Source organism: Lathamus discolor, chromosome 6 (assembly GCF_037157495.1).
Source record: "Lathamus discolor isolate bLatDis1 chromosome 6, bLatDis1.hap1, whole genome shotgun sequence".
NCBI classification, from domain to species: domain Eukaryota; kingdom Metazoa; phylum Chordata; class Aves; order Psittaciformes; family Psittacidae; genus Lathamus; species Lathamus discolor.
The window spans coordinates 83,558,671-83,809,213 of NC_088889.1; the positions used below are offsets into that span (position 1 = coordinate 83,558,671).

The 250,543-nt window shown below is 40.5% G+C and overlaps 10 protein-coding genes across 28 annotated transcripts; 6 read left to right on the plus strand and 4 right to left on the minus strand.

Moving 5' to 3' along the window:
• Positions 1-40,950: 40,950 nt before the first annotated feature.
• Positions 40,951-58,652, plus strand: LOC136016686 (acyl-coenzyme A synthetase ACSM3, mitochondrial-like). Of its 3 annotated transcripts, XM_065684280.1 has the most exons (14): positions 40,962-41,142; positions 47,536-47,801; positions 48,035-48,245; positions 49,566-49,773; positions 50,616-50,759; positions 51,674-51,830; positions 52,690-52,769; positions 53,909-54,032; positions 54,785-54,865; positions 55,015-55,116; positions 56,500-56,627; positions 56,735-56,834; positions 57,463-57,582; positions 58,205-58,652. In XM_065684280.1, the coding sequence occupies exons 2-14, from the start codon at positions 47,601-47,603 to the stop codon at positions 58,289-58,291; spliced, it is 1,743 nt and encodes a 580-aa protein (XP_065540352.1). In that variant the 5' UTR covers positions 40,962-41,142; positions 47,536-47,600; the 3' UTR covers positions 58,292-58,652. The 3 variants fall into 3 exon arrangements, with proteins under 3 accessions (XP_065540354.1, XP_065540353.1, XP_065540352.1); XM_065684281.1 differs by lacking the exons at positions 52,690-52,769; positions 53,909-54,032 and having other exon boundaries at positions 40,961-41,142; XM_065684282.1 differs by lacking the exons at positions 52,690-52,769; positions 54,785-54,865; positions 55,015-55,116; ... (2 more) ...; positions 57,463-57,582; positions 58,205-58,652 and adding an exon at positions 52,389-52,494 and having other exon boundaries at positions 40,951-41,142; positions 53,909-54,004.
• Positions 58,653-58,738: 86 nt separating this feature from the next.
• Positions 58,739-73,286, plus strand: LOC136016685 (acyl-coenzyme A synthetase ACSM3, mitochondrial-like). Of its 4 annotated transcripts, XM_065684278.1 has the most exons (15): positions 59,071-59,140; positions 60,305-60,386; positions 61,440-61,707; positions 62,544-62,754; positions 63,166-63,373; positions 63,757-63,900; positions 64,652-64,808; positions 65,401-65,480; positions 66,132-66,255; positions 66,764-66,844; positions 66,956-67,057; positions 67,368-67,495; positions 68,164-68,263; positions 68,959-69,078; positions 69,903-73,286. In XM_065684278.1, exons 3-15 carry the CDS (start codon positions 61,510-61,512, stop codon positions 69,987-69,989), a joined length of 1,740 nt encoding a protein of 579 aa, XP_065540350.1. In that variant the 5' UTR covers positions 59,071-59,140; positions 60,305-60,386; positions 61,440-61,509; the 3' UTR covers positions 69,990-73,286. The 4 variants fall into 4 exon arrangements, with proteins under 4 accessions (XP_065540348.1, XP_065540349.1, XP_065540351.1 ...); XM_065684276.1 differs by lacking the exon at positions 60,305-60,386 and having other exon boundaries at positions 58,739-59,140; XM_065684277.1 differs by lacking the exons at positions 60,305-60,386; positions 69,903-73,286 and adding an exon at positions 68,631-68,722 and having other exon boundaries at positions 58,739-59,140; positions 68,959-69,047.
• A 5,642-nt stretch (positions 73,287-78,928) lies between these two features.
• LOC136016690 (acyl-coenzyme A synthetase ACSM4, mitochondrial-like) lies at positions 78,929-93,690 on the plus strand. 4 transcript variants are annotated; one of them, XM_065684292.1, is made up of 16 exons: positions 78,929-79,421; positions 82,805-83,034; positions 83,229-83,352; positions 84,140-84,315; positions 84,770-84,980; positions 85,501-85,708; positions 87,517-87,660; positions 88,110-88,266; positions 89,706-89,785; positions 90,273-90,396; positions 90,749-90,829; positions 91,048-91,149; positions 91,506-91,633; positions 91,723-91,822; positions 92,343-92,462; positions 92,819-93,690. In XM_065684292.1, exons 3-16 carry the CDS (start codon positions 83,337-83,339, stop codon positions 92,903-92,905), a joined length of 1,734 nt encoding a protein of 577 aa, XP_065540364.1. In that variant the 5' UTR covers positions 78,929-79,421; positions 82,805-83,034; positions 83,229-83,336; the 3' UTR covers positions 92,906-93,690. The 4 variants fall into 4 exon arrangements, with proteins under 4 accessions (XP_065540364.1, XP_065540368.1, XP_065540367.1 ...); XM_065684296.1 differs by having other exon boundaries at positions 83,233-83,352; XM_065684295.1 differs by lacking the exon at positions 78,929-79,421 and adding an exon at positions 79,823-80,636.
• Positions 93,414-97,692, minus strand: THUMPD1 (THUMP domain containing 1). The gene is made up of 4 exons (XM_065684298.1): positions 97,231-97,692; positions 96,710-96,890; positions 96,098-96,346; positions 93,414-95,518 (listed from the first exon to the last, which is right to left on the minus strand). The coding sequence occupies exons 1-4, from the start codon at positions 97,675-97,677 to the stop codon at positions 95,190-95,192; spliced, it is 1,206 nt and encodes a 401-aa protein (XP_065540370.1). The 5' UTR covers positions 97,678-97,692; the 3' UTR covers positions 93,414-95,189.
• Positions 97,693-102,580: 4,888 nt separating this feature from the next.
• On the minus strand, positions 102,581-110,039 carry ERI2 (ERI1 exoribonuclease family member 2). 2 transcript variants are annotated; one of them, XM_065684290.1, is made up of 8 exons: positions 109,956-110,039; positions 109,692-109,828; positions 109,395-109,522; positions 109,135-109,291; positions 108,543-108,643; positions 107,298-107,379; positions 106,568-106,656; positions 102,581-105,932 (listed from the first exon to the last, which is right to left on the minus strand). In XM_065684290.1, exons 1-8 carry the CDS (start codon positions 109,976-109,978, stop codon positions 104,589-104,591), a joined length of 2,061 nt encoding a protein of 686 aa, XP_065540362.1. In that variant the 5' UTR covers positions 109,979-110,039; the 3' UTR covers positions 102,581-104,588. The 2 variants fall into 2 exon arrangements, with proteins under 2 accessions (XP_065540362.1, XP_065540363.1); XM_065684291.1 differs by lacking the exon at positions 109,692-109,828 and having other exon boundaries at positions 109,956-110,004.
• REXO5 (RNA exonuclease 5) lies at positions 106,519-125,330 on the plus strand. Of its 5 annotated transcripts, XM_065684286.1 has the most exons (21): positions 106,519-106,664; positions 109,506-109,755; positions 110,365-110,478; positions 112,310-112,431; positions 113,274-113,400; positions 114,246-114,330; positions 115,636-115,785; positions 115,947-116,035; positions 116,768-116,883; positions 117,705-117,843; positions 118,404-118,498; positions 119,278-119,380; positions 119,982-120,118; positions 120,442-120,550; positions 120,892-120,999; positions 121,123-121,260; positions 121,775-121,867; positions 122,363-122,582; positions 123,070-123,260; positions 123,763-123,872; positions 125,113-125,330. In XM_065684286.1, exons 3-21 carry the CDS (start codon positions 110,368-110,370, stop codon positions 125,180-125,182), a joined length of 2,313 nt encoding a protein of 770 aa, XP_065540358.1. In that variant the 5' UTR covers positions 106,519-106,664; positions 109,506-109,755; positions 110,365-110,367; the 3' UTR covers positions 125,183-125,330. The 5 variants fall into 5 exon arrangements, with proteins under 5 accessions (XP_065540358.1, XP_065540357.1, XP_065540359.1 ...); XM_065684285.1 differs by lacking the exons at positions 106,519-106,664; positions 109,506-109,755 and adding an exon at positions 110,114-110,165; XM_065684287.1 differs by lacking the exons at positions 106,519-106,664; positions 109,506-109,755 and having other exon boundaries at positions 110,174-110,478; positions 125,116-125,330.
• A 1,470-nt stretch (positions 125,331-126,800) lies between these two features.
• DCUN1D3 (defective in cullin neddylation 1 domain containing 3) lies at positions 126,801-152,972 on the minus strand. Of its 2 annotated transcripts, XM_065684301.1 has the most exons (5): positions 152,687-152,972; positions 148,024-148,126; positions 141,912-141,987; positions 136,707-137,239; positions 126,801-134,756 (listed from the first exon to the last, which is right to left on the minus strand). In XM_065684301.1, the coding sequence occupies exons 4-5, from the start codon at positions 137,135-137,137 to the stop codon at positions 134,285-134,287; spliced, it is 903 nt and encodes a 300-aa protein (XP_065540373.1). In that variant the 5' UTR covers positions 137,138-137,239; positions 141,912-141,987; positions 148,024-148,126; positions 152,687-152,972; the 3' UTR covers positions 126,801-134,284. The 2 variants fall into 2 exon arrangements, with proteins under 2 accessions (XP_065540373.1, XP_065540372.1); XM_065684300.1 differs by lacking the exon at positions 148,024-148,126.
• LYRM1 (LYR motif containing 1) lies at positions 152,767-164,954 on the plus strand. 2 transcript variants are annotated; one of them, XM_065684310.1, is made up of 5 exons: positions 152,852-152,926; positions 154,579-154,700; positions 159,958-160,116; positions 161,144-161,236; positions 162,855-164,954. In XM_065684310.1, exons 2-5 carry the CDS (start codon positions 154,692-154,694, stop codon positions 162,969-162,971), a joined length of 378 nt encoding a protein of 125 aa, XP_065540382.1. In that variant the 5' UTR covers positions 152,852-152,926; positions 154,579-154,691; the 3' UTR covers positions 162,972-164,954. The 2 variants fall into 2 exon arrangements, with proteins under 2 accessions (XP_065540383.1, XP_065540382.1); XM_065684311.1 differs by lacking the exon at positions 154,579-154,700 and having other exon boundaries at positions 152,767-152,926.
• Positions 164,955-170,616: 5,662 nt separating this feature from the next.
• DNAH3 (dynein axonemal heavy chain 3) lies at positions 170,617-237,269 on the minus strand. Its single transcript, XM_065684313.1, has 62 exons — positions 237,019-237,269; positions 233,499-233,605; positions 231,850-231,951; positions 229,493-229,718; positions 227,918-227,987; positions 226,687-226,876; positions 226,011-226,200; positions 223,528-223,723; positions 222,559-222,684; positions 221,657-221,852; positions 220,194-220,373; positions 219,668-219,804; positions 219,407-219,512; positions 218,674-218,852; positions 217,775-217,959; positions 216,349-216,472; positions 215,626-215,779; positions 213,801-213,945; positions 213,317-213,528; positions 212,901-212,992; positions 212,341-212,455; positions 211,641-211,757; positions 210,217-210,396; positions 208,313-208,449; positions 207,458-207,659; positions 206,450-206,542; positions 206,039-206,149; positions 204,555-204,669; positions 203,963-204,161; positions 202,462-202,570; positions 202,006-202,119; positions 200,704-200,880; positions 199,666-199,757; positions 199,023-199,242; positions 198,056-198,190; positions 197,003-197,114; positions 196,147-196,388; positions 195,557-195,657; positions 195,373-195,478; positions 193,954-194,083; positions 193,221-193,457; positions 192,727-192,830; positions 191,740-192,034; positions 191,152-191,331; positions 190,032-190,155; positions 189,783-189,939; positions 188,110-188,253; positions 186,796-187,462; positions 186,510-186,675; positions 185,940-186,156; positions 184,626-184,808; positions 183,562-183,760; positions 180,172-182,313; positions 179,044-179,269; positions 178,468-178,712; positions 176,973-177,089; positions 175,759-175,913; positions 174,897-175,064; positions 173,361-173,503; positions 172,596-172,800; positions 171,206-171,343; positions 170,617-171,021 (listed from the first exon to the last, which is right to left on the minus strand). The coding sequence occupies exons 2-62, from the start codon at positions 233,529-233,531 to the stop codon at positions 170,668-170,670; spliced, it is 12,216 nt and encodes a 4,071-aa protein (XP_065540385.1). The 5' UTR covers positions 233,532-233,605; positions 237,019-237,269; the 3' UTR covers positions 170,617-170,667.
• LDAF1 (lipid droplet assembly factor 1) lies at positions 236,441-242,121 on the plus strand. Of its 4 annotated transcripts, none has more exons than XM_065684306.1 (5): positions 236,441-236,856; positions 238,182-238,320; positions 239,252-239,420; positions 239,802-239,940; positions 241,208-242,121. In XM_065684306.1, exons 1-5 carry the CDS (start codon positions 236,804-236,806, stop codon positions 241,299-241,301), a joined length of 594 nt encoding a protein of 197 aa, XP_065540378.1. In that variant the 5' UTR covers positions 236,441-236,803; the 3' UTR covers positions 241,302-242,121. The 4 variants fall into 4 exon arrangements, with proteins under 4 accessions (XP_065540378.1, XP_065540379.1, XP_065540381.1 ...); XM_065684307.1 differs by lacking the exon at positions 236,441-236,856 and adding an exon at positions 236,916-237,106; XM_065684309.1 differs by lacking the exon at positions 236,441-236,856 and adding an exon at positions 237,404-237,497.
• Positions 242,122-250,543: the final 8,422 nt, after the last annotated feature.

The window sequence follows — 250,543 nt, forward strand, 5'->3', positions numbered from 1 at the left end:
CAATTCCCGGTCCTTCTTGAACAGAGGGGCCCAGAACTGGACGCAATATTCCAGATGCGGCCTCACCAAGGCTGAGTAGAGGGGAAGGAGAACCTCTCTTGACCTACTAACCACTCCCTTTCTAATGCACCCTAAGATGCCATTTGCCTTCTTGGCCACAAGAGCACATTGCTGGCTCATGGTCATCCTCCTATCCACCAGGACCCCCAGGTCCCTTTCCCCTTCACTACTTTCCAGCAGGTCACCCCCCAACCTGTACTGGTACATGGGGTTTTTCTTCCCCAGATGCAAGACTCTACACTTGCCCTTGTTAAATTTCATCAAGTTTCTCCCCGCCCAACTCTCCAGCCTGTCCAGGTCTCGCTGAATGGCAGCACAGTCCTCTGGTGTGTCAGCCACTCCTCCCAGTTTTGTGTCATCAGCGAACTTGCTGAGGGTGCACTCAGTTCCCTCATCCAGGTCATTGATGAAAATATTAAACAGCACCGGTCCCAGCACCGACCCCTGAGGAGCTCCACTAGTCACAGACCTCCAGCTAGATTCTGCGCCATTGACCACAACTCTCTGCCTTCTTCCTTTCAACCAGTTCTCGATCCACCTCACTACTTGATCGTCAAGCCCACACTTCTTTAGCTTATCTATGAGGATGCTGTGGGAGACAGTATCAAATGCCTTACTGAAATCAAGAAAAACTACATCTACCGCTCTACCATCATCCCTCCACCTAGTCACTTCCTCATAGAAGGCTATAAGGTTGGTCATACATGACTTCCCCCTCATAAAACCATGTTGGCTGTTCTTAATGACCCCCTCATCCTTGATATGCCTAGTGATGGAGTCAAGAATAAGTTGTTCCATCATCTTTCCAGGGATGGAGGTAAGGCTGACCGGTCTATAATTACCCGGGTCCTCCTCCTTGCCCTTCTTATAGATTGGTGTGACCTTTGCCATCCGCCAATCCTCAGGCACCTCGCCCATTTCCCACGACTTACCAAAGATGATGGAAAGTGGCCTAGCAATGACCTCCGCCAGCTCCCTCAGCACCCGTGGGTGCATTCCATCCGGACCCATCGATTTACAGATGTCCAGATTGCATAGCTGATCCCTAACCCAATCCTCATCTACCAAAGCAAACTCCTCCTTTGTCCTGACTCCTTCTGGGGCTATAGAAATCCGGGGCCCTCGGGGAGAGTCTGCAGGAGTAAAGACAGAGGCAAAGAAGGCATTCAGCACCTCTGCCTTCTTTATATCCTCTGTCTCCAGGGCACCCACTTCGTTCAGCAGTGGGCCTATATTGCCTCTTGTGTTAGTTTTATTTGCTATGTATTTGAAGAAGCCCTTTCTATTGTCTTTAACCCGACTAGCAAGATTGAGTTCCAAGGAGGCCTTAGCTGTCCTAATTGCCTCCCTACATCCTCTAACAACTGTCCTATATTCCTCCCAAGCGGCCAGCCCCTCCTTACATAATCCATAGATTCTCCTTTTCCACTTGAGTTTGCCCAGCAGCTCCTTGTTTAACCAGTCCTCACACCAGACCATCTGGCTGCAGTCACCAACTTATTTTGATCCAGACCACTGTTAGGAGGCTGTGTCATAGAGTCATAGAGTCATGTCGTGGTTTAAGCTCAGCCATAAATCACACAGTCGCTCTCTCACTTCCCCCCTTTTCTTCCCCCTGCTCCTGGAGGGATGGGAAGGAGAATCAAAAGAATGCAACTCCCACAGGTTGAGATAAGAACAGTTTAGTAACTAAGGTATAACACAAATCACTACTGCTACCACCAATTATAACAATGATAAAGGAAATAACAAAGGAAGAGAATACAACACCTCACCACCCACAGACGAATAACTTGTCCACCCCTCCCGACCAAGCACCGACTGATACCTCGTCCAACCCCGCAGTGCACTAGCCCTTCTGGGTAACTCCCCATTACATCCTGGGCATGACGTGCTGTGGTATGGAATACCTCTTTGGCTAGTTTGGGTCGTCCTGTCCCTGCTTCTTCCTGGCTTTCCCTCCTCCCTGGCAGAGCATGAGACTCACAAAGTCCTTGGCCAGACCAAACATTTGAGCAGTAACTAAAAACATCGGTGCTATCAGCACCATTCCCAGGCCGAAAGTCAAAAAACAGCGCTGCACCAGCTACCAAGAAGGAGAAAAAACTACTGCTACTGCTGAACCCAGGACAGGCTGGTAACAGAAAATCCCTTTTGGGATCGAAGTTTGAATAAGGAAAAGTGAAATCTTGATGTAGAAAAGTCTGATGGTGTATTAACCTGCCAGTTTAGGAGGTACCCACCCCACTGTGAATATAAACGTGCTCTTAATGAGAGTGCGGAATCTGTCATGGACCATTTTTGAAGTGAAAACAGACTCTTCAGCAAGCACTGTAATCTGTTAAATTGCAGGATTACCATTTGAGGTGATACAGGGAGGTGAGAAGAGTCCTTAGCTTGTCTAAGAAAGTAATCATTTTGGGTATGATGAGAGTTATTTCTGATAAGGTTACTTGTAACAGTTCCAACCACATAATTTCAGTCTCCCTGGGAGTTAATACACAGCGAGAAAACAGCTCTCTGGGTTTAAATGGGAGATACAAAGCTGGTGATCACATCCATACAGCCTAGAGCTACTCCACTTGTACCCTCTCATTTTCCCAGAGGCACATCTATGCTCACATAGAAGTTTCTCAATATCATCTGAGACAAATGTGTTGTTCCAGATTTCCCCCTATCTGAGTGGATGATTTTGTATCCTCTCAGGAAACATCATACTCTTTTCCTGGATATTTGACAGTGGCCATTCCCCTGGCTGTTATTACATGTTTACCAGCAAGTAGAATATATCGAGGGCCAGATACGGGAAATGAGATGTGTGAAGTGCCTGAGAACGTAATGTGTGCCTCTGATAACAGAACTTCTCTGAGTACGTCATGTTAATAGGATACTTGTATCTATAGAGTTCGCTCCAAAGACCTGCAGAGATTCCATCACAGGCTTTGCACAGTTGAGAGTAGCTGTTATGGTTTAAACCCAGCCAGCAGCTAAGCCCCACTCAGCCACATGCTCACTATCCCCCAATGGGTCAGGTGAGAAATCAGGAAAGTGAGAACAGTGGTGGGTTGAGATACAGACAGTTTAATAGGTAAAGCACAAACCGTGCACACAAGCAAAACTAAACAAGAAATCCATTCACCGCTTCCCCTAGTCGGGCAGTTGTTCAGCATTTCCAGGAAAGCAGAGCTCCATCATGCGTAGCAGTCACTTGGAAAGACAAAACACCATCACTCCAAACATATGTTCCCCCTTCCTTCTTCCCTGAGCCCTATTATACTGAGCGTGACATCACAGAGTATGGAGTATGAATGGCTTGGAGGGAGCATTCTTTGGCTACAAGTTTGGAGGGATTTTTTTTTTCCTGCACTAGGTGAGTTGTGGCAGGCCATGTGAGGGATGGAATAGCATAGCTGTATCTGTGGATGTCTGTTTGATGCACCCAGCAGCCTGCATGCCTCACTGAGCACTACTGATGGTGGGTTGATATCATGAGCCTCCTGCTTCTAGGTTGTCTTATCTTTTCAAAGTGATGTGGACTGTATTCTGTGTGCTACTGAGGTCTGGTTGCAGAGGGAGTCAGAAACAAACTGGAAAGTGCAAATCATTGCAGCTGCACCACGACGTTCTACACAACTGGCTGTGACCTCAGTGAAAGTCTTCATGGCTCCCCAGGTGTGAGATTGTGTCAAGCTCCCAAAGAAGCAGGGGGAGAGATTATCCCATATATCACTGTCAGCGATATCATGCCACTCAGAAGGTGAAGAAGTTGCATCTTCTTGCTGTTACTATCAGCCTTTATTTTGACATTAGAATTAACATGATTTCCTCCAAAACGTATTTGTACTGACCAGCAGAGACATCTACCATCAGCAGACCAACATATTCAAATATATTTTCTTGCTTTTTGTTTCTTTTCTCCAAATGGCACTTTGGTCTAATAGCACTCCCACAGTCTCTTTCAGAAATTATAACTGCTGTAGACTGTATGCCGCAGGAGGTGAGCTCTGAAAATTGGCAGTTTTGCCTCTCTCTAAATCTTCTGCCAACTTGCAGAGTTCATGTGGTTCACCCTTTAGGCTAACAGCTTCTTTATATTTAAGCACGCACATACACAGTTTTTCATCTTAACTCAGAAAAGCATTGCAGCCTTTTTGCTATTTCATTATACATTTAAATGAAAATTGGTGCTCCCTTTTAATAGTGTAGCCACATCAGCTGGTCAGTTACTATGTTTGATCTTCTGGTAACTTTAGAGAAGAAAGGGGGGTTTGGGTTTGGCTTTCTCTGTGCTTATGCTGGGCACTTAGGAACAACACGTAATGTAAATGATAGCTGATGCGAGTAACAGATGTAATCACTGTTAGGTCTGGTAACTTTAGAGAAGAAAGGGGGGTTTGGGTTTGGCTTTCTCTGTGCTTATGCTGGGCACTTAGGAACAACACGTAATGTAAATGATAGCTGATGCGAGTAACAGATGTAATCACTGTTAGGTCTGTTAAAGATAGTGGGTATATTGTAATCCAGCTATGCTGTGCCATAATTGTGTGTCTGCACATTCCCCATGCTATACTGTTCATCTGAAAAATCTATGCCAACCAAGGGGCAAAGTTAATACTGTTATAGGACCATCAATAGATGCACTTAATTAGTCACAGATCTGTTCTGTTCTTTGCTTTTAAGGTGATTCTTCCATGGCTATTGTCATCTATTACTCTTGTAATTACTCTTGTAATAACTCATGTATTACTTTTACTTCTTGGAGTCAGTTCTGGCAAGGAAATACTGGCTGTACAGTGCCTACATGACATACATTGGCAAGCATAGCTGGTGCTTGGGAATGTGCTATTAAACATTTTGATTCAGAAAAGAACAGGAATGAGATTTTTGTAACTTATTCTGAAACGTAACAGATTTATGGATCCAGTGCAAAATTTGGTAGCAGGAATTCAGGCTGAAGACACTGACCTGAACACCAATTTGAATTTCTTTGTTACTTGCTCAGCTATTCTTTCTCATTTACCCGTTGCCATAATGTAACAGCTCCCTGGGGCCAAGTGCTGTTTTAGTTCTTATACCGCCTCCCAAAGTCACAAGGGCTGCTCAGAGCTTAGAGGAGAACCAAAATGTGATGATAAAATTCTCTTGGTCTCCCAAACCTGGAAAGATCTCTGTCCCCCTGTTACCATAGTAACACCTCCCATCCACATTCTTTCATCACTGCTCACTATTACCTTGCTGTATGGCCGTCTTGAAGTAATCGTTGTCTTTTTCTATCTCTGTGCTGAAGCAAGGAGAAAAATTACATAGAAACTGAAGGAACAGCCATAAGCACACAAGGGTAGGTTCATTCTGGGTATAAAACCACCAAAGTGATTAGCCCTGACGACAGGATATTCAAGAGAATGAAGAACAAATTGTGGATTGGAAAGGGCAGCTCTGGTTCTCACCAGTAATTCCCTGCCTAACTTTTATATTGATGGTTACACAGATCATTCCCTGGCATAACTGCTTTCATTTATGCCTCTGAAATTTGGGATTGTTTAGGAAGGTTATTGCTTGGGATTTCTCTCGGGTCATGGTGGGCCACCTGGCCAAGCTAAAGGGTGTCTGGTGAAGGGTTTGTCTCAGAAAGCAGACTGGCTTGAGACTGTAGAAAATATTGTGAAGGGGGTTAAGATGAAATGCCTGCACTGCCAGTTCCCAGAGGCTCTATTCCTCAAAGTGATGTCCAGTAAATTCATTGAAATAGGCTTGGCCCAAGCTTCAGTTATGTAGCTGGTGGTCTTTGTAGAGGCTGTAGTTCTTTCTACTAGAAAATGCTTGATGGCAACCAGTCTGGCAAGCTCTCCTTGTAGATAATATTTATATCACCCGAATGAACGTATGTGTGCTAGTTCCCTGAGTGCAGTGAGTTTTGCAGGTTTGTCAGTAGGTCTGTACCTCTGCTTTTGATCTAGCTGGCTAAAGGTGAAAAGTTTATTGTGATCTCTGAACCTACGTGGCTGTGCAACACGAACAAGGAAGTGCGGGCAATGTGTTATTTTGATGCAGAGGTAATCACATGTAATTACACAGTTCTGTACAGTTATCTATCTTTAATTAGAAGCATTGAGAATTATCTGTTCGAAAGTGGATAATTACAGTACTTCTAACTAAAATTCACTTGTTGGTGTCTCCTCGAATGTGAATGAGGGCTGTTCTCCTGCTCCTGAAGTGTACATTTTACCTGTCACAGCGTGAAACGAGGTGAGTGACATCATGGGATGTCCTAATCTCTCATCTGTACTTGGTCTTTTTCCTGGCAACATGGTAACTGATGTACTTGGAACAATAACCCAGCACAGCCTGGTGTGACATATCCACAGTGCGTACTGCACAGTCTTACTGGAAACTTCATAATCAGAAGAATTCCAGGAAACTGGTTTTATATCATATTGATGGTTTTCACTTTAGGTTTAACTGGAATGTTCTCCACTGCCTGGCGCTTTTCTGAGATTCAATAAAACTGCTTCTCCAAAGTAGAGGCTTTGTAAATCAAACCCAAATGATTTCATAGTGGAATCTAAAGGCTTTTATTGGAAATGGGCTGGGGAGATTTGCACTGATAGTTGATCTTCTGTGTGTGAGGTGTCTTAAGGATGATGTGGCTGTGTATTTAGGACTGGATACAGGAGTAGTCAGCAGTAAAGCTTCTCCCCTCTTATAAAATCAGTTCTTTCCTCTTCTGTTCTTTATGCTTATATGCTTCTCTTTTCATGAAGTCTTGGCCTGTCCTACTTAGTATTTTTAGGTTTTCTTCTTTTGGGGGTCTCTCATTTAGGCAGTGGCTTGCTCTCCCACTAGTCCCATGGTATGTCTTCATTTCACAGATCATCTTCACCTTCCACTCTACCCTTCCCTTTGTATATTTTGTGACACTAGAAGAACACGGGAGGGAAAGATCGGTACAACATGGACGTAAATGAGAGATTGTGTCATTTTCTGCTTGAGTATGGTGTAGTATATGTTGAAAACTAGTATCTGCTGGAGGAGTAACATGCACAGAACACAAGTCTTTCATTGTCCTCTAAAAGATTTCTGCTGAGATCCCATAAGATTGAAAGGATAGCAGAAAATTTAATCAAATTCATTTCTTCTCTCTATAAGCAAATGGACTGATGGCATTAAGCTTTGAGAAATGCTGGATTCTCATCAACAATATGTTCATTGTGTCTCGCTCCAAAGCCTTATCCTACTCCTAATGTTATATGGAGCCTGCTAAATATAGGTAATTTTTCTGAAACTCAGACATGAAGAGAAGGTAATTAGTGGTGTTTGTGTACAGAAGAAGCTGATCTGTGCAGGGAAAACACAAAATCTGCTTCCCTCATTTCCATGACAGAGTGAGTTTAAAACTGTAGCATGTCCTTTTTCCCTCTTGCCTCCTCAGAGAGAGGGAAAAGAAGAAAACCAGGTTCTTTGGTCAAAAATGCACTCAGAGAAACTGGGAGAGTTCATCCAACACAGCAACTTGAGCAACTTTAATTAAGGATGTTTAGTAGCTGGTCATGATCATGAGCAAATGAAAATTAGAATTGGGATGATGTCAGTCCAGTTAACTTTAATTAGATTCTCAACATGCATCAGTCAGCATAGCTCCATTAGTTGAAGAGCATGTGTCTGATACTGTTGCTGTTGTCATCAGAGCTCTTCTACACAAGAACATTAAAATCAACAAATCAATAAGATGGAAACGAGCTATCAGCAGGAACCCTGCTGCTCCTGAAAGCTTAAAAAAATCCAGAGAAGTTTCTTACACACAGAGAAAATCACAACTCTTGCACAACCAACCTCAGCTTTTTGCATCTACCTATTTATCCAGGTTTACCTGCTAAGCTAACCTTGCCCCAGCACCTCCTGATGCTCAGTGGTGCTAGCAGAGTATTTGGACTCTAGTAAAACAAGAAGAGGTTGGCATGGAGTGGCATATACTGATCTGGAGCTGTAAGTATCCTGCTCTTCTGTAGTATGCATAGTATTTTTCCCGTAAGCATTAGCTTGAGATTATTATGCAGTAGTGCATCCATATTTGTATAACAGAGGTAGCCCTGAAATGAGAAAATAAATGTATAGACAGCTCACAAGTCAGTGGATAAAGGTACATAAAACTACCAAGTACATACAAAAAATGTCTTGCAGCGTGAGGGGAATCCATGCCAGGTCTATTGACTTGTGGTAGGAAATAGCCCTGTTGACTTTCATCAGGTGTAGGCATTGCAGGTATGTGCTGAGGGTTTGCGTTGTGGTCAGAGACAGAAATGTAATGCAGCCATGAGAAACCAGGCAGTTTGAAGTGATCATCACTATGCTATGGGCTATGCCATGCTTTACTATCCTCCAACCTCAGTTTTCACTCCTGACTTTGAGCCAATGAGGAACTGTGGAGGAATTCTTCATGAAAAGGGGATTGAGATCCACTGAGAAAATACCTGTCTCTAAACCAAACTCTCTTTAATGTTTTGAATTTCCCCAGTAATGTGTGCTACATACAAAAAGTTGCTCATAAATAACAAAGCTCATATTGCCAGCCTGCAGAGTGCCTGATGCATACCCTGCCAGTGCAAAGCATTACTCATTTGAGCTTGATAGAATGGTACTGCCTCTGCTGAGAGGGTCACTGAAGTGGTACTTCATTGAAAATACAGATATCAGAAGGAATAGATAGCATTTTGAATGCATGGCATTTGCCTTATACTTCCAGTCACTATTCATCATAGTTTGTATTTTACTATGTTATGTCACTTTTCATTTGGCTTGTATTTTTAGGGGATTTTGAAGTTACTGCTTAAAAACCTGTCTCCATTCCTTTGAGATATAAAATGCAGATCTCACAAAAACATCTCCGTGCTTTAAAATTCTCTTGGGATTGGTTTAGGAGGGGCATTCCCCATTATTGTACAGCTGTGGTGCAGCAACTGTGGTGGCCAAAAAGTGATGTGTAAGAGAAGCTGTTGTAGTGCAAGCTAAGGAAAACGTAAATGGTGAACGTAGAGCAAGCTTCAGAGTGTTTACATGATCTTGTAAAGGTTTCATTTTTAATCAGTTAAAGTGAGTGTTTACTCAAATACTTGTTGAGTTATGCTGATGGTGGAATGGCTGTGTCAGCCTCCATAACAAATGTGTAAATGCATTTGAGTGTGACGTTAAAACGACAGTGGTGGCGATGGGAAGTCCCCAACATAATATTGAATGCAGATGGTGTTTCAGTGTTGTCAGTCAATCAGGTAATCGATTGGGAACAAATTCTTACGTTTTTGTCTTAGCTTTGAAAAGTGCAGAGGGATCAAAATCAACTGCTGCTTTGCTGCCGGGACTTGATTTTCCTGCATGTACAAAGAATTCATTTTTTACAGCAGAGATCTTTGGTCACCTGTAATGTGCTCTTCACTGGCCTCAATACATCACTGTCTGATGTCATCACTGTGGAGAGCTTTTTGACAAACAATGGACATGTGAGCGATCCAGGACTCTTGCCATTGTCCAGAGTTTGTAGTAAGGATTAACAGCCTAATTCACGGGTTACTTCTGGGCAAAGTTGCGGCCATGTATGCAGAAGTTCTGCAGGAGAAAAACAACTCCCAGACGCTGAAGAAGGAACCAATCAGCTACTGTTGCATTATGCGTAGAAACCAATCATTGTAAAGCTTAAGCATGTGATCAAGCTTGGAAACTATAAAAGGCAATGCTTTTAAGCGAATAAACGTCAGCTTCTGATTACATTAATCAGCGTGCTGTCTGTTGATCCGCAGTCACTGATCCCCCTTCTGTAAGCACTAGTGCATAGTCCTTCAGAGACAGCAGTTTTTGCCCAGAAGGAGAGGATAAAGTCTTGGGTCTTCTGTATGAAGAGAACCAAAGAAACTAGAGCCAGGATGATGAAGAAGTATTGGAGGAAATGATGATAATGAAGGTACGGTAAAGAAGAACTGGGCAGATCCTGGAAGTCATCAAAAATAGGAGTACCTTGGAGGAGTAAGCCAGTGGGATGTTAAAAAGAGCAAAACCCAAGACCATGCACAATAGCTGGTCTAGTAGGATCAGGAGGAAGCTATTTTGGGATATTACCCTTGCTGTGAATTTGTTTTGTCAATTCTGTGGCTCAGTGTAGATGGTAGAACTCTATCTTTTCTGTAAACATCAGCAGCCCACTTGTTCTATTTCCAGGAGACATTATTTAAATTGCAGTCCGGTCCCATGATAGACACAGCAGTGCTGCGTTTGCAGCTTCTGAGCACATTAACATGGTAGCTCTGTTGCAGTGATGTGTTCCAACGTGAAGAGTTCAACTGGCTTGTCACATGTAGCATGTTTTGATGTGTTCTGTTTCTGTCAGTTGTTTCAAATTTGTAGAATTGGGAAAAATATTTTGATACTCTTGAAAGAGACTTAAAGACCTTGCTGTGATTTTATGCTTTGACATACAATGGTAACTTTGGCATAGGAGGTTTCAGAAACTTTGTACCTCTGTTTTTTCACTGATGTTTTGTTTTGCAAAAAAATGTCTGATCTGTCAGGCCAGTTTCAGAAGGCCAAAATTACTCCTGTTCTGGGTAGCTTGATGTCAGCATTTCTTAGCTGGAAGACATATTAACCCTGGTTAACTGGATTTATGAAATGCATTGGCACTCAGCCGAACTCTGCAACTAGTCCTGGAGCTTGGTGAGAGTGTTACATACAGGTATGGAGGATCAAGTAGATCTTCATTCAGCTGTTCTTCTTTGATGTGGATGGGTCAATGATCCTTCGGGTCCCTATAGCTGTTGCCTGTGAAGTCTGTGTCAGATACGATGTTCTTTGGACCTGTTGGTACTCTGTATTGTGTCCCCCGGTCACTAAGTCCTTCAAGGAGCCAACACGGAGAGTATGATCTTCCGATTTACCAGCAGGTGGCATTAACGGAGCAGATAGAGACGGGTTCTGGACATTGCTAATGAAGAAAATCAGTGGTACCGGCTTCCTGGGAAGCTTGGCTTATTCCTGGTACCTTGTTACCCGCCAGCTCATTCCCTTAGACTGCACTTGGGCAGCTTTCCTGACACTTTCAAGTCTTGTGCAGAATGATGGCTTTAAGTTTCTGTTGTTTAACACTCAGTGATTTTTCCTAAGTCATATGGCCTAATTTTTCATCTCTGACTGTACCATTGAAATACATTGTTATACAAGGCTTAGATAAATTATTAGGAACAAGCTTATGGAGGAATGAACATATTTGGAAAATTATTTTACGTGCTCCCAATATAAATGAGAATTTGTTCACTTCAAAACTGCAGAGGCTCTCTGTTGGAAGAGAAGATTTCAGATTGCAAAATTACATTAATTTCAAAATTAATGCATTCATTTATCCAAATGGATCTTCTTTACCTATATCACAAATTCACCTTCACCAATGACTGTTCAATAGAAAGCCATCTTTCTTGTCCTGTATAAAGTCTTCCAGTTGTTGACAGAGCACATCCTTCACATTTCCACATCCGTGAGCTGAGGAAATTGCCCAAAGCATTCTTGTGCCAACCAGCATCTTAGTTTTAAGGGTTTTAAGGGGGAAAATACACAGATGAATTGACAGCAAAGGTTGTCAAGCGCACCCTAAAAAGTGTCTAGTTTCTTCTTTCAATTAATCTTAATAAAGGATTATGTCGGAAATTATCAATGTCTAGAACAAAACCGGTTCAAACTAGAGGCATGTATTTAACGCCAGTGGGAAGGTTGTTACTTCCTACTCATGGCTCTTACAAAGGTAGTAATTGCCACCTGTAAATCAAATATTCCTGGAGGCACCTGATGCTGTGCAGCCAGTGTAAAACAGTGATACAGACTTTTGCAATATGGTCTGAGTCTTCCAAGCACATGTGATTTCTGGGCAAATGCCTTTATCCACTGAAGTTACTAGACTTTGGCAAAATAGCTATTTATGAAAAGGATCAGGAAGTGGTGGAAGAGAGTGAGTATTTTCCTATAGCAGCGCTTTGGAGGAAAAGTGAGGCATCAGAGACCCAGCAGTGTCAAACTAAGTGAAAGGAAATAATAGTTAACCAATATTTATGAACCCTTCCATCCATTACCGGTCTTAAGGAACTGCATTTCTGACAACCATAGATGACATAACCTGGGATGTAGTGGCTGGAGGGAATGTTTTCCCAGCGTATTGCTTCAGTTCAGGAGCAGTGTTTGAGTCTGTTAGCATGTAGTGTGCATGCTAAGAAATAACCAGCAACTGCTCAAAAATAGCAAGGCCAGAGAAAAGAAATTTAGGCAGAATTCCCAAATTATTTCAGTCTATTAAATGCATGCTTTGAAAAGCTCAGGCTTCAGCAGTGATGTTTACACATGTACGGTCCTTAGCCTCTGCTGACTAATTATGATTCTACCTATGTTGTTCTTGGCAAGCAGGCAGCATTTGTTCAAGGGGGCTCCTGCCAGCTGTGCTGTTGAAAGTGCTGTTCAATAAGATTCCGATTAAATGTTTTATTAATATTTATTATTCACTGGTTGCAGTTGTTGGTAACATGTATTTGCCCAGGAGAGCTTAAATGAAATGCAGGAAGGTGTTAACTGCTGGGGAGGCGGAGAAAAACAATTCTGTGGTTGGTTGTGTTCACTGCGTGGTGTATAACTGCTAATACAGACACAGCATGTGGATGGTTCAGTCAGTCCCACCTATGACCTGGTGCAGTGTAACTGGCAGGCTCTGGTGGAAAGGCAGCCATTGCATGTTTGTTCAGTAGCAAGAGGCATGGGCAGCTGGGCTGGCGTGGCTTTAGCTCTGTCAATGTTTTACATTAAACAACTACTTCCTGGTGATTCACAGAAACTGGAAAATGAGGACTCATTGAGCACTGTGTGTTCCTCTTGGTCCAGTACTGCACCACGACAAACTGCTGCCTCCTCCGACAGTAATGAAGGAGCTCCTTTTAGTCATGGTAGTTCCCACATGTAGTGTATCAAATGTGAAGCACAAGCAGTGGAATTTACCTGGAAGCTCTCTGAACTGGACACAAACTTGAGCTAATAATTGACAGTTCCTGTGGGACTCTTGATGCACAAAGGCAGTAGCGTGGTCACAAGCCCAGGTGGGTTTGATGCATTTCCCAAATCAAGGTTTCAGACGAGCACAGCCTCCTTCCCCCATCACAGCTGATTATACCAAGCACAGTTTTCAGACGTCTGAGCTGAGTAATTTCCGTCAGCCAAACTCCACTTTACACAATAGCGTATTTTTTTTAATGTGTGAATTGTTACTTTTTGTTAATATTTCTACATAAAATCATTGTGGCCTTGCAGCAAACTCTCCTCTCTTTGCTCTCAGGAGTGAGCGTGAGAGAAAGGCGAGACAGTTAAAGGCTTCCTAACATGAAGTTTGTCAGTCCAGGTCTTTGAATTAAATGCCTGAAATTTACACCTCACTCTGGCCAACCCGTCGGTCTTCAAACATATAACACACAGTCTTGTTATATATATGTATGTAAGGCATATATATATGTGTATATATATGTATATATATATGTATATGTAAGGCATATACATGTCTCTACCACAGAGATGGTGTATATATATATGTAAGACATATATATGTCTCTACCACAGTCAAACTTCTGACCTTCAAGCCAGACCTTCAGATTTGTACCAATTATGCCACTTCCACACATCAGGGTTTTTTGAACAGTCAGCATCTTTGTTGTGCATTTGTATTAATCTCTTTTAATGTACTGTGGTTCTGTTTCTGTTATGCTGATGCCAGCTAAGAGTAATTCCTGGGGAGTTAAGCTAGGATGAAACTGTTGTAAAGAGGAAAAGAATTATTGTATTTCTCTTTAGGACTGATTTTTCCTTTGCATTTGAGCATTTATGGTTGGCTGTCAATTCTGAACAACATTTTTCTTCCCTGAGATGTAAGAAAAGAATGAGATGACTTGCCAGCTGCAAGATGCTCAGAGGTGTATTTTAAGGCAGAATAGGCTGACATTTAGTGAAAAAGGAGTCAGCATTTCTTGGGGATGGTTCAGGTTTACCCCCTTTTTTTGTAATAGACCTTGCTGTGCTTCACACTTTTGTTTGTGAGCTCGTTTATAAATAAAATTCTTAGCTGTGAGTGGTGCTTCCTGTGCTCTGTGTTGATAACCAGACCATCTTGACACTGCACATGAAACCAGCTCCATGCTCGGTACACATTGATCTCTCTTTACTTAGTCCTGTTGATCTTAATTAATAGGGCTTATATGTGTGCATGAGGAGATTTTTCATATGATTGGTGTATTCAAAATATTGGTATTCATTTACAGGAACAAATATGACTACTAAGCATTGACTTCATTTTTTTTAATGGATTTAAGTAATTTTTAGAATGTCTGAGCACAGTTATAATGGTGTACTCTTTAAAATTGAACAGATTTGCTTCATGTTTAGACTGAAATAAAAGCAGTGTTTGACTTAGCACAGCTTGAAGAAGTGGTTCCATTTCAGATACTTAGGGTTCAATTCTGCTTGTGATAGTTGAGGAGCCACTATAGTGTTACGAGTTTTATTTGTTGACAGAAGCCGGCATGATAGAGGAAGTGAGTTGGCACTGGATTATCTGAATCTGCTTAAAACCCCTTTACATTTTTGTTCCAGGAAAATACTCTGGAACTTCAGGTCAGAGGGAAAATGAGACAACATGCAAGGTCACTTGCCTGGCACAGGGGGCATGTCCTGCCTTGGTCAAGTGTTGGAGGAACCTCACCCAGCCAGGAAGGAGGCAGGCTTTCAACCACAGGAGGAGTTGCCTTTCAGGCAGGCTTTTGCCAGATGCTTTTTAAAGTAGATTTACAACTCTTGTCATGCACCAAGGCATAGCATGTGTGTCTGCACTTGGCCTCTTGTCTTGACACAGCATCTGAGAGTGGCTGGAATAGAAATGAGAACATCATTTGCTGAGATGGCACATGTTTTCATTAAAATGTAATCTTACACCTTATAATAGGGTAGATAGCAGCTTCAGGATTCAGCCTTGTGTACAGTGAGTAGGCACAGTGAAAATTAATTTTTTTTTCATTATCTTGAATGGTAAACCCATCTGCCAGATACAGAGTGGTGCTGAACAGTGCTCGCTCTGATTTTCTGTGAGGAAACTAATTAAAAGATTATAGCTTCTGTGTTTAATAGTTGTTCAAAATATATTGGTGGCAATGCTTGCCATTCTAATTTCATCATGTTGCAGGCAGCAAAGGGAGAGCATGCTGACACTTCCCTCTCTTTGGGATTTTACTTCATCTCATTCGCTTTCTAATCTGATCTCCCAAGATATCAAATGAGAGCTTCTGTTTGTTAATGAATGCCCAATGTTAAATGAAAGTGAAATAAAACCTGATATCCAGCAGTGTGTAAGGCCCTTCTGGCAATGTCCCAGAGAACTCATGTTTGTGTCCAAAGGAGAACTTTCTCAGTTGTGTGCAAGAGTAACAGCTTTGGCACACTTCAGTGGTTGAGTTGACAAGACATTGTTTCTCTCAGGTACTTGTAAATAAAGTCCTCTTAACAAGGATGCTGAGAAACACTTCCTGTTTCCTGGATCCCACACTGTCCAGCTGATTTGCAGGGTACTGCAGTTCTGTCAAAAACTTGTTCTGCCCAAACCCCATGAGAATTCAACTTTACTTGGCATCTTCAAAGAATATTTTTTCTTTTAAGTAATAGTATCTCAGCTGGGTGCGCAATTAGAAGTGAAGGAGCAAGCTGCAGCTCTTGCATCTGCCATTCTGACTTGAGCTACAGTTTCCCTATGTAGGTTTAAGGTCCTTTTGCCCTCGTAGATAATGTTGCTGGGAGCTGCAGCTGGCACAAAGCTGCATGCGTGGAACGCGTTTGATCTGTTGTCTTCACCAATTTCAGATAGTTTAAGTAAACTTCTCATAAACTAGGTCCAAGACCTTCAAAACCCAGGTGGACCATATTGTTATTGATCTACCACTGAACACTTCCACAGGAATCCTCTTCCATTAACAGGATTTAGTTGAATTCCCAGTGAATGTTAACCCCAACAGAGATTAAACTGTTTGCAAAGTATCACCATACTGTTGTACTTTGTTTTGTCTTGTTAACTCCTTATCAGCGAAGTCTAGCTCATGAGGTATGTGTGTTGCGTGTTGGGTTCTATTTATTTGGATAAACTGAAGTAGAGAAGTTAATATTTCATCTTAAATCTCTAAGAGCAGGTGCACATTGCAGCCTTCATAGCATACAAGGTATCTCACAGGTACTGCACTTTTAGCAAATAATTGTAAGAGATCCAGTACTTTAAAATTGTCCATTTCTTGTTGACTTGTGTGAGAGGTGAGAGCTGGGAGATTGCCACTGTTCTTTCAGTGCTGTATTCTTCACTGCTGTGATTAATCCTCAATCCATTCAAATGGGTGTCCCTTAATTTTGTAAGATTTCACCTTTTTTTCCTTTGCATAGATAGGAAAGTAACTTATTAGCATTAACAAGTTGGGAACAAAGACTTGGAAACCTGCTTTTGAAATGAAATGCTAATGAATGAATTTCCTTCTCTAATTGTGCAGGAAAGGGTTTCAGATTTTCAGAATTATTTCTGCTTTATCTCGCTCTTGCAGGAAGAAAGAAATTAGAGTTGTCCAGCAGTTCCACCAGCTGCACTTGCATAACTTTATATGTGGGATGGTTAAGGGACCTAACATAACTGAACTGTGAATTATACCTGTGACTTTATTTATTAGATATGATCTTTTTCTTACTGGAATTAAATTATATCTTTAGTTTTGCATTTTTTACTGCTTGATAATACAAAAAAATCACAAACTGCCCTTTGGTGCCCCTTTGGGCGTAGTCTTTAGCTTCAATTATTACTTTGGAAGATTACTTTAGAGATGCTCTTTGTAATGTGAGTCACATCCTTCTGTGAGCTTTTAATCTCCTTTGAAAACAACAGGGCTGTCTTGGGGTACATTGGAAAGGAAATGGTTGCAAACCTGTAGCAAATTTTGTTCAGAAATAATAGTTTTATGTCTTGATCTGTTTGCCATGGCACTTGCACCTTCCAAACTGAGAGCAGTTTTATCAATAATAAAGGCATCATTTGAGCAAAATTGACAATAGATTAAGAACTGATGACAACTGATCCCAGTAAAACTAGGAGTTAAATTGGGTTCAGAAGAGAGGTCACACATAACGAGCCATTGGTTCTGAATGTTTTATATTTTGATTCAGCTCTGTGTTCACTTGAGGTGATTCATTCTTCCAGTGAGTTCCTTCTAGGAAGGATTCCCCACAATCCTCGGAATTTTGCTCTTTGTGCTGCTAAACTTCTTTCTCCATTATTAGAGTTTCTTTTCGGCTGAGTTCTCTTTGATTCCTCCCAAAGGATCCTTTTATAAAAGGAAATGCAAGAGCTAAGCTGCTTACTGCAAAAAGAATTGCTCTAATAATTGTTTACTTCCCTGCCACCCTCCCCCCCCCCAAAAAAAATGGATTATGTGAAATGCAGATTTTCATCTATCCAGCCAAGAAACTTGAAGACTTGTTAATGAGGTCAGAAGTAGTGCAGCTGTTGCTAAAATATGTTAAAGTTAATGCGTTAAACTGGCCTTTTAACTTATTCTTTCATATGAAATAAAGCATGAAGAAGGGATGACAGAATGTATACAGCTCGTACATTGTATCTAAAAGGCTGTGTAGGACTTGAAACACCTTACTAAAGAACATACAACAAGGGCAGACACCAAATGTAGGCTGAGTATTGGAAAACGGAATTGTGCAATGACTGGGCAGAGCTCAATGTCTCATCCTTCACTGCAGACTTAAGTGTCCCAGTATTAGTGTTGTCATCTCTCTCTATTTGTAACCACCTATTTGAGCAGTGAATTTGGGAGCAAATCAAAGCCTCTGGTGGAAATAAGTCTGCAAACTCAAAACTGTTTCCCTGCTGGTTGAAAAGAGCATTTGCTATCCTGTGGATCTACTTCACTTCCGTGCAGAATGGCCATGATTCTTATGCTGGATGGACAGTGTCTCCATCTTATGTGTCAAGTTTTTTCTGTTGCTTGGAGGTGTCTGTGTGGAGGTTGATCATACTGTTCACATACGTATGTCTTTTTGCAGTGAAGTGTCTGGGATTGGGGAACATCCTAGGCTGATCTGGGACAGCTAATGCTTATCCGTTCTGATTTACAGGGGAGGAGAAGGGGTTGAGGAATTGGACAATAATCATAAACCGGATTGCCAGGAGAGGGGACAGTATCTGCTCTCAGTTGTGCCCTTGCTTTATGAAGAAGAGAAGCCGCACTGAATATAGCAGGATGAGGCAAGCAATGGATGTTTGAACCACTCCAGCCACTCCAAAATCCTGATGAAGTTTTGCTTACACCTGTTACAGTGAAGGTTCCTTTCTGCCATGTATCGGAGTGTTAACATAGTGATTCAGTGATGTCATGAGAGTGTGAGAAGCAGTTTTTGTGTGATGAAAAGAAGGATGTGAGTGGGTGTGTGCCTGCCAGGCAGTGATACATGACTGCAGTTAGCATGGTCATGCCAAGCTAGTCAGCTTGGAACCAGCTAAGAGCTGATAAGAACCACCCAAGCATTGACCAGAGCAGTGGCTGAAGCCCATACATGTGGCTGTGCTATAGGCAGTTCAGCCATGCCTGTACAAGGTGTGAACATGCCTTGGATTAGACAGCAGATCAGTCTGTCTGGATCAAATGCCTTCTCTCCTGCTTCTGCTTTTGTCTTGCTTTGTTCTTCTAAGAATTCAGAAAATGCCTCTAAGGTGTGCTCCCCAGCATAGGCCACCTCCTGAAAGAGTTTTAAGATTAAGTATTAACTCTGTACACAAAATGCTGGAAATAATGCCATAAGCAGATGCAGGATTTCAGTTCTTTAGACTGACTGAACTCCAGACTTTTGTGCTTAGTTTAGAAAGCGAGAGTGGAGGCACAGTGGGTTCCAACATCGTCTGAAACTCAAGTGTGAAGAAGAAATAGATGTATGTCCCTCAGAAGGAAAGGAATTGTATCAAAACCATAACCATTGTTGTATAATACCAATGCCAGACACCAGTGTCTTTTTGTGTTTAACAGTAAGCACTTGCAAGATATTTTGAAGAACAGTCTTTCAAGTGTCCACCCATGATATTCAGTGCTGGCTAAAGATTTTAATGGAAATAGAGTTTCTGAAAAAGCTTGGAAATACACAGTCCATAAGTCCCAGCTGTTGCACAGCTTGAAAGAGCAAGATGATGATGAGCAGTGATATTAGTTTTCTTACACTTCATGTTAAGTTCAGGTCTTACTGAGGATTTTCTTCTGAGGAATTTTAATGGAAGAAGCACTTTCAGCTTAGAGTTTTAAATCGTCTGGGTAGGTCTAAGCACCATACTGTATTTTAAAGATCCACCACTCCACCCCCCCAAATAACTTTGCTCTCTAGAAGTATGAAAAGATCTTGCACAAGCCTTCTAACAAAAAACTGTAGAAGCTCGTGTGCATGACACTGGGAATTGTCTGCTGTTACCTGAGTTTATCTAGAAATAGGCAGATACCTATTCTCACTTGGGTTAAGCTCACTCCCACTGAGACTATTAGTGCTGTGCTACTTTACACTACTTAATCTTAACACTTGATGAGAGTTCAAAGGACTGTTAACAAAACACCTCCATTCTCTGTTGAATTCACTAGAAGTGTGCACAGGTTTGATGTTTCCATTCAGTTAGGTGTTCTCTTTTAATAAGAAGTGTGTCAGCTGGAACAGCAGTTTCTCAGAGCCCAATGTCCTGTAAAGCCAGAGAAGCAGCTGAGCCCTGCACTGGTTACTGAGGGTGTGTGTCAACACTTCTCCATAGAGTGATTGTGCGTAAGAGTATGTAAATGTTATTTTTCTCACTTAATCCGTAGAAACAAATAGAATAATCTTAAATCTGTCTGCATGTTTTCCTCTTACATTTGGAGTGGATGATGCAGTGGATGAGTCGTTCATCATCTTCACAGATGGAGCTCAGATGATGCCTGGTCACTCCCTCCTCCATGTAATTCATCAGATTCCCTCTCTTGTTCCTTCAGCCCCGGCTATAACTGTTCCTCAGCATAGAAACACTCAGTGCTTTGGAAAACTGGACACATGCTTAAACACCCAGATATAGATCTAGATGTCTTAGTTCATGCAGCTCCACTGAACTCCAGTTAACCTGGACCGGCTCCTGATTTAAAAATGTTGTGCATCTGGTTTTGCATCCACTTAAATTGAGAGGGTGACTTGTCATTAACTTCAGGAAAAGTTGAGCCTATTCTTAAACAGACTTCAACAGAGTGACAGTCCACAGACAGTTCATAGCCTGGAGACCTAGCAGATACTTCTGTTCAAAGGATGATATCGACTACGATCTCATCAGGTGAGAGGGCTTGGAAGACACTGCATAATAATGTGTTCTGCACATGGCTTTGCCTCTAAGGAGGTGTAAGGGTGTCGCTGGTGGCCAGAGAACTTAATCCAGTTCTATAAAATATCTTTGGGTCATGTTTGCTGCATTTCCCTTTGTTTACCAGGATCAGGTTCAGACTTCTTTATGTGCATTTTGATGTGCTTTCTAGAGTATCCTTAACCCAGGACAATACTGTGATACTACATTTGTATCCTGTGTTCTGACTTTGGTTACCTTCCAGAAAAGGACAAGTATATGTGGAAGAATTCCCAGTATTACTGCTGGTTGAGTGGGATATGACTGCTGCATTGACTGTGTGTTAACAGCTTGAGTGTGTCTCAGATCATTTATGGTTGCCTGTAGTGAGTAAAGATGGATGTGGCCAGCTGTTCATATAGTGCCAAAAGAAGGAAGGCCAGAGTCAGACATCTCTGCACTGGCAGTCATGCCCAATTTAAAATCCTGAAGTTGAGGGAGCTAGTATAAAAACTGTGGTCCACAAGGAAGAGCGTGAGATTTCAAATACTCTTTGGTTTTGTGGTATTGTACATATGCAACAATCCCTTAATAGTTAATGAAAATTGTTACTGATATTTCTTGACAAACTGACATTTATTGTGTGCATTTAGTGGGTTCCTACTTTCCTGCATAAAGACTAAACACGGTGTGAGTATGCAGGACTGCAGTTCAACTTATTAGGAGCTGTGCATGCACATCTGAGAGGAAAATCTCTCCCTCAAAGATTAAATGAGGACATGGGCAAATGTCTTAGAATTTAATTTAAGTTTAGGACTAAGAAGAAAAACGAAAAGCTTAGTAATGTCTTAATTATAACAGTGTCTTAACATTGAATTAGTTTTTGTTTTTTTTTTTTTTTTTTTGCTTCAGAGATATTTTCTTTTTAATTAAGTTATGTAGATGGAGGAATGTAACTTTAATATTTTTCTTCGCTTCTGTCCTGGGTTGAGCAGCAGCAGTCATTCTTCTCCTTCTTAGGAGCTAGTGCAGTGCTGTGTTTTGATCTTTTGGCCTTGGAACAGTGGTGATAACGCCGATGTTTTCAGTTGCTGCTCGAATGTTTGGTCTGGCCAAGGACTTTCTGAGCCTCATGCTCTGCCAGGGAGGAGGGGAGGCCGGGAGGAAGCAGAGACAGGACACCTGACCCAAACTAGCCAAAGAGGTATTCCATACCACACCACGTCATGCCCAGGATGTAACTTGGAGTTACCCGGAAGGGTTGGGACTGGAGGGTTGGAGGAGGTATCGGTCGGTGCTTGGGTGGGGGGAGTGGGGTGAGTTATTGGTCGGCTGGTGTTGAGGTGTTGTATTCTTTCCTCTTGTTATTTCCTTTATTATTATTGGTGGTAGCAGTAGTGATTTGTGTTATACCTTAGTTACTAAACTGTTCTTATCTCAACCCGTGGGAGTTGCATTCCTTTCGATTCTCCTCTCCGTCCCTCCAGGAGCAGGGGGAGGGCAAGAAGGGGGGGAAGTGAGTGGACGAGGTTTGTGGTTGGGTTTAAACCACGACAGCTTCTTTCTGCAGCATTTTCTGATTATTGTGTAACATAGCTGATTATAGCTGATAGCTATAGCTGATAGGTAGCATATTGCACAGATCATTGGTCTTAACAACAAATATTTATTCCAAATTGAGGCTGTGATGCTGGAATGAAGTAAAATTACTGGCATAAGTGTATAGAAGAAAGTTTGGGATTTGGATTTTGTGAAAATACAGAGGATATCAAGAGTAGCACCAGCATTTTAGAGGGTATAGTCATACCTGCTCTGGAAACAACCATGGCAGGGTAGTTCTGTAACAGTACATATCTACTCATGGTTTGAAGTAGAAAGACACTTCAGTGATGAGGAGGTATCTGTAAATTCACTCTGAGTTGAGACTGTTGCTAGAACCCAACAGGCAGATTGGAGATTGTTCAACAGCAGAATGTAAGGTTGTAATGACTTGCAAGTCCCAGTTGGTAAATGATGCATGGGCTTTTGCCACAGCGTCCTACATAGGAAAAGACAACAGGAAGACTTCTCCTCTAATTCACGTACTTGACAGCAATGAATCCAATGTTAAGTAGATAAGGACCAAAGATTGATCGTTTAAAGGACTCCTCACCATGACAGGCACATGCAGACACACACACATCCCTCCTCAGTGTCTCTGCATTCTTCCCTGACAGCTTCTCACTTGGTAGTCTGGTCCAGCAGGAAAGAGTCTGAAGAATGGATAGCGAGCTAATCCAACGGACAGGATGTTGTTTGCTGTGACATCTGTCTTTGCAATGATTATGTCTGTGCGACTTTCATAGCACTCTCCTAATTCATCCCAGATTGGCAGGAATTTTCTGCAGTCATAGGACCAAGGGGCATCTGCAAAATTAAAAATAAAAGTAGAAGGACAGAGTCTGGCAGAGAGCATGTGCAGGTGCAATCGCTGGGGCACATTTAGCCGTTAAAATTAACTGGGGGTTGGATTTCAGTTGTGGTCAATCTCTACTTGAAATCATTCCCCTTCATGAATTTCATGAGTTTTCATGTAGTGATTACTACCTGTTCACTAATGCATTTCTGACAGCAGTGCTGCTTTAGCTCTGTTTAGGTTTTTTATGACTATGTCGTGGTTTAAACCCAACCACAAACCTCGTTCACTCACTCCCCCCCTTCTTGCCCTCCCCCTGCTTCTGGAGGGACGGAGAGGAGAATCGAAAAGAATGCAACTCCCACGGGTTGAGATAAGAACAGTTTAGTAACTAAGGTATAACACAAATCACTACTGCTACCACCAATAATAATAGTGCTAAAGGAAATAACAAGAGGAAAGAATACAGCACCTCAACACCAGTTGACCCATAACTCGCCCCACTCCCCCCAGCCGAGCACCGACTGATACCTTCTCCAACCCTGCAGTCCCCAACCCTTCCGGGTCACTCCAAGTTACATCCTGGGCATGACGTGCTATGGTATGGAATACCTCTTTGGTCAGTTTGGGTCAGGTGTCCTGTCTCTGCTTCCTCCCAGCCTCCCCTCCTCCCTGGCAGAGCATGAGGCTCAGAAAGTCCTTGGCCAGACCAAACATTCGAGCAGCAACTGAAAACATCGGCATTATCACCACTGTTCCAAGGCCAAAAGATCAAAACACAGCACTGTACTAGCTCCTAAGAAGGAAAAAACTGACTGCTGCTGCTCAAACCAGGACAGACTATAACAAACACAACCCTTGCCATATGTCTTTGCTGGAGGGATGTGCCAGATGACCAATGCAACCCGAGTGAGTCTTGCATCATTCCTATGGTGAAATGCCTGCAAGAAGCACTAAATGCTTTCTGCATACTAAAATTAACCATGTTAATAAACTATGGTATATTTACATTAAAAGGAGGAGTTTGAGCTATGGCAGTGTTTTGACTCTGATCACTGCATGCATGCTGGTTAACAAAAAGGCAGACTGCTGAGAACACAGTATCCCCTTAAATAGCATACAACATGGTCACAGTCCTTAAGTCATGAGAACAGTGCTCATACTCAGTTTGGATGGAATTAAACTTCCCTGAATACACTACATCCCATTTATCCCATTTATCAGCCTTTCATTTCCAGCAGACTTGGTTCAATTCCTTCCTAGATCAGTCTATTCATGATACTGCAATGTAAAGATGACTTCCATGAATTAAATGGCTGCAGCCAACAAGGAGGATTGCAGGAACATACTACCTTTAAGAACTTTAGAATTCCAGGTAGTACAGCTACTTGTCATTGTCGATGTTGTATGTTTGCTCTACTGAAGTAATTAAGGCACAAACTAATCCCTTGTGTCTGGTACAGGGATAGGGCATCGGTTTCTTGCTGGGAAGAGTCAAGCAGGAAAGCCACTTCCCTTGCAGGAAGAGGAGCAAAAAGGAGTTACAATTTGCTAAACCACAACTCCTCTCTGGGATTTAATCCTAGAGCATGATAACCTGACAATCGCATTTAGCTCTCCCTCTGTCCTTGGAAGACAGACTCATGCTGTACAGCACCCTGTGATGTTCTGTTGTACAACATGATGTTCTAGTGTCATTTTATCTTTCAACACTGACATTTGATATGGCCTTGACAAATATTTATTTAAGGGAGCCAGTGTTATTCAGTACAGCCCTAAGTCAGCAAAGGTATCACAGTGTTTCCATAGATATGACACATTTTTGCTTCAATGCTTTCATCAGACAATGAAAATTCATTAAGCTCAGCTCCTGTAAAGTGTGAAGATGAGTTTGGTACATAAACATGAGCTTCTGTTTTTCACTTCAGATTGATCATATCACTTATATGTGATATATCACTTATATGTGATATATCACTTATATATCTCATATGTGACATATCACAATAACACTTAAAAGACATAACAAACACAGTCCTGGTCTTATCGAAGACAATCCTGTTAAAATTCTTCCCAGCAAGCACTTTGGCAGGCATCTTGTCCCAGTCCTCTGGAATTTACTTCACTGGAGAGGTCTAGCTAAGAGGAAACAGAAACACTTCTGTGAAAGAGCAAAGAGCATTGAGGAAGTGTACTCTAGCTCAAATTACTGTGAAACCAGTGGGACATTTGTCTACCTAATGTGCGCTATTGCTATGTGGATTTTTTTATATATTTGGAGCCAGCCTTCGTGTGCTAGTACCTTCTCTCCCTTCAGCAGGGAGCTGAGGTCTTGCACCCGTGTGTAATTGGGAGTCAGAATTGCTCATCCCTCTCTCTTGAATACAGACTCCATAGTACACAGTCTGAAAATGACCTTTTGAAATGTTTGCATTCGTTGTGCTGAATTCTTTTTGCCCAGTGTTCAGAAGCTAGACTACTGAAAAGCTTACCCATTGTTGGCTTTCAAAAGTGATGCAAAACACACAACACTGTGCATTGCTGCTTAAATCTCTGCCTTTTCCACCAGTGACAGTCGTCACAGAACTGCTACAATTTACAGTGTGTTAGCTGGCAATTTGTTTTCTTTTACACACCAGCACAGTAGTGGAAAGGCTCACATTCCAAATGGAAGCTATTCCCTGATGGGAGTTTGTCACTCAAGTAAATCTTGGTGAAGAAGAGAGAACATCCCCACCTCTTCTGTACTTCTCCCCCCACCCCCCACCCCCCCCCCAACATTGAAATCAGGATCTACTACTCTAATCTTGTAAATTCTGTCTGCTGTCAGATGGACTATTTCATCTTTTCTCCTCATGATGGAAACGAAAGTGCATCACCCTGAAGAGCACTGAATAAACAAAACATTTTAATGTATTTGTCTTGTGAGTGTGGAGAATGATGCTTCATTTATGATAACAAATACTGAGTTTACCATTGGGAATGATTCTCCTGGTGCAAATTCATTCTGAGTTGACTTACAACAAATACCAAATCTTACTCCACTCTGAAACTCATTTTTTTATTTAATCCTCAGAATCTGTTGCAGTCATTGTTTGCATCTCTTCCAACTATGGGAATTAAATAGCTCCATTATTGTACTGGCAAGATCAAGACATAGGGAGTTTGAGTTTTTAAACCACTAAAGTACATCAGCTGAAATGAACATTGTTCGACAAATGATTTATCCAGTTTTTACATGGGAGGACTAGGGAAATTTGTAGTTCACATCAGCTGTTAAATACAGAAGAAAGCTGTCAGCAGCTGTAGATGAATGCTTTGAAAGGAGAGTAAATTACTAAACTGATGATCAGAACAGCACATTGTTATCATTTAAAAAAGGATGTTTTGCAAATTTGTCAGTGTATTGGCTGGGGTAGTAAAGGGATATCTTAGTAATAGTGGACATACCTTTGCTTTTCCATTTAGGTAGCTCTGGCAGACTTCCTTCAGGTTCTCCACAGTCATCTCATTTGCAAGCATTTTGTACATTGCCTCACTTGTCAAATTTAGGATTCTCAAGGCAGGAATGTCAACCTCCCTGATGCGAAAGTACTCAGAAACTCTTCCTTTCCCTGGTTCATTAGTATCCACCAAGACAAACATTATCTGATAAGAAAGAGTCGTGCATCTGATTGAGTCTTCCAGCTTTGTTTTAGCCATTTTAGAGAAGTGGCCTGTGGAGCTTGACAGTGGGTTAGGATCTGACATTAAATGCAAGAAATTGTGTGGAACAAGGAATTGTAGGTTGTTTGGTCTCAGTCCAACAACCAGCAGTTCTGTGGACTTCATCATACCTTGATCCTAGTTAATAACAAGCGCTAAAGCAGACAAAAGGAACAAAGCTTTTCTCTTTGTCATTTGCAGTGGTTTGCTATCACATATTTTAGTAATGCTTCCAAATTATCCCTCAAAACTTTTGTTGTTCCGCCTAATAAATCTTAACAGGACAAAAGAGCTGAAACGTCTGTAATCCAATGTCTTTACCAATGTAATGGTGGCAGAAATTGCCACAACATTGCTAAAACTATCTTTGCTCGGAAGTTGCTCCTACAAAGTCGTATATGCAATATCAAAAACAATTTTATTGGGAGCAGCTGGAATTAAGTGTTGGTTTATGTGAGTATTGCATTTGAAAGAATCGTTTTCAAGTGGAGGCTCTTTTTCAGCTTGTCCCCCTAACATCTAAAGAATAGTTGCTGATACTGTTTTAAAATGATTTGGTAGACTTAGAAGATAAACTGACAACAGTGTACTTTTACCAGTAACGTTGGTGTTTTTCCATTGATCATTTGGCATTCATATTTGCAAAGCAGGAATTCAGCATTACAAACCTTCCCTGTATTCCGCAGCAGCAGACTTGTAGTTTTCACAAATTGCACTGAACGTCTCCAAGTTCGTTGAGGCGAACAGCAGGATGTGATTTTCAACAGGGACTTCAAAAATCTTCACAGATGTCTGGGAAACAAAAGACTCAACATCTGTTCCACTCTTTGTAAACAGAACAGTGAATCGGGGGCTCAGCGTATCAGTGTCATTTAGTCGTGCTGTTGCAAATTTTACTTTTTAAGACTCAGTTCCCAATTATTTCCATAACTGTTGGGTTTTTTCGTTGTTTTAAAGAAGATAAAGTGAGAAAAATCAGCAGCTGCAGAGTGTTTTCTCTGTTCCAGGGAAAGCCTCATTGTTATTCATAGATTTTTACAGTCAGAAGGGACTGTTGTGATCTGCCAGTCTGACCTCCTATGTAACACACACTGAAGAGTTAACAATAAAGATGTGCTGGAAGTAAAAAGCATTGTTACCCAGGAAGGCCCAGCTGCAGCAGCTGCGGGAGCTGGACCTGGTTGGGGTACTTCCTTAATTTCTGAGTGGCATCAGCAGCTTACATCTCCTTCCCTGCATAGAGTTGCCGTTTCTCTCATGCCACCCCACCATGATCAAAGGCAGTGAGATGTCCCCTTAGTAAGCAGGTATTTCCATGATTTCCATGTCTTTCCCTTCATATCTGCACTAACAAAAATTATTGCTGGCTTCTTTCTTCCTCGCCTTGGCCAAGAGGACCTGTTTGCTGCATGGGAGTGGAAGAATTGAAAACCTTCCAACCTCCAACCCGACGTAGTTACTGCAGAAGCAGCTCAGGCCTTCGTGTTGGCTCCACAGGAGGGAGGTGTTTGTGTACTCAGGCAAGCTCACTGTCTGGCCAGCCATTCCTCTTCTAAGAAACGCCTTGCCAAAGGGAAGCATACTTTGGCATGGATTAGACAAGAGCTGCCTCTTGGGTTCTGCTGGTGTTTCTAGATGTGTTTAGGGCTAGCCTAGTCAAACAAGCAAACAAAATTCTCAAATACTAAGGAGGAGAATAGCTCCCTAAGTATTTTTTGGCATGGGTTCATGTCTTTCTTGTCTTTCTCCTGTGGCTTTTGTTAATACGATGAAATACACATACCTCAAAATTATATTCAGTGACCAAACCCAGGGTAGAGGTTTTTATTAGCCTCATTAGATCCAGTTTGTTCTGTCTGCCATCTTCCAGCGCTTCATTATGAACAGGTTTTCCCTTGGTCAGATAGTGAAGTTTGTGAGGTTGTTGCCCTTATTGACTACATCAGCAAAGAGACTGTCTTTGCTCCAAGATACTGTTCTCAGCTTTGCTGGTTTATGATCCTCAGTAACTGAAATTCCATAACTTGTAAAATGAATGTCACAGCTAGATTACAGAACAAGATTATAGCTAAAATTCAAGGTACAGCTGACAATTTTAATTTGCTTGGTAATCTTAACATACTGAAAGATCTGTTCTATATATATGCTGTGACATACACTCACTCGGGACATCCTTGGTCTGACTAGTTCGTAGCGTAAACGGTGGTGCTACTTCTGTGTAGTTTTATTCTTGTTGTTGACTCTTCTTTTGTGGACTGAAAGAAAAGAAGATTCCTGGCCAAAATCAACACAAAGGAAAAGAGGTGAATGTCTGCAAAACTCACTGAACCTGGCAGCATGTGTTGATCAGAACGTGGGTTGGAAAATAAAGGTTTTTTATCAAGATACCTAAGTATAAATTAGGAGCCTGAATATAGGCAACCGTTTTGAAGACATCAGTTGTCCAAAGGTTGCTGTTTGCTTCTACATGTCACTCTTGTCTGTACATGTGATATTTTTTTGTGATAAGCTTTTTGAATTTCAACTAGGAAATTATTTAACCTGAAAAATTCCCAAACTGCCTTTCCGTAACCTAAAGCTGCTATGGCAGCTACTGTACCTTGCCTCCTAGGTGTTTGTACTCCTACCTTCTTAAACAGAGCAAGGGTGTTCTTTTGGGTGCTGTAATTAGCACAGATGTCCTCACTGGCTGTCATCCCCAAAGACATCTCTGGCACATCTCTAGCCATCTCTCAGAAAACTTCCACACTGACACTGTGAAGTTCCTAGTCCCAGAAAGAATATGTATTAAGACTGTGTCCTGCATCCTGCTAGGATGTGTAGAAGTGAGAGCTATTAGTGAGGCAGGCTGCTAAAGGCTTGTTAGGTAGAGAGGAGAGTATAATTGTGATGTGGGTATAACTTGCTGTGATTACCTCCAAGGGGAGATCTTTACAACAGGGCAGATCCTAGGAATGCTATGACACTACTAGTGCCTTCAACTTTCCAGCAAGTGCTGGCTGGCCTGGGTGAATATAGATGGTGTATGGTTCCCTGTGTCCTTCTTGCAGTAACCTCATCTGCCCAGCACTCCCCTGGCATTTCCACGCTCTGCAAAGACTTCTGCAGACGGGGAAGATCATGCCAACAACAGCTCCCCTGCTACAGATCATCTGTACAACCGGCAGGATGTGATGGATTAGAGAGGAGGGCTCTCTGCTTGCGAGAGGACCTGACTGATGTGTTTGGTGCTTTGACTGAGTGCTCTTCAAGGCAGGGACCTTGACTCCTACATCTGTCAAATAGTCACTGTGCTGTCCACCCTCAGACTAATAGTAAATAAGCATGATGAAAGGCAACAGCGCTTCCAGATTTGATTTAATCAGACAATTATTTCATGCTAGATGAATAGTAATTTATATGCTGAGTCCTCCCAGCACATCCTGGCACTCACATTTGTGAACAATCTGTGACTAATAGAAGGCCAAATACAGCTCTTTATTTACTTGGATGCTATTTTGTTGGCTTCCACCCATTAAATTTCTGACATGACCTAACTCATGCTCATCTATTGTCATTTCAGCCTCAGAGTGAAATCATGGAGTCAAGTCAAACACATCTGCAGGCAATATCTGCTATCAGCATGGTTCTGTGAGCTCACCGGTATCACTGCAATAGCAAGGGCTTCTCAACCTGCCCCAGCACTGGGAAACTGCCTTCCTTCATAAATGGCTTCAGGCAGGTTGCTGCAAAGCAAAATTCTGGGCACTCTGAGCATTTTCACAGTTTGTCCTATTATGCTGTGCGTGTTCACTAGCTCTGTTACTATGGGGCATTTTGGTAATGAATCCTGTTTTCCACATCCCTAAGACTTGGACTATCCACTGTAGCCAGCACACTTGGGACCTTACCAGCTGAGGTGTAAGTCCAGACACTGTGCTTTTAACTAGGCAGAGAGATACCACAATAAAAGTCTCTTTAGTTATAGAAAATCCTTGATTGAATGTTTCAGGTATGAAAGATTTCAAGGACAAATTGAAAAGCAGGAAAAAAATATTCCTATTTTACTCCCTTCTGACTTCATGCCTTGACAGTTAAAATTTATTTTGCACTACTTAACTGTTGTTCTGTATCATTCAGCCCCAAATCTTAACAACTTTATTCTGCTATGGAAATTAGTAGGAATTAGCTTGAGAAAGGACTATATGAGTTGGATCATACACAGTAAAATATTTTATGACTTCCTGTCGATGCAGATTTCTTAGCTGGCAGGAACTATAATGCACAGTTAGCCTGATATTTATGGAGCTGTCTCTGCCCCCCGAGTTTTACTGAAGTTGTTTAAATCATCAAATGGAAAGAGGAAGAAAAGGTACTCCAGTATGTTAGACAATATTTACTGCTTTTTTTTAATGGACTGAAGCAGGAAGGGAACAGTCCTTCACTAGAACAGCCTGCAACTGTTCACGCCTATGATTTTACCCTGGGTTTGAATAGAAATGCAGTGATCAGATAACCCTAGATTTTTAGTTCAGTTACGACTCTGGCCAAGGATTACAACTTTATGCATTTGGAGGCTCCAGCAGCAGCATAATCCACATCAACAATGGGTTGAGGCTTTCCAAAGAAAAGGATTAAGTAAGGATAGGTAGATCAGTAGTTCTGCCCTCTTCCCACCAGCCACCAAATTTGGGATGGTTTGGCAGAAGCTCTTTCTCTGAGGATACAGGAAAGTCTACTGTGACCAGGGCTGTGCAAACACCGCTATCACATCATGTTCTCAGAAGCTGGTCTCAGAGTGGTAGGTCTCTGTGCCTGGGAAAAGTGCTGTGGTGCAAGATGTTCTTATCTCTGCCTGTGCTGCTTATTTAGAAGTGTGAAAAAGATAAAAACAAGTAGAAAATGCAGAGAAACTGAGGGCCTGGAGGTTTCAGGGAAGTTCTAGGTCTTTTGGATATGTGGGATTTGGTGACAATAGCAAGCAGTATATCCCAAAGTTGAAAAAAAAACCAGCCTTTTGATTTTTCCAGTGAATTGCCTTAAAAAAGCCAGTCAATGCCAAATCATCAGCGTTTATGATGGCTTCAACCTCATCAGTAGAGTTGATTAAAACCGTGCTAGGTCCTGTTCTTCTTTTCACCCATGTAATAAAGGCTGAGGCTTGCCTGACTCCTGTGGAAAGTAAAGATTGTTAAAATGACTCTCAAAATGAATGACAAAAATTTCTGTGCAATCAGAATAGAGGTAGTGGGGTGAAGAAGGATAGTGAATACAAATGGACTTGGGCTTCTTAGGACTGGGGTCAAAACTGATTCAAGGTGGGCCTGGGGCATCCCAATTCAAGCTCAGGTTCTAGTCATTGTTTAAACTATTGCTGGCTGTAGAATATTAATGGTAAATCAGTGCTGTGTTTTCTGAGACTTCTGTAAATGGCTGTATGTCCAATTAGCTGCTTAATCACATGTGGAGAATAGAGATGAGGAAATTTAGGCAAGTAGAGAACCAGTTCAGCAAGATTTCCTGTGTCCCAAAATCACAGTCAGCTATAAAGAGCTATTGACCTGAGGTTTAATCCAAAATGACTTCAAACCAATGGCAGATTTTATTGAACTGTCTCTTCAATTAAATTAGGTGTCAGAATTGTTCCTTCGGTACTGCAGAAGGGATCTGATAGGCTTAGAGACGTTAAAATTCCTCTGGGGTGCTGCAGCTTCACTGTTCAGTTTAGACACAAGAAACAAAGTTGAGGTGTCAGAGTTCTCCTGTAATTCTGGATTGTTCCAAATTACTGCTACCAGAGATGACAGTCTGTTTATCTGGCAAGTTCTCTTCAAATTTGCAGGAGTTTTAGGAATCTTGAGTCTCTTTTAAAGTTTGTAGCTGTCATGTTTTCAGAGGAATTGGAGCCATAAGTTTAGTCTCGGGACATTAAAATCTCAGCTGTAAAGTAGCTCTTTCATTTCTGTGAGTATGATATCCTTGTTGGATCAGAGCTGAGTCCAGCAAAGAGTTAATGGAAGTTATATGTAAGAAAAAGAAAAAGTCTGTATGCTGTGAGAAGTGCTAGAGTTAAGATGTACAGTACAAGTGAGTTATCAAAGATGCGAGTCCTGGTACTGTGCATTTTAGCATTATGACAAGATCAAAATTGAGTCAGACCATTTTACTGCCATCAAGTCATTTTGCAGCAGGCTGCACTGCAACTAGCTTAAACCACTGTTTTTTTAAGATGAAGCTGGCAGGCATCTGCTCGGGGGTGAGTAGGCTCCAGAGCAAAGCACACAGCAGTATCTAGTGGCCACATAGTGCTTGACTTCTGCTGTCTCACATGCAGATTTGAGGTCTTGCAGCTTATGTCAGTGCTACAACCCGTCAGCATATTTTTCATATGGTTAATCTTTCTACTGAGTTGCTTTAAACAGCCTGTATACCTTGTTTGTACTGTCCAAATGGAGTTGGAAATGATGATTTTACAAAGCCTAGGGTTTGGATTTTACACTCTGTCCATTGCAGGACAACCATTTAAAAACTCCCTCTGCCGTAAAATATTCGAGTTAATTTCTTGATTTAACTGCGGTCTGCAGGTTTTTTCTGTGATGTAAAGTATATACCAAGCTCTGTATGAGAAGTTACTGGGCAGGCACTGCATGTTTTCGGTTGCCAGGTAGCAGTAGTTTTAAAGTCATATGCCATAGGTCGGATTTTACTAGTTGTTCTACATAAGCATTTACCAGTCAACAAAGTGTAGTTTAAGTCATTACTGGTGGTGAGTCTGAAAGGTTGGTGCTATCTTGTACAAATCACAGAGCAGAAGACAGTTTCCTAATATCTTGATAGTGTGTCTTCAGTAGCAGATCTCTGCTGAAGGGTGACCGATACTCTGTGTTCACTGGTTCTCACTAGCGAACCTGTCATGTTGGTTTACTTTACAAGAGGTTTCTTGTCAGTGCTATAGATACAATCAAAGACTGAAGGTAGGTGCTTTTGTTCTCATATAGCAGCACCTCTAATAAAAGTTTAGTGTGGCAAATCATGCTTTTGTGGCATTTGTGCAGAAGCTGCTGTTCGCACAAGTGGTGGGAACTTGGTAAGAAATTCAATAGCAATGAAGAGCAAGTTACTAAAAATACTGAAGATCAGCTTTCAGCAGCAGCAGCCACAGGGGGCCCAGCAGTTAAAGAAATCAGAGCACTTGGTTGTGTACAGGCTCAGGAGGCAAACTCAAAGTTCCTTTTTTTGTTGGCTATATTAAACTTGTGATTAAACTGTATCTGCTCAGAGCACACTGACAGATGCTTGGCCAAGTCCTGCCATTTTTGTCAACTCTGAAAAAATGCATTAATTTAGGGAAAAATAAAAAAAAAATCTTTCTTGTATATACTTTCAGTGAAAGAAGAAGTCTCCATAAGGCCTGGATATCCTAGGATTGCTCAGTCCTATTGTCTTTGCTTAATAACTTTTTATAAAAGGCTTCAAATAATTCCATGGGTTTTCTGAGCCACATATGAGCTCCCTCTGATGGCTAAATTGCAAAATGATTTTCCTTGGCTTAGGAAGTATATGTAGGGAATATATTAATATAGGAAGTATACCTAGGAACTTAGGAAGTATATTAAAGAACCTTCTGATGATTCGTTGTCAGATGCACAAGAGTATTGCTCCAGCCTACTGCCATAGGTGCACTACCTGTGAACTAGAAGAGCAAATGGAGCAAGTCTGGGACCACATTCTTGTTTGGCATAACTCATTTATTTATGTTTATGGTGTAAATGGGAGTAAGTCATCTTCTTGCGGATATTCTCTGTACTTGGTGGAATTACACCAGCAATTAATTTGGCTAAGCGAACTAAACATTGCAAAGCATGTTCAGCTATACACCTGGAAGATTAATTAAAATCAAAGTTATTGCATTGGTACAGATGTAGTCGTGTATTTTAAATCATGGGCAAAACCAGTTCTCTACCTTGCATATTCTCTGAGTATCTGTATTTTTCTTCTCAGCAGCATAATAGATAGGTACATCCTGCTGTTACATATCATTATCTTATCTGTGCATGAGACTGGTTACCTTTGCAGTCTATGGGATCTTCCCTGCTGCCATCCACAAAAAAATTAACAGTAGGAAACTCTTGAATATTAAATTCTTTTCTCAAATCAGGTTGGTATGTGACATCAATTTTACCAAATTGGATTCTTGGAGCTGCTGTTTTAAGCTGTTGTGCAGCTTCTGCAAATTCTTCAGAAAAATTCTGAGATGATTGGGATAAAGAAACATCTGGAAAGGGTCAACCAAAAGCAAATGGGTTACACAAGCATGAAGCTTCTTAGTGGAGATTTTTCTGTCACGTTGTAGCTTGAATAAGCTACAACAGCTTATTAAATAAGAGGTTGAGTAAGGTTTTTTATGACTCAAATGAAGGAAAAGTTATATTTAGTTTTTACTTCTTTGTATTGGTGGTGATTGTTGGCCGCTCTGCATATCCTTGGACCAGTCACAGTGACCAGCAAGTAAGATTTCAGTACTGTTCTGTTGGGAAGAAGTGATGTGGAATTAAAAAGTAGTTTGACTGACTATACTGGGTATGAATCAAAGGGAGGTCAAGAGCAGAGTTAGTTATTACTCACATTAGGACTCTTTGATTAGATACCATTTTTGTAAGCACTTCACTAAGGCAAACCTTTGTGATGCAGAAACTACTTTTCCAGATAAGAGATGGCAGTGGGGGAAGGCAAGCAACAGGTCTTTTAGAGGCTGGAGAAGTATTTCTGCATGTTGTGCTATGTGCCAGCCCTTCTGTAGCTCAGATGATAGAATACAGTTGTGTGTTTAGAGAAAGGAGAAGGGTCATACTAGTCTTAGCCCTGGAGCTGTAAGTTATATTAATGTGAAAAAAGGATAAGAGAAAGAAACTGATCACAAATCAGCTGCTCTGTATTCAAAGGCAAGTAAGAGGTGGAGGTCTGGAGCTTTACAGTTTTGCAGCTTGGGGTGGCAAGAAAATAAATTCGACTTTCTTTTGATTAAAATTGAGATAGCCTATCTTGTTGAATTTGTTTTGTTATAAAGAGCAAAACTTTTTTCTTTAGATTGTGCACAGAAGAGTATGTATCATCAGTATACTTTTCAAATAGGAACAGGTGAAAAGCATCCAATTAATGTTAGTTTCACACATTTAGTATACACACATTTAGATACATACTTAAATACACTTACATACTTACATACACTTAGATACATACTTAGACATGCACACACTAAATCTAACAGAGTAACTCTCTTTTGTTCTTTCACAAAATTACAAATGCACTTCTGTACAGCCTACCTGGTGAAGATATTGCTCAGCATAATTGTAACCAAAAAGTGAAGGAACATTTCTGTAGGAGTTCTGATAGACGAAAGATAAAACCACTAATCTAACTCAGTACTGAGTTACATTTCTTGCATTATTCATCATTATCCTTGCTCTGAATCCCAGGCATCAGTCATCTTTTTCCACCTAACTGCTACAGCAAGGACTGGGAAGAGTAGCATTAAATAATGCTATTTTCTCAAAACATTAACGTGATAGGCCCTATAAATTCTGTCACGTATAAAGCCATCTTGACTTAGGCTCGCAGAAACCCCAGCACTGGAACAGCTGCTCCAGCTGCTTATGTGCCAAAGGGGGTTCCTGTTGGTAGAACAAAACTTAGTGTCTGTTCAGGAGGCACTCAGATACCATAGTGATGAATCAAAGGTGCTTCTCTAAAAAAGTACATGATCCTTAAAGCATCAGTCCAAAGCAAATTGTGGTTTTAGGATCCATTTTTCTCTGAAATATTCCAGTTACAGATACTTTGAGAATGATCTGTTACCACTGAATGACCTTGAATAAGCAGAGTTGCAGGTAACTAACTAGTAATGTAACTAGCATGCTTAGGTAATTAGAGTTGGTAAAGTTAGTGGCTCCTGGCTGGAGCTGGGGAAAGTGCATGACTCCACCCCATGAAAAGTACTCATTGAAGTCACCAGACCAGTAGAAATCAAGTATCATTGACCTGACAATTCTGAGACTGAAGTTCAGTGGGTGAACAGCCTTATTCATCAGACAGATAAAAACTCCTTGACTACCTAAAAAGCGTGTGGAAACATCCATCACACACCTTTCCTGAATGATTAGGCTCCTCTTCAGCTTTCCATCAATTCCTTTTCATTCCATTCATTCTCTGTTTGCCTCCCAGGTGCTTTATTTTTCAAGTCACTTAAATGTCTCAGGAAATCATCACTCCTTTTATTCGAAGCCTTTTCTTGAGTTTTGTTTCACTTCCTCTGGTTTAGATTTTTAATGACACTGATCGCTTCAGGCATTGGGGTGAGGAAGCAGCTGCTGAGGCTAACACAGCATCACAGAGCGCGACTTAAGGAGAGCTAAGCAGCAGCAGAATACAAGGGCTGACACAGATGAGAGGTAACAGAGGTGGTGGCAAGGTCATGAGGGGGATGTGTGTGGGTGGTGGGACATGGGTTTGCTGAGATTTTAAATTTTTCCTAGATAGTGTTTTTGACCTGCCTTTTGAAAGTATCACTGAATTCCCTCCCACCCTGAGTCACTGCTGTTTTGTGAGGTATCCTTTTCAAAACACATGTAAACCTCTAATGGAGCGTTTTAACAGATTTCCACCATTTGGTCATGGGTACAGAAGGTCCTGAAAATAAATTGTCTGAGAACAGCTCAGGCTCTTTGGCTCAAATATGGGAAGAATTAAAAGGAACCACAGAACTAGGAGAGTTAAAAGCACCTGTGAGGTGTCTTCTTGAATTTCTACTCTTTCTTTTCTCTTTGATAACAATTAAGCTGCAACCAGTCACCTTTTAAAATCACTTGCAGGGGGGAGACTGTAGCACCATTTCTGCAGCCACTTTGCTCTGACAGTATTGGCATGTTGTCTTTGTGAGGAGAAGGTCCCGCACTGAAGAATGTCACATTTTCAGCACCTTCCCTGACAACTGAAGTTTCCCTTATTTTAGAAAGTGTTCTAAGAATGCTTCTCTCTAAAGGTCATTCTGAACAGATCTTACACACACCCTCATTGTACAAAGGAAGCATGTTGGGTGTGGGAAGATTGACACATTTTCCATTTCATGAACTATAGTAAAGGATATTTTGTTGGTTTTGTTTTCCATGGACAACCAGTGAACCAAGTTAACATGAAATCCTATGTACATTGAAAGTCGAGCCTGACAAACTGAAAAGGAATGCAGACTTTGAATCAGATTGTCAAAACTGCTGATTTTTACAGCTGAAGCTGCTAGCAGTCTTGTTCTAGGCACTGTAAAACGTTTTGTGAGAGAGCCGTCCTACTTCTCTGAAGAATTTACAGTGTGACTGCATAAGGATCAAGAACAAGGTGGGTATCATTACATCTTATCACCTCTATTTTAGAGAAGCAGCTTATATTTTGCCTGAAGCCACACCAAATGGATATGGCAAAAGTGGGAAGAGAACCAAGAATCCTGTACTTGGAGAGACTCTTTCTCTTGAGCACTTCAATAACCTGAGTAAGTTGATTCTTCTTTTTCACTGCACTTTACTGAACTAACATATATTGAAATGTGGATAGAGAAAATTTTTGCTGATAAAAGCATTTTTGAAGCAAGCATACATGAAAGTATGCGAAGTTCCTCCTTTAGCTAGTTGCTGGTGGCCTCAATTTTTTTCCTGCAGTCTATTTTGATGGTCTAGTGATTGCTGCAGTCTTTGTGAATATGCCTGTTGTCATGCTTAATACTTATTTCCTAGCTATTAGTTTCTGCTATGGTCTGAAAGTAATTTTAGCAGTCCCACTTTTCATCTTGTGTGTAGGCTGCTTTTACAGTTTTACTACAGATCTATAATTTTCTCTGTAGCAGACTCTTGAGATGAAGAATGGATTTATGTTTAACATACCAGAGTTGGAGGGATGTTAATCTTGTTGCAGTTGCAAACTTTCTTGTGTGACCTTGAATTCTCCCATTCTCTCCTCTGCTGACCTCTGTACTTTTAAACTTACATTTGTAGTTCACTTGAGATCATCTGCTATGCAAACATCAAGCATTATTCTACAGTTTGGATCCTTATTCAAAGCATTCAATAAAATAAGCATGTGTTAAGACACACCTACAGAAGGGACCCATGTTAATCAGTAAGTCTGTGCTGTAGGTAAGTAGAACATCATCTAGTGACTCTTGTACCTGTCTGAACATACATTTCTACTGTCCTGCTCTTTTTTGCACACATACTTTGCGAACAATTTAGGTGACTCTTTTAAGAAGATTTATTTCTACAAGACTGACACAGATTCCTGAGAAAACCTACAGGCATGAGTCACCCACGTTCCACTGTTTTTCACACTGCAATAGGTTCTTATAGTAAGCTTAGTTATAAGAAATAGCTGTTCTTGGTGGTTTTGAACTGTTTGCATTCATCTCCTGTGTTAAGGAGACCATCGTACGCTGAAATCAGCTCTTAGCACAGGAGTGATTATGCTTTGGATGTTGGCTTTGTAAGTGAGCTGATCATCTGATCTATACAACTGATTTAAGACCAGTCATGTCCCCCACCCTGTTTTCTAGAAGTCCCCCATATCTATACATAAGGAGCAATTTATTGGTGGTTTAGGTTTTTTTCAATAACATCACCTTCAGCTTTTGTGCCTTGAACAGGAGATGTTTGGCTTTCAGAGTAACCCATATCTTACTGATTAAATGTCATTATCTCAGCACAAATTGTTAGTCACGGACTGCAGGAATCCTATGGCTGACCCGGTGCCTCACTGGGTGTATAAATGTTTTGCTAGAAAAGGTAAACATTACTTTTTCATAAATGAGAGTGCATGTAGCACACAGAGCAGCAGCACGAGTTCTGCACTGCTTGTGTTTGTCCCTAGGTTATCTCTAGGTTTATCTAGGAGCTGAAAATTTCACTGGAAAAGACAGGAGCGGGAATTCTCAGAGATCTGAGGAGTCAAACATTTGCTGAGGTCTAGGCATTTTCCTCAATTATTCTGTTCAGGCAGGAGAAAGTGGCTTTAGCATGTGCTCTGCACCCATTTTGTTTCCCAAAATATGCTATTAACCAGGTTAAAGGCTTGTAGATCTAGAGCTGTAAGGGGCTTGGAGAGGTTGTTCGTCTGGCCTAATTCAAGAAATGATACCTAAACCAATCTTGACAGCTATTTGACTAATCTGGCTTTAAATATTGCCATGAGTGGATGTACCAGAGCCACCCTAGGCATCATTAGCCTTCCCAGTAAATGGTCATCTTTATCTCTGCCTATGATATCTGTAGTGTTTAAATCCATTACATTGCCAGTGAAAATGAATAACAGTGTAATACCTGTTTCTATGCAGAAACAGTGAATTTGGTTACATTTAACATGTCTCCTCTCAGTCACAATGTGGTCTGTTGCTGATGTGGGCTGATGCACTGTATTTTATCCCTGGGCTGGAGCATATTGTGGGCTATTTCTGCCTCTCTGGCCTGGGAAAACCTTAAGCATGAATGGTATTCACTGTACTGTTTGGGAGATCTGAGGACTGTTCTTCCATGGAGAAATATGAGACAATTGCGGAGTCCTGTGAAAACCATTCTGACAACAGAAAACTGGAAGGGTTTACAAAAGGCTTTTGAAGAGGAACAAAACAGAAGACGTGCCTCACTGTGTTCTGATAGTTGCTGCCCCTGGGAAAATCAGAGTAATGCATGACTTCAGCTGGTTACAGTTTGCAGTGGTGTGCAGCAATGCTTTTAGTGTTTGTGGGTTTAAGTGTACAAAGCTTATTTTCCCTGTGATGAAGACATTTGTGAACTGCTTGGGATTTGGGGGTTTGTTGGGTTTTTTGAAAGCATCAGTATTCTGCAGTGAAAGCTAACATTGGAACTTGTATTTAATGTATAGTATAAAGCATAAAAGTCTCCCATGCAGGCAACACTGATGTAGTATCTACCTTCTGCTGGTGGCAAGTGCTCTATGCTCCCTGTGCTGATAGGCATTTCTGTGATATTTAGATCAGTTTAACATGAATAGGGAGACGCCATAAACTGCAGCAGAGGACGGTTTCCAATTGAGCATTTAGACTAGGTCCTCCTAGAACATGCAGGACATACAACTCAGCTGGGCAGGCAGGAAGACTTGTATCTGTATAGGAGGGTAGGCAGATTGCTGTGTGCTGCTCGCACTGGTTTCAGACATTGTTCCCTGTTCCTTCCCAAAAAACAAAGTGAAGCTGGAATCTCTTTTTCCTCTCCCTCTTTATGCTGCCCCTTCAGCTACTCTTTTGTTAAATGCAGTTGTTCAACGAAAGTTGACAGAAGAGTGCAGATTTCTGGGCCACTACTTTGTTTCCATGCTGGGTACCTGCCCAGTGTACTTTGCTCAGACTCTGAGGGTAGCCTCATGCTGTTTGGCAGAAAGGCAGAGTACATTTCTGTTGTAAACCTTGCCTGAAAAAAGGCAGATCTAGGACACTGTGAAGATGAAACTGAAGGACATTAGAAGGACTTGTAAGTAACTGGGCAGAAGACATCAAAGCAAGCATCTCCTGATAAATATTGTGGGATTGGTAAGTACATACTGGTAAGCAACAGGGAAAGCGTTAGGATTTTCACATAAAAGATAGGCCTAGGGCAGATCCTAGAGTGCTGAATCATTTTCCCGTGTTGGAACACTGCTGTATCAGTCCCGCTTTCTGGGAAACATGGGATTCCTTCCCATTCTCTGACTGTGTCTTTGTGATTGAGAATGGGTCAAGAAGAGAACAGTCTCAGGTACTCCCTTCATTCTGGATTTCTGAAGCGAACTCCTGACAGGCCCACAGACTTCCTGTGTCTCTGGGGAATATTGCTTTGTCTCTCATTGTGTAAATCCCCTTAATAGCTCCATATTCACACAGACTGTTTATTTATGTAGCCTGTTTTAAGGAGTAGGACATAAAATATTAGGGCTTTATGGCTCTGTGCAGGTGCGTGTATGTGTCCTGTCTTTAGTCTCTTTCTATTGTGGCAGTGCAAATGATTACAGAAAATGAACCATCTGGCTCAGCATTGTGGACTCAGGTTCCCTACGTCCTGGGCAATGCCTTGCTGCAGGATAGTTTTTCACTGCCCCAGAGGCTGTTTAGTGGCATGTCTCCAAAGAGAGCTATTGAGATTGAGGTCAGTGATTTCCAGATAATGTGTGTGAGCTCTGGAGCTCATCACTTTCATGAGTGATTCTGTAATTCTCCACAGAGTCTGTAGATGCCTTTATGGTTTACGGGGGAAAGGCAATCCATGAGTTTTCAGTAAGCTCTTGACCTTGAATCCAAACCAGAAGGCAGTGAGAATCACTAGAGCAAAGTATGGTTGGGGATCAGTGTTTCATAGCTGACTTTTTTTAGAAGACAAATGGAATGGAAGAGTGTTTCTCCTTCCCTTCTGACGAAAACCAGTTGTGAGGATAGTGGGATATGAGAGAAGTCCAAGATTCTGCTCTGAAGTAGGGGGAAGAAATCCTGATTTAGATCTCCTGCATCCTTTGAGTGCCCAAGTCCCTGGGCTGATGTATTCTGAACAATACTTTCTTCATCTCTTCATGAGAATTTTCATATCTTTCCATTCAGTGTTAGGTTGAAATCATGGAGTGTGTTGCAGTATGTCTTTGTTGATCAGCTCTGCCAGTACTAAGGAGCTTTGGCTGCAAACTCTTCTCTGATCTGGATGTTTAGGTTGTATGCTTTGAATCAGCTCTTACAAAGCTGAGAATGGAGCTTGACTGAGGGTTTTCTGCGAAATTATTTTTTCACCAAAATAATGCATCTTCCGAGGGATCAGAACAGTTCACAGGGGCAGACTGGCTTTGGCAAATAGCTTTAGACCTGCACAACTGAAAAATACAATCTTGCTAACTTTCAACACTTTCAAAAGTGTTCAGAAGTCTTAACCGTTAAGTTTTATAGAAATTTCTAATGTGATTGTTCTGAAAGTTTTCAAAATATTTAAGGTTTTATAATATTTTTTCAGGATTAATGAAATGTTTGGTATGTTCCAAGCATATATTTAGTTGAGTTAATCTGTTACTATATATTTAGGTTTTGTTGTTGTAAAAATACAAGTGTTTTCAGTTCAGATTGACCTACACTGCTACTACTATTTATTATCATCATCATCCAGGCTTGATAGTGAGGCAAAAGAACAATTTATGTGCACTTCTGCAAAGTTGGGATATTGCCGCCTTAATTTCAAATATCCCTTCTAAATATGAAATAGATTGGGGTTTTTAGCTTGTACCTACTCTGATGCCTGTCTCCAAAGGTGTGCCGCTTTGCAAGGTGTTGCTATAATTTAAGGCTTTGTGGATGCATGCAGTGAGCTCAATGAGTATGGCACAGTGAAGCAACGCCAAGGGGAAGCAATGGAGACAAAGCTTTTGCTCTCTTATGCACATGAAGAGTTTCACCTACCAGCAGACTGCTGGGAAATACAGCTCCATGTTCGTGAAGACATAATTATGCAGTGCCTGAGCTTTTACATGGGTAACATCATGAGAATGTACCTTTTGGCTTTTGCTTTTGTGATACGCTTTCTGTAAGGTTCAGATCTTCTAACAAAGTTAGTTACTTGAAAGCACCCACTACTTTCCTCCCCATGAGGAATGAACATGAACTTAGTAGAAAAACAAAAAAACTGGCCTCCACCTTATCAAGTGCTAATTTCAGGTAAAGAGTCCAACATAACACAATTAGAGACACCAGAATATTGGAAAAGACACTCCCTGAAGCCCAGACTCTCACAGAGGAGATGTGCCAACCAGCAAAAACCTTACACAAAGCACTAATGAAAATGTAAGAGGGAGAAAAGCCTTCTCTGATTTTCTTCATATCCATCACTGCTGTGAAACACATACTTGCAAAATCAGGCAGTGGAAGCAGAGAGTGCCAACTCAGTATTGTATGCGTGGACCCATCTTACTCGCAGTATCCATCTTACATAGCAGACTGGTATTTACCCACCCCAAAAGGGAATAAATTACTGTAGTTATGGTCAGAAATAGAGACATGGAGAAAAATAAAAGAAACAAGGACTGCTGGGGGACAAAGCAATGGTAAAGCAAGTATACCAAAGTGCCACAGCATCAGTCATGCTCTGCACAGCCATCAGTGTAAGAGACAGCAGAAATTGATACTCGCAGAACCGCACCAGCAGGTACTTAGTTACCTTCATTGCTCAGTCAAAGTTGGTCTTTTTCAGCAAGAGGGCATTGTTCTCCCTTTTTATTTTGAGGAGTTTGGCTTTCTTTGGCTTTGTTTCATTTGGGCTTATGCTGTCTGCTGCCGGGAAGCCTGTGAGAGGCAATAATGGCAGAAGGAAAAACTGATGTGTCTTCATCTGTCCAATTACTGAGAAAGAAAGCAAAGGAGTGCTAAGCAGTAGGGTTTGCTGCTTAAATGGCTACTGTTCTATCAGCCAAACTAAGAGGCTGGTAAGGTTGATAATGGAGTCCAGCACCAGTGGAGCCAACTGCACCTTTCCACGGAAAGATTAATATAGTTAATGACTTCAGCAATGTTTGGAAAAGAAGTATGTGTGGGGAAGTTGGATTTACTGTTCCTTGCCTGCAGAAGCACCAGTCCATTTGTAGTGCACATCTCTAATTAGACAGCCTGCTTGTGCCACCATTACCTAGTGCAGAGCTGCAGACAAAACAGTAAATGGGGTATCTGGGGCAGTATTAGAGGGCTGCTCCTCCACTGAATATTTGGATGTCTGTTGCACTTACAGAGCTATCTGATTATGGATCTTTTTCAGATCATGCTGTAGTCCGGGAAAAATTCCCATTGCTTTGCATGTGTAATTTTAATATCTATGTTTCTTCAGTGCCTTGTCTGTGAGGCTCCCATCTCTGCTAAGGATGGGAAGTGGCAAGTTGTAGCTCAAGTAAGGTATTACTTTGTGGGTTAAACCAGAGATTTTGCCACTGGTTTTCAGTGATAGCATGATTTCATGCAGCTAATACCTGTAGAGTAAGCTGAAAGCGCTAAATGTTCTTTTCATTCTTAGATAGGTATTTCATTCTTAGGATAGTCATTAGCTGTGTCTGTGAACTATGAGGCCTCCCTGGCTGGTCTTTTCAGAACATTTTAAGAAGTATCTTACAAAAAATATTGAGGCACCATTTACTAAGAAATAGTTATTTGTGTAAATCCGTGCCAGGCTGTAATTGTAGCAGAAACCCTTTCTTTAACCCTTAAACTGTGCTGAAATTTGTGGACTGTACACCCAAAGCAGTAGCCTCTCAGGAGCGGACCAGGTATTCTGGTGGTGGTTTTGTTGGCACAGACAAGGACAGGTGGGTCTGGATTAGTAGAACCAAACTGATAGCTGAAGAAATTGCCTCCAATAATGGCTCTTGCTTTCTCTTCTGGAGCGGTTAAGTGTTGCTTTGTTCCTTCATGCCCTTAGGCTAAAAGATGGAGTATTCCTAATGGTGTTTGATGTGGTAGCCCCCATTTATTGGGGGTGAAGGATGTTGGGTGGCATATAGCTTCAATTTAGGTTGTTTTCATGTCTGGTGTGGGTGTGGTTGGGTCTCAAGTGAACTCTTTCCTCTCAATCTCAAAGGCTGTAATGTACCTTGAGATGTGTCCTATGAGCACTTGCACAGGGTGCATAATGAAATCAGAGGGAGCTGTATATTCAGGCTGCTTACAAGATAAGATCACACATAAATATAGATGCAGTAATCAGGTACTAAACAAAAAAAAAGGGCGGAAAGATAAGAGTCTCCTGTATGTGGTCTTTTTCTCTTCCTAACAGGCTCCTTTCCAAACATGCCTTCCAAGTAACATTCTAGGATTGTTAAAAAGCATCTTCTGGAAGTACAGGGAAAACCTAACAAGGCCTGTCTTACCTGAACAGGATGTGTTGTAAGCTCAGAAAACAGCCTGAGGCTCCAAGAACGTCGGTAGGATGACAAAACCATTTGCTTAGAAAGCTGGGACTTCTATGTCCTGGAAGGAAACTGCAGTTTCCGTCAGATTTGCAATGAGGAAAGGAGTGGGATTTAGCAGAGCTGAACAGAAAACTGAAACTGATGGAGCACAGTGTTTTGGTTTGGGCATACAGCAGATTAGGTCACATTTCTGCACATTTCTTTATCAGCGCTGACTAGCTCTGGCTCCTTCATTGCGTGCTTTACATGTTTTGAGAGGTATATGGAAAATCTGCCTTTTGCAGAAGTCACTGGCTGGTCAGCAGGAAACGCTGAATGCAGAATAAGTACAATTCTTGGGCCTTCTGGTCAGTTACTGGCCACACCCTGGAAATCATTGTATGATCAAGAGCCATTGACAAATGCCTCACATGTGAGCACCTTCTATTTGCATTTCTGTTTTGCCTCACAGTTATTTTAGAGTGGTGACACTGTTATTTATTGGCATTAAACACTTTAACCTGTTACGAGATCTACACTTGCAATACATAATGAAAGTAACTGTGCAGTATCCATGTTAGAAAGGTATGTGCTATTAAATAAGGAGAAGGTAATGCCACAGAGGGGTTTAAAAGCATCAAGAAATTGGTTACACTCAAAACAAGTTTATCAGAAGATTCTTCATCTGTGAGTAAAGATCCAGTTTTATTGACTTACAAAGCTGGGCTTTAAATAACTACAGTATCATCAATTTTGTCTCTTCCACATTGTCCTGGGTTTAGCAGTAGCAGTAATTCTTCTCCTTCTTAGTGGCTGGTGCAACACTGTGTTTTTGATTTTTGGCCTGGGAACGGTGTTGATAAGGCTGATGTTTTCAGTTGCTGCTCAAATGTTTGGTCTGGCCAAGGACTTTGTGAGCCTCATGCTCTGCCAGGGAGGAAGGGAAGCCGGGAGTAAGCAGAGACAGGACACTTGACCCAAGCTAGCCAAAGAGGTATTCCATACCACAGCACGTCATGCCCAGGATGTAACGGAGAGTGATCCGGAAGGGCTGGGACTGCAGGGTTGCAGGAGGTATCGGTCGGTGATCGGCTCGGGGGAATGGGGCGAGTTACTGGTCGGCTGGTGTTGAGGTGTTGTATTCTCTTCCCTTGTTATTCCCTTTATCATTATTATTAATGGTGGTAGCAGTAGTGGTTTGTGATATACCTTAGTTACTAAACTGTTCTTATCTCAACCCGTGGGAGTTGCATTCTTTTCGGTTCTCCTCTCCATCCCTCCAGGGGTAGAGGAAGGGAAAGAAGGTGGGGGGAGTGAGTGGATTAGCTTTGTGGTTGGGTTTAAACTACGACACACATGTACCTGTATAGTGTGTAGGAAAGACTAGGGGGAACTGGAAATGCTGGCATTTTCTTTGCAAGTTTGTTTTACAATGTATTGTTTTCCAAGTTGCACACTTCAGCTGAAGCCCACAGCGAATGGAAGCCTTTGACATTTCACGTTTCATTGACTAGTGTTTATTTTGTATTTAGTCCATGCCCAAAATGAAAATAGAACTCACAAGGAAATAAATTAGATTCATCAGTTTTATTGGTATCTAAGATCCGTGTGAATCGCCATCTAGTGTATATTTAAGACACTGCATAATTATAGAGACTTAAATCAAGGTCATAAATTGTCCTCAAAACACTTTCTATAGCTAGTGGCATTTTATTTATGTATGCAGGCAAAATAAAATCTGAAATCTACAGGAATCAAGAGATAGATATTCAGAAAAGGACTGGTAAGTGAAAGTTTAGAGATATGGGATTCATTCCTCAGCTGGCAAAGTAGATGGCAAAGATTATAATGACAAAAACAGCATAAGATCTCTTTGCCAGAAACAGAGAAACACTTATTTTATAAATCATATAAAATAATGGGGGAAAATGAGGACAGACACAACCAACCTGTTTATTGAAGCTGGCTTGCATTAATTTGTCCAGCACCGCAAAGTAGGCAGCATCCAATATATGGCTGATTTTAAATGTGTTTTCTTTCATTTCAGATGACTGATTCCTGCAGGTGTGCATCTGATTTTTTAACCCACTGTCTGATAAAACATCACTTATCATGAGGACATTTATTAAATCTTGGATTCCTCAGTGTTTGCGGATTCTTGGGTCACCTCGCAGGTTATTCCATGGATGCAACAGGCTTTTTACATCTCAGATTATTTCTTATTATGACTCTATAAACCAGTGTAAAAAGGAACTGCCGGAATATTTCAACTTTGCAAGTGATGTCTTAGATGAGTGGTCACGACTGGAAAAGGTAGTATTTTTCTTTTACTTCACAGACATTGGAACAAATCTCAGATGATACAAATCAATTTTCCTGATTGATACTGGGTAGTATAAGCTGCAGAGTAGAATGCACTGCTCTATTTTCTGTGTCAGAAATATGGGTATCACTTTAAGACACTAGTTGCCAGGATGAATTGGTTATCTGGAGGTATTTTGGACAGAAATGAAACATTTTAAGGTTTCTCTTCTGTTGCATTCTAGGTTGAAAGACAAACAGCAAATCCAGCTTTTTGGTGGGTAAATGATGAGGGAGAAGAGGTAAAGTGGAGCTTTGAAGAGCTGGGATTTCTTTCTAGGAAAGCAGCTAATATACTTTCTGAGGCATGTGGTTTGCAGAGAGGAGACAGAGTTATAGTAGTGCTGCCTCGTGTTCCTGAATGGTGGCTACTGTATGTAGCCTGTATGCGAACAGGTAAGTGAATTTACTGATCTCCTGGGTGCAGAAAAAATAAACAGGAGATATGAAAAGTACACTAAATTAAATTGAAAAAAAAAATGTAAGCAGGAATATGCTGCTGTGCCCTGTACAGTTCAGCTTTTGCATAGAGGGAGAATTGGCAGCACCCACACAGGAATGAAAGCAACACTGCACTAGGTGCTGAACAGACATGGTCCAGTTAAACGCCTTCTTAGTTGAAGCCATTGAAGGCTGAATGGTTATTATCTAAGGCCAGGTTTGACCAGATATGTTGTCAGTCTGAACAGTTTTAATGCAGTAAGTTATATGACCAGACTGGTTAAGAATTCAGTACAATATATTTTTGCTCTGCTATTACAGTTTTGCAAATTCTTTGGCAGAATTTAACCCATTGCATTTTTTAGAGCACTAAGCATCCATAATAGAACAATTTAGCATCAACGGGGACATGATCAAGTATTTTTGTCCCGCTTATAAGCTCTATGATTTTGGCGGGTTGTAAATGGGGTTAAGGCTCAGAAAATCCAATTCTAAATCATCCAAGATTTGTTTGGACTATGATGTGGGAGTAGCATTCAGTATCTCAGTGTCTCTGTTCCCCAGTTGTAAAATTTGGTAGACATCGCTGAAGGTGCATGAAGACTGTAATCAGTTTAGGTCAATTCTATTGAAATCCTTGGGAAAAGGAAGATATAGAAATGCACTAAAGTGCACAGAAGTGCACTAAATTGACATTCAACCACTCTCAAAGTGATTTCAGTCACATTGTAGTCAGTATCCAAACTTAGGTTTGTTCACACTACAAAATGAATCCAAGCTTGAGGGATTTGTTGACTGAGCAGTGTATGTAAGCTGCCTGACTCAATCTGTTTATCCGTTATCAAGACATATTAATTCCTTATTGAAATGAATAATGGCTTTATTCCACATGTAAATATAATCCATATGATGGTCGTCTTCACATACTTAATAAAGGGGGTGATAACACTTCCTTCCTGAGTTATAAATCATGAAGGAAATGATGAAAACCACTCTAAATCTACATATTACTCATGATCTAGATACCTTTAATATGGATGACACAAAACTTAACATCAGTGTTGCAGGGTTTGAAGGTCTTTTAGAGCCAGATAATCCCAGGTCATTTTTAGGCCACAAATTCACCCAAGGTCTGCCTTCAAACATGAATTATACTTGACTCCTTTTTCTCAGAGAATAGGAAATAGCTCAGCTTTTCTATGTCTGGGGTCATGTCCTGTGAATGTAATAAAGAGAAATGGTCAATTTTCTAAATTGCTTGTTGCTTTTTTCCAGGAATTGTCTTTATTTCAGGAACATCTCAATTAACAGCCAAAGACATCTTATACCGACTCCAGACTTCGAAGGCCAAGTGTATCATTACCAATGACACACTGGCACCTGCAGTGGAATCGGTCATACCTGACTGCCAGTTTCTGAAAAGCAAACTAATTGTAGCCAAAGGGAGCAGAGATGGGTGGCTGAACCTCAAAGAACTCTTTGCGTGAGTATCCAGCTGTTTCACCTTCACCCCTGTGAGGTGAGAAGCTGTATCAGGTGACATTGTTGAATTTTTTAATTAATTTCCAGAATGCAAATGAAATACATTTTTTGCACCCCTCTGCCAACTTGCTGTAATCACTGCATTACGTACAAAACCCCCCAACATACTTCTTGGGAGCTACATTCAGATCTTTCTGCTTCTTTTTATTCAGCAGCCTGCCAGTTTGTAAAAGCTCTTTGCTTCTACTGTGATCACAGGACAAGCACGCAGAGTACTAATCTTGCAATTTTTTCACACTTGTCGTCTAGAGCCCAGCCTAATGCCTCTTGAATTCAATGGGAAGATGCCCATTGCCAGCTCTTAGAGCTCAGCTAACCTGGGATCAGTTATTTCTTCCCTTTGCTATGTTGGTAGCCCAGACAATCTGAATTGCTCGTCAATCTCTTGAACATAAATGGTATAGTACATGTCTAGGACCTGGCATGATAGACTGAATTTGGCCCCATTGACTTCATATTGTGAGACAATATGTGTTGAGATAGGGGTTGGTTTTGTTCTGTCACAAGCACCCTGAGTGCCCTTGCAAAATAGTTGTAAACAAAGTCACTGGAATATGCTGTAGGTGCTCACATCTTGAAAGTTACAGCATACAGAGCACACTTGTGACTAGCAAAATGTGCTCTCTAACTCTTACCTGTGGTGTCTATTTATTTAGTGGCAACTATTTATTTAGTGAGATCGTACAGTCTGGGGCTGTTTTCCTATTTCGCAAACCCTCAGATGTACTACTTCCTTCATGAAAAACTACATGCAGTAACTGTCATATACTGTTTCTCCTGAAGGATGGCATCTGCTGACCATAAATGTGTGAAGACAAGGAGTCAAGACCCAATGATAATTGGTTTTACTAGTGGAAGCACAGGCTTTCCAAAAATGGTGGTGCAGTCTCACAGCAGTTACGGAATTGGATTTGCAACCAGTGGCAGGTAAACTTTGCAGTTGATCCCGGTGTCCTGGTTAAGTGACACGATCGCAGTTAAATTTAAAATGTGACTGTAAAAACTCCAGTAAGTGTAGGCATTTCATAAGTGTAAGTTCTTGCTTCCTCTTCACCTTTCCCCTCTCACAGTGAATCCTTATTATGATTCGGAGAAATGTGATTTTCTGTCCCCCTTGTTTCAATTATAAAAAGCTTCTTGAAGATTCAGTTGACAACATCAAACACAGTGTTCTGGCACTCAGAGGACTGACTGCAGAGTAGCAATAAGGGTAGCGTCCTTGTAGCAAAGCCAGATAAAGTGCTTTAGTATTGTGTAAACCTTCCTTGAGAATGAAGGCAAACTTGGGCCTTGTAACTTTTAAGCGTTATACCTTAAAAGTTACAGTTTATTCTGAATCTGTGTTTTGGTACTGATTTGCTTTCATTTAACATCTTTTGTTTATGCTTTGAAGAAGTGAGAAATTTAATTAAAATCAAAGGATACATTTCCCAAAGAACACTGAGGTGGAAGTTGATGGTATATAATCCATAGAAGTAATGTGATTAGTTTTGTAGAGAATAAAATGTGATTTAGCTGATGTCACTAATCCACAAGGTGGGGAAGGCCTACTCCAAATGATCTGTTTGGTTTTTCATCTAGATCCAGATTGCGCAACTCAAGCCAAGTGTGTTTTGCACTGTTCAGGAGGAAAACAAATGCTGTAAATGTTAAACAGGAGGGAGTGATGGGAAATAAGAGAGTGTTTAAGATACTTCAGCTCTTAGAAACTTTCTGAAGAGCCCCACTTGCTGACATCACATCTTCTAATGGGAACCTCTTGCCCTTTAATTATGCTGTGACCTGTGCCTGAGCCTTTCACACTCCATGAAGCATTTTTTTTCTCTCTGTTTTATCATCAGGTACTGGATGAACTTGACTCCTTCAGATATAATGTGGAATACTTCTGATACTGGCTGGGTAAAATCGGCTTGGAGCAGTGTTTTTGCACCGTGGATCTGTGGATCCTGTGTCTTTGTACACAATATGCCACAGTTTAAACCAGAAGTCATTGCACAAGTAAGTGTAACATTTATAACTGAGTTTTATTGCCATTTTGCATAATAGGAGCAAAGCCCATACAGAGCATGGGTTCCCACTGTTCTGGAGCAGAAGAGATAATAATTCCCACATCCCAAGCAATCATCCCTCCTTTTGGTGTCCAGAAACCTAAAGGAACAAGTGTTTTCCATCCTGGTTAGGCCATGTGACATGGCTACAGTGTAGAGGGGATGTGGTGAAAGGTGCACGATAAAAAGAACTCAGGATCACTGCCGTCTTGTCCCGTATTTAACCAAAGTTCACTTCAAGTACGGACTTCAGCTGCTTTGGGTTCAGGATGAGCATAGGCCAGTGATCAGAGTATGGCATAGATGTGAATCAGGGCCCTTCTTATCCTGAATTTTCAGTGAGTTAGCAAAATGCCTGTTTCTCTGCTCTGCCATTTCACAAAACCAGTCAGCTGGCCTATTTGCCCCAACATTGGTCTCTTGTGTGGAGAGGAGACCCAGACCTCTCAAGAATAAAATTGGAAAAGCTTTGATCTGGTTCACTGTTGTCACTTAATCTTGAGCCTAGGACACTGTTGCCTGGGAAGCAGAAAGCAGTCTTAACTGGAACTACTACTCTCAGTGGATGTTCATTTGCATGAGAATGATACTTCTGACAGCAGTGGGACTGACAGGTACAGCCACTCCACAGTCAGGATTCATAGTCACCAATGCATAGGTGTTCTCTGCGTTGAATGTATGCTGCATTTTTATAGTTTTCATTTTGCAGACATTTGAGCACATAACTTGCGTTAATCACCTTCACGTTTGCAGGGTCAGACCCAGCATTACATTCTCTTTTCAGCAAAATAACTTTCTATGTTTCCTAGACTCTCTCAAGATACCCCATCACTACCTTTTGTACTGTTCCCACTGCCTACAGCATGCTGGTCCAACATGATCTGAGCAGGTACATCTGAGCATCCATCCATTCCAGGGGTAGCAGAGAGAGGCTGGGATACAATGCTGTGACAGCTCTGGCCATTTAGTTCCTTATGTTGCTTAATTTTATTTTATTTTTTTTCAATTAAAAGAAATATAATTGAAATTGCTCTAGAAAATTCTCAGTGTCTTATTTGATCTCGGATGTTGACACATAACTCAGCTTTCCACAAATATCTGATGTGCTTGCTCAGACTTCTCCGTTCTTGTTAGCTCTTCCAGGAAAATACTTTTCCTCCCTCTTCTTCCAGAAAAAAAAAAAAAAAAAAAAAGCTGCTTCTGTAGGCTTAAATCATAGGTTTAAACTAACAATAGTTTGTGTGGCTTTTAACTAACATAGTACAGCAAACTGTTCTAACTTGCTAACACATAGAGAGAAAGGAATGTTCAGCTGATGGGGGAAGAAACATCATGGGACTGATTACAACTAAGGAGACCAAAGGATGCTAGCCTTCAAGATAGCAGCATGGTGCCCAATATGGGGCGAGACTGGAACAGAACAGAAGCAAGGACATACCAACTGCTCAGTACTAGGACCTTGTCAGCAAGTGCAAGCACTGAAGTCATTCAGTAAACACAGTGACGAAGACTATCAGTGACCACCGGAGACCCCCACTCAGCAAGAAAGCGCATGCATAATTAGAATGCAAATATTGTAATTAGTTCATGGAAATATCATGAATATGTAAAGCATTTCCTGGAAAATCTGTAAATATGCATGAGCATGCTAAGTATGTAACTGTTGCCAATAAGTAACAGGCATGCTCACCTTTGCAAAACTATCCACATGTGCGCGCAGCGCTGCAATAAAGAATGCCTGCTTGCTGAAGCTCCAAATTGAGTCTTAGAGAGTTTCTCTAACCAACTTTTATGGTAACACTTCCAGTGACACAGATATAAACCCCATTGTCCTCAGCTGTAACATGAGCAATCTAGGAGCTCAATCCAGATATGTGTAGCGGGATGATTATTGTAATTTCCAAAGTAGCTTTTGAAGTTTTAAGCATACTAGCTCTGAAAGTTGAGGGAGGCTGTTCAGTTAAGACCATTCACTGCTGTTTTCAGGAGTTTAAAGAAATAAATACTTAATTTGCTATTTCTCTCAAGGTATAAGTTCATGAGTCTGAAACACTGTGTAACTGGAGGGGAACCACTCAATCCTGAAGTGATGGCAAAGTGGAAAATCCAGACAGGGGTGGATATCCATGAAGGTTATGGCCAGACAGAAACCGTATGTTTGCATTAATTCTTGCAGTATGCCTTTTCAAAGGTAACAATACCAGAGGCACATTGTACCTGATAAATCAATGGAAAATGTGAGAATCATTTAAATGAATTATAGGCAATATATAATTATGCTTATATAGTTCCAAAATCAACTAACGTCATGTTTTAATGTTTATAGGAAGTACTGTGACTGTGGAGTTCAGCCCCTGCAAAAGCCGTGCCAGAGATTATCTCAGATCAAATAACTTGTAGTAGATCCCTTCCATCATCTTTACTTAAAAGGCAGAACTAAAAAGAAATAAAATAAATAATTGCTCTGGGTATCAATTTGGCCTGTCTGAGGTTTTAATGAAAAATATTAAATCAGTTCACATCCAGACTTCTCTGCAAGTGAACATTAACGAAGCTATTAAGAGTCAGATTTCAAGCATTCTCTCTCTCCTCTTACCCTCGGTATGGTCCCAAATTAATTGTCCCATTAGTGAAATAAAATCTGTAATAATTTCACATCTGCCGTCTTGCAAAATCAAGTGTTTTCAGAAGAACCCAGTGGCTCAGACTGAACACAGCCAACCTCATTCCACAAGGCTGAACTAGAATGCCTCTCAACCCTCTCTGATGTGCTTGAGAACCACAGTGTGTTAATCCTGATTCAGACCTTGTCATGACAAAGTCATGAAGAGGTGTCATGCCTAATGGAAACAATAATAAAGTCTACAAGATGTTGCACAAATTAAAAATAAAATCTATTTGCAGGTGACAATTTGTGCCAATATGAAAGGAATGAAAGTTAAACCTGGCTCTGTGGGAAAACCTGTTCCCCCTTATGATGTGCAGGTATGTTGATACGTCTCATCTGAGCTCAGCTGCAGCTCTGTGTACAAGAGTAAGGGAACGCTGTCTGTGTCCCTTCTCTGCCCTGCACTGTGCTGTAGCAGATATTTCATTAAGCTAATCAAAGCAGTAATGATGTGTCCTTTCTGCAGATCGTAGATGACCATGGGACTATTCTGCCTGCAGGAGAAGAAGGCAACATTGCTGTCCGTGTTAAACCAACACGACCATTCTGCATGTTCTCTGAGTACTTGGTAAGTCTGAGTTGGTCTGTCTGTGCCTTCCAAGAAGCTCAAGAGAGATCCAGGGCAAAGTTCTGACTTATTCCAGACGCAGAATTTCATCTAGGATCTTCACGAAGTCTCCCTAGGCTGCTTGAGGACTTTGAGCCTGATCAGTACATTGTTCTGATAATCCTGGAACAGACTGACTGGCAGAGTATAACTTCAAGATGCAACATAAACCAGGGGCTACCTTGTTCCAGACCTGTAACTGACAGTTGGCACAAACTTCACATTCAATGCATCACTCCCTTCCATTCTACTCCCATCCTTGGCTAAGGATTAATGAAGGAAGCCCATAAAGGCTACTGTAATACATCAAAAGTTCAGAAAGACTTTCCAAAGAGCACAGGCATCTTATGACCTCATACCACTGTCAGAGGTATCAATAGATTTCTGTCTTACATCTTTAAAAGTTACCAGCATGAACATGTATCTGGTATCAGAGAAACCCTTTGTACAGCGATGATCCCGTGGGTTTGTGGTAGTAGCATATGTAATCTAACATCAGTATTCAAATGGGAATGCTCTACCCATTGAAAGCAGTACAGGTTTAACAAAATTCAGAAGAATGGCCATCTTGGTTCAGATCAAAGGTCCATCTAAGGTAGTATTCAGTCTGCGATGGTGCTGAGTTGTAGTACATAGTTAAGAAAACACTAGAATCAGGCAGAAACAAAGATACTCTTCTCTGCATTTGAACTATCGTGTTGTGTATGCTTTGGGAACGTGTCTATGTGTTTAAGCCTCCTCTGAAACCCCGTAATATTTTGATATTTTAGCATCCTCAAACAACAACTGGCACAGAGTAATTACTATGTGATAAAAAGCTTCTTTTGGTTCAGTACTATTATTTCAACTTTTCATTTTGTCTTTTGTCATCAAGTTGTTTTTCCTGCGTAATCTGCACCTGATAGACCGGCTTAGATAGTGAAGTTTTTCCTGTAGGTCACCTCATTTGTGTTTTGATCTTGAAGGCTGGGGGTAAACGGTTTCCACTGACAGGAGGTTATTGTGGCAACCCCCTGCAGTGATAAATCATTTCCCTGAAGACAGTGGGTTATTTAGTTTAGTAATTTGCTGTGATGGATGAGCATTTTGATTTAACACAGCCTTTTTCCCTAGAACATGAAACCATATCTACACAAATGGTGTTTTATACCTCTCACAAGTTTCCACCACAAAATTGCTGTTTTTCTTAATTGAAGACATAAAATAATACTTACGTTGAGAACAACTTAGAAATTGTTTTGATCATTTTTAGCATCACTGTGAATAAATGCATTACATTTCATTACACACATTGCCTTTCACTAACAATCAGATACATTTTTTTACATGTTTGATTGTTGTCAGGATAATCCAGAGAAAACTGCTGCCTGTCTGCGTGGAGATTTTTATGTCACTGGGGACAGAGGGAGTATGTGTGAAGAAGGATATGTCTGGTTTGTTGGAAGAGCTGATGATATAATTAATTCTTCTGGGTAAGTCACTTGCTATTAGCAGTGCTCATTTGTTTGTTAGAAGTCAATCTGAAACACCAGTTGAGTGGCTGCCTTGCTGCAGCTGTCATATCTGCATTTTCTCCCAGGTATCGCATTGGCCCATTTGAAGTTGAAAGTGCATTAATGCAGCACCCTGCAGTCTCAGAGGTAGCTGTTGTCAGCAGTCCTGATCCAGCTCGGGGGGAGGTAAATATCAAAAAGGAAGATACAGAAAGAAATGCACTTTATTCTGAGCATCAAGTTCTTTGTATGTACTAGGCTGCTTTGGAATTAAGATCTTGCCAATTTATAAGATTAAAATCAGTCAAAAAAACTTTAAACCCATACCTTGACAAATCTTAGAATTTCACAATTATTTCCTTGTTTGCAGGGTTTTATTTGGGGAAAGAAAAGTTTGCCTCTTAAGACTTATTTTGGCATCTTTTTGTCTAAGAACTAGGATTCAGATTATTTCTCTTTTTGTCATTAAGCACCTGGTGGCAATTATAATACAGAGTATCTAATTTTTCTTTATGTTTCGAAGTTGACAATAAAGAAGCTTTGAGCTCCGGGGTGAGATTTTCAGCTGGTTATTTTTTTGTTGTTGTTGTTCTACAACTTTCTGAAAGTTTAGTAGTGTATAAGGTGGAAAAAATAGCTGCACAATATTTCCTTCATAATATTGCATTCTGTAATAAACAGCCAATGAAGAGAGAAATTAGAGAAAAAGCTCAAATTTTTGCATTCTGAATTTTGATACTCAGTTCTGGCAAGAAATATATCCCTTTATTCCCATGTCTGGAAGGTAATGGAGTCCTTAACTTTTGTGGTACAGGTAGTCAAAGCCTTCATTGTTTTAGCTCCTGCTTATGTGTCACACGATCCAGAAAAATTAACTCATGAGCTTCAGCAATATGTCAAGAAGGTGACTGCACCTTACAAGTATCCGAGGAAGGTAAGTACACCACAGAAAGACAGGTCTTCTAATGGCATCTAGCATTGAACAGTCTTTGTCCTGCTTTGGCTTCTTTTCAGCTGCATTCTGACAAACACCCCAACCACAGTTAAATAAAATTAAAATAAATTACAGGGTCTGTTGTAGCTGTGGCCTTGGGTTCCCTATATGTGCTGGAAAGAACCCATAGGGAGGAAATGGTAGTGTAAATTGCTTTTATCAGAGTCCTTTCATAAAATACTGAGGTTTTTATAGCAACTCAAGGGCAAGGTGTTCAGCTCTTACAAATTCCTCCCTGGAGCTCTGTTCAGACTCTCACCCAAAGCAAAGGGGAAATTCCTGCTGGCATCAGATGGGTTGGAATCCATCCCTTATAACCAGAAAAAAACATCAGTAACTCCCTGTCCTGACAGCCGAAGCACCCACCTCTTCAGGACTGTGTCCCTGCAAATACTGCCTGTGCAATCAGCTGAGATGTGTGGTAAGGAGTTTCACCATCCCAGCCCCAAGCTGTGCAGCTTCCCATCTTTTTACTCCAGCCATAATTAAAGTGTCCCTTCCTTGCACGTGGGAGTTTAATCAGAATGTTATTTCGTTAAAAGTGAGCTTTTTTGCCTTTCAGGTGGAATTTGTTCAGGATCTGCCGAAGACGGCTACTGGGAAAATCAAGAGAAAGGTTCTAAGGAACAAAGAGTGGGGAAGAGTCTAACGTGATCTGGAAACTGAGGAGAGAAGATTCCCATCATCTGTACCAGCCATAGCACATCACACTTGGCATGTGGTCATGACCCAGAGCACTAAGAGAACTTAGGAAAAAACAAGCCATAGAAAAAAAAGGGGGGAAGTAACACTCACATGGCTTGAGGATGCCATCGGCCTACAGATTTCCAGGAGGCAGAAGGTGCAAGTAATTAAGAATGAGGATTAGGAGAGAAAAGGGTGATTACAAAGGTTTTAATTATTTTACTGGAATTAGTATGAACAGCTTCCTTAAAAAAAAGTGTAATGACAACATTTTAATAATGTTTACAAATAAATGAGAAATTAATAAAAATTATCTTTCTCCTGTAGTGGGTATCAGCAGTGAAGTGATATTCTCTCTTCAAAACCTATCCCTGTAGCATTCCCATTTTCTTTCTGTCTGGAAGGAAAAAGACATACTCTTTAACACCTTCCTCTTCATGAATTTCTGATCTACTTAAGTGGTTAAAGTGGGGGGAAAAAAGAAGATACAAAGTACTTTAGGTAAAGGTGCAATTTACGCACAATTGACAACAGTGTAAATGATTGCATGAAAAAGGTTGCTCCTCAGGAAAAATCGTGCCGCCTGGTCTGTTTTGTGCTATGTCCTGTTCTCATTACTGCAAAAGAAGCAAGTGAAAGAGTATAAAGGGTTTCACTCCAAATCCTTTTTTGGCAGAATGTCATGTTTGTCACTTTTAGATAAAAGCTAATCTTTACAGTGCCTTGTTTGGGAAACATGTCCTGAAAGCAGAATGGACTGAATGAAGAGGATCTACCCAGCCAGCTCTCCATCTATGCTGTCAGCAACAAACAGGTCAGGAAAACATTGTTTGAATTCCTAGTGTTGCTGACGATTGAGAAGCAGCAGATGGTATTAAATTAGGAAAAAAAATGTGATTCTTGCAGCAGTTCAGAGGTCTTTGCCACTACCGGGTCTTTTCCTCAATTTTTCAACTTCATTTTCACCTGTAAGCTTGCGGGTGAAAAAGTGCTAAAAACTGAAGGCTGTCACAGCAAAACTGTGATGACATTTTTGTAGACCGCTAGGGAATCCTGGATTTAAAATGTTTCATCATTCTACCGGTCCTGAATACCGTTTCCAATCTTGAATACTGTTCCTGAATGTTCTTCCTCTCCTATTTTCTTCACAGGCTATTGTGTAAGTTTTGTCATTGCAGTGCTCTTAAATCTGCAGATTAAAGCTAAACCATAGAACCAGAGCAGACGAAGAAATGAGAAATATCTGTGTTATTAGAAAGAACAATCTGAGTTATTAGGTTCTTCTGTTAAGGGAATTAAAGTGGATCCATTGGTTTTTAGCATTAACAGTGGAGGTCATGACCTCGAAGAAAGATTATATTTAACAAAAATCTTACCTATTTTTACTGGCAGTTGTTTCCTCATGTAAGAAAAAAAACCCAAATAAAAATGAATGTATATCCCAAAATATGAAATAAACCCCCTGAATTAATGTCCATTTTCTATGGATGTAATTAGGGAATACTTAAAATACCTTTTTTCACCAGTAAAATCCTTTTAGATTAATTTTTTCTACCAGGTGCTATTAATAGAGTTTTGATTTAAAAACTCAATGTAAAATATAAATACTATCTAAATAAGTTTCTTCTCTATAATCATCATTCTGAAGTGGGTGACACTTAGGGACACAACACTTAGTTTTATATCCATGTCCTGTGATTGTTTCTCAGGAGCAAATTATACCTTACAGGTTTATTTACAGCTGGTCTGTGTTTCTCTACCCCAACCTCAATGTAGCATGAAAAAACACTGTGAATTACTGTTGATTTAACAACATATCTGTGCTGGGGGGAAAATTATGCTGTCAGGTATCAGTGAAAAGATCAAGTCATCCAAGTTCTAGGTATTTGAGTTCATTCACCTGGTAGGCAGATTAAATATTATTGTAAAAGCTTCTGCTAAAGAATAAGGAGCTGTTAAATAATTTACTTTTTCTCAGGGGATAAAATTTGACCAGAACTGAGATCCAGGCATCAGAGATGTAATGAGAATTGGTTACAGTTGAAGGCACAGGGCAAAAGGTAAAGAAATACTAAAAAACCTTTAAATCTTGGGACAAAGGGCAAAACTTTGCAGCTTTGTTCAGGCCACAGAACTTCCCACATGGAAAGGAACTTAGCTGAGAGTTTATCTATAATTTGGTTCCTAGTTTGTGAATAGCTTCATCCTTTGTAAGAACAGAAAATTAACCTGTATTTCAACAGTGACTCACCTTAACCTTAGTACTTGTGCTTGTGGTTAAAAAAGGAATAGATAGACCTAGGTTTTAGGATCATCAACTGGCTCCTGCTCTGACTGCAGGCTTTCCCAGATGTTTGATAATCTTCATGTGCAGGTACAAGAAACCTCCTGATAGCTTTGAAATGTTTGGAGTTGAGCACAGTGCTGAAGCAATCTTCTAGACTGCTGAAAATGATAGTAGTAATAAAAAAAGAAAGAAAAAAGTGCAATGGAAAGGAAGAAAATAATTTTACTTGAGAGCTTTTAGAGTCATTATGGGGAGTATATATGGAAGAGGGCATTTACAGCAAGCAAATGTACAAGTGTCTAAATAAAATTTGGGGACCTATGTAAGGGATTACTGAAGCAAAGGGTCTCTGAGAGATATGTGGTGATGAACGGATATATCAGTCAGCAACTGTTCAAGCTAAAGCAGTGAGAATCTTGATGGAAATAGTCTGGAAACATCCTTCAGCTCCTTGTGAAGGAAAAGGAATAGAGAATCAGCTACTGAATACTTTGGAGTAAGAACCAGTAGCCTTCTTGCAATGCAAACAATAACCTCTGATGTTGTGTTTGACTAAGGAGAGTTGTGGGCAATTAGCAGCCCCAAAGATCCATAAGGGTCTGCTGAGTTACAGGGAAGATGCCAGATTGGTACACTACATCAAATCCTTAAAAAGCTGATGGTAAAAAAATTAAAGAAAGCAGGATGGAGAAGTTCACATCTAATTGAACTGATAAAAACATCAGTTTGGCTGTGACTAGCCTAAGTGACTTCAAATAATAACTTCAGTTCAAACTTAATTGTCTTTGGATAATCTTAAGGTTCTTTTTTTCTTTTGTTGTTGCAGGCAGGATTCACTGCAACGATTCTGCGGATTTTTATATAGTCTATGGCATTTACGTACATCCTCTTCTGCCATGAAGTTGTTCAAATCACAGACTCTAAAATCTCTGTGGACTTTGAAGCCTCCTAATAGGACTTTCCATGGACACCCCAGGCTGCTCGCATCTGATGTGTATTCACAATACGAGCCTGTCAGGCAGGGCAAACAGGAAATACCAAAATACTTCAACTTTGCAAGTGATGTACTGGACAAATGGTCTGAGATTGAAAAGGTAGACGATCTTTTGGTGTGCAGATGAGATACTTTAATTTGAAATTTTACTTGAAATAAGTTGGGTGTTTCTTTTATCAAAAAAATCAGTTGTCAAAACCCATTTGCATTAGGAAATGACACAAAATCTCATTCTTTCTTGCTTTATTTTAAAAGTGTCCTTGACCCTTGGTGCTTCCTATATAAGTAGAAAAAGCAGTGGTAAGTCCCTTTTGACTTTGATTTAACTTCGGAACGGCTGTGTTTATTCCTTCTGCATACTATAACATGAGATATTCGTATCATAAAAATACAGGTAACATAACAATAACATGGCACTCTGGGGAAAACCCTCACACAAATATTTTAATTGCCTTGTCCCAAAGTGGATTTCACATTTGTCCAGATGCCCTATAGTTAAAGAGCACTCAACTCTCCTGTTCCTGACACTGTGTCATCCTGTTGTTTTATTTTGTCCTCTCTCTGTGCTGCTTCTGTTTAACAGTGTTCCACAACTCCATCAAGAGTATCACGAGTAGTATGTGAAGTATTTCCTATTATCTGTTATTTTGTAGGAGCATTAATGCTGAGCATAAAGTTTAAACTGAAATAGGGTCTAGACTAGGCCTTGAGGCTGGAAACAGTTTATCTGGTAAACATTTCCAGTTCAGAAAAGGAGAATTTATTGGCAATACCTGAGCTTGATCCATTAAGGACAAAGGAGAAAATAATAGTTTATATACCAGTTGTGAAATACTCAAAACTTGCAGATACTCAATATTTGCAGATATTTGTGCATTATACTTTCATGTTTTTTTCAGAAGAAATGTTTTGGGTTTGGATCCCTATGTTTTATAGGCTGGAAAGAGACCATCAAACCCTGCCTTTTGGTGGATAAATGGCGAAGGTGAAGAAGTGAAGTGGAGCTTTGAGGAGCTGGGGTTCCTGTCTCGGAAAGTGGCAAATGTACTGACTAAAGTATGTGGACTGCAGAAGGGGGACAGAATTGTTGTGATCCTGCCACGAGTTCCAGAATGGTGGCTGATAATTGTGGCTTGTATGCGAGCAGGTCAGTCAGCATATCTGAGACTGGTAAAATTGGCTAATGCAAATTGGTTGAGAGGATCAAGAATATAATATAGCTTGTAAAGAAAAAGTAATGTAATAATCTAGGGAGTGTCCTAGCTATGCAGGCAGTCCTGGACGATTTGCACTAGGTGCTGTGGGAAAAGTGGCCTGTACAGCAGGCATGGAGGTGAAAGGAGTCAGGGAAGAGCCATGGAAGTCACCAGGCAGGTCTATGTTTCATTCCTTACAGGAGAGCACAAGCAGCTCCATTATTCCACTATAACCGTTTGGCTTGGGAATGCCAGGGCACATTAATCTCAGAGGTCAGTTTAGGAATAGTTAATAGTTTAGGTTCTCAGAAAAGGATCAGATGTAAAAATGCTATCCCTAACTAACTTTACTGCTCTTCCAGGAATTGTCTTAATTCCAGGAATATCCCAATTGTCAGCCAAAGACATACTATATCGACTCCAGGTGTCAAAAGCCACGTGCATCATTACCGATGACACACTGACTCCTGCTGTGGACTCAGTGGCATCTGAGTGTCAGTTTCTGAAAACCAAGCTAATTGTGTCCAAAGGCAGGAGGGAGGGATGGCTCAACTTCACGGACCTCTACAAGTGAGTATGAGTTAGAGACACTGCAGTCATGATGCAGAAGGCTGACCTGTTCTTCACAAGTACTCATTTACAAGTATTCATTGTAACACCAAATGCCAGCATTAAGGTGTTAATTGTGACAGCTTGATTGCTAATAACACATGAAAATTGTTTACCAACAGTGGTCTTATTCTGGGCAGTTTCTGTCCTGTTCTTAAGGGGAAGTCTGTCTTTGAGGAAGTGTAACTCCAAATTATTTTAGTCTGATTTGGTGAAAAGCTTCTGTGAAGCTTATTTGGGGTAGGAGTTCTGCAACATGCAATAATTTAATTACATTCTGAAGCCTATGTAAAGTAACCATTGAATTATTTGCATTATTGATTATTGCATTCTCTATTTTAAAGAAACCAATCTGCTGACCATTCCTGTGTCAAAACAAGGATTCAAGACTCGATGATTATCTTCTTTACCAGTGGAACCACAGGTTCTCCAAAGATGACTGAACATTCCCAGGGTAGTCTTGGTTTCAGACCCCTTTTAAGTGAAAGGTATGAAAGGTCTGAGCCTGATTGAACTTGGGGTAATTGAAGCTGCATAGTAGAACTGATGAAAAATAACTGAATAAGAAATACCAATGTATGGCTCTAGCCCTTCTCTCTCTGAAATCGAACTAGAAGCTCCAGCAGATTTCTAGGGCAGTAGGATCACCCCCAGTGTTCCCATTTTTCAATGAATATATGTTATCCTTACTTTAGAGTGGTTCAAAGGACAGCCATCAGCTAGAAATAATGTAGTGCAAAGAACCAATATATACTGTGCTGTTGGGGCTGCAGAATGCTTGGTGATGTGTAGATGAGCAGAGGCAGAGTATTATTGGTTGCACAGATCATCCTGTCCCTTAGCCTTAGAACTGAAATACCTGGTGTCCAATAGAGCATCCATCAATGCTGCTGCTTCAGCCCTATCTTCCTACCTAGTGGAAAGTCACTTTATTGAAAGAAATTCAGACTACTCTCTTCCCCTTACTCTATCTTATGAATGACATCATATATGTATGATATACATGTGTGCGTATATTTATGCAAACATATAGTTAGGTGCCCTTTTATTCTAGGGCTAGCTCATAAAATAAGCTTATTCAGAGCGTGCAGTGCACATGTATCTTGTGAGAAATCTTGTGCTTGTTGGTTTTTTGGTTTGGTTTTTTTAGGTTTTGGGTTTTTTAGTTTTGTGGTTTAGGTGAGGGTGTTAAGCAAGAATTTTTCATTATCTTTTTCATCTTTTTTTTTGCTCTATCAGGTATTGGTTGGATTTGACTCCCTCAGATGTGATATGGAGCACAGCAGACACAGGATGGATAGTAGCTTCACTGGCATCTGTTTTTGATCCCTGGGTTTTTGGATCATGCATCTTTGTACATAAGCTACCACGGATTGAATCAGCAGCCATCTTAAATGTAAGGAAAAACTCATGGAGATGTGGTAATTTACCGAAAGGGCACAACAAAAAAATATTCTTAGCAGCGTCTATAGATCTCATGAGGGTTGTGTTTGAGATGCTGTATCTGTTGTATAAAACCCCTACTTGCATCTTTGATGTACACAGAAGGGGCCAAACCTGCCCTTCATTCATACATTTTGCTTATAGCTGGTGAGCACATGAATGAAAATCATCCAAAAGCAGCACTAATTGCTGGTATTAATGCAGACTGAAACTTAAGGGTTCCTCTGCCCATGCTGACCAAGATGAAAGTGAAAACCTTACCTATAATGTTGACAAAGAGGAGCCTATTCTGGCCATGCTCCAAGCTACGTGGTCTGGGTGTCATGTCGACACATTAGCACAGGATTTTGTCCTACCAAATATCCTGTGAATCTCTGCATATTACACTAACTGCAGGAGGGTTTCTTACCCAACAGAGAGCGTATGGTGCTTTTCCATAGAAAGGGGAGCCTACATTTTCCTTCTAGATTACCTATTCACTATACATCCAAAAGGCAGTTTTTTGTCTCAGCTTCACATGTCTGTCTTGTTGTTTAACTCACTAGACTCTCTGCAGATTCCCTATTGACACACTGGTTAGTGCTCCAACACTGTTCCGCATGCTGGTACAAAATGATGTTTCCAGGTATGTCAAGGAATTATTTACTCATATTGAATTTATCGAAACCAAACTTTTGTGATTTCCCAGATCTAGCTGTTTGACCAAAAACAGGGTAGCAGTTTAGTTTACAATACCCTTCATGAAAAGACTGACATAGAAAATGTCATAATTTTCAATTACCAAATTAATTTTCCATGCCTTGGGAAGGACTGTCATCCTAGAAAGTGAGTGTCAGCATATCTGTGAGGGAGTGACTTGTTGTGGCAGTTGTACATCATCCCCTGCTCCACTTCCCACTGCCTGCCACTGTTCCTGCCTCCCCTCTTGCATTTTCTCACTTGGGCTGCTGCAGAGGGTCAGCAGTCAGGGCCCTGGCTCAGCAAATTGCTCTGTGATTCATTATAGGCATGTCCTTAAATCCCAGCTGACTTCAGCAAAAAATTTACTTTGTTTTTCATGTGTGTTTAATTCTGACTGCTACTACTCAGAGTGTTGAGCACAGACTGATAGCCTTGCTGTATCAGGAGCTGAAGGATCAGGAATCCTCTTATTTCCCGACTTCATGGGACTAACTCTGCCAGTAAACAGCTCTCCAATATTGTTTGTAGTTGCATGCTCCTTGTCTTGCCACTAGATTGAAATACTGCTTCTTTTCGTTTTTAACTCCTTGCGAAGCTACAAATTCATGAACCTGAAGCACTGTGTGAGTGGAGGAGAGCCACTCAACCCAGAAGTTCTGGAGCAGTGGAAAAGCAAGACTGGGCTGGACATCTATGAAATATATGGGCAGACTGAAACGGTACATCTGTAGGGTCAATGTTCTGTTAAATCTTTATAATTCGTTTTTGTTGCATGATGTTTTATGGTTTGTTTTGAAAGAACACAGCCTATTTCTTCCTTTCTGTGAGTGTCTCAGACCCTGGCCATGATAACCTCTGAAAGAAACAATTTCATGGCTCTCCTCACAGAACCTGCCAGAAACATGGATTGCTGGGAGGAAATGTGCTGATTTCCGTAAATGTCCTTAAGCAAATTCCAAGAGACAGGGACAGGCAAGAGGGCAGGGTCTGACTCTTAAGGAAGGGGACTGCTTAGCAGAGGGCATTAATTCTTTGCAGATAATGGAAAAGTATCCTTTCAGGGAGTTTCTTGATTTGCTTATCTGTACCACATAGCTCTGACATACAGGATCCTATGAATCTTAATTCCTTACTTTGGAATTACTCTAGAAAGTACATTTAATGAATTGAATATAAATTTAGCAGGTTTTTTATTGTAAAACATTGATTTAATTTTGATTTTTTCAGGGAATAATCTGCTCTGGTTTTAAAGGAATGAAGGTTAAACCTGGATCAATGGGGAAGGCAGCTCCCCTTTACAATGTTCAGGTTTGTTGGCTGCTCTTAAATTCTTTCATCAAGTCTTTTGTTTGGTTGGGTTTGGGTTTGGTTTGGGTTTGATTTTCCCATTGGACTAAAACGTGTTGTTTTTCATTCTAGATTGTGGACAAAAATGCTAATGTTCTGCCTCCAGGACAACAGGGGGAAATTGCTGTCAGAAGCAAACCTATAAAACCACTTGGTTTTTTCTCTGGATATGTGGTAAGGACTTTATTTTATTCTCACCACCACTGATCTCTCCAGTTGAGCATAGTGGCTCAAAAGGCTGAATGTTTTTCACCACTTTCTTATTTATCACCAGAGTAATTTGTTTGTTTGGATTGGTGCATGTTAGAAAATGGAAGAGTTTCCTGAAGACTGAGTTAAAATTTTATAGCGATACCAGTACAATTCTTGAACATTCTTGACCGAAAAATTAAGTTTCAGTGCATTTAATATTATGTGTGTTACAGCACAATGTATGGGTAGTGCATGTTCAAAATCTAAACTACTGTTTGTAAACCACTTTGAGGATAACCCTAAGAAAACCGCAGAAACTGAACGTGGGGATTTTTATGTCACTGGAGACAGAGGGATTGTGGACGAAGATGGATATTTTCAGTTCATTGGAAGAGATGATGACATCATCATTTCTTCAGGGTCAGTTTGCACACTTCATTTCGAAATCTGCCATTGTATAATCTTACATGTTGTGTTCCTGATGAGCTTCTGACATGATAATTCTGTGATGAATGTATTGACCTTTTGATTTAGGAATACTTGCTTTTATTATTAGCTTTTCACAGACTTGCAGTACCATCTTGGTGATGTCAGTGGCATCTCTGTGTCAATTTCACCTGCAACATCTTGTCTGTTTCAACAAAAGGTGAAGACTGCCATTGACAGAGGAGGGATTTTAATCTGGTTTGGGTTTTTAACTAAAATTGAAGGACATTGCTATCAAAAGAATATTTGAAATGTTTTATTTTTAACGTGGTGGAATGAAACAATTTTATGTTGTATGATGTGATACCCTAACATGATATCGGCTGGTACTACAGACTCCAATTATCAGGATGAGATGGAGCTCCAGTGTAGGAGCTGCAAGGAAAGGGGAGAGGTGGGAGAGCCTAAGGAGTCCTCTACCACATGACCACCATAAAATGCTCCTGCCTTCTTACACAGCCAACCTTCCCATTCTGCCTGAGGTTTCTGTAGTTGGTTGTTGGTTTGGTTTGGGTTTCTTCTGCAATATGAACATTAAAAACCCATTTGGTACTGGTTTTCCAGATCATAAAGACAAATCCTGCTTTTTTTTCCTTACCTAGATATCGCATTGGGCCTTTTGAAGTAGAGAATGCCCTGATAGAACACCCAGCAGTAGCAGAAACAGCTGTTGTCAGCAGCCCAGATCCCCTCAGAGGAGAGGTAATGATGCTGAGCAGTGGTGGGGGAAGCAGTATGTTTGTTTAAATATATAATTTTATAAAGCAGTTCCTACTTTACTGAATAATGTACAGCTCTAAGGTAGTCATGTCATCACAGATAATCCTGCTTGGGATGACAGGCAAAATCCCTTCTTATTTACATGCCTTTGCTCTTAGTTTATTTTCATCCTGAGATCTTGCTGTTAAGCACTTGTCTGTACACTGAAATTGTCTTTCTTGGCTGTCTTGGTGTAACCAAAGTTGTTCTGTACTAGCATTAGCTAGTTACATATATGTAACTAGCATACTGTAACTGGCATTAGAAAGCACAGTGCTGTGCTGGGATGATATGGTCCTTCTGTCCCTAGTGTGAACTTCAGAGAGAAATAAAATGTCCCTCAGCTTCAGGGAGAACTCTGCAGAGACACCTCTTATTACTCCTCCTTCTTGATGCATACTGGTAAGATAGAGCAAATGTTCTTGCTTTGTAATGAGGGAAGAAAAACTCTGCTTTCAACTTTCCCTTCAGTGAGACACGCGCAGAAGCTGGGCATAGCCATTTCTTACATCATGCTGGTTTCTCTGCTCCTCCCTTTTGCATGTCATGAGACTGAGCAGTACTGTTCACTGGTAACTTGTGTATCAGCTTTTAAATATGCATGGTGTTAGATCACTTCTGTTGACATTTTCTTACAGGTTGTGAAAGCATTTGTGGTCCTGTCCCCAGCTTTTTCATCCAGTGATTTAGAGAGCTTAACCTGGGACTTGCAGGAGCATGTCAAGAAAACTACTGCACCGTATAAATACCCCAGAAAGGTAAATGCTTCTGAGGTGGTCAACCAGGTCACCCTTCCATAAATCTCACAGAATTACTAGTTGGATTTTCATGATTGACCTGAAAGAGACAGTGGTAAAGATTCAGCTAAAGCCCTGGCTCCAGGAAATCTTTCCTAAATAACATTTGCTTATTTTGGTTTTCATGCATTTGAGTTCAGTGTTTGCCTAAACCTCTCAAAAATTTCTAAGCTTCATATAATATCCTAGTTAGCTCTGCGTATTTTAAGTCAGACTCGCAATCCTAATTCTCCATATTTAATCTTCAACTGAGTACTCTATAGTAACTTTAGGGTAGTATCTGACTGAGTCTGAATAAGCTTTTATCTACTGCTTCTTACAGTTAATATATAAGATAAAAGCCTAGGAGAATACACTTCGTGTTTCTCGGTAATCCCAGCCCTACAGGAGAAGAGCTACTAGCAGTGCCCTAGTTCACTTGTGCAGAACTCATAGGAGCTAAGGACCATTAAAGACTTTGTGCCAATAACGTCTCTTTCTTCTTCTTTTTTATCATTTTTCTCTGACTTCTGGTACCATTTAGGTATTCATCCTTTTGTTACAGTACTGATGCTACAGTACTCAGTTTGGTTAGCTGGGAAGCAGCTACACAGGTCTTTGGCAGCCAAAGAAACTGTTTGACAAATGGCACAATATGCTGCTTTGATTTGGCTTGGACTTGATCCTTTAGGCAAACTGTTCTTACTGATAGGAGTCCTCTTAGTTTTCCACATATGCTAAGAGCTAGTTGTGGAAAATCAACTCTATGGAGCTTGCTACGTTGTTGTCTGTCTTTTTTTATTTAGGTGGAATTTGTCCAAGAGCTGCCAAAAACAGTCACTGGGAAGATCAAGAGGAATGAATTAAGAAAGAAAGAATGGGGACAGATGTAGCATTGTTTGGAAATTAACAGAACTTCTTTCATTCCATTAATGAATTCCACATTTCTCTGATGTAATTGCCTTCCTCTTTTTTGTTAAATGCCTGAGTATCTAAAGCTATAGAGAACACCAAGATGTGATGTTTGCACCTGCTTCCAAAGTGTCAGTACCACCATTTCAGTTCCTGAAGCACTGCTGGAAAAGGGAACAAATGATACAACTCCATTCTAGTCCCAGATGTCCACAGGTTCACCAGAATTTGGCTGGTGACCCACCTCTTTTAGATAGTATTCAGGATGAGTGAAGAGATATTGCTGATTATCAGTTGTCTAGCTCGAAGCTGCAGAAAAGGCAGGAATGGATTTGAGTGGTTCAAATGCTCTGTACTTAAATGCAGTGTGTTTAATCTGAATGCAGCCCTCCTATCATTTACTGAAGATGGAAAGACTCCTCTTTATTGATACCACCATATGACCTTCATAAATCTTTCTTGATTAATACATGTGTTGATGATAAGCAGTGCTAGCTTCTCCTGTGCTTTATCCACAAATAATGTCCATGCAGAAGTAGCTTCATTGTTCTCTGTTCTAATGTTTGCATATAATGGACAAAACTCCTGTACCACTTCTGCCCCTCTCCACTCCCATTCCATTCCATTCCATTCCATTCCATGCCTCTCCATTCAATTCCATTCCATTCTGTGCCAGCACCTGGCAATGCAGCAGTCACAATGCCCCAGGACAGGATAAAAGAGAGCAGCCTCCTCTGTCCCTTGGCAGAGGTGGCACGGGGCAGCCCTAGGACATCCCAGAGGAAGCCTTTGAGCTTCTGGAGTTAGCTACAGTGGGCTCAGGCAGGAAGGGCAGCTGCTGGTGGAGGCTGCTGGAGGTTCTCAGCTGCAAGGCCAGCTCCTGGCTGGAACAGCTTCTTAGCTCATGGGAGGGATAGCAATCCTTTTCAAGTGGATAGCCATGGCCAGAGCATAGGAATGTGTCCTTGAGGAGCACTGTAGAGCTCACCATCCTCATCTGCCACAGAGCCAGGGGCAGCAGCCATAAGCAATAGGATGCAGAGGTGTTTCCAGGGATCTCAGTGCTCCTCTCAGAAGCCCGTGAGGTGGCTGCAGGTTGAGGGAGAATCGGGGTTGGGTATCTCCTGGGAAGCGTGACCAGCCTGTGGACCAGGAGCAGGTCTTGCTCACATGCTCAGGGATAGCTGATTGACAGCACTGGGATCAGGAAAGAATTTTCCCCTGGGGCAAATTGGCACTGGTCCCTGGGGGTTTTTTGCCTTCCTCTGAGCATTGAGCAGGACCACTTGTCAGGGCTCCTCTGGTCCATTCTGCTGGGTTACTCCCTGCTGCTCATGCTCCATGAAGGTGGCCTCTCATGTCCTGCAGCTGGGAGGGGAAGGCTTTTTTTCCCTACAGAGGACCTGCAAGTGTCCCCAGAGGTTTTTTGTCTTCCTCTGCAGCCAAGCACAGCCCCTTCATGGGGCTCCTTTGGGCTATTGGGCCCAAAGGCTGCTGCTCGTGCTCCACACAGTGGCCCTCATGCCCTGCATCCAGGGGGAGGAAGCTTTCTGGCCTCCCAGGGTATTCCCTCGGAGCTGCTGCTTGTCCTCTGGAGCACTGAGCCCATCCCCTTGTCAGGCTTCCCCTTTGGCCTTGGTTCTTGCCCGCTGCTCTCGCGCCTCCAAGGCACTCCGTGTCCTGGCTCTCTTTGGCTTCACTGCCCAGCGCAAGCTCGGAGCGGGAGCGAGCTCTGCTCTTCCCTTAGCTCCATCTCCCCGGGAGTTCTTGCTTCTGCACAGCAGCCTGTGCTTGGGAGGGCTCCAACCTTGCTGCCCCATCAGCAGCTGCCACGCTGCAGCTCTCCCTGCTTGCAACGCCAGCGCCAGGCAGGCACAAGAGCACTTTTCATGCACCCCTGGCCAGGAAGCACAGCGAACGAACAAGTGTTGGAAGTCAGTTTTGTGCTTATCATCAATAAGTGTCATGCTTTGGGGAAAACCCCATGCTACCACACACCTTCTTCTTGCACATTTGTGTGTGGTTGGTGGCGATGCTCATAAATAATATCAAACTTTCAGGCTGGATGTAAGGAAGAAGTGTCAGGGTGCTGTCAGGGTGCAGAGGCACTGGGATAGGTTGCCTGAAGAAGCAGTGTGTGCTCCTTCCCATGGTGATGTACACCACCACCGCGTTGTACAGACCCTTGGGTGACATCTCCTGGTGAGGTATAAGACCAGGCTGCACCGAGCCTTGGGCGACATGTTTCTCATGTGAGGCGTGCTTGAAAATGGCAGGGCAGATGAAACTAGGTGCTCTTGAAGTCCTCTCCAACCCTAACTAGTCTATGATTCTAGGGTGCAATGATTCTAAAAGAATATAAAACATAAGAAACCAAACCCATGAAATAATAATAAATAATGGAATAATAAAATAAAATCTTGTTTCCACATGAAAGCTTTGTGATTTGTGTCCTTGAAAGTGCTTTTGTAGCTGAAAACCCCTGACACTGAAGAGGAATCAGTGTCACTGTTATCCAGCTCAGGTTGAGCATAGGGAATGGAATGGAACGGAACCGAATGAAATGGACTACACTAGACTAGACTAGAACAGAATTGGTATAGGTTAGGTTATGTTATGCCTGCAACCCTGATTGACAAATGATGCCATTGTTGGACAGGTGACCCGATTTGTAAAACAAACCATGGTTCTTTGCCATAGTAGACACTTGTTACATGACCAGTCTATTTCTGCAGTCAGTTAGGGGTGAAACCCGTGAAAAACATTCCTTGGTCTAGTTTGGATGATCACATCATTTTTTAACATTTAACTCTGAGCTTCATGAAGAAGCATGTATGAAGTGTACACACCCTTACTTCTTACAGTGGCATGTGCAGTAGTGGTACAGACTTCAAGGTAGTATCAGTTCTTAGCTATTCATCCTGGGATTTTGTGGGGTATTTTTTGGTTTTTTTGAATTTAATTTTCTGGCACAAATTTTCATTATTTAACAAAAGCATCTCCAGCCTTAAGAGTCCTCTTATGTCCATTAAGTAAGAAGAAATTGCGGGGTAACAATAGCATCTTTAGGCAAAAAAGAAGGGCTTTTACAGTTGTGTCTCACTGCCTGGAGTTCTGTGTCTGGTGCAGCTGTAAAGTGGGATTTGGAGCATTTTAATCTTGAGAAATGAAAATATTGTATTTCTTGAGAGTAAACACTTCTGTCACTAGAGTAATTTCTGTCCTAGCAACTGCTTGAAATAAAAGTAATTGTCAATAAATACATTTACGACACTCTTTTTGACAGTAGCTTCATTTTTTGGAATTCTTAATATTACAGAGAAGTTTTAAAACACTCTTTCACTCCTGAGTTTTCTAGGAGCATTAGATTATATAATTATAAAACTGATCATTAGTTTCTTCAACGCACTTGTTTGGACATGTCACTTGTTGCTGCCTCAAGGTCTTTTCTGTACCCCGTTCAGTTTCCTTTAACAGCCCTGTACTCCTGGGCCTTCCAAGGACTCTACATCTTCTAGATCTTTCTGCTTGGTTTTAAACAGAGAAGTGTTTAAAAACAACAAAAAGTAGACGAAACAACAAAAAGGCTGCAGAAAGTGGAATGATGAACAAGTGTACAAACTGGAATTCAGAGCACCTGGAAACTCCCCTTGTACCTGCAGTTAGCTGTTTGCGCAGTTAAACTCCAGTGATGTCTGAGAATTAGGAAGTTTCGTGGGTTTTTTCCCTTTACCAAATTTAAGGACCTAAAATCAAGCAACTGAATTCAGAGTTGGGATTCAGAACCTTAAAAGAAAAGGTCTGAATCAAACTACCACACTGAAGACTGGAGTTTTACCACTGATTTCAGTGGGGTCCTGACTCCCTAAATTCTAGTGTGTCTCATTGGAATAATGTGCTCCAGGCTTCAATGCTAGAACTGTCATCTATGGTAATCCCTTCCTTATTTGACCATAGAAACTGGGTTTCTGTTGTGCTATAGTACCCAGGTTTTTGCGTAAACAGTCCAGGGTCAAAGTCAAGCAGACTGACAGGTTGTTCATGCCATGTTCTGTGGCTCTAGGCTGTGAGGTGCTCTGCTCCATGCTACAGCAACCTCTTATTAGCAATATTCAGTACACTGTTCTGTCTCGTGTTTAAGGTAGATGGTTTGTTTACTTCTTCTCCTACGCCCAGAATAAGAGAATTGCCAATATATTTCCTCTGATCCATGCAGAATGATTTCAGAGACACAGGCTTGCAGCTACAAGCAATTGAAAGCTAAGTAAATCTTTGTAGCATGTCTTTCTTCTGGAGCCACAAAGTTTGAAACTTGACTGGATTGTATCATTCGGGCTGAAAAATATAATTTTCAATAGACTAGCCTTTCCCTTTGAGACCTCCTCTCCTTCCCTCTTACAGCCCAGCTTCACAGTACATGCTTAATGTTGCATGTATGTATATATACCCTGTGTGTGTGTATATATGTTGGGTGCATGTATTTTGGCACGTAAAATTGTTCTGCTTGCGTTAGTAAAAAAGTTAATATCTAGGTTTATGCCTAGAGATCCTTTATACATTTCCAGAATGTGTTTGGAACCTGGTTTTGCAGATTTGCTGGATGGTGATTTTATGACTTTGCGTGCCCTTTACATGACTGTCTTTTAGCCAGTCCATTGAGCAGGAGCGTTTTATAAGTGATCTACAACTTCATCTCCTTTCCAGCAATACAAAAAGTTGGAATAAAGGTGCAGCCATGAGGTGAGTTGATTTTAGTTATTCATAAGGCAATTATTATTCTAATACTTGATCTGTCCCCCTGTAAGAATAAAAAAGAACACAATTTATAAATGAAATGGATGTAATCACATCTGTGTGAGAAGGGTTCATTATTGAAAAGATCAATTACAGAAGGGGTAATTAGCCAAGTTTGGCCATTACATTCAAGTGTTAGATTTAAGATGCAGATCAGAACTCACCATCAGTGTCTGATCTTCATCAGCTGTGGCAGAGCAAGAGTCCAGCAACTGCTTGTTTCTTAAGGGATTCCTTTGCAGTCCTAAAATCCAAAATAAAGTGATCTTCAAGCACAATCTCACACGCTTCTAGTGAGCACAGAAAATAAAATCTGCCATGAGAGAAAAAAATTTGTTTAATGGGATTCTACCAGAAGAAAAGTGAACTAAATAAGCTTGTGGTCAAATCTGGCTCTAGCAGCTCTGTCTGCCAAGAAGCCTATACTCTGAATGGCTCCATACTCTGAATCAGGTTCCCTTAGAGAGAAGGAAGCTGCAAGCACCAGACATCTCCTTTTTTAAGCCCTCTGTGAGTGCCACACATTTCAGATAAATGAGCTTAATCAGAGAAGGTAACACACTTCAACTCTTTAATTCAGGTATTTATTTCACTTGCTTCCAGTGGGTGATACAGCATACGGGTATGTTTCCAAAACAATGCTCATCTTAGCCTTTTATGATGCTTTCATAAAAGATCAGTATTTGCTTCCCTGTGATAACTTCCTAGGCAAGTGCAGTCAAGTGCAGAGGTGAGGGTATTTGTTGGTCAGGGGGCCAGGCATTCATAGCTAGATTGTTTAAACCTCATTGCCTGTTATTATGGTCAGACTGGCTAGTTCTGGATAGATGTTCTGTTTTCTTAGTAAATAACAGAAATTTGAAGGAAGCAGAGAGGACTTTGTGTCCTTCCTTTAATCATTTTAAATACTTTCACGGGTTTTCTTCCCTTCAGTGTTTATGATCTGCAGCAAAATGACATTACAGGTAAACCTCTTTTACTCGGTGACATGAAGCTACACTCCTGAGAGATCCACTAAAGAATCAGGCCTGTTAATGAATGGAAAGAGGATTATGTAAATTGACAACATCTACATCTGCTTAGCCCCAGTTGTAAATTCTTTTCTGCTATTAAATGCTTCGTTTATAATTTTCTCATCATTACTAAGCTTTGGGTGAATTTGTATTCCTCTGATACACTATGGGGTCTGATACAGGCTGGATAAAATTTGACCCTTCTACCTCATTTTCTCCATAGATTCAGGAGTCATGCTTCTTTTCACGTGGCTAGCTATAGATGACACAGCAACTATTTTAAATGTAAGAATAAAAAGTGTGTGATCAAAAGCAAAAGCTGTTGTATCAGCGCGTTGTTAATGCCAGGTGAGAGACAGTGCTCTTGGTAGAGTGGAAACTCAAAAACACATTCAGTTTTTTGTACCACGCACAGACATGAGGATTGATCTAGGGCAAGTCACATCTCTCTGTAACACCATGGATTCTTTTTCATCAAAAATGAGTAATGAAATCTCCTTCTGCACTGTGAACTATCCTGAGGCATGCTCTGCTTCCACCAAATAATGGTGTCACTGTCTCTCTGAATTTTGCTTAGTGTTTGCTTGTTGGAGCTACCTAAAACATCTATGTGTGTTGAGAAATAGCTGTGTCCGTGAGGGAAATATTGGCTTGTATTGACATTGTAAAGATGTAGACTGGCATTTTCAAATACATTTTTGTATGTATTTAAAATACATACAGAAGAGGAATCTAACTTCCTTTTGATTTCAGAAAAATTAGGGACACCTACACCAGTGGCTTCTCTGTATTCCAGTGAGATCCTATAGCTTGAAGCAATGTACCCTAGCTATTCATAGGAAGATCATTCAGTAAATATGGCTTATCTAAGTCACCCCTCTTCTTTAACACTTAGGACATGACGTGCCTGCCTAACCACCAGTGAAGGATTCCTGTCTGCTGGGAATGCCACAGTGCTGTTTTAAAACCCATTTCTGTAACTCAACAAATGATAAAAACCAGTCAGTTGTCCAGCATCTGGCTTGGAAACTTGTGTTTCTATGGGTTTGAAAGAGATTTGATTGTAGAAAACTGTGTTATTCGTCTTAGTCTTTCTATTGAACATTATTCATCAAGTCAGTGATTGCTGAGTTTTGCCTTACTCTAGCTCTCCCCTTTAGGCAGTAAAAGCTTTTATTGTTCTGTCTCCTGAATTTACGTCTCAAGATCCTGAAAAATTACTTCTTCAGCATGTGAAAAAAGGTTACTGCACCTTACAAATACCCAAGAAAGGCAAGTACCACAGAGTTCTGAATATACAAGTAGCTCCTGGCAATACACTCTAAAATTAGAACTCCTCTAATCAAACCTAATAATCAGATAAGAAATACAGTCAGGTTATGTTTTGGAATAGTAGAATTTTGCTTTTTTTTTTGTCCTGGAATTTCTTTTAATCAGGTTTTGAAATGTAACATTGAGGATCTGACAGCAACACACATCCTTTACATGAGTAAACACTGCTTAGCTGAACATCATAGGCCTATCCTGATAGGATCTGATGTTGTCTTCTTACATTGAAACTACAGAGGAACCTATATTAGATTTCACTGTGATTATATGCAGGGAAATGAAATGTTCCTTTCCCTAATCAAATTCTGTCTATGAGTATAAATTTATCCTAATTATTTTAAACAAAAGAATCAGATCCTACAAATTCAATACAATTATGAGATATTAAATGCATTTCTATACATCTTGAATGACTAACTGAACAGAGACAGATAATTCTTGGATGTTATAATAACAGAGGGTTGAAAGCCTCAGCTGGCAACAATCAATTGGCCTGTCAAGTTCCTCAGCAGTTATCACAGTTTGCGCTGGTTGCAGATTATCAGGCTCAAGGGGTATGGCAGGTTTGAGGCCATGATTTTCACATGATTTTTCACATGAGCATGATTTTCACATCTCATTACTGGTGGCAGTGGGCTGTGCAGAGACAAATAGTACTACAGCTATTGCAGGTGAAGCAGGACTCAGACTCCACTAGCAGAGCATCTAGAATGGTTGAAAAGAGCCCCAGGGCCTCCAGAGTTAACATGAATAAACAGTTCATCAGGAGAAGAAGGGTAAGCCCCACCTGGCTAAGCAGTGATGCACCAGGTCCCACCAAAAGTCTTCAGAAAAGACTTCACTGTCAGCCTTTGGATTCCCTCAGTTTCTGCACAGGGCCCCACAGCCGTGGGGGAGGGTTTTACATTTCCCGTCCCATTTCCTGAGTAACAGCTTTGCTCTGGGAGATTAATTTTTCTCTCCTTGATTCAGTTGGAACAGAGGGAAAACGCATTGGATATTTTAAATGTAATCCCATTTTTTGAGCAGAATAACTAGAAATAGGATTAGACTGTTAAGTGCAATCATAAAAACATGTTGAAAAATGTAATCCAGTCACTATTTCAGAATCTGACTCTTTTTAAGCACATTCAGATTTCAAATGTCAGTACTTTTTGGCAAAGTAATCCATTTTTAAGTGAAGTAACCAGATTGTTCACATAATCCATTTATTCTACGTCAGTAATAATTTTTTTAACATATTTTAGTTATGACCTTGGAAATTAATTGTTTTTAAAGCAATCTTAAAACTGTAATCCTGGGAGATTCTTGGGTTTTGGTGCTCGTCTGTGTTGGGTTTTAAACAGATGTGGCTAGATTTTCCTCTGAGCCCTGTTCTAGCGGGTTAAATTGCTCATTACAGCAGGGAAGGTCTCAGTCAGGAGATTTCCTCTCTGGTGCAGTCACAGACTTCTCAGTCTATACACTGGATCTATCGGACTCACCAACATGTTAATGCAGTTTTGTAATCATAGATCCAACTAGACTGAAAAAGACCTTTAGGATCATCAAGTCCAATCATTACCCCAGCACTGCCAAGTCCACCACTAAATCATGTCAAAACCTGAACCTGACCAGGAAAAAAAGAAAGAAACAGGTGAATCAAAACATTTCTGTTGGGGGTGTGTGCAGAAGTGTCCAGTGAGCTCTGCCTCACTGGCCAGGGTTTCCAGCAAGCAAATAAAGCCTCTTAGCAGCCCCGTTTCCCAAGCTGTGCTCAAATTCAGTGGGGTGCGATTGTCCCGCACAACGGGTTTGAAGAATTGCTGAGTGACCCAAGTGATGAACTCTGCTTCTTTAAAAAGTCACTCTTTTTACTGGGCACTGGGTGTGCTGCCTGCCTGCTTCATCCTCAGAAGAGCCTGTAGCTTTTAAAATCACAGGCTTGCCGCAGAACAGGAACACAGCTTGGAATGAAGCTGGAAGTTCTGTCAAACTGCTGAGTTTTGTTATTTCTTTACAGACAAGTTGGAGTTTGTTCAACAACTGCCAATGATGGTCTCTGGGAAAATCCAAAGGAAGAATCTAAGAAAGGAAGACTGGGAAAGAGCTGAGTTTTGCTGCTGAGCTGCTGGCCAGAACGTGCTGAACATGACTGCTTTTCTGCTTTCTGGCATCCTGTTCCCTAACAGTCTTAAGAGGTGCTGGAGAACCTTCTGAGTAAGAGTAGAAGATACCAATTTTTGGTCTTCTGCTTTTGGGTATTTCTAAAGCAATATTTTCCCTATAATTTATAAGGTATGTGGGAGAAGCTGGTTTGAAAATAATGATAAACGAGGGGAAATCAGACTTGCCTTCAGCTTTTGCTTTTACGTTTGTATGTGCGTTGTTTCACTGAAAGCCCCAAAGTCAAATCCTATTTTGTGAGAATGGTTTTTAATAACTGTTGATCAGACTTTAGGCTTTAGACAGTGCTGGGTCACAGATAGTTTCAGGTTTAAATATAATCAAGGATTTCCTGGACTAAGTTGTCAGTTCAGGCTGTGAGAAATTTCCATAACAGTCAAGCAGAGTTACGTGGCTGTGGCTGCAGCAGAGGTTTAGATCATCCCTGTTAGGTCACATCTCACATTTCTTGTGACCCCTCTGTAGCACTTGCACCTCACACAGTGCTGCTACAGCGCAGGCTGTGTACTCTTTATTCTTGCTTCAGAAGATGTAAGTAGTAGTTGAACTCTATGACCAACGCTGTATTTACTAGAAGCACAAAAACACCAGTGCACAAAGTGCACAAAAACACCAAGCCCAGGGTTGTTTATCTCAGAATTTCCTTGTACTGCTGTAAAGCCACTATGCAGTACCCATGAACCCATCTGCTGTTGTACCAAGAGCCTGGGAAAATAGCAAACGTGCTGGGTAGTAAAGCTGTTGATGACCTTTGAGGACAGCTAATTGAGTTATCAACTGGCTAACAAACACAAGTCCCAGGAGAGGCTGTGCCAGGAGGGTTCTGCAGGTGGATCTCACCTCTTTCATACTCTTAAGCTCTGAAATGGATATTGCTTTGCTTTCCACTTAGAAAGCACGTAATTGCCTGAGGTCAAAACCAAAGAGAAAGCAAATGCACAAAATGCTATGTCTGTGTAGATTACATCAATCTAAATGTATCTGAGCTTGCACAACTCAGGGGATACATGAAAAATTATTTCTTTAGGAGCAGAATTAGACCTCAGATGAAAAATAAACCCTACTCTCTGGAGTATTTGCATGCTGTGAGCGTTTAATGTTTTAGGGAAATTATGAAAGTGACTGAAAGGAAGTGGGTTTGGATGTTTTATTAACCAGTCCTTTGGAGATTCATTCCACAGAAAATCTTTAGACTGTCCAAAATGTTGTACTTGAAGTAACAGACACGCAGAGAGGAATTGTATCATCTGCTTTGAATGGTTCTCTACTACATTTGCGTCCACAGCTGCTCTAAATTCTGCTTCCTGGGAGCAGGTAGTTAATTTGGTGAGCAAATGAGAAACTTCTCTGGATTTCATTGCAACTATCATGAAAATCGTGGGTCAACAGGGTTTTTTTCCGTGTGTGCTTTTGGAAGACTGCTACAGTACATTCACTGTCTGGGGGCTGTCACCCTTTTTGTTTGTTCTAGGATTTTGTGGACAAATTGGGCTGACCCATCCATGTGTGTATGGTCCATCAGTATTGCACCAAATAATGGTTTATGACATTTACAAACAGTAGCAGCTGTGTTATGCGTCTCCAAATGTATTTACATGGTGAAGGCAGCACGAGGGATGTCACTGGAGTTGTTGCTGTAAACCCCTGAGTGCTCATAGAAATTTACCCTGATTTACCCTGGGAAAAAGGCCAAATCTGTCTGCCCTGAAAATTTGTGGGCAAACTCAATCATTGATTTCAGTCTCTCCACACTGGGTTGAAGACGGGCTTGATGCCCTCTCATGTGTGTACATTAGAAACACAGTGTGTTTGGAATGGCTCTTCATGTGTGTATTGCACAGCTCAAAAGCCATAACAACCACAATAAAATGAGGAATGGGAGGAGTCATTTCAACATGGGGAGAGCAGATGGAAAATTCTGTGCTCTGTTACAGAGGCCTGAAGTTCCTCAAACCCTGACCCAAATATGCTTGCTCTGAATCTCACTGTGGGTGCTCCTGAAGTGTACATTCAAAGAACTGAGCACTGCACTGTGGCTTTTCTCCAGGTTTCACCGGGAATTTCATGTGGTTGCCATTGCTCTGTCCATTTTACTTTCTCTGAATACACGAGCTACCAGGCAGCATAAGACATAGTTATCTTTGCTCTCAGTCTTGACTGAAAAATGGTAAGAGAAGAAGCAGACCCAGTTAAATAGCAGTCAGATCAGAAAAATGGGGTAATTCTCTTTTCAGATCACCTTAACATCAGTAAACACTGTCGCTTGAGGCAGTCTGCTGCATGCCCTTTTTTAAGTTGAGACAGGTAGACTGCAATTACTTTAGCTTTGGGTATCTGTATTTTCAGAATATTATATGTGATTTACCAAGCTGGGGAGGGTCATATCCTAACACTACAGCAGTAGGCTGGGGGAGCTAGCTCCAAGTCTACAAGACACAGGAGACAGGGAGAAAGAGGTTGTACGTGACTTGTGCAAAGACACTGATGCCAAATTGGATAGTTTACTTCTGAGTTAATTCCAGAGTTTACATTCAGTTTGCAAAAGTGGCTTGAAAGCTTTCCAATATCTGTAACACACAGCAATTCAATGGTTTTCTTGGAAGACTGGCCATGCATTGATGCCTGCAGAGATTCTGCATGCGGTCTCCAACAGCCTGATTCTGCCTCTTCATAGTCCCTTATTTCCATGGCTGCTCTTTGTGCTTGTTGTTTCTAGCAGCATCTCTGTTTCCTGATTCTGATCCTTAATTATACCCTGTACTGCCTCTATATAGAATCATAGAATAATTTAGTTTGGAAAAGACCTTTAAGATCATCAAGCCCAACAATAAGCCCAACTCTGCCAAAGTCCACCACTAAACCATGTCCCTAAGTGCTATATCTACACATCTTTTAAATACCTATATTTATATACAGTCTGTATATATCATATAGTCTATGTGTATGCTTATGTATACCTTTTATTTATCTACGTCTTAGTTTGAAAATATTTTTCCCTTGCAGAGCTTATTGCCCGCAGTAGCAATACTAACAGACATTACTGTGACTGCAGTAGAATTCACCTAATCCAAGTTTACCAAGCTCAGCATAACTGAATACCTGGAGATCCTGTATCATGTCTTTCAGAGCATGGATTTTGTGTCTCAGCCCTTTGTCACCCTTCTCATAGCAATGACTGTAGTTTGAGATTTCGTTGTCCTCAGAGCTGATGTCAGAACTGCATGTATTTTGTGCACAGAAGTATCTGATGGCAGATATTATAGGTGGTATTTATTGGCAACAGGCTTCTGAAAATCTTCGTATGTTTATCATACCAATTCTCATGCTATGTTTAACTCCAGAATCTGAGAATAAAGCCCCATTGTTGCTATTTCCAAAGTCATTGGTGCCATAAAATAGTTATACAGTAATGTATGGTAGATTATCCATTCTCCAAAGGCAGTGAACCAGAAACACAGTCATTCATACTCAGCACTCTTTCTGTCTTCTCTCAGCTTTTTCAGTGATTGTGCCTTTCTCTAGAAGGAGATTGGAGAAATGAATTCTGTGCTCTCAGGGGAAATAATCCCCACCACAAAACGTGATGTGTGATCCTAATGAAGGGCCACAGCTGCTCAAAGAACTAGAGAGAAGCCAGAAGGCAGTACTCACCAATTAAGTACTAGGCAAGATACATGAGGAGGAGTTGAAAGAAGTCTCACCTGATCACAAATAACACCTCCAGGTAAGCACAACCTATTTAAACACCCTGACAAATCAGTTTTAATTTAGTAGTTGTTCAGATATCTTCTCAAATGAAAGATGCCATCTACTAATGTGAAAAAAATGTAACTCTACAGTGCTGTGTTTTATTCCTCTTTCTTCGCATGATTCTCACTTTTATGAAAGAGGGTGGACTACTTTTCTGTTTGGTCCCAGGCAGACTGAAGAAGTAGCTTCTTTCTGCAAGAACATCTTCTAGGTCTGAGTCTGCAATCACTGGCTCAGATCTAATGGAAAAATAAACCAGCAGCCGTTCCCACAAAGATGTCACTGATTAACCGTGAGTTCTGGAATCTGGCTTTCTTAATGACCTTTTAGGGATAGAGATAAGAAATAATCTGTTATAAGCAAACTATGTGAAAAAAAGAAAAATCCTCTTTTATTAGTCTCTGAAGCTGATGTATCCTGAGCACCATGTTCCCATACATATGGCTGTAACTCACTCTTTTGCAAAGCATTTTCAAGGTAACGCAAAACTACAAACAGTATTCTGTAAAACCAAATGCAACTCTGTATATTTAAGGACAAATGCAGATGTGGCAAAAGCATTAGTCTGGTAAACAAATCAATAATAGAATGTGGAAAGCCACCTCAGAGTTATTCATAAGACTTTGCTATCCAACTAACAAAAGGCAAATGCCAGGGGCGGGAGGGAACACAGTTTTTAATGTGGACAGTAAGGAAGGCAGAGTAAATGGTGCAATGTAGAATACTCAGCTTAGCCCCTACTTTGGTTAGAAAGAGTAGGAATTATCAGCTCCAGAGGGAATTCTCTGAGAAACCTGTGGGCAGATGAAAAAGCAGAAGACTTAAAAGTGGTACCAGCTTACCCATGAGGAGAGGTGCGATAAAATGTCATAAAGAGGTGGACTTGATGCTCTGTATACATCTGTTCCATTTGGAGCCAACAGCCCATCTGGGAATGTGCACACCATAATACTATTATTGATTTTTTAGCCTCTTGTAGGAGGGAAATAATCATTAAAAAAACAGTTCTGATGGTTATTGTATCCAAAAGCCCCCATGCATCTGCTTTTGTGCCACGAAGATTTTACTTGTATTTCAAGTGTTGCAGTCCTCATGGAGCATCCGCACACTCCGCAGATTATTCCACCAGTATCACAAGACTTTTGCGCCTTTGAATTTCTCATATTATGAAGCTATCAGTCGTTGTGAACAGGAAGTACCCGAGTACTTTAATTTTGCAAGTGATGTGCTGGACAAGTGGTCTCAAATCGAAAAGGTAACGTTTCTGACCCTGTAGATTCAGTATTTTTAGTAAAGCTGTGCCCCTATCCCCAAAATCAAGCATAAAACCATCACTGGCTTCAGTGGGACCAGAGTTTCCTCCCCTGTTTCTATTTTAGCATAACATTGACATTGCAGATAAAGGAGAGGCAATTTGCTTGGCATCAGAAGGGACATGGTGCTTTGTCTCTGTGACTCTGATTCAGCAGTGTGTGCAGTGCAGGGTTGTAAAAGCCTCTAAGTAATTTATGAACATTGCAAATTAGGTAGATATACTCACCAACTTACAGTTGCCTTGAAAAAGGTCTCTTTTAAACCACATGCGTAATATCCCTGCCCTAGAATATGTCACACTATCAGATTCCACTTCCTGGACCATCCAAAAAACTCTGCATGGAACTACAGGTGTATCAGAAGTAATCAACATGCTCTTTATGCTTGTTGTATAGGAACGAAAAGGACCATCAAATCCAGCTCTATGGTGGATAAATGGAAAAGGAGATGAAATTAAATGGAGCTTTGAGGAGCTGGGCTTCCTGTCCCAAAAAGTGGCCAATGTGCTCTCTGGGCCATGCAGTCTGGAAAGAGGAGACCGAGTTTTAGTGATTCTCCCCCGAATCCCAGCGTGGTGGCTGCTGAGCGTGGCTTGTATGCGAACAGGTGAATTGTATCATTGCTAATGGTCTGTATATTGGTTGTTACCTTCTATACCAAAAGTTGATTAACAGTTCATTTAACAATTACATTTCTTACTTGACTGTGTAGCAAACATTTGACAATCAAAGAGGCTGACAGTGTAGTCTTTTATGACTGATGGAATTACCTTCATCATTTTTCTTTACTTTCTGTGGCTTGTGTTGATTGTGTTAAATCGATTTGGTTGTGTTAAATCAATTTAACTTCAACAGAGTTAAGTTAAAGCTGCTAGTGTTTACTGCCCCAAAGTTATACTTTCTACTTACATTGTGCCTAGAGCAAAGGATCTCATAAAAGCAAAAGCTATCTTGTACTGCAGATCAGCACATCTGTATTCAAGTTCATGTGTGTGGCACTTGTTTTAGCTTCTTCTCATTTCTGGACTGAATGGTGCTGATATTCAGCAATTCAGGAAAAGCTATGAAGTTATCAGGACTGAAAGTGACAAATACCTAATAAATTCCCAATCTTATTGCACTTTCAGGTGTTATCATCATCCCAGGGACCACACAACTGACAGCACAAGACATCTGCTATAGACTGCTGGCTTCCAAGGCTAAGTGCATTATTACAACTGATGTGCTTGCTCCTGTGGTGGACTCAGTTGCATCCAAATCCCAGTTTCTGAAAACGAAGGTAATTGTATCTGAAAGCAGAAGGGCTGAGTGGCTGAACTTCAACGATTTGCTCAAGTAAGTGCCTTCTACTGTAACTCCATCATCGTTACCTCTAGTGGAACACTTCTCATGTTGTTTAAATACACTTGTGCACTTGTGTCTAGACATGAGCTAGATACCTTTGAGGGGGTGTGGGAGAAGGCAATTAAGTCTCTTTGTAGACAGTCTTACAATGACTAGATTTTTTATATATGACTATGAAATAATACAGAATAGTGGACAGGAAAGCCTCTCTCATTGACAACTGTGGCCTGTTTACCCTGTAAAGCTCAAAGAAAAATATTCTATACCAATTATTCCAATCCATATTCCTAAAACTCTATTATAATAAGGTTAGTAGGAATAGCTTTTCAGTATGAAAGGCTAAAAAAGGGCACTGCAAAATTAACCTAATGTGTTTAGGAAACAACCTGCCTCATGGCTGAAAAGTAGCTACTAAAACGGCACCCAACAGAAAGCTCTTCACTGCAGTGCATGGGACTGTAGAAAGGGTGGAAAGGCAGAGTGGAGAAGAAAAGCAAGTACCCTGCTAAAATCAATGTAGCTAAAACCATTATTTCAAGGTGGGATCCACACTCTTCAGTCACTTTAAGAGCTTCGTAAGATGTACCGTGTGTTCTCACAACTACAGGTGTCTGAACTAGTATTGCATGTGCAGCTCAGTGTACAGCCCGACTGTATTTGTGTCTGCTCTTTTGAACAATGGCACATTTCAGTGTCACTAAACTGAAAGATGGGGATAGCAGTAACACTGCATTCTCAAATCTCCTAGAGCTACTAAAACATTGTCAAGTTGATTTGATGAATCCTCTCTCATGCTGGGCTAATATTCCATGTCTCAGTTTCATGGCAGAGAGTAAAATTGATTTTGATAAAACCTAAATATTGTCTGGAACTGCATCAGTCCTGCAGAGGCTGTGCTTGGCAGTCAGGCAGGTAGGCTGTCTGGTTTCCCAGGATGGCTGCCTTGTGAAGTGCTGGCTGTCTGGCTCCAGGGTTGCTCAGCTGTCAGGCTCATAGTCTTCCTAAAGTGCTGGGCTGCTGTCCTGCCTGGCTCGCCGGCTCACCAGATCACTGGCAGCCTGCCTATCTACTGGGATACTTTCCCAGTCTGCCCAGCTCCCCATGTCCTCAGCTGCCTTAGCCAACTGCTAAACCAGCCGGGAGGCTGTGAGGCTCTGGAGTGAGGGCTCCTGGACAGCAGGTCTGCCTGGCAGCCAGCACAGGGAGATGGCTGGCCTGGGCAGACAGACTTCCTATGCCCAACCTTGCAGGCATAGACAATGTTTGCATACCAAGTAAAAGCTTTTTGAACATCAGTCCTGGTAGAGGAAGGGTTTTGCTTTCTCATCCTAGACAGTGATGAGAAATATTTCCCTGTCACATGCCGAACGACTAAGAGTTTGAGCCTCTTCATACTTCCCAGACATGGCAGGGATAATTAACTAGTGGGACCACGTACCCAAAGAAATGGTGGGTCCTCCCTCAACTTATCACATTAAGGCTGGAAGATATGCTTTCTGGAGGGCACTTGGGTCAAACACAAGGTGCTGGGCCCTTTTGGTGGCTGTTAGGGGAGGCAAGTAAAGGTCAGCCAGTTGGCATTTTTACTGTGGAAAAGGTGGACATGGAGAATAGTTAAAGACCAACATCAACAATGCTTTAATACAGAACTAGCAGTACAAGAGTGAGGGAATCTCAGTAGTTTCTTGTCCCTCACATCTCACTATACAAAGTCCTGCATATATTGGGTACAGAGGATCGAAGCTGAGTGTGCTGAATAATGCCAGCCACTGTTTCAATAACCTCTTTTTGATTCTAAGGGCTGCCTCTGCTATCCATAACTGTGTGAAGACAAAAAGCCGGGATCCAATGGCAATCTATTTTACCAGTGGTACTACAGGCTCTCCCAAAATGGTTGAACATTCCTATGGAAGTTTTGGTCTGGGTTTTTTTCTCTTAGGAAGGTAAAGTATTCAGCTAATTATGTCTTTACAGCTCTGGAATGTGAAACAAACAGAGAGATTTTGTGTGTGATAGAATTATGATAGATGATGAGGTGCCAGCAATACTGTACATGCCATTTCTTTCAGTCTCCTCAGCTGAATTGTACCCAGGAAGCAAGGATCTATTTCAATATGGTCTGTGGCTCCATTTTAGAAAGTACTTGTCTGTTAGGCTAAATAATGAATTAGGATATTGTTTGATTTTCTTTTATCAGTACAAAGGCTGGGTAAAAGGCATTTATTTGAGCTCCTGAGTTTTGGGTCAAATTTACCATGCCTTTCTAAGGAAAAATAAAACAACAACCAAAAAACCACCAAACAAACAACAAGAACCCACAAAAACCCCTGCCCACCTCACATTCCTAATTTCCACTTGCAGACTTTCTTATAGACACCTTTGTCTTCAACAGCCACTGGATGAATTTGACTCCCTCAGACATCTTGTGGAACATGTCAGACACTGCTTGGGTAAAGGCAGCTGCTGGGAGTGTTTTCGGGCCATGGTTCCAGGGCTCATGTGTTTTCATACATGCCATGCCACAGTTTGATGCAAGAGAAACCTTGAATGTAAGAACACCATGTTCATAATGAACAGTTACTCATATTTCATGCTGTTTTCCAAGCAGGCCACAAAACTAAGCTTCTCAGGTTTATGGGATTAGCCGTGTTAAGATGGCATAACCACAAGGTGATTGTTCTTTGATAGGAATATAATACAGGAAGGATTTTGCAGCATGACTTTTTGGAGCACAGGATATTACCAGCTGCTTCCGATCAGCAGGAGTTACTGGTGTTACTTAAGCCTCTTCCCTACTGTATTTCACTACTGAAATGATAAATGAGCTGGCTTTTTAATTTTAATTACACTGTTGTGACCATTAAGGAAGTCAAGTCAGTACTGGGAAGCACTGAAGCTGTGAGATTGACTTGAAATTGTTCCTGAAAGAAATTATTTTCAAGCTTCTCAAAGCACTCTGAGTTTTAATCTAGCACAACAGGAACACTGCTGTTCCCAAATGGCTCAAAGCACCTATGTGGAAAAGTGTATATTCCTAACATGGGGGTTATTTGGGGATTTGAATACTGTTTCATTTCCATTTTAAAATTGTAGTTGCTGGTTTGGTTTTTTTTTTTGTTTGTTTGTTTTTTTTTTTTTTGTATAAATTTCTTGGCTGCTTTACCCATGGCGTGGCTGGAGTGAAAGCTGCTGAAGGAGAGGTCTTTCCCCTCCGTGAGCAGATCTGCATTGCAGGCAGAAAGGAGTTTAAAGAAAAAAGAAGTAAGGCTTAGCTCTACCCAAGTGGCTTTGAATCATCTGCTGGTGGTGTGGGTGCGAATTAAAGATGTGCCAGAAAACAGAGGCTTGACTGAGATCTTTATTTTGCTGCTCCTGTCCTGGCCCATGTAAAGGAGGATATATAAATTTACTAGTCCAAAACAACTTTTTAATACAGCATTACTCACAACTCAGCCAGAGCTCGTGGAGACTTGGCTCTGCATGTCAGGCCTTTTGTTAGGGCAGCTGAGGGAATTAGAACATGTCTAAAGACTAGTGACAGTCCTTTTCAGAAAGCATGAGGCTAGATAAAAGGCAAAATGTTCAAAAGAAACCTGCAATTTTAGTTACCTCTATTTTGAAGTGTCTGACTTCATCCTAGGGTGAGATGTGGGTTTTACAGTATAAAGTTCCCTGCAAAACTTAGGTTGCTCCTCCAAGGCCAGGGTTTCGTACCAAGGGGTGGTCTTTGTGCTTCAAGTAAGCAAGCATCAGGACAAATCGGGTACACCAGTAACTTACCACAGTCAGTGTATCACCTCTTCAGCTGATGTTTGAGCCCTGTAACATCTTCCCTGAATGCTGAAAGTGACACCAATTACTTTGCTTTCCATGTAAGTGAGGTTACAATCAGGTCTTGTATTTTGTGCTGTAGTATGCAATAGAAAGTAATAGTTTGCAGCAGGGTTTTTCTCAAAACAATATTATTTAATCTTTTTCTTTTTGTTAGACCTTGTGCAGGTACCCAGTGACCACTCTGTGCAGCGCACCAACTGCCTACCGCATGCTGGTACAGCACGACCTCACCAGGTACTGCGCGTCTGTTAACAAGTGGCCATGCTGTGTCTGCAAGCTATTGTCTGGGTCTTAACAGTGATTTCTACAGGACCTCATAGACATTTAAACTCTTAGAGTGGTGGAGATTTGTTGGAGGCAGAGCCTTTTCTTTAGCACTGCAGAGAGAGGTGATGAAATCCACCCCTCAGGCACCTCCAATGCAGAGCAAGTTTTGCCCTGAGACATTAGGGATAGTGAATAGAGAGGCTGGTATTCAGCCCTTGAAGGCACAGTTGTGGCTGCAATGCCATCAGTCCTGCGCATCTTTACACCTCACTGCTTAGGCAGTCCCTTTCCAGCCCCACTCCAATTAGAGCTCTAGATTTTCTTTCAACCCTAACCCTTACTCTGAGAGAGTCCGGTGTGTCCTGAAGTCACGGGGTTGGACATAACAGCTGCCAGGGAGAGCATTTGTCCCTTTCTGTCCTCTGATACTCAGTAATGTCCTCTGCTTACGAAGGTATGCGTTCAAGACACTGAAGCACTGTTTGACTGCAGGGGAACCACTCAACCCAGACGTGATGGCACAGTGGAAAAGCCAAACAGGACTGAATATCTATGAAGGCTATGGCCAAACCGAAATTGTACGTTTTTTGTAAAGCTCAGCTGTCACCTGGGGCCTTAGATTCTATCTCATTCCTCTTAGTAAATATGGAACTGGGCCATACATATTTGATTAAAAAGAAAGATGGCATTAGAATATGTGTCAATTGCCTACAGGAGAGTTTATGGTTTTTAGAATTACGGCTTGGTTATGATACTGCTTCTAAGACTACTTAAGCTGTAAAATATCTTGAACTATTTGTCCAAGACTCTCAGTGAAATTCAGTGTTTTGGCTCACACAAATGGAAAATTTACATCTTACACTAGAACAGGAAGAGCCTCAGGAATAACAGTGAAAAATACCTGGGCTGGTTGTTTGTCTTTTCCAACAGGGAATGGTATGTGCCAATACAAAAGGAATGAAAATTAAGCCAGGTTCCTTGGGAAAGGCAGCTCCCCACTATGATATTCGGGTAGGTGGTCCCATTTTCTGCTTACTGTTGATTTCATAGGAAGTAGAACATAAGACGGTACAACATAAGACAGTACAACATACTATACAAATTTCAGTACCATACAGTAGTATTCATGGCAGGCTTTTTTGGTTGAGCTGTTGGCTGTTGGTTAGTTTTAGAACATTGCTTTCTTAAAATGGGAAGTTATAATCACCCATTTGCCTTTTCTATTGCAGATTATAGATGAAAATGGCAGTGTTCTGCCTCCTGGGAAAGAAGGAGACATTGCTATCAAAGTAAATGCCAAGTGGCCATTTACTTTTTTCACTCGATACGTGGTAAGCCTACAGGGAATTTCCAGAGAGCCAGTTGAGGCCTGCAGCATAGTGTGTATTTATACCAAGAGGAGCAGGTGCAGCACCAAAGAACTTTGGCTCATCTTGACCTCACAATGTCCTGACTTACAACACTTCAGTTCTCTACACCAGTCTTCTGCAGACCTGTCATATGACCTTAAGTTCCCCATCCGGCCCTGTGATAAGTTTTCCCCTTTGGAAGAAGCAAGCACAAGCTATTGCATACTTGAGACAGAAAACAAGCATTGAAAAATATTTGGGTAGTGTCCAAAGAGGCAGAACTCATCTCTAAGGTTAAGGCTTCTCAATATTCAGAATAATTGTTATTTGTTTAACAGGACGATCCAGTAAAAACTGCTTCCACAATCCGTGGGAACTTCTACATCACTGGAGATAGAGGCAGCATGGATGAGGATGGATATATATGGTTTATGGGAAGATCTGATGATGTCATCATCTCCTCTGGGTTTGTAGATTTCAGTTAAAATGCCAAGAAATGTCTAAAAAATAAGCATATGCCTTTTACTTACCAAGCATTTAATTTCTTTCTTCCAGGTATCGTATTGGACCATTTGAAATAGAGAGTGCCCTGATAGAGCACCCAGCTGTCGCTGAGTCAGCTGTGGTCAGCAGCCCAGATCCCATCAGAGGGGAGGTAATTAGTGATCACTCTCCTGTTCATAAACTGCCTTGTGTGACAGAACTCACACTCAAGCTTCCACTGGACTCGTAAGATTTTTAATACAGCTACACAAAAAAAAATATAATACTTGGTTTCCTAAAGAACATGACACTGAGTATAAAGGTGCCTCTGGTAAGAACTAATGTACATTTTGACCCACTGCCTGGGGAATTTCATTCTTTAGCAACATATGTTTACAGAAAAGGCTGTAGCATCTAAGAACTTTAAAGCAGCCCTTCAGAGAACTCTAAATTTCAAGCAGAGTTTAAAACTTTTATCATGTATCACTTAGGACCTTTACTAATGTAAGGTAGAATCAGTCTTCTGTCCTAATTTTATATTTGCTTACACAAAAGCAAGATTTGATGTACTGCAGAGGTGTGATAGAATAAGCCTGTAGTGCAGGCAATACTCACTCTCCATTAACTGCCTCATTTCTTAGGTTGCTCTAGTTTAACTAATGCTGCATTTTTTATCCATTTTCCCTTTGTAGGTGGTAAAAGCTTTTGTGGTCTTATCTCCTTCCTTTAAGTCACAAGATCCAAAAAAACTGGCCCGTGAATTGCAAGATTATGTCAGGAAAGTCACTGCTCCATACAAGTACCCCAGGAAGGCAAGTAAACATGAGTGTATTAAAATAAATAAATAAATACAATCCCAAACACCTATTTGAACCATGGGGAGGGTACAAACAGAAAGAACAGACTCAGTTCACATGCAGTAACAGAAAAAGCCCAAATATTTGCTGTGCAAGACAAATAACAAGCATTATTATATAAAGAACCTCTTGGAAAAGAACAGATCCAACACAATCTAAAATGAAATTAGGAGTTACTTCCACAGTCCCCTAATTCTTATTTAAATTAAGTAGGATGAAGACTTTAAGTAGGATGGAGCTGTTCTGAAAAAAAAAAAAAGAAAAATGTAAATGACATATACTCATTTTAGTTTCTTCCTCTTTTGAATCAGATTGAATTTGTCCAGCAGCTGCCAAAGACAATCACTGGGAAAATCAGGCGGAATGAACTGAGGAACAAGGAATGGCGAAAGACTTAATTTTGATAAGCAATCTAAAAAGGCCTATCCCTATCAATTTCATTCATAATGGAGCTCTTCTAACAACTCTAAGCACCAACACAGGATTATATTTCACCCACTGAGCAGTGACTGTGTAAGAATGCACAAGGTTTAAAAACTCCCAACTGTATGGTTTTTAAAAGCTTGTGTTCTTGCTTAACAAAAATCAAGCCTACCTTGGCAAGGCAGATGCAAACACAACTTTCAGCCACCTAGCACTTTTCAGAATTACAGTACAAGTAGAAGTGATTCCAAGATGAAGGAGTTGTGTGTTCATTCTTTTGTGACCAGATAATTTAATTCACAAGAGGCTTACTAACAAGGAGATCGTGATAGTATATAATGAAGTTCCCAGAAATGGCCACAGATCTTACACGCATCCAAATTAAGCACCTGCTTATATGAATCTAAATAAATTTAGGAATTAATGTGTTAACAGTGAATGTTCAGTAAGTGCAAGTTATAAAAAAAGTAAAAGAAGGACGGCATCTTTTAAGACTGCAGCATAGGCAACATGTAAATGTCACACAGACATAGGCTTGACAAACAGCAGCTATTCAGCAGTTTCTTCTGAAGAACTGTAGGTCCTGTAGACACATATGAGTGAGAAGGGTAAAAAAAAAAACCCAAACCGAAACCCAACAATCAAAAAGCTACAAACTATCCATGAGTCTATCCTTGTCCTTAGTACGTAAGGTAAGCAGGCTGTCTTGAATCATGATCATGAACATGAGCCACCAATAAACATTCACAGTTGACCTTCATACTTGGTCTCAAATGGTTCTTTCCTCTGTGTTATCCAGACATTGCTGGTTTTAATTCACACACAAGCAGTTTTAAAATTTAAAGAAAACACTGATGGAGGTAAGAAAACAGAGTTTTAATAAATGGGTGGTAAGGGAAAGAGGACTGGGGAAAAGAGTTGTCTTAATTTTCCAGCTTCTGAAAGAATTTTGAGAAGAGGAAAACACAAATTCAACACTGTTGAGAGACTTTGACAAATCCTTTTCATTAAACCAAGACAAGCAACAAGTGGTGTTCTTCAAGATGAGTCTTTTCCCACTGGCAACCCACAAGCTTTTATGCCAGAAATGAAATACTAAAGCTAGACAGTTGTACAGGAAGCATATTCAGAACCCTACTGGAAAGCAAGTTATAGATGCACTGGCTTTGGCTGTTTTTTAAGTCACTGGGATATCAAAAGAGCTGCTGTAACAAACAGGCAACAGACTCACTCACTAACATTACTTTCAATCTGAAACAAAATTAATACCATAAAGCTAAAACTGTACCAAAAATTAAGCTTAATTCCCTTTATCCAGTATAGTCTAATGGAAGTTTCTTTCGTAAGAAGTTCCCAAGCAGTATTTAAATTTAGAGACCTAAATAAAAAATAAAACAAAGACTTCATAAACACCCCCAAGGATTATGTCTTTGGAAAGAGCAGCAAAAGGCTGTTGCAAGAAATTACTCAAAAGAAGTCTGTTCAGCAACTACAACATTTCTTACTAACCAGTAACTGCTGTATACACAGCTAATGTAAACACACATGTAGTTTTTGCTAAAACCACTGCAATGCCTGCACTATATTTCTACTGTCCTAGAACAGTCAAATCTATTACTCTAAATAGTCTCATAATATTCAAGTATTTTGATGATAGCAGTTCTTCCCATTTGCTTTCAAGACTTAGCATATCCTTGTAGATCAATGTGTATGTATATATATATGTATATAACCCTCCATCATACAAGAAGCTATCAGGTTTAGCTCATCCTGTTGTTCACACAGAAAAACTGTATCTGAGTTCTGCAGTCACACAAGTTGTCAGATCACATCCTTAAAACCCCTCTGCAGTCAACTGTCTTTTTCAGATCTCTCATTTTCATCAATACTTCCTGACAGAGCTGACTCTGCACTGCCTTTTCACTTCTGTAGGCTTCAGATATAACAAAGGAGAGTCAATGTATGTCAGGATAGCCACATTTACATACGCCATGCACACACTCCTGCTTTTTGTATTAGGTAAAGGCATTGCAGAACAAAACTGTAAAAGAATGACAGCAAGCTTCACCAGAAAGGTGAGTACTCTTGCATCTGTTGTAATGTCAGCTCCACCTGCAACAAGCATTGAATTCTTACACATGTGGATTTTAAAAACAAGATTTCAAAACAAAACCACTCTCCCCTTTAAAAACACCCTTTCAGAACTCTAGGGCAACTCTTAGTTTGGATTGTGTTTATCTTTCCCTTCTGTCACACTTTTTACACTGTCAGCGTATCATTCCCCTTGGGCTCAGCTTCTGTTTCACCTTGATTCTTGTTCTCTAGTTTTACCTCTTCTGAGTTCTTCTCCTCCCCCTCAGCTTCTGGTTTTACTACCTCAGAGTTCTGTTCTTCTGTCAAACTTGATGGATTTTGTTGTTTGTCTTCTTTGTTGCTCTTCACCACCTCCTGTAGATTGTATTTTCTGAACAGAACATAGTCTCTCACCACACTCAAGCAACAGACGTTTTTTATTATTTCCACCACAATTGTATATTGTGGGTTATTAAGGTCGACTTTGTTTTCTGGATTGAGGCTGCCCACAATTCCTGTAAAACAAGACGTAGTTTGAAAGATGCTAGGAAAACTGTTTCAGTAAACATGCCCTAATGAAAAGAGAAAAGTTAAGAGAGAGAAAGCAACACGCCCCTTAGTTGTAAGCAACTACTTGTTTTTGTAATTGCTTAAAATAGCCGAACAGAGCAGGACTCAGAATATACCAGCGTAACTGAAAAACTGTCCCACTGCAATTACCAAGAAACAAAATACTAGAGTAAGGTGGAGCTATTTTATGAGTCATATATTCAATGGAAATAGTAACACATTATTTCAACATAGCATCCAGAGGGAAAGCCTGACAGGATTAATTTCAGAGCACATGTAACTAACACTCCAAACACTGGACTTGTTTCTGCTTGTTGTCTCTTGAGACATGAACACCAGCAAGGAATATCGATGTCAAGGTTTTTTTTAAGTCTTAGAGAAGCTTTTGTAATTCAGCATAAAGATTTTAAGCAACAAGTGTGTGTGCCCATTAAGACTGCTTGTAATAATCTGACTTATGTTATGCATGCAGTTGTGGACTGCTTATGTACTTGTTCTCAGTTTTGTGAGAAATCCATACATACCTGCTAATTCCTTAATTACTTCTTCCCTACTCATATGACTGTTATTACGAGCCTTGTAAACAATCTGAAAAGTACCCTTATTAGGGGCTTTAAACCAAGGCTCAAAAAATGTTTCCGTATATTTTTTCATATCCTCCATAAAAGCCTTGCAAGTTCCAGAAATGGGCAGCATCCTCAGGATGACTCTCGTTTTCTTCTTTTTAGTGGCATGCATATCCTTTAATATATGGTGCACCAGGTTCTCAGGTTCTACAAGAAAAACAGCTAGGTGTGAGAAACAAATTGAAGGCATTTTCTCTCTTCCTGACCCCTCTAAGTAACACACTGGGGAAATACTCAGCTGCACTGCTGTCAGTCTCAAACACTTTTCTGTAAAGAGTTTTTTTACTATACCAAAACTGGATAATCAGGGATTATTTTGTCAATGCAGCTTCCTCTACCTTTAGCAACTCTGCTAATGACAAAAGTCAGGGGCTACGCGAAAAGGAGGGGGAAACCCTGTATGTGTTTGGTATACACGAGTTTCTTGGAAGTCATGCTCTGTGGCTTTTTACTAACACTGTTCAGTGTAGTTTACCCCACAGAATTACATAGCATCAGTTGATGTCCTACCAATGCCCTGGGTTCTGATGAAGACCACGTTATTAGCACCACTCTCTACCGACTGGAACCGCCGCAGCTTCTGCTCTGTCGAGGCACGGATCTGGCCGACCTCCTTCTTCAGGGCTGCCTCAACGTCATCCTCATCCTCCTCCCGCTCACTCCCAGACAGCCGCTCCTCGTGATCTGAAAACTTCACACACGGCACGTCTCGTTTGGTGAGTACCGACCAACTGCACACAAAACCCGCCAGCACGGCACTGAGGCCTGGAGGTGATGGGCAAGGACTCTTCATCCACCCAACCCGAGGGGCTGCACTGGGCGCTGATGCCAGAAACCGGCACTTTCGTGTGCGGTGAACACAAACGTGGGGTTTTACGCACAGAGGAGGCTCCAGGCGCTGCCCTCCCCGCCCCGCAGGGGCATCGCTGCCAGGCCGCGGGCAGCAGCGGAGCGGCCGGCGCCGCGCTCCCCGGCCTCAGGGCCGTCTCCCGCCCAGCCCCGACCGCCCGGCCGGTGCCGCCCGCACGCACCTGCTCGGGCCCGTAGAGCAGGTCCCCGTACTCGCCGAGGAGGCTGTAGGCCTCCCCCACGCACTTGCGCTCGTTCATGTTGCAGGTGATGAGGATGCCGCGCATGCCGGCCTCCAGCTGCCTCCCGCCGCCGCGGGGCCGCTTGGCCCGCCCCGCCGCGAAGTGCCCCTTGGGCCGCCGCTTCCTCGCCGCCGGCTCCGCTGCGGCCATTGACCGCCCCTCGCTGCTGCCGCCGCGCACTGCGATGCCGTCAGCGCCGCGCCGCCAGCCCGCCGGCAACAGCGCCGCCCCGCGGCCCGTGCCGCTGTGGGCCGCGCAGCGCAGCGCCCTTGGAAAAAGAAGAAACAAACCCGTCCGTCTGAACCTACAGTTCACCGCAGCGGTCACACGTGCTCTGGGCTCGGTGCACTCGGCTGTGGCCGGGCTCTGTCGCTCGTAGCCCTGCATGCCTTCTCTTCTGCCGAGCTTCTGTTCCAGGGTTAAAGTCTGGGTTTGTGTTAATGATTCCAGAGCAGATGGTCAGTGGGACGGCGGCAGGGGAGGATGAATGGTCACTGAAGTGCACTGGGAGCAAGGAGACCTCAATCCCGCTCAGCACTGGAGCGTGGAACACTGACCTGTACACCCCAACGGGGGAGAGACGGGTCAGCTGCTTCCCTGCCTTCATATCTAACTCCTGGGGGGTCATGGTGTAGAGGGACCAGCTGAAACAGAAACTCGTTATACAGGTAAATTTAGGCGTGATATACTGGAGAATATGTGTCGGGAGAAAAGGCATGGCCCACAGCATGGATCCTAAAGGAAGGTGTCTCTGTGTTTCGCTGTCCGTAAGAGCCTTCTCTGCCTGCAGTAACTCTTGAGTTTCTTGGACAACTAATAGGGGAGAATTAAGCCCCTCCTCATTTTGTGAAAACAGGTAGAGGCGTCAGCTAAGGAGGCCTCTCTAGGGGCAGGACTATCACTGACCTGCAGAGAGTCCAGGTGGGCTAAAGTGCTGTTAAGTTAAAAAAGTTAAAAACCCAGTAAGTTAGTTCCCTGTGAGGGTGGTGAGGCCCTGGCACAGGTTGCCCAGGGAAGCTGTGGCTGCCCCATCACTGGCAGTGTTCAAGGCCAGGCTGGATGGTGCCTGAAGCAACCTGCTCTAGTGGAAGGTGTCCCTGCCCGTGGCAGGGGGTTGGAACTGGATGTGCTCAAGGTCCATTCCAACACAAACCATTCTGTGATTTTACGGAAGTAGGAAAAAAGGAAACTTCATGAGTTGATGCAAGTTACAACCGCAACAGCAGGTGGCGTTTATGTCTTATCTGAAGCTTTGTTCCCGCAAACCCTTTGAGGTGCATATCCTTCTACGGCAATTGTTAGCCATCAGTGAGATTACTGACCATGCATAAATTAAAAGTCACTCAATCTCTGCAGGGCTGGGGTTGTGTGAAAGACTCAAAGTTGTGGTGAAGTATAGTGATAGTCTCTGGAGTTGGGCATGTCAGGACATGTCTGAAAAGGGAAGAAGTTCTACAGGCAGCTATGAGAAGTGCAGAGGAAATGCAATTAACCATACAGAACGTAACTAGGATACTTCAGTGTTGAAAAGTGCTGGGGGACTTGGAAATACCCGTTGGTACTCTGTGTCCTGGGTTCAGCAGTAGCAGTTGGTTTTGTCCTTGGTAGCTGGTGCAGTGCTGTGCTTTGACTTTTGGCCTGGGAACAGCGCTGATAACACCGATGTTTTCAGTTACTGCTCAAAATGTTTATTCTGACCAAGGACTTTCTGAGCCTCATGCTCTGCCAGGTAGGAGGGGAAGCCGGGAGGAAGCAGAGACAGGACACCTGACCCAAACTGACCAAAGAGGTATTCCATACCACAGCACTTGATGCCCAGGATGTAACTGGGAGTTACGGGGTAGGGCACGGGCTTTCTTCAGGGGGGTCGAACTCGTTCGGCGGTGGTATTGTATTCTCTTCTCGTTATTTTCTGTTATCATTATTATCACTGGTGGTAGCAGCAGTGATTTGTGTTATACCTTAGTTACTGGGCTGTTCTTATCTCAACCTGTAGGAGTTACATTCTCTCAATTCTCCTCCCCATCCCTCCGGGGGGGCGGGGTGTGGTGAAGGAAAGAAAGAGGGATTAAAAAAGGGGGAGAGTGAATGAACGAGCTGTGTGGATTGGTTTAAACCACAACACTCTGCAAATCAGTTATATGCCCTACCAAAAGAATAGGTTACAGGTTAGGTCGCTGTGAAGGTTATGGGTTTCTTCCTGAAGTGGAAACCTTTTTGCCTACTTATTACTGGCACATTTCCTGACTTTTATCACAAGCCATTGCTGTCATTTTCTCTTAATGTTCATGCCTTCTCTGGAGTGATGTGATCTGGGTAGGGAATCCCTTTAAGGCTGTTCCTCTGCCATTCCTCTGGGAGACTTCCATTGCATGCATTTCAAAAAGCTGTTTAAAATATCACTACTGCAGACTGACTGTGGGAGCAGGTTTGTTGTCTGGGGAGCTGTTTTCAATCAGTTTCTTTCTGCTGCGCTGAATGTTGCAGGGAAGTGGTTAATACCTCCTTGGAGTGTGTTGTTTACAGACATGGGCAGAACCCCAGGAGGGAGTTCTGGCAAAATTACAGGGCTTATGTGCCAGGAGAGACTGCAGCATCACCCTCACCGATCAGCACCCAGAGGACTGTTCTGCTCCCAAAACATAAATGGATGTTAGCAAGCTCTCTGCTGATGTTAGAATCATGATTTGAGGATGGAGATACAGTGGGAGCTATTTAGGACTCTGGTAGCCAAACTCTTATGATGGTGCCCCAATTTAAGCTACATCTGTCACTAGCACTCCAGTGAGTGAAATCCTCTCAGGAGAGGCTGAAGATAGAGGCACACATCAATGCCACACTTCTGCCCACAGTGATGCTGGGCTGTGGCCTTAATGGCTGAGAGGATGGCACATATTCACTCCTGCCTCTCTCATGGGAGCAGAGCAGAGGAGGCAGCAGTGCTGGAGCACCACATGTGCTCTGTGAACATGAGGTAGAGCCATTACAAAACCTCACAACTTACCAGGTGTTAAAGCTGGTCCTGGCACCAGCTGCAGCATCCCAGGAATCGATACTCAACTGTTGTCATGGCTGAACTGCTGTGGTTACATGCAGAGAGCTCCAAGCTACCTGCTGAGCTATGTAGACACAAAAGCAGTCACAGGGCTGTTGCTCCTGGGTTGCCCCAGCCAGAGTGCAACAGATGTAATCTGGCTGTAGCAAGGTTTTATGGCTGTGTTCCTCCATGGGCTGGTGGGTGGGAAGAGAGAAGGAAAAGGAAACGGGAAAGATTTGGGACTCACATGTTTTACCTCCATTCCAAGCTCCACAGAAACCTATCAATCTACCTTTCTTACTACATAGGTCTTGTCTCTATAGATGTAGGACTGGTTTTGTAGTCTCAGGCTGTTCATGATGAGAAGCTAAAACACAGATATGTCCAGCCTGGCAGCAAGGACAGAGCAGAGGCATCACTTATGTGACGCAGTTGTTCCTTTTACAGGAAAAACAGGTTTTGGCAGGCTGTAGATAGAACAGGAAACAACCTCTGGAGATGTTCTCCCTTCTGAAGTGTACTGTTAAAATCTGCTTCCCTGAAAATGAACCTTGGTGTTGTTTTACCTTCAAATACATAATAAGGTAACATATTCTTGCTGCCTCAGTGAATTTTTTGCTCAGGAGGTGACTTTATTGCTACTGCTAAATGCATTAGCCCCCTTCAAAGCACACTGTATGCATACATTTCAGATCACTTCGCATATCGGGTAGGTGAGGCACTGACTAAAGGTCACACTGTGTGGGCCTATGCTTTTGCAATGTTGATTTAATTTGCAGAAGTACCAGAGAGGCCCAATTCCAGATGAAGGAAATTCTTCATCGACTGCAGAAATCCAAGGCAAAGTGTGTCATCACTGATGATTCTGTGGCACCAGCTGTAGGCTCTGTTGGGGCTGAATGCCAGTCTCTGAAATTCAAATTGCTTGTGTCAGAGGGCCACGGAGAAGGATGGCTGAACTCCTGAAGTGAGTAAATACCACTGTGAAAGCACCACGGTAATAATGAAAGAAAAGCACAGTGGTTTGTTTTGAATAAGAAAAGCTGACGCACACCAATATATTTTTGCCCTGTTAAGACTGCACAGTGAAAAAATATCAGATATTTATGACACTTGCAATTGCTGCAGTTATTTTGGTTAAATATTTTCAAAATAGTGTAAGTTGATCGCACTTTCAAATCACTTTGTTAATCATTTTGCTTATTTTAAGAAGTGTTCCTGTGTGCCCACAAAGTGTCAAGATCCAATGGCTGTCTGTTTTACCAGTGGAATTACAGCGTCTCCAAAAATGGCTGAACATTCCCACAGCAGCTGTGGTATTGGCCTCACAGTAAGTGGAAGGTATAGATATCCTGGGTTGCATCAAAAGGAGCGTGACCAGCAGGTCGAAGGAGGTGATCCTGCCCCTCTACTCTGCTCTTATGAGACCTCACTTGGAGTATTGTGTGCAGTTCTGGTGTCCTCAACATAAAAAGGACACAGAACTGTTGGAACAAGTCCAGAGGAGGCCACGAGGATGATCAGGGGACTGGAGCACCTCGCGTATGAAGACAGGCTGAGAAAGTTGAGGTTGTTCAGCCTGGAGAAGAGAAGGCTGTGTGGAGACCTCATAGCAGCCTTCCAGTATCTGAAGGGGGCCTAAAAGGATGCTGGAGAGGCACTCTTCGTCAGGGACTGTAGTGATAGGACAAGGGGTAACGGGTTAAAACTTAAACAGGGAAAGTTTAGATTGGATATAAGGAGGAAGTTCTTCACTGTAAGGGTGGTGAGGTACTGGAATGGGTTGCCCAAGGAAGCTGTGAATGCTCCATCCCTGACAGTGTTCAAGGCCAGGCTGGACAGAGCCTTGGGTGCCATGGTTTAGTGTGAGGTGTCCCTGCCCATGGCAGGGGGGCTGGAACTGGATGATCTTAAGGTCCTTTCCAACCCTAACTATTCTATGATTCTGTGACATTTTAAATCAGGTTTATTTCTGTAAAGGAAATTTCAGCAAAAGGAAGAGAAACAAAATTTTTTACAAGAAGCTTTTGCTTCAGTAGTTCAAAACCAGCATTTTACATCCCCAAAGTGCGGGGGTTTATTTTTATAAAATAAAGGCAGTTCAGAGAATGTAGCAATCATATAGTCACTGATTTCTTTTTAACATTAACTTCTGGTAAATTCTTCACTGTGTATAGTTAATAGATTGCCCATGAACTGAACATTAGCACAAGTTTATGAAGTCTGTACCATAAAAGGGAAAAAAAAGTCTGTTAGGCTTCTGAATTCGCATGTGTCTGGATTAGACACAGCTTCTGCAGAAACAAAATACTGATAGTTCAAAGTCTTTAAATTTATAAGGTAATGTTTATAAAATAGATATGGCAGAGCTCTTCACTCTGACAAGCAGAGAATAACAAATGAGAAAATACCAAATTAGAAGTAAATAAACCACCACAAAAAATCCTCACCACTAAAAATTAGTTCAACAAAACCCCAGCAATCTCATACATATATTCATACAACACCATGTTCTGAGGTGGTGTTAGGCTTGGCTGTGAGTATAAGTTTTCCCATAGAAAAATGCAACATCCTCACTGACATCCTCACTATGCTGCTGACATCCTCACTATGCTGTTACTTACTCCTGCTCAGAAATTCACACTTTTCTAATTGCCATTTACCCAAGACAGCCGCTGATGGATTTGCTTCACTGGCACATCCCTTGTTGATACTTTAATATTTGCCTTATTCCTGCCAAATAGACTGTGGAACATTTCCTTCTGTACCAGGTACTGGCTGGACTTGACTTTCTCAGATACATTTTAGAATACATGAGACACTGGCTGAGCAAAGTCAACTTGGAGCAGCATTTTTCACCGTGGATTCGAGGGACATACATATTTGTACGTAAGATACCACACTTTGACCCAAGCATTGCCTTTGAGGTAAGCGAGGAGAACCCAGCAACAAGCAGCTCTATTCTCTGTGGCTGCTCTTGCCTAGGTTTTCATTTCCCCTAGCACTGCACAGGGGCAGCATGCAGCACAGTTATAACTTCAACCACATAGCAACCAACCAGTAAGTTAAGTAGTGAGTGCTGCAAATATGTACCCTCAAACAAGAACATATTTGCCATCCAAAGAGTTTCATCATATACTCTGCTCTGGATTAGACCACACAAAACCTGCAAACATCCACTATTAGGACTGAAAGTGAAGCACACGAGAAATTGTTCTGGGATTTGTGGAGCACTTTGGTGCTGTTATTAGAGTGACAATAGCAGATGAATGAGAATTTCAGTTGCCTGCACCACGTAATTCAAAGTTAAGGAGTGAAGAGGCAGCAAGGTTGAATTTCTTTTAAAAAGGCACCAACATTATATTCCCTTGCATCCTCCACACACAGCTCTTCATAATTTGAATGAGACTACCATATTTCATTTTGCATGGAATGACTTTATCATCATATCCATGTTAATTAATTGCTTGTTAATGTTAGGCTGTGTTGAAGAACAGTCAGTTGTAACACCGACAGAGCATCTAAAAAAAGAGCCTTATGGTTTCACTTGTTTTTCTACTGCAATTATGAAGAAATTCTGCAAGAGAATTAGTTTTAGGTTTGAATAAATTCTTACCTGATTCCTACCATTTGGCTGTCCAAGATGGTATACTAATAGTACAGAAATAGTACAGAAGGAGGTGGATTGAGTATACAAATGAAATGGGAAACTCATATAGTCTGAGTCAAGGTGGTGGGTAAATAAAGTATTTAATGAAATGCCACCAGCATTTTATCTTTATTGTTACTTAAAGGATAAAAAAACCCATTAAGAGTTCAAGAGAACATTACTGCTTCAAGAATCGCTTTTGAGAAGTGCAACAACTTCTAAATACATTTTTTATAGTTAATTATAACCATTACAAGTGTATTTAGAAAAAAAGTATAAATAAAAACATTATCATTACTAGTCCAGGCCTTAAAGAATATTTTAAAGTATTTAAAATACTTGATAAAACAGAAATTTAAGATTTGTAGCAACAGCTGCTTATACATTAATTTTAGCACTTAATAGTTTTGTCTGTTCTTTCACACATCACTAAAGAGATACTTTGATATATTGATATTTTTTATGCTTGATTGATTTCCATTTCTGTGTTAACTAAGCAGTGTCATTTCTGCCCCATTCTTAGAATACGTATCTGACATCATTTGACTGTCCTGATTATATTGAGGATGATCAGCTTAGAGTTTTAGATTTGGCCAAAAAATTTATCACTTTCTAAGTTCGCATGGAGGGCCTAAGACACAAACACTTTTTGTTGGAAGAATTTTCTGAATTATTAGCAACACTTCTGAGAGAGGTCAAAGCATCTGCATTCAGAGCAGGACCGTTAGATTTCTCTTTTAGAAGTACATATTCCCACTTGAAGTATCCACAACCTTTCTTACTACCTTCGTGCTTGCCAACAGGACAACAGAAAAATGCTTTGCCGTGATTTGGACCAGAGTTTGACACATACAGTTTTTTAGCTCTTCTGCCACAATTACATAGAGGGGGAGTTGGTTTTCCATTTTTCACTGCTCTTACAGACTGATTCAAATTGACTGTGGAGTTCAGAATGGCAGGAGACACTTCAGGCAAATTTGAACTTCTTAAAGGTAAGGAATGATCAAACGAGGCAGTTTTCTCTTGATATATAGCAAAAGACATTTTTTTCGCTGGTGGGAACATTTTTGGACTAGTTGGCTTTCTTTTAGGAACCTCTGAAGGAGTACAATAACTTCCAGTTACTGCTGATCGTGATGAAATAGTATTTACCCTTGCAGACGGTAACTTAAAAGCTGAGAAATCTGAAGTCTGCCTTTGTACTGCTCCTACATTATTGACAGAAGTATCAGGACTTTTGTAAATTACAGATTTCAGAGGTCCCACAGGTACTTCAGTTTTCTCCAGACTTTGATTAGCTGAACTCATTACAGCTGATGGTTTCAAAATTGTTCTTTCTTCAGACATTGGTAAAATATCTGTACTGGAGTCATCATCAAATTGAACACAGTTTGAATTCTGTTCATACTGAGACTCTGGTATTAAAGCAACATCTTCCCAGTCAGTCAGCAGAGATAAGCAATCAGAACTAGTACTGGTATCCTCATTGGAGATATTGACTGAGGAGATGGTAGTGGAGACAAGCACTAATCCTGATCCGTGTTCTGGAAGGCTGTATCTGGCTGTACTCAGAGGTTGCCCATTGTTCGATCCTTGCTGAATGCCTGTTGATACAGTGCTGGGATTTTGCTGTGCCTGCTCAAGAGGAACAGGAAATCTGTCAGTACATGCTGTTGAAGAGCTTTGGGACTCAGCAGGTAATTCAGCCCTTGAGTTGCTGGTAGGTACAAATAGGACAGCTGCAGAGGAATCGATGCAAGTGGTCTGTTGTTCCTCAGTTTGTACAGTAGAATTTATCTTAATTCCAGCAATACTGTTACAGTTTTTCTCAGCCAGAGAGTTTGTTTCACAAATTCCATCTCTAGATGCTTCAGGTCTGCTGTTACTTCCCAGTGGAGTCTTGTCAGTGGAGTTTATAGTCAGTGTTCTGGAAATAAAGTTATTTTTCAGATGTGCCTGGGGAGTCCGTAAACAAAAGGAGATTTTGGAAAGTAAACATCCAGCAGTTTCAGGAATTAGTGCACAAAATGAATAAGCATATTATCCTAGGGATGTTCTGTTCTGTTCAGTTCATAGTCAAGGAGCACCTCCCGTATGAAGATAGGCTGAGGAAATTGGGGCTGTTCAGCCTGGAGAAGAGAAGGCTTCATGGGGACCTCATAGCAGCCTTCCAGGATCTGAAGGGGGCCTAAAAGGATGCTGGGGATGGACTATTTGTTAGGGACTGTAGTGACAGGACAAGGGGTAACAGGTTAAAACTTAAACAGGGGAAGTTTAGATTGGATATAAGGAGAAAATTCTTTCCTGTTAGGGTGGTGACGCACTGGAATGGGTTGCCTAGGGAGGTTGTGAATGCTCCATTCCTGGCAGTGTTCAAGGCCAGGTTAGATGAAGCCTTGGGTGCCATGGTTTAGTGTGAGGTGTCCCTGCCCATGGCAGGGGGGTTGGAACTAGATGATCTTAAGGTCCTTTCCGACCCTAACTGTTCTATGATTCTATGATATTGGCTTTATTTTTTGAACAGTTCACCTTTCATCTGTATTCCAGGGCTACAAAGCAAGTAGAATGGAAAATATGAAGTAGTTCCTAACCTTATCCAAAGATTTGGTAACCTTCAGCACACATCCATCACAGATCAGCCTCCAAGCTAGACGGGCAGTGTTCCGGGAATCATCCAACCCTTCAAAAGTATGGTTATATTAATACCTTATTTTTAGACTACTACTGGGGATATGCTCGTGTTAGAGGAAAAGTGTAGTCTAGGTAAGCCTTACATAAATGACAGGGATTCACAGAACTCTTGACACACAGTTACCTAGTTCAAAAAAGGGAAGCAGAAGTAAAATATTCTAAAGAATTCCCTGTGTGCAATGACTGAAGGACCAGTCCATTGAGCTGAATATACATCCACAAGTTTTAAAATGCTTACTGTATTATTAATCATGTAAAACCAATCATATTGTACTGGTATTCTCTAACATGCTGTCCAGACCTCTCAGGTAACACCAAGTTTCCTTATCCTCCCCCCGACTCAGAAATTGATCTTGTTGAACATGCACTCAATAGCACAAGGGGAAAGTACAGAAATAAAGCAGGAGGTTAGCAATAACAGACTCATATCTTTGAAGCAACAAGCTGTTCTTGTTCTGATGTTTTTGTTGGACAGAACGTTGTATATCCTGGTAACAATAGTTACTATTTAGATTAATGACTAGCTATTACTAGCTGCTTTAGTTTCACTGAATAAAGCTAAATAGTAGCTACTAAGGTTTATAATATATATATATATATTAAAATGAGGATCATCATTATCATACTTACCAGAATGTTCCCGTCCTGTAAAAGCTATCCCCAAATCCTGCAAAGCACCATTTAGCCCTTTAGGCTTTCTGTTATAGAAGACCTAAGGAAAGAAACACAGGTGCTTAACAAAAAGCACTTCAAAACCTCTTTATAGTGAAGTGAAAACCATTTCAGAAATAGCATCTTATAAATAATAAATCTCACAAGGCAATTGTGCAAGTCGGGTATCTTCATTTTACAGTTGGCATAAATAAGCCTAAAACCCTAAGTGACTTAACCTGTAACAAATTAGAATGGAAAGAACCATGAATCCCTTCTCTCAGTCTTAAACTAATCCATTCTGTTAGCTCTGGAGTCATTCATTTGCACTTTATGGCTTACACTGAAGGCCTTAAACAGAGCAGCATTGAAGAATACAACTATAAATAATATCTTGAGATGTTTAAACTGTTCCATATTGCAAAGGCACAGACATCAATATATTTGGCATAGGTATAAATTCTTTTTAAATGAGAAAAAGCAAATATTGTTACTCACTCCCAGCAGCTCATTTGATCACAAAAAAAGGGGGAATATTCACACCATTTATCTTTAATAGAGACCTAATTCTACTGTCTAGATTAAGAGCCTAAACTCCACTGTCTAGATTAAGAGCCTAAACTCCAAGTGTCAGGACAGGTGAACTCCTAGATCACCCTCCTAAAGTATACTTGACCTTCAGTGCTGTCAGCTGCCAGGCTGGAACTCCGTTGCAGCATAGACTATGTAATCAAATATATATGTATAGACTATGTATACAAATATCATTTTTTCAATATTATTCATGCTGTTCAGAATATACTTCCTGGTCCAAGTGCAGTTCACATGCTAGGCCTTTAAGTACTAAACAGACGCTGATGCTGATTTTCTACACAGCAATGAAAGGCACGCAAAACAAGGTAAATTAGGAAGCAAGCAGAGCAAAAGATGTCAGAAAAGCAAGAGGAGCTTGAAAAATTCTCCTAGGGAAATTCGTGTATCTATCAAGAGAATTAATTTACCCAACAATAACACCAGGTTGCTTTCCTAGCATTAAGATTTCTATTAAAATTCACACAGTTCTAGGGCATGCAGTTTGTTACTGAGCATTAACAGCATGGAAAGAAAACAAATGGGTTCCTCTAGACACTGGATCATACAATATTGGCTTGCAACCTCAGATACAGTTAGCCTATGAGGTGATAATATGAGTATAAATGTTTCACAGTCTGTGGATCTTCTCACCCTGTATGTTGCTTTGAGATCAATCCAGGAATTTAAAATGTCAGGTTTTCGCAGCTGCTTCCTTTTACACTCATAATGCAAACACACACCCAGGTCCCAGTCTGCAAGGAAAGCACCCACAAATAATCTGTCACTAAAGAACTGGCCTGAAACATGTGTAAAGGGACATAACATCAACATAACAGTAGCATCCTATAGTGCTGGACGGGAAGCACAGGTTAATGCGGTGTTTGTAGATAAAAAGCACTAGGGTTGCTGCAATGGGACATCAGGGTTAGTGAATGCCTGTTGTTAGTAAAGAATCACTTTATGTGGGTAAAGATCTCAAACACCTCAAAATCATTTAGACACATTGCTCTGTGTGTAAAGCAGAAAAATGTAACAAGGTCAGACCCTGAAGGCGAAGATGTAGGGAACACATCAGGATTGAGTGGGTTTCATATTTTCAGCCTTACCCCAGCATTGGTCATCTTTAACACCTAATAACAGGGGTTTGGCTCCCTGGAAGCCAAGACAATCTCACTAGCACCACCAAATGTTAATTTTTAGTGTGTATTATTCCCCAGAAAAAGCAAATCAGAACTTTATTTACCTGTCCAAGTAACAAACGTACACGCTTTTGCTTCCGAAGTAGAATTGCTCAGGATATCTGTACCGAATACAATTTTCTTCTCCATTTGTACCTTTTGAATCCATTTCAAAAACTGTGATAAACAAATGCTTAGGGGGACCCCTTCATCAACCTGATTCTTTATGAAATGGAACAAGAAGTATGCGTTAGTATGTACTAGAAGTCATTTGAGGTGTATTTCTTTTTAGCTCTTTAAATAGTACAATAGATAGTAATTATACCTGTGTTATGCCAGTCAGTTCTGTGCAAAATTCAGAGAGAATAGGATGCTCCTGCGGCTGGACGTACGTGTGGAATTCAGATTCAGTCTCTCCTGTTGCCGTGTTTAACAGGACTGCTGGGAATTCGACTGTGACACACCAGAAGGAGGAAAACAAGGAAGCAAAGAAGCGAACCAACCAGCCCCAAAGCCGGGGAGGCTCGAGCCGCTCACAGCCATCACTCCGCTTGCTGTGGCCGGGGCTGACCCGTCAGCCGCGCCAGCGAGCGTTCCGCTGCACCGCCCCTCCCGCGCTCACCGATCTCGGGCGCGCGCCGCCCCGCGTCCCGCCAGCACGTGGCCTCGAAGTCCAGTACGATCAGGTACCCGAACCGCTGCCGCGCCGCCCGCGCGCTGCTCCGCGCCCGCGCGCTGCTCCGCGCCAGCCCCAGCTGCCTGCGGACCGCACCGGCACCCATCAGCGCCCGCCCGGACACCGCCCTCACCCCTTCCTCCCCACCTCGATCCCCTCAGGAGCCTCGCTGGGACCGCCCCCGCCCCAGACTGTCCCCACGGCCCGCACCTGGCCAGGCGCTTGGTGGCCATCCCGGCCCTCAGCCGCAGCGCCCGCCCCACGGCGCCGCAGCCCTCATTTCAAACCACCCGCCGGCGGCAGCGGCCCGCCCCTATCTGCGCTGTCGGCGATCGGCTGCTCTGGTCTTGCCCGCAGGCAGGCGCAGGTAGCTGCGTGCCGACACGGTGTGCTGGCCCGGGGGTGCTCTGTGTGGTTGAGGTGGGATCCGCGGCCAAAGGCCTTCCTCGGGGGGCCGGGGGAGCACAGGGCGGCTGGGGATCGGACCCACGGCGTCAGGGCTGCCCGGGGAGCCCCGGCGGGGCGCGGGCGCTGGGGGCGTCCCCCCGTGTGAGGGGCCGGGGGAGCCCCCCAGTGTGAGGGGCCGAGGGCGCCATGACCCTGCGGTGGTTTCGTTTAGGCCATGGCGAAGGCTGGCTGCCGGAACGGGCGCAAGAGGCCCGCCGGCGAGGGCGCGGAGGGACCGGCGGCTCGGAAGAGGAGGAAGGTGGATGGCGGCGGCGGGGGTCCTGAGGTGAGCAGCGGGGCCCGTCGCGTCCTGTGTCTGCGCGGCGTTTCCCTCACAGTCCCCTTGTGGTATTTCGTGGTGGCATTCACGCTGGGATGCTGGAAGTTCAGCAAAAATGAGTTTTACTGGCACAGGGTTGTCTAAAGGTAATACCTTCGGAGAATGGTTTGGTTTCTGCCATTTCTGCCAAGAAACACGGAAATGAACTCACTTGGAGCTTTGGGCATTAACATCTAAAGAATTTTTTACAAAATAAATACAGTCTCCAATATAATTTTTTCCGTTATGTTTCCGTGTTAAAGGGTGGCTACGAAAAAGCCGCTCCTTTTTACAAGGAGTCGCATGGAAAAGACAATGGGTAATGGGCACAAGCTACTGCTGGGGAGATCCTTGGACACAAGAGGAAAATGGTTCACAGTGAGAATAATCACCCCATTGGAATATCTCCCCAGGGAAGTGGTGGACTCCCCAGCACTGGGCACTTTTTAACATCCGGCTGGACAGTGTGCTGGGACAGCTGGTCTGGGTCATGCTTTGCATAGAGAGGGTGGACCTTAAGGTCCCTCCCAACCTGGGAATCTACAGTTCTTAAACAAAATAGATCGTGGAAGAAGCACTGTGTTCAAGTTTCAGCCTGATGGTAACACCTTGCTCACCCAGGTTATGACTTACTTAGTGCCCGAAAATAGGACAAGAATAAGCGTGTCTAACCTGTGAGATCAGTCTTATTTGTACCCAATTAGAGACTGAAATTCCTGTGGTTGGCAGGTAGCCTTTGCTTCGTGAAACGAAACTCGTGCTGTTTGGTTGGATTTTTGGCAAAGCCCTAATTAGGCTCTATTGAAAACAACAGTGTCATTATTTACTTGTCTGAGCATGAGATGAGGGACTGGCAATTATACAACCCTATGTTATTATTACCAGATGATTTTTAACCACTTGAACCTCAAGGACTGTCACCTCTATTTAGCTTTCTCACCCAATGACAAATAGCTTTCACAGTGCACCAGCTCAATCCCAGGTGGGTCGGCATTGTCAAAATTAATGAGCGCAGAGCTTGTTAGTGTGGTGGGAAAACACAGCTTCTGGTAGTTGTTTGTCCAGTGGGATTTGATATTCCGTAGTGTTCTGTGGTCTTTTTTCTTTTTCCCTGTATGCTGTGATGTCTTTTTGTTGCATAAGAGCATCTTTAAATTTTTTACAGTCTGAAGAAGCCCCATTGGAACAGGCAATATAGTCACTGGAGGGCTCCAAAATCGTGCATTTACTTGCTGATTAGCTTTGAGAATTCATGCATTTAGGCTTAAAAGCTGGTGTGTTGAACTGCATGGTACAGTCTCCATCTCATCTATTTGCTTGCTTTCTGCAGTTTCCTTGGATTTTACTGAAACTTTTCCTGCAGGGGTCAGCAAACTCACATGCCAAAACAGATCACATCACATAAATGAAGTAAATGAGTTTCAGCAAAACCGTACCTGAAGTGGCTACATATAACATTTATATAAATGCCCGAAGTTGTAGAGTAGCAAGTGGGTGAATGGGTTGAGAAAGCAGAACATTGTGTTTGCAAATCAAATAACTTTATCTCCTTACTACATACATCTACTTACATTAATCTTTATCAAATCCTAGACGTTAGAATACCTGAAATATTAATAGTAAAATTAATATTGAAGAGTGATCTGAGGGGAGCCTTGCCTGTAGTGAGTGGAAGAGTTATTTTAAATATCATTGTTTTTATCCAAATAGTTTCCTTTTACTTTATAACTGGCTTCATTTTCTGTGAACCCGTGTGATTAGATAAAATCTTTGTTAACAAGCGTTTCCCTTTTAACAGGAAAAGTCATCTTGCTTGTCAGCAGCTCTGTTTGGTGAGGACTGTGAGATCAGCCGTGACCAGCTGTATGAACTGTTAAAGTATGCAGCTCTGGGAAAACGCCACAATGCAACACAGCCCAGGTATAACACATTCGGGAATCAGCTGTGTGTTCCCACATGTTGTGAAAACATAGCTGAAGGCATATTGGCCGTGCTGGCTTTGGAATACTTGCAATGCACTTACCATAATGACAGCCTGTCTTATGTAGATACAGGTGCTATTAGACTTGCCCAGAGACCAGAATTCCTCTTCTGACAAAAAATGATACCATTTCATAGTTTTGTTTTATGCAGTTAGCAAAAACTAAACAATTTTGCAGAACCAGAGAAATTCACACTGAGAAGTGAAATACTATGGTAAAAATACTAATACAACACAGAAAATCTGAGCAGTGTTCTAGAGTGCTTTGGAAGAAACATTTTAATCACTTTGTCCTTTTTCAGAGCAACTGCTCAGCAATGGAGGGGAAAGGCTGAGGAGGGTATATTAACCTTGGATGGCCAAAATATGGTGAAATGTAATGACTCTTGAAATGAAACTCAAGGCAAAAATGATCCCACTTTAGATTTTTAGTAGTGAATAGAAAATGATTTTGTGGAACCTTTTTGGTGCATTAATTCACTAGACTGCATTACTACAGCTGAAGTTACTCGTGTATTCACATTCTGATGCATATAAAGGAGGTATAAATGTCTTGAAATGGTACTGCAGCACAATTTTGCTACAACTCATTCTTTCTTTGCCTCATATTCTGTTGCTTTCAGGAATATGTGGTTCTTTGAGATAAGCTATAAAGCCTCTTCTCATTGAAGTCATTTGGCACTTTGCCATTCAGTGACTTAAAAGCTGGGCTGGTTCCAGATTTGTTTTTAAGAGTGTTTGATAATTGTTTTGCTTTGATTTTTTTCTTTTTCAACTGCAGCTGGTGCCGTATTTCTCACCAAAGCCACCTGGCTGGGGTCGTGGTTATTGTTCTACATGAAATGAGCCAACTCCATTTCTACAAATTCTATTTGCAGTTCAAGCACCTCAGGAAAGTGTTCCGGCATGTAAGTGCCCAAACTGTATCACTGTCTTCTAAACTTCCAGTCCTGAAACCATGTTCCAGGCACTAATCGCTGCAGTGAAATTACTGCCTTTTCCAATAGGAAGTGGCCATGTTTTGACTCTCAAAGCAAGCTACTGAGAGGATCTATTTGTAGCCATTGTCAGCTCAGAACAAAGGCCAAGGCTTTGATACTAGAAACAGGTTTTTGAGACTTACGTTTTTGAAGCCTTACCAGGTGAAACGTGTATTGATGTTTCATTCCTCTGACTGTTATGCTTCCTGCATCATCAAGATGCCAGTGAGGTTAAAAATATCTCAGTTAATTTGGAATTTACTCTTGAGTGACTGATGAGACTCTCAGCAGAATTATGGTAGTCTCACTTCATTACAAGTTTCTCCCGTTTCCATAAAAGATTATGAAAGGGATTATTTCAGTTTTCTGAGTTACAAGCAACATTTTTGAAAGAAGAAAGAAAGAAAAAGCATTTTGATTCAGACTTACAGGGAATTCTCCCTGAACTTCAGCAAATGCAGATCACAACTCAACTGGAAAGTCTGGTACTTGCTTTAGTTTCTATCAAAGTCTTGAGATTTGCCTTCTTGATTGTATCAGGCAAGGCAAATCTGTCCCTTACTACAAAGAATCCTATATCATCTGTCATTAGAACAGGTTTGGTGAGCGTTTGGGTTTTTTGTCTTCCTTGGGAAAACACCAGACAGATCTCCACTACCTTTTTATCCATCCTTCTCTTAAGTATGAATGGTTTGGGCATCAAGAAACATCTCAGTTGCTCAACATTTCTGCTTCTGTTTGAAAGTGCTTGACATGTCTGTTTTTTTTTCCAGAGATTCATATTAACACCTTCAACTAACTTTTTCGCCAGCCTTTATGGAGAGGGAGCAAACCTGAAGCCTCAGAACACTGCACAAGGTAGCTTGTTTGGGTTTGCATCATCTCTTTCAACAGTAATTTATGCCTTTGCATCCTGTGCAATCCCATCATGCTGCTGTGGTAAACCTGTTTACAAAGAAAAATGTACAGTGGCTTAAACCATGACACTAGTTACCCTGACTCAATCAGTTACTCTCTGTGGGGCTTATTGTCAGAAGTAAATGCAAAAAGCAGAAAGTTTTTAACATGTTTAATCCAGAATTCTGATGCTTTATTATCCATTTTGTGATTATTTTGCTCTAATAAAATATACAGATATAAATCAGATTCAAGTTAAGTAGTTACTCATTTCTTCTTAGTTTTTCTTCATTATACTGAGCAGCAAATCAAGTTAAAAAGGTGGGTGTGTTGACAACTGATTTCCTATTTTTATACTCTTTATAGAGGTGATTGTAACCCATCAGGCTTGTACAAAACCTGCAAGATACGACAGTGTGAACTTCACTGAAATTGTTAAAGTGTAACAAGGAATCTTGAATTGGAGTCCTGAATGGGAGAATGAACAGCTGTTACTTTCAGTGTATTGGCAAAGTCCTCTAGCACCCTGACTGTAAACCTCACAGATCTGAGATGTCAGGTATATTTTTATTTTAAGTGCAATCTGCAGTCACGTACAGATTATTTAACTTCATACAGCTGTGGATTCTGGTGTCAGCTTCAGCTTGCTTCTTTGTTAGCCACACTTAGAACGTATTTTCTTCTGATAATATTACAGAAAAGAATTTCACAAAGGGGTAATAATAAAAAAGATAACTTCTTTTACAGCGTGCGTGAAGTAGCAGATGATTGCATTGTCACGCTTACAAGGCAATTTTGTTTTCTCCATCTCTGAAAGGAATGTGAGACACAGACTTGTGATGCTTCTGAATCAGCCAGCAGTCTGTAGCTGAAGTGGGAAATGATTCAAGTATCCTGAATATCAAGTATATTTTTCACATATACAGAGTATATATACTGTATACATTATGTATAGTATTGTGTATATATAATTATGCACATATAATTTCTATAGTGTATGTTTGTATAGGCACACAATAAATGAGATGTAAACTGAAGATACAAAAATATATAAACTGGAGGGAAAGAGAGAGAAAAATAAACTGGAGATAGGCAGACTATTGTCTGTCTGTCTATCTATCTATCTAATCTATTTCTCCAGTTTATTGTTCCAGGCAGTGTTTTCTTTTGAAATGGTGTAGCCTGTTAGTGTGCATACTAATGCAGAAAACCGACTGCAGGCAGGTAGTTCTATCTGAGCTTGACAGATGCTTCTGTATTTTACAGGTTTGACTTCTACTGGCAGTGAATGTATTCAAAAAAACTCAGACTTGCAATGTGATCCCATCATTCGGAAATATGGAATAAAACCCCAAGGCCTTACTAGCTATATTCTAACTTTAGAAGAGCAGAGAAAAAATGGCTATCCCATAAAAGGTCAGTTTTGGGGGGCTTTTGGTTGGTTGTTGAGGTTTTCTTTGGTGGTGTTTTCTTTTGTTTTTAATTTTGACAGTTGTGATATGTTTGGTTATATAAGATCAGTGATGAGTTCTGGAAGAGAGGTCTGTTTCTTATTCATGAGTGTCTTTTCATTCCAGGCTCCCCAGGATGTAAGGGCTATATATATACAGAGTGTGATCAGCAGAGGACAGACAGCAGCCCCCTCTTTGGTCTGGATTGTGAAATGGTAAAAATAAATGTGCATGGCCTTACAAAATGCAGTCAAGGAACCAAACTTTTACCGGCTATTCCACCCTGTGTATTTGCTTAACCACTTCTGATACATTAGTGTCTGCTGCCAGTCCCTTCACTGATGGTACCAGTGCTAAGGCAGGCATGAGAAGGACTCAGGAAGTGGTTCTGGCAACAAGACAGAAATATCTTGAGCAGTGCAGCAGAGTTCAATTCTGTGTTGTTTGTCAGAGCAGCAGCTGGATCTGCCAGGCCCATCAGCAATGCTGCAATAACCCCTGACACTGCTATGGAGTTCCTCCTCCCAGCCCTCCCCAAGGTATGGGAAAGGAAAAATGCTTCCCTGTCACACATCTTTCCTGTTTGGCATCAGCACTGAGTAACTAATGATACAACCTAGACTCTGCTTTTAAATCTTCTCTGGTGAAGATGCATTCAGTGACAGCTGTGCCGTGCACAGCACGGGCTGATTCTATGAAATCAGTATTTCTTTATAATGGTTTTCTTTGTGTTGTGCTTGCCTGTTTGTTTGCTGCGCTAATGGTGGGCATTTAACAATTAAAATGAAGTATGCTACAGTATAAAACAACTAGTTATGAGTGGTAGATCTTCATTTTGAGTAACTCCTTAGTAGTGATGCTGGCCACAGCCAAAGCGGATGTTAGCAAAGAGTTTTGAGTAGCAGCATCATCCTGATTCAACAGTTGTTTCTGCTTCTTCCTTACAGTGCCTGACTGCAAAAGGGAATGAAGTCACTCGTGTCTCTTTGGTGGATGCACAGGGTCAATGCCTCTTGAATGAACTTGTCAAACCTGAAAGCAGAGTGATGAACTACCTTACCAGGTGACTTGCACAGAAGGTTCTTATCTCGTCATCTTCAAGAGCTGCAACCCTTTCAAATTAAGCCTGTTACACAGGACCTTTCAGAAGGCTTTGATTTGCAGAGATGCCTATTGCATTTCACTCCCTGTTAAGAATGGAATTCTTGCTGTATGATTAGAACAACCAACATTATGTATACACTCTGCTACATAGGGCCTGCATGGCTACTAGGCAGAAGCATTACCATTCTGCAGTGGTTTAGGAAAAGTTCTATTACAAATTAATGACACAATGCAAGTTACTCTTTACTGCTGGGTATAAAAGAAGAAGGAGGGTAAGGGTACAGGATTGCAGTCTGGATCTCTCTGCTCCATAGTTAAGTTTGCTTATCTCTACAAAATTAATAGAGCAGCTCATCAGCTTGTACACACCTCTAGGGCAGGGCTCAGGATTATAACAAAAGCAGGCAAAACTCAAGCCTTGTCTTTTCCAAAACTTTGCCTAGCTTTATCCAGGAGGTGATGTGCCAGTTCCTCAGGTTTCTTGGAAGCATCTCTTTCCACCATCAGTCTTGCAGCATTTCCTTACCTGTGCTAGCTGGTTCTGAGAACTGCATTACTTAAGAATAAGTTGTACTTGAGAGAGATAAACTTTCAAAACCAATGTGGTAGCACTCATAGCAGTTTACTATACCTGTAGTATATCCTCTTATGTTGGAAAAAAAGCAGTTAAGTAGTGTTCTGTCATTAGTTACACTGAGTTCACGTTTTACATGCCTTGCTCATAATATAGCTCAGTAGGCTAACATGTTGCGTTTACTTTATCCAACTTTTGATTTGAAGATTCTCAGGAGTCACAAAGAAAATGCTTCTTCCAGTGAAAACAAGACTGTCAGACATCCAAACCAGACTAAAAGAAATGCTTCCCCATGATGCAGTATTGGTGGGTCATTCTCTAAATGCTGATCTTCAGGCTTTGGAAGTGAGTATGCTTTTAAGGGTATTTTTCCCGACCCTGTGATACTTATTTCAGACCTGAAAACTCCAAACAATCTTTTTGTTAGTGAACATGTGTTAATTGTTTTTTATTATGAACAGCCTTGTGTCTGTAAGGATTTAAAAGAAAGACTCTCTACATCTGTAAAACTTGCATGGGCTGTTCAAAACACAAAAGGAAGGGAGGAGTATGTCCATACATAGATATGGTTGCAACAGAAGCTTTAAGTCTCTGCTTTAGCCAGATGCTTCTCACAGCTCTGTCATGGGAAGAACTGAAGTCCTTCCTATATTTAATTTAACCAACCTAAAATGCTTGAATCATAATTAATCTTTCTAACCCAATCTAGATCTTCCCAATCGAGTGCTGATAGGAGAGTTGGGCTTGTTTCGTTGTTCCCATCTGCTCTGTTGTTGTGGATCAGTTATCTATCACTGAGAAACTGTCGACTGAAATGAGAAGGCAGAGGCACAGATGATAATGGAGTTACTGTCCCATTTTGTATGACTGCTGTTCTTAAATGAGTGATGTTTTTTCTCTTCCAGATGATCCACCCCAGTGTTATTGACACTTCACTGCTATTTGCCAGAAATGAAGGTCGAAGATTTAAGCTTAAATTTCTAGCCAAAGCTGTTTTAGGGTAAGATTATTGCTGTCTTGTAATGAGAAATACTAGAAACTGTCATGGTGGGTCATACTGAAATTCGAAAGAAAGGAGCAGGCTCTGCAAATAGACATGGTAAAGGGGAATTTACTGCCTGCTGGAAACATCAGGCAGCATAATAAATTGGCTTGTGTTTCAGCAAGCGGGGACACTGTGACCCAGCCAGGTTTGAGTCCTAACAAAACGACCGTTTCTGTGGGTCTGTAGCAGTACCAGCGTATTGAACTGCAGAGCAACAAAAACACTCTGGCTCACACAAATGAAATTAGTTGCAGTTAGCAAGAAAGAAAGGCTAATGTATGAAAGTATGATTTACTGACATAAATTATATTCCTTGGTGTACTAGCAACCATGGGATAGTATCTCTTAGTGCTACAGTTCTCACTATTCACATTAATATTAATATTCTGCAGTGCCAAACTTCACTGAGTTGTTGGGTACTTCCCTGTCTTTGTGCAAATTGTGAGCTGGGTCATTGGTCAAAGAAGTACAATTAAAAATAGCCATGCATCAGAGTACCAAGTATTAGCACTGCTTGTGTCAAACCCAGTAAACAGTGTTTTGCTCAACATTGCAAAAACATTTCTTGCAGTAACTTTGGGGAGTATTTCACAAGAATGCTGCTGCACAGAACTGAAAACCGTTTTGGAGAGGGGAAGCTATTTTGCCTGAAAAGGACCCAGTTTAGAAAAGACAGGATGTTGGTCAGTGTGGAAACAGATAAACTGCCTGTACACCTGATTTTGATGCCGTAGGAAGGAGATTCAGTGTGAACAGAAGCTTGGCCATGATCCTGCAGAAGATGCTAGAGCTGCATTGGAATTGGCTCAATTCTTTATTGAGCAAGGACCAGCAAAGGTAGCTACATCTAATTTAGATTTCTGCCCTTAACTGCAGAACATACAAGTTGTGAAGGAAAAAAAGAATAATTTTTCTCCATCCTTTTGTTGATTTAAAAGAGAAAATGGAGCCGTGGTAGAGGCCTCAATTTTGACAGCTTGTTACTTTCAACATATATCCAGGAATCTCAATAACCTGAGAATTACCAGTGTTTCAGTACGCCAACACTGACGTGAATCAGCATTGCTGCTGATCTTGAAGAGGGGTATTGGGTAAAGAATCATTGAGGCACTTCCAGCCTACAGGAATGCCTGTCATTTTTCCAGATGAAAGAAATGAGAGACCTTGTATGTTGTGGTAGTGATTCAGCCGGCTTTATGAGTCTCTTGCTTGTGTTGTTGATTTCTGAGAGAACTTTTTTGGAGCTGATTGCTGGTTGATGCTGTGAGTGCTGCATGCTTCAAATGACAACAGAAAATAATAAGGCAAGAAATTAATGCCCGTGTTTGTTCACTGCTGTGGAGTGTGCCTATGTGACTCATAGAGAAAGCACATGCTTTTTGGTTAGCTACAATTAGCTGAGATGAAAGCCAACTGTTAATCTTCTTCCTTCCCCAAGGTAGCAGAACTAAACTTGGAGATGCTTCTGACAACTGAAAAACTGGCTGAGGACTCACAGAACAAAGCTGCATTACAGCCACAAGGATGCAGAGTCCAGAAACAGTTGAATGAGCCTCCACATTTATCCAAACCATGGTAATAAGATTCTCAAATATTCATGTTTTTATTTCAGTCAGACTCTCAGTAACATCAAAGAAGTCTGTTATGTTTTGCAGAAGCCATCAGGATCTTCAGAGAGACACAAATAATTATAGCATAGCACTGATAAACTTACTTACAAGTTGCATCTTATATTTCACAAAGCTTTTTCTAGGCTTCTTTTGATGTTGAGGACAAGAATATTTTTTTCAAATATCATCAATGAACTGTATCAGTTTTCTCTGACAAGCACTTCTTAAAAGCTTTTAATTCACCATATCAACAAATCCTGTGATTCACAACATTCTTCTCTCTGCTAGTTTTTTAGACTGCTTGCAGGTGACTGGCCAAAAACCCGTCCTGTTGGGCAGACAGGGACTAGACTCTTCTGGTCTGTGTCAGAGTAACCCGAGCACTTCAAACAAACAGGTGAATGGGCTTAGAGTGAGTGGGTTGGTCTAAACAAGCATCAAAGTAGTTCAAAGTTCTTGTTCGGGGGGTGGGTAGATGAGTCCTATTTTAAAAAGCTGACTGACAGTACGGTTAGCAATAGTGTTAATACCAGGTTAGCTAAACCCATTTTAACATTTTGGCAATAAGCTTTGATCTTCTACATCCTCTCATGAGTCACTAAAGAAGAATTTCTGCCTGAGGGCTTCCTTGAACAATAATGAAAATTAAAGTTGGGAATTCAGTTCTGTAGCTTTGTTTCTGCTCCTTTGCAGTACAGTTCTCTTGTATGTCTGAGCCTTATACTCTTTTCCCTCCAGATTCTTCAGAGAGCCTTAGAAGATGTTCCCCTGTCCACATTCAGTATCATTCAGTTCAGTTTGGGTCCAGAGTACATTGCATCTCATCTTCCTGCACTTTTTGAACAGGTACTATTTTTCTGAGAATAGTCTTCACTGCTGAGCTTGGAAAGAGATGTTATTTATCTGGAGGCACCAAGCGGTTAGTTCCTTTGCTTTGTGAAGTTCCTTCTCAACTCTGTTTTCCTACAGGTGAGAAGCAAGCTGACTGACATGCTGACAATTTATGCAGGTCCTTTTGAAGAAGGCTTTTGCCTACACTCTGTGAAAAAAGAATTTGGGAGGTGTGGACCAATCCAGTCTCTTACAGTGGTAACTGAACCATACAAGGTAAGGAGCGCTCAAAGCATTAAGCTTGCTGATGGGCAGGGCAGGGTAGGCTCAAGTAATCTCTTGGAAAAATATGGATTAGAACCACTGAAATGCCAGTTACTCCATTTGGTTTTGGTTTTGGTTTTTTTTTTCCTGGTGGTTGAGGCATCAGCTACAACAGTTCAGGATATCTAAAAGTTGTTGCACAGAATGACAAGAATAAGCAGAGCTCGTGTGGCTTTACTGTGCTGTTGAGCACAGGAGTACTTTTGAGCATGGAGCTGAGATGCTTTTTGTCCCCTTTTTGAACTTATATGCTAAGGCGTTTAGTGGCAAGGGAAAACAAAGTTGTTAACTGATGAACTAATTGTAGGTTGTTTGTAACAGATACTGTGTATGAAGTGTTAGATATATTACCTCTAAACCTTTTCATAAAAAGAAAACACAACTTTATTGAGACCTGACTTTTAAAAAAGGGAGGGCTAATGTGTCTTATTGATAAGCCTGAAGTATCTTACCATTCTGTTTCAAGCCTTATGTCTGTATCCAGTATGAAGTCCTAGAAGCTGCCCAGCTTGCTGTGGAAAGCCTAAATGGAGCTGAGGTAGCAGGATCCTGCATTAAGGTAAACAACACAAATAGCAAAAGTTATGTTGTGCACAGGAACAGCATGCAGTATGTCTCTTAACATCTACTCCCAGCCTAGCATCTAGGCAAATGCTGGCTGTTTGTGCTGTTACAATCTCCCTGTCCCTAGACAATTTAGGGCCACTGGCAGAAAGGAAATGGTGATAGGTCCCTTCTTCCCTTTCTGCCTGTCAGCAGAAGGGGGTTAGAAAGCATTGTCCTCCAGCTGCAGCTTCAAAAGGAAGAGCCAAGTAACAGGGTGTTAAAATGCCATATACAAAGTATGGAGTTCTTAATTTGATAGTGGTTCTGCATTACAAACATAATCTCTCTTCCTTTTTTCATGATTAATTAAGTTAACCTTCATTAGTCATATTTTTTTTAAAGAGAGAGAAAATAGCCTGTCATGGTAATGGGGGGAAATAGTTTACTGTAGAAGTTCAGAACACAGAGCTGCTTGGGCTGACGTTTGTGCCTGCTGAATCCACCCCAGGTCCAGAGACCTGTCACTGCAGCAATGCTCGACTGTGATGATTTGATAAAGGAACTAGAACTGGATGTAGAAAATGAAGGTGTGATTTATGTGGCGGGGCTAAAGAAGTCATTAACAGAGATGGACTTGCAAGAAGAATTCAGCCAGTTAAAAGACCTGGAAATACTGTTCCTGCCAAAGGACCTCCAGAGTGGCAAGCACAGGAACTGCTGTTTCCTCAGTAAGTAGCTTCACAAACAGCCTGCTTATTTCCTTCAAGTAAGCTCATTTAGCAGCCCTTGGGACTTTGCAGAGCCAGAGCAAGAACTACTGCCAGTCATGTATGCTCAAAGTAATGGTATTTAAAATACTCCAGTGAAAGAGGTATTGTTTGGAGGAGCAGTTTACAGCTAAGTATTTTAAGGGGAATTTGACTTCAGAATAAGTTCTAGGATAGCTCACTGGCTCCAGTACCTCAGCGTGAGGGCTCCACACAGACAAGTAATCACCTCAGAAAAGGCAAGGAGAACACCTGGGTGAGTGCTGTTGTGGTTAACTGCAGTTCTATGGTCTGATGTTTACCTGTAGCAAAACGAGGATCTGTTTGCTGCAGTGATTTCAGTTTCCTATCTCCCTTTTCCTCCACATCTGTAGCCCTGCCCTGCAGTGCCAAGGAACAGGGCAGCAACATCCCTGCCAAAGCGCATCCTCTTCTCCTTGCGTTTCAGAATTCCAGGAATCACAGACTGCTGCGGATGCCCTTAAAGTTATAAATGGATGGACTGTGAAGGGAAGCAAACTAAGAAGTAGGAATGCTCTTGCTTCAGGTCACCTCTGGAGATGGATTTGGCAAATGAATCACAGCAATGGGAAGCAAGGACACATCTTATACGAGAAGATGGAGCAACTGTCTGACTCTGTGAGTTTAAGGCTGTGCTGATGTTCATTGAAGTTAGTGAGGAGGTACTGCCCTGGGAACTAGGAGTGGTAAATCTGAGCAGATTTAGGTGTAGAGCTGCATGTGGCAGGAGGGGCTCCTTGTGAAAGTAGAGCAGAAAGGCTGCCAAGGATCAGTTCCCACAAGGCAGTTTGGAGAGGTAATATCATGTGAGATATTACAGGGTACTGTATAACCTTAAACCCAGCATAGCTGTGATGCTACACAGGAGCTGAAGCTATCACTTGAGAGCAGATAGAGCTAGGTACAGGTGTAGCAGGTGGTATGGGAGTCGGAGGGAGAGGTGACTAGTGGTGTAGCCGTAAGGGGGGCAGATCTAGTTGCAGTAACAGAATCACTGCTGTCCTCACCTCTTTGATCTCAACACTGCCCGAGGTCAGTCTTGCCGCACCTGCTTTTAAGTGTGATTGCTACAGATCTGCAGATGAATTGGGGATTTTAATGCTCATATTCTGTTATGCAGGAGCAGGATCTAAGGAAGAAGGTGAAGAAGTTAGACCATCATATCAAAAAGCTTTATAGAAGTCTTCAGAATAATACCCTGTGTGTTGTTCTCTTTCCTGGAGTGAACAGGTAACTTGCCACTGATTTTGCAAAGTGCCAAGGAAAATACATAGCCAAATAGTTTTATCTTAATCTATTAAAACCCTGCACAAGGAAGTGAAAGCCTAAGAGAAGGCCTGAAGAAGCTGTTGTACTTCTTCAGTCTGACTTTCATGTTTGGCCAGTAAAACCTCAGCAGTAAGTTCTGCTGAAACCACTTATGTCACAGATGGGCCAGATTAGCAAGGCTGAAGTACACAGCGTTGATTAATTACACAGGTCTTCTCAGTTCATCTGCCTTTCCCAGCTGCATGTTCCATCCCTATAAACAGCAAAGGTAAGTTTTACACCAGAACCCAGCAGTTTCCACAGCAGCCAGTTTTTTGAGTGGTCTTGTTTGTTTTTTAAAATGACGCAAGTGCTGCAGCTGAAGCCCCACCTATCAGCTGTTGTGTTGTGGTACCCTGATGTGTGTGCTTCAGCCACAGCTGATGGTTTATGCCCTCATTCTTACATGAGGGACACAGCTGGGAAAAAAGAACACTTTCAGTGAGTCCATAAGCTTCTATAGGAAGGGACAAGCCCTGGAGTTGAGTTGGGCTTCAGCACTAATACTGGGGATGCTTCCAGATAGGGTGGGCTTCCTGCATTTCAGACTCCGGAGCCCAAACTGCCAATCATTGACTGCTTAATAATTAACCAGCAAGGTTAAAGCTTTCCTAGGCAAGGCCCTAGTTACCGAGTACATACTTACTTCAGCAGTCTCCTGTTCTCTTACTGTGTCACTGGTCAGACAGTCAAGTAAAGGTCACATCTACCCTTGCTTTTCTTCAGTTTCCCTTCTACAGAAGGGGTACCATTCCTTGTGGAGGCAGAAGACATGCCCAGAAATAGGAGCAGGGAGGCAGGGCTCCTCGGCAGCATCTCTTCTGCCTGGCCAGGCAGCCAGGCCAGGTTTTTGGTTTTTTTTAAGAATGTGTTTTTGGTTGGTTTGTTTGCTTGGCTGGGCGGGTTTGGAGGTTTGTTCATCCCAGGCTTGGAAGAGGCTTCTTATCCACAGGACTGTTTCCCAGAGGACTGGCAGCCCAGGGGAGGTTTCTTGATTAAAAAGAACACCAAATAATTATTGAGTGGGGCAAAAAAAAAAAAAAAGGTTTTCCAGTCTGCTGCCTCTGAGGGTTGCAGCTTCCCACCACTAAGACCAGCAAGCTTATTGTGTGCATCAAGGCTACCCTGAGCAGAAATGACGCCCCTCTTGTTTATGTTGCAGCAGGCACGGAGCACAACCTGGCCTTGGTCTGATGGCAGTAAAAGGTGATGGAGGGAGGAGTGCTCATTGAACTGCCAAGTTTTTAAGCAAAGTCTTTTGTTCAGATATTTTTAATTACTTTAAATATTGATGTCTTTGTAAAGCTCTCCTACCATACGAACAATAGGCTTCCACTCTGTATCTTTTACAAAGTCTAAAAATAAAAGCTATTCAAAACATCTTAAAGCACAAAACTTTTTCCATTATCCCTTCCTGCTATGGCAGTTTCCCTTGGCAGTGGGTGAGGTAGGCAAGGCCATGGGAAGAGCTGGGGACAAGCCAGGGGGGAGTGTTGCTTAAAAGCCCATCTTACAGGCTCGGTTGTCTTCACTGAATCATTGCAGGCTGCAAACCAGCAAGCCCAGTTCATGCAGTACCTGCAGCAGCTGCTCAGTGTTAACAGCTGTCCTCAGGATTGTGTGGATTTCTGGCAACACGGTGTGCCAGCTTCTGAAGCAGTCGCTGCCTCCTTTCTGGGAAAGCATTGTACTTAGTCCATGGAAAGGAGGAATTGGTGATTCATACTTCTTGGACAATCTCCACTTAATCCTCCCTCCCTCATCACCCCCCATACCCTTCACACACAAAAAAAAAGAAGTTGCAAGGGCTGTGTTAAGGACAGCCCAGTCTTTGGGAGCTTCACACATCAGTGCTTTCAGCAGGACGCTGGAACTGCAGCTGCAGTAACACTCAGTGCATAACCAGCCATAGGATGAGGTGTTTGCAACCTGACAGCTTCAGACCTGGGCTTTGCAGCCATCGCCACCTCACATAAAGGCTGCTGGAGCATCTCTTGTTAAGGTGGGGAATTTCCAAGCAGGAAGATGCCTGGGAGACCTTTTGGCACTCAGGGAAAAAAAGGAAATGCTTGTTACAAGGTTTGAACACGAGACAAAGAATTTCTTGATATGAATTAGAATGGGCTGAGATAAAGTTGAAGTAGTTATTATTCCAGAAATTATTAAATACAGCTGATACAATATTTACACCCTCCTATCTTCCAACCCCAAGTTGGCAGTTTATGGAGTGGAAGCTGGGAGTTGCTGTGTGGAGGAGCAGACAAAAATAGAGGCAAGAGAGAGAAAGGAGAAAGGCAAATGCAGTGCTAGCCCAGCACTAGGGAGTGGGTAGTGGATGCTCACGTCAGTGTTGTTCCCACGTAAATTTAAAGGCTCCAAAATTCCTGAAATGAAATCTTAATATGAATGCAGGCAGGTTTTTCTTTTCAAAAGGCACTTTATGCCTCCAGGTGAGCCTGGTGGCCTTTGGCTGTAGCTATCAAACTGGGAATAGCATCAACATGTGCTACTACAGGATGTGAAAGGCGCCAGTCCCTCGCTCAGCACTGCCTGTCCCCTTGGCTCCCTGCTCCGTGGAAGGGGCCGAGTGCCGGCCTGCCCCAGCACTCACCCTTTGTGAGAGCACACTTCTGTTAAGGCTGCTCACATCCAGCATCTCCTTCTTGTAGACATCTGCACTGCAAAGCTGAAAAACCCCAGCTAGCTTTCATCATGCACTGAGAAGCAATGGGATCGCTTCCTTGCAAGGACTAGGCAGAATTTAGTAAGCATCCAGGATTCCTGCTTGAGAAACGCTGGAGATGACAAATAAAACTAGCAAGAGTCCTATTTATAGGCATGAAAAAATAATTAATTTGTCCCCTTTTAATTGAAAATGTAAAAAGGACGTCAGCTTTAAATAAGACAGTTTGTACAAAGCTTGAGCACAAAAAAGTGACCACCAACGTGTCATGTAAACACCACAAATGTTACTCATTTGTTCAGTAACGCACAGAGCAGCGTGCACATGCCCCTTCGAGGGGATTAGATTGCTGTAAGTGTTCCCCTCCCTCCCCTCAGACCTTAATGGAATACAGGAAACCCAGAAGCTCTGGAACATTTACAAAGCTACAGTAGGCAGGATACATTGTGACTGAAGGGTTATTTTGTTTTCTTTCAGGGACTGGTCATTTAAATATACATAAATTCAATAGTCTCACAGGTAAATGAATGGCAACTTGGATTAGAAAAAGCACCAAAATATTTAATATACATCTGGCACAAATTCCACAAGAAGTCAGTAATGGACAAACCAATGCTTTGCTTAAAAGAAAAACCTCAGACTGCACTTAATGCTCTTCTTCCAAAAGGGACACGACAAAAACATTGCACTCAGGATTGCTATCAAGTAAAGACAACCTTCTCATTACAACCTATTTGCATTGTGCCTCAGATTGCACATTCTAGAAGATGCTGTTTCCATTCTGTTCCAGACAACGATGGTGAGCAGAATTTCACATAAGTAACTGTAAAACTACAAACCCAAAGGGCTGCAGGAGATGCATCAGCTTTAACTTCTCCCACTTTACATCATGGTTTACAAATTTAGCCACATCTTTTTAAAAAAGGCCCTACATGAAACAGAATTTACTCCAGCCATTTTCAAGCATTACATTTACACAGCACCTCTGATACTGCTGCCTTAAAGAGGAAGCGCGGGTCTGCTCCACAACAAGTAACACATTCACTGTTTCCCAGAGCAAGAAAACTGGATCATACAGAGTCATCCCCTGGGTGAGTCTGAAAAGGCAAAACCCACTCCCAACAGAGAACAGCAGATCTGATCCTATCCACGCTTGCCACTTTACTGAGGAATGGGGAGATTGATTCTGTTTCCTTAGTTAGAACTAGTTCCTTCTCTGGGAGCAAACACTATCAAAATGCATTCCTTCCATAAAGGGTGAGTCAAGACTAAGTTGGGGCCGCAAAATCCACAAGCAAGTACTCCAAGAAACCCAGCTGAGTCAACGAGTTCCCCCAGGCTGACCCTTCTCCTCCACACATCCTGTCAATGGTGTGCAGTTGTTTCATGGTCTCAAGACCAGCCAGCACAAACCCCAACAGTGCAGGGACAGGACCTAATCCTGCCCATTGCATCCACAGCTCTTGGAACTCAAGTTATAGAATCATTGAATCATAGAATCATAGAATGGTTAGGGTTGGAAGGGACCTCAAGATCATCTAGTTCCAACCCCCCTGCCATGGACAGGGACAGCTCTCACTAAACCATCAGTTACTCAACAACTTAACAGCAGGAGGCCCCCCGACCATTCCTACCAGCCCATCTCCTTAGTAAGGACTCTTTCAAACTCATAGCTAAGAAAGCAAGCCTACTTTAAAGATAACTATGTTTAGTGTGATTTTAAAAGTCACTTCAAAATATTAAGCACTATTCTGTGAAGTCCTCTAATGTGTAATACATACGGAGTACAAAAACAGCAGCCAGCCCTCCTCAGCTCCACCTCTGTGTGGGATTGCCACCTCTGGTCACACATCTCCCCCTCTCATGGGCCCAGAGAAGAAGAGCAAGACTCAGCAGTTGTAACTGCATACAATGGCAACATTCAAGTAAACGCACTGGTTCAACAGTAGGCAACCTGTAGTCCAAATATAATTTACAGGGAGGAAAAGAAACACTTTACAGCAAGAACACTGGAGCTGGATGGTTCCTCCGCCTGCGTGTGAAGTGAATGTTATCCAGAAAGGGCTCATCTCAAGAGTGCAATTATGCAAAGATAGAAGCTTTTCAAAAATAATTTAAAAACTCTGTATAACCTCCAGAACCTGTTGGATTTTAAAACCTAACTACAGACAGGCCGAGGATTGCTATAGTAGTGAGGAACCACTCTAACCTCAGTGATTTAAGGCAAGCTGTTAGCAGGACTAGGACCTTCAGCCTCCTTTTACCTGGTGTCTCATACAGCCCCCATTCCCTTGAAATAATGTGCCTGTGCATAGTGCAAGAGGTCACCCCAAAAGCAGCCCCCAAACTGGAAGAAGAATCCTGTGGCAACAGTTGCTACAGCACAGCATCTGCTTGGGATCTGCAGTGACCATAACTGTGGTGTAGTTCTCTTTGGGGGAAGAACACAAGGAACACAGGTGTGTTTCATGGCAGAGAGACACCACCTGAACACACTAATGAGCACAACAGAGACACTCTGGCACCTCCAATACACTTGAGAACACTCCAGCATTGCTCATGCATATGGGTTTTGTCCTGAGCAAGATTCTGACCTTGGATTTGAAAAGGATGCGTGCAGCCTCCTGCAGCTCCCATCTTTGCTCTCTGTTACAGGTCCAGTCCAACACGGAACAAAACACAGTCATTTCCAATTAAAAGAAAAACACACTCATGGCACTGCATCAGGTGGGTTCCTACAGTTTTCCAAGGGCAAAGGAAAAAGCTGATGGCTCCCTCTTGGGGAGCAGCTGCTCTATTGTCAATGTATTGTCAGTACAGGCAGCCCGAGCAGGGGAGAGGGTGTGTGATAAAACCCCTGAGCCACATGCAGAGTAGCTCCCAGTTGGTCCCTCTGTGGCACTCCAAAGCTAGCACCCAGGAGGACCAACACTTGTTTGCAGCTTGACTTGGCTCCCTTTCAAAGGGAGCATGCGGATTAAAAGCAGTTTACTAAAAAGGATGGCAGAGAGATAATACTTAATTTGGGTCAATTAAAATAGAGTACTCATCCAGGCATTAAATCCTGGGAGAGAAGGATGGTAACCTCAAACAATTCAAGTCTAAGAACAAGAGGTAGAGATACCTATGTACTTCATGGTGAAGGAGTTACAGCCTTCTGTCTTACAATCTCATGTATTTCACTGCAGTTGACAATATAAAACCAAAGCTGCAATCTCCAATAGTCCAGAGAGAAAAATCTTAACACTGGTGGTTTTGTTTGCACACAAGATTTAAGCAGACACTCAGCTTTCAATACTTACTGGAGAAAACATGTTCTGCTGTATATTGAAACACTATCCTGAAGAGTTTTGAGTTTCAGGTTAAGCATCTTCCTTTTTAACACAAAAGGCTAAATTCACATGCACACGTTTTGAGTACAGTGAGCTCAAGGGAAGAACCGAGCACCTAATTCACCAAGGGTCTTCTAAAAAAGGATCGCACTGCAGAACACAAGGCTGCAAGACCCAGAAGCTCACAATGACTATTATTTTCTGATGAATGGGAATGATGTAGTCTCAGCCAACAAATTACATCACGACTGAGGTGGCTGTTAAACTACGTGGTGTTTAACTTTGCTGGGCTTTATTTAGAAACAAGGATTAGAACTGTAAGGAAGATACTTGTGTCAGGAAAATACTGAGGTAACAGTCAATGCATAGCCATGCCTGGGACCCACGGCTGACAAACTAGCTCTGGGATCCGTGGGTTCTTCAGGCTCTGACAGACGTGCAAGGAGTGAAATAAAAGTCACAGAGGCAAAGCTGCTGCCCCCAGTGCTCTGAACCCTCACCTCAGAGCCACCCTGCCTGGGGGGGGCTGCATCTGTGTGCAACCGGCCTCAAGTCACCCATCAGCAGAGCAGAGTGAACTTGTTTCATACTCCTCAATGTATTGGCTGCAAAGCCATCATGGTTCAGAGGCTGATGCATGAGCAGATCTGCCGTGCCAGCCAGGGGCAGCCAGGGCTCAGCCCACCCAGCTGCCACAGCTGTCCAGTTTTCTGCCACACCTCCATGTATTTTCCCTGTGGTTCTTTCATTACAATTGCACAGTATTAAAAAGCCATAATTCTACATCCAGAATAGCACCAGCAGCAAGTAAACTCACAATTCATTCAATTTCCTCAGTCACGTTTTATGGCCAGCTATGGGCGGAATCTTCCAAATCCGTACTCGAATCAATAGCCTTGACCTCAACAATACTCACAAGTGAAAATTAGCACAACTGAGCCTCCAGTCATTCTGGGAGCCAGATGCTAAAGGTGCTGCAAACTATAATGCGGTGCAGGTGGTCAGTGTTTTATTCCTAGGGACTGAAGTTTACAGGAGTTGTTATTTCTTTGCATATCAGGGAAGGCAGTAAGATGCCACAGAGTGCAGATGTCAGACCAGTTTTCCAGTACATTACTATAACTAACTATATAGTATTCTATAGTTATTTACCCCAAGTTGCAGCAGATTCACTACATGCATAAGGTTTCCTAACACATACTATAATTAAAATAAAGTTAAATAGTTGCAATGGTTCCAAGGATTTCATCAGCTGCTCACTACGGTCCTGTGCCTACACAATGAGCATTTAAAGTGTAGAAGAAATGAAGAGTGAAAGTATTTGGCCTGTTCCACAGATATTCACAGTTTAACCATTAAACAAGCGTATCTTTAGGGGCTTCTCAGAACCATATAGAACCCCCGCTCCCACACGGGAACACCAGCATTACAGAGTACGGTCTGGTCCTGTTTAGGATCATACAATCACCAGGCAAGCCAAGGGAAGGTCTGACTCCCTCTCTCACTGTCAGCACTGCCAAAGAGCTGGATCTTCAGCTCCTGGTTCAGGAATATAAAACTGATACAGGTCTGGTTTGCATTCGGTAAATGGCAATTAAAACATTCAAGTTAGGCTAAAAATAAATGGTACTTTGCTAGATAGAGCATTTGGCTATTTTTGCAAGTATTCTACCCATTGGGTAGAGCTGCCCCTGCTAGGCTGAAAGCAGCAGAACAAGAGCAAGGCTGGCCTCATGTACATGGGACGTAAGTCACTGAGAATCATGTCTTTTCCCTAAGAGGAAATAAGATTTTCCCTTCCTCTATATTCACCACCACTATCTTTAAGAAGCTGTATTATGTTTGTTATACTAAAATGGCTCAGCCTTGATGTGCTTCAGATTGATTTCCTCACTGCTATCCACATTCAGGCTACAAGATAAGCGCCAGCCTTAAAGCACTCCATCCCTCATCCTCTGGAGCTGCTGCAGTTTAGCACATGACTCAGTAGCAGCTGCTGCCATGATTTGGTGTGTGCGCGTGCATGCACTGCCTATTCATCTGAATACTCAGTTTTCACACTCTGGACATTTTAAATTACCTTTAGAGGAAAAAAATAGAGATGAACAAAGCATTTAATAGCTGAATGAGAAGTCTCAAACTTATAAATACAGTTTTCATTTACTAAATCAGGCTCCATATGGAACTTTCGCTAACAAAGCAGCCTCTGTTGGGGAGCTTTTCTTTTTTTAAACAACAGCACCAGCAAAAGTCTCACCATAAATTCAATTATAGCAGCACAAGTGCTTTGGCCTGCTTTGTTCACCGACTTGGAATAAGGTTTTGCTGCCAAACTGTGCTTAGGCCATGGTAGCTTGTAAGGTTATAGTAGCAAGGACAAAGCTTTGGGTGTATTTACCTGTAACACAGCAAGTTTGGGGCTCCCCTCCTGCAAAGGGACAGACTCAGCTGCACCTAGAACATTTGTTTTCTACAGCTTAATGCGTGTCCCAGCAAGAGCTTGCAGAAGCAGCATGGACCAAACTCTCCTTTTATTAGATGAAAGAGATGCTATCTGTGGCTTGTGGGTTTGGTTTTTAACAGTTTTCAATACCCACATTTTGTTGGCGATTTATGATCTCAGACCCAAGCTATTGCATAGGCTGCACACCAGCAAAGCCAGTGACAGAATTCAGGCAGATCCTCCTCTCTCTGCTACCCCGTCTGGGGCACAGCAGATGTGCAAAGCATGCCACCCTGGAGCCAGTGACACGCTCATCACCTAAAATCTGGTTCCCTTTAACTTTAAAACACTGGTATCACAGAAGCCATTAGACGCTATGGATGACTGTCCAGGCTTTGGTTTTGGTTTGTTTTTTCCACTGAAGCCATTCTACGATCCTGAAATGCAGCTCTGAAAAGAAAAGGTGTGTAATGGAAATGTATCAAATTCATTAAGCCAGCACTTAGCTCTGCGGAAAGCCTTGGCAACCATCCCTTTTACCAAAAGGTGTAAAAAAGCTGACATACTAAAATTAAAAAAGGTAGCATCAATAACCAAAAAAAGTTTCAACCAGTGTTAATAAAACTCCCTTTAAGTCACAAGTTTCAACAGGCAAACAGTCCCAATACAGGCATTGTAAAATAATATATTGACTCCTATCCAAAGATTATCAAATCAGTCTAAAAATGCCTCATCTACACTGTTGTCATTAAGAACACATTAAGAATTCACTTTGTCATCAGATGCCGATATTGTTGCTCCAGGAAGTGTGCAGTATTCACTGCGCCTTAGCAATTAAACAGAGGCTTTAAAAAATTGGTTCGTCAATATTAATGCAAAAGATAGTTCCTTACATAGAAGTACTGTGCTTGCCAGACAAGTAAGGTAATACTTTAGGTATAAATCAAACAAATTAAAGCAGAATTATACCACAGTTTTCCTTGAAGACTTAGGGTTTGTGTGTTGCTTCTGCCAATGTGTAGCAAACTTAAGAAGCAGAACCTTTGGTTCTTTTAGTCAAGTAAAAATAGTCTCATGTAACCACAAAAATACAACTTCCAGAGAAAAATGGAAGTCCATCAAGAAGTCCACTTTCAATAAAACTGAGGTAGTACTGCTCTTTTATTATGTGATGTGTAAGAGATTTAGGTACAAATCGTCATCTACCACTCAGTTGACTGACAGGTACAGTAATTTTATAACACAATCCCAACATTTAGTTTGAAACTCCAAAAAAAAAGGAATGATCTGGACTCATTCGCTAAGAGCTCAAATGGGAATTAGCCGTATTACAAAAGGCTGTTGGTTTTGTTGGTTGTTTGGAACCTTATACCAGGGGATTAATGCATTTGTAGTTAACACTGCTGTTCATCTTGGTAGAAAACCTTAAAATTATTACAGCCTAAAACGTCAACAATGTAAACAGCACTACACACAGTACAGACCTGCCCTGACGGATGTGGGATGAAAAACTGAAATCTGGCACTGTATAATTTAGCAATGTTAATTTAACCTAACGAAAAAGATCTACATTGTGCAAGAAATATCAGATTGACTTATACTAATCTGAAGTCTTAAAAAAAAAACAAAACAAAAAACAACCCCAAAATGCTTAACTTGGAGCCAGGGTCAAATATTTCAGGGCAAGAGTAAAAGGAATAACCAAAATTAAGAAAGTGCCTAAAACATGATACAGCATTTTAGAGCCCTTTCAAAGACAAGGCAGAAAAAGGTGTAAAGTAGAAAAATCTGGAGCCTTGGTAATTTCCAGAAACATCCAGAGTTTACATTTCATGAAGGGCAACAGGTTGCTTCCATCACTGCTGCTTCGATGCCGCTAAGTCTGTTCCGCCTCTGTGTTCGAAGACAGAATACATTTGGTTTCCTCTTCCTTTTTCCTTCGCTCCATTTCCCACTCCACAAAGGTATCGAAGAGACTCGGCCAGGCCTCATCTTCACTGTAGTTGCTAAAGTCCGGTCCAATCACCTGAGTAAAATTTAGAAACATGTTCCACGTGTCCCGGGAGATTCCCTTGATTCCTGAGGGGTTCTCGACTAGGAAGTGTAACCACTGGTCCAAAATAGGGGGCTTGTTTTGGGTGAAGACTAATTTCCAAAGGGCAATGGCTATTTCCCGATGAAGCGACCTCTGTCCTTCTTCAGAGTCCAGGCCAAACTGGAAGGTGAAACGATAGAGATCCTTGAATTTATCTTCCTCCTTGGCTTCATTTAAGAGGCTGGGGAACCTTGCACAAATGCCATCAATGCTGTCTGCGTTTATTGCTTTGCAGCCTTCAAAAAACTCCTTCCTATTGAGCAAGAGAAGAGAAGTTAGTGTGAGCACTTCACCCTGACCTCACGTGCTGAACACTTCCCATCTCCATTCAGCTATGTCAAATCAGAAGAGGGTTGTCTGGGTAAGACAAGGTGTACTCTCAAGCCCAAGTGGCACAAGGATTTTGGCAACGGAGCTGATGGAAAGAGACACGTTTCCAGGAAGTTCCTCATGGCCTGGGGAATCACATACACCCCTCACATCTGGTGGGTTTTGAAAGATTTTGCTGCCTGGCTTTCTGACGACTCGATACTACCACAATCCAGTGCTTTTCACGTTAAGAAGTGAATAAAACCTACCACAGAAGAAATATCAAACGTTTGACAACACCACATCTACCACATCTGAATCTAGCTAATTTATATACTGTGCTTCAATTTCGCCCATGTCTAAGCACCCATGCTCTCGGTGAGCACAGAGCAGTTCACTGGCAGCCTTCCTGTGGTTTTTTTATTGCCCTTCCAGCCTGCAAAATAAAAAGGGTGCCAAGAGCAATGATCAGCGAGGCACCTGCTGAGAGCGGAAGAGAGCATGGCACGACAGCACAGGCTGCAAGGCAACACGTAAACACCGCTCGAAGCACCAATGCTGTACTAATTACCCTGCTAATAATCTGACCAAGTGGGTAGATGGTAGCTCCGATTTCTCTAATGCTCACAAGCAAGTGTTATAACCAGCCAATATCAACCAAAGCCAGGAGACTCTGCCACAGGAAGGGCTGGAAGGCAGGAGATGGGGCAGCACATAGGAGAACAGAAGACAACATTGCTTTCCTTGATGAAAGAAGTCAATCAGCACTAATCAGTGTGTCCTTGAATAAAGGTAGCCTCTCACCACTAGATTTGCCCTCTCCAAGAAAATCAAAACGATGTTAATAAAACTCATGGTGGTTGTACAGAATCACAGACACTACACCTGCAATTCACGTTAGCAAATACCTGTCCCATCAGCAGTCATTAAATCCACATTTGCATTCCTGAGTAACTCACCCATTTGACACCCACCCACGTCCACACAGACTCGGAAGATGCTGGAAAAGCTGTGTTCAGTGCACAGCAAAGGCTTGCTTCAAGGCTCAGAACACCAAAGTAATTTTGAAAGTTATAAGCTGAGTAAAAATGGGAAGCATTACTCAAAATAAAAGATTCATTCCCTCTCAGCAAGGCCCTGTAGGAAATCTTGCTCTTACCTGGATATCAACAATCAAGTTGGGGAAGGCTGCTGTAGTTTTGGAGGGGGGTTTGTTTGGGTTTTTTTTTGTTTTTATTGATAAGTTTTAGCCATTCTGCTGTTTCCGGAAGGATCACGCATGCTATCAGCCAACTGACTGACCCCCTTGTCCAGGACGGAGAGCACTTTAAATACCAATCACTTGTCAGCCAGTATGAAATAGCTACAAGTGTCAAAAGCCTTGCGATTTCCTTCCCTCTCTATACTTCAACAGGATTATTCTGGAAAAAGACATTAAGTATAATACTGGTTGGGCAGGAACAATTCTTTGGAAGCAGTCTGTCATTCTTTTACAGGATGAGAACAGAGCTGGTAGCAATTATTAAGGTATCTCACATTACTTTAAAGCAAAAATTAATTTTTGTGTCCAATCTCATCACCAAATAATGCTGGAAACAGTAATACTGGTTTTGGTAAATTAAGAATAAATTCGTATCTACAGAAGTTCATTACACTGTTCTTCTTTAGCAGCATAATGTCCAAAACCACTTTTGGTTCTGAAACCCACTGTGAGGGGAAGGGGAAAAGAGGACAATACAAAGCTTACCTTCTCAGCAGTAGGAATTAATGTGATCAAAATGCTAGTGTTAGAAAAAAATAGGTAAGTGAAGCTAATGAGGCTGCCTCCCCAACACACAGACGACAGGATATATTTTAACATAGGAAAATAATTACAAGTTCTACAAGAACTAACCTTGTAAATTTGCACATGGTAGCAGCCTGGAATTTCCAAGCCAAAACTAGCACTTTAAATTCAGTGGGATCAACACAGAGGTCATTGCAAAATCGTTCCATTCCTTCTTCCAGTATGGCATCTTCCCGTTCATCCTTATATCTCCTAAATAAATCCCCAATCCTTTGGAGTGAAGATTCTTCTGCGCTGGTAACAGGGTCTTTCTTTATATCTCCAGAAAACGTTGAAGGCTGACTGGACTCCACAGCAGCATCCGCTTTCTTTGTCCCATTCACAAGTATATCTCCTGAAGACTTCCCACAAGCTGAACCATGGTCATCTTTGTGGACTGCACTTCTTTTACTGTGTGACTTGCTGCCGGATTCCCTTTCCCCATTTTTGCTGCCAAGGGTAGAAGAAGGATTCTTGCACTTCGTGACACACTGGCCCATGATGTTGCAAGCCCAGCTTCTAGAGAAGTCCCCTTACCGTCGGACACCCTCGCAGCTGCTCTTCAACACATCTCACCATGCCATTAGCGGTAGTCAACTGACCTGAAAAGCAGTTTCAGAGTCAAATTGCTGGTTTTTCCACAAAGAATATTATAAACATTGAATGTGGGATAACATTCACCAGTAAGAGACCAACTCCAGGATATTTAAGTTTTGCGTACTGAAAAGGAGTAGTGTAGAGAAGGTTGGCATATGCCATAAATTTCAGGCAATTTCAGGCTGTTTTACCTAGAAATCAATGCAGCTCACTCAGTGGCTGCAGTATACTAATGGGTCCTAATAAAGGAAATTCCTAAAATTCTTACTGTAACATAGGTTACAAAGAGGTTGATTCATGTACAGGCTTCATCAAGACAGACTACTCTAACCCAGAAATATTCTAAAGGAAATGGTTTTTAAAAGTATACCCACATTTCATATATAGAATATAACACACTGAAACAAAGTAAAGGGGGAGGAGGCAGGGGGAGGGAGGGTGGAGACACTGATGGGACAACTTGGCAGAGTTAAGCATTAGACTGTACCTTCAGCAAATGGGGGAAAAAAAAGGGGGGGTTTTGGGGGGTTGGGTTTGATTTTAATTGGGGGGGAAGAGGGGGGAATGATGACAAGGGGGGGCAGGGATGATGGGAGTTGTGGGTTTGTTTGGGTTTTTTTAAACTGAGTCTGTAATCTACATTTTTTGTTCTTAACACACGTACAAAGGGTGTTTGCAGAAAGGTGCAACACTGACTTCCCATGCAAGATAGCATTTAGGAATTATTCATTGTTTCAAGTGGGTTCCTCCCTTCAGGTAAGGAGACAGACAGAGGGAGGGGGCCTTTATAATGAACCTCTTCAGACAGACACCCATGCAGATAAGAAGTAGCAATTCCAGTTCAGTTAAAAAAATAAAATTAACTTAAAATGCCAAATGATTTCACCATTTTCTGTTCTTATAAATCACAATGTTAAAGTCTTGCATATTTGGAAACGAAATTTTTCCCTCAGAAAAGGTTTCTTAAGTGATCCCTGTTAAAACCAAGCTAACACTCTGACACTATCCTATCAGCATGCAGCCACGCCATGGACAGTCCATTTCTCAGAAACATCAACTCCAAGAAAGCAATTGCTTATCATATTCCTCCTTTACCCACTTATTTGCATTTCATCTCCACTGTCAGTTAGGCAAAAGCCTTGAACATAAGAATTGGGTTTGCCTTGTCCTTGTTTACTGCTCCCAGGTTACAGAATTGGAACAAGAAAGGAGATTAAAATTAAAAATGAAAAAATAAAATAGACTTCAGGTTTTCTGTATTCTTCTGAGATCAAACCCCCATTTTAAGCTGTAAATCAACTTGGAACAGCAGCACCAAGTGCAGATGAATTCTCCAGATATTAGGATTACAAACATCAATCTTCTCACAGCCTTTATACCTGCTTTGTCAAAACAGCATGCATGCAATTTCATGAGCAAAGAAAAGGTATTTTTTGCCAAGATGCTGGTTTCAATTACCTGGCTCCCCCTCCCCGATTCCTTTTCTTAAGCCCATAAGACACAAACAAAACTAACAAAACCTAGTTTTAAGCAGCAGAAGAAACAAATATCTGGTATATCCTTTCATCAGACTGCTTTAACCATGAACTTTGCAGCATCATTTTTATAGGCAAGTAAAGTTCAATTTAATGCATTTAAGAATAATTTCTTATTCATTTGTATTTTAAAGGATTCATTAAAATATCCATTTCCACATAAACAACCCAAAAATCAATTTTGGCAGTCCTTAGTATTTCACAGCTCTTTGCGAATTGCAGAGTACAGCCTGGCACTGGTTCCTGTGCTGCCACACGTCCGAGCAACAGCATCTTCTCCAGTCTATACTATTTTTTCATTAAACCAAAACAAACAGGATATTATTAGGCAGTCTAAATTACTGCTTAGAGATTAACTCCCAGATACCAGCCTTTTTTCATTCTCCCCTTTAAATCCATCAGAATTCAAATGCTCCATCTACATCAATCCTTGTTCTTCCATCAGTTTATCCAAGGCAGCTAGTACTGCGTTGGCTAAGTTTTCCTTTAGACAGAAGCATGCAAGTAAAGGGACAGAATGAAGAAACCCTGAGTAAAAACCACTAGTAGAATTTAAAGTAGAGTATAGATAGTTTATGAAGCTTTCTGCTCAAACACATAACAGCAGTTATTAGCTGTTGGGGATTCAGAAAAAGCTTTTCCCTACGGACAGGCTGAAGTACAGCTGATAGAGGTACTATCCCTTAAAATAGCTGGTAGCGGTCAAATCACACATGGCATAATGGACAGATTAATCCAATTCACTTCAGGAATCCGCATTTAAAGTCAGAAAGACAGTTTGCAAGACGAACTTATATATTCTGCCCCTAAGTTTTCCTAATGCAAATGATTCATGCTGTCATGTTTCCTAAGCAACGGCTTGTATTAATGATGATCTAACATCTGAGTCTACAAAGTGACATCACCAATCTGATGAAACAGATGGGGTTTATTGTCATTTGCTGTCATGAAAAGACAACATTACAGTACACAGAGGGAAGGTCAGCCAGCATTATTAAACACCTGTATGTGAGGAAGTGTCCCAACAGCTGTTTCCAAAAACCACTGGAGAGCACAACAACAATAACCCATAGAGTGAAAGTTAACCACGTCCCCTGCAGCATACCCCTCTAACAAGCATGTTTTCTGTACTTCAGCCTACTTGCCTTACAAGTAACTGGCTGCTGCTCCTGAACAGCCACAGCCTGGGCTCTGCAAGCACTGCTCTTCCCTGCAGTAACGGAGTTCTTTCCTCCTCCCTGCCAAGGAGGCTTTCAGAGCACAATCCTACTCATTAGGAACAAACGCTATAGAAGATACTGAAGTACAGTTGCTGCAATTCCTCACTTTTCTACTACACGAAACTTGATGCCATGTGCCAGATACTTTGAAGCATTCTACCCCAAAAATAGCAAAACCTGCTTTAAAAAAATTAAAGGTCAGACTGCATCCGCTAGCAGCTTGTGCATGTATCTGGTTTTGTAAGAGAAAAATCTTCTGGCGCTCCATCAGTTACCCTCTTACAAAATGCCTTCACTGAGCTGGATCCACTTCACTTACTAGTCACCTCCGCTTCCTACATGACTCAGGTTTCAAGGCTTGAAAGGAACAAGAGCCTCGGAAGGAGATAGAAACAAGTGGGAGAAGTCGGCCCTTTTGTTAAGGGAGGCTGGAGAGAGGATCCAGTTGCAGCATGGGGAGCTGCATGGAACTCAGCGTTCAAGGAACATGAAAAAGCACTCTGAGGAAAGCGAACAAAGTGACTCATTTAACTGCAAAGCAAAACAAACATCACGTCTAGGTCATGCTGACTGCAGCTAAGTGAGCACAAGGATGTGCAGAGCTGTTTCTCCCAGCTGGATCAGGAACTACAAGTATAAAGTTCTCGTGTACCCAAAGGTTATACTGGATTGGTGACAAAACACTAATTCCCAAACGGATCATGTCCCAGGAGCAAAACTACTGTAACAGTACAACATGAACTGTGAGACACAAATGCAGTGCTCACCACTAGTTTTGCCATTCTGCTAAAAAAGATCAAAATTGAGGGCTAAGGTTGGAACATACTTAGTGCTACAGGATACAGTACTCCCAAAGAGTTACTCAGACAAGCATTGAGCAATAACCTACAGTAAATATGAATCACCAAGAAGCCCATGAGGCCATCTTCCACATAACAGGAACTGCAAAGCAGAGATCGACAATGATGCTCTCTACTCCTTTCTAGAAGGCAAGGAAAAGGAGAGCCTCCATCTAAGAACGAAGGATGTGTAGAACTATATTGCCCAAGACATTAAACATAAAACCTAGAGAAGACTGGAAAGACCTTGCTATGCTTGGTGGGGATTTTTGGTTTGCTTGTTGGGTTGGGGTTTTTTTTACGGCTTTCTGGGGGTGGGGTGTTTTTTTTTTTAAGTGCAGTAAAGGAATTAGTTTTTCTCCATTTTCAAGTGACCAGATCACATGCAACCCAAGACTGGAAGGGAGCAAAACAACAAAATGACTCAGTAATAATTCTCTGTCATACAAGCATGCCATGGCACAACTGAAAACAGCAGCACTGAAGTGGGGGAGAGCTGGAAGGAGGAAAGAAAACGCAAAGGAAATATTTAAGTCACCCTGTATTTTTCCTTAATGACCAATGTTGCTGTAGTAATAGAAATTATCAGATACATCCAGAGAACAACAAAACACAGGCGAGCATTATGCCATTTAATAAAGTGTTGCATCAGAAGGTATTTACAATGAATTTCAAAACACATTAAGTATAGAAAGAAGAGGAAAAAACCCTCCACAGATTCAAGAACCCATCAAAGACAAATTTAGGAAATCTTGTAACAAAAGGGGACACAGCTCAGCCAACCATTAAATCCCTTCCAAAGTAGCAGTTCACTAGTAAGGGCAAAGACAACATTGCTACAGCTTAACTCAGCCTCAACTTTTCACTACACATTATCTACCTCTTAGTGGACAGGGATACATGACTTCTTCAATAGCTGGAAGTATCATGGGTGCCCTGTTTTTTTCCAGCTTTGAGCAGATACACACAGATTTCCTCTGGGGAGGCACGAAAGGATCACTGCAACTGCTGAACCAGAAGCAATCGCTGTTTTAAGAGTTGATGCTGGACAAGTGATCCTGTAAGCAAACATCTAATACTCACATAGTTTCAGTTACACAGGGAATCATTCCACTAGCTTCACAGCCTCCTTCAGGCTCCCTGGGTTCCACATGAAATGCTGCAAGACAAAAGACCACACAACTGTTTATGTTCAGAAGAGGCTATGAAACCACAAAATACACCACATTGCTCAGAAACGACTACTCATTTAATAAAACCTTCATAGCCAAAATCTGTCTGTCAAAAGAGTCCTTTTATAAGACTATTTCACTTTTTGACTTATAAAGTATCATTAACACCATTAACTCTGCATTGTCATTAAAGCATAGATCAGGTACTGAATTTAACACACAAGCTCAAATGTTTGTTAGCAGTAAACACACACTTCCGGACACTTTTATGGCTTTCAGCATGGGAGGGTTAAATCCTCATTTCATGCACTCAAAGCAAAACAGAGGACACGCTATCATTGTCAATGCATGTTAGCTAAGCGGCTGTTTAATCTGTGAATGCCAGACAGCTGCTTCCTAGCAAAGCATCATTTGGGTCTAGAAAGTAATTCTCTTTTTTCATTCTCTAGCACATTCTTTTCCGTGTTTGTTTTCCCATGTTCAGTTCAGCTGGCTCAACTGCACTTCTCTTAAATTCTCAGCTCTGCTATGAAGCTCTGAAGAGAAGATGACAGACAAAACATACGTGTGGTTTGTGTAGCAAAAGCTACAGCCACAGCACCTAGTCAACACCTCTGTTTGATCTAGGGAAAAAACCCACCAAACAAAAACAAGACAGCACTGGTAAAGCTCCTCTGCTCCACCATACTAAACCACTGAAATGGCTTGTTTTTACAGCTCCTAGTACATCTAGTGAGCAGGCAGGTGATCAAAAGCTGCCTTTCTGCATACTTCTTTTTACTTACTGCTGAGGAAACAAGTGGGAACATCAGCTTGTTCAGTGCTTCCTTCAGTAAAAGTAGGCAATGGATGTAGAAAGACTGCCATGAAATAAGTTCGTATTGCACATGCCAGTCTCCACATAAATTGAGTTTTCTGCAAACTTAAGTCCTATATGTGTATTAGGACAAATCTGACCAACAAATAAAACCTAGTGCAGATCAAAGGTTTTAAAAGCCCAGGAAGCAGCACCCAAAACACTTCAAAACCCCTACAAACTGTGGACTGGTACTGCCACACACATACACAAAGCAAAAGTGTATCTCGGCTGTACCATTTTTAGCCATTTACTTTTGAGATGGATAGTCCAAAAAGCCTGCTTCTGTCTGGATTTACATCCTCTGCTTCCAAACCTCATCTTCCACACAAACAACAACCCTTTTGCACCCACTCCACGGCCTCACAGCTATTGTAGAGCTCTTGTAGGGCTCTTGTAGGCCCTGCTGAAAGGGCCACCCTGTGCGGGTGCACAGCCATCAGCCCACTTAAATGCGTATATGAACAGAGGAGTTCCTGTCGTTCTCACAGTTGAAGCGCTAGCTTGGATTTCTTTCTATTTGACCATAGCACTTCATGAATTTAAAGAATTTAAGAAAAAGTAACATTTAGCACTTCTGTGTCAATTCCTTTTGGTCCCCTGCAACTAAATAATTCCTTTTATAAATCATTGGGGAAGGAAAGAAGTGATGGGAGGGATACGAGGGCACTGTAGAGCTTCATTCTCCCAGGAGCCTGCTTAAATAGAGAAGAGGCAACATCTTACACTTGGCATTCTAAAACCATTGTCATGGCAACTTTATGCAACAAACTAACTACTTTTCAAACACATCTGTATTTCTTTGGAAGAAATCTATGATCCACCAAATCCACATTGCCACCTAACTACTGGAAGCAAACCCTTATTTCAAAGTTCGAAAGGAGCTGAATCTGATGGAGTTCAGTCCTACCCAGCAAAAGTCAAACTCTCTCAGGTTGTCTGAAGTAGTTTCCAGGTTGGCTGACCTGTACACACACACTGTAGAGCTGGGAGCTGGAAGTTTTAACATCTGTTAGAACCACCAGCTACAATTCTTCCTCCATTCTTACTACTTTTATTCTACCAAGTTGCCCATTTCACCTTTTTTTTAATTTTTAATGTAGTAGCAAGTGGAAACTCCTGTGACAACACCATTATGGGATGTGGAATAAAAAGTCAGTACGAGCAGTAAAGAAACCAAGCTCTTCAAGCCTGCATTTAAAGGCTATCACAGCACAGCTATGCGTTGTGGCTGACTTGATGCTAAATAATGTGAGGTGACTGGGATGGAAGGAAGCATCAAACACGTACTTCTGTGGCACAGGTTTTAATTCAGTCCTTGGGTCAGGTTTGCACGGTATAGCTGTATACTACGATCCCCAAGCATTCCCCCTTGCTGACACAGTAGGAGTGTCCACTACAGCAACTCAGAAAACAGTCTGCATTGTTGTTAACAATCCCACTCAGTGGTCCACTGGGACAATACATAAATGGTGTGTGCTTTCAGGATTATGGAGACCTTTGTTTTGCTCACCTGCTTTTCTTTACACCTGTGCCTGACTCCCCCCTGTGACTTTGGCTCTCCTGAGCACTGGTGCAGAGGATCACACTACAGAACATTGCAGCACCAAAACTGCTATCACCCTCCACACTTGTCTTCAGCGGCTTTTCTGGGTGTAAGAGCTGGCAGCATTCTCACAAAAGGCAACTTTCTTTGCTTTCCTATGGGGAATCATTGAAGAATCAGTGATACTGTTTCCCTCTTCAGCAAGCAGAATTTTAGAGGATCAGCTCTGCACATGGAAGATTTTACTATGCATGTAAGTTTTATCACACAGCACCAAAGCAGTTGGTGCATTAAGTGTTAAAGCACCAGCAAAGCTTCGGTCAGCAAAGCCATCACGTTATGGAAACTGCTTATTTCAAGTCATAACCTGCAATTAAACTTTCTCAGCAAAAGCAGTCTGACTCCAGCACAATGGGCACATTATGGGCTTTCATTAGCCCAGAAGACACCTCACCACATCCCTACCCAAGCGCTGTGCTAGCACCAGTCTGTCACACACATCTGCTCTGCACCTCTGCTGCAGAAAAATGTTTATGCAAAGTTACTTAAGAGGAAGTCTTAAGCAGGAAAGTCCTGCTGCAATTAGTTACAATGAATTATTAGTCTGTCAGGCTGCCTGCAGTTCAAGCACCTTTCGATGAACTACAGCCAGGTAATGATTTTGGGAGCATACAGATGGCAGCTCTCTCCACATCTTCCAAATCAGAGATAACAAGCTATCTCTAATTCACCTCACTTCGAGCTTTGGAAACAAACTAGATTTAGAAATTCAACTGAACTGCACAATATTTGTCTCTATAGAACATACCTATATCAGAGTAGAAGCTAGTTACACTGAGGCTTGAAAAGGGACCATACAGAGTTTTGGCTGCAGGCTAAATGGCAGTCAGCGGGAAAACCAAGCCAGACAATGTGTATCTATCTTGGAAGCCTGAATACTTTATCAAATGAGATGTGGACTTCTTTGAGAAAGACCATACCAGAAAGGCTTAACTAGCACGGAAGGAAAAACAGGGGCAGATACAAAAATACCTAAAAAATATTGTATTTAAGTGACAATATATTCAGAAACTGCCTTACCATGTCTACAGTCCATAATGCTGGGCCAGCTCTCAGTGCCAAGAACCAAGAATACCACCAAAGGTCTACTTAGAAGCAGCCCCACTGCTGCCAGAAGCAGGCAAAAAACTCTTGAACAACTGCTCCTCGATACAGTGTGCTGTCACTTCAAGACCAGGACTGGGACATCAAGGGAGACTTTTCCATTCAAGACCTTGGGCAGAAGAAACCTGCTTTCTGTACTCTGGAAAGCACCCTACTAAGATACAGGTCATGACACCACTTTTCATGTCCAAAGTTCAACTAGTAGCCTTAAAAAACAAAACAGATGGTTTGGAATTGTAGTTCACTGTGTGAAGTAATTTTACAAGATTTATTCATTTTTTTCTTAAGATAATGTGAAAAATCATAGGGAGAGTAATGGCACCTTACTGCTTTCTCTCATGAAAGGCATTCCTTAAGCAGCATTTTCAGCAGACACGCATCATCCTCACATCCCTCCCTTTCTTTTTCACCCTCTAACCGCACAATACCTTACTTACAGATTACTTCTGACGGTTTTACCACTTAGCCCCATTTAAAAGTTTAAATTCCTTTCCTATTATGTGCTTCATTCTACTTTATTAGGTGGGTGGAATGATTTGTTAGGATTATTGTATTTTCACACAGCAAACCCAAGTCCAGTTAGCTAAATAGCATATAATCTTAGAAGGGTGCCTTCAGGTGCTTCTGTAATGTAAATAAATTAATGAACCAATTCATACAGCAGCAGTACTTGTTTTGAGAAGTCTATTTATACTATGAGCAAGACAATGGGCAAAGGGGAAATCAAGACAGCCAAACAACATGGCTCTTCAAGATCACACCATCAGTTTTCAGTAAAGCTGAAACCAGAACCCCAACCACATTGCATACAATGCCCTACCTCATTCATACTTAGACATGAACAAACTCGTTTATTTCACTGCAAGTAACTCAATCCCTGGATGAGTTTGAATCTATCACTTTGAAAAAAACAAAGATTCAGTCAGTGAGCAATTCATCTCTATCCATTTAAAAACTAACAACCTTCCCCCTCTGCCCTGAGATGAGGCCACACAACTCTCAAGGTCCAGCACTTCTGAAAAAGCAAATCATCATCTAATGAAGGTTTGTGGGTTTTTTTCCTTTAACATGCAAAGGGCTGTAAAAGGATAATCCTTCAGTATTTTTCCAGGGTACATTGTAACTTTCGCACAGCACGATAACCTTTAGCACCTCAGTATGTATTATGAATAATTAAAGCAGCACATACCAGAGCAAGAGACACTTTGTGCTCAAACACAACCAGCAAAACTGCAGATTACAGGACCAACAGAAACCATGACCCTCAGATATTTGACACAGATTCATTCTACTGTGAGCATCTGAAAGTAGCTGTGCTACAAATATTTACCATACCCTGTCTCAGTCAATTCCATAAATTAATGTACGAAAAACTGTAAGTATCCTGTAGCCAAACCAGAGTAACTCTGGAAAACCACCTCGTTCTACAATCCACTCTGCAGTGGGGAAAAACACATTGACTTTTAAGCTGAGCTAAGTGTGCAGGGATTTTCTTTGGCACCAAGTTCAGCCAGCAGGCTTCACACCCTGAAGCAACTGAGGCACCTTCATCTGAACATAATTCAGGTAGATAAAGTGATTCCTACTTGAATTACATTCATATAATAAAATGTACTTTAAACTAACTGCAATAAATGAATAACTTTATATTTCTTACTCCTCTAAATGATGAAGAAAACACACCAATCACAAAACAAAAAGGAAGTCCTTCCAGCAGCTCTGGTCAATAGCATCCCATCTCCAGCACAAAGCAGCTGTGAGAACCGTGACCCAAACAGCCACCTCACAGGGCAGCAAAGGGAAAAGTCTAAAGACAAGAGCCAGACCACCTCATAAGATCACTGCTGGCAGCAGATGCTCATAAGTTTACCAAAGGCCTGACAGCCATCTCAATAAGTGTAACATGGTTTACAGGATGCCAGCCAAAAGAATCACTCATTTAATGCAGTTGTGTAGGAACTTCATTACCATTCTGACCACGTAAATACTCAAATCATATTTAGTTATGTACAAAGAATTGTTCTAAGAGCTGACATCTGAAAGTGCTTTAAGAGAACGTACTTGATTTTTATGTCGACTGCAGTTTTTAAAGCAGAAAATACACAAAGCCACCTGCAGGGACCCCAGTTCACTCTACTGATTAGAGTCCTGACTTCCCTATTACAGTGAATCATACTAACACTTCACACTGTACAAAGGATGCTGCAATATTTAGATGTTAACCGTATCAACTGCTTCAAAGGAGCTCCTCCAAATACTTGAACTTAGGCCATCAGTTATAACATAGACTCTCAGCTCTCCTTGAGAAATCTGCTGGCAGCTTCAACCAATACACACATTTTGTTAATAAGTTTTCGCATTTCCCAGATTTCATTTGATGCCCTGTGTCTCAAGAGACATACAGTGTGTAGGCATGTATCCTGTGCTTCACAAGACATAATCACTAACTCCACTCACAGGTAACTGTGCTTGAAGCTGGTATACATCAGACCTTTGGCACTTCCAGACCGCCCACTTATGTGCTGATCCAGACTACCCAAGGCTTACAGTACAGATTCACCTGCAACGAAAACATTGAACAGTCAGCATACGACCAAAACCAAGTTCTAGGACATTTGTGTTTGTAAGTCCATTACTAAGCTACACACGCCTCCCATAATCATAGGCATTAAGGTGATTTTTCTCCCTCCCTTTCAATGTTTAAACAAAAGGGCAAGACTGACTGCATTAGATGTTTCAAAGCTGAAGAAGGAAAAGTTGTATCGTACTAAAAAAATTCAGAGTAAGAACTAAAACCTGTCACTTTCTGCTACTACATGGATGCAAAAACAAGACTGGTATTTTTCAGGAACAGATAATCCCTTTGGTTTAAAAAAAAACACTTATGCTCACTAAATAGGAAAAGTGAGACAACAAATAACTGACTGTCATACTGTCTTTGGCAGTCTGACTTTCTGGGACTAACAAACTGTGACAGGAGGTCAGTAACAGCATTCTCACATTTTGCTAAGTAAGTTTTGTCTTTCACAAAACAGATGTCACAGACAGAACAGCATTTATAACTATTCTTTCTGAGACACCAGAAGATTATACTAGTTCATTCTCTTTACTGGAATCCTGGCTCACCACCTATGCTTTTGTTGGTTTCTCTACAGTATTCCTACTTCTGTGAAAGAGTTCTTTAATACTCACTGCTCAACAGTCCCCTAACCATCACTCTTTTAGTAGCAAAACACTGCAATTAAATAACCATTACCTAAAATCCGGATTTTCTGCTTCTTTCAAGATGCCCACCACTGCACTACAGAGCTGCCCCCCAACACACATGGATAAAATGAAGCCATAATAAGTCTAAACTGGTTAGCTCTCACATTATCTTTTGGACAAGAAGCTTTGATTCAGCTCTTCCCGTTTGCTCTGTTCTGATTAACACTAAAATCAAAATGTAAAAGTCACCAAACTGTCACACCAAAGCCACATGTGACAAGAATGTTCTTATAGCACCACAAAGAATAGTGGCATTTGTGCAAGGGAAAGCAGAGGTCCCCTTCAGATGTCAACCACCATTGCCCCCGGGACTCTCAGACCTCCTCACCAACAGCCGGTTACCAATAGCTGAGCAGCTCCACAAAGCCTCCCCATGAAAGGGTGAAGTCAAGGTACAAGTGAACGATGGGAGCAAGTATGCAAGTCTTGGCTTTTTCTGATCACTCCCTGGAAAGGCTTCAACCCAGATCTGTAATTACCTGACTCAAACTAGAGTCAAGGGGGGGAGGCGTAGGGAAGAGATAGCTGACTGTTTCAAAAGACACACTTGAGACAACTTAATGTACAGAAGACACTGAGAAAACTAGCACAGACAGTTTACTTGTGTCATATGTTTACAGGGGGTAAATTGCAGGTGGCTCTTTACCAGAAGGCAACATTCACCTTGAGCATTTGCCATGAAATTACCATTGTTTCGAGTCAACTTACTATGTCATTACTGCTGAATAATTTAGAGTCAAGTATACAATTAATCCATCTCACCAATGTAGATAATCTGCAAAACATTATAGCCATTTAATATAGTATTTTTAAAAGGAAGAAGGGGGAAAGAGACAAAAGAAATTATTAGACTTCCAGTAACCAGAAGAAAAAGCCTATTAGTCAGAGGCAAACAGACGAAAGGAAGCCAGTGAGATAAGATGCAGACCCCTAGGGAGAAGCAGCCAGAGAGAAGGAGCCCAGTCAGGGAATTCTGATGAAGGCTGTTAAGGGGGTTCCCTCTTATCTTCCTGTGTCTACCAAGTCCCTTAAGTGTTTACAGATTGTTCTTTCAGCCTCCAAGAATTCTGGCTACCAATTTTCAGCTCCTTCTTTACTTTTAAGAATGCGGATGAAAGAAATTACTGTTTTTCTAACATCCTATGCCTTTATTTTTACAGTCTCCTCTTACTCAGAACACAGTTTTCCTGTTAACATTCACCACTACAAACCATGTGCCTAATGGAACAATAACATTGTTTCTGTACTTTGCAAGTTCTTACAAACTGCCAAAACCCATCACAGCGGATTTTATAGCGCTCCAAGACTCTAAATTTATCAATGCTTCCCCAGCACTATGTGCTACAGTGTGGGCCAGTTCTGAGCAGTACCAGGAGACTCACTCCTGGCAATTTGCAGCTGTGCATCTCTTGATATCCAAACCACCTTTACGTGGTTTTCTGCCATGAGGAAATGCAAATTTAGAAGAGTAATTCCTATATCCCACTGCTCTGTCTACTTTATATTCCCCTGCCCCTATTCTTTCCAACACACACACACCATACAGGATTTTTTCCTGTTCCTTAAGCTGAACCAATGAAAGCAGCAGAACCAATCCTCTTCCTCATCCACACAAATCTGTCAGAACAAGTCCCTTTGTCTCAGTCTGTCAAACTGGCAGCCCCTCTTGCTCAAATATATACTGCTTTAACTAATTTCAATGACAGTCTTCCAAAAGAGCTTTTCTTAGTTTTCTCTCAAATCCACCTCTTCAGTTCATCTGATCACCTTATTTAATACAATTCACACTAAATAGAAGATGTAATTGTGAATTTCCAAGATCAACAAACTGTAAGAATTTGCTACAAACAGAAAATGTTCAACTCCAAAATAAGGCAAGAAACCGTGCAAAGAATCAACCTAACCCAGCCTTTAAGATCCAGAGGCTGATCACAGATCATGTTGCAGGTTATCAGTCTCCAGGTGAAAGCAATTTCACATTGAGCAGCCAGAGAGCATCAAAGCTGCAAGTCCCCCTATTAAGTTCTGTGAATTTGTTTAAGGATTATCATCATTCACACCTGCATATAATTTACTATTAGAGAATAATCTGAATTTCAGAAACCACTACAAGAGCTGATATTTGCAGTAGCTTTGTAAAGGCAGCTACACTTTGCAAATCTGAACCAATTCAACACAGATCACAAGCTCTCATATTTCTGCTGATGTGCAGAAAACCTTCGCTTTAGACTGCATGCTGCCTTTCATGTTAAGAGCTATGAAGGTTTCCCACAGGTCACACACACACCCGTGCATGGGGAAGATTTTAAATACAAGCTTCAGAACTGACAAGAACATGAAGTCAGATCTCTTTACCTGCACATGTGATTTTAACCAAGGAACTGTTTCCTTTCCTGAGGATTATCTTCTACTGGGGAAACAAACAGCAGTGCTCAGATGCACCTGAGAAACACCAGTACTCACCCTCTTCCCATTGCTAGCCCAAATAAAACACTAATACCATAGCTACATATTAACTGTTTAACAAAGAGGCTCTTAAACACATAATGTGTTTAGAAGATATGTATTCAACCAGCTGTTCCCCCAAAAAACACAGACCATGCAGCGCAACTGCCAGTGAGGACTGTCTGTAATTTACAAGAAGGTAAGGCAGTTCTGTGCTTTCTCTGCACAGCTCTACCCCTTTTTTCAGAGCACTTAACCTATTACCTCTTTAAATTATGCGGCAGACAGTCCCATTTAAAACAAGTTCCCAGCTGCGGATCAATGCTGCATTCCGATAGCCGGCATCGGGCTGTTCAGTTATCAATGTAACATTTTGAAGGACAGCATATCAGCAGTGTTAACTATTTAAAAGATAATCAATGATTCTTTCCAGCAACCGCAACGCTAACAGGAAAAGCATATTGCTTCAACCAGTATCTGCCTGAAATACTGATTATGCAAGTTAGAATTTATGCTGTTATGAGCAGCTTGTTTGTACCACCATAGCCCCAGACAGTAAGAGTGATTTGCACAGACTGCAGGTTTCACAAGAAGGGTATACACATCCTAGGAGGGAGAGGGGATGAAAGCTAAAGTTACACGAAAAGTGGCTGTGCAAGGGTGGCATATTCAGACTATGGAAACTATGTTGGAAATAAACTGATCTACATTTCCCCTCTGCCTTTTCCCCGCAAACACAATGCCTATCTCAGCGCTACACGCATAAAGCTGGACACGGAGTGGGGCTGAACAAAGCAGCTGATCTCCGCGGACCCCGGAGGGATGCGGTGCTGCTCGCAGAGAGGCGGCTTGTCAAGAAACGTCCTGGAACCCTGCAGAAGGCACACACCGACATGGAAAAATAGGGAGAGGACCCTGAGGTGAGCCGGCACCATTACCTGAGGCGCACGAATTGGTGGCCGGGGAGGGGGGGGGGGGAGGCTCCATGTGTGCACCCGCCAGCTGAGCAGCCGTATTGGCCTGCAACGGAGCCAGACCGAGCGACCACCCGCCGGAGAGGCGGTCGGACGGGGCGGCCCCGCGCCGCGGCACCGGGGGAGGCTCCGGCTCCCGGCCGGACACGCCGGCACCCGAGGGCCATTGCAGCAGCTGCCAGCCCCGTGACCGGGCGGGCTGCGACGGGCCCTGCCGTGAGGGGGCGGCGGCGGCGGCGACGCGGGGCCCCCCACACCCAACCGGCCCTGGCGGGGCTGGGGGGGCAGAGCGGAGGCCGCCGCCACCGCTGAGGCTGCCGGCCGAGCCCCGCAGCCCGCGCCGAGCGGAACCTGGAGCCGAGCCCCGCACCGCCGCCGCAACCGCCGCGCGCTGCCCGGCGCGGACGGGAAGAGACACGGTCCAATTCACTCACCTCCGCGGCTCCCTGCGAGACTGCCACCCCTCCCCGCATCACTTCCGGGGGTGAGCAGTCAGCTGGCGGCGGCGGCGCCGTGACGCAAGACAGCGCGCCCGACGCCGCACGCACGGTGAGGGCAGGTTGGGCGACTGCTCGCCGTGTCCCTCGCCCACCGGAGCGGGGGGACGGGGCCTACTGGGGTGGAACCGCCCCACGAAGGCGGGGAGCGGGACCTCGATACTCTTCTTCCCGAAGGTAAAGCGAGAAGGTGGAGGGCGGGCGAGCCGACACGCGGGGAAGGCGGAGGGGAGGGGACTGGCTGGAGGCATTTGGGGTTGGGCAATCCCCTCCTCTTCACGCGTTGGTTCCGCCCGCCTGCATGGGCAATGCTTCCCCGGCAGCCACGGGGCAGGAGGGCGCCCGCTCCTGCAGTGTGGGCTCCTCCTGTGGGCAGTGGTGGCAGGCGGCCAGAGCCATCGTAGCGCTGGCAGCAGCCTGCGTGGTGCACAGGAGGAGGAGGAGGACGCCCAAGTCCCACAGACACACTGCTCTCGACCACAGTGCGCTTGCAGCCCTGCGCTGTGTGAACGGGGCCTTTCTCGGTGTAGGCCTGACCCCCGCAGCCTGTGCCTGGCTGGGTGCAGCAGCAGCTCTGGCATTGCCCGGGTCCCAGGTGCTTGCAAAATGAGTCCCGAACCTCTCACCTGCGCCTGCAGGTCCTGTCGGAGCCATCAGGCCCTGTCGGAGCCATCAGGCCCAAGGGTTCTCTCTCCACAGAACCCGAGAGAAGACTGGGACGGATAGAGCAGCGCTTCCCCTCACCCAGTGTTCCTGCGCCCTTGTGCCAGCTATGAGGCAGGAGCCCAAAGGCTGATCAATCGACCATTCAGGAGAGTCTAGTGCAAGTACTCTGTGAGGTTTTCTTGGCAAAACTCCCAAATTTGAATGGGATTCTCACACTTGAGTACCAAAATTCAGGTATTTTTATATATGTATGACCTGCTACAGTGCTCAAAATAGTGACTGAAAATCATATATATCAATGTGTTGGGACCAAAGTGCTTGGAAATGAAAGGAGAGGGTTCGTAAGCTGAGTTTCATCAAATGACCCACAGAATGAAGTAAGAAATGGGGTAGGGAGGATTGTTTCTTGAATAGCATTAATATTTATACCTGTTCTTGAGTTCAGGAGCATTTCCAATGCTGGGAAATATTTCTATTCAGTTTCATTTGGCTCGAAGACAATATATGAATAAGGTGCATAAATCCATACTGGGATTTGTGTCTACACTGTTATCTTTCTGTATGCTTCTATATTATATAAGTAAGGCCATCCAAGGATAGCTGAGACTTCATTTTCTCTGCTAAATATGTTGCACTGCATTAAAACCTCTTTCTCTGCTTGTAACTAATACAGAACTAAACACAAAAGAGGAGGAAAGGAGAAAATGGTTGTAACTCTATGGAAGTGCGAGGAAAAGGGCTGCACAAGACTAGAGACTCAAGTTCACGTTGCTTTTGTTTACCTGGAGGCTGCATGATTTTCAGGAGAAAGCTAAGAAATATGTAAAGTGCTATTTTTTTTTGCTTTGCCTCCCCATCTCCATAGTCCAAGTCAGCATTTTTGTTCTTCCTGAGGCTACTCCAGCACAGGAGGCACTCACAGAGCTGGAGTCCCTATGTCCTACTAAAGCCAGATAATACCTCGACCAACTCAGACTGAGAAAATGAAAACTCTGTGATCAAAAGGGACTAGTTAAGGGCTCTCCTTTAATTTATACAAACGGAGAAAATGTTGTAGAATCCTAATTCCCTGCAATTCCACTTACTTGAAATAACATAGAAAACCCAGAGATAAAACCCAAGTCCTTGTTTTTACTGTTTAATTATATTCTCTTTGCATGCAGTTCCCTTTTTCTGATCAAAAGATTGCTCTGTATGTAAGAAAAAGCTTAGAAGAGATCCCAGTTCAGTCAGAAATCCAAGGCATGAATAGAATGGCAGAGCCTCATCCCAGCTGATGAACAGTGTAAGTACAACGAGTTAGAGAGGCTGGTTCAGATGTGTCGATCGGTGTTTCACATCAGGGTTTGAGATCACTTCAGTTTGCCAGCACAAAGATACTGGTATGACAAAATCTAAACCCATGTGAAAGTCACTTTGCTTTCAGGTATCGTTACTGAGTAGCTTGATTCAGTGACTTCATTCTTCTTCACCAAATTTGGGTAGATTTCTGACTGCAGCTTGTAGATGGAAACAGTGAGAAATAGTTGGAATCAAATTAATCCTTGATGGAAACTACTTGAAATTTACTTGCATCACTGGTAGAAATGAGGATGTTAACACCATCATGGAAGAATATGAGCTTTCATTTTAGTTTGTTTTTCACCATGTGAAGATGGAATATTTTAGCTGTGATTGAAGTTTCGCTATGATTTGGTTTTGACTAAATACTAAAAAAAGATTGTTCAATCAAGAATAAAAATCAGATGAGTTTTCACTTTGCTACATACTGCAGCCACGTGTGGTCAATGTTTGCAGGGCACCAGCTGTCAGAGGCCGCTAAGTCACTGATTTGAGTAAAAGAAGATAAAATTATTTTTGTAGAAACTGGATTTTGGAAATTAGTATCACTGGAAGGCATGTGACTTAGCCAGCTATCACAGGAATCTGTGACCCCTTTTCTTCTCCCTATGCCACAGGAACTCATTGTTTCAGTTGTTGTCCCTCAGGGGAATGATAGAACAAATTCATTGCTGCCTTAAGAACCGCGGACTCGTTTTGGCAGACTGGCATGAAAGATGAATATGGATTACTGACCTCCAGTTGCTGTGGATAGCTGTGAAAGGAATGATTGATTATCTGCTGCAATAGCAGCAGGAGAGAGACTGCAGGTCATTCTTTAGCTAAATGGTATAATTTAGCTCTTAAAACAAAGGCAAGATACATACAGGTCTTCACATCTCTTTAGTTAGCCAAAAAGTGCATTTGAAACTATGAGATACGGATTGTTATGCAGACCATAGCTGCTGTTGATCCATGCTATAATGTTGATACGCTATGCTTTTGAATTATGTCACTTCTTTCTGTAACAGAAATGTGATCATAGCTTGATTTGGATGGCAGTCAGCTCAGCAGTTTGTCACTGTGTCTTTAGGACTATTTGCCAGTAGCAAGCCAGCTGTCAAATAGAATTTGTGTTGTTTCTAAATAAAACATTTTACATCTGAGAAGTTCAAAGGCGCTTTTTCAAATTATTTCACACAGAGTTCTGTTCCCCACCATCTCCTCCCCTGAGCAAATATGGTTTCAGGATCAGCATTAATGCATGCCCTAGTTAGCTGGGATGTAAAAGAAGAGATCTATTGTTTTAAAATGTAATTTTTTACCCATGAGCTATTACTTGCACTCTTTGTTTCCTAAAATCCTCAATGTACTCATTGCTGACAGATTTTATATTTCAAGTGAGTAGCTAATACTTGACTTGAAAAGAAAGGATGAAATAAAATAGACTTACAACTTCATCAAAGGAGATAGGAGGAGAGTGCTGGACATGCTTTCTTAGCCAAGCATCCCTCCCTGGGAAGCAGCTGTAATTTAGCTGCTCTTAGATAGTCAGTGTTCATGCAGCTTGCCTTCTTTGCTTTGACAGTGCACTGTTGGGGTCACTTTACAGTGCAGTTGACAGATTCCTCTCCTTATTTTTATATAAACTTTAAATTCTAAACAAACCTGCAAGTAGCAGAAGACAACTGGTGTTTGATTATTCAGATTAGTGAACTTCTGGGGCAGTTGTCTAAAAATCCAAAGGAATGCATATTTGTTTCCCCAAAGAAAAACTTGTTATTACATTTCATAGTCTAAAGGACTATTTGTTTTAATTAACAATGAAAAAAGTTTGCATCCTCACCATGCAGTAACTCATTAACTGCTCAAGCCTCCTTTGCAAGCTTGGATACAATGGGATATTTCATGTGTTTGATCTGCATGTTGATAACAGGGGTTTGCATGTAGATCAAAAGAATGATACAACCCTGCATTATCAGAACTCTGCCACAGCGTCCAGCAAATGCTACATGGAAGGCAACGCTTGGCTTCCCTCCAAAGGCTGAATTCTAACACTCAGCTCAAAAGCAACCTACCACTTTTCCCATTGATACATTTGTGCCTACAGACCTACCTTTGACCTCTCACAGCTTGTTGCAGTGAACACCTGAAATTTGCTCAGTTAATACAATAGCCCTGTACTTTTTGACAAAAATGCCTGTGGTTAACCTCTGTGGGCTGCATTCTGCAATAAAATGAAGGGTGGTAGAAGTTAAACAATGGGTGTGACTACCACAAGATGAGTGTTAGTGGGAAAGTGGTGTAACATCCACTTAACATTCCAGAGATGTGAAATATAATTATGATTTAAATGCCAAAGATGTAAGTTGCAAGATGAGTAACTACAAGGACATGAAAGCCTCCCTTATCTTCCTTTCTGTCCCACTCAGAATCATTTTTACACACCCACAAAACTAATACAAGTAGTGTCACTTGATGAAATTATACCTGATACATGACTTGTGCTGTCACTTACATTTCTGCCGGTGTGGGCTCTCTTTATACCAAAGAAAAAACCTGCAATCTCATTTACAGCATTTTAACTTGGAAGTAATTTTGCTCTTGGTCGAATTAGCCCGTATTTAGACTCCCACTCAGAATCTGAGACAGGCTTTGAGTTTTGTCCTATCTGCCCCCATCTTTTCCTGTGACACACAGGGGTCCTCTGGCCGTGAAGAGTTCCTCACATATTCATTTAGGTATCTTTGCAGAAATGGTCTATGAGCAGGTCTGTAACAGTAGAAGTTGTTGACTAAATGAGCCATATATATGAAAAGCTGCTTAATGTCTTTTACATCGTCTAGCATACGTGGGAAGGAGAGCAATAATGCAGAAATGCAGCCCATGCCTAGGTGAGGGGCTACACAGTTCTCTATCAGTTCCAACACTGAGAAATGAAAGAAAAAGTAAGTTCTAGGTGGGGGAGCAGAAGCAACTAGTGGGGAAAAAAACCCACTGATTCTAAAACTTTAAACAGTAACTTTATAAACAGATTCTTGGTATGCAACAGGTATGATTACAGCTCTGAGCAAAGGACATGCACTGTGCAAGTTGTGGCCTTGGAAACTGTCTGATGTGTAGATCAAAATTTAAACCTTTATTTTAAACATTTTTTTCTCCTGACATTATTCTTCTAATTTTTCTTTATGTATTACATGAAAACCTGAGCTGAAAGTTTCCAGTGCAGTACTACCTTTTATTAGCTGTCAGCAGGAAACAAAGAGTATTACCAGCTCTACCAGAAAGTGACACCTTCAACTAAAAACAAAGGGGTGAGGCCAGGAGGGGCTGTAGGTTAAGGACACAATGTGGGACTCAGCTTGTGCTTGGTCAGCCCTTGTAACTGAACTGTTTATTTTCTGTACAAAATATGCACTTGGCAGAGGGAAGCAGTGGTTTTTCAGATACACGTACACACGTAGCTTTGTGTATGACTAATGCTAGTGCCTGAAATGGAGCTGCAAAGTGGATATAGGGAAGCATTTACTCCAAAGTGCTTGATGAGCTGGGACTATCAGGTTATTATATTGTGCATATTTGTTTCCTAGAAATACCATAAACATTTACTAGAAATACTGGGTAGGAAGGATCATTTTTATATCTGGGGGGAAAAGATACAATTGCTTAAATGTTTTAAAAATACAAATAGCAAAATAAGAATGTTCTCTCAAGAATCAAGAGAAAAACAGTTTTATGTCTGTACTTCTTAAGATCCTTAACAGAGTTCATGAAGCAACAAAAGTCCTTAGATCATAGCAACAGTTAAGACAAAATATGCTTGGATTTAATACATTGGGGGCTTTTTGAGTAAAACGGACTATGGCTCAAGTCATGTCTTCAGTTAGCATCTGTAACTCTGACTTTGGTGAGGAAAAGACGGTGTGAGTGGCTGAAGCCACAGGAGGACTGAAATACTAGTAGAAGTTAGCCGCTATAGTGGAGGTGGCCACTTGAGAACGAATACGGCTTGAGGAGACTTTGGGTCAAAACCCTGTGGTACTACCAACACCACAGTTAGATGAGTGATGACGGCCACACTGCCAGACTTTGGGTGCCTGCCTTGGTAAGTGACTTTTCCCCTATGATCAAGGGAGGAGAGAGTGCTCCCTCCAGAGGGCTGTTCAGGCCGTCTGGATTACCCTGCTCCACACTGTCCTTCGGAGGAGCTCTTCCCAGCGCACAGGTCCGATTTCAGGGTTGATTCAGCCACAGTAACTAGAGCTCCAGGTCTGCAAATGGATCCTGAGTCAGTCAGGTAGTGGCCTGTCCCTGATATCTGTTCCTCGTTGCATCTATATACTTACTGTGTAGTGCTACTACATCTGCCTTTTGTGTCCCTAAAGCACTAGTCATTGTTTCTGCAGTGGATTTTTTTCAGGGATAATTGTTGTCTGACATGAAATAGTGTCAGTGATGATAAAATACTCATTTAAATAGAATAAGAATAGAATAGGATTTCATTCTTGATTTCTGACAAAGATTCCTACCACACCTGGAGGCTGATTCTGTGGGCTGAGCAGGTATGCAGCTCTCTGAAAATAAAGACATTCAGAACTTTCCTAAATCCACAGTTAGTCTGCCTCTCCTGCAGTGCTTAGATAAAATAACTTTCGTCACTTTTTCATCACATCAAACTCCAGCTGAATCATTACCATGTACTGTAGTGGTGTCGCAAATAAGCTTCTCGGCCTCTGAAACCTATACAGGTTTTCAGCGATACAGTGGTTGTTTTATCATGTATTTTATTCACAGATCCAAGATGTTTTGCAAAGATAGGGGCACCACTGGTACAACAGTTTCACAGGAAGGGGGATGCTCAGAGTTTCAGTGACTTGCCCAATGTCTGTTGCAAAATAGCAATGAAGGAAAACCTGGGCATTCTTGTACTAGGCTTGTGATTCAGCAAAGCACTAAAGCAAGTGCTTAACTTTGAGGAAGAACTGGAGCTGTTTGAATGGAGACAGGTTTGAGTGTCAGTTTAAATACTTTGCTGGACTGTGTCTTCAGCTTTCAACAGCTAATTGCTGTTTAAAACTATTTCAGGGTTTTTGTATAGCTCAGCATATCTTTAGATGGTGGAAATATCTTTAAATTAATTCAGTTGTGTGAGAACTGCTTGCTGGCCTTTTAGCAATTCAAATGTTCATGCATATATTTGGGGTTTTGTGTTGCTTTTTTAGATGACCCCAGTTACCCGACAAGAAGTTCTTGGCCTTTACCGAAAGATATTCCGAATAGCCAAAAAATGGCAATCAGCATCAGGACAGATAGAAGAAACTGTTAAAGAGAAAGAGTACATTATCAATGAAGCCAAAACATTATTCCGAAAAAACAAAAATGTGAGTGTCCTTACAGTTTTGATTTTCTGAATGGTTGTCCTCTTGCTTTTTGCACTGTCACAGTGATTGGGTGCTAACATATAAGAGCTGATTTCCCAACACTTCATTCACCTTAAATGCTGGTGTATTTTGGTTATAGTTTAAATCCCACCACTGAAATAGTAATAAGAAAACTCAAACCATTTCAGCTCTTCATTAACTACTGTAGAAGTCTAAAAGGCTTAGAGATTTCACTAAAAGATACCAAGAAAAAATTAAATTCCAAAGTTACTGCTTCTGTAATTGAAGCAGCTTTTGATCTTTTAGAAGGTTAGATAAATGTATCATTACCCCTGCAATGGCAAACAGAACTCAGTAGCTTCTTATACTTCTTTTCTCTTCTCAAAGCAGCAATTACTGGAAATTCTTTTAAAAGAAGCACTTTTTTTTTCTTAAGGAAGAAATTTCAAACCCCTTTTGAAAGGGACGATACAGACTGCATGGTAATCTAAGGTTCTTTTTGTAATCTAGATTGCAATGCTTACTTATATCCCATCTTGGACTGGGACTACATTGGAGTAATGCAAAATCCAAAAAAAACGAATTTAAGTCACAATTTACACCACATTTCTGACTTCAGAGGGAGTTTCAGGATAGGATGATAACAGAATGTAAATGAAGGAGTCTCTTCTCTTTCTTCTCTAGCTGTCTTGCTGAGTGACAAATGGGTGAGTGTTTTTTTCATAGCCATATTAGTAATTTACATGTGTATTGTCTTTTTTACAATGAAAATACCATGTTTGGGTAAAACCTTCTTTCTGTAGTCTCAGTCAAGATAGCTCCGGGCCTTAATATCCAGCACCATCAAGCCCAGAACTATTGAGTCAAGGCAAATGTTACCTTTTATGGATATGAAAAATACAATCATTGTATTCTTGGGATTGCCAAAAAAAGCTAGAGAAAGTCATGTGGCTGTGCATCATTTACGCTTGAACTTTCAATTGCTAACTGCTGTACTCATACAAAACATTTGTTTCTATGATCTTAGGTAACAGATCCAAAGTTGATTAAGCAGTGTATAGAAGAATGTGAGGCAAGAATTGAAATTGGACTTCACTATAACATCCCCTACCCAAGGCCTGTGAGTATAAATCTTAAGTCACAAAATCTTCGGCTGCACCCTCTTGGCTCTCACTGGGCAATAATTCCATCACAGTCCACATCACTGTCTCCGCAGTGCATTTTTAGATGAGCCGGTATTTAAATGCTATGCTAAATCAGAGCCAAATAAGCCAAATGTGTATTGAAATGTTTTCCATCTATCTTATTTCCCTGTAAATTGGCTAATTTCTTCACAAATTAAGAAGTCAAAGTCTAAATGGAGTTGCATGAGCTAAACTCCCAAGGCCTTTGAATATTTAGGCAGTCTTGTCCAACCAATGTCCAACAGAAAAAGACATTAATAGAATCAAATCTGTTAATCTTTCCATGTAATAAAACAAGATAATAAAAATACTTAATTACATCTGCCATAGATACAGTTATTTTTGTAGCCTGCATTACTGGTAGCTGTTCTTCTAATAAATCAGGTCTTATGAAACACCTGCCTATGTTACTTCTTTTCCCCCGTTCCTAGAGAAAAACATGTCCAAGATGACCAAAATGCTGGAAGTTGCAGCAGTATCTTCTATTGCACTATTCAGTGTAGTTACCTCACTGCTGAGTCACTTCTGTCTGTAGTACTTTATGCTGCCTTCCGTAGAAACTTTCTCTCAACTCCTGTTGATTAGTTTGTATTTTCACATCTGTAGTTTCCTTATCAAGGAAGTCAAGATTAAATTTTATCTATCTCCATCAGATGCTTGCCTAGAATATGGTTAGTGTTAGCATCTGCTTCACATACAGCTCTTTCTTTTTCTCCAGGATAGAGAATAACAATGCATATCTGGCAAACAGTGCTCCTAGAAATGGGCTTAAAATTTATGCTCTGCAGTGCTTCAGAATCCCAAAGGATCAGTCCAAGATCTGCTCTCTCAGACAAACTGGATGATTGTTATTTTTCAGATTCTAGTAATCTCTATTGCTGCTTTAGTCAGTGATTTTACTACTGCTTGCACCTAAACAGCTCTCTTACAGGATGACAGCCTCAGCAACAATAACATCTGACTGCTAACACCTACATTTTTCAATCACTTAGCGGGGGGGATATAGTTGCATGACTCCCACTAACAGTCCTATGAAATACAAAGACTTTGTCAATCAAAGGAAGAACCTGTTACCTATTGCTCCTTCTGCTTGTGGAGTCAATGACGTTGTGCATTTTAATATGGTATAGATAATCATAACAATAAGAAGACAGTCTTTCACTACATACAGTTTTGTGACTTGTTAGGTAGGAATGAGCACACTGCTGCTCAGGAATTTTGAGAGTTTTCTAGGTCTTACTGTTCTGGAACATCGTCAGCAGTCCTATTTCAGCAAGCATTATATCATTACAGTCCGATACCAAGCTCCAAAACAAGGTTACTAAAGCCTAATGTATATATGATTTTAATAAACACATTTAGGGCCTGAAAGTTACACCACTAATCACACCTCAGAGTGCTCCTCCTAGAAATCTAATAAGCTGGATGGTACAGTTGCCCTCTCCAAAGTGTGAAGAAATTATTTCAAACTCAATGAAACATAGTCTGTATATATACTTTCTTTTTCTTGTAGCTTCTCAGTTTGCACCTAACTGGTTGGATTTTCTTTTCCAGATCCACCTGCCTCCTATGGGTCTTGCCCATAAACAAGGCCGTATGTTGCGACACCAAGAAAAGTTAAGGAAGATTTCTAAGCCAATATACTTGAAATCCCATGATGAAGTTTCATAACCCATCATTTAAGATGTGATGTGTAATCACATCATTTAAACTGTGGACTGCAATCTAGGTGATTTGTGTGCACAACTGTGAATGAAGCTGTTTGGTCACTTGCTCACATATTTCCAGAGGCCAAAAAGCGATGATATAATGTATAGGATGGGTAAGGTTGGTCTGGTATTTATTACATTTCAACCACTGACTCCTCAATAAAAGTAACACTTTTCAAGGAGTGAGGTGTGATACAAGATTACTTTGACATCAGGAAAATTACAGCAGGTTTTTAAACTCTGTTCATTTGTATCAGGGTTCCCTGGTGGTTTGAGAATTATATAGGCTCAATTGTGATTCAGGGCAGTGCCTTGTGTAAGAGTCAGCAAGAATCAAGAAAGTCCAGGAGAATAAAGCAGACACTGCACCTGCAGAGCTTCCAAATGCAGGTGGGAATACACTGACTGCAGCTGCACTCCTTCCTCTCTTGTCCCTGCTCTGCCTATTGTCCCTGAAGAATATTTCAGTTTCATAGTATCCTTATAGAGAAATATTGTTTCTAAAGGGACAGTAGCAAAGGGACAGCAGAAATGCCACAAGTCCTCCTTTTGTCTTTTTACAAACTGCAGGGGAGTAGCCAAGAGCCTCTGTGTCAGCTTTTCTTTTGGTTCCCCCCCACTTCCTTTGGACAGGGTGTGGATGTGAAATGCCATTACACAACTCAAGAGTAAAACATTCCACTGCTGGCTTCCTCAGGTTCCCATGTACGGACTGACTGAAAACTCTCAATTCAGGGTATCACTATGGAAGCCAGCTTAGGATGCTTTGGGTGCCTTCACCGTGCATTTTTACATGGTTAGCTTTTCAGCATAATCAGCACACTGGCTTTCTCAACAATTATTTTAGAGTTAGGTTTTAATTCTTACATTATGGACAGAACTTCACCTTTATAAAAGAAAGAAGCTACAATTATTTCTACTGTCTCTTAAGTTTGAGGGGCATTTCTGTTTTGCAAGTGCGTCATGAATGGAAGTGAAATTAAATTAATTGCCCCCTCACTGGCCATCAACTGTGCTCTGGCTTTACCAGGCTGTTTTCTTCAGGAAAGGTAGGCTGGAAGTACCAATGAGACCAAGCTGTGGACAAGAGCCACACTACTGGGAGACTATATAAGCACAGCCCACAACTGTGTTGAGGGCAGAGGGTATGAGTAGCAACCTATTCCAGCCAGAAGTTAAGGGTGGCAAGAAAGCAGATTTGAAAAATGCAGTGTACATTTGCCTATTGAAATGGGCAAAACCAATGAAGTATCATTTCCTGAGCTCGCCAACTTACCCTACACTCTACAAGTCCTAATAGAAGATGGCAAAGAAATATTCCTGTCTACCTTAAAAATAAGTTAAAACTGGTCACATGCAGAACAGAGTGACGGTTCCTTCCCAAGAATGTACTGTGAAAAAAAAAAATACAAGCGGATGAGAAAGTACAAGGAAACAATGAGAAGAGCGAGTCAGCATGACAGGTACTGGCTAGCCCAATTTCTCACTACCTTTTATGGCTCCAGTCCACAAAGGTATCTATTCCCATATAATTATTTCCTGGGAATACCTCCTTTGGGAAGTATCATGTAAAATGCCATTGTTCTGCCTGTTAGTGGGAGCTTTGCAAATTTACTGCTGCCAGGAAGACACAAAACAAAACTCCTTTAGCAGAGGAAAAGTGGGATGGAACAAAGACAGTAAAAAATAACGTGATTATACACACTGCTTAATCCTTCATTGAAACAAGTCCAAATACAGTCTTTTCCTATCCTCATGCACAGTGTAGACATGTGTCAAGTGAGCCAAAGAAAAATGTGCAGAGACAAGGGTTTTAAGTGGAAGCTTAGGCTTATTCTTTATCATTAAGCTATCATTCTGAATCTTTTGAATTGTTAAAATTCACGTGGCTAATGAAGGTACTGATGCTGTGACTTACCAGGTGAATAAACAGCTATGTAAATGAGCACTGTCAATTTACTGTCTGTATTATAGTCACAACTCTTTCCTGAGCACATACCGTAAGATGTAGATTATTTCAAGAGAGCATCCCTAAAGTTACAGAAGATTTACACCTAATTGAAATAATGATGAGTTTATTTCTGAAGGGAAATATAAATAAGCAATTTTTAAAAGTCTTTAAGTAGCCTTAAGTAGTTCAAACGAGTATCCACTTCCTTGACTGAAAAGCCAGTAAGTTGAACTGCAGTAACATCATCACATTATTTGAGATGCTTTCAAATGCTAGCCTATTTTTCAAAACAAGTGTTTGAGAAATTATTAACTAGTGCCTGATCTTCATTATGTCCCAGCACCAGAAGGCAAAGACTGAAATTTCTTAAAACCCCAAGTCTGTTCAGCTAAAGGAAGGATTAGATCAGCTCTTTTGTCAAGTCTGGAGGCCAAACCCCTTTTTTTCACAGCTTAACTTAAACTCTGTATGACAAAGAGAACCTGCCTTAAAGAGAGTGCTTTGTTTTTAGAGGTCAGACTGGCAAACTTCCATTTTGAGGGAGCTTCATAAAAAGAATTTCATCTGCAGCTCAGTCCAGTGGGTAGGTAGACGTCTGAACTGGTACTCATTGTATTCATTTCCAAGGACCGTGCAACTGCTGTCAAGTATCGCAAGAATGGTGCAATGTATCATTCCTACACATTAATTTTACTTGCAAAAAGATGTTGTCCAAAATGCATCTGAGTTCTTGAGAGTTTGTAATGCACTAGATTCAACCAGTCAGTGTACACTCTGTCCTGCACTTCCTTAACTTTGTGCGCTCCCCTTCCAGAAAATACTGTCTCTTTCAAGTTATCATACTAGTCAGGAGATGCTTTAGAATAATTTAGAATAAAGATGACAGTAACTTTATATTCTTTAGAAATTAAAATTCTGAATCAGTTGCATGAAACTCTCCTGCAAACTAACCAGTAGCAATGCAATAGTAATTTGTTGACGGGGTATCTGGCCTTGAGTATCTCCATAACACCTCCTTTCTGAATATTCTGTCCCTAACTCCTAATTTATGAACCCATGTGTCCTGGGTTCAGCAATAGCAGTCATTTTTTTCCTTCTTAGTAGCTGGTGCAGCACTGTGTTTTGACTTTCAGTCTGGGAACAGAGCTGAAACACAAACACAGACATTTTAGTATGACCAAGGATTTTGTGAGCCTCATGCTCTGCCACGGAGGAGGGGAAGCTGGGAGGAAGCAGGGACAGGACACCTGACCCAAGCTAGCCAAAGAGGTATTCCATACCACAGCACGTCATGCCCAGGGAGGTAACTGGGAGTTACCCGGAAGGGCACGGGCTCTCTTCAGGGGGGTCAGACTCGTTCAGCAGGTGGTATTGTATTCTCTTCCCTTGTTATTTTCTCTTATCATTATTATCATTGGTGGTAGCAGTAGTGATTTGTGTTACACCTTAGTTACTGGGCTGTTCTTATCTCAACCCGTGGGAGTTACATTCTCTCTATTCTCGTTCCCATCCCTCCGGGAGCAGGGGCAGGGGTGGGGAAGGAAAGAAAGAGAGAGAAATGGGGGGGAGTGAGTGAACGAGCTGTGTGGCTGGGTTTAAACCATGACACCATGTGCTTATGAAACCAAATTAACACTAACATTAGTAAGCACATAGTCATTTAAGAAGATGGAGTTGATACCTGCTTACTGAATGCACCCCCCCAGTGTTGTCTAGGGGTGAGGAAACACTCAAGAAGTTGCAGCGGTGACCCAATCTATTCCAAGGGAAGTATCATCAAACTGAAACAGGTTAAGAGGGATTAAGCTATCTGATCTATCTTCCCACAAATACAAGTCTGTTCTTGTAATACCTTTTAAATCTAGAGAAAATAAGCCAACCTCCGCCTCACTTGCTTGGGGCCCTACAATGTATCAATCAGAAATTATATCAATAACATCCATCTTTTAACCACAGACAAAAAGATCACTTACTTGATCATATCTATAAATTAATTTTCAAGAATTCTAATTACAGGAGAGACCCACACGTCTCACTAATTTTTCTTATCCTGTTAGGCAAAATGTTCTAGCTTACAGGAACTCATAAGTAGAAGAATCCTTTGTACTGTCTTTCTCTTTTTCGTTGTATAATTTTCTCTTTAACAGCCCAACGGTGCTAAAATCAACAGAGATAGTACTTTCTGTTCCTGAAATGGATTTTTGTACAGATGAGATAAGAGAAAAGAAATATACTAACCCTATCTGTCTTACAGCATCTGTAGCTGAAAATCTGTCTCTGCTCTAAGGAAGAAACATCTCCTGCTCTGTAATGTCTGTATACTGCAATTTTTCCATCTGTTTTGAGTTATTAGCGAGGCTGTAAATCTATGATTTGCTGTAATTGCAAGTATTTTTTGTGGTTTGTTTAATGAGAATTTCTAATTACGAAATCGAAATACTGTACCTGTAAAGCCAAGAATTCTAATATTATTACAAGGTACTTTATTTCCCCAAAGATTTTCCACATTTTTATCCTGTCTAACAGCTGAGTTGTTTTTTATTTCATTTCTTAATGCATCCCAGCCAAGAAATCTTGTGAATGCTAATGTTTAGCCAGTTTATCATTCTTCGGGAATGTCTGTACAGTGCTCAGGAAATAAGGTCAGGAAGCTCATTTTAAGGAACGACAGAAAAATACCTCCAAGACAGATACCCCTCAACAGTAAATTCCATTACTTTTTCTCTAACAGTAAGGGCAGCCCAGGAAATCACATACTTCAGTGACCATCAATTAAAGCAACTCAGCCGTGCCTGATCCCTGATGAAAGGGCAAGCAAGAGATACATGAAGATAGATACAGACTTCTCTCTTGTCTAGATCTGTTGGTCACACCTACAAAATCTTGAAATACATCTTTAATTACATTCTGAGAGATGCCTTCATCTCAAATTTAACATTAACACAGAAGAAGCATTTAGAAAATCAACACAGTAACAAGGACACTGCACACAATATAGCAGCAAAGCCACTATATATTCACAGAACTGTGTTATTTATTAAACTATCAATTAATGTTTGTTCACAGAAAGGTGTTAACAAGCAACCCATATGGCAAGCTATCCTACAGTATTTTCCAGTAGTTTAAAAGTAATTTATCTTCATAAAATGTAATTTAGGTAGCATTTACTAGTGAATCTGCCTTATAACTTAAAATGGCTTAGTTTAGAGGACTGTGCTTCTAAGACTAGTATTTTCTGAAGAAGGATCAAGAAACTCAGTCCTCAAATGCCATCTTCTCTTAATTTTACTGTTTTAAGAATGATTACTCCATTGTTGCCCCAACTTCCCTTTCAGCAGTGCCTCAGCGGCCACAGGTAAGCTGTCACCAGTCACTGGCATGCATGAGCTCAAATCTAAAAAGAGAGACCCTTCAGAGATCAGTGACTGAACTGATCAGTCCATAGGGAAGGATCTAAGAGCCAGGTCTAGCTTCTCTGGCGTGCATGTAAAGCACCTGGCCAGAGGAGGCTGATCACTAGTTTTGTACCTCTGATGCCACTGTGACCTAATTAGTGATCTAAATTGTTGCTGTGATAACAACAATTAGATGCAGCCATTCAAAAATATGGTAACTACCATAATGTTTTTTTTTAAATATATAGCACATTTCAGTTACTTTTAATCATGTTACAAAGTGTCTGTGTTATGAAGCCTAACAGAATACAGGGGTTTTAAAGGACCAATTTTAATTAATTTATTTCTAGGTCTTTTGAAACATAATTCTCTTCTCAAAAATTGTTGTCAGTTTGGATGACTGTGCTGTAACATTCATAAACAAGTTTATTTTTGCTATAGGTGCCAAGTATCTTTTGGTCTAAATTGTTAAAGAGTAGTTTCTTCCTATCAGTAAGCTGAAACCCTTGCACATCTCTGTCCTGTTTACTGAAACAAATATCCATTAAGGCCTGACATTTTTACTCTAGCCACCATGTAAAAAATACTGATGCTTCAAGTGCTTGTATACTGTACTGTTAGTGAGGCACCAAATATGGTACAGGAAGAAACTGTACTCATGATCTATGCTTATCTTTGTGCAGAGCAGCATTGTACAACATAGCTGTAACTCTTCTGGCTTACCTGTATGGTACTGTTCTTAAAAGTTACTATTTTATGAATATCATCTGTATAAAACAACCTGAGGGTTAATAATACTTAACACTGTTTTCACCTATTACAGCTAAGCACCACACAACAGAGAAATCCCTACAACAAGAACTATATGTTTGAATGAGTCGTAGCACCATCACTTAATGACTGTAGCAGGATATTGCGAATTGCTGAACTACAGCTGCATCTCTGACTTTATGGGGCCTCAAGCAAGTTATTAAAATGCTGCAATTTGGGCAGTGAATAAAAAAACCCAGTGAACCAAGGCCCTAAATTAGTGGATGTTTATGCAGTGGGGGTTTTTTAATGTTTGCCTTGATCTTTGTGCTTCTCTTGTACTGTGTACACACAAGTCTAATGATGCATCTTTAGTACCTTCTTGGCATGCTGTGGGGATTAGCTAATGACTGCACAGCTCTTTGAAGACGTTCAGCCATTTTATTTTTAATTAATGTTTGCAAGCTACTTTGAGCTTCTCTGATGAAAGGGCTTAAACAGGTACAAAATTTCAGCTGGTTATTAGTGCAATATGCAAGAAGGCAAGATAAGGAAGTAAAATGAAACTAGGAAAAACGACACAGCTCCATTTATCAGGCATCTGGGATATGTGGGTAAATAATAGTGAAATAAAAAGTTAAAAAACTATGAGACAGGTATACTGCTCTGAGAAATGACAGGTTCCCAATGCATGTGCTGTCTAGAGGTTTTCCATGGAATTGTGAGGGTGGTGAGGCACTGGAACTGGTTGCCCAAAGTAGAGGTAAATGCTCCACTCCTGGCAGTGTTCAAGGCCAGGTTGGACAGAGCCTTGGGCGACATGGTCTAGGGTGACACATCCCTGCCCATGGCAGGGGGATTGGAACCAGATGATCTTAAGGTCCTTTCCAACCATTCTATCATTCTATGATTCTGAGGCACATTTTCACAGTGTCAGTTATTACAATTTTATAATACAGCCCTGGCAGTTCATTCTAGCTAAGGACTGGGTTTATTTGCTGGCAACAAACTATTCTCATCTTCTCCCTCTTTGCCCTACATGCTCCTGGGACAGGGAAGTGGTAGACAAATCCACAGAGTCTTATTTGCAGGAGTTATGCATTAGATTCCCATTAAAATCAGCAGCATAATTCCTTGGGCCCAATTTCATGAACAAAAAAAAAAAAAAAAAAAAAAAAGCAGCCCTATGATAAATGTTAGTATTTGCTATATTTAGTTAGTATTTGCATATTTATTTACTAACATTTAGTATTAGCTAGATGTTAGTATTTGGATTTCACAAGATTTGTAATGACGTGGGTAGCACACAGTTTAATGGGAGTTCTGTTCATTCTGATTTATTATTAGATAAAGCCCAGGCCTTTGAAATAAGTTTCTGTTTGCAGTGTTCTATTTTCACTGACTCTTGGTTCAGTGGCTGATAATGGCTAAAAACCAAAGGAACTTGGGAGCTGCTTTGAAGTCAGCAGGAAATCCTGATACATAAAAATAAATAAATTCAGACATTGGGGAGTAAAGTATATCTTTTAATAACAAAATATGAGTGTTTGACATGCATATCCTCAGTCGTCTAACTGGCATAGTGCTGCCACACCTCGATTTATCCAGTGTTTCTGGGGCTTGTCTGATGGGAGTTCAATTGAGAGAACATAGTTGGTTGAGTGGCCAGTAGTGGATAAGACACCTTTTCTCTCACTTGTCTTGTATACAGGGCATGAATAGATGTTCATATGACAAAATCTGGAACTATCTCCAGGTTTCAGCCAAATTACGGGCAAAGAATCATAAAGGATTTTTGGAAGCGATTCTCCAATTACCAAGGATTCTCTATCCCATCGTGCACCTTCCAAAAAAAGGCCTCTCACATAAGCCCCATCTTCTGGCATTTTCTCCATTGTGTGCTCCTGTTGCATCACCTAGAATGATTAAACCATTGCTTGCTTTATTATTTTTATCTGGAGTATATTAAAACCTCTAAGTTATAGCCTGAAATTGCTCCTTTAAATAAAACCGCTTTTCATTTGCAAACTCTATTCCTTACTGCCCCAGAACATGTTTCAAGCTGTTCTAGAAAAACAAAATTCTGCTGCATTTTCTTACCTCAAATTCAAATCCAATATGGTCAATTGGGATTGTGTATTTTCTGGCATAGTTTTGTAAGACACCAGTCAAAAAAGACTGAGTGAAGTAGAATCCTGAGAGCCAAAACACTGTGGGCGGCCCATTGATGACCCAATCCTGAATATGCAGAGAAAAAGCAAACAAGAAAACATACATCTGTAGCTTCACTGTGCTGATTCACCAGAAAAAATGATGTCTTTCAGGATGCTGTTCCAGATATACTGAAACAGCACAGTGAGATTTAAACCTTGATGTACCCTCTGCATATTACCATTACTTCTGTACATTTCAGAGATGGCAAATCACAGAAGTCACTTATTTATGATGAGAAGAAAAATAATCACTCATTTTTAAACAACCACAACTCGGTGCTACCGAGAAAGTAGAATAAGCATATTTTGGTAAGTCCAGATTCTAGCCAGAAAAAATGAAAAATTATTTAATTTGGACACTTGTACTCTCTTTTACAGTCTTGTAAGCACCAATCTCCTAACATGAAAAAAGGTCACATTTTCTTACATAGCATCTTTACCGATCACTGTGAGGGCACTACAGCCAACACATCAAATCCTAGTAGAGGAAGCCAATCCAGTAAAAAGATGATAGACAAGGAGATCTTGGGCCAGGATCTTTGTTGGGTATCACAAAAGCATTAGGAAAAAAAAAAGTAAGGGCACAATGTCCCCACACTACTCTAAGCCATTTGGAGTCAAAAGAAGCCCATACGGTATTCTAATTCAGAGAACAGGAAACTCTGCTGCTTACACAAATCTTTAAGACATTCCTTTCTAGCTTTCTCCTTCCCTGATTTACATGAGTGTCATGGTTTAACCAAAACCAGGACAGTGGAGTTCCACTGCATCTCAGTACCCTAGCTATTTAAGGTACATCTAAAATTTTACATAATTTAAAGAGAGCTCTAAGAATGCAAAGGAAAGGGTGATGGAAGAGTGAGTAAAGAATAAAATAGCTTCTTTAAAAATGTGTGGAAGCAGTGTCGCTTTCTATTAAACTTGAAAGAGATTTACAGTCACATATATAAAATTTAGCAGTGCCCGTTACACACCATTCCTAAAGCAACCTCACACCTGGTTTAGCAAATTAAAATGCATCTTCTAGAAATAGAAACATGGAAACTACCATATGCAGCTCTGGATTAGCACCAAAGGATTATATTCCCAATTCACCCTGCTGAGCAATTGCCCAGCTAATTCCAATGCTGTCAATGAAGTGTATATTGGGTCATAAATCTGTACAAACAGTTAACAATCTGGAGCTATAAGGCTACTGTTGAGTGAGGACAGTACTGATACACATTTCAGCTTTCAAATACCAACTCCTTAGACCTGTCAGTCTCAGTTTTGCATACCTGGAAGAAGACCAAGCGACAGAGGAGATCAGACACATAACTTCCCAGCGGCTTCAGTGATGGATAGGATTTGGCAACCCACATTGATGGTACTTTTCCCATTAGCATGCTGTTGAAAACATCTTCAAGTTCAGATGACATCAACACTTGGCCTTTAATGGCTTTGCGTAAATTAATGAGACTGCTCCGAATAACTTCAGTAAGCCTTCAGATAAAACAAAGAAATTGTCATCTCATTATTTATTTCTTATTATCTGGCTAAAGTCCTCTGAGTCCAACTTGAATGAAGGGCTGATCAAAGCTGGTAAATGTCCTGTCAGAAAATCCTTATCTCACCTGTAGTTATCAAACATCCTACTTAGAAAAGCAAACAAATAAAAAACCACATACAGAGAAATGAAAGACAGTGAAAATTCTCATTCTAGACAAGAGAAATCAAGGGACAAGAGGTTTAAAGATTGTAACTCTGATTAACACAGTGTGCTGTGAATACTGGGGCCTGGGTATGACTTAAAAAAAATAAAATATGCTGTCCTACCTCAACATCACAAATGCAAATGTGATTTAAGTTCATACTCCAAGCATATAAGTACTATTTCTATATTAAGGTAGTCAACTGCAGCTTTCAAGTCTTTTTTAAAGGTTCATCCAAAGAAGAATCTTTGTTAAGAACAATGTATTGTAAAATGCTTATAACTGCTTAAGCACTGGTAAACACAAGCATATTTCAGTATTAGTAGTGCTACACAAAACACTGAGCCATACCTGTTAAATCGAACTAGTTCTTGCCTAAGAACTGTATTCATCGACTCTTCATAAAGTACTGGGTACATCTTCATAATCACTTCCATATCAAAGTCACTTGGTAATTTGGATAGGATGTCCTGTGCCAACTCTTCAGCAGTTTCCTGAAAGCACAAGTTTGCAGTGATAAGGAATTTCCTTTTTTTCACCCATCTTTATTCAATAAATTTCACAAAACACTATAGATTTTATATTTTTTCTGTACAAGAACATATGTATTTTAGTCCATTTTTCTAAAGAAATACTGCTGACATGCTCTTACTCCTGTCTGTCTCTGCAGGTGCCTTCTTGCTCCTTTTCCCTTCTCAATAATTTTAAATTTGTTAGTAATTTCTATTTAATTTGCAAAAATGTTTTCGTCAACTTCTATGGAAATAAGCAGCAGAACAGACAAACACAATGCTACTATTGCTACAATGAAGGAGAAGACAAAGCATGAAGCATGGGAGAAATGATAGGAAGACCCCAGCCATGCAAGAAGCTTTACTTACAGCATCAGAGAATAAGATCACTAGACAACCCTGCAAATGAGGGACTGTCTATTGTCAATTCCACTTTTCAACACTCCACTTGTATATAAAACATACTATGTCAAATCTGAGGGGCTTGAAGGGTCATTTATCTCAAATGGGCATGGATTTGGCCTGAGTAACCTGAGCTGCAAGGACAGGATGAAGAAATCCCCAACATCTTCACAACCAGGTCCCATGGAGGGGTAGGTGACAGTGAGGTCTGTGTCCAAGTGATTCCATTCTGCCACACTGTTCCTTCTGTGCCACACAAGTCACAAACACAGTTACATGTTTGGGACTACAGAAACTGAAGCAAGCAAGGGAAGCAAAAAAATCACATCTCAAAAACCAAACATTCAGTGAGTAGTAACAGACTGGAAGTACCATTATAGCACAGACTTCATCAGGAAGACAACTTTTGCCTCTAATGGGTGTACATTGACTGCCTGATGGCTGAATGAGTTGATACAACTTCCTGTCACTCTGGAATCTGTCCCCTAGTGAGAATGGCAGGGATGGTCATACAACCACTGCTGGATGAAGTCAGGCCAGTGCACGAACCTCCACCACTGGAAGTTGTAGACCGGAATTAAATGTCATACTTTCAAAATTGCCTAAAGACAGATGTGATTTGAGGTGCTTTACCAGCTCTGATTGTTAACTGTGGTCTAACTACAATCCATAACTGAAGTAAAGTACTTCACTGTTGTTTTAATAAGTGGAATATGAAAGGAATGTTCTTATTCAAACTGCATGTTCCACTAAGATACGTGGGGTTGTATGTTATTAACCTATTGAATTCAAAGTCATTAGGGTATCTTCAATCTTTAGAGGTTGTTCTATGCCAAATCATAGGGGATGCAGGGACATCTACTCCCAGTGCCACAGTCATGTGATGAGAGGTGCTAGATTACCGTTAAGACTTAGAGAAAGACAGGAAAGGGCATATTTTGAGTTTGTAGATTGATCTTTTTTCCCCAGTTACCTGAGAGGACTTCCCACTTCCCCCTGCTTCTCTTGGCAAAGTCAGGAGCACTCCATGGAAAAGCTGGTTAGTCTCCTGGTTATCCTTGGTGATGTCAGCATTTTCATGAAGTCCAAACACTTCAGGGTGTGTTATAATTGGTAAATTTTGTATGTACTCAATGTAAGACTGTAAAAGAGACATTCAGATACCAGAAATCATGCAGTGCTATATTCATAAACGATCAGTAAACCCAATTTGGACAGAACCTTCCCATTTGCAATCAAACACATTAGTTCTCAGTTAAACACAACCAGGAATTGACTTACTCAGTCCACACAGAAAAATATTACAGTTTTGAATGCTTCAAAAATGCACAGAGGAGTTGTTCTTACCACCCTCATGTAAGTAGCAAGAGAAAGCAAAAGAAAGGAATATACATTATAAATACACCAGAAGCGCTGGTAGGAGTCACGGAAGAGAGTAGTATGCTGCATGCATCACTCTCACAACTGCAGGCTACATGTATGTTATCCCTATATGTGCAGTTGTTAGAAGGGGAAAAAGGGATGAAAATTGAGTCAGCAATTCCACCATTCATGCAATTCCACCTCCCTATCCTTATCACTGATCACAACCGTGGGAGTTGCATTCTTTTCGATTCTCCTCTCCATCCCTCCAGGAGCAGGAGGAGGACAAGAAGGTGAGGAAGTGAGTGAACGAGCTTTGTGGTTGGGTTTAAACCACGACTATAAGATATATTCTGGCATTGCTTTGTGATCTTATGTTTTTTATTTTCTATTTGTTGTGTTTGGCATATCAAAGTACAGTGTAGATTTTTTCCCAATAACTCAAAAATAATTTATAACTGTTATCTTCTCACCTCATATGGACCATGTGGTGGTATGTAGTAGTCATCTCCAGCTGCAAGCATATACTTGTCCTGCTCTATATCCTTGCTGTAGACTACAGAAAGAAGGGACAGGAGAAGACGCCTGTCTTTATCATCTGTTACTCTGCCTCCATAGTTACATTCCCCTGAGAAAGGACAAAGAAAACCAGGATGAAAAAATCAAAGTTAATGAACAAATAAAAATTGTTTCACAATAATGGACAGCTCCAGTAAGCTGGAGTTCCAAAGCTCTGGATCTTCAAATATTTTAGGTCCTATGCTTCAATCAATTAAATGGGAATTAGTCTCTTTAACACCATTGGGCCAAATTTGCGTGTCTTGATGATGAAAGGCTTAAGGAACACTATGAGCTGGTCTGAGAAACTGCTACACATGCCACAGTAACTAAGGTCATGTTTCAAATGACAACTCTTTTGCTTGAAATTCTCATAAGAATTTTTAGAGCTGTCAAAATCTGAACAGCGCTATATGGCTGATCCTTGTCTTGTTCCTTTCATGCAGACTTAACCTGATTATGTACGTATAAAGTAGAAAAAAAAAAAAGGATCACAAACATATAATACCCCTGTACAGAAGAGCTTGGAGAGATTTAAGCAATGAATGAGCAAGCAATGAGGGGAGGTTTACACTTGATATGAAGTACAGAAAGCAACCGAAAGCTCACAGGTATTGCTTTAATTCTGACTCCTGAAATTCTTTTTCATAAAGCTAATCATAATATTAGCAAAAAATCTGGAATAATCTTTATAATGTTGACAAAGGAGGTGCCAAGAAGCAGCTATCTTTCTAGAAAAATAGAACTGAATAGCCACAAGTTATTTACAGAGGTCAACATCTCCAGCCTTAAACTGATGAGTATTATCACATCATCTGGTGACCTGCCAGTGCTCACTGTGTCAGGATCATATTGAACAGTTAAGGTGGAACAAAGGCCATTGATGTTTGTATTTTACATATATGAAACAATGACCAGCAGGTTTGCTGGAACATTAGTCATTGTTCCTCTATATGAGCCAAGCAGGGGCCTCTGAGCGTTTGGATTCCGACTTCTCTATATATGCAAGGCTATGAAAGTAAACCTGAATGGAATTCACTCAGTTTGTCAAGAACTCATCAGTTTATCACTCCACCAGCTGAAAGTATCTAGCAAAGTCAACATGTATTAGAGAGTGTAATGCCTGTACCTGTAAGATATGTCAGAGCTTCAAATGGGACTTCTTCATATTCGTTCAGAAACATCTGGATCTGTCTCATACTAATTCTGAGGTCAGATTCACTGAACTCATACGGAATATTCCAACCTGTTTAATTCAGAAAAGATGGGGCAATGGTGCACTGCACTGACAACCATGCTCAGGAAATAATGGTATGGTAGCTATATTGTTAATACAGAGCTGAAGATAACAGCTGCTAGACAGTACCCAGAAGTAGCTTTGGAATTTACTGGGCTATTTATTGCACAAGGGACAATATGGTTCCATAACAATATTGTATCCTAAGGCACTATTACCATCGTTCTATATAATTAAAACATAACCACAGGCATTCTGGCATCACACACTTCTGAAAAAATAGATTTTACCTTAAGTAGAACACAGACCTGCTCAGTGCTTTCACCTAATCTGTTGCTATCTGGACACGATGAGAACAGGAGTTTTAGTTCATTGATTGATTTAATTTTCAGTTTACCTATCTATTAATGTTGTTTGTATGCAACATTCAGAGTAACAGCACAAAAAAAAACCAAACCCAAACCAAAAACCAACCACACATGAGCGCTATTGCTGCAACTATCCTTCTTCTCTCAAACAGCTGGTCACATTAAAACGTAGATGTTTCTTTAGAAAATCACCTCTTTATCACTTGCAAAAATTGTATTTTTACTTTAAAGCAATAAATACCTTCATAGTGGCAGACTAGTGTTTATTTAAAGAGCTGCCTATTAAAATAAGGACAGTAGCTTCCAGTCAAAATATAACACTTCAGAACTGTAACCTGTTAAGACAGAATCAGTCAGAACGGAAGGCTGATAACTTCATTATGTACACCAGTGGAGAGTGTAAGCTCTCTATAGTTATAAAAACTAAATTTACAATTCCATACATTTCTACATTTATGTAGAAATTCTATATAGCTTTCAAAATATCTCAAGATTTCAGAAAAAGCTGAGGTGCTGATTCTTATGCTTATCTTTTCACTGTTGTCTGACAAACAATACACTGTAGCTATATACATTTGTTTCATGCCAAGTAAACATATGCACTAGCTTTGTTAAAACAAAGTATATGCATAAGTAACAAAAGCAGAATTGAGGAAGACAAATCTTTAGTTGCAAAAATTTAAAACAGCACTGGATTTGATGGTTAGTAAGAACTACAGTAATAAATAACATAGCAAGCTACAATTTAATGTAACTACTGTGTAATATATTTACTTGGAAAAGTGGTACTTTCTAGTCCTCCATCAGGGTAATATGTTTAGCAACTTTAAAAGTAGTTTTGCCTGAATAAGAATCCCTACAAATAACCGCTTTTAAACATTATTACGTCCTGTTCAATACAGATTGCACTCTGGAAATGTTGCTAACAACAGTACTGCCTTTTTACAGAGAGGATCCAATAACACATTTCAAAACTACTGATCTTTTTGAAACAACTTGCAAAATATTATAAACCTTACCCAGTGGGCCAAAGTTTCTCCTTTCTTGCACAACAGCATGAAAAAAGCAAAGGCCAAACAGCAGTTTTTGCCACATTTCTGGCTTTTGGCAACCATTAAAGAACACAGGGTCAGAGACGGGGTCATTAAGGTATGATCTAAGAAGGTTCACTCTCAGTCCTTTCGGAGGCTCATTTGTCATTTTGATGCCATTCTGGAGGATACTAACAGGAAACTTTTCTGATGGATAACTGGTTAACCACAACCTGAAAAGAATTTTAAAAAGCACATTATAAAAAAAAAAAAAAATCAATGTTGACAAATCTTCAATATTGATCTGCAGAAAATTAAGGCTTGTTACTTGCTTAACTATAATAACATAAAAATTTGTTCTAAAATGAAGGCATAAAGCAGATTATATTGGACAGGTAAAGAAGATGACATCCTAATTAGGTACGTTTATTTCATCATTGCACATAAATGACATGAATGTTGTACTTAGTTGTTCACACAAAAGAAGTTTAGTTTCTTTTTGCTAGTGTCTTCAGCAAATAAGCAGTACTCCCATTAAAAAGAGGAAAATATTAAAACCCCTACCTGAACTTGTCATTGGTATTCTCAGGTACTATAACTTCCTCACAGATTTTTTCCAAAGCAGGCATCCAGCTAGTTGCAAGGTGGCAGTTTTGCAACACTACCCAGGTTCCATCAGTAATAGCCTGAGAAATCATTTTTGCTGCTATCGGGCCCTGGCCCTGTCCAAGCGAAATGGTTTGAATGCTTGCGCCTCCCATGCCAACATCATCAGCAAATTTTAGCAAACCTATGACGGTAAGTTTCACACATTCAAACAAAGACAAAGTCTATGTTGTATCATCATTTCTATAATGTAAGATGTAATTAAAAGGGCAAAAGTCAATAAATATTTTATTAAATTGATAAAAATCCACCTCATAACCCAGAATAGTATCAAATAGTATCAGTCATTGTGTTTCTGAGGCATATGCTAAAATTTAGATGCATAAAGTAATACTAACAAAAAAAAAACAAAACCAAAAACTAGTAAGGTTAAATGCCTATCCTCTCTTTTAGTCCTGAGCGCTCAGTTCCAGCCTCTCCTCTCTGCTGTGCAGGTACAATTGCTTGTGGGGGTTGAGCTGTAAACTGGATCTTTAGATCTGGTCAATAATAATGCTCCAGCTTTGCCATCAAAACCAGTACCTCCTGGAAATACATCCTTACTGTATGACTCCACAAGACAATTCTCTTAGCAGAAAACCAGGTTTAAAAATAATCTGTGTGGTTATATGCTAAAGGACATTTAACAGATGTGGTTTTAAGTGTGGTCACATACACCCTTTAATTAGTGACTGAGAGGGAAGAAACTTTCTGGAGGAGGGGCTGCAACAAAGACTGGAGCAAGTCCCAAACACCCACTGAAAGAATTGTACTGCAAGCATAAATTATAAACTGGTCTGGATGTTACAAGCTGTTAGATCCCTGAATTGCTGCTCTGAGACCTAGACATTTAATCACTGCTACATTCAGTCCACCCTCTAGCAATTTTACTATTGCTGTTTATATAAGGGCAGATGCAAATGTTTGATATTCCATCATTGCTGTATTGTACCTTAACGACACTTTAAAGATCAAAATACACTATTAGCAGTTTAGTCACACTCAGAGACATTTAATCAGAGGAAAAAAATATAACAACAATCTCACCTGCCATAGGATCAGCACTTGGTGATAATACAAAAATCAAAGGCGCACAGCAATTTGAATCACTGTAACTTTTTCCAAGATCAAAAGTAGGTGGTTCAATAAATGTTCTTCCCATATTTTCCACAATGAACTCCTGCACTGCTGCAATCATTTTATCCGGTCTCAAACATCTGAGAATAACCAAGTGATCTAACCCCATCAGTGTGCTCCAAGTATCTGGGAAGGCTTCTTCATGGGGTCTTGCAGAGTCATAGATTAGTTTCCACTTTGAGGAATTATCTCTTACATGTTCCATTAGTCCGTGCAAGTTTGTCAGACTAGATGCACGTACAAGCTCAGCCCATGATTTCTCAGATAGCCAATCTGGAGCTGGATTGGGGTGAGGATTACCAAGAGCAACACCTCCTGTCAGTAGGAAATGCCAAACCTCATCATCTATTTGGTCTTTTCCCTTCATAATACCTATTGTCAGAAGCAAGGAGAATAACAGCTTATCTTTTTCAAACAGCGAACGACACACATTGTTATAGATGCTCACTGTGAAATGCTCAGTTATATTTTTAATCCTCTCTTCTAGATCTTCACTCTTTTTGCTTTTAGCAATAGACTGAACATACACATTAATGAACCAAATTAACGAATACTGGTACATAGGTTCAATGTTTGCCAGATCAGAGATGCAGAAGAAGATAACAGCTGAATGAACAGCAACTGGTTTATACCCCATTCGAGTAGTATCTATCTGCATTTCAGTTATAGAGGAAATTTTTTGCTTTTCAGAGATTTCTTCAGATAAAACTTTGGATGAAGACAAAACAGTAATTGCCGTTTCATCTTCTAAGATATTTCCTTCTGAAGTGGAAAGGATCTCCAGGATTTTATCTTCTATTTCCTTTAGTTGTTTATTGTTGGCTGCACTTTCTATAATCAGTTTATTTTTCTTTTCTTCTAGCTCAGGTTTTTCCTCTGCAGTTACAATTCCAAGAAGTTGATCCTGAAGACCCAAAGGTGTAATCACAAAGTTGATTAGACAAACTTTCACAGCCACTTCAGGAAGATAATGAGGATTTCTTAAGCAGGTTGTTATGTAAAACCTGAAATCTCTTGAATATTCAATTATATTTTCCCCTAATTTAATGTATTCTACTCCTTGTTGTTTAAATGTTAGCTTTAATAAAATGGGTTCTATTAAAGCATCTAGTTCTTCACCAACATTTTCTAGCAAGACTGGTGTTCCAAGCTGAATAGCATTTTCTAATACCCTCACATAATGTGTGTCAGATAATTTGATAACTGACAGCCTGTTAGTTTTCTCCATGTTTTTTATCCACTTATTAGCTTGCCTTTGAGGATCTATCATTAAAGCCCATCTTCTTGAGTTAGAAACAATTATGCCATTGTCAGTGGAAAAAGAATCAACTGGTAATCCAGCAATCTGCCATGCACGGATTTTGACTGGATCCCCTAAAGTATTACTTAAGCTAAAATCACTGGAGCATGGTATGTTCTTTTCATTACATAGGACCTGCCATTGCTGCTGACATTTTAGGCGGTAATCAACAGTAAAGGCTCCCAAATAAGCCACAGTTCCTGATGATAACAACACATCTCCTGTAAGGTCTATGTATTGAATTCCTAATAATCGTGCAGCTTCTGTCCACCTTTCTTTCTCTCCACCAAGACCGCTAATCAGCTTTTCAGCTCTCACAATCTTTTGTGAGCAGTGTTCAATATTATCTTCTAATTCTTTCTTCCGTTCAATCATGTTGTCAAGCTCATCATTCAAAGCCTGGAGGCGATCAACCACCTCCTTAAGTTCTGCTTGTTTTATTTGTAGCTTCTGCATTTGAACGTCCAGTAATTCTTCTGCAGCCTTCAAACGTTCGCGCTTTGGGGCAACCACTTTTGCAACACGGTCGTATACCTCCATGGCTTGTACCCACTTGCATAGTCCTTCACAGGCAGATGAGACATTTTTTATGACAGCTGGCTGAAAGTCGGGATGACCAATAAACTTCTCTCTAATTTTCTTCATTATAGCAGGAGGAATATTATCTTTGTCATATGTTTTTAAGCTCTCCAGGAATTTTAGATCGCTAAGAAGTTTTCTAGATGGCCCCCAGTAGTCTTCTACCATTTTACCTATATTGCAAATGATACTAAAATCAGGCTTAAAATATACATATCCAAACTGAAAGAGCAAAACAAAACAAAACAACTTTAAACATAATACAAACAATTAACATCAAAGACTTTGCAGTGGAGTTTTACTATAACCACCAGTTAACCACTGTTAACTAGTTTTGGAAAACCATTACCTAAAGAATTTCAGACAGAAACTTCAGCATCACTAACCTATGTCATATTTATTAATTACATATTAATTCTAAAACAACCAACACATAAGGGAAACACATTACTACAAAGTCTTCCTTAGCACAGCTTATTAGATAAACCAGCAACTATGTGAAAACATTCCTTCCTGATCTAGATAAGACAATTTTGGATGAAAGATGTTTATAGAGTTCTTATTTTCAGTTATGAAGTGATAAACTGTTGGGGCCTAAAGTAGAAGGGAGGTGAAAGAAAAAGGTCTCTTTCCTCTCCTACCTTGCAAATCCTGTGCAATCCAATGATAATTTGGGGATGGACTATTCATTAGGGACTGTAGTGATAGGACAAGGGGTAACAGGTTAAAACTTAAACAGGAAGTTTAGATTGGATATAAGGAGGAAATTCTTTACTGTAAGGGTGGTGAGGCACTGGAATGGGATGCCCATGGAAGTTGTGAATGCTCAGTCCCTGGTAATGCTCAAGGCCAGGTTGGACAGAGGCTTGGGTGATATGGTTTAGTGTGAGGTGTCTCTGCCCATGGCAGGGGGCTGGAACTAGATGATCTTAAGGTCCTTTCCAACACTAACTATTCTATGATTCTATGATAACAACATAAATCACACAGAAAGAGTTTGTTGGAGTAGTTGGCTGTGTCAGGGGTATAGCTAGAATTCTGCTTCCCAGCATAACTCATGAAGTTTGGTAGCACGAATTAGAGAGGAAAATACAGGTGAATGGTGCCCAGCACACCTCCAGTTCCAGGTGTTCCTCAAGACAGTGAAAAATCTCAAGATTGGGTCAAAGCAAGTTGAAGAGATTACTTTCTGCTAATGACTGGCATTGTATTTATAAAGCTTGTACAACAGTGTCAAGCAAGGGCAGTATGTTAACAATGGCAAAAGCAGTTCTTAGCTATTCAGTGCAGTTTTAAGTCACTGCTAGCAAAATGCACTTTAAGTGCGCATGGCTGCATTCAGACCGGAAAGACTTCACTAGTACAACACAGCAGTACCCAAAGCATTCCCAGAACAGGGATGACAAATACTGCATAATTACCACTGCCATTTGGATCAGGCTTTCTCTCTGGTTTAGCTCCCTTCATGACACAGATACTCTCCATTACAAGCTTAACAGGACCAGGTGGATTCTGCATGGATTTTACAAGGGATATGTCTGAAGGATTCAGAGTATCAAGAGCTGAAAGTGCTGCATCCAAAGCTGGCATGGCCTCAGCAAGGTCTCCTTCACATTCATCCTGTTAAGATATAGGGCAGAAGCCTGTAGACCTTTGTACAATACCAGGTTTGCAAACTGATTAACCTACTACAGCACAGCCTTAGAGAACCTTCTCTGCTTCTAAATACCTACTAAAAAGACTGTTCACAACGCTGTTTCTTGGAGAGAAAACAAGATTTGTCTGCACAGTTTAAAGAAGAAGGTTTGTAGAGAAATTAGTTATTTCCATAAGCTGAAATGATAGCTGAAAAAGCCATACAAGCTTTCAAGATCCAAGTCTCTCTGCTCTGACAAGGAAAATTTAAATACAAGTTAGATACAGTTGTTCTTAGTTAGATCTGTGCTGATCAGGTAAATATACATATACTGTGTAGCTTAAATTCTTAACCATGTACTCAGATGTCAGTAATTATCTAACTTATCTATTACTGACATTTCCAAGTTCCAAAAAATACTGAGGAATCCTGCAGCTTCCCACAGGAAATTCTGTGCTATGGCAATATCTCTTAGGTTATGCCTAATAGGGTTCCATGCAGCACTATGCCAAATTATCTCAGCTAACTCTAAATGAGTAACTCTAAATGTCTTTGCACCTGGAAACAGTTTAATCTCATTGTTCAATCTGTTGAGAAGGAGATTCTGTTAGTACAGAAATAAGAACTATAGCTTTCGGAATGTGAACTAGAAAGGGAAGCTATGCAGTACTGTGAGATACAGTCATAGTCCAAACAGTCAAAATTTACCTTGTTTATATGAGGATCATGTCATTCATTATCTCTTGCAACTTTGTTAGTTTAAGAGCTTGGATCAGCCCATTAACACATCATCACAACTCCCACTTACTTGGAAAGACTTGGAACCAGGCTTGAACCCTTGCACACTACCTTAATAGCTTTAGCAGCAGCTGCTGCTTCATTAGCCTCTTTTTCATCTGCCGACACTAGTTCCTTCTTTGCATCTACTTCAATTGTTTCCTTTTCAATATGGACCATCATTTTGTCTGTTTCTTCAGAAGTTTTAATCAGTTCAGGCTGAAGGGCAGTCAGTTCTTTCTGCATCTCTGCAACCTGATGAACAGAATAGGAAATCAAGAAAAAAATATGTGTAAACACTGCATGAATTTCACATCTTGATGTCTTAGAAAGAAAGATCAGAAGACACTATATTCATACAATCTAAAAAGGGACATTTGCTTTAAGTAATTATTAAAATAGTTCTCTAGCCTATTTTTACTAAGAGCTGTTTCATTTAACAGAATAGATATTTTTAAAGGATTCTTTTTTTTTATAATCCATGCAATAGACTCGCTTTTTTGTGATCCACTTTATTTCATTAATGAGAAATAAAACTATTAATTGTATTTTTTTCATCACAGTTTCAGTTTATGAAACCCCAAATAGTCCTTTATTGTACAGGTGGAAAACTGTTTGGATATACGAAAAGAAACTTGGGAGGAAACAGAGAATTAGTGACAATAACAGCTGTAAACTGAATGTCCTTCATCTAGCAGGTATCTGGAAGGATCAATCCCTGGATTACATGGGTTCAATAAAGGGGTTATTTAGAATCACAGAATCATAGAATAGTTAGGGTTGGAAAAGACGTTAAGATCACTTAGTTTCAACCCCCCTGCCATGGGCAGGGACACCTCACACTAAACCCCATCTCACCCAAGGCTTTGTCCGACCTGGCCTTGAACACTGCCAGGGACAGAGCATTCACAACCTCCCTGGGCGACACATTCCAGTGCCTCACCACCCTAACCCAGAAACCGATCAATTTCCTGCTAGGAATCTACTCAGGAATTAATGTTTAATATTGTCTTACAACATTCTTTAACTTCCCCTCTATTTTGAAAGGGTACTAGGATGCCAAGTCATGGATTCCCCATACAAAGTTTCAAGAAAATAATAAAATTTGTAAGGTTTATTCCTTCAACATTTAATGAGTGACATCAATTTCATTTAGCTTTCTATTAAGTGCTATAATCCAAATTTACATACAATTTTTTTTTTTTTAAATGACTAAGCAGTAATCTAATTTTTCCTGCTGGCTTTCTATAGAAAATGATCAATAGCATCATGACTATGGTGAAGAGGGAATTTGATGGTTTATTTTTATGTTTTAACCAGCTTATACAGACCCCCATACTAAAGTATGCACATGGCACACATTCAGTGTTTTCATCTGAAACTTACTTGCAAGGCTGCAAAGTCAAGTTTTTCAAGTCCTATAAGATAACGAGTTCTCATCATGTCAACTTCTTGCCTTTTGCTATTCAGCAGAGTCTTAAAGGTAAGAATCAGTTCTAGGTATGAAGCTGGTGTCACATAGTTGTGTCTTTGCAGTGTAGCATAATAGCTGATGGAGAGCTCTCTCACACTTTCTTGGAAATATTTGCACATTGACACAACCCTAGAGAAAGTTTTTCCACATTACTATAAAAATACAACCTGTCTTCTTGTTAATTACAAGGAAATTATGCTAAACTTATCAAATTATATTAGTGCTAAGTGAAGGCAGAATTTAGAATTTTAGAAGTTTTTTACCCATCATAAGAAGTATTTTACACTCATTTTCAAGAGTGGTCTGATTTTCAGAAATATCAAATACATTTATCTAGGTCTCTTTGACTTGCACTGAAATCCCAGAACTGGCTTTGCTTTGTCCATTTATAAGGACAGCTTCCTGATCAACTATTGCTGGGGGTGCAAGGGGAAGGGGAATAAACATTTGCTTTGTATGTTTCTTGACAGATAAACTCATACTCTTTTCTAATATCATCTTCCAGTTCAACATCCTCTAAAAACTTGTTAGCAACCATTTCCAAAGCATCCGTAGGCCAGGTCTGGAACCAATCGATGGTGCAACAGTTTATCAGTGAAGGGAACATTCGTAATCGATTTCGAAATGCATCTCCAACAGGACTCATGGCTAGAAAAAAAAAAAAAAACACCCCACATGATTGTTACCTAAGTTTGTTTGCAGTTAGGAAGCAGAAAAACCTAAGCCCAATAAAAAAATACTCTAAGAAGTAACTCACTGTATACAGACCTAAGACAATATGCAAATTTTTCTTCACCCTTTCAATAAAGAAATTGTACATAGCAAGGGGAGTGATTTCAATTTTCCTGTTCTCCATCCTTGCTGCAGCTTGCATTTTCTCAACAATTTCAGCTTTCTCATCGGCTGCAAAGATATTAGGCACATCACCGGAATTTAGAAGCATGTTGATATCTTCTACAAAGGCTTCATCCTTAATCTGATTATCAGAGAACAAAAAGGACACATTCTTGTTACTAACACCTGCTTTCAGCATCACTCGTTTAACATCATCTTTCCATTCACTGACTCCATAGGACTTCGTAATTTCAATTTGAAAGAGTTCAAAGGAATTCATGAAGGTTGCCAGCTTGGTAGCACTTTGTCGACCACTTCCGCCAACGCCCACCAACAACAGATGTCCATTATCCTGTTTCAGTACTCTGCATATCCTCGAGATATGTTCAATAGCAAACTTGAACATGACTAAGGACATAGGTGCTTTGCTGCTATTGTTGTATTCCTCAAGGTAGTATTCCATCACGGTTGTCAGTCGCTGTAAGTCTGTGATTTCATCATACACTTTTACATCAGTGTCCAGGTCTGAATAGTCTCCAAAGAACAGGCTGCGAATATTATCATCAGAGACATTTTCAGTGGGTGAGAGATGGCTCAGTATCTAGGGTAAAAACATCAACAGATAATTCAAACTATTAGAGAATTATTTTCCTTAAAGTCATAATAATTCTTGTCTACAGTAGTAGTATTACTGTGGGAAACACTGTTTTCCAGCTATTCTGGTTATTACCTTAGTTTGGGGAAAAGAAACCAAAACCAAGCTAAAATAACCCTTCATAACCCACACACAAAAAACACTTAAATGGGTAATATGCTGTAGGTTGACATGCAAGTTTCCACGTATGTATACTTCACAGAGACACTTCTGCTGTCAAATATAGGGCAAGTTCCCAAAAGGCTTCTCAGAAAAGCCACTACTCCTCCTACTGTAGTAGTAGTACTGCTCATCCAAATATTAACTTAAGCAAAATCACAGATAAACACTGAGTTAGACTTCTACTCCAGACAGTCCTCTGTACCAACACAGAATCCTTTTGAAGTTATGAATCATTCTGGTATGAAGTAACTTATATTAACTTGACTGAGAATATGGTAATACTCCATACTGAAGATAAGACCATCCATACTTTTTAAATGCAGTGATTGAAATAATTCAAAATGTGTCCCATACTAATGTAATCTCAACGTCTAAGCATTTCTGAAAATGCATCAGTCTCATTTTCATCCCAGCACATTACCCATAAATACCTTATTAAAATCCTGCTTGAAGCTGTTTATTGTTGTCTCTTGTACCATTTGAAAGAATACTTTCCTGTCCTCATCATCAACTAAGCGATCATAGAAAACTCGGTAGACCTCATGAATCCAAAGTCTGATCAGTTTATCTCCATCCTGAAAATGAAAATACAAGAAAATCAGTAAATACGGCTCAGGCAGGATTTGTTTAAAACCAAAAGGGTAGAAATATCCATCTGGACCCTGCTGTACTAAACCCAGCATGACTCTTTCAATTCTAAGCCATTCAGCACACAGCCCAGCATCTGCTAACTTAACTGGATTCCTCACCTAGTTACCACCTTTTCCTTCCTGCCAATACAAACTGGGATTCTTATGTCAAAGCATTTTTCCCTTCCAACATAAAGTGAGGAATAAATCTGTCAAAGATATGGCTTATGGGCTCTAACCCAAACTCTGCTTGAAACTGTTGCTGGTTAAGATTTCCCCTGAATAGCCTGTAGCCATTTTCTTCTGTTTCTGCACCAAAAACATTTCTTCAACAGAAATGAAACTTTCAAAACTCCTTTATCCTCACACTTTAGTGAAAATTGATGAAAAAAGTAGGATGAAAATCAAATATATGTATCAGTATTGTTTTGTTGTTTGTGACAAGCTGTCCAGTTGTACCAGTTGTAACAGCTGTAACAGTTATTTTTCTCCTTAGTAGCTGGCGCAGCACTGTGTTTCAGCTTTAGTCTGAGAACAATTCTGATAACACACCGATGTTTCAGTTGTTGCTCAGTAATGCTTACCCCAACCAAGGACTTTTCAGTCTCTCATGCTCTGCCAGTGAGGAGGGGCACAGGAAGCCAGAAGGAAGCAGAGACAGGACACCTGACCCAAACTAGCCAAAGGGGTACTCCATACTACAACACGTTATACCCAGTATATGAACTGGGATGAGTCACCCAGAAGGGCTAGATCACGGTTTTGGTCAGGCTGGGTATCAGTGAGTGGTGAGCAATTGTATTGAGCATCACTTGTGTTTATTGAGGTTTTTTTCCCTTCCCTTTTTAGTTTTATATTATCTACCCTGGTTACTTCCATTATTATTATTATTAGTTGTAGTAGTAGTTTTATATTATATTTTAGTTACTGGCCTGGTCTGATCTCAACCCATGGGGTTTACATTCTTTTGATTCTCCTTCCCATCCTCCTGGACAGGGGGAGAAAAGGGGGAGAGTGAACGAGAGGCTGCATGATTCTCAGTTACTGTCTGGGCTTAAACCATGACACAGGCAAACTCGAGGCTCAGTTATTCAGTCATGCTCAGTGATGAGCTCACCATTTGTAAAAGAGAGATACTGAGTCTTTTGCCACCACAGTTGTTTCTGTTGCATATTTAGTTTGCAAGTTCAAGAGAAGGGACTGCTTGTCTTGATGTACGGGCCTTAACAGATGGGATTTGGACCTCTGGGCCCAACTAATATATGCAAAGAATATTAACAAAAATGTAACCTGTCTCCTCCAGAGACAGACAAAATACATAGCAAGGTATTTGGTAGCTATCCTCATTTAAAACCTTTTAAATGCACTGAAATCACAGTTCATGTATTTTGAGATGTTTACTTGCTGATATTATAAAAATAATTTACTTTTTCCACTGCTCTTTCTTACAGTAATATAATTAAATGACAACTTACTTGCAAATGAGTGTGTGGACAGAGCAGCACTCCTTTAATAACCCTGGAAAAATCCCGTAGATTAAAGACATAGTGGGATTTTGAGGGAGTTGGGAGAAAATTATCAACTGCCATTTTATATATCACCATTGTTGCTTGAACCATCATCTTCCCCAGCCTGAAGAAGGAAAAGAGATACAATTTTAACTTCTGCAGATAAACTGAAGGAGAAAAGATGTCCAAGGTGTTAGAGGAAATATGTCACATTACCTCAGAAACACAGGCTCAAAGCCTTTGCTGAAGTGCCAGTCAGCAACTGCATTAAAAATCTTGGTTAATATTTCATCATCAAAAGAACAGATAGATACTATATTCAAGTGCCGTGTGAAGCGTCCTGTAATACACACAAAAACAGGCAGAAAGACTTAGGAATGCCCAAACACTTTTCTAGGATTGACTGCCACTCAAACAACATCTGAATCTGGCTCCAGCTCCATGATTTTGTTTCTGGCAAATTTCTACACCAACAGTGATGCAGAAGAAATATAAACTAATTTATATTTCATATCTGTATTTCACTTAGAGTAACTATTTTTAATATGAAAAACATGAATCTCCATTACAACAAGTCTACTATTACCCAAATTTAAATTTCAGCTTCCATTAGCCCTGTTGATTACGATACAACACAGTAAAACTTTACAAAATCAAGTATCTTGTTACTGAGTTTCATGTAAAAAGAAGTATAAGTCTATACACTAGCAAATTTAATAAATTTAGCTGTATCAAAATAGTTATTTTAATAAAGCTTCCTCAGAGCACATACAGTAATACCTGTGTTAGTGTTTATATTAAGCAAAGTACCATGAAGCACCTTATAATGGTGTAGCGGCAGCTACATTAGGGTTAACTGATGTAACTTTTCATTAGAAAATATAACCTCCCTTATGGTGATATGACAGGAATCATGGACTTGCAGGCAACATGCTTGTAAGTAAATGCAGGCAGCCTATCCTAGCAGCAGGAGATACAATTTCAGAAGGGAAATGCCAGAAACATTTGGCAAGAAGATATATTCCCTCCCTTTTCCAAAGAATAGAAAATAGAAAAAGTGTCTGATTCTCTAATTTTAGAATTATTTTAATCATTCACAGTTCATAATAAACATGAAAAACATTGTTTCTAATATTAATTAAACTCATCTACAAAAGGTACAGATTTGACCTTGAGAATACAGACTTCTATCTGGAATGATCCAGCCAATGAATGTATCTGTAGTTTTACAAGTAACAGATAAATGTAGCTGTTTGTATGTAGATAAAAGTTAGCATTTGCAGTTGTTACCTAACTGCAGTCAGGTAACTATTTGCCATATTAATATATTTCCTACCTGTAATATCATTCCTGCCTCCTCCAGGTGGACCCATAGCTGAAACCAGCAGCATATCTATGATATTCATCTTGGATGTATCTTTCTTGTCATAGAAGTAACCATGATCAATCCATTGTCTGAGAAGCTCAATAGGTGGCTGGGCTCCATACACTTCCTTTGCAGGCATGTTTAAGTCATCTATGGAGAACACAGATATTGAATAAAAGAATCCCTCAATGTTTTGGAATTAGAAACTTTCTTTCAAATCCAGGAAGAAAACAATAACAGAACTAGATGTAAAAAAAGTTTGTGTCTTGCTATTCTTGCTTTCCATTAAACTAAGTAGAATCAAATAACATCATACTTCATAGCCATACTTAGGGATGATGGTTTAACTTAGTGTGGTTAGTCATTTTATTCCATGCCACACTGCAACACTAACACAGTTAGAAACCTTTCAGCAGGGGGCAGTGCTAATCCTTCTTTGGATGCCTTAAAAAAAACCAAAGAGCACTGGAGCAATCCAAAATTACGTCTCAGTGAATCACTACCTTTGCCTTAAACCAGAATCAAAATTATATAAAAACCCTGAAAAAACTCTCTTACCCACAAATATTACAGCTGTTTTCCCCAAAGGTGGTCCAAAGAATCCTTTTCTTCTTCTGTCCAGCTTGGACATAATAATATCGTGAGTTTGGTTAGCAGAGGTTCTTGCAGAGAAGGTGATGAAGTTTGGCATGTATTTTTCCTTTGGAAGTTGCAGTAGAAAACTGTTTGTTATAGCTGTCTTTCCAGTGCCAGTAGGACCCACAAAAAGCAAAGGAACATTATGCTCAACATGTGTTTTAAGAAAAAACATTTGTCTGGCAGTTTCAATTGTTGGAATGATCAGCTCTGATACCTGTTACACAAGAAAGTAAAATAGCTCATGGAAATCAAACATCCAATACTTTAATCAACATGAATATTTGCAAGCAACTGCAGGAAGCCTGCAGTGCAAACGCACTTTTTAAAAATTCTTTTCTCTGAAAACCTAGGCCATAACAAGGTTCTGGTAGACAGTATGGCCCCACTTCATATTGTGTTTATACAGTAAATAGCACAATTAGTATTATCTATATTATGGTTCATTGACTGCACTGCATGAAGCTCAGAAAGAGAACTGCAGAGTTAAGTATGGTTTAACTCTGTTCCCCTACTGTGCAAACAGAAAGGAACAGTGCTATGGAAAATTTTTCTCTTCTTCATCCACCACTTAACCAAGAGACTTTAGACAGCAGAATTAAACATAATCTTACATATCTCATGTATGTAATAGACAAGACAGTTGCAACTACAATGTAATGAAAAGCTGAGCAACATCGCTTAAGTTATCCTGAAATTCCATCCTCGGAATAGAAGTGCACAGGTCTCTGCTCTGCTACACTTCAGTTCACAGCTGTCACCAAAATGTGAGTACACCTAGTCTGAAATGGATGTAATCCAGGACTCTCAGTACTGCTCTCCATATCTAAAGTCTCTTTCCTTGCTTTCTCTGATCTAAATAATTTAGTCAGATAATTATTTTCTATAATGAAAAATATCAATGAGAACCTTAACCCCTGGGGGAATAACTTGCTCTTCTTTTGTGATGTAGTCAGTCCACATGTTCCAGTGCCCACTGCCATGCTTGTGGAAATAGAAGTCATAAACGCTTCCTGTTAATTGGAAAACACAGCACAGGAAAACCCAATGATTAAAAGAATCCAAATAAACTTCAACCATTTTAGTGTGAGACATCCAACACTTGAGATAATAAAGGCTTTCTAGTATACAAGATATCCACACCCCCACCCCCCCCACCCCCCATTATCATCACCAAATTATTTTAGGTCAGATTCAGCTACGTTATTTGAGTACAACATGAGGCATATGCTACTCCTGGCTAAAAGAGCCAGGAAAGAACATCCAACTGTGCAGACCAAGTCTTGGCAGATGGTGGCTCTGCTGCAGACTTAACATCTGCCAGGCACTCTATTCTCCCTTAAAGTTGTGAGTTTTCTTACAGCTTTATAAAAGGCCAGGCAAGTACAGTTATGCAGAAGCACCTTTTTCTGGGAAGATATTGTTTCTGGTAATCTTCACACTATTAGGGCGTGGGTTTTCATCATTCATTCCCATTAGCAAGTTGCGGTAAAACACGTCAAATTTCTTCCTGCTGTCTGCATCGATGATCCCACCAATTGTCCAAACCAAAGCAAAAAGGAAAAGCCCCTGCAGCCACAGCATGATCTGCTGAGCAGACATGCTTGGCTTCTCATCTTCCTCAGATTGCCTTATTTCATCTAAAACAGATATTTTGAATTTTAGCGAAATGTCAGGAATAACTACAAATCGCAATTCAATATGCATTTTTGCAAAAGTATTCTGAGACAAAGTCAGAGCATTGTCCTCAGTGGAACAAAGCCAATGTACAGAGTGAGAATGCCTGTGTAAAATACTGTTTACAAATAAAAATAATTTAGAAAAAAAATATTCACAAAGGGTCCTAATAAAAGGTTCTTTTCTTCAGATGCTAGCAAGCATCAAGTAGAATATATGAAATACACTCACAAAATCATGCTCAGTTTTGTAATTACACCAGTGTCCAAGTGTGAAAGCTCTTATGCTAGGCAAAGAACTATTATTAACACTGATCAGTGAGATCACCAAGTGTATTGTATGATCTCAACAGTAAGGAATTCCTTTGGCATATCCTTGCATCTGGTAACCTACATCTTGTCATGGGACACAGCAGGGGAAAAAGAAATAAATAAAAAGAATAAGGCTTATGGTACTTACCAAGCAGACAAGTATAGAGTCTCATCAAGCTGTAACTCAGATGAATAGAAGACATCTGTACAATGGCTTTGCAATTAAAGTGAATAAACTCTAAACAGGGATCGACTAGCCACATAAACATGTCATTGACCTACCAGAAGAAAAACAAATGGCTTTGAAAAAATGCACAAGTTGCCACATTTCCCACTATCTCTCAGTTCTCTCTCAATAAAACATAAGGCATCAGAAACTCTTCAAGTTGGCAGAGGGAAGGTAGGGAAAGGACCTGTGTGAGGCAGTAATTAAGTGATCACAAGGCCACACTGTCATTATCTGATGGTGAAAACAAGTTGCTTCTAGCACAGAGAAGTTTTCAGCAGCAATTCTGTCACCCAGTTACTAACCCAGACAGCACAGCAGACTAGGGAGGCCACTGCTTTGCTCAGGCAATGAGAAAACTATTCCAACAAAATCAAAGAAAAGGGCCGAAATTTCCCTTAAAAAGCACAGGTCTCTACTGAGGAACCAGCACAGACACTGTGCCACAGTATAAATTCTAGAAAGCTGGAACTCGTGGGTACCAGTGGGAGTGCCATAGCATGCATGTAGATACCAGCCATGGCTCGTGGTATCTGCTCCATGAACTCAAACAGGAGAACAAGAAAGGAATCATGACCTAGCCTTTTCCCAGGGAAAGAAGATGCTCTAAAGGGTAAAGCTATCTGCTGGTTAAGGAGTAATTATCTTGCTTTGATGAGCTAAGAAAATTGTCAATGAAGAGCTCTTCTAGTCTTGGTACTTCTTTATAATTTAGTTCTAATTTCCTGCAAAAACTCAAAGAGTATTTTGTCAAATCACAGAAATAAAAGTTTTCTCCAGCTCAAATCCTACTGTGGACAATTCTTATTCTGATTATTTTACTAGAGTTTAATGCCCCAAAAAAGAGAATTTTAATTTTTATTAAATTAAAAGCTGATTCTCACCAACACCTACTTTTATTTGCATCTACACTGAAGATACACTACAATACACAACACAGAGTTCTCATTCGTGCATGTAATCCAGTACATGAAAGACTATTTACCAAAGACTCATAAGGTGACTAAGGCTTTGAAAATCAAGCTAATAACAACAATAACAACATTTTTTTAGCTAAACTCTAAATGTCTTAGAAAAAGGATGAGTCCAAAACATTTTGAATCTTACAGTTTTTCCCACATTGCTTTTCTAATACAGTATCTCCAGCTCTTAGGCACTTTCCTTGTGACATTTGACATTCATCACTACAAAATAACTTACAACAGCCCCTAGGAGATCTGGGACCCTCGAAATCATGAAAATTCTTCAAAGGGTTTTGATTCTGCATGCCTGCCTTCAAGTTGGCAAACTGTGAACATCACCTTAATCTTAATTTGTGTGTAAAAAAATCAAGTCTCGCACCAGCTCTCGGTGTTCTTTCTGCAGGTTTGGAGGCAGTGTATTCATGTAGGAATCCTTCAGTGGCTTCCAACCTAACTCTTGCAGGTCCATATAGATCATACCACACCTGGGAAGAACAAACAGCTATGGTACAGGAATATATGTGCAAGGTGGGACAGCTGAAGTTTGAATGCTTTCACATTACCTGCTGACAGTTGCTGGAGATGCCTCCTCTAAGTCTGCTGGCTCAAAGATTAAACTCATTTTTGAATTCATCTGAATTATTTCACCACTCATTAAGCATAGCTAGAAGAAGAGCATCGCATAAACATGATCTAGTAATGGCAGTGCTGATCATCCAGCCAAAGCAATGCCTGTCAAAATCACTGAACATTCAACTTAGTGTCACCCCTCATGCACTCATTTGTATTCTTATAGCACATGACATTTTCTAACCTTGTCTCAACTTTTCCATGTGTTACTGTAATGGGTTTCAGAGACATAGAGAACAATGCTCTAACTTTAAATAACTCTGCAAGGAAAAGCAGTTATGACCTGAAGTTTTTTGTTTGTTTTAGTTAATTTATTCACTAAGTAATTTAAGCAAGTTCAGTAAGTAACAGCTTAATCATCTACTAAACCCACTCATATAACTGGGGGAAAAAGCAATGTTTTTAAGCACATTAGCCTTTCCTGAGGCTCACACCTCCTTTGACTAACATGGTAACAATATTCCTACTCCCAAAATAAAGTACATATATTCAAGAATGAGCTTTCTGGCAAAAATCAGGCTACCTTTTTATTATCATCCAGCACAGTGTTCATGTTCTCTATCCAAACTGCATCCACTGGGCCATCAAAAATAATCCACTTCCGATCATCTGTGGTAGAAGATGCTTGCTGCCTGAAGGTATTTGCAAGAACTCCATCGCTCCACTCACGGCTTACAGGATCAAAACTGCCATACAACTGTCCCATAGTAATTGCTTTGGGATTAATAACTTTGTATTCAACAGCAAACTCATCCATGGATTTTGCTATGTAAAAGGACAAATAGATGAGCTTGAATATTTGTCAGGTTAGTTTCATTCAACAACTAAGTGCCGAATAAAACTCCTGAGGATCCTACTTTAGCTGCCCAAGGCAAAAAAGCCCCAGACATTTGGCAGCTAGGCAACTGTAAATAAGATATTCTGTTACTTGTACAAGGAATTTACAAAGTCCTCTATGCAAAAGTACATGAAAAAAGAAAAAGCAGAGGAGAACAGATTTTATATGTTTATGGGAGCTACTTACAATCTCCCTAAAAGGGCTAGGGTTTTTTTTTCAAGACTTATGCACAAATACAGTGCTTAAAAAACTCATAGAAGCTTAAACACACTAGTATGTGCAGAAATACTACTGTATTTCTGCAGATAATGTAAATGCATTATGCATTTAAATGCAGGTAAATGCATTTATTTCTCTAAATACAGAAAAAAATCATTTCAGACAAATATATCAGACAAAAATAGTTCAATGATTAGAAACTTCCCAGTTGAGACAGCAGAATATAGGACAATTAACAATCCTGACATATCTGTGCAAAGGAAAAACATTAGTCATAGAATCAACTTCATTTAGGGAGAAGCTTGCTGCTGAACAATGTTACCTGCACACAAATCGCCAAGGGCTCCAGCTAGCACTTTGTACGCAGAGGTCTTGCCACTCATAGCATCTCCAACAATCATAAAACCATGGCGCACCAGCATCATTTCATATATCTGTATCAGTGGCAAGGAAAATCAATGATTAACAATGAAGATAACACAAAGGGATTGAAACTACAGTTCTGAGGATCTGTCATACGGTGGGTTCCACAGAGACTGACTTTGGACTGCAAGAGTCACCCCATAAGATCTTCCCAGAACTCAAGTCAAAGCCTCAAACAGAAGAACACCTTCAAGCAGAAACAGACCTGTAAGAAGAACTCCTAAGAAGACTTTTTAAGTCTCAGGTTAAGGCTGATATTTTCTGGTTTATCTTAAGCTGCTAATCAGTTAATACTACCCATATTTAAATGAAAGATAAAGCATGCTTTACAAAGCAGCATAAGACAAGTCTGAACAAGAGTCATGAAATCTGAACTGCTGCTGGAGGGGTCCTTCATAATCCTGCCCCAGGCCAGAGGCTTTTGCCCCAGCCATCACACTATCACTGGGCTGCACAAATCACAGAAAAAACCGACAAAAAACCCAGCAACCTCTCCCCCCTCAACAACATTAAGCATTCTTTGAAACTTCACCAACACTAGTAAATGGGAAACAACAGAGCTGAAAGTAAAGCATAACCAAGAGTGATAAATATCACCCCTTTCAAGAATTCTCAAGGAGACTGTGAGCAGAAGCGGAAACACAGCCTGACTCCCAGTCCAGAGGTATGTTCACTAAACTACACTGCAACGGATTCAGTTTAATTTTCAATCCTGAACCGTAAGACCTACAATGTGGCTGCACATGTTAGCTTCTTTGCAGGCTGGCTGAATTAAAAGATTGCTATGAACAAAGCAGGCTTTTAATCCATGATGCTTTACTCACTAAAATAAGCTGTCTGTAATATTCTATTAATTGACTATGGAAACTATTAGCTTTTTGTTCATGACACAGTCAATGAAGAGTGTTTCTGATCTCATACTTTTCTTCCCCAGAATTATGTGAAAATAGACCTGTATAATTTTTCCAATAAACCACGGAACTGGTTGAAGATTCATTTTTATTATATTTTCAGTTACTGCCTTGATGAACAGGTCATAGTCTGGTGTAGGAAGAACCACTCCAGGAAACAGGTCAGATATGATGCCCTATTAAGGAAAGGCAGAACAGAACACTATTTAAACACAGATTACAAAAAGTGAAAATTCCCAAAGCACAAAAATCTACACATAAAACTATTCATAAAGATAACAGGAGTTTAAGTGGAAATGTCCTCAGCTGTACAAAACTAAATTGTAAGCAAACTGTACCCATGAAAGTATTCTGTACGCATGAGACAGAAATAAGTGCCGGCACTTTTCATACACAAACTGGTATTATTAAAGGAAGCTCAACTTTCTGCAGATTTACCCCAAGTAGTATTACAGCAATGGATGTGAAAGTGGTGGAAAGAATCTCAGTGATGAAATAGAAGGGTTTGTGTGCTGAAACTTCAGAGCAATCACTCTGTGTGTGCTTGTACCCTACCTTTTAGACCTTTACTAACTGATTGCTTTGCAGTTTAACATAGTCTTTATTTTCTGTTAAAGCAGTATGCAAACAGAAGTGTCGTCATTTTCAGTCTGACTTCAAATTTCTAATTGATCTTAATTTAGTTGTCTACATCTCTTCTGCAGCACAAAGCCAGAACACAAACTTCAAATAATGGTTTCCACAAATGAAATAGCACAAAGTGACTTCTAGCAAGATATCTTACGAAACAATTTTATAGAATAACTTAAAAAAGCCCCATTGAAACTTTGTTTTTCAAAATAACAGAACCAGAGAGTGCATCCAGACCAGTGGACTGAAATAACTCTATACTAATATGGCAGCATCTAGATCAAACTGTTCTAAATTAAGAAAATGACCTGTTTCTGTAGGTTCTTTTAATGGACCTCATCATCACAAAGGTTAAAACACACCAGCCTGAGAGCTTACCTGAAACAATGGTACATCCTGTGCCAAGAATTTGGCTAAGTTAACATCCATCAAAGCCCGAAGTAACAATACGCTTTCATTTTCATTTGGGTATTTCAATTTTAAGTTTCCTGCTGCTGTCAGGACAGATTTAACAGCACGCATTCCATAATCATAGTGATGCTGAGATGACAGCTGCTCAGAGCACAGACGGTAAGTAGCAACAATTTTCTGGGCAAGACTGTGGATATTAAAATACCACATGTAGAGTGAAAATATCTCACCATGGAAAGAAAATAATTTAAGTACCTATATACACAAAGTAATAGCAGTGATTATCAGACATATCAGCTGTTAAGATGGCACAAAACACCTAGGAAGTAAAACTGTAGATTATGCCATGCCAGACAACGTGTGTGCCATTCAGGAATTCTGGTTGATACTATGATACATTTTCCAAATGATCCTATGTAGAGGTGTATATCCATCAGCTTGAGATGGTAAATGAGAAGTGATGATCAAGCAGGAAATGAAAAAAATACTTTCTGGAAAAACACAGCAGGGACAGCCTTCCAGAATTATATGCCTCAAACACACTTATATGCCTTACAGAGGAATGAGGTATATCAGACTTAACTGAGGTGAAAAATGCAGCATGCCTTACCTCCGAGAGTCCAGAAATCCCATTGAATAAAGTGAAATTTCTCCAATCAAAGCATAATCTGGAACCATCATGGCAACCGTTCGGAACAGTGCCTGTAAGAAAAAGAAGTATGATATAAGCTTAGACTACGGAATATGGTCATAACTTGTGCCTGTTTTTTAATAGTATCTCTCTGTAAATTCGTGAACTAGAATTCAGGAATTATCTGAAAACTATGAGATTGCATTGAATGCTATTCTAGCCTATGCTACCCTAGTCTAGCCTATTCCAGTTGTAACAGGTTCAAGAGGTTTCTGCTAAGGACTGCAGGAATATGTGTTTAGAAAGTCACTATCCTAAAGAACTACTAATAGAGGAAAAGGGAGGTGTCATTCATCTCACTTTCATAACAGACAAACTAGCACATGGTGTGGTTAACATCTTGTCAAAGGTCATGCAAGAAATCGTGGAAAAGCTAGGAAAAGAGCTGGAACCATACCGTTTTCTCTGCAGTGTCTCAGCAACTTGCAAAGTTTTAATACATTTAAATAGGGATTTGGACCACCAAGCCATTTTAAAACAGGAAAATTTCTACTTAGAGAAAGCACAGTTAAAGCTGGGAACTGGTATCAATATGATTAGACTAAGACCTTTCACCTGTGCATTTTGTGCAATCCTAAACACTTACTAAAGCTTAACAAAAAGCACAGTAGAATGCACTTGAATGGATTATCAGTTGTGTTGGTTTCAGATGTGTCCCCTCCTAGCTTATGCACTCCCAGACTGCTCATTGGTGGGTGGTATGAGAAGCAGAAGAGGCTTTGACTCTGTGTAAGCACTGTTCAGGAATAATGAAAACATCCCTGAATTACCAAGACTGCTCCTAGCACAAATCTAAAACATAGCCCTATGCTAGCTACTATGAAGATAATTAACCATCCCATCTAAAACCAGCACATCAGTGTGCGTTTTGAATGATGTATCCTTTTTCCTATTACAATAAACCTGAAGTCGCAAATTCTGTATAATTTCTACAAGAAATCAGGATTCCAGATTTACCTTCAAATTATCAGGCAGCTCTGCCCGTCCAGCATACCCAGGATTCATCGTGATAAACACAGCACATGTTGGATTAAGAGAGATCTCTGTCCCTTCAAAGATGAATGTTTTGAGTTTGCGAATAATAGCTTGCTGGATGCTAAGTATTTGTTGGGCAACTACAGATAATACTTCAACCTAATACAGACAGAAGAGATGTGAAAACATAAGACACTTGGAGACAATATTTTTGTTTATATATATTGATGGTTATAATTACATTCCTTCAGGTGAAAATAACTCTGTGTCTTCTAACTGAGCCTAATATGAGCTGCCTATTGAAGTGACTTTCTGAAAGTTAGTGCCACCAGTCCCTAATCTACCAATTTAGACAGATCAACAGAGGCTTCTAAAAGACCCCACACGGAAATACCATGTGTCTGAACACATCTAAGTTAGGTGGACAGGAACTCCCTCTGGAGGCCTCCAAAAGCACTTTCCTTTCACCTCATATGACAAAGAATTTAGCCACTGCAGAAAGACTGACTCAGTGCCCAAAAGTAAGGGTAAATGTAAAGAGTGGGTAAGGCAACCTAGTGCAGATCCTCAGTGCTTTAAAGTATCGAGGTAACAGAATATTGGAAAATGAGAATGCCAATACCTGAATTCATTAAAAAACAAGTTACAGCAGACAAACGGAGAAATTAAGGTGTTACTGATACTAAAACATACAAACTAGATCTTCATGGAATTTTCACCTATACTAGTATTTACTTAAACCTAACTCCATCAGAATAACAGTAAAACATATTCAAAGAAAAAATCAAACCCAAAAAAACACCCCCCCCACAAAACCCCCCAAAAAAACCCAGAGTAAGATCAATGAGGGGATTAGCTGTGTCTGGTTACACAGCTAGTTAACCAGGTCACTCAGTGATCACAGGAATCCCTCCACTGGATTTGCCTGTCTGTGCTGAACACAGAGAAATACATCCCCACAACCGTGGTTTGGTTTCTCAAGAACAGAAGGACAGTTCATTCCCTGCAAATGAGTGTCACATACAAAAGAGGTAATTGCACACAAACATTTTTTTTTTTACCTAAAATAACCCAGAACACAAGACTTCAGTAAGAAAGCACAGGTAGGCATGTGCTCCTATAGCAGGCAGCTGTGCACCTATTTCTGTGTCAGTGATTATTGAAACAAAGTGGCTACACCACAACTAAAAGGTAGAAAATTAGCAATAATGCTGTCATACCTAAACCTGAAACTTCTTGTGTCTTAAAGCTTTATAATTTTATTTGTCTGTGTTAAAACATTACCTCAATTCTATTGAACTCATCAAAGCAGGCCCATGCACCAGACTGTGCCAGCCCCTTGAAGAACTTGCCCATTGCCTTATAATCGAGACCATCAGAGCAGTTGAAGACCACACACTACAACAAAAAAAAAATACACAGAAAATGGCTCTCAGTATTAACACAAAGTCCACTATAAAATTCTTAGCATCTAAAATGGGAAGGGATTATTACTGATAATTTTGGATTACACCACTAGGATGCTATATAGAAACGGTCCTAAATATGTGCTTCTTACCAACTATTTCTGCAAATAATGAAAAAAATCATGGAATCATTTAGGTTGGAAACAAACTTAAAAGCTCATTGAGTTGGACCATAAACTAACAGGTACAGAACAAGCAGTACTTGCTTAAGGATGGCATTTTGAGAAATTCCTACATATCCAAACATAAACAACACAAGTTCATATTTTTGTACCTGTTTAGCTAGTGCTTTTGCTAGATCTTTTGTTGTTTCTGTTTTGCCAGTCCCAGCAGGTCCTTCTGGGGCCCCACCAAGACTTAATTTCAAGGCACCCATTAATGTCCTACATAAACAAGAACACAGGCATTAGAAATAGTAATCTTTAATGATAGACTGTTTCTGAAGCGATGGATAAGTATTTTCCTATACAGCTTCCCCTGGAAATTATTTACTTGCTCCCTACTGACTTTGCAGCTTGCCCTAAAAAATCAGTATTGTCTTGTAACTGATTCCCAATTGTGGAAGCTCACATTTACCCACTTGGCCTACAAGGAATGTCAAGGTTTTGTATTACTTGCATCCACCTCAATTGAGGATAAACTTCAATTACACAAGCAAACACACAGTGCCATAAGCAAAAAGGCAGAGTTCTCAAAACCACACATTTTCATCAAGCAGCACTCCTCAAGACAAGAACTTGAAGCTGGCTTTATAAATGAAATCAATCTCTAGAAATGGCAGAGAAAGCCTAAAGGTTGCTTCAGAAACCTGGGAATCACTGGGCTCTCCAAGTCATTTTCATACTAAAATAAGATCCCTATTAACACTGGAGTGATTATTTTACAAAAGCCTCATTCAAAGGCTTTGCCAGCAAAAGCAGCTGTTAAATTGTGTTCAATGGAGTCTACTTGCTCATTACTTGCACTGAAACTACATCTGGCACAACTAACTGCACAGTCCTAGTTTAGATTGAGCTAATCCTAATGACAAGAATCCCAGTTTACAGCTAATGCACCAGCCATGTGGCTCTTCAGCACCACTGTGAATGCCAAAAGACCAAGCATTTGCCAGCATAGGCACTAACACTGGCACTTTACTACAAGTGCCTTGTACACAATGGTGAGTTCACAGCTCAGAGCTCCAGTAAGATCTTTCCATCTGCAGCATATATTTACCTGGTTATATTATAAAGCAAGTTCTTTAAACTTCAGACCTAAAATTATCTGTGTCTCCAGGGCTCACCAGAAGTGAAATACCAAATGCCCTCAAATACTTCAACCTTGGAAGATGAAGCATTTACATTTCAACCTCTCACAAGCAAGTGGAGAATAGGAAGCTAACCGCATTCACACATCTTTGAAGGGCTCTCTAATTACCTCATTTCTTTTACAGGCAGGCATACCCTACCTGTATGTCTTACTTCAAACAAAATAATTGACCAGTGCTACTGTAGAATTCTTTACAGTTCCAGTATCATGATCTGACAACACTTCTCAGAAGCACATTCTTGGACACAACAGACTCTCAACTCTTTAAACAATGACATGGGGTAAAAACCTATACATTGTAAATATTTTACCATATTTGGGCAAAGAAGATACGTAAGTTTTGCCTCCAAAACCTACAGGAAAATCTTAGCTGCTGGGGTGCCTACAATTGTTAACTATAACAAATGAAAGTAAATACAGATCAGCCCCCAAAATGAAAACATTATTCACAGACAACATGACTTTACCTATAACATCGATCTGTTAGGGGGGTTATAACCAGACGTTGACAATTGCCCAGATACTCATAACCATATCTGGCTTCTGTTGTAATCATTCGCACTATTACATCCTTCTCTTCCCAGTAGTATCTCAGCTGGGAAATCCACTGGAAGTCATTCAGATCTGTGATTCTGTCTTCAACCAATTTTGCAACCACATCACGAGCTGCAGAGTAAGAGACATTATTTCAAAAACTATAGACACTTCAACTATGTTAGTTTACTTAAAACAACATATAAGTAAACTAACATTTACTTACAGCTATGTAAGAGTAAATTAACATTTAAAGTAGTAGGCTGGCTTTCATGTTAAGAAGAATCTGCATCCGTTTAGTGCAGAGAATCAGCTTAATTTGTCCTAGATTCCAGTACCTGTTCTAAGCAGATAGTTGTGCAGGACATACCAATCTGCATTTGCCCAAAGACACTGTGTAAGAACAGTGTAAAAGTTGTTTCAAGTTAGAGAAAGCATTTTAGCTGCCTCTTTCAAATAGTTCACCCAACTAACGATAGCGGCACTGCCCAGATGTAACAGAAGGACCAGCAACTGCACATTTACCATGCACATCAATAACAGTCAGCGCTTCAAGTGTCAACCGGGCTCCACTGGACAGCTGTCCTCTCACTAACTCAACAATGTCCCCGATTTGTTGATTGCTCTTCTCCAAGAAATCCTGTCACAGAAACAGAACACAGGCATTAAGGTAATGTTGTAGCTAGCAGTTCCTAAGCTCCTGGAGAAACAGGCAGACAGGAAGCTCACGAAGTCCAACAATGGGAAAAGTCCTCTCTCTGGGAAGGAATAACCTCATGTGCCAGTACATGCTGGTGGCCAAGTAGCTGGAAAGCAGCAATACAGAACGGGACCTGGATGCTGGTGGACACCAAGGTGAACGTAAGCCATCGGTGTGCCCTAGAGGTTAAGAAAAGCAACAGCATCCTTGGCTGCATTAGGAACAACACTACCAGCAGGTCAAAGGAGGTGATGATCCCTTCCCTCTAGTCAGCATTGCTGACACCACATCAGGAGTGATCTTCCAGTTTTCACATCTCCCATAGAAGACAGGTTTGGGGATATGAGAGCAAGTCCATTAGCAACTGGGTTTAGTCTGCCCTGCCTTAAACAAGGGTTGGACTACATGATGTCAACAGATCCCTCATATCCTGTGATTCACTGTTCTGTGATTCTTTCTCATTTTTCTTAAGCTACGGATTGTTCAGGACATTTTCTTTGAAAGTAATTACATATTTTCAGTTCTGACTGGGTATGTGGAATAAGATCTTCGACTGGTATTAAATAACAAAGGGAAGTTAAACCTAAGATAATCAGTAAGGATCCAGAAACAAAGAGCTAAGATTAAAATGTTACATATTAAAATTTGATGTAAAGTTTATTAACATTTTTCTATTCCCACATTTAAAAAGAAACCTAAACATTCTGTTGACAGAATTAATTCCCAAATAAATCTTCATCCACCTAGCTCCATAAGGATCAGACATAAGCCTACCGAATTAATCAGAAATTATTTCTATTACTTGAGCATGCATTTGATTAGCCTCAATGAAGTGATACTTAAAACCACTGTGACAACAGAGGCACTACAAACACTTAAGAGACTTGGCTGCTGCACCTTTACCACCAGGAGCACCTAGCAATAACCAGGCAAATAACTGGGCCATTCTGTCAGGAGAAATCTCTGCCTGCATGTTTCCATGAAGCTTCACATGTGAAGACAGAAGTTAGAAATCCAAATACATAGTGTTTAACAACAGTCTATCCCTTTTTGTTTGGTACTTTAATCTACATCAGTATTACTTGTAAATAAAGTAATACTATTTCCTTTAGTGGGACTTCTGATACACATCAAAGTAAATGAGAACAAGCCCCCACTAAGACACAAGAAAAAATGAAACACAAAACTAAGCAGACTATATGAGTAAATTGCAATACAGTGTGAGTGAGGATCTTTTTTCCCAGAAGGCGTTTTTATTAATTAATCAGATTTTAGTGCTTAGAAATATAAAGGTAGAAGAAAATCTTACTGGTAAAGTTCCTTTTGTTATAGCCTCAGACACTTCTTCTGTCCAGAAAATGGATGAAACACAAATAACCACCTGTCCAGGCCACTGAAGTACCCATGTTTTTCGAGGAACCTTAAACAAAAAGACCCATGCCAGACACAGGAAGTTGTATAAACACACTAGACTATAAGCACTGATAACAATCACTTGTCAAAATGTCTCATGCTGTAAATAGATGAGAATCAACATGGAAAGCTTTAATACCTTTTATTCAAGAAGTTCAGAGTTAAAACATCACACTGGTACTCCTGAAAAAGAACAGCTGATTTCTGCTTAGCTTCAAATAAGTTTCCCTGGCTAAGAATTTCAGCAACCTGTTCAGATACAGTTGTTTGTGAGATCTATTTTATTCTATAATTCAGGAACAATTACCTCTATATATCCTCCTATGCCATTTTCAATAACTTGTCTTACACTGGCCAGCATCATTTCCTCTACTTGCAAAAGCCATTTTTCTACCATGCCCTTCAAAAAAAAGAAAACCAGTTAAGAGTCAATACACATTTCCTGATTATATTCCTCTTGAAAGACAAGTTTTTTGAAATATGCTTAAATATGCTTTCTACTGATCTGGGTGTGGTATATAGGAGAAAAAGAGATTGAAAATTCCCAAATTCGGCAAGGCAGTACTGCAGTTTAACACTGTCTGAAGGCAGGCATACCAAGTTAACTAAAGACAATTCATTTCAAGAAATAACTGGATATGTTTCATATAAGCACAGACAAAAATGCAGATTACAGATTGTATGGTCACTCAAGCTTGGTCATTTTAACCCAGGCCATTTTTCCTCCAGGTTTTACTCCTGGAGGATTAAGAGAAAAAGGGTATCTATCTGTTAACTCACAATATGCCCCACTTTTCTTCTCTTTTTGGTTACCATACAGCAATTCAGCTCCATACCTCCACATTGAGAACAGCAGAAAAAGATGGAACTAAGATACTTTTCAAAACTTACAATGCTACTATTTCTACTCAGATCCTTTTTAACTAGTGCTCCGATTCTTCACTGCCAGCCATCATTTCCCTCATTTTTCTGTTTCAGCTATGCTGTGCAATGTTAGATACATATGTATATAGAGAGCTTGGATTATATATATGTGTGCATATACATCTTTATCTATCTATCTACATCTTAAAAGCAGTAGGTGTATAAGGCTGCAGAAAAGTGCCTACAGGAATTTACCACAAACTTGGTATGTCTTCTCCTTTTTCCAGGAAATCCTTTTTGTTCTACAATACCAGTCTGCACTCTCACTTTCTAAACACCTTTCATGATCTGATCTTAAGTCTTTAAAACTTCATTTGCCAAAAACACATACTTTAGGGAAAGTGTTTATTTAATATCATATAGTAAAAGATGCATGTATTTTTTAAATTACTTTTGCATTCTCTGGATAGATTTTATCTATGAAAGGAACAATTTCTTTCTCTGAACTGATCATGCCTACGATCTCCAGCTTGTCTATGAATTCCAGTTTAGCAATTCCTTCAAAACACTTCTTTAAATGTGGTTGCACTCGAAGAGGATCCTTTGTTTCAGACAGTATTTCAAGCAGCTCATCATTAGACAGGAAAAAGAACCTGTTAGAAAAGTACAATTAATGATCATGCACTTTCAAGTAATCAAACATCATTAATTAATGCAAGATAGGCGGAACTGGGTTTATGTTGCTTTAGACACTAGTATAACAGAGAGGAAATTATTATCTCAAACCTTTGTCTTAAGCAATTTCAATATAACCATCATTTTATGCAGAGGAAGAAAGAGGGGTTCTCAAACTCATAAAGGAAAAAACATATATATCTATGCAGCTAGTAAGTACCTTGTAAAAACATAGAATTCTATTCCTCATAATCATATATAATTCCTACACATCACACACCTCTGCACAACTAAGGAGGGCAGGGCAGAGAAATAATTGCTAATCAGCCATGGGAAGGTAGCAAGTTCCTTCAAAAATGCCCTGTAAGAGATAATGTCTTTCTAATCATAAGTTTATGCTGTGCTAGAGAGATTTTGCCTCCCCACCTCTGCGTATTTGTCTATTGCATTGCAAATTCAGCTGGAGCTGAGGCAAACTAATTAAGTCTGAAGAAAAGAACAGGTTTTCATTTTTTGTTGCATGGGACTGTCCCCCACATATTTATACAATGAGACTTTTCAGTTCAACAGAGATGGTTTGAAAGAGCTTTCGACTTTTTCTCTCTAACTTAGGCCTGTTTAATTAATTTACCTTGGGAAAAATAATCTTTTCTTCTCCAAGTAAGTATTCAACCCCTTTTGAATATCTTCTAAGAGAGCATTTGCTTCCTGAAGTCTCTCTAACATCATCGGTTGTTCAGTTGCTACAAGTACCTTTGTGCTCTTCACCTTTGTAAAAACAAATACACAGTAGAAATTGCTTGCAGTAGGTTTGTACATTAAAATTATTATCATCAATCACATATGTTGCAGGAGGCTAAAAAGCTATATACTCTTCTTTGTAGTGTGCCTCCACGTTATTAAATATGTATGCATTATTTGACAGTTTTGCTTTGCAGACTGTCATTTTTACCAATTTGAACCTTACAGACAATAATGCAACAATGAAATATCCACAGGACTTAAAATCTTTGTTACTTGCTCTTGTTTATTGAGCTGGTTATATTTTTCTCCGTTCACAAATAAGTTCTGTTAAACAGAGCCACGGTACATGACACCTGCCTCAGAGCAATCCCAGGCACAGCTACAGACTGGGCAAAGAAGAGATTCAGAGCAGCCCTGCAGAGAAGGACTTGGGGGTGTTGGTTGATGAGAAAATGAACATGAGCCAGCAGTGTGTGCTCGCAGCCCAGAAAGCCAACCGTATCCTGGGCTGCATCAAAAGGAGCGTGACCAGCAGGTCGAAGGAGGTGATCCTGCCCCTCTACTCTGCTCTTGTGAGACCTCACTTGGAGTATTGTGTGCAGTTCTGGTGTCCTCAACATAAAAAGAACATGGAACTGCTGGAACAAGTCCAGAGGACGGCCACAAGGATGATAAGGGGACTGGAGCACCTCCCGTATGAAGACAGGCTGAGGAACTGGGGGCTGTTCAGCCTGGAGAAGAGAAGGCTGTGTGGAGACCTCATAGCAGCCTTCCAGTACCTGAAGGGGGCCTAAAAGGATGCTGAAGAGGGACTCTTCACTAGGGACTGTAGTGATAGGACAAGGGGTGATGGGTTCAAACTTAAACAGGGGAAGTTTAGGGTGGATAAAAGGAAGAAGTTCTTTACTGTAAGGGTGGTGAGGCACTGGAATGGGTTGCCCAGGGAAGCTGTGAATGCTCCATCCCTGGCAGCGTTAAAAGGCCAGGCTGGACAGAGCCTTGGGTGGCATGGTTTAGTGGGAGGTGTCCCTGCCCATGGCAGGGGGGTTGAAACTTGATGATCTTAAGGTTCTTTCCAACCCTACCTATTCTATGATTCTATGACAATTATTCTCTGGTTTTGCCATCTTGGTCACATCTTTAATTTCTGATAACATTCCTCTTAACTTGAAAGAATACACCTATTTCTGAATGGGCTTCATCATTGATGGAGTCTGAGCTGTTAGACAGGTCTCAACTTCTATTTAGTTCTATTATTTCAATACCTTTATCACACAGTTACACACTCCAAATGTTTTTTTGACAAATAGCTCACACTACCAAGTAGTGTCCTCTTACCCAACTTCTCAGTTAGGGAACTTAACAGGATAGCCAATTGCACTTGCAATCCCCATTATCTTATCCTGACACACTGCCATCACAGTACACATTCACCTAAGATTCAAATAACCACGTCACCACATATTAGAGAAAAATAATATGCAAAACAAACCCATTTATTGCAGTAATAATTTAAGCAAAATATACATTTTATTTAGCTTAAAAGTCAAATGCAAAATCTAACTGTATCCAAAGAGGAATGCTTGAAGCAATAATGATACAGTCAACCACTTTTACTGCAAGATTAGATATTGGTGGGCTTTAGTAAGGGTTTTCCACGCCGTATTATACCTTCTTGTGACTTAAATATGAGTATCTAACTCCAGAAAAGCCTGTATATCTTCATGATAGTAATAATCATGTTACCAGATGTGCATAAAAATACATGCTTGATTAAAGGCAAGAACTTACCACTTGTGCCATAATGTCCTTCCAATACGAATCCACAATCTGAAACTTTCTGCCCTCTTCAGGCATTTGAGCTATAATGTCTTCTGAACTAAAAATTGGTTCCAAATACAACCATGTTGCCTGACAATTTAACCAGCTATCTACAATATCTTGTATTAAACACAGTTTAGCTTCCCAAGCCTGTAATGAAAACATTAAATATTTAAGCAAAATTCTATCAAGAAATACACTGAGGAATCAAAAAGCATGAGTTGCTTGGCTTCAAAGGAAACAAACAAATGAAAAAAAAAACGATTTTAAAGGAGGGAGAAATTTTATTAAGGACCCCCAAACACTAATAAACATCTGAATATTTCTTACAAACAACAGATCAATTCTTTTGCTAGCACTTTTTACAGTAATTCGTGAGAGAACTGCTTAAGAAGTACAGAGATAAGCAGCATGCCAATCCAGAATCTCTTCTTTTAATTCTACTTGTGTGCTTTCTATCTTATCAGCAATGAAAGGATAAAAGCTTTTTAAGGTATTCAGCAAACTGAATAAACATCAGCTTGCAGGCCCTACAAAGAGTTGGTTCAATCTCTGGACCCCTAAAAAAGCTATTTCATGCAACTCTAGCAGAACAAATCTGTTTTAAAAATAGAGAAAGATTCTTTCTGAATAAAAATTTCAGACAGCATTGCTTTTCTGACTTTGACAGTCTACAGTGTAAGAGATCTGCAAGGGAATATACTGCAGGAAGAAAACAGAGTCAGCCTGTATTGTTCATTATTCTGCAAGAGGTACATGAAGACTCTTGAAGTAACTCTGTATTAACCATTCCCTTTCATTTCACCAGCTCTACTGGAAAACAGAACTCAGCTTTACCCACAATTTGGCTAAAATCCACAGGAAATAATAGAATTTAGGTCTTAGCATTGCTTACAAATCACCACCTTTAGGCCAGAAAAAGTGGTATTAAATATAGATGGGAAAGACATCTGCTTTCTGCACAGCCTTCCTATTAGAAATTCATTATCTTTAACGAAGACCACATGTTTACAAAATAGTAGAACAGCTAAAAAGACTTTGAAACTTCAATGGATCAATACCAGGGGATTAGAAATAAATTATCTATTATAACTGACAGACCTATGCCTTTTTACACAACACAGCAGGATTTGTTTAAATCAACTGACCCATTCCCCAGACACTCAACAAAAACCTGATGCGTATAACGCCTAGATTAGCAAATTTCTGTAGCTGTAAAGCAAGCTTTACATACCTTTGTCAGGAAACCATTAAAATTCAAAGCTCTTGAAGAAAAATATGAATGTGTGTTCTTAGAAACAGCTTAAAACTATGTAACTTCTTATCATGCCAAAATAAAGCACTTCAGGAAAGCATATTATGAGACTTGCAAGCTCAAACCAGCTTTTCCTTACCCGGCATTCAGCTTCTATTGGTTTGATGAAGGGAGAGCCACACATTGTCTGAACTTTAACAATGTGATCATACAGCAAAAACTGGACGTCATCAACTGCTGACAGGATGTTGGTGTCCTGTAAATACATCACATTTTGACAAGGCAAATAGTTGCTTTATTTCACCGCTCTTCAACCTCACACTCATTCAGCTTCCTGTTTCCCCCTTCTCTATGATGTCTGAATCTCAGAAAGTAGCAAGGCATTGAGAAAGCTTGCAACACGTTTGAAGATATGAAATATACATGCTATAAATCTCTGTGTCAAAGGTCAAGAGATAAGTTGTTTTGTGAATGGGAAGCTAACCAGGGATGCTGGTGACTTCTGACTCATTCTTCTGCACTGTGGTTCCTGTTTCTTCTGGGCAAGTTAAAATTTCATTACTGGTCCAGCTTCCCTTACAACACTGAAGAAGCTCGCAGGCTTACAGATTTGTTAGGATGAATATGTTGAGATCACAAGTTATCCAGATGCTTAGGTCCAAATATAAGGCGATATATAGCAATATATGTATTTGCCCAGGCTCTGGGATATGATGCCACTTTCCATCATACCACAATGAATCAGCCTCTAATACTCCCTCTATTATTTCTCAATTGGCATTCAGAATCAAAGTAATTCTTTTCCACAATATATACATATAGATTTGGTGTTTACTCACAGTATCCCTGTACTTTGTCAGACTGAACTGCACGTTAGCCCATTCTTGTTTCATTTTGTCTATTGCTTTCGCTAAGGAATATTCCTTACTTGCAGCTGCTCCAATAGGTTCCAGCCTAAATTGAAATAAAACACATCTTTGAAATGTTTTGCAACACAGCTGAAGAGGCAAAAGAAGCAGTTGTAGAGAGAGTTGCGTATCAGATTACCTTTCATATGAATTTGTTAGTAATATCATAGACTCTTATTTAAAGGAACATTTTTACACTTTTAGGCTCAGCAAGTCAGATATATTACTATTACGTTGAAGATAAATACAGACAGAAATTTCTGAATGTGCAAAATAAGTGCTTTAGGAATAAGACTCTGGGTTTTGGTACCTCTGTGCTACACAACAACTGATAGTTCTATCCATAGCTTGATAAAAATAGAGTTGAGTTTACAGCATGTACTTACAGCACACGAAGAACCCCAAACAAACTAATATTTGGTATCTGACATATGAAATATAGTGACTGTCTAAAAAGTGAGAACTCTAAATTCTAAAAGTCAGCTTCTTACTTATCAATATATTTTGAGAGTCCAAAATCCAGTATGTTTTTAAGAGTAGTAGTTTCATCAGGTTTGATCTCACATCCTACAATTTCACTAATCTGAAAATAAAGTAAAAAATAAACTTTATTATCAGGATGCATGCTTCTAGCAGACTTCTCAAACGACAGGAAATAAATGCTAAGGAAGTATTAATACACCTCCCTAATTTGCTTTTCCACCATAAATTATTAAGCAATGAAGACCCTGCCTGTAGCATTACAGATTTCAAAACTGGATCTATCATGTGACAGGATAAAGGATCTTCCTATTGTGAAATACAGAAGTATTACTGTATTTCACAGAATGGAATATATGGAATAGTACATTGAACTGTCAGTTTCTGTGGCAGAATACTTCCATGGTTACAGCAGAGTTTAAAGTACCTGCTCCCAGTGTCTCTCCCTCATTCCACGATTGCAGGCAACTGACAGGACAGGAAGATGCAGTTTAAATTTATCAAGTTTAAATTTCATAGTTTCTGCTAAGCGTCTAGGCTGAGGCAGATCTGGAAAACTCTTAGTGAGCTTGTACATAGTGCTCCACATATTTCCAACTTCTTCAGTAATTTCTTCAGCATTCAACATCTGGATTGATCCTGAATACAACAGTATAAAAATGCACAGCAGGCACATCAGCCCAAGAAGATTTCCATGGTGGTTTATTTACTGGTATTTATAATCATTCTCCTTTAACTGGAAATCAATCATGCATTAAAATAATTTTTTGTAACAAAATCCAAGTCACCGTTTCACACTGCTTAACAGCATTTATTTATTGAAAATTATTTTCTCACAACTAATGAACCTTTCAGCTTCTACTTAACTAACAGAAAATTACACATTTCATCAATGAACACCAAAGCCTCACCATTCATCCACTCCTCAGATTTGGTACGGAAACTATATGCTGTTGTCCAAAGCTGCTCAAAGGGTTGTTTGTTTGCAATTACAGTTTGCAGTAGAGGAAACTGACTCTTGGTCAACTGAAGTAACTCCTCTTCTTTATTAATAGCCTTTAAGAGAGGAAAAATAACAATAATCTTATTTCCATCAAAAATTCCTACTGTTTTTTAAACTTTTAAATAGGAAATATTGAATATATTTTTTTTTACATGTCATAAAGCAGGCAGATTTGTAGATTTGTGCCTGTGAATTTTAGGTAAATAAGGTAACTATGCTCTTGAATCACCCCCCCTCCCCACCTAGTTATTTGTTGGTATCTTTCACTACTCAAATAATTAAAAAATCTGCATATATTTTAGAAAAAGATAATGTACCGTGGTATTCAATGAAACCAAGGCTCATAAGTTACCAACTCACTTTGAAATCTGGATGTAAGCTCCTCAGTCATATAGGCTTACAGGAATTGGTTTTACTTGTGATTGTTTTTTTTCCTATTACAGAAACATCTGGGAGCTCCAACCAAAACATATACTGATTGCTGTGCTGTGCTTATTCATGGTAAGATATGGTTTTTTGTCCAAAAGACTTTACAGTATAAATCAATGTGCAAAGATTTAGATTAAAAAAAAGTACTCCCTTCTTCATGTTACAGGTAGGGAGGTAAGCACAGAGAAAGGCTGTCTGAAATGAAAACACTGAATTCAGACTGTTTCAGGCTGTGCTTTTACAGTGCAAACAGACCTTACAGAAAACTTTTAATCATTCAGTGTGTGATGCAGGCACAGAAATGTAAGGATCCACATTCCAAGATAATTTTTAACTTCATGTATCCTCTAAGCTCATTGTCATGTAATTTGTATGGATACAGCCCTCATTGTGATCATGTATTAAGAAACTCAATTACTTATTCTGATCTTCCTATAGCAATATATCAGGGCTCCTAACTCACACTAATTAAATATACTGGATGCCTTTAAATCAGTTTTAGTGTTGTTATGTAGGACTAGCAATTTTTCTAAATTCTGAACTCATTTAATTGGCTCAATTTTCTCTTTTGAGCAGGACTTAATTAAAATCTTGATCCTTAAGGCTCCATATATGCTGAAAGCTCATTGTCTCACTATGATTTACAAGATTAATTAAACCTCACAATGCCTGTGAGATCTCTCAAAGGTACCTGTTCTCTTTTCCCAGCAGAGGCACAGCTAAGGCAAACTATTCAGCCTAGAAACACACAGTACACCAGATGGAGAGCCCTGACTAGAATTAAGGAATCTTGATCATCTAGGATTTGAAACATCCCTTTCTGTGATCTAATATATTTAATACCTATAGGCAACTTCTGGAAATGATACATACAGTCAAAACACATTTGGTTTTAATTGGAGGACAAGTAGGGGGACTGAAAACATAGCTACAGCAGCACAAAGGATGGTTCAGGGAAAATGCCACTCCTCTAGCATTCTGTTCCTGCCATCACTGACAGAAAAAAAATCTGTTTTCCATGAATAGCATCCTCCTATTACTTACTGCTTGGAAACACTGAAATTCAGTATTTCAACTTAAAACTAAACTTTTTTCCCCCAGGAAACTTCCTCTTCAACTCAGCAGTAGGGACAACTCAGCATGTAGGGACAAGAAGATATCTGCCACATGGTTTTGAATTTGGAAATTTTAAAGCCATCTTGATAACATATGGCCCAAACCCTGAAAACAACAAAGGCAGGAACCAAACTTCAGCTCATCCAGCACATTGCAACCCATTCCATACTTGACTAATAAATACTAACCTCATATTCTGTTAGTGCATTATTTAGATTCTTATTTAACTCTTTAAATTTCTCAGTGTTGTTCTTCATTTCTTCTGTGGTCATCATACCCCGCTTTTTGAAGCTTTCTACTTCTCTATTATAACTTTCAAGAGCTTCCTCAAACTGAGAACACCTAAGGTAAAGATAGCTAAGGTAATATGATGTTCTGTTTCTTTCCTCTTCAGGTTTCAAATATTTTATTAATTGTAACAGGCACTGTCAAATGAAATCTGTTCTCAATACTAAAGTAAATACAGATGCCAGTGAAAACTCACTGATCAATTATATCAATACTATGCAGTTCATAGGATTAGATTTCAATGATAATTTTCAAAACTACTAATCGATTTACTTGTATTTGCTATCTTTACTACCTGGAGGAAATAAAGGAAGAGTGAAAATAATCTAGCAAAATTATTTGCAATGCTGTACAAAGCAACATACGAAGATAAAAATTATGACTATTCCAGCAACATCCTTAATTCCTCCTTTCAGACCTATTTAAGTGTAGGAATATTCTAATCCCCCCTTAACAGCAGTATTTTCCTGAAATTTCCGTAATACTATAAAAAGGTTTATTTCTTACTTTCTCAGCTGCCTTCCAAGTTTGCCTTTTTTTGACATTATTTCCCTTTTACTGACAATGAAACTTTTATTTTCTTTAAAAAATACCCAGTGAAAGAAAATGTGTTAACACCATACCTTTCAAGCAAAGCCTTCTCTATACGCTTCCTCTTGTTAGCCAACTCATATCTGCTGTTATCAAAGATTATCTCAATCTGACTAGGCCAACGGAAAATTGTGCTATTCAGGTATATGTCATCATCTGAAACAAAAAACATCTTTCAGAAATTACCTTTTAAAAATTACCTTTTTACCAATGATCCAATATAATGACCATTGTGAAGAGTAAGGAAAATAGCTACAACTGCATTTAGCAATAAGCTGTCTAAGAATCTACAAATTTTAAGCTGCTAGCTGAATTATCTTCACTGAAAAGAGAACTGTTCCCGAAAGCAAGTTAGATTGATAGTAAAAATCTAAAATCAAGTAAATAACGTGAAATTCTCTGAATAAGACCCTAGCTAGGCAGAGAAAATCAGAAAGAATATTAATTCCGTTCAACTACACACAGAGACAGATCATTCCTAACTAAATATGTATAATATACCTACCTAAGGTGGATGAAAGTAAAGTTTAGACTGTTTTTAGTGCACAATGTGTAAATGCTGAGTTATTCACAAAAGCTAGGGAATAATAACTATATTGAGCAGATATCTCTATCATCATAGTTGTCTGTTCATTGCACTTAGTTCATTATAACTAACTGCAGGACATGTGCCTATAAACTCAGTTACAAAGAACATACAATTATGAAATACTGCACATGCAAACACTCCAGTCCAGAATATAATAGAAAATGCTCTGGCTTCCATACACATACTAATTTTTATCATAAATAAATTGTAATAAACATGGCATATCCTAGTTGTTTCTGATCTGAGACTGTATTCTCCTTAAGAAGAAAGGATAACCCTGCCACTAAAATGGGTAAGCATGCATATAAATAACTGCTTTTTGGTTTTATGTATGGCAAATAATATCAGAAGTGCAAACTAAACACAACGTCTACAGATGCTTCTTGCATCTTGGCAAATAACCTTTGTATCAACCATGAACAAACCATGGTAGCAAAACAACAAAATGCCTCCACTGATCAAATACTCAACTGTAGAGATGAAAGTTCTCACTTTAGTAATTTCCAAAAGCTGTCCTAGAGTCTTCAAGACATAGCTTTTTTAATGGTATTTCACTCAAGACTTATTGTTGAATAACGTAAAGGTGTAACACCATTGGGACAGATAACATTACATCAATCTGACAATATCTAAGACATTCTCTAAACCACAGAAAAAAAAAAATCTGTCTGTGCTGTATGCTATTTCTAACCATTCCTTCCTGCATTGGTACATTTCTGCTTTTACTAAATTCTTTAAACTTTGTTTCTGCCTGGTTTGGAGCTTTCCATTAGCATTCTAGAAGATGCAACATTTATGCATGCAGAGACTAATACCTATATATAAATATTTTCATATGGAGATTTTTATATTCTGTAATTGAGACATACCAGAAAGAAAAGCATAATCCATGAGGAATTCCATTCTGCGTGCTGTTTCAGCTACCTCACATCTCAGTTTGACAACAGTAACTTCACTGGATTTCTTTAAGTACGCATCGTACTCTACTAGCTCTACAGTATTCATGGGAAGCTCATTCATTCTCCCTGCAATCAAGTTATATTCACCACAAATTCTACAACAAAAAGAAAACAAACACATCACTTGGATCATAAGTGAAGAGAGATGCAAGGTCTTGTTAATGAAATTTGTCTTTTAAAGAAGAATATTAAACTTATTCATAAATTAACTATTCAGATACACATTTATAAAGGATGCTATTTTACTCTGTACAATCAGTTATGTTGTTATATGTATTTTATATATGTTTATGTATCTATAATAATATACATGCTTATATATTTACATATTTTCATGAGAATTTATATATACTAGAATGATTAGCAAGTTGGTTTCAAATTACAAGTAACAGCATATGAATGTTTCCTTCCTATAGAATTTCCTTCCCAAGAAAATAGAAGAAAAAAAAGAAAAGAAAAAAAAGGGAAAAAAATGTCAGGGACAAGACAAATGCAGCTGCATAGTCCATTCTCCATGTAGCTTTAGCTAGACACCAGCAGGGGAAGCAAGCACCTCAACCCAAATCCTAGGTCAGTAAAGGAGGAAAGAACAAGGGCGTTTTTCCAGTCTAATATCTACATACAGCCTCCACAGACTAAGTTAGATATTTATTTACAAGTATTTCTGTTCCTGTTAAACACCCACTTTGGTGGCCTTGCACATCTAGTGAGCTCTAGAAACCCAGCAAGTGTAGAAATTTATCTCACTCACAGATTTACAGCATCAGTCCACACAGACAGCAAGAATCGTGCATGCTCACAACACGTACCTTTTATTTAACTCCCTGTTTACTGTGACTTCAAATTCAATCAATCTATCCTTAAGATTTTGGGTCCGATTGCAGAGTTCCTCATTCAGCTGTAAAGCATCCAGACAGAACATGGCCAGAGGAACAGTGACATGCATGGAAGCAATCTCTCTTTTCAGATTTGTAAAGCTGTCAATCTTCTACAAATGGAAAATCATACATTTGTTATTTTTCCTTAAAGTCATAGAAGAAAAATACTAAACAACTAATTACTTCCCATCCAGCAAATTGATAAAATATTCCAAACAGAAGAAGGAGCAACTATTTTTTATCTTTCTAGAGCTCATCTCTTATCCACAGATTCCATGGCTGGAAGTTTTGCTTAACAATATGCTATATTAAGGAATACCACAACTCAGGAATGCAGATAATAAAAGTAGACACGACTTACTAAGGACAAGAAAGTCAAAAGACCAGCAAGCTACAGATTCACTGAATATTCTGGGAAGGCTTCCACTGGACTTCTAGTATAGACCCAGCAAAACCCATAGAAGGTGGCCCTAAAGAAACCTCCTTCTACATTTGCACAGCAACCTTACAGTAAGGAGCTATGTAAATTGATATGGCTTCCCTAGTATTCCAAAGGGAGAAACAAGTGATCTGAATAGGAGTTCTTTAGGCAACGGATTAGGAAGTCAAGTGTGATGCATTAGCTGCTGTATCAACATGCAGAAGTTGTCAGTTACATAATTACCTCACTTAAATCTTCTAAAGAAAAATCTCCTTGCAAGAAATCTGTGACATCTTGCTGTGCGTTGCCATTCAAAAGATTGCTATATTTCCTGTACACGTTTAAATACCTTAAACACAGAAAATCACATAAAAACCTCGTAAGATTCCAATGTGAAGATTCTCTATAATAAGAAACAAATCAACTCAAATTGTTTGAATCAAATGCACAGTGTTATGAATCTGAGGATTTGGATGGGCAACAGAGTTAACATCCAAAACTTACTTCTGTGGACCAAGTATGTTGCTCTCAAAGATCTTCTCAAGTTTTTTCACATACTCTAAAAATAATGATTCCTCTGGTTTGACTGTATGGAGAATGAGATCATCTCTTTTTAATTCTGGAAACAGAAGTTTTTCTACCTAAAGAGAACCATTGCAAATACTGTAATTATGCATACCACAGAGGAAATAAGGTGCTCTATTACCTATTCGCCCACCACTTCAAAAACATTAAGTATTTCATAAAAATACACTTTAATGTGAAAAGGCTCTGATTCATAATTAACATTTTGTTACATTCATAGTTTGCTTGTGAACTCTATATGAAAATCAAATCAAGGCTTTAATAAAGCTTGACTCTGAAAAAGAACAATTCCTATGCTATCGTCTACAATCACAGAATTTAACACAATTCATGATACACAGCCCTCACCTTTATCTTTTATTTGTCAGCTTTCTGCTTCATTCATATATCATAGCCATATTTTATTCATATGGTATTTTGTATGCAGTTATAACTTATCCAGTACCTTTGGAAGGTCCGCAGCACTATGCAGGATTTCCCTGAAGCAATGACTGATTAAATCCCAACATTCTTTCAAAGGTGGCTCAAAGACAATCTTGGGGTCTTCCACATGGAGTTTGACTGTTAGTATCTGAGGTATAAAGAACTGCAGTTCTTGATATGGTTCTGGAAAATCACTTCCATCCTTAGGGAAAAGAATTAAAATTGTTCATGTCAAAGAATCAGCTATAACTATAATAATTTTTAAGAGTCAAACTCCCCCAAATCTCTTAACTACACAGCACCAATGAGACATTCTACCCTGATTTTATTCAAAACACCGATCCCCCAATACACTAAATTTCAAGATGCCAAATCCTAAATGAATCTATAAAAGTTGGAATTCAGAAACTAGATTTAAGCCTAATTGCCTTGATTTTCCCTTAAGGAACAGAAGTAAAGCACTAATTACCATGAAGAACAAAAATATATCCATAAGGTCTATCAGAAATAAAATCTAGATTAAAACACAAGGTACTGTTGCCTTATTTTATTTTTTTTTAAATACCTTGTATGGTAGTAAGAACTGCCTTACCTTCATATTGCCTTTGAGTCCACAACTAAACTTGCCATGTAGATTCTATCATGATTTACAACAACAAAAAACAAAAACAGAAAAAACACCCAAAACCTCAAACCAAAAATATCCCACAAGACCAAAAAACCCCTAAAAAAAACCCAACCATCAGCAACACCATCATCACTCAGACACAAGGCTTAGCATGCAGTTTGACAGCATACAGTATAAAGTGTGATCCTCTGGCTGTAATGCGGTATTTAATCTGCCACATTTACTCTGTTTAAATATGTTTGGCTTGTCTATCATAGTAGCTTCTGGGTAATTTAAAGAACTCATTTCCACTGAGGCAACTTTATCATAGCCAAAACAGTTGTAAAAATTCTCACAGTGTATTATAATTATTATTATAATCATGTGCATTACTTGAAATAATACAAGCTACTCATTAGGTATAGACTGAAACCACATACAGAAATTACTTCTGTCAAGGGTTACATGTATGACTATGCACACTTTTGACTTCAAATGGGATTAATCTGCTTATTGCAGGGGGGTTGGACTAGATGACTTTTGAAGGTCCCTTCCAACCCAAACTGTTCTAAGAATCTATAATTCTATTCATGTGTTTTCAGCAAAACGTGTGTTATGCACAGCCCTCAAGATAAGAGTTGGAACCTATAAACAGCTAGTTGCAACCCCAACCCTGCAAATTATTCAAGTACGTAGTTCTTGACCATGCAGAAAAAATCTGATAGTATGTACAACTGTTCGAAGGATACAGCCCTTTCTTACGGAGGCAAGAGCTATCTGGGATATTTCAGCCTTCAAAGAACATCACAATTTATGGCTAGATGAATTATTATCTCTATGTAGTACTGAAAATTATAGACATGCTTAACGTCATATACCTTGTGGATCATAAAAAATGCAAGAAGATCTTCTAAGGAGTTAACAACCATCTCACGTAATTGTAATGACATTAGACTTGCCACTGAATAAAAATAGCTTTCAACTTGCTCAGAAGAATCACAGTCATTTTTAGGAGCAAAATGAAGCCATTCTCTTTTCTGATCACGGAAAATGGATGCACAAGTTGGGATCCAGCTACAATGAAATATTAACAAAGTTTTTAAAAGCATCTTAGTCTTACTTTGCTCCTTGCACCGAAATCTAAGCTCAGAAATTACTCAAAGAATGAGCAAAATTCAAAGGGCTAGCAGAGAATTGTCAACTAGATGGCAAACAAAATTGTACCTACCAGAACTTAGAGGAAACCTGAGCTTTTAAGCTAAGTGATTGTGTTACAAGGACCCCTACTATTATTTTAAATTAATATTAATAGACAAAATACTAATGATGATATTAAATTATTTAGCATTAAGTGGCAAACTTAAGTTTGGAAGAGATCTCAGGTGGCAGAATGCAGTCACCTTATATCATGGGCAATTACCTCATCTAATCTCTTTCTTAAACTGATCAGTTTCATTTATTAAAGAAGTCAGGTTTCCTGTCACTGTTTTTATAGATTTAGGCTCCACCCTCTCATCGGTAGAAACCTTCCAATTTCCAGTCTACATTTATTCAGAGTCAGTTTATTCCCATTTGCTTGTGTACAAGCATTCTTGCATTTCAATTGCTGTTTCAGCACTCAGATGTTTATTCCTCTCCTCTCTTTAGCCCCTTTGTTTTGACAGCCTTGCAGTTGGGACTAGTGTGATCTCAGTCTAAGGTCTGTTTTAAAAAGGGAGCTTCACGTAAATCAGAGCTTAAAGCACTCTATTTATCTACTGTTACTACAGTTGGCACTGACTTGTTCTGAAGAATATCATGAGCTTCCACACAATGTCTTTGAATAACCTCCTTGAAATCACCAGGCAACAGTGGCAGGTTTCCAGAAAGGATTTCTTCAGTACGAACAAACCTTAGGTGACTATACCTGTGGAAGTGAAAAAATAGTACATATGTTACAGAATTCTGTTTAAAAAAGAAAAAACAAACAAACAAAAAAAAAAACCCACAATGAAATATAGTCAGGAAGATCTCATATGTATTTATAAACACTAATAATATAATTTCATTGATGCATATTACTTTATTGCTAGGCTGCCCAAAAAGTGCACTTCTAATGGTGGGGTTTTTTTGCTATTGGCAATCATAGAAGGCTTCACAAGTTTCATTTGGTACTTGTTATATTTAAAATTGTGTGCATTCTTTGCTAAAATGAATGAATATTTTCTTGTTGTTTTCCTAGATTTGTTAGCGTATGCAGGCTGAATTCCTACAAGTGTTACTTAAATGCAAAACCAGCTCTCAGGATTACTAACTGCCGTATCTAACTTCATAAGAAAACATTGCAATTTTCAGAAGTCCCCAGAACAACTTCTAACTACAGACATTGGAAAGATTCTCAATTTTAAGAGTTTATTTTGTTAATTTCAGGAATCAAGATGAGAATTCCAATACTTGAGCACTGAATCTTTATTTAAGGATAACAACTTTAACAAAACAGGTTATCTTTTCATAGCATGAAGTTATTCATTCTTTACTGTGGACATGCAAGACATGCTTCAGAGTCTGCAAGAAACAACCATTTTATGTTGAAATTCTTACAAGCTCGGGGGGAAAAAAATAAATTCAAAAACAGAATAGATTTTGCCACTTTCTCTCCAGTGGCTCCTCCAGAATCTCTGTAACGTATGCTGCGAGATACACTCTGCAAGCAAGCCATAAAATAAACACATTCCCAATTTAATTAATGTTGTATGACAAGACATCTTACTGAGAAAGCCAGAGCTGTTGCAAAGTGGGCATCAACGGATTCACTACGAATAGATTCCTTTCATTCCAGCTTTTCGCTTCTATGTAAGAGCTGTGCCATGGGACTGGTGCGCGGACAACTCTCTGGGGAAAGGGGCGTGGGGTACTTCCAATAAGCAGTCTCTCTTTCTCAGCTGGATCCATCAAGATGTAATCAACTAGAACAAATCATATGTATCATGGTGAGACTGCATGTATGGTCAAAACCTTCACATGAAAACACAGGATCTCTGTAGTTCAGGAAGTTGTAGAATTCTGCACACTTAAAACTTACACACTGTCATATAGTAATTTATGTGTTTTCAGGATGAAATATAGCACAATAATCAAATTAGCAATTTGACTAAAGAGTTATTTCAGGAAAAGAAAACAGGAATTGCTCCTGATTCTAAAAATGGAGGCAGAAGAAAGGGCTTTTTGTTCTGTCTTTCCTCTTGAAGGTCTGTTTTGTGTTTCAACACCTTGTCCATAAACCAAAAGTGGAAATATCTTCAAGGATGATTTCTAAAAGGCTGCTTAAACATTTGTGAAACACAGAAATATTATGAAACATCTATTGCATCTAGGAAGGATATGACATTCAAAGGGCTGACTATGATCTTCTAAGTGCCAAAACTTATGTGTTACCAGTTTCAACCAACGGCCCATTATGTACAAGACTAACAAAAGCTGAGAAGTGGACTCATCACCCCTTGTAGACATTAGGGACCGCAAACACTAAAATCATGACATTGATAAAAGCCAGATTAAAGGGTATTTAGAAAGATACCAAAGACTATAGAAGGCAGAATGAAAACTTCAATCTCTCATTTTTATGCTGTCATGAATGAGAGGCCACAACCTACTTATTGATCAACATACTTAAGAAAATTGAAAGGAATTACTTCACATGTGGAAAACCCAAGAAAACTGAAAGAGTACTGTAAAGTAAATAGAAAAATCTCATGTTCTACAGTGCTATCTCTTTCACATTCCCTTTCAGATGGGCACTACTGAATTTCAAGGATTATGACATCAATTTGTATTTATTCATTTATCATGTTCTTCTATTTTTTAACATGAGCAGTGTGATCATGAAGATAAATGTATCATCTGATTTTCTTTAATCGTGTAATATCTTAAATGAATTTATTTTAACTTGTGACATGATCCCAGTGTCACATACGATTTCACTGGAGTTGATGGACAGATGAATTTGTCTGTTAATCAGTACCACTGACTTACTACAGAGTAACAGAAAAATTAGCATGGGAAGTATATATTAAAATAGCCTAGATTACCCTCTCCCCACATCAGGATCAAATATACTTTGACTACTGATAATGTGATAATGGGTATTTGTCTATCATGCACTTCAAAGCATCATTCATCAATGAATCAAACCACATTCATCAGTGAATAATCTGCTACAGCGCTTCAGGGTCTTTATAGTCACAATGTCTTCCTAATTTCTTACCTAATTTCTTTGCTAGAAACTAAGATGATCAAAAGGAGCACCAAAAGGAGCGTGACCAGCAGGTCGAAGGAGGTGATCCTGCCCCTCTACTCTGCTCTTGTGAGATCTCACTTGGAGTATTGTGTGCAGTTCTGGTGTCCTCAACATAAAAAGAACATGGAACTGTTGGAACAAGTCCAGAGGATGGCCACAAGGATAATGAGGGGACTGGAGCACCTCCCGTATGAAGACAGGCTGAGGAACTTGGGGCTGTTCAGCCTGGAGAAGAGAAGGCTGTGTGGAGACCTCATAGCAGCCTTCCAGTATCTGAAGGGGGCCTAAAAGGATGCTGGACTCTTCACTAGGGACTGTAGTGATATGACAAGGGGTAACGGGTTAAAACTTAAAACAGGGGAAGTTTAGATTGGATATAAGGAAGAAGTTCTTTCCTGTAAGGGTGGTGAGGCACTGGAATGGGTTGCCCAAGGAAGTTGTGAATGTTCCACCCCTGGCGGTGTTCAAGGCCAGGTTGGACAGAGCCTTGGGTGACATGGGTTAGCGTGAGGCAGGGGGGTTGGAACTAGATGATCTTAAAGTCCCTTCCAAAGCTAACTATTCTATGATTCTATGATTACTCTTTGAACTCCATCATTTGATCAATCCCCTTTATACACCTTATGATGCAGAATTATGCATTTTGAATGTGATTTGGATTCGCATCAGGAATGGGAAATTGTATAAGTATGGCCAAAACAATTCTATGCACCCAGAGCTACTGAATTTAGAAATGACTACATTTAAGTAATGGATGTACAGTTTAGTAAATAGATATTTGTTGAAACTGGAATGCTATGTAGTATGATCGTAGATTATATTCTCTCAGGTATCTACTGCAGTTCTACTGACCCCAAAAGAATTCTTCATGGGTGCTAAGAATAGAATGCAGACTTGCTTTTAAAGTGCAATAGATGTCTACATACTCTGAGTTGCTAAGAGTTTTTGAGTCTTACCAATGGCTTTCATGAGGTTGATATAATAGTCAGCCTTAATCTCTTCTTTCAAATTTGCACGTAAATCCTCCAGGTTTGGGTTAGCAAGAATGTGAGCTGGAATATGCTTTAAAATTGCATTAATCACTTCCTTATCCTGAGGTGCCAGCATGTCTTCCCGCACTCCATTATTTATGTAGTAACAGTACCGCTAAAAATGATGGTAAAAATATTATGTTTATTGTATTAATTTTATGATAATGAATTTACTACAAAACATTTTTAGCTTTTCTATCACTTGAACCTTTTCTGCACTTGAATCTTTTTAAATCACTGCCAGTGCCTGACATTTTTACACTTCCACCTGTTTTGATGTAAGTGTATATACCAGTAGAGCTGAGTGCAGCATATTAAATTACCCGTCACTGAAGTACTAGCCAACAATGTGAGAGGTTAAGAATTTGGGAAGGTCCTTCTACTTGCAAACCCATTAGAACAAAAAACAGACTGAGTAGCTAGAAAGAGAACTATGAAAGGAATTGACAATATTTAATAGCAGTTTGCTATATTGAATATTTACATCTTCCAAACCTCATGTCCTGCCTTCTTTTCTCAACTACTTTTAAGTAGAAGTTTGGAGCTTTTTGAAGACTTTTACTGCTGATACTTCTAGCTTAAAACAAAACTGTGTAAATACCTCTATATCTTTTACTGAAGGTGGCTTTTCTCTCTTACTTATCTCCTTCTCATGTAAGTGCATGATAACAAATTGTTCTTCTGGGGTCAATGGCTGGCTGGCTGAATAATGGAAGTCACGTAATTCTGGCATATGAGCAAGTGCACTCAGTGAAATGGGATCCAAACTTCTCAGTGAAGTTGGTTTAATTCTGGAAAAAATAAAACAACCAAATTTAATGAATAAAGAAGCAGTAATGGATTCTTAAATCTATATGGAGAAATGACAAGCATTATATAAACCACTTACACTGCACTGAGGACAAGTGTGACCTATGAAGTATTTCAATTACTCATAAAAAAAAAAAAAATCAGTAGAAGGGTAGCATAATGTAGCATACTACTTTCACAGAAAGAATACAAATATGTAAACCTTACAACCACACAGTATCACACAGACAGGCAGCAGCTTACAAGCAATTCTACCATAGCCATATTATTTAGGTTGCCCAAGACCTCCACCTAATCAGGTGATTATCTTACCAAAATCTTAACTATCTGAGCTAAAGGTTCAAATTGGCTCATTTGCATAAATATTACACTGCAGACTTCTTTTTCTCATGATTATATGCTGTTTTCCACAGGGCAGTCCACACTCCTCAGGATAAACAACACAGCCAACAAGCTGTCACTCCATACCTGATTCACTTGACATTATCAAGTCCTTAGCTGAAGAGAATTTAAATATCCCTTTTGTCTTTTTTATGGTACTCAGCACCATGTTATCTTAACAAGGAGTAAGAAAGTTACAGTCATAGCACTTTAAGAGAGGATTATTTCCTTGTTTTACAGAAGAAAAGCACAAAGAAGAAAAGAAATACTCAGTACAGCAGAGCACCCAATTCGACACATCTCTAGGAGCACTACAGAACATTTAAACAATCACAACAAAACTGAGAAAATTCATCTTCACAATCTGCATCTCTGTGAACTAAACTATGGCTTTTCAAGTCAATAATCATGAAAGGAAGACCTTTCCTTCACCATGCCTAAAACCATAATTTGTCCTGCCACAAACAAACAGTTAAAGGCATTCAGTCAACACACCACGGAATTTCAGTCTTAAGGCGCATAGTTTCTCTGTAAAGACTTAACATTTCATGCCTGGATGCTTAACATAGGATACAAGTAAAAAATCAGATATCTGGATTGACTGTAATAATCTGTACCCTTATAATACCACAGTACATTACCTGTGAGAATCCCATTGACTTCTTTGTGTAAGTTTGAGCTTTCTCCTGGAAGGATGAAATTCTTCTGAAGCTTTAAGCAGCAGTTAAGAAAATGTCACATAAAAGGATATTTTTCAAATAAAATATTATTTCAGATTGGTGAAAAACAGAGCTAAGTCAATTAATCAGATAATGAAATAACAGAAAACTACAATGTCAAAAAGAAGACTTTAGCTTTGACTTAGCATTTAGCAAGACATTAAAATCATATGATAAATAACCTTGCTGATTCTGGGACAACAAACCAGCTTCAGGAAAGCATTCTGCTTAAGCTCATGCTTAAGACTTTAGTGTTTACTTACCTCCCTGCACTACCATATGTTCTGCAGTGTGACTTTTCTATTTTGAACATAAAAGCACTTCTATAAGCTGTACAGCTCCACCAAATACAATGCACATGAAGAATCTGAGAAGTACAAACTATTACCATACGCAACTGTATGGACAAATAAACAGGTCTTTTATCAAAATTAATATACCAAGAAAAGTACCATGACCTGCTTCCCACATACCACCCATGTACTACAGAAGTACAAGTAGTAGAAGAATCAGGTATATGACAAGGAAACCATTAAAGAGATACAATGAACAACACCAAACCTTTCTTAAACAGCATACAAGGGGACGAAGCAGATATTATGTCTCATCTATCCCAGGGAAACAGAACAACTTCTAACACTTCAGGGAAGCAAAGCAACAATTCAGGATGAGTATATTCACAGACAATGAAAACCATGGTTTTCGAATGTCTTACCCTTAATGCAGAGAACATTTAATGAGATAATTAGGAAATAAAGCTCATTAATAACGTGCTCACTTTGGAATTTTTTGACTAAGTAATGGAGTTAATCTGACACCTGCAATTGGTACTTAGAGCATAAACAAGCTTTCTTCATAAAAGGCTTGATATATATTGATTTGTAAACATAAACAGCAAAAGTATTACAACTTAACCTTATTTGCTTTATATCTCAATGTCATGTTGAATCAACAGCATGTAATATCTCATATTGTAGGATTTACATTCATATGCAGTTTGCTAACAAATACATCAATTACATTATTTAGATGGAAACAGTGTATTATGCACATTTCTTGAATTTGATTCTCAAGTAAAGATCTTAATGCCTGGCCCACATCTTGTTTTGCTGTGTAAGACTCATGAATAGGAGCATAACAGGGATGCACATTGACTTTCTGTTTTCCTGCTGGTACTAACTTTTATTTCAAGCAGTAATAAAAGCCAACTTGTATTTTATTCATTTTCTGCTTTGCAAAGAATTCCCTCCAAATAATCACAAGGGATTATCTGGAGGGATAAACCTAATTAATTAATCAGAAACTGGCCTTGCCTTTATTGAAGTTATGCATGCTTTCAGAAATTTGTCTATACTGACCCTGAGGCGAGAAGATTGTAAGTGTTTATTAGGGATAAATGATCTCTCCAAGGCTGATGCTGTAACAAATAATCAATAAGAGATAAAAATGTACAGAACTAGCAAAGCTAAACTTATAAACACACTCAAATACGGATACACGTCGAGGCTGTTTTCTGCTTTGCTGAGCCCCCTGATGTCCCTGTCATTGAAGACAACTTTAATTTGTTCACATTTTTCATATTCAAATCCTGTGCACTAAGAGTATAGTTATTAGCTATGGAGTCACTTAGGCTTCGGTAGTAATTCTGTTCCTTGAATGGAGCTGCCAAAGTCCATGACGCTTGTTGCATCAAAGGAGGATAACAGCTGCTATTAAGGACAAGCTGAAATTGGGAAAAAAAAATAAAAATAAAAAGCAATAGTTTCATACAGCACAGTAATTTTAAGTCCTCTTAGAACTAGTGTTAAAGATCAATTCGTATAAAGAGCAAATACTTCAATCTAACTTAGAGTCATTTAACCACCAATCTATTTTCATACCCTGATGTTCCACACATGTAAGAATAATTTTACATGATGCTTCAGTAGGAATACTTGTACATTTTTTGCATAATCAAGGTCTTTTTCATAAATAAAAGGAATTAGTACATTATCCAGTACTCTCTACTCCCCCACATCTCCATCTTGCTTCTCTTCTTCTTACATTTGCTTAAATTTAGAAAATTATTCCTGAAGCCTTTGTCATCTATTTTTAACACTCAATCCCTGTAATAGTTGAACATTAATACAAATTAACAAATTTAGCCCTCATCTTTCTCTCTCTCCCACATCAGTACAGGATTTGTAACAGATTTCTTCTGTCTGTTTATCCTACATTTTCTCAGGTGACTTAGTATTGACTTGTCATCAGTCCTGATGTCTAAATTTTAATGAGATGGCTCACAGGCATAAGGGATGTGGGATCAAGAAGTATGTTTCTTATCAAGACATCCTCAGAGTGAAAATGTACCTAAGAAAGAATCATGAATGTACTTCATACCATGGTTCCTTAAAGCTCTTAGTCTAAATTCATATTTAGCTTGCTACTGTATTACGTCTTTTTCAACTATTTTTTACAGCATTGAAGCAACACAACCATATCCCTATTACCCATTTCTTCCTCTTTACAATGCAGCATCACCATTATCAGTTTTACATCATTCTTAAAAAAAGCTTCTAAATAAATTAATGATGTTTCCATCTTTAGTCTCCTCATTTCTCTTGCCTTTTCCCTTAGGGGCTTCAGTTAAGCTCATCTTCTCAGCATTTTATGGCCTCTGAGAGGACACCACAGTAAAGCATATAACACCTTTTCATTTCAGCTACAGATGCAGCTATGAACTATTTACTTTTTTTAGTCTATTATGAGATTTAGTGAGAAAAACAATGGTTTGTCAATCTGAAATACAGGCTAAGGCAAGATTATTACATCTGTCTTGCCTTTTTCTTCTGACTGACAAGGCTAAACTTATCAGCAAAGAAAAAAAAAGTATTCGCACTACTGCTGCAAACATAATCCTTAAATTAAGCTTCTGAAAGCTCACAGAATCTTTTGAGCTCCATTTCTTCCACTGCACGCATTTATACCAGCGGGTAGGTCCCTGTATTACGGTTTTGGGAGACAGATACAAGAATTAAAAATTATTCAGAGATTTGGAGACTTTCCCCAGAAAGTCACTATGTGCCTTTAGGAACTGCTGAAGTCAGCATAAACTCTGAATTCTTATCTTCTTTCTTAATTAGGCCCACTCTGTAAACTATATTCTTTCTTCCCCACCATTATTTTAGAGTATACATTTCACTTAAAATTTCCTGTTTTCAAACGAAGTCTAAAAATAACCTATTTTCCATCAGAAATTACTTCAATTTCTTCACAAGCACTATGTTTCTGAGGAAAGACATCTTAGATGGTCTTAAGTGCTGACACAAATGAGCAACTGCAAGTCACTTATGGTGGGAAAGCCAGCTACCTCTTCTTCCTTCCCTTAAGAGTTGTCATATACATTTTTTGTGTCACAGGCTATTCATTCTGATCAGTGCTGCACCTGTTCAGCACTGGAACAGCAGTCTAACTCAGGGGGTTTTGTGCTCTGCTATAAAGTATTGAGAGAGGGGGAGAGAAATCACAATTTCTTTGAGAGAAAAATATTTTTACCATTTGTTTCCTTCCCCAGAAACTTAAACTCAGAATATTTAACCCAAAAATGAACAGCAAATAATTAACTATAAATTTAAAGAACAGATTTAAACTGCTAATGTTTAATATCCAACTCAAAATTGAAGTTGCACAACAGTTTTCTAAGTGCAGTTCTGAAGAAGTATCTGACAATCTGGTGAGTACTTTATCTTATTAATTTAAATAGGTTTTCCTATTTTTACTTCTTCTACCTAAGGCCTGGTAATATATGGTGCCTAAAATCATGCTAGCACATGTAATTTGTTGTTTACCCTGACACAAGGGGAGAGAGCACACACCTGATACAATTCTGAAGGTGCAGCCGACGCAGAAGCAGGTAGGGGTGGTATCTCTGGTAACCGTTTTGCATGACTCATGTTATACACAGACTCCTTTTTTGACTAAATAGAAATGGAAAACAGTGTCAAAGACATTCATGAATGTACTGTTTTGAAAAAGATTAATTCAAAAGAACAAATACTTTCAGTTTTCATTGAAAATGACATACTGCAACTTTTATAATTTTAGGGAAATGGTCATTCTCTGGAGTATGTTCCTCAGCAAAACAGGCTTTCAGATTGCACCATTCTTTGTAGTCATTTGATCAAACTTCTAATCAACAACAAATGTCAGACTAAAAAAAAAAAAAAAAACCCACAACATTTTTGTATCACTGAAAACAATTCAAATTGTTTAAAATATCTTTAGTTACACTAAAAATTCCCCATGGAGTTTGTGATGGTATAAACATTGGACATTAAACTACTAAAGCCTACCAGACTCCCAAGTTTTGGACACTGAAACAGTCCAAGCTGTGTGAACTGTGATACTACAGATTAAAAAAAACCACTGGGGTTTTTTATGTCTATAATGACCCAGTTTCAGAAAAAGCTGTATTGCTAGGATGCCACTGGAAGAACAGATTGCTCACAAGGACTCTGCAGTCTCTTAATACAAATGCCAGCATAGCTAATATGTTTTAGGACTATGTTCCACCTACTCAGAATGACAATACTTTAAGGTCACCTTCCAGGACTCCACATGAAGTTCTCTAAGGATATTTTCTCAGAATTATTCAGCCTCACAGTGCTTTAAAATGTTTTTTAATGGCATTTTTCCTTAAAATAGGCCAAAACCTCACCCCTAGTCTGCTCCGAGCTTCCTAAATCAGATCTGCTAAGGAGAGTCATGACGAACAAATTCCAAATTAGTCACACTATCAGAAAATGAGGCGGAAGTATGTGGTATCTGAACACCAGTGAATTAAATCATCATGAAATAATAAGTTATTACTCAATCCAATTATATTTGTATAACATATAATGATTTTTACATAATTTTTAATACATTTTTAGCACTTGGCTTTCTAACATATCACTGGAGAACTAGGTTGCTCAGACCTAGTTTTCCAGCAGATAAAACTATGCCCACCTCAATATCAAAGTAGAGCCCATTTAGAAATAAAATTTGAGAAAGAACTGATCTTATTCACCTCCTTGGTATTCCCCAGTGTGCCTGCACACAGGCGCATGGAAATCAAGACATTATCACTGCCAGACACATTTCACTAAAGACAGCATGAATTGCATTTGATTAATGACTAAAAGATTGGGCCTTAGGGTACTTTAAAAATGAATAAACCATGCTCCTTATTAGGAGGTTTGTTCATTCTTAAAGGTAAAAGAGTTACTAAGAAAGCCATCATTCATTCTAAAGCAACTCTTGTTTTATATGCCACCTAACCTTTCAGAAGGTTAAATACTTGAGCAAAGGAATTCCTAATAAGAAGTATATTATAAAGGCTTAGGTCTAAAGAATATTCAACAAGAACAAGTGTCTTCAAATAAGAGTTCTTCCAATGTCAACTCTAGCCATCAGTAATGGCCTATTTCAGGTGAAGTTTTGGAAAAGTAACCGGCCTTCCACAGTCACTGCAGAAAGAACTTACCCTCAAGAGCCTTGAGCTCCGTGTTGGCTTCATCTTGCTTTGGTTTTTTGTTTGCTCAGAAGTTTTTAGTCCTCCCCCTTGGTATAAGCATCCTTGTCATTACAGCACTGAAAAAGAATGATAGACTCATTTCAGATATTACACAAGCGGTCAATCCCAATTGCCAGGAAGAAGAAAAATCCCAGCTTTCTTCCTCCTTGTTTACAACATGAAGCTTTCTTCCCCTCCAAATCACATGCTTGCACATTCCCCATTCCTTTCCAAGCTCACTTTTCATATTAATATTTCTAACTCTCTCCAGATGCCTTTCAAGAAAGATGTTTTCCACCATGCTCTTTCCACTTTGACCCAAACTAGTTTCCTCCCCACTACTTGTTCTCTTCTATGGTCCCAGGGATTCTCAGCCCTGACTTGTAGTTTACAGCAGACAGAGCCACACATTAATAACCGTTAAGAACTAAGCACATGTCAAACAGAATGGGAAAAAAGATCAAGAGAGATGCCCAGCATGCCATACACATCCACAAAGTGCATGAGCAACCAGGGTGAAAGCAGATACTACCTGCAGGTGCCTGTGTTACCAGTCCCTCTGCCCATTCCAGCCTGGTGAACTCCTCTGACACTCTCAGTTTTGTTGCCTCAGTTACAGCATAGCTGGTGCTTAGAGACAGGAATTCCCTCCTCATGCACTTCCCCAAGCAGAAAGAAGACAGACCCTTTCAGCAGTGTTGTGCCAAGCCGTGGTCAGGGAGATTCAGTCATGGAAGCTGTGAGCAACTGTACAGGTTTATTCTGCCTCTGAAAGCTACTAAGAATGTAGGACTAAGACATCTGAGATATTCTGACATTCGTATGAAAACACTGCAGACAGTGAGGGAGCTCCCAGAGCAATAAAGGCTATATAAACCCAAGCTCTGACAACACAGCAAGACTTCCATTTTAACTTAAACTCTTTCTGAAGATTTTTGGATGCTATTTTTCATCCTATTTTCTGTAAACTGTGGGAAGGCTGACATGTCTGAGCTAACAGCAGGGTTTTTCTTACATCTTGACCTAACACCAACAACAAAGTGTGACGTTGTTCTTCCCTGGCCACACATGAAAGTACCTACCATAACCTAAGCTGCTCTTTAAACACAGGCCAGCAGTGTGGGGTACAGAACCAGCACTGCAATGCTGGAGCTGGCAATCCCTTGGCTCATGTGTGCCATAACTCCCCAAATATTTTAGTGCTGGTTTGCAACATGATCATTCTCCTGCTAATTCAAGCTGATGCTGGCATGAAGACAAGCTCAATTAAGCAATCCACACAACTCTGATGCTTACATATGCATGTCCTTTGAAGTTAAATAAATTACTTGTTCAGCTGGGGAAACATTAAAAGCAGTTATTTTATAAAGAAAGAGATTATATGTGAATTTTTAGCTGAAGAAATAATTATGCATAGCAGGAAAATAATTTACTAAGATGTATATGACTATCTCCAAAACCACAGCTATGGCATATTTCAAAACCAGGCAGAAATTTAAAACCTCCAACATACTTCTAAACTCAGTGGAGCCATTACACTTTATAGTGCCATTATCACTAGATTATGTCACACCGTAATTCTACCAGTTAGTTATTCTCTCCAATCACCTAAAAAAAAATGCAAAATCAACACACTGAAATTTAATTTTATATACCCTACTCTACTGTTGATATTTCTGTTGAAATATCAACACACTACGTATTTTAATAATATGAGATCTAAAGACTTTAACAGTTCAACCAAAATAAACTTGCCCTCCCAATTCTCTTTTTGCAGGTATCTTGTGGTGGGCTTTTCGAGCCCACGGTCCAAACTGGCATTAATATGCAAATCTCTCTTTCACTCCCTCTGTCTACAGAGATCCTTGTACCTGCAGTACACTGAAATCAGCACCTCAAAGACACTGAGCCCTGACAGTCTGACAGATTAAAAAGCTCATATAAACTTTATAAACCCCCTCTTTGCATTATAAGACTGGCATGCTCTAAATTAAGCACGCTATTTATTTTATTGCCTTTAAAAAATAATCACGAAACCATTAATGTTCAGTTTTGCAATACTCTCCTGGGTGGCACCAATAAAAAAAGTGATCAAAGCAGTCATGAGAAGCATGAATATTTTACTCATTTCTGGCTAATTTACAGTGTAAGAAAAAATAAATAAATCTATGTAGCAAAATCTGGGAATTCACTGAAGCTTCACGCTTGCATAAAACACCAGCGTGATGGCTCTGGAAAGCAGCCAGGCCAAGCCACAGAATCATAGAACGGTTTGGGTTGGAAAGGACCTTAAGATCACCTAGTTCCAACCCCCCTGCCATGGGCAGACATTATGCAATAACCTCAGCGCGCATCATTTCTGAGATGAACAGTCCCATCCAAATGCTGAGACACCAGAGCATGCACTGATCTTGCTGAAAGCACAGCTACATTTTTGAAGTAATTATTCCTCACATGGCACATCTCCCCAAACAGGTTTGCATGTGGCCACCCATACACCCGTGGAGACAGCAGGACAGGGTGCAAATGAGTTGGAACAAGTAACTAGAGATAGGGGGAAGGTGGTTATGCCAGATGAAGTGTTTCACAGCTGCCATTCCAAACAACCCACGGCGTGACTGCCCAACAGCCACAACTCACTGAAAGCTGCCTTTGTAGCCTCCCACTCAGATGGCAGCAACCCCTCTAGCTGGGGATGGCGGGACCGCCACATGTATCTGAGCAGGTCCTGGCACACGGGTGGTGAGGTGCAGCCCCAAAGCGATGTGGGAGCTGAATACACCCCAGCGGCTCCTCTCACCCGGCCTGTGGCACCCTAGCCTCTGAAAGCTAAGCGTGCCTCTGCACGCCTGCGCTTCCCACAGGGAGGAACTGTGTGGCTAGCGCAGCCACCTTCCTCTTCTACCCTTAATTCGAAAAGCCTCAGGGCTGTGTCCTAAAGCCACACAATCCTCTGGGACCCTCCCTGAGGCTGCCAAGACCGGAGCGGCTGAGGCAGGGCCTGGGTGGTGAAAGGCAGGACGCGAACGGGGACACGAAAGGGCACAAACGGGAAATAAATACAAGCCCCTCCAACCCGGCGGTACGCGGAAACCTCCCGGGCCCCTTCCTCGCCAAACGCCCCACGCAGGTGTCTGCGCCGGCCCGCCGGGCCCTGCCCCGGCTCTGTCCTCTCTTCAGCGCCGCCGGCCCCCTCGGGGAGGAGACAGCGACAGGAGGGCGGTGGCGCTTCCCTGAGCGCCGGTAGGCCCAGCCCGGGCCACGCCAGGTGTTGCATGCGGCGGGCGGGAGGTCAAGCCGCTGCGAGAGACCGCGGCCCGGCGGGCAGGTGAGAAGGACGGCCCCGGCTCTTCAGAGGGCGGGGGGGGAGCGGCGCCGCCCCGCCCCGCTCCGCTCCGCCTGGCCGGGGACAGAGGCCGGCCGGCTCGCCCTGGCCGCCGCTCGGCCGCAGAGGGAGGGCCGGCGGAAGCGGGAGCCGGGTGCCCCTTACCTCCGCTGCCCCCCGCCCCCTGCGGCGGGGCCTGTCCGGCACCAGCGCCGGCTCCTCAGTCTCGCGCGGCCCCCTCCGGCCACGCTGGGTGAGGAGCCCCGCGCTGTGCGCAGCGCTGGAGGCCGGGAACGGCGGGACAGAGGCCCCGGGCCCGGCCGCTACCCGGGGACCCCCTTTAAGGGCACGGGCAGCGCGCCTGCGGCAGGCGCTGTGCCCCGGTGGCAGGCGGGCTGCGGTTCATCGGTGTTGGGTGTCCGGTGCGGGCCGCGGGGGGGGGGGGGGGGGCGAGCGGCGCGCCTCGGGCGCGGGCTGCTTCGTGAGGGGCGGCTTCCTTCAGCCCGAGGTCTGCCCGCCGGGGCCGAGTGAAAGGGGGGTGTAAGCGAAGGGGCCCGGGTGTGCAGGCGGAGTATAAAGCGAGCGTGGACACCCTGACTATTTAGGTTTACAAGCAGGAAAAAATACCTTCTCCTGTTCCATTGGTGAGGGTTCCCCTAGCAACAACGCGTTGTGTTTTGGTGAGGGAACAGATCTTTTACCTGATGTTGCCTTTACACCATCACAGTTCAATATGCTGAATACGCTCCATCCCTGGCAGTGTTCAGTGCCATTTTGGGCACAGCCTTGTGTGACATGGTTTAGGGTGGAGGCAGGGGGGGCTGAACTAGATGATCATAATGTCCTTTCCAACCCTAACTATTCTGTAATTCTATGTTCAGAGCCTTTGGAAAGTATTTTGCCTCTACATGTAGGGTGGAAACTGTACAGGGTGTGGCTTCAATTCCAAACATGAGGCTGCTCGCAAAACCAAGTCTCATTAATATGGGACAAGTTTCCAGCACTAGAAGTGACAAATAGTCCTTGTGAATAGGTAGAATTTACCCTTTTACTGGTAAATTAACACCCTCACGGTTAAGTGCAGGGTTAATGTTACAAAGGAAGAAGATGAGAGTCACCTTGTATCTTGATACTTGGCTTTGAAGGGTTTTAGAAGAGCTTGCAGGGCCAAGCCCCTGCATTTAGATGAATTTTTGTAAAAGCAACATTTTAGACTTTGTGGATCAGATTAACATCTATAATCTACATTCTGTGTGTTTGCAAAAGAAAGACTTCATTGTCAAAAGATGTCTGTATGAGGGTATTATTAATTGTACCTTAATTTTAAGGAAAATTGGATGGCCGAGTGAGAACTGTTTGTTCAGAAGATACATGACTGTGGCTGAGGATTACAACATGTCGAAAGAAATGCAAGAACTGCAGAAGCAATGGCACTCCATGGTGCAGGCCATCCACAGCAACTCGAATGTGGGTCTGGATTATAACTTAATGTATCTATAAAGAAGCTACTTTCATAACTCTTGGAGTATTGCATACCAATTTATTTAAATGCAATTTCAAAACGGGGGGGCAGAAGAATTTGCACTCCCTTTTTTTATATGAATGCTGAGGAGCCTATGGGAAGGGCTGTCTTCCCCCATCTTCATCAGTCAGGGAAGCCTGTTCATTCTGCATTTCTGTGTCATACTGGTATAACCTTTTGAGAGAATAGAGTGGTATTTTAGTGGAATGGTTGTGCTGCTATATAAAGAACTAAAAGTACAATAGGTATTTCCTTGAGGGAAGGGAAATACATATTTTAGTATACAATACTACAGTGAAAATCCAGTGCAAAGGCATGATTGCCTATGTAAAAGGGATTTTTTTCCTACTGGTAACATAATTAAATTCCCAACAACTTTGATACAGACATGCCTGCACTGGACTTATGCTCAATAAATGAGCAGGTTGCAGCTATTACTGAGGCATGGAAAAAAGAAAAAAATCAGAATTTCTAAATGTTACAGGTTTTTTTTTTCTTAACAAATACATTTCTCTAGATTAAAATCATAGCTGTGGAGACACCTCTGAAATCTGTGCAGCTAATCTGTGATTTGTTCTTTTTTTCACTCATTTTCAGGTTGGGGTTTTTGGTTGTTTTTTCTTTGTGCAAGAATGGAACTGGGAAGTCCAAGAGAACCATGTCTGGGTTTGGTAGAATTGTATTTGCTATGAAGTTATCTAAATTTGCAGTGAGTCCTCACATTTTTGAAGTATAAAGGCAACGGCTCTCCTTTATTCAAGCTGCAGACTTGCAAAAAGATGCTACCTGTAGTTCACTGAAGTAACAGTAATCTTTGAAAGTTACCTATGACAAGACGTAAGAACAAAATCTGAAATGTTCTTCTTTCATCCACAGGTTGTTGCATTTATGAATTCTCGCGTTGGCCAGTACTTAGATGACCATCCTTTTATTGCCTTATCACTCCTGATGTTTATTGCAGTGTCTGCTATTCCTGTTGCATTCTTCCTGATTTTTGTTGTTACAACAGCCATAATGGCCTGCATTGGTGTGATAGTCATGGAAGGTATTGTATGCATGAATGGATGAACTTATTTACTACCTTTTAAGGCATGTTGTCTTTTCCTTTTTTCCTTCTTCCTTCTGAAGTTCCCAGCTCAAGCAATTGAGTCCTCAGGTCTCAGCAGCAGTAAAACTCTAAATACAAGAGTAGTAATCTGATTAAGTGTAGATTATACAGGGGAAATCCTATTTCCCTTTTTAATTGCAGCCACCAGGATATGCCTAAATCAGTTATCTTGACCTAGCTTTTATAAAAGCTAGCTAGTTGATTGCCGAAGACTGTTTTCCCAAATGGTTTGAAATTGGGGTTGTGGTAGAATGTCAGCTCTTCTAATTTACTTGTATATAAACTTGTTGAAATAACAAACTGATTTTCTTTTATTAGGTGTTGTGATAGCCATAGGTGGCATAGCCCTCCTTTGTGTGCTGTGTGGCCTGAGTGCACTCTCACTAGGAGTTTCTGGAGTGCTGAGTCTTTGTTATATCGTTCTTTCAACTCTGGTCAACTACTGGTGTGCTTCAAGGTGAGTATCGATGTCTTGATCCATGCTTGGCTTTCAAACTGCAGCTGTACTACTGCATTGATTACTTCAGTTATTCTCAGTGAGCCACTATTGCTTAGTTTAACAAATATTTCTTGAATACGAGAGTGTCTTTGGCTACCCTGGTGGCTTAATGTGCAGCATGTAAATATCTGGTCATTAATATATGTTTTAATGAGAGTGAATACATGCCCTCTTTCCTTTTCAGGAAATGCACATATCCATTCAGGAACCTTTCCTGAACATGAATCAGAAAAGAGGAAATGTAAACAGTCCTTAAATGTGCATGTGCTAACACAACACAACATCAAGCAATAAAATACAACTTTGTCTCCCTCAGAATATTTGCTGCTTTAAGTGTCATAAAAACACACTTCCCAGTTGGACTTTTCCTAGAGGATGCATCTTTTACAGTTCTTTTTTCATGATAACCCGTATCAGTCTACTTACCTGCTTTTGTAGAGTAACGGACCAAAATTAATTGTAGATTATGGATAGGCAGAGGGGTACTTAAAAGGCACAGTGTGGCCTAAATAGAAATTACAGGGTTTGCTGGATGCTGCGCATGTGCAGGTTGCCAGTCATGTCTCCCAGTACTTTAGGCTTAGAGGCCTATTTCCATCAGCGTGGCCTTAGCCATGCTTTTCCCAAGCATCTGGGTAGGACTAAGAGGCACCAGCAGGTTGTGCTGGAGTGCCACCTGTTGGCTGTTTAAATATCTCTCAGGGAATGAGATGATAATTCTTCTTAAGCATAGGGAAGAGCAAGAAGAACATTCTCAGTTTGCTCCTTCGTCACAGCTGTGCTGCTTGCGCAGCTCTCAAGGACACACAAAACTGCCTGTTGGGCCTGTGATATCGTCAGGATGACAAGACCATGGTGTAAGGCCCAGTGTACTTGTATTTGTTCCAGGGGACTGTACCACTCCTGCAGGTCATGCTGCCAGGTCTGTAGCATTGCCCACCAGTTCCAGAAAAGACGTCTTTTTTTTCAATACCATACCCAAATACACAACCTGACCTACAAACCAGTTATACTGACATGCAGCTTTAATGTTAAGACAGGTAATACCTGTTCCTTTTATGTTCTTGTGTCTTTTGAGAGAAGCTCTGGTAAGCTGGCAGTGAATGTTCCAGGAGTCTCAGGTTTACATCTCACGATGCTCAGCTTTTTTGAGCAGAAAGTTAAAAGACAGTAATCTTACGGAAGAACAGGCTGTAAAATCATTCTTTTTTTGTCCTGTATACAGGGGTCAGATGAGAAAGAAAGAAATCAATGGAAGTTTGCCACGGAAGAGTCCTCCTGTCTCAGATCTTTCTGCCAATACTGGAAAGAACGAATAAGTGGGTTTCTCTCCACTTCCTTCAGAGGCACTTACCTGCACTATTCTGACCTTTGCTATATAATTGTTTACTCTTTCAAACTTTGTGCACTCCTTATGGCAACTGAAAAAAAGTCAATGTGCATCTTAGATTGCCACTGTAAAACCAGTGTTAAGAATAACCATTAAACATCAGTGCATTGCAATGTAAAGTTTATGCACATGATGGAATATTCCACAGAATGTGGTAAAGTAATGTAACAATAACTGCTACTGTTAAGTTAGTGATGATTAGGTGAAAGAAAGGGTAGGTAGGTACTGGACATTTGTTACTGGAGTTCTAGATGTACTATCATTTGGAATTCGGATGCGGCAGTTGGTCATTTTGATACGTGTGTCAAAGCGTAGAACAACACAAATGTGTTTTGAATGTTACAAGAATATTTTAAGCCTTACAGCCTTTGCTAAGATAGTACGAGCACACCATGCAAATGCTTTATATTTATTATGCAAGGAAAATTAGGATATATTGTATGTTAAGTCATGATACAAGCTTTTCTACACCTTCAGATGTTGCATTATTCTGAAGGGATATTTTTCTTGTTCTCATTGCCTCATCACATCAAGGGTATGCAATTAGGTCTTGCATTTTGTCATACTTGTTTAAGTGTTTAAATTGCCTGTTTTGCTTTTCAGTTGTAACTTCTGGTATGTTATTTAAGTTGGGGCTGGTTTTGTTGTTTGTTCGGGGTTTTTTCATTTTTGTGAATGCTGTAATATTCTTAAGCATTAAGAAAGTATCTAACTCTATTATTTTAATAAAGTGCTGTTTGTTTAACTGAGTTGTTATTCTACAGGAAAATCAACTTTTCCAGATCTATTTCTAGAAAGGCTACATTTGGAGCTGAATTTTTCTCCTCAATTAAAGTATTTTGGCTGGTTAATATTGCTGAGCCACAAACTGCAGATTACTCTCCTTATACCTGTAAAGAAAATGCAGAATCCTAAGGACTAAATTAGGGTAATACTCCAGTTTTGCATGAACCAACATGCTGTTTCACTCCAACTGGAGTCAAAGTTTACCTGAGCTATAATGTGTTCCACATAGCATTGGTGGTAACACTTTCAGCTCTGAATATAAGCCTGCCCCAAACTTCAGCAGTGGAGTGAAATCATGCTCAGCCCTAGTCTGTGTTACTCTGCAGGAGACTGACAGGACTTGATGCTAGTTCATAAAGGACTCCAGTAGTTACTAAATTCTATTTAAATCTGAAGGATTTACAGAATGGAGATCACACCAAGAGATTTTTTTCATCATTTACTAAGTAAAATATTAAGGTTTTTTTCAGGTGCTTCAAAGCTTTATTGTAATCAGATTTTGTTTTTTTAACTTCCAGTTAATAGTGGCATACAAGTGGAAAGAAGGAAAGAAAAGAAGAAATAAGGAAAAGTATTTTCTCTACTTTCCTTGTAAGAAAAGCTAGTGCTGTGATGTACAGCCTGGAGAAATCTAGCTGAAATGTGGACGAAAGTTTTAACCTGAATACATGTACACAGTTTATTTACATTGCTGGGATCCCCAGTTCAGGATCTAACCATAGCACTTGTCAATTACAGTAGAGCTCTGCTGGTCTACAGCAGGTGAGGATCAGGGTGAGGAACAGAATGGTATTCTTAACAGTTGTAGGTAATGCAACCTAAAAGCAAATTCCCCTGTGTCGACACTGAACTTCAAAAAGCTGAAAGATACTGGTGTTTGCAAGTGAAGAGACTCCAGCTAGGCAGTAGGTCGGGGGCAATGAGGTGAAAGAGGTATTTTGCACTGGCTGGTAGAGGGAATACATTATCCCTTGTGCAAATGGACTGGTGCCTGCCTTTTAGAGCTGTGAAGTACTAAAATAAGAACTATTTCCAAGTGCTAGAAATCCTTATAACAAGCAAAAAGTGAGCCTTGAAATAGCAGCCTGGTCATTATGGAATCCATTCTGCCTTTCCCCATTCTACTGGCTCCCCTCAGGATACAATTTGGGTATAACTTTACTTTGCAAATCTTCCCCTAGGCAGTAATGCCTTCAGTCTAGGGGTTTACTGGCTGCTAAGAGCAGACTGATAGTTAATGAGGAGAATAAGGCAGAGATAAGTGTGACTTGATTATAACACAGTCACCACTTCATTTATTTAATGTTTCCTGTGTTGTCTTTTTTACATATTGAACTGCCATAATCTCAAATACACCTTGAAAATAAATCCCTTGTTTATCTCCTATTGTCTTCTATGAGTCCACCTAAAATGAAATATACAGAAGTATTACTGTGCTCGAGACCTCAAATGAGTTGAAATGGAGAATGCATTCCACAGGAGGGAAATAGTGATTCTGTTTATCATCTGTGCTACAACTTATCAGGCACAGCCAGAAAAATACTAGCTTTCTGCATACTTATTCACACAGCCTGTACCTTTTCACTTTTATGATCTTGCTTTAGAATCTAAAGAGATTAACCCCAATCTATACTTGCAAATCTTGCTGCAAACTTGAGTTTAGATTAACGCAGTTCTCTGTAGAATTTTGTTAAGATATTTATACTTAATTAGATCCTGAAAGTAAAGAAAGTGTGCTCTCAGTGCTGCCTAGCCATCGTTTCAATTACAGGATTTACTTACTTCCAGGCCCCATTTTCCCCAGGAGAGGAAAAGTTTTCAAGCTTTTTATTAGATCACCCCACATGCAAAATACACTTCGGTACAAAATCCCAGAGAAGTAACAGTCCTCTGCTCATGGATGAAACAACATCACCGTTTGAAACTCAGGTACTTTCAAGTTAACTTTTTGTTTTAAGCCATTAAGAAGGAAAGGAGTAATTTGGACCATTGTGGGTACTTTTTTCACTGAAACATGGCTCAGGAGCACAAGAAGCTTCACAAAGGTTTTAAGCAACAGGACAATTATGTTTTCATCTCCATTCTAACACACCAGCTCAGTGGCATGTTTAACAGTGCATGAGACATCAATTTTCTGTCAGTTTAATGCCAACAAAACTGCCCATTTTCCAGAATCAGAATTGTCAAAAAGTCAAATAAATATTCCCAAATATATTCAAATTAAAAGGAACCAGCTTGATTTATTCCAAACCACATCAAGAGACAGCTCTGTACCATCTCTGTTAGGCAACAAACAGAAACCCAAATTACTCAGTTCCTAGAACACACAACCTACTTCAGTTTTAGTAAAAGCTGCAGACTTCATCACTAGCTTGATTGATTCCTGCTCCCATAAAGTAACTAAATGTCAACACTGCAAATGAAGAAAAAGCACCTATGGTTATTCACATGCACTCTGTAAGGAGGAGGATCTTTATCTCCACTCCTTAGATTTCCAGAAGCCATTTATTTTAATGACATGTTAATTCAGCAAACAACTATTACAAAAGCACGTGGCCAGCAATCCCTGAGGCAAGGCTGCCTAAGGCAGGAGGCAGTTCCAAAGACAGAGCAATAAAACCCTTACACCTGTCTCAAGCAACAACACTCAAAAGCTTTAGGCCACAGCTTATATGTGGAATCACAGCTGAAGGGTTCTAATCCTTTCCCCTGAATTTCCTTTTGACCTTTATCATTTGCTGAAGGGAGCAGGCATTGCTTAATAAACTCCACAGACACCAAAACAAGCGAATTTATTCCAGTTCAGGATCTGCCCACGTGAACCATTTCCTTCTGCATTTTAAACTGATTTTTCATTACACAGTTCATTCTGTCATCAGTACTCATCAGGAGCTAAAGCTGGGAATTCTCAGTTACCAGCAGGTAACCATGGAGCAGTTTCACTCCTGCTGCCCTGGCCTTTGCATGTTTATCCGTCACTGCTGCTTCAAAGTTTCTCACCACATCTTTTTACTAAAAGCTACTTTCAGTGCTGTGCCATCACCACAGCTTTTGATAGGGACAGGCTGAAGAAATGAAACTAGGTCAACCCAGACCAGATGGTTCTACTGGAGACAATGAGGCCATCCCTTGGCTGAGGGTGTTGGTTGTTTAGTGTGGGTTTGGTTTTAATTATTAAACACTGCAGTAAAGCTAAGAAATCCTTAGCAAAGGGAACTGGAAAATTGTGGCAAGGCCCCATGTCCTCAGCACTTCTTTTGGCTCCCTGCAGAACAGCACCAGCCCAGCAGGAGCCTTTCCTACCCTAGTAGGAAAGTGGCACGGTTCCCAACTTGACCCTCAGCATATCCAACCCCAAGGCTATAGTTCACTGGCCCTTACCTTCAGACATAAACATGCCTCAGTAAGCAGCAGCTCCCATGGCACTAAAACCTACATCCTGGCAGAGTCTCAACATCACAAGTCTTTCTAAGGAGATTTGGAGCAAGTTTGCTAGAGTTCCTGAAGCAGCTGCTAGGACTTGAACTACAGAGACCAAAGACTCCATTGACTTTCTTATGCCTCCTCTTGCTGCACTGTCATTGACGCTTCACCCTTCCATGTGTGTCAGAAGAGAGGGCCATGAGGCCTGAATGGAGTAAAGGAACCCTTTGAGTTTGAAAAGTGAGCTTGAAAATTCCACAGTTAGTGCGCTTCCACCGTGGGCTGAGAAACACCAGCACTTGTACAAGAAGAAAGGAATGCGTGTGGGCTGGGCTCCAAGATAAATTATTTACAGAGTAGGGAGCAAAGAAAGCACCCCATGTTTTCCTTAACTAAGTTACAGGAGTTCCCATTCAAACTTCCCCTGTGATGGCCACCACAATTGTGCCACCCAGGGAGAACTATAGAGTTAATCCTCACAGAGGCTAGGGCAGATCTCCTCTCATGGGCTGTCTGACAGTCTTTCTGTAAGCAGACGATATTAACCAGGGACAGAAACCAGGCAAGAACATGCATCCTTTTGTCCTGGATGGCTGGCACTGTGTGCAACTTGTCTCACCTACCCAGAGAAGTGAAAGAGCAAGAGTGAAGCTCTTGCATCACTTACATTTAGCAATGGCATAAGCATTTTAAACACCCTCCCTCACTCACTCACCTCTCCATTCATATATGCAAGTTCTGCAAGAAGTATTTTAACTTATGAGGATGTTGGCTACTATTTCTCCTTTACAGTGCTCCTGTGACAACCAACTTAATGTTCCTTTGAAAATTCCAACCATCTTGGATTGGAAGTTCAAACCATCCAGCAACCAGAAATAAGGAAATACTTTACTGCCTGAAGATGCACTGATCTTTTCCCACACTCAGGAATAAGGAGAAAGATAGAAAGGGAGGAATATTAAAGTATCAGCCTTGGTTGGCTCAGAAGAGCTAAAAGCCCACACAGTTGAGTACAATGTGCTGGCAAATATATAAACCCTCTTCTTTGAGCACCACTTTCGTAGCTTTTGCAGAAATACTAAATACTCCAGTCCAAGCGCCAAGTCAACAGGACTTAAATATAGTAGGTGGTTTGATGGACAACAGCCTAAGCAATCACTTCAACCCTAACCCTTATCAGACTAAGATAGTAAGAGTGATTTGCAAATAAATAGCTCCAATATGAAATTCATAGTTTCATTGCACTTGACACTGTAACAGCAGCACAAAGCCTTCCTAATGATTTTATTCTCAGTACTCCAATGCTTTCCTTGCATGGAATTTACATTAACATTTAGAAAATATACCCTGAAATCTGTTGCATTAAAAATAGCTCATTAACAAGGCTCATTAAGTGAAGTAAGGACTGTGACAAATAAGCCCCAGCCCAATATTATTTATACACAGCATGCTTGACAATTAGTATTAGTTCAAGTCCACTGACTTGAGCAAAAGACCTGCATGCCCAGAGAACAGAGCTGGACTTGTGATGATCAGCCTACCTGTTTACACAAAGTTGTCAGGCAACATTTAACCTAAGGCTTGGTCAGAGTAAACATTACTTAGCAAGAACTAAAAATGTTAGTGTGTTATATCATTGTTCTCGGACTAAACCCAAAAACACAATGCTGCATCAGCTACTAAGAAGGAAAAAAAATTACCTACTGCTGAACCCTGGGCAATATCCACCCATTACTCCACACCATTCATGTCATGCTCAGATGTTTGTACTTCAGCCATCGTCCTCCATACCAGAGGTGCTGCAATTAAACGAGCCAAGCAGATAAACATTTCACATTTATGAATAACCTGGGCAATAGCATCCATTGTTAAGTCCACCCCTTGATCACAAGCCCACCTTTAGGCATCATGGGCCCACTGGGCCAAAAATAATTCACCCTTATGTTGCCAAATCTAAGTGCATCTGAGCCACTTCAATCTTAGCAGCTTTATCCACCTGTTGGTTGTCCTGGTGTTCCTCAGTGGCCAGACTCTTGGGTGCATGAGGACCTACATGGCGTACCTTCACCACCAGGTTCTGCACCCTGGCTGCAATATCTTGCCACAGTGCAACAGCCCAGGTGAGTTTACCTCTGCATTGCCAATTGCTCTGCTTCCATTGTTGCAACCACCCCCACAGGGCATTTGCCACCATCCATAAGTCAGCGTAGAGATAAAGTACTGGCCACTTTTCTCGTTCAGCAATGTCCAAGGCCAGCTAGATGGCTTTCACCTCGGCAAACTGACTCAATTCACCCTCTCCTTCAGCAGTTTCTGCAGCTTGTTGTAGGGACTCCATACAGCTGCCTTCCATCTCTGATGCTTTTCCATGCCACAGCAGGACCCATCAATATAAAAAGACATTACTTCTCACCGTCTGAGACTTGATTATATAGGGATCACTGGAGGAGTGGGATAGATCAGATAGATAGTCTCTGAACTGTCTGAACTTCTGGAACAGTTTCTCCACATGTGAAATGATGGAAGGGGCAAGATTGTCTTCCAGCTCTTGGAGCTGACAGTTCACTTCATCCACTGGTGATGGTGCTGCCTCACTCCAGGTCATTGATGCCAACAAGTGGACATATGATGGTGGCACACACAATGTAAGTTTCCACCACATGCATCATGTACATTCAACTTCATCTGGATCTACAGGTGAATTCCTAGCATCTGCCCTATGATAGAATGGTTGATTCCCTCAGGGACTGGATGCCTGTCATGGTCCACTTGGCTAAGCAACACAACTTCCTTCACAGGTGCCAAGAGCCACCTCCAGAGGCTGAGGGCTCATTTCTCTTTCACAATAGCTTTGTCAATTTCCCTTCCCTAGCAAGTAATCTCAGCTGCTTGGCTTCCCTACCTTCCAGCTCACAATTATCTGCCCCATTTTCCCAGCATCAGAGCAACCAGATGATCATGTCCTGACCTGGAAGACAGGTGAAATCTCACCTATTCTGCAGCTCAGTCCACATCTGGGATCGGGAAGTTACCGCTTCTTCCTCTTCAAGTATTAAGAACTCCTACTCAGACGCCATCTGCTGTGGTAAGTACATTGGGTCTTCATCATTCATCACTGCACAAGTCCCTCTTTGTGGCCCTTGTTTACTTTTCCCTTTGCTTATAAATGCAACTGATACTGGCACAGATTGGCCCTTTGGGTTAGCTGCACTATCACTGTGTTTGGAGTGGCTGCAGGGTCTGTCACTGGGGTTGGAGTGGGCGCTGTGCTTAGGGATTGAGTAGCTGCATTGTCTGTTGCTTTGCCATCAGATCCAGAGACATCTTTTTCTAGAGAGGGTCTGTAAACATAGGCCAAGACCTAGCACATTGCTGTGATCTGTCCCTCTCTGGTATTGCCAGGGTGACAGCATGCTTCCTTTAAGTAAGTGTTTTACTAGTTTTTCTGGATTTTGCACTTTTTCAGGGGTCAAGTTCTAAAGCACTGGAGGCAGCACTGACCTGGATACTTGTCCATACTGTCCCAAACACCCTGTCACTCATGACTGTCTAGCCCCAGGGAAAAGATCTTGGTGGTCCTCTTAGATCACCATTTAACCTTAGACAAGACCTGAGCCTGACCCTCCTTAACTTTCAAGATCAGATGAAATAGGGCATTCTCAGGGTCAGATGGCCATGTGTAAAACAAATGCCGTATGCGTGGCAACATGCTGATCCCCAGCAAAAGCAGCAGACAGGTTTCAGGGATATCCAAAGGCCATCCAAAACCAATCCAGAACCCTTTAGAATTCGCAAATGCTGTTGTAAATAGCCTGGTAGGGGAGTGGGGAGTGTGAGACAATGTCTCCTTCACAGGTTGACCCAAGGAGGGAGGATAAAAAAAAAAAACAAAAACACCCCCCCAAAAAAAAAAAATGTGTATTTCCTAAAAATTCCCATTATATGATTTCTAATGTATAGAGGTGATGACCACACTGGGAAAGCAAGCCAGACCAGTTTCATGATCAATGATTCTATTGTATTACAAGTCATTACCTTGAAGTACAGCAAAACCATAACCTTAACCCAGGTCCCCAAGCTGATAAACACTAAACCAGCAAATGCTGGCTGCAAGTAAGGTATGATATGCTGAAACTCTGAGACCAGCTGCAATAACTGAGGAGACCAAGTGCAACAACTGTGCGAAGGAGAATTGAAAGAAGGTAAATCCCATGGGTTGAGACGAGAACAGTCCAGTAACTGAAGTACAATACAATGCTACTGCTAACACCAATGACAATAAGGGAAATAAAAAGGGGAGAGAATATAAAACTAAAAGGGGAAAAGAGAAAATAAACCGATAAACACAAAATGATGCTCAATACCATTGCTCAGCACTCACTGACTGATACCCAGCCCAACCTGGGCAGCAATCTGAGCCTTCCAGGTAACGCCCCTGAGTTTATATACTGGGCATGATATGCTATGGTATGGAATACCCCGCTGGTTAGTTTGGGTCAGGTATCCTGTCTCCACTTCCTCCCAGCTTCCAGCACCCCTCCTCACAAGGAGAGGATAAGAGACTGAAAAGTCCTTGATTGGAGTAAACATTACTGAGCAACAACTAGAACATTGGTGTGTTATCAGCATTATTTTCAGACTAAAGTAGAAAATATAGCATTGCACAGGATACTAAGAAGGAGAAAAATAACTGCTACTGCTGAACCCTGAACAGTATCCACTCCTTATTCTGTATCACTCACACCATGCTCAGATTCTGTAGTTTTTAGTATAGCATCACTTTTTGTCTCATATCTACAGACACACACCCTACCCTGACAAGTACTGGAAAGCCACAGAGGGGAAAATAAATAAAGGCAACAAACCTGAAACAGATCCAATAAAGAAACATTCATTTACAACCCATAATTAGCCCAAGGTATTTATGCAAGATGAGAGGTAAGAGCAGTAGAACCAGAAATA

Bases quoted from the DNA above. Each gene is read 5' to 3' on its own strand.
- LYRM1 (XM_065684310.1), top strand. The intron at 160,117-161,143 runs GTGAGTGTCCTT...CTATGATCTTAG, and splicing joins TATTCCGAAAAAACAAAAAT to GTAACAGATCCAAAGTTGAT. The intron at 161,237-162,854 runs GTGAGTATAAAT...TTTCTTTTCCAG, and splicing joins ACATCCCCTACCCAAGGCCT to ATCCACCTGCCTCCTATGGG.
- ERI2 (XM_065684290.1), bottom strand. From the start codon at position 109,978: ATGGCCACCAAGCGCCTGGCCAG. The intron at 109,829-109,955 runs GTGCGGGCCGTG...TGCGGTCCGCAG, and splicing joins GCCACCAAGCGCCTGGCCAG to GCAGCTGGGGCTGGCGCGGA. The intron at 106,657-107,297 runs GTAAGTATGATA...ATACTTTTGAAG, and splicing joins TACAGGACGGGAACATTCTG to GGTTGGATGATTCCCGGAAC.
- LOC136016685 (XM_065684276.1), top strand. From the start codon at position 59,088: ATGAAGAGGATCTACCCAGCCAGCTCTCCATCTATGCTGTCAGCAACA. The intron at 65,481-66,131 runs GTATGTCAAGGA...CTCCTTGCGAAG, and splicing joins GTACAAAATGATGTTTCCAG to CTACAAATTCATGAACCTGA. The intron at 69,079-69,902 runs GTAAATGCTTCT...TTTTTTATTTAG, and splicing joins CGTATAAATACCCCAGAAAG to GTGGAATTTGTCCAAGAGCT.
- LOC136016690 (XM_065684292.1), top strand. The intron at 84,981-85,500 runs GTGAATTGTATC...TTGCACTTTCAG, and splicing joins CGTGGCTTGTATGCGAACAG to GTGTTATCATCATCCCAGGG. The intron at 91,150-91,505 runs GTAAGCCTACAG...TTTGTTTAACAG, and splicing joins CTTTTTTCACTCGATACGTG to GACGATCCAGTAAAAACTGC.
- DNAH3 (XM_065684313.1), bottom strand. From the start codon at position 233,531: ATGAAGCCAACACGGAGCTCAAGGCTCTTGAGG. The intron at 199,243-199,665 runs GTAAGGCATGCT...TAATATCCACAG, and splicing joins GGATTTCTGGACTCTCGGAG to TCTTGCCCAGAAAATTGTTG. The intron at 175,065-175,758 runs GTGAGAAGATAA...TCTCTTTTACAG, and splicing joins CACCACATGGTCCATATGAG to TCTTACATTGAGTACATACA.
- REXO5 (XM_065684286.1), top strand. From the start codon at position 110,368: ATGGCGAAGGCTGGCTGCCGGAACGGGCGCAAGAGGCCCGCCGGCGAG. The intron at 121,261-121,774 runs GTAAGGAGCGCT...TTCTGTTTCAAG, and splicing joins TGGTAACTGAACCATACAAG to CCTTATGTCTGTATCCAGTA. The intron at 123,873-125,112 runs GTAACTTGCCAC...TTTATGTTGCAG, and splicing joins CTCTTTCCTGGAGTGAACAG to CAGGCACGGAGCACAACCTG.
- THUMPD1 (XM_065684298.1), bottom strand. From the start codon at position 97,677: ATGCAGGGCTACGAGCGACAGAGCCCGGCCACAGCCGAGTGCACCGAG. The intron at 96,891-97,230 runs GTGCGTGCGGGC...CCGTGTGTGAAG, and splicing joins TGCTCTACGGGCCCGAGCAG to TTTTCAGATCACGAGGAGCG. The intron at 96,347-96,709 runs GTAGGACATCAA...TTTTTCTTGTAG, and splicing joins CATCAGAACCCAGGGCATTG to AACCTGAGAACCTGGTGCAC.
- DCUN1D3 (XM_065684300.1), bottom strand. From the start codon at position 137,137: ATGGGCCAGTGTGTCACGAAGTGCAAGAATCCTTCTTCTACCCTTGGC. The intron at 134,757-136,706 runs GTTAGTTCTTGT...CTTGCTCAATAG, and splicing joins ACCATGTGCAAATTTACAAG to GAAGGAGTTTTTTGAAGGCT.
- LOC136016686 (XM_065684280.1), top strand. From the start codon at position 47,601: ATGAGGACATTTATTAAATCTTGGATTCCTCAGTGTTTGCGGATTCTT. The intron at 56,835-57,462 runs GTAAATATCAAA...TTTGTGGTACAG, and splicing joins CTGATCCAGCTCGGGGGGAG to GTAGTCAAAGCCTTCATTGT. The intron at 57,583-58,204 runs GTAAGTACACCA...TTTGCCTTTCAG, and splicing joins CTTACAAGTATCCGAGGAAG to GTGGAATTTGTTCAGGATCT.
- LDAF1 (XM_065684306.1), top strand. From the start codon at position 236,804: ATGCGGCGGGCGGGAGGTCAAGCCGCTGCGAGAGACCGCGGCCCGGCG. The intron at 236,857-238,181 runs GTGAGAAGGACG...CTTAATTTTAAG, and splicing joins GACCGCGGCCCGGCGGGCAG to GAAAATTGGATGGCCGAGTG. The intron at 238,321-239,251 runs GTGGGTCTGGAT...TTTCATCCACAG, and splicing joins CCATCCACAGCAACTCGAAT to GTTGTTGCATTTATGAATTC.